The 222021-nt window shown below is 38.0% G+C and overlaps 3 protein-coding genes, 1 long non-coding RNA gene, 1 other non-coding gene and 1 pseudogene across 28 annotated transcripts; 4 read left to right on the forward strand and 2 right to left on the reverse strand.

The window, feature by feature from the left end:
* Positions 1 to 6127: 6127 nt before the first annotated feature.
* On the reverse strand, positions 6128 to 14366 carry LOC123935771. Its single transcript, XR_006817017.1, has 3 exons — positions 14326 to 14366; positions 6937 to 6996; positions 6128 to 6146 (listed from the first exon to the last, which is right to left on the reverse strand). It is a non-coding gene; the product is annotated as an uncharacterized LOC123935771 (long non-coding RNA).
* Positions 14367 to 14675: 309 nt separating this feature from the next.
* LOC123935905 (eukaryotic translation initiation factor 2 subunit 3, X-linked-like) lies at positions 14676 to 57256 on the forward strand. The gene is made up of 12 exons (XM_045996744.1): positions 14676 to 14763; positions 15413 to 15476; positions 17087 to 17214; positions 17300 to 17421; positions 34956 to 35050; positions 37737 to 37895; positions 39545 to 39679; positions 40154 to 40248; positions 40593 to 40737; positions 45394 to 45563; positions 46461 to 46633; positions 56900 to 57256. The coding sequence occupies exons 1-12, from the start codon at positions 14695 to 14697 to the stop codon at positions 56961 to 56963; spliced, it is 1419 nt and encodes a 472-aa protein (XP_045852700.1). The 5' UTR covers positions 14676 to 14694; the 3' UTR covers positions 56964 to 57256.
* LOC123935968 lies at positions 38406 to 38501 on the reverse strand (annotated as a pseudogene).
* Positions 57257 to 67956: 10700 nt separating the features above from the next.
* LOC123935966 lies at positions 67957 to 68058 on the forward strand. The gene has a single exon (XR_006817046.1). It is a non-coding gene; the product is annotated as a U6 spliceosomal RNA (small nuclear RNA).
* A 4797-nt stretch (positions 68059 to 72855) lies between these two features.
* On the forward strand, positions 72856 to 132537 carry LOC123935839 (zinc finger X-chromosomal protein-like). Of its 9 annotated transcripts, XM_045996650.1 has the most exons (10): positions 73045 to 73137; positions 74563 to 74620; positions 75211 to 75351; positions 106612 to 106700; positions 112721 to 113290; positions 125328 to 125477; positions 125869 to 126045; positions 126403 to 126558; positions 127241 to 127381; positions 128795 to 132537. In XM_045996650.1, the coding sequence occupies exons 4-10, from the start codon at positions 106640 to 106642 to the stop codon at positions 129976 to 129978; spliced, it is 2439 nt and encodes an 812-aa protein (XP_045852606.1). In that variant the 5' UTR covers positions 73045 to 73137; positions 74563 to 74620; positions 75211 to 75351; positions 106612 to 106639; the 3' UTR covers positions 129979 to 132537. The 9 variants fall into 9 exon arrangements, with proteins under 9 accessions (XP_045852609.1, XP_045852613.1, XP_045852608.1 ...); XM_045996657.1 differs by lacking the exons at positions 73045 to 73137; positions 74563 to 74620; positions 75211 to 75351 and adding exons at positions 72921 to 72969; positions 111094 to 111148; XM_045996651.1 differs by lacking the exon at positions 74563 to 74620 and having other exon boundaries at positions 75192 to 75351.
* An 18856-nt stretch (positions 132538 to 151393) lies between these two features.
* On the forward strand, positions 151394 to 212912 carry LOC123935843 (lysine-specific demethylase 5D). 16 transcript variants are annotated; one of them, XM_045996670.1, is made up of 27 exons: positions 151725 to 151866; positions 152181 to 152269; positions 152995 to 153072; positions 154077 to 154199; positions 154450 to 154620; positions 155508 to 155642; positions 167046 to 167169; positions 167272 to 167456; positions 177911 to 178069; positions 178446 to 178565; positions 178681 to 178839; positions 199658 to 199839; positions 199935 to 200097; positions 204209 to 204328; positions 204445 to 204639; positions 204911 to 205092; positions 205176 to 205300; positions 205422 to 205569; positions 207430 to 207526; positions 208001 to 208359; positions 208780 to 208918; positions 209346 to 209525; positions 209661 to 209798; positions 209972 to 210571; positions 210834 to 210906; positions 211046 to 211245; positions 211333 to 212912. In XM_045996670.1, the coding sequence occupies exons 5-27, from the start codon at positions 154456 to 154458 to the stop codon at positions 211681 to 211683; spliced, it is 4299 nt and encodes a 1432-aa protein (XP_045852626.1). In that variant the 5' UTR covers positions 151725 to 151866; positions 152181 to 152269; positions 152995 to 153072; positions 154077 to 154199; positions 154450 to 154455; the 3' UTR covers positions 211684 to 212912. The 16 variants fall into 16 exon arrangements, with proteins under 16 accessions (XP_045852616.1, XP_045852617.1, XP_045852627.1 ...); XM_045996660.1 differs by lacking the exon at positions 152181 to 152269 and having other exon boundaries at positions 151394 to 151866; XM_045996661.1 differs by lacking the exon at positions 152181 to 152269 and having other exon boundaries at positions 151394 to 151866; positions 210837 to 210906.
* The last annotated feature ends 9109 nt before the right edge of the window (positions 212913 to 222021 follow it).

The raw sequence follows: 222021 nt of genomic DNA on the forward strand, positions 1-222021 counted from the left end.
CAGGTGGTGGGTAATAGGGAGGGCACGTACTGCATGGAGCACTGGGTGTGGTGCAAAAACAATGAACAGTGTTATGCTGAAAATAAAGAAATAAAAAAAAATGATAATGAAAAAAAAAAGAGTGATGATTTTTTAAACTCCTTCCCCCTAATCTCAATGCCTTTTATTCTTTCTCTGCCACAATTACCCTTGCTAGAACTTCTAGCATGTTAAAGAGCAGGGATGAAAATGGGCAGATCTCTTGTCTCATGATCTTGGGAGAAAGAATTTTTACTATTAACTGTGGGGTAGGTGTGCCATTTCCATTAATACCTTTTATCAGGGAATAAAGAGATTCCCTCTTTATTCCCAGTTTGAGTATGTTACCATGTAAGCTGTTGGATTGTGCTAAATGCCTTTTTTTAATGTACATATATATACAGATGAACTTGTATGGGTCTTTCATTTATTCTATTAACTTTGTGTGTTACATTGATTTTCATAAGTTTGACCAACCTTGAATTTCTACCATATAGCTCACACACTTCCTTGTGATATACAGTCCTTTTTATAAGTTTCTAGGTTGGTTTGCCTATGTTTTGATAGGATCTTCTCATGTATTTTAGGAAGGATATTAGTTGGAAGTCTCTGTGGTTTAAAAAAAACATGTACACATACATTTTACACATGTATATTACATATACATGTAAATATGTATACATATATTTACATATGTAAATATACATATGTATATTTAGAGAGATATAAGAATTGGATTCATGAAGTTGTAGTGGCTTGCTAAGTTCAAATCAGATGGTATAGGCTAGGAGGCTGGAGACTGGAGACTTAGGGTACTACTTGAAGTATGAGTCCAAAGGAAAACTACTGGATAGAAAAAACACAAATACTATACATTTTCACCTATATGTGAAGTAAAAAAACAAAAAAAAAAGTAGACACACAGAGAATTGATGGTTGCCAGAGGGAATAGGTTGGGGGATGGGCAAAGTAAGTGAAGGTGATGAAGAACAAACTTCCAGTTATAAAATAAACAAGTCACAGAGATGAGAAGTCCAGATGTACTCTATAAATAAAAAATTCTGACATTTTTAAAAAATTTATTTTATAAAGACATGAAAAAAGAAAAAAAAAGTGTGCGCACACATGTGCAAGCAGGAGGAAGGGTAGAGGGAGAGGGAGAATCTGAAGCCAACTCCACATTGAGCAGGGAACCCAGTGGGAACTCGATCCCAGGACCCTGAGATCATGACCTGAGCTGAAAGCAAGAATAGGAAGCTTAACCAACTGAGCCACCCTGGCACCCCTGACACATTTTCATTTTCATTCCATTCCAAACAACTTCTAATTTTCTCATATGGTTTTTTGTTGTTGTTGTTGTTGTTACTCATAGATTATTTAGAATGGTATTGTTTCCAAATATTTGTGGTTTCCCAAAGTTACTTCTATTATTCATTTTAAAAATTAAGGCACCAGCATGGCTCAGCCAGTTGAGCATCTGCTTTCTGCTCAGGTCATGGTCCCAGAGGCCCAGCAGGGAGTCTGTTTTTCCCTCTCCATCTTCCTGCTTCCTTTCTCTCTCACTCTTTCTCAAATAAATAAAATCTTTAAAATAAACAAATAAAAAGAAATAATATTTTTTACATCCTTTTCATTTATTGAGGTTTTTTGGTTTGTTTGTTTGTTTTTAAGATTTTATTTACTTATTTAACAGAGAGAGAGAGACCACAAGTAGGCAGAGAGGCAAGCAAAGAGAGGTGGGGAAGCAGGCTCCCTGCTGAGCAGAAAGCCCAATGCGGTGCTCGATCCCAGGACTCTGAGATCATGACCTGAGTCTAAGGCAGAGGCTTTAAGCCACTGAGCCACCCAGGCGCCCAAGGTTTTTTAATGATAAGCCCATGGTTTATCCTGGAATATGTCCTTGAGGATCCAGACAATAAGTTAATAGACAAAAGCTTAAAAGCAGCTTTTACAAATATGTTCAAAGACGTAAAGCAAATCAAGTTATATGAGCAATCACTCACCAAATAAGGAATATGAACAAAGACATAAGTTGTACATTGGAGCACCTGGGTGGCTCAGTCATTAAGCATCTGCCTTCAGCTCAGGTCATGATCCCAGGATCGTGGGATAGAGCCCTGCAACAGCTCCCTGCTCAGCGGTAAGCCTGCTTCTCTCTCTCCCCCTCCCACTGTTTGTGTTTCCTCTCTCGCTGGGTCTCTCTCTCTCTGTGTCAAATAAATAAGTAAATAAATAAGTATTTTTTTAAAAGTTGTACACTGAAGGAGGTATTTTTGAGTTGAGCATATCAATAATAAAATGAAAAATTCACAAGATTCTCTCAATAATAGTTTTGAGGTGACCTAAGTAAATAAAAAAGAAGGAAATGAAGAAATGAGACATAATGGCAGATCTTAATTTACCTTTATCAACAATTAAATATAAACAGTTACCCCAAAAGCAGAGATTATCATACTAGAGATCTTAAGAACACACATAAGAAATGTAAATATTTGTGTAAAAAAAAGAGAGAGAGAGAGGGAAAGGCAAAGACTACATTTCACAAGATAGCTATTTGTTTAAAAACAGTATATCTAAAGTATTTCCAATAGTATTAGGTAACCAATGAATGGAGTTATTCTAAGGGAAATAAACTGGTAATTGAGATAGGTATTTGATCAAAGATACAGAGTGAATCTCCCTAGAAAGCTGATCACAAACTATGTTTTTTATTTACCCTCATAGTCCAACAAACAAATATCTGCTGGCAGATAGAATAACCACCTGTCCTACCTGCAGGGGATTCAGAAACATTCATCTTTAGATGTATTGTCTCCCACTTGTTGTAATAGGCTTAGAGTGTTTGGGAAGCAATAGGACAAGTTCAAAGAAGGGGGCTTAACTCAGCCTTTGAGGTATCGAAGACAGCTGCTTTCAGGTGATGATCTATAAACTGAGTACAAATGGAAGCCAGAGGAAAAAGACTGAGAAAGGGAATAGCTAGACAAGTGCATTCCAGTAGTAGGGGAGACAGAAGAATATAGATAGGACTGCACAGGAGACAAGAGGAAAAGGAAAAGATCAAGAAGGCCACTTGAGTACAGAATATGGCAGTCCTTTCACATTTGTTTGTTGGCTCTCATTGTATTATACTGATTAATATATTATTCTTCTGTAACTTGTTTATTCATTATTTATTCATATTGTAATTTAATTATATAAATTGTTAATTTGTAATCTACTATAATTTACTTATTTATTCCAAGTACATATCAATGCTTCTATCAAGGACAAATGTGGATGTTAAAGCTGAGAAAAATGATTTTATTCAGTAAGCACTGACAGGAGAAAGAGTTGATCTCCATTTTGATTTGTGCAGACATGACTGCACATATTAAATGCAAAATGACATAACTGGGGAGGGAAACAACTGCAAACAAACTAAGCCAGACTAAGGAAAGTAAAAAATTACAAAGGGTTGGTCATTGTAAATGTGGTTAAGATCATGTTGTGCAGGTGTGCCTTGGTGGCTCATTCATTAAACGTCTGCCTTTGGCTCAGGTCATGATCCCAGGGTCCTGGGATTAAGTGCTACATGAGGCTCCCTGCTCAGTGGGAAGCCTGCTTCTCCCTCTCCCATACCCCCTGCTTGTGTTCCCTCTCTCAGTATGTGTCTCTGTCAAATAAATAAATAAAATAATTTTTTAAAAGATCATGTTGTATAGTAGCTGGTAAATATAAAAATTGGGATTCTATGAGAGTATGAGAGTATGGGAGACAGAGATCTTATTCCTGATTACATTTCAATGGCATGGCTTTCTTCTGAAAGATACTCCTGGGTTGGAGGTTCAAGTACATTGCAAAGGGACATTTGTTTTTTAGATTCCACATATAAATGAAATCCTATGGTACGTGATTAAACAAACAAAAAGCAAAATCACACCAATATACACAGAGAACTGATGGTTACCAGACTGGATGGTGGGGGTTGGACAAACAAGGAAGTAGGAACCACAAGATTCTAATGAAGTATACTCTGAAGAAGGGCAGGTGGAGACAAGGTCCCTGCCCTAAAAGGAAACCACTTTTTTTTTTAAACATTTTATTTATTTATTTATTTGACAGAGAGAGAGAGAGCACAGGTAGGCAGAGCAGCAGAGAGAGTGGGGGGAAGCAGGCTCCCTGCTAAGCAGACAGCCCGATGTGGGGCTTCATCTCAGGACTCTGAGACCATGACCCAAGCTGAAAGCAGAGGCTTAACCCACTGAGCCACCCAGGCACTCCAGAGGAAACCGCTCTTAAAAGAATTTTATAGCAGCGTGGAAGGAGCTCTCCACTCTTTCCCGTGTAAACAGCTGCCTGATAGGTAGAGAGCTCATGGTCAAAAACCTGATTGGATGACAGGTTACATGGAGGATTAATAACATTAAAATAGTCCATCAGCAACCCTTTTAAAACCCCTAGACTTAGAAACTCCTATGGCAACACTTTCAGATCCCCTCCCTCTCGGGGATCTTTGAGCTCTTACTCAAAAAACTTTGCCTGCTGCCTAGCACTCTTTTTCGGGTCTACATCTTCCTCCCTCAAAGTGGTGTGACCAAGAACCCAGGCACTGAAGGAAAACAAATCCTGAAATGCTTCCTGTTATGGAATCAATGAATTATAGGAATAAAAGGTACACCACAGGTAATACAGTTGATATTGTTGTAAAAGTGTTGTATGGTGACAGATGGTGGCTAACCTTGTGAGCACAGCCTAGGTACAGATTTTTCAAATCATTTCTGTACACCAAAACTAACGTACTATTATACAGACCGAAAGATAATATAATAAAATTTAAACATTTTTAAAAACCAAAGGGACAAATTCAGAATTGTACATAACCTCTTTTTCAGTGAATCCCCTATGAAAAATTCAGGGATCTATTCTCAGGTACTGGCTAGAATAAATGCTAACTCCTATTGAGAGCCTTGAACTTTCTAGACATGAACTTACAAAGGTCCTGAGTTGTCCCAACAATGGACAATACTGCTAGAACCCATATTAAGTCTCTTGCTATAGGGTTTTCGATGCAGTGCTTCTAAGGACAGTTTTTACAGAGCTTACCTCTAAATAAGTAGCCTATAAATAGAACGCAATGGTCCCTACTTTATGATATTTAAGTCCTTTAATCATTTCCTTCCTCTTGAGTATACTGGAGTTGTGACCATCTAGTTACAAATAGAATGCAGTAATAGTGGTGGGATGTCCTTTCTGATACAAATGATCAGAAGGATACAAAGACTATTATTTCTAACTTCTTGTTTGCTTTCTCAAACTCTCTTTGGAAAGACAACTGCTGTTATGTGTTGAACATAAACAACTTTATTGTTGTTAATGGGAGCTCTTGATCTGAAAGACATTACCACTCAGACAATGATACATTTGATATCATGCATAACAAAATCTTTTTAATTCTAAATGCACAAAGTACTACAAAGCTTAATCATTAAGAAATTAGTTTGTAAACAAACCTCACAAAAGAATTTCATGTCAACCACATTATAAAGAACTAATATCTCTGACCAATAGTCACAAAGAAACTGAGGCTACTAATTCCTTAATAATGGAACTTAGACAAAGATGGAAGCAAGAAGAGGGTAAAGATGCTATGGCAACAATCAAGATGAGGCAACTCATCTTGAGGTCACTCATGAGGTGACTACAGTGGAAAAAGTGAGAAGTGGTTTGACTTCACTAGTATTGTGAAGATAGAGCCATCAGGATTTCTCAGATGAAAGTAGAAGGGAAGGAAGAACTCAAGGATAAGAGCAAAATTTCTGACTGACCAACCAGAAGGATGGAGTTGTCATTTCCTGAGATGAAAGAGACTGCAAGAGGAAAAGAACTGAGGAGGCAAGGGAAATCAGGCACTCTGTTTGCGTTAAGTCAAGATAGTGACATGTATTAAATACCTAAGTGGAGCTGTCTAGTAGGTACTTGGATAAATCAGTCAAAATATCAAGGCTAAAGATATAAACCTTTGGGATTTACTGGGATACAGAAAATGATGCTGTAAGACATAAATAAAAGAAAAACATAAATAGACATAAATAAAAGAAAAAAGTACAAGGAATGAGCCTTGGCTTACCTCAAATTTAGGGAACAATCTGGAAAATAGGGATCAGACAATGAATGTGATATACCAAGAGCTAGAAAGATACTGTAAATTACTTAACAACAACTATTACTTTAAAAAAAAAGAATGTTACCATTTTAACTAAGATTTATTTTGAAACAATAAGTAAATTAAAAAAAGAAAAAATTCAAATGAAATGAATTTGTATTCTCTATAGACAATTAGAGGTAGTATTATACTTAGTTAGTTCTACCTCTGTTGCAATTTGTGAAAATAGATCACTTTAAAATAGTGATTGGGGCGCCTGGGTGGCTCAGTGGGTTAAGCCTCTCCCTTTGGCTCAGGTCATGGTCTCAGGGTCCTGGGATTGAGCCCTGCATTGGGCTCTCTGCCCAGCAGGGAGCCTGCCCCTCTCTACCCCCCGCCTGCCTCTCTGCCTACTTGTGATTTCTCTCTCTCTGTTAAATAAATAAATAAAATTGTTAAAAAGATAGTGATTGATTTTGTCTCTATCATTTCATGAGTAATTGTTAAGAGCAAAGAGAAATTAAAAGTTACTTTTAAATAGCTTCCAAAATTTTGGTAACTTAAAACCCTGAAGTTTTATTAAGTGAAGATCTCCACTGGGTTAAGTTCATTGGACATCTAGATCTTTTCCAAGATAAAATAGTGAAATATTTAATTAACTACTAAACATAGGTTTGTCTGTCTCTCTTATTACAGAGAAACCAAAGATAAAGTTGAATGTGCTAGCAAATGTGTCTTATACCTTACTGAAATTTGTACTATGAAAAGACATGTTTCTAAAAATTATTAAATACCGTCATATATTTGACAATCCGAAGAATTCTGATATAACAGCAGCTCACAATAGGTTACTCCTGAGGGGGGGAAAAAACAAAAACATAAAACCTCTCTATAGGTCTGATAAATAAGGGGAGACATTTTAAATTTCTTTCTAAGTTAACATGACTATACATAAACTTTATTCAAACCAAAAGCCTGATTTATGACTCTTGCCATATGCATTTGTACACCTGCTTTGTGAATAAGTAGCTTAAAGAAAAAACATCTTTTCATTGTATCTGTTAGTACTCCTACTGCCTGTGTTCCTTTACAACAAAACTGATGATCCCTGTCTCTATGCTAATGTATATGTTTTTGAGCCTTCACAAAATGTAAAAGTATATAACCCTCTAAAACCTGTTCACTCTCTGGAGCTTTGTTCCCTCTTAAGTGCATTATTTCCTGGGCAGCTTACCTAATTTGGGCTTGAATAAAATTCTCATTCTTACCTTTAGAGATTTTAAAAGATTTGTTCATTTTGTATACACAACAGATTTTCAATTATCTTTAATGTGTTAAAGATAATTAAAAGAGGGCGCCTGGGTGGCTCAGTGGTTTAAGCCGCTGCCTTCGGCTCAGGTCATGATCTCAGGGTCCTGGGATCGGGTCCCACATCAGGCTCTCTGCTTCACGAGGAGCCTGCTTCCCTCTCATTCTCTCTCTGCCTGACTCTCTGCCTACTTGTGATCTCTCTCTGTCGGGTAAATAAATAAAATCTTTAAAAAAAAAAAAGATAATTAAAAGATAATAAAACAAAATTTGGTAAGAATTTCTGGAACTCGAACTCCTGGGTGGCTCAGTGGGTTGAAGCCTCTGCCTTCAGTCATGATCCCAGAGTCCTGGGATCAAGCCCCACGTCAGGCTCTCTGCTCAGCAGGGAGCCTTCTTCCCTTCCTCTCTCTCTCTCTGCCTGCCTCTCTGCCTACTTGTGATCTCTGTTTGTCAAATAAATAAATCTTTAAAAAAAAAAAAGAATTTTTGGAACTACTGGAAAAACTGTACTCAAACAGAGCAAGAATTAATTACATGGGACTAAACAATGATTATACCTTTTATGACTCTTGTTAGGAACATGGGTGATTCTGTTTGCTCTTTCAGATTTTTTTTTTTAAGATTTATTTATTTATTGGGCTGCCTGGGTGGCTCAGTGGGTTGAGTCTGCCTTCAATTCAGGTCATGATATCAGGCTCCAGGGATCGAGTCCCACGTCAGGCTACCAGGTCAGGAGGGACTCTCCCTCTCCCCATAGAGTATTTTTTAAAAGGCTTATTTATTTACTTGAGAGAGACAGTGTAGGGGAATGAAATGAGGGACAGACAGAGAGAAAGAAAGGGGGGAAAAACAGAATCTCTGCTGAATTCAAGTCCAGAACTTAAGATCCTGGGATCATGACTTGAACAGAAATCAAGAGTACGCCAACTGAACCATCCAGGTGGCCCTGCTCTTCAGATTAAAGAAATCTTTTCTCTTAAGATGCTAACAATTGCAGAAATGTGCTAAAAATATTCCTCTATAAACAATTTGAAATATTTATGTTTTCTCCTTATTTGAATTCTCAGAATTCAGAAACTCTCAATGAGTACTCTTTCAAGGCAATCACAGTCATTTGCATGAGTTCAATAAGAATCTGTTCTCCTTGTAACAGGACACCATTGGAAACAAGGGTTATTTTAACAAGACTTTGCCTGGATGCCGTCTTTGAGAAAGACAGGCATAGACTCAGATATGAACAGATAGCTTCGAGGAACTACAGTTGACTTTATGAAACCTGGAGCCATAAAGCTCCTTGCAACTGTTGGTCTGATACCTTCCTTAAAAAGTTCCCAGCGGCCTTACCAGTAAAGAGTAAAGAATGTTACTTCCTAGCAGATGCAAGAACATCAGGATATATTGGGGACCTTGCAAAGAAAGGAATTCACCCAAATTTACAGGTATTGCTGGCAACTCTGATGACAAGTATGTAGCTTGGTTTCCGGCCTTCTGAAAGTCTATTAAAAATGCAATCAAGGGGCACCTGGTTGGCTCAGTGGGTTAAGCCGCTGCCTTCGGCTCAGGTCATGATCTCAGGGTCCTGGGATCGAGTCCCGCATCGGGCTCTCTGCTCAGCGGAGAGCCTGCTTCCCTTTCTCTCTCTCTGCCTGCCTCTCTTGTGATTTCTCTCTGTCAAATAAATAAATAAAATCTTAAAAAAAAAAAAAATGCAATCAAAGGGATGCCTGGGTGGCTCAGTCGGTTAGGCCGCCACCTCTGTCTCAGGCCATGATCCCAGGATCCTAGGATCCAGTCCTGCATCCTGCTTCTCTCTCTGCCTCTGCCTGCCACTCTGCCTGCTTGTGCACACTCTCTCTAACAAACAAATAAATAAATAAAATCTAAAAATGCAATCTAAGATTACTTATTAAAAGTTCCAGCAAAGCATGTTTTAGAAAGCTTGTATGATCAGTCACTATTCTTGTTGCATGTATATAAATAATTAGGCCAAGTTTGTTAAAACTTGGGTTGTTTTACAAATTAGTGTTAATTTGGGTGTCTTTGACAGAAATGAGGATGATTTTATTTTTTAAAGATTCATTCAGTAATTCATTCATTCATTTGAGGGAGAGTGACAGCACTTACCAGAGGAGGGGCAGAAGCAGAGGGAGAAGGAGTAAACATACTCTCCACTGAGCATGACAGAGGTGCTGAAACTCACACCATGCAATTACAATCTGAGTCCAAAATCAAGAGTCAGATGCTCAGTCTAATGAACCAACCAAATGTACCAGAAATGAGAAAATTTCAGAAAGAAATCCATCTTTACTCTCCCTAATACACACAGAGCATGGGGGTACCCACAAACCAGTTTTGTACTACTATCACCACTCCTGCCACTGCCATATTTGGTGCAGTTGGATTCCCTAACTACAATTATCCAGCCCTCTCCCTGGGGCCTGAGGCCTAGAGATCCCATCAGGGCTCAGGAGCCAGGCTCCAATGCTTAACATGCCTGGCTACAGCCCTGGTGCTCTTCAAAGGCAGAAGAATGCTCTCTTGAAACTCCCAATGCCAGCAATCTCATGCTCAATGGGAACCAGTGCAAGGGCTCTTGCATTGGGGACCCTAAAACATACTCTCACCATCCTTTCCCAGGAAAAGGTCAGCTGTCCAGTACATTGCTGGAACCCTGGCTACGTTGCTATGATAAGACCAGGCACCTAAGATCGTTGGCTCTGTGTTGGCCACACACATATATCCACAAACACCAGGGCATGAACACACAAGCTGCTGCATTCAGCCCCAGCCCCAAAGGCCTAAATCTTAGGGGTAAGGACTGCCTGGGACACCCCCAGATTTTTGAAGAGAGAATAAATTTCTTCTATAAAAGATTTTATAATCTTTAAAAGATTATAAAATCTTTTATAGAGGATTATAGATTATAAGATTATAAACTCTATAAAAGATTCAATAACACACATTTGCGGATGTCAGATTCTAATTCTGATGAATTAACTTTGCTTCTTGTTTGCCTGTAAAATTGGTCTGGACCCTGAATTATTCTGGTTTCCTCAAGTATCTGACTGAGACTCTCCAAACTAAGGTTCCAATCTGGCTCCCATTCTCTTGACATGGGATCATCAAGGACTAAAAGTGCCCTTTTTCCAGAAACCCTGAAGAATGAAGCTGGACAACACAAGGTAAACTTCAGAGAAATTGCCACAACAGCTCATATGTAAAGAATCTTCATGCCTCTAGCTCCATGGGCCACTTAAAGGGATTACTAGAGAAATGTGAACTACAAACAAGAAAAACCCATCAGATTGCTGCTGACTACTCCCACTCTATCTGAGGATGCTTGGAGCCTGACATCTAGAAATCTCACAGCCAGCACTCGGGATTCAGACAATGGGTTTATAATTTGCTCCAACTGTTAACTTATGCTTTTTCTGTTGTTTCTGCTGTGTCCATCCATATTAATTAGTTGATTGCTTACACCACATAAGCCTAGCTTTGAAAGGCTGCCTGCAGGGCCGCTTCCTGAAATGAGAATACTGTTTAACTAAATTACACTAAGCCCCGTTCACAAGATATGGAACAACTTCTTACATGAGGTCAGGAGAGAATAGTCAAACTCCAAAACTTTACCCCATTTCAACAGGAAGTAGCCAAAGTAGTAATCATCCCATTCAAGATTAAGAGATGATCATAACTCAGGGGAGAACTAGAACTGTGTCCATACGGTTAATGAGGTTGGAACTGATGAGAACAAGAGCAAAAGAAATGTAGATAAAATTAAATTTCCAGGGCACCTGGGTGGCTCAGTGAGTTAAGCCTCTGCCTTTGGCTCAAGTCATGATCTCAGGGTCCTGAGACTGAAGCCTGCCGGGCAGAGAGCCTGGAGCCTGCTTACCCCTCTCTCTGCCTAACTGTGATCTCTCTCTCTCTCTCTCTTTCTCTCTCTCTGTGTCAAATAAATAAATAAAATCTTTAAATATTTTTTAAATTAAATTTCCATACAATCCGTAGCCTATTAGCAAATACTTGATACAGAGAAAGTACGATCCTCCTCAAGCAGCTCAAAAGACCTTAAAGTTAATGCTTTGCTAGAGACAAAGGCTTAATAATAGCCAGATCTGCAGGATATTTTAAGTCTTCTTCAACATAAGACAATCCTTATAGAAACTTCCTTTATCTCTACACCCCCTACCCATAATACACATTAACAATCTTTCTTCAAACATACATCCCACTGATTACATCTAAAGGATCTTATGACTAATGTTTTACTGTTTTACCAAACAATAGTGTATAATTTTATCTTAACAGCAGCTAGCTCTTCAAGGTCTTAGAAACCTTGCTTCCAAATTCCTCAGGGACTTACACTATCATTATTAAATCCCCACTAATTAAAGTTACTCCTCATAATCCCAGTGCAGCTCTTTCTGCCCATGCGTCCTATCCCTGTGCTTTAATAAACATACCTTTTTGCTCCAAACACATCTCAAGAATTCTTTAACTGTTTGCTCCATTTGCTCCACATCCCATCAGAAACTAGCAGAAGTTAAGCTTGTTTTTCAAAGAACCATTTTCCCCTATCAGCTATTGTGTCTTTTCAGACCCCACTAACAAACCCACTAGCTGTCTCTACAGAAGCCTGGACTCAAGATCAACGCGCAAGATCAATGTATGCAGTTCTAGATTATGAATTAGCAAAGACCTATACACAACAGATAAGAAGTCCAAGACTTCACCCAACTTAATAGCAGCCCTTAGAGCATATCCGTGGCCTTCTCCTTAATCATAAGATAACCTCCTGATGACAGGGGCTGAATTTAGACTCATTCTATGTTTAGTCTCCACCCAAAGGTAAATATGAAGTACATGTTCTGTATATGTTTACTCAATATTCATGCTTCATTTTCCTCATGAATAATCATGATTGTTCCTACCTTTTATCAAGATGAATATAAAAGATTTTTTTAAGTCTATTCCAACATCACATTAGTTCCTTCAAATTGTAGTTACTGAAATTGTACTGTCCATGTATCTGTTATAAATGTTGTATCAAATGTAAAACTATACAATCTAAACCAAGCACATGTACTACTTTTGCTTATCAGTTAGACTTAATAGAAAACATGTATCATTTTTAAGCTTCCCACCATTTACATTCCAGTAAGATCCCCCAACAATAAGCTTTAAGTAAAAAAATTTTTTAAATACATATATATATATATATGTATTTAAAAAATTTTATATATATATATATATATAGGAAAAAAATACATATAACAAGGACTTGATGGACACAGGGCAGACATGCCAATCACCCTGGCACCAATGGACATATATTGGTTTGTGAGAAAAGTGCTTTGTGAGAAAAGATTATTGATCAAAAGGAGTAAATGATAAATAAAGGAAATTCCCAAATTTTAATTCATGAACTCTGGAATGCAAGGGAAGCTATACTGTAACATTTACCAAAGTTAGAATGGCTCAGCAAAACCTTAAAGCATGGGCTGTATTTTTGCACTGAACACTACTGTACAGCTTTATCATTAAAGGAAATAAGCAAAAAGGACCATTCTGATCACAAATATATGAAAAAGGAAACCAACCTTGTTCCCTTAAGGTTAATGTCATAGTGATGCATATACTACCAACTTGAGATAAGGTCTGAAACTATCTGGAATTTCCTTTGTCTAAAACTTTTAAATTTTTAAGTAAAAGTTACACATAATCCTGCACAAAATGTTCCTTCTCAAGAACACTTTCTTCTTTATGAAGATGGAGTTTTCTGGGCAGTTATCCTAAGTTGGGCTCAAATAAAATTTTCTTTCAGAAATTCTAGTAATATTGTTCAATTTTCAAGAAAAATTATATTAAATCACTCTGAATATTTCTCTAAAGGCCTAATACAAGGCATCTCCTTACCCTCATTTAGGGAGGCAAAGGTGACAGTTAACAAGTTCACTTGATGTGGTCTGCCTATTAGTCAACAAGAACCAGGACCCACTTTGGTTCTGCCACAGTTTTACAATTCTTTTTTTTTTTTTTTAAGATTTTATTTATTTATTTGTCAGAGAGAGCGAGCCAGAGAGAGAAAGATCACAAGTAGGCAGAGACAGAGGGAGAAGCAGGCTCCCTGCCGAGCAAGGAGCCCCATATGGGACTCGATCCCAAGACGCCAGGATCATGACCTGAGCCGAAGGCAGCTGCTTAACCAACTGAGCCACCCAGGCGTCCCTACAATTAAATTCTTAAAAAAGAGTCGACCACCTAATAATCTTGAGAACTCTGTGAAAGGAGCATATGAAGAGTGTTAGGTAACTCAATTCTGGCCTCCTCCATGTATTTTTTTTTCCAGAAGGGTGCAAAAATGCTGTAATACAAATATCAATCACAACTTGGCCACCCAGCGAAAGCTACTTTCCAAATATGTTCAGTTTTAAAAATGCGATAAATTAAGTAAAGCTAAATTTTAAAAAAAATAAATATACGGTTATTAACATTTTAAAATATCATTTAAAAAGTGAATTTCTTGAATGCTTTTTACAAACATTTGGGCTCTGTATGATACTTAAGATAAATATATTGAATGCAGTGATTGGAGGTGATGAAAATTTATCTAAAAATGTGGAAACAAACTAAGGACTTTGGGTTTGCCATCCATGGGCCCGTGAAGACTTCACTGAAACCTCCTTAGACATTGCCCTCCCGCCATACGCCAAAGTATGAATAGTTTTAGGGCGTTAGTAGGTCTGCACGGCACTCTCCCAGCCAACCACCCAGATGTAGGGAGGCAGGGCTGGAACCCATGTTATAAAATTATGGATTTAGGAAAGAAACTTCACTGTTCACGATCATACCCCAAAGAAGAGACCTACGTTCAGAATTCCGGCATAGAAAATGGAAACTGCCAGCGGCCGTGTCGATTGCGTCACTCACCTCGCAGGAGTGACGAGAAACGTACGACTTTGTAGGGTTGCCTTCAGAGTTGCCTGAACAAATATCCTTCACCTCTGCAACGGACAGATTCCCAAAGTTTGCTCTTAATTTTTTAGTAAGTATGCCAGCAAGTACTATGTAAATGTAGGCGGAAAGAAGTCCAAATAGAGAGGCCCCTCCTGCACCCGCCATCCTTCTATGTCAGGCGTGGGCCCTGGTCGGTCTTCCGGTCTCCGGGTTCTACGACACAAGGGGACTTGCGTTCGGCCCGACAACCGTCCGCATAACTTCCTTCCCCTTGGAGCACGATGGCGGGTGGTGAGGCTGGAGTAACTCTGGGGCAGCCGCATCTTTCTCGCCAGGATCTCTCCACATTGGTAAGGTTTCGTTCTGCGAGATGAGGAGAGAGCTCAGGAGTCAGGATAATCCGCCTTCCCAGCAGTCATTCAGACGGGACAGTTTTGAACTGTCAGGACAATGGGTTAGGAGGAAAACTACAGCCGCGGTACGCAGTACGCAGTACGCCGCGCTTACGCTTCCGTCTGCACTTCCCCTTGTCTTCGACACCAGCGAGCTGTTGTGAGATCGCTGCGAATTCAAGACCCGTAAGGATTATGCTTAAAACTATGCTGTTCAAATGTCACTAAGATTTTTATCTCTGAAAGTCCGAGAAAAGCATATATTAAACAGATTAAGTTTTGAACCTTTAAAGGGCTGGGTAGGGACCGTTTCTGAGGACTCCTAAAATTTGGGGCCTGTTGCTTTTCATATATAGAGTGAAGGTTGCAATTTTTCTTTTAAGCACAAACGCTTTTAGCATTTATTAGCGTAGTCATTCTGTTTCCGGAATAAAGACACCTTTTATAGTAAAGGTGTTTTGTTTTGTTTTCTTTTACTTTTCTTTTGGTTTTGTTTTGTAACCAGTAGGGAGTTGAACTGATGGTGGCGAGCTGTACAAATAAAAACCGAAATCAGACTCCTGGTTTATATTACGCTGGGTAGATTTAACAAAATGTTTTATTGCAGGATGTTACCAAATTGACCCCACTCTCACAGGAAGTTATCAGCAGACAAGCCACAATTAACATAGGTAAGCAAACTGATTGCATACAGTATTAAACTTTGAAGTCCTGAGTTGGTTATTATCCAATAATGCTTTTTAATTTCTTGTACAAATAACTGAATTACAGAAGAATTCATATATATAAACATTCATATATATAAATTACATACTGTATGTAAACTCATATATATTCATATATATACATACATACAGACTGATATATTCCCATATATACAAAATGAAATTGAGCCACGAACAAACGTGCTAGAGTTCCTTCAGAACACAGTGACTTCAGCTCAACTTGATGGCTCAATCCTTAAGCCTCTTCCTTAGGCTCAGGTCATGATCCTGGGATCCTGAGATGGAGACCCCACGTAGGGCTCCCTGCTCAGCAGGGAGCAGGATCTCCTCTCCCACTCCCTTTTCCGGTTCCCTCTCTGTCTGTTTCTGTCAAATAAATAAAATCTTAAAAAAAACCAAAAACCCACAATGAATTCTCTTCATGTCTGGCTTAAGAAGCAAGTGTTACAGTGGCGCCTGGGTGGCTCAGTGGGTTAAGCCTCTGCCTTCAGCTCAGGTCAGGATCCCAGGGTCCTGGGATCCAGCCCCGCATCCAGCTCTCTGCTCAGCAGGGAGCCTGCTTCCCTCTCTCTCTGCCTACTTGTGATCTCTCTCTGTCAAATAAATAAATAAAAATCTTTAACAAAAAAAAAGAAGCAAGTCTTACAAAAAGACATAGAGGGGGACGCTTAAGTGGTCCAAGGGATTAAGCCTCTGCCTTCAGCTCAGGTCATGGTCTCAGGATCCTGGAATCCAGTACCATGGAGCTCCCTGCTCAGGGAATCTGCTTCTCCCTCTGTGGTCTCCCCTCCCTTTCTTTCTCTCAGATAAATAAAACAAAGTCTTTTTTTAAAAAGTACTGGAAATATATTTTTTAAAAAGACATAGATTTGTGAAAAAATAGTTTGTTCTATGAATAAGGTTATGCATAAACCAGAGCTTAAGGAAGCCCTAAAATGCTAATGAACACAGGATTATTATTAAAACAGGTCTTCAAAAGTCTTTATATGTTATTAATAACCAAATATTTTTCCTAATTTACAAGTTTCTTGGTTGACTGTAAAATTTGGATATTTTAGGGTTTCTACGAATAGTAAAACCTATTAAGACTCACAGTTATGAAGAACTTGGAAAACATTATACCACTTCTAAAGTTTATTTAATTACCGTAATTAAACAAACAGTGTTTTCTGATTTTTATGGGTTCTTTTTTTTTGTATCTCATTTTTATGCATAAATTACCTCACTCAAAATACTTGTAAGTTTCTAAGTACACAAAACTTTGTATATTGTTCAATGATTTTTATTTCAAGAAGTTACTTTTTTTTCCGGATCAACAGTATACTTAGCTGCTTATGTTACACACTGAGTGTGTTTGTATACAAGCTGGGTATTTAGAAACTTATCTTTGTTCTTGTTTCAGGAAAGCTTTGTGTAGAAAGTGTATGTGGAAGGAAAAATTCATTATTGGTTATAGATTGGCATATTTATAATGAGTTATGCATTTGGTTTCTCTAACACTAAAATATTTGATGTAATTAGATGCATATAGATTAATTTTTTTTGTTCTTTTGTAGGTACAATTGGTCATGTTGCTCACGGAAAATCTACAGTTGTAAAAGCTATTTCTGGAGTTCACACTGTCAGATTCAAAAATGAACTGGAGAGAAATATTACAATTAAGCTTGGATATGCTAATGCCAAGGTACATAAGATGTGCAAGTAGAAACTATTTTTATGTTACTTGTCATATATCCAGATGGCAATTTCAACCTTTTCATTGATTTCAGATTTATAAACTTGATGATACAAGTTGTCCTCGTCCAGAATGTTATAGATCCTGTGGCAGTAGTACACCTGATGAGTTTCCTACAGATATTCCAGGCACCAAAGGGAACTTCAAACTAGTCAGGTGATTGTTTTTTGTAATAAACATGCTTGTTTGTCTTGTGCTTATTTAAATATGTGATACAGATATTAAACAATGATTAAAACCAAAGTTGTTTTTTTTTTACAAATTCATATGTAAAGCTTGATACATATGAATTTGTTTTGATATGTAAGATATTTTGAAGAATGTTTTCTAGGTAAGAGTTTGTAACAATAATTATTTAATAACAGTTTTTAAAATGTATATTACATAATAAGAGATTGAAAGGCTGATATTTAAGATGTATTATATATGTGCTGATTCTCTAAAGAATTACCTGTAAACATGAAACCATTACATTTGGTAGTTTCTTTTTCTGGACTTTTGTTTTCAGCATTGTTGTTTCTGTTTCCTACCAGAACAACAAAGACATTCTTAATTATTTCTTTCTGATTCCTTTGATAGTCTGCTATTTTAGGAATGTTGCATTCCTTGATTCCTCAAAAGACAATATTGACATACACCAAGTAATATATAAGGGTACCCAGTGAAAGTTTAGGTCATGAGGATATAAATATATAATTTTTGAAAATGGTAACAGTTTTGTGTACATGGCATATTTTTTGTTTTTAAGGTCAGCCCTCACCTTTCTGCATTAGACTGGAAATTCCAAATGGTTTTTCAAGATGCTAGAGATTTTTCAACAAATTCTTTTTTTGGATGATAGTTCCTATTCTGTAACAGTTGTGTTGTTTTTCCCAAACCAATCTAATTTGTTTCAGATGATCACAGTTTTACCTGCTGAATGCTATTAAAAATCTCCCACACTTTTTTAATATAAATTTTAAAATTAAAATTTACAGTCAAAATCTATAAATCCTTAAGGTATATTTTAGTAATTTTTTAATGCAAGGATTGTATATACCTAAAATTACCAGTCTTTGCACATGCAGTCTTCTTGCATTTTTCAACAGTTCTCCTGTATTATATTTCTTTCATTTTTAATTTTGATAAATTTAGTCTTACAGGAGGTTGGGAAGGTGGCAGAGAGAATTCCCTGACCCTTTTTCCCCACAGTTGCATTATTATGTCAAATCAAAGCATAACCTCTAAACAAGAAACTCAGTATTGCATAAAGTGGGTTTGTATGTTCACCATATTTTTCATATATCCATTACTATAATTAGCACTACTTTACATATATAGAACTGGGGGTTTTGTTGTCTTTACAACAAAAGGGGTTATTGTTTTCTTTACAAATGTTTTGTATTGACGTAAAATTACGAAGAGAATAACTGTACAGATACAGTTCAACTATTTTTGACTAGTGTGTACACCTAAGTAACCAACATTCCACCTTTTCACCTTTTTTTTTTTTTTTAAGATTTTATTTATTTGTCAGACAGAGGGAGTACACACAAGCAGGCAGAGAGGCAGGCAGAGAGAGAGGAGGAAGCAGGCTCCCTGCCGAGGAAGGAGCCTGATTCGGGACTCGATCCCAGGACCCCAGGATAATGACCTGAGCCGAAGGCAGTGGCTTAACCAACTGAGCCACCCAGGTGTCATAGTAACCAACATTCCAAATAAGACATAGTACATTTCATTCCAGAGAATTCTCTTGTGCTTGGCCCACTATGGTTAATCACTTTCTAAATTTGTATCACCAGAAATTAGTTTTGCTTATTGTGAGTTCATATGAAAGAAATGACACTGTATCTACTATTCTGTGGTTAGATTCTCCAATTAACATAATGTTTTTGAGAATATTTTTTGAAAATTTCTTTTGCTACATGATGAATCAGGAACTTATTTTTATCGCTAATTAGTGTTCCACTGTATGAATATACTAGTTTCTTTATCACTTGTCGGGAAACAAATGAGTTATTTCTGGGTTTTGGCAGTTTTAGTAGAGCTGCTATGAATATACATAAGCAGTCTGTTTTGGACTAAAATTAAAATACCTGTTCAATAAATACCTAGGAGTAGAGTTGTTGGGATGTGGATTAAGTGTATGTTTAACTTCGTAAGGAAATTCCAAGGAGTTTTCCATAGTTTTGTATGAATTCATTCTTTACTGAATTATATGAACATCTCATTTGTCCCACATTTTTCCTAATAAGTGATTATTTCATTCTTCAAAACTGTCTTACATTTTTTTTTTAAAGATTTTATTCATTTATTTGACAGACAGAGATCTCAAGTAGGCAGAGAGGCAGGCAGAGAGAGAGGAGGAAGCAGGCTCCCCGCTGAGGGGAGAGCCCAGTGTAGAGCTTGATCCCAGGAGCCTGGGATCATGATCTGAGCTGAAGGCAGAGGCTTTAACCCACTGAGCCACCCAGGCGCCCCAAAACTGTCTTACATATTTAATCTTTAAAATTCTAGAGGGTAAAAGAAGAGCCAAAAAAATAAAGAATAAAAAAAAATTCTAGAGGGTGTAGGACGATATGTCATTATACTTTTTATTTCTCTGATGAATAAGGATACTGGTTACCATTTATTTTCATACTTGACATTCATGTCTCCCTTTGTATTTTTTTTTAAGATTTTATTTATTTATTTGAGAGAGATATCACAAGTAGACAAGAGAGGCAGGCAGAGAAAGAGGGAAGCAGGCTCCCTGCTGAGCAGAGAGCCTGATGCGGGACTCGATCCCAGAACCCCGAGATCATGACCTGAGCCGAAGGCAGTGGCTTAACCCACTGAGCCACCCAGGCGCCCCTTGTTACTAACCAGGGCTGACCCTGCTTAGCTTCCGAGATCAGAAGAGATCGGTCTCCCATCCAAATACTAACCAGGCCCTCCCTTTGTATTCTTAATTTGTTATTTTTTTATTATGTTCTGTTAGTCACCATACAGTACATCATTAGTTTTTAGTGTAGTGTTCCAAGATTATTGTTCATGCCTCCTTTGAGTAATTTTGGGCTCAAGTTTATCCATTTTGTTCATTTTTTTTAGAATTAAACTTCTTATTTTTCTTTCAACTGTAAGATTTTCTTAATATCTTCTTAATAGAAATCACCACACATGTACTGCAAATACTTTCTTCCATATGTAATTTCCTTTTCCTTTTCACAGTGATTTTTAATGTGCAGAAGTTTCCCATTTTAATGAAGTCTGATTTTTTTAAGAAAAGGTTTTTGCATCCTCTGTAAGTCATCTTTTCCATCATAAGGCAGATTAAATATTCTCCTGTTACTCTTTTATTTCTAGATGTTTTATAGATTATTTTTTGTCTTTAGTTCCATGAAATATTTCAAATTGATTTTCATATGTAAGGGTTGGGATTTTTTTCCCCATATAATTATATACTCTTTCCAATATGAGTTGTTGAAAACTCTTTTTTATTTTTATTTCTGTCATTCCATTTCCTTAATATTTCATTCATATGTGAATCTTTTTCTGGACACTACTCTCTTTTGGTGAATTATTTGTGGTTATAATAATGACATGGTATCTTGAATACTGTAATCTTATTTCTTTTCCATTTTTTATTTAAATACAACTATATAACGTATATAATATTATTAGTATCACACGTAGAATTCAGTGATTCATCAGTCTTACATAACACCCACTGCTCATTATGTCACTTAATACCCTTCGCCCAGTTACCACATCCCTTCACCCACCTCCCCTCCAGCAACCTTCAGTTTGTTTCCTAGAGTTAAGAGTTTTTTAATGGGGGTTGTCTGGGTGGCTCAGTCGGTTGAGTGTCTGCCTTTGGCTCAGCTTATGATCCTGGGGTCCTGGGATCAAGTCCTGCATTGGGCTGCCTGCTCAGTGGGAGTTTGTTTCTCCCTCTTTCCTCTCCCTTTATCCCTCCTCCTGCTCGTGCTTGCTCTCTGTCAAGTAAATAAATTATTTTTTTAAACAGTCTTATCATTTATCTCCCTCTCTGTTTTTGTCATCTTATTTTTCCCTCCCTTCCCCTATGCTCCTATTTTGTTTCTTAAGTTCCACATATGAGATCATATGATCATTGTCTTTCTCTGATTTGACTTATTTCACTTAGTGTAATACTGTCTAGTTCGATCCATGTAATATATATAATATATAATATAATATCATCCTTTCTGATGCCTGAGTGGTAGTCCATTGTATATATGTATACCATGTCTTTATTCATTCATCTTTATTCATTCATCTGCCAATGGACATCTGGGCTCTTAACACAGTTTGCCTTTTGTGGCCATTGCTGCTATAAACATTGGGGTGCAGGTGCCTTTTCAGATCACTACATCTGTATCTTTGGAAAAAATACCCAGTAGGGTAACTGCTGGGTCATAGGATAGCTCTATTTTTCTATAGGGTATCTCTATTTTTCCATTTTTAATGTCTTGAGAAAGACATTAAAGACATCTATTAAAGACAGTAAAGACATCTATTTTTCTATAGGGTATCTCTATTTTTCTATTTTTAATGTCTTGAGAAACCTAAATACTCTTTTCCAGAGTTGGCTGTACCAACTTCATTCCCATCAACAGTGTAGGAGGGTTCCCCTTTCTGTGCAGCACCTCCAACATTTGTTTTTTTCTGTCTTGTTAATTTTCAGCACTCTAGCTGGTGTAAGGTGGTATCTTATTGTGGTTCTGATATGAATTTCCATAATGCTGCCTGATATTGAACATTTTTTGATGTGTCAGCTGACCATTTATATGTCTTTGCGGAAATGTCTTAACCTCTTCTGCCCATTTCTTAGGACTGAGTTATTTGTTCTTTGGATGTTGAGTTTGATAAGTTCTTTATAGATTTTTGGGTACTCACCTTTATTTGCAAATATCTTCTGATTGGTTTTGTTGACTGTTATATTTGTTGTGCAAAAGCTTTTTATCTTGATGAAATCCCAAAAGGTCATTTTGCCTTTGTTTCCTTTGCCTTTGGAGACATGTCTAGCAAGAAGTTGCTGCAGCCAAGGCTACAGAGGTTGCTGCCTGTGTTCTCCTCTAGGATTTTGATGGATTCCTGTCTCGCAATTAGGTCCTTCATCCATTTAGAGCCTGTTTTTCTGTATGATATAAGAAAATGGTCCAGCTTCATTCTTCTGCATGTGGCTGTTCATTTTCCCAACACCATTTGTTAAAGAAACTGTCTTTTTTCCATTGGATATTCTTTCCTGCATTGTACATCCCTTTGGCTATTTGGGGTCATTTATGGTTCCATACAAATTTTAGGATTATTGTCCTAATCCTAATCGCTGTGAAAAATATTGATGGTATTTTGATAGGGATTGTATTACAATATAAATTGCTCTAGGTAACGTAGACATTTTAACAATACTTGTTCTTCCCAATTGATGAGCATGGAACATTTTTCCATTTCTTTGTGTCTTTCTCAATTTCTTTCATGACTGTTGTATAGTTTTCTGAGTATAGATCTTTTGGCTCTTTGGTTAGGTTTATTCCTAGGTATCTTACGGTTTTGGGTGCAGTTGTAAATGGGATCGACTCCTTAATTTCTCTTTCTTCTGTCTTGCTGTTGGTGTATAGAAATGGAACTGATTTCTGTGCATTGATTCTATATCCTGACACTTTACCGAATTCCTGTATGAGTTCCAACACTTTGGGAGCGGAGTCTTTCAGATTTTCCAAATAAAGTATCATATCACCTGTGAAGAATGAGAATTTGACTATCAATTCAGATGCATTTTATTTATTTTTGTTGCATGATTGCTGAGGCTAGGACTTCTAGTACATGTTGAACAACAGTGGTTAGAGTGGGCATCACTTTCCTGTTCCTGAACTTACGGAAGAAGCTCTCAGTTTTTCCCCATTGAAAATGATATTTACTGTGGACTTTACATAAATGGCTTTTATGATACTGGTGTATGTTCATTACACATCACACAGTGTATCCTTACACTGTAGAGTTTTAATGAAGAGAGAATACTTTATCAAATGCTTTTTCTGCATCTATCAAAAGGATCATATGGTACATGTCCTTTCTTTAATTAATGTAGTGTATCACATTGACTGATTTGCGGATGTTGAACCAACCTTGCAGCCCAGGAATAAATCCCGCTTGGTCATGATGATAATCCTTTTAATATACTGTTGGATAATATTGGCTAGGATCTTGTTCAGTGTTTTGGCATCCATGTTGTTCAGAAATATTGGTCTGTAATTCTCCTTTTTGGTGGGATCTTTGGTTTTAGGATCAAGGTAATTCTGGCCTCATAGAAGGAGTTTGGAAGTTTTCCTTCCATTTCTAATTTTTGAAACAGCTTCAGATGAATAGATATGATTTCTTTGAATATTGGTAGAATTTTATGGGAAACCATCTAACTCTGGACTCCTATTTGTGGAAAATTTTTGATTATTTTGTCATTATTTCCTTGCTGGCAATGAGTCTGTTCGTCTTCTATTTCTTCCTGGTTCAGTTTTGGTAGTTTATATGTCTCTAGGAATGCATCTGTTTCTTCCAGATTGTCTAATTTGCTTTCATATAGTTGTTTATAATAAGTTCTTACAATTGTTTGAATTTCTTTGGTGTTGGTTGTGATTTCTCCTCTTTCATTCATGATTTTATTAGTTTAGGTCCTTTCTCTTTTCTTTTTGATAAGTCTGGCCAGGGGATTATCAATCTTATAATTCTTTCAAAGAACCAGCTCCTAGTTTTTTCATTTGTTCTACTATTCTTTTGGTTTCTATTTCAATGATTTCTGCTCTAATCTTTATCATTTCTCTTCTCCTGCTGGGTTTAGGCTTTCTGTGCAGCTCTTTTAAGTGTGGGATTGCTACATACTTTCCTCTTAGGACTGCCTTTGCTGTGTCCAGAAGGGTTTGAATGGTTGTGTTTTCATTTTCGTTTGTTTCCATGAATTTGTTAAATTCTTCTTTTAATTTCCTGGCTGACCCACTCACTCTTTAGTATGATGGTCTTAGCCTACATGTATTTAGTTCTTTCCAAATTTCCTCTTATGATTGAGTTCCAGTTTCAAAGCATTGTGGTCTGAAAATATGCTGGGAATGATCCTAGTCTTTTGGTCCCGACTGAGACCTGATTTGTGACCCACTATGTGACATATTCTGGAGAATGTTCCATGTGCACTCAAGAGGATTGTGTATTCTGGTGGTTTATGAAGAAATACTCTGACTATATCTGCTAAGTCTATCTGATCCAGTGTATCATTCAAAGCCCTTGTTTTCTTATTAATCTTATGCTTAGATGATGTGTCCTTTGCTGTGAGTGGGGTATTAAATTCCCCTACTATTATTGTATTATTATCAATGTGTTTCTTTAATTTTGTTGTTACTTGGTTTATATACTAGTTCCCATGTGTTCACATGTTCCCATGTGAGGGGCAGAAATATTTACCGTTCTTAGATCTTCTTATTGGATAGTCTATTTAATTATGATATAGTGTCCTTCTTCATTTCTTATTACAGCCTTTGGTATAAAATCTAGTTTACTGATGTAAGGATTGCCATCCCAGTTTTCTTTTGATATCCATTCACATTATAAATAGTTGTTCACCCTCTCACTTTGAACCTGGATATGTCTTTAGGTCTAAAGTGAGTCTCTTGCAGACAGCATATCAATGGCTCTTGTCTTTTTATCCAGTCTGATACCATGTGCCTTGTTATTGGAGTATTGAGCTCATTTACATTCCAAGTAACCATTGAAAGATAGACATTTAATCTCATTGTATTACCTGTAAAGTCACTATTTCTTTGTATGGTCTCTGTTCTTTTCAGGTCTGTGGTACTTTTGGTCTCTCATCACTTAAAGAATCTCTTCTAGTATTTCTTGCAGGGCTGCTCCAGTGTTCCCAAATTCCTTACTTGTTGTTCGTGGCAATTCTGGACCTCTCCTTCTCTTTGGAATGATAGCCTTGCTGGATCAAGGATCCTTGGCTGCAGATGTTTCCCATTTAAAACAGTGAGTCTAAAATGCCAGTCCAGGGGCACCTGGGTGCTTTTCGGTTAAGCAGCTGCCTTCAGCTCAGGTCATGATCCCATGGTCATGGGATCGAGCCCCACTTGGGCTCTCTGCTTAGCAGCAAGCCTGCTTCTCCCTCACTCTCTGCCTGCCTCTCTGCCTACTTGTGCTATCTCTCTGTCAAATAAATAAAATCTTTAAAAAAAAAAATAAAATGCCAGTCCTTTCCTGGTCCACCAGGTTCTGTGGACAGGTCTGCTGCCGATCATCTGTGTCTACCCTTCTTAGTTCAGGACCTGGTCTCCTGAGCTGCTTTCAGGGTTTTCTCTGTCTCTGAAATTTGCAAGCTTCAATATTCTATGTTAGGGCATTGACATATTAGCGTTGATTTTCGGGGAGGTTTTCTGTGCCTCCTGGACTTGAGTACCTGCCCAGATCATGGAAGTTCTCAGCTACAATTTCCTCTTCTGGCATCCCAATAATTTTAATAAGGTGTTGCTTTATGGTAACACTTATGTCTCAAATACTCCCCTCATGATCTAGTAGTTGCTTCTCTTTCCTTTTCTCGGTTCTTTATTCTCCATCGTTTTGTCTTCTGTATCACTAATTCTCTCCTATTCCTCATTTATTCTAGTAGTTAGAGACTCCATTTTTTATTGCATCTCAGTATGGCATTTAAAAAAAAAAAAATTCTAATCTTTTCTTTTCTTTAAGATTTTATTTATTTGACAGTGAGAGAGAGCACAAGCAAGGGGAGTAGACAGAGGAAGAAACAGGCTCCCCACCAAGCAGGGAGCCCGAAGTGGTGCTAAATCCTAGGACCCTGGGAATGTGACCCGAGCCAAAGGCAGCCACCCAACAACTGAGCCACCCAGGCACACCAGTAATGGCATTTTTTATTTCAACCTGATGAGACTTTAGTTCTTTTATTTCTCCAGAAAGGGATTCTTTAGTGTCTTCTGTGCTCTTTTCAAGACCAGCTAGTATCTTTATAATCATTATTCTGGACTCTAGTCCCTGCATCATACTTACGTCCATGTTGATTAGATCCCCGGCAGTCAGTACTGTTTCTAGTTTTCTCTTTTGAGGTAAGTTTTTCCACCTTGTCATTCTGTCCAGAGAATTATAGATGAATAAGAGAACAGAGTCCTAAAATGGCAAAAATGACTCCAGAGAAATATACACTAAACAAATCAGGAGAGACCCAAAACCACAAAAAAAAAAATTTTTTTTTTTTAAAGAGAATATAATCAAACAGGTGAACAGAATAGAGCAATAGGGACGCCTGGGTGGCTCAGTTGGTTAAGTGTCTGCCTTTGGCTCAGGACATGATATCAGGTCCCACATGGGCAGGGAATGGGAGTTCCCTGCCCAGCAGAGAGTCTGCTTTTCCCTCACCCTGCTGCTGCTACTGCTTGTGCACTCACTCTGTCAAATAAATAAATAAAATCTAAAAAAAATAAGATTCAAGAAAACATAAGAATATAATCAGACACGTAAACAGAACAGAGCAATATGCTAGATTGTGGATATATTTTGGTCTGTTAGAAGAAACTACATCACAAAATTGTAAAGAAAGAAAAATAAAAAAAATATTGTAAAGAAAGAAAAACAAATAAAATGAAATTCAGTAAAAGGATAGAATGTAACTGTAAGATAGAAAATTTGAAGACTTTAAGAAAAAATGAGAATATAATCAGGCAGGTGAACAGATTAGAGCAATACACTAGAATCTGGATATTAGAAACTACATCCCAGAATTGTAAAGAAAGGAAAGCTTGGATGTGTATAAAAATAATATTACATACAAAAAAATGTACAGTTACAGAATATAACTGTAAAGGTGAAAATAATAAAAGACTTAATTATTTGATAACATAAGAAATTGGTTGAAAAGGAAAAACAGAAAAACTTAAAATAGAAATTATGCAGGGTCATTCCTCACCAGAGCAGACTTCTAAAAATTCCAATTTTGTGCTCATCTGCTGTTCAACTTTCCTGTAGCCAGCTGATGGAGGCTCACTCCCCACTTCGGTCTATATTCCCATATATCCTTTCAGATTCACTAGATAAAACTAATTAAAAACTAATGTCCTGTACTGCTCTACCTCTTCCTCCTTTTATAGAACTATTATATCACCAGAAAGCTCTTTCTCTCTTGCTTTCTGTTTAAAAAGTCTATTGACTTTTTATGTCATGACTGTTCTCCTGCATGATCCCTAATCCTTGGCAACCACTAATCTGTTAGTATTAATATTTTTGTTTTGAAATGTTACATAATTCAAGGTACTCTAAATTGACTTTTGACATTGACTTTTTTTTTTTTTAAGAATTATTTTTTTTTAAAGATTTTATTTATTTATTTGACAGGGAGATCACAAGTAGGCAGAGAGGCAGGCAGAGAGAGAGGAGGAAGCAGGCTCACCTGCGGAGCAGAGAGCCCGATGCGGGGCTCGATCCCAGGACCCTGAGATCATGACCTGAGCCAAAGGCAGCGGCTTAATCCACTGAGCCACCCAGGCGCCCCTGACATTGACTTTTTCACTCAGTCTTTGAGATCCATCCAAGTTATTGAGCATGTCAGTAAGCAGTTCATTTTTCGTTTCTCTTGTTTTAAGTAAACTATTTTCTAGATTGGTTTTAGGTTCACAGAAATATTGAATAGACGGTACAGAGATTTGTCATATGCCTTCATTCCTTGGCATATATAGCCTCCTCCATTTTTAACATGCCCAACCTGAATGGTATGTCTGTTATAAATGGTGAATCTAATATTGACACATCATCATCATCTAAAGTCCCAAATTTTTATTAGGGTTCAGTGTTGGTGTTACACGTTCTGTGGATTTGCACAAATTACAAAACCTGTTTTTTAAGTTACACTGTGGTGCAGAGTAGTTCACTAACCTAAAAGTCCTCACCTATTAACTGACACTCCTCCCTAACCCCTAGCCACTACTAAGCTTTCTGTTGTCTCCAGAGTTTTGCCTTTGAAAATTTCTTCTAGATTTTTATACTTTTACATTTTACATTTAGAACTGTGATCCCTTTTGAGTTCTTTTTTTTTTTTTTTTTTTTTAAACCCATCCCCTCTGGTAACCATCAGTTTGTTGTCTAGAATTGCAAATCTCTTCTCTCTTTTACTTTTTTCTCCTTATGGGTAAAATCACATGGTATTTGTCTTTCTCTGACTCGCTTATTTTGCTTAGTATTATATCTTTTGAGTTAATTTTTGTTCCAAGTATTAGATCCATGTCTAGATTCGTTTTTTTTTTTTAAGATTTATTTATTTATTTATTTGACAGAGAGAGATCACAAGTAGGCAGAGAGGCAGGCAGAGAGAGAGGATGAAGCAGGCTCCCTGCGGAGCAGAGAGCCCAACATGGGGCTAGATCTGAGGACACCCGGATCATGAACTGAGCAGAAGGCAGAGGCCTTAACCCACTGAGCCACCCAGGCGCCCCTACACTTCATTTTTTCATATATGGCTGTCCCACTTTTTTCACATCCACCATTTGTTGGAGAGACTATTTTGCTTCACTGTATTGCTTTGATCCCTTTGTTCAATGTCAGTAAGCTATATATGAATCTTTTTCTGTGGGCCCTGTTGTATTGACATATTTGTCTATTTCCCAATACCGCATTATCTTGATTACTGTAGCTTTTAAGTGTTAAAGGAGTATAGTGTATATGCTGTAATTTTGTTATTCTTCTTTAACAAAAGAATATTTTTATTAGCTATTTTTAGTGTATTGCCTCTCCATAAAGAGTTTAAAATTAATTTGTTGATACACATAAAGTAACTTACTGGTATTTGAGTTGGTATTTTCTTTAATCTTATAGCACGTTTAAAAAGAGCTGATATCTTATCTTTGGGTAGTCCCATCCATGAACTTGGACTCGCTGTCCATGTATGTAGTCCTTTGATTTTGTTCATCAGAATTTTGTGATTTTCTTCCTGTTGATTTTGTTAGATTTTTATCTAAATATTTTATTTTTAGAAATCCCAACATCAGTAGTTTGTTTTTTTAAGTTCAAATTTTAGTTCATTGGTGGCATATAGGAAAACGATTGATTTTTGTATCTTAACCTTAGATCTACAGCATACTATAGTTATTTACTAGTTTCAGGACCTTTGATTACTTCTTTTGGATTTCCTAAATAGATGGTCATATAATGTGCAACTAAAGATGGTTTTATTCTTTCATTCTTAATTGTGATCTTTCATTTCCTTTGTCTTACTGCATTAGCTAGGACTTCCATTATGTTCAAAAGCAAGGGTGAGAGGGGACATCTTTATCTTTTCCTAATCTTAGTTGAAAATATTTTGTTTCTCACCATTAATTATGATGTTAGCTGTGGGGTTTTGTAAGTAATCTTTATTAATTTGAAAAGGGCATCCTTTATTTCTAGTTTGGTAAGAGTTTTTTTTTTAATGAATTGTTGGATTCTGTTAAATGCTTTTTCTGCATCTGCTGATTTGGGTGCCTGGGTGGCTCAGTGGGTTAAGCCGCTGCCTTCGGCTCAGGTCATGATCTCGGGGTCCTGAGATCGAGTCCCGCATCGGGCTCTCTGCTCAGCAGGGAGCCTGCTTCCCCCTCTCTCTCTCTGCCTGCCTCTCTATCTACTTGTGATCTCTCTCTGTCAAATAAATAAATAAAATCTTAAAAAAAAAAAAAAAAAAAAAAAAAAAATCTTATGTTTTTTTTCTTCTTTAACCTGTTGATGGTAAGAATTATATTAGTTGTTTTGTTTTGTTTTGTCTTAAGATTTTATTTATTTGACAGACGGATCACAAGCCGGCAGAGAGTCAGGCAGAGGGGGGCGGGGAGCAGGCTCCCTGCCGAGCAGAGAGCCCTGTGTGGGACTCGATGATCCCAGGACCCTGAGATCATGATCTGAGCCGAAGGCAGAGGCTTTAACCAGGCAGGCTCTCTGCTTAGCAGAGAGCCTACTTCCTCCTTTCTGTCTCTGCCAGCCACTCTGCCTACTTGTGATCTCTGTCTGTCAAATAAATAAATAAAATCTTTAAAAAAAATAAAATAGAATTTTGTTTGCTTCTAGTTTGGGGCTGTGAAATCAAAAAGCTGCTAAGAACAGTTATGTACAGGTTTTACACAGATACACGTTTTCTTTTCTCTGGGACATATGCCTAGGTAAGTGATTACTGAGTTACAGTGGTTTTCGTTTAGTTTTCTTAAAACATACTAACCTATCTTTCTAGAGTATCTACTGTTTTATATTTCTACCAATGGTATGTATTATCCTCATCAATATGTGTGATTGGGGCTTTTTTTTTTTTAAGGTCTTCCAAGTTTTTATTTAAATTCAGGGTGGGTAACATATAATGTAGTATTGGTTTCAGTGGTGGAATTTAGTGATTCATCAGTTGCTTATAACACCCACTGCTTATTATATCCCGTGATCTCCTTGCCACACAATTACCCCATCTCCTCACCTACCTCCCCGACAGCAGCCCTGTTTATTCTCTGTTGTTCTGAGTCTCTTGTGATTTTTTTCCCTCTCTGTTTTTTGGGGTTTTTTCTTAAGATTTTGTTTATTTATTTGAGAGAGTGAGAGAGACAGCAGGAGGGGACAAGGGGGCAGAAAGAGAGGGAGAAGCAGATTCCTTGCTGAGCATCATCTATTTGGGACTCAATCCCAAGACCCTGGGATTATGACCTGTGCCGAAATCAGATGCTTACTGACTGAGCCACCCATGTGCCCTTCCCTCTCTGTTTTTATCTTACTTTACTTTTCCTTGTCTTCTTATACATTCTGTTTTGTTTCTTTTTTTTTTTTTTTTTTTTTAGGATTTTATTTATTTATTTGACAGATAAGAGATCACAAGTAGGCTGAGAGGCAGGCAGAGAGAGAGGAGGAAGCAGGCTCCCTGCTGAGCAGAGAACCTGATGCAGGGCTGGATCTGAGGACCCTGGAATCATGACCTGAGTGGAAGGCAGAGGCTTTAACCCACTGAGCTACCAAGGGGCCCCCATTCCGTTTTGTTTCTTAAGTTCCACATGAGTGAAATCAAACGATATTTGTCTTTCTCTGACTGACTTACCTAGCTTAGCATAATAATCTCTAGCTCCATCCACATCATTGCAAAAGCAAGATTTCATTGTTTTGATGCCTAAGGCTGTTTCTTATTTTAGCTGTGCTAATAGGTCATAGTGAACTTTCATTTCCCTAATGGCTACGGTTGAACTAAATGACAATGAAAGATAACAAAATTTGTGGTATTTTCCTAAGCATTGCTTTGGGAGAGAGATTGATAGCACCAAAAGCTTACATTAGAACAGAGTGGAATCTCAGATTTATAATTAACCTCACAACTTAAGATACGAGAAAAAGGAGAGCAAAATTTATTCAAAGCAGGCAGAGAGGAAACAATGAAATTAAAACCAGAAATATCATGGAGAGAATCAATGAAATTATAAGTGATTTTTTGAACAGATCTAGAAATTAACAAAGCTTTAGCAAGACTGAGAAAAGAAGAAGACAGATCAGGATAAGCAACTGTTTGTAAATGCAGTACCACCCCAATGTGAAATCAAAGAGAGTACAAAAAGAAAAAACTGCAAGTCTAGTATTCTAAATGTGTATAGGCACAAAGGTTACTTACATTTAGCACAAAAAATTGAGAAATATGTAAAAGGCTTAAGTAGCATGATAAAATAGGTATTCATTTTAGGGGATAGCCAGGCCAATTTAGTATTTGCAAAGAATTTGCAAAGTATTTGCAAATATATTCTCCTTATCAGTAAACTAAGAAGAAAAATTCTATGTTTATAGATATTGATGAGGAAAAAATTCAGCTTAATAACTAGGAGTACAAATTTCTTCGTCTTGATAAAGAACTGCTACAACAAACCTCTTGTGAAAAATGGGATAAGACTGAATGTTACACCTTAAGTTCAGTAATAAAAAATGCAAAGATACCGTCTCTCACCATTTTTATTATGCATGGTACTAGACGTTGTGATGTAAGGCAAAATGTAATAAAAGACATAGACGTTGGAAAGAAAAAAACTTTCCTCATTGGCAGTTGACACCATTTATCTATATAGGAGTTCCCAGGGTATCTAAAAAAAAAAACTTAACCAAGGTTGCAGGATATAAGATTAACTTAACAAAAATTTTATTTCTGGGGGCGCCTGGGTGGCTCAGTGGGTTAAGGCCTCTGCCTTCAGCTCAGGTCATGATCTCGGGGTCCTGGACTCAAGCCCCAAGTTAGGCGCTCTGCTCAGTGGAGAGCCTGCTTCCCCCTCTCTCTCTGCCTGCCTCTCTGCCTACTTGTGATCTCTCTCTCTGTCAAATAAATAAAATCTTTAAAAAAATTTTTTTTTATTTCTGTTTACTAGCAATGAATGCATATGTGAAATTTAAAATACTCTGAGTCCCTTAGAAAGATGAAATACCTAGGGGCGCCTGGGTGGCTCAGTGGGTTAAAGCCTCTGCCTTTCGCTCAGGTCATGATCCCAGGGTCCTGGGATCGAGGCCCGCATCGGGCTCTCTCTGCTGGGCAGGGAGCCTGCTTCCTCCTCTCTCTCTCTCTGCCTGCCTCTCTCCCTACTTGTGATCTCTATCTGTCAAATAAATAAATAAAATCTTCAAAAAAAAAAAAAAAAAGATGAAATACCTAAATGTAAAATTAATTGTAAAACACATAGGGCATTAAGTGAAAATTGCATAGCTCTGAAAGAAATAAGATGTAAATGAATATACCATGTCATAGATTATAATACTTAACAGAGTGAAGATGCTAACTGCTCAAATTTATCTATTGCTGGTAAAGGGAGGGCTAAATAACTGGAATACAATTAGAGATCCAAGAAATAGATTCATGCAAATATGTCTAAGTGATTTTTTTTACAAAGATAGAAAGATTCAGTGGATTATAGACTTTTCAATAAATAGTACTAGAGCAGTTCAATGTCTGTAGTCAAAAAAAAAAAAAAAATGAGTCTAGTCTTAAATCAAACACCTGTTGTACAGCTTGAATAACAGTGCCTGGCTGACTCAGTGGAGTATTTAACTCTTGATTTCATGGTCATAAGTTTGATCCCCACATTGGGCATTAAAAAAAATTAAATTAAACCACAAAATGTTACACTTTATATTCAGCATTTGTGTATATTCACATTTGCAGTACATGCTCAAAATGTGCATACGCTTGAGTCTTAAATGGATCAGATAAATTCTTAAAAGGAAACATAGGCAAAATTATTTAAGACGTAGGATTTAGGGGTGTTTTTAGATATTATGCTAATGTGTAATTCATGAAAAAGTTTGGAATATTTCAGTTCATCAAAATTAAAAATAATTGCTCTGCAAAGGATCTGTTAAGAGGATCAAAGAAAAGCTACTGACTCGTAGATAATACATTAGTGCTTGAACAACATGAATTTAAATTGCCAGAGTCTGTTTGCACACTGTTTTTTTCAATAAGCACAATACTGTGTTTTCCTTTTAATTTTCCTAATAACCCAGTAGAAATACAGAATATAATATGTGTACAAACTCTGTGTTGATTGATTGTTCTTGTTATTAAGCTTGTCGTCAATAGTAGGCTATTAGTTAAATTTTGGGAGAGTCTGAATTTGTACACAGATTTTCAGCTATGCGGGAGAATTGGCACACCAATCCTGCATTTCTTAAGGATCAACTCTTTGCAAATCATATGTCTAATAAGAGACTAGAGGACATAAAGAACTTTGAGAAACTCAACAGTTAAAAACAAATGATGCCTGGGCGCCTAGGTGGCTCAGTGGTTTAAGCCGCTGCCTTCGGCTCAGGTCGTGATCTCAGGGTCCTGGGATCAAGTCCCGCATCGGGCTCTCTGCTCTGCAGGGAGCCTGCTTCCTCCTCTCTCTCTGCCTGCCTCTCTGCCTACTTGTGATCTCTCTGTCAAATAAATAAAATCTTTAAAAAAAAAAAAAGATGCCTCTCAAATTCCTCATATCAGAGAGATCATTTGAGAGGCAGGGCGGGGGGTCCTGGCGGGTAGGGAGGGGAAAAAATGAAACAAGTTGTGATCGGGAGGAAGACAAACCATAAGAGACTCTTAATCTCGGGAAACAAACTGAGGGTTGCTGGAGAGCAGGAGAAGAGGCATGGGGTGGCGAGGCATGGGGTGGCTGGGTGATGGACATTGGGGAGGTTTTGTGCTGTGGTGAGTGCTGTGCAATGTGTGAGCCAGATGATTCACAGACCTGTACCACTGGGGCAAATAATACATTATATGTTAATAAAAATAAATAAATAAAAATAAAATAAAACAAAAAACAAATGATGAATCTAGAAAATGAGAAAGACATAAAGAGCATATATGGTAGGCAAATAAACACATCACTTATATGTCATTAAGTTTGGTTTTCATATCATATTTCCAGTATATATATATATAAAGTCTACATTTTCCTCACTTTCATATTTATCTTTGGGAGTTTTCCTAAGGTTATTTGAGCCTTATTTTTGGGTAAGTTCTATCTATAACTAGTTTTACCTGCTTTGTAATGACATTTCATCATTTTAATTTCAGATGGCAATCTCATTTCAAAATTCTGGAAGCATCACGTTTTGAAGCCACTTTGCAGCAAGAATAATTATTTTTGAAGTGATTTACCTGTTGGAAGACAGTGACTTGAATGTTCAAGTATTAATCCTAAGTCTGATTGTTTCTTGATTGTTAGGCATGTTTCCTTTGTTGACTGTCCGGGCCATGATATTTTGATGGCTACTATGCTGAATGGTGCAGCAGTGATGGATGCAGCTCTTCTGCTGATAGGTAAATAGTATTAAAATTGGTTTGACAAATCCCTTTGGAACCAATCCCACTTGGAATATTTAAAGGGGAACTAGTGCCTTTAATGGCCATAAATGGGAACTAGGAGATCACCCAAATTAACATGCATGTGTGCCAGCTATGAAAAAATATCAAGCAAGATGAACCCGGGGCTAATATCCAGTGACAATTCTTATGGTAGTATGCCCCTCATCCCCAAAAACTCATTTCTAAGTGAACAGTGCTTTCTTCTTACTACTGTTTTATTTAGAGTTTTTCATACAAAAGTATGCTAGGTTGAAAGAGGGTATTTTTTAATGTCTCTGGATTGTCTGTGGTGTTATTGAATAGTGGTTTTTAGATATAACTCTTAGTTATATGAAATGCTGACATAGGGCCTGCATAGAGGTTTTCAAAGTAAGGTTTTGCTTTCTTCCTTGGGTGAACTATCAAGAGGTTTTGTGACTAGAGGCCACATGGAGTTTCAGGCCAAATGTAAAGTTAAAGAGTTGTTTCCACCCAAGACTGCCTTTAGTTCTGACACCAAATGAAAGTCTGGGAAATTCCTGAACCATCTTTAGGTTGATAGTTTATTAGACTCCTGTCTCATTGAAAGCTGTTACACTAAACACTTAACAGTTTATTATAGGAGAGGGATGCATATTAAGGTGAGCCAAAGGGAGATACCTGTAGGTCGTAGTCCAAAAGGGTTTCAACCATGAAATTTCTGTTGTGCTTTATCTGGAAGCAGAGGTTATTTTCTCAGCACTATTTATAACATTAATAACAAAATATTACAAACCAAGGGAAATCGCCTGAGTTTTGGTATCAGAAGTTTCTACTGAGGTGCCATTAAGTAAGCTTAAGTAACAGATTGCCCTGGTGGTGGGTTTGAGTTTCTAGATCTACTGAGAGCTCATGTCCCCAGTACCTCCACCTAAATCAGGCTTTTTCTGGCATAGCCAGCCTCTAAGATTATCAAGCTTGGAACCCGACCCTAAAATCTGGTGTAGTCCACCCCAAACCTAAATAAGGACACTCTTAGCAGGAATGATAGGTTTTATCTTCAAAAAGTCCAACACAAAGGCCAATTTGTGCAAGGCCAAATGCTTTCCTACACAGAAGTATACCTTTCAAGGAGTTTGGTACAAAGCATTTAATATCACAACTTGGGGGAGATAATCATTGGGTTACTAAAAATTATGTGGTTTATAATGTGTAATTGATAGTTTTCCTTTTTCTTATTAATAGCAATATCTGCTACTGTTGCTATATAGCAAAGTACCTCAAAACCTAGCAGCTTAGAATAACAGATATTTAATCATTATTTATGTGACCAGAGTTTTGTTGTCTCTAGTTAAAGAACTCAAAATTTATAGTAATTTCTCAGCAGGAGCTGGAGTTATATCAAGACGTCTGAGGCTACAGAATCTGATTTTAAGTTCACTCAGACCTCATTTTCTCCTCAAGTGGGCCTTTCCATAAGTTGTCCAGTTGTCCTCATGACATTTCACTTGTTTTTTTTCCCCAAATGGGAAGCCAGAGTCCTTGTGATCTAACTTGAGAAGTGATATCCCATCACTTCTGAAATTTTCTTTGTTACTGGATGACTTTACAGTATTTAAAGGGAAAAATTTTTACAAGGGTGACTGTGAGATCATGGGGATTACTGGGAGCCATCCTTGTGGTTGTCTTCTATAGGCTTGGATAATTATAATTTGTAGACTGCATTAAGCTACTTTCCTTCTTAACTGTTCTCCAGATTGGGTCAGAATATCCCAACTGGATAGAACCAGAAGGATATATGTTATGTTGAGTAAAAGCCATGAAGACTTTGAAAGAAGCCGAATTTGTTAAATTCCAAGGATAACGGTTTAAAAGGTGGAGAGAATCCATGGAAATCAGTTGTAAAGTTTAAACAGGGTCTCTCAGCATCACCTGAGTGGCTCAGTCATAGGATCTTTGCCTTCGGCTCAGGTCATGGTCCCAGGGTGGTGGGATCGAGCCCCACATCAGGCTCCCTGCCTAGCTGGAAGGCTGCTTCTCCCTCTCCCACTCCCCTGCTTATGTTCCCTCTCTCTCTGTATCTCTCTCTGTCAAATAAATAAAATCTTTTAAAAATAATAAAAAATAAACAAAGTAAACAGAGCCTCACAGAGATACTTGTCAATGATATAAGGAATTTGGTTTGAATGAGACATCCAGAAGTTTCTTTATTGGATGCCAGCTAATTCTTATGACTCATTTTGTTTGTTTTTTATTCTTTTTTTTATTTTTTAAATTTATTTATTTTTTCAGCGTAACAGTATTCATTGTTTTTCATGACACCCAGTGCTCCATGCAATATGTGCCCTCCCTATTACCCACCACCTGTTCCCCCAACCTCCCACCCCCGCCCCTTCAAAACCCTCAGGTTGTTTTTCAGAGTCCATAGTCGCTTATGGTTCGCCTCCCCTTCCAATTTTTTTTTTTATAAACATATAATGTATTTTTATCCCCAGGGGTACAGGTCTGTGAATCACCAGGTTTACACACTTCACAGCATTCACGATAGCACATACCCTCCCCAATGTCCATAACCCCCTCCCCCTCTCCCAACCCCACCTCCCCCCAGCAACTCCCAGTTTGTTTTGTGAGATTAAGAGTCATTTATGGTTTGTCTGTTTTTTATTCTTTATCATCAATTTAGCTGGTAATGAATCTTGTCCTCAACCTCAAACTTCTGAACATCTGGCTGCCATAGAAATAATGAAACTGAAACATATTTTGATTCTGCAAAATAAAATTGATTTGGTAAAAGAGAGTCAAGCTAAAGAACAGTATGAACAGATACTTGCATTTGTGCAAGGTAAGATGCTATGATATTAAACAAACATATGAGTTACTTTGAGAGTCATTTAACCCAGAAATCTTAATATAATTATCAAAAATGAAGTGGATTGATGAGTTTTAAACCTGTTTATCTGCCCACTACTTAATACTTTTATTGCTTTTAGCCATCTGATAGTAGCACTGAAATTTTTTGAATTTGATTAAAGTGCATGTCAGCCAGAAAAGAAGTTCTAGTCTATAAATGTTACCAGTTGGCTTGGGGGTAGGGGGTGTTCTGAGAAGTAAATACTTTAAAAAAAATTGGGGCAGGGGTCACTTGGGTGACCCAGTCAGTTAAGCAAATCTTCCTTACATCATGATCCCAGAGTCCTCGGATCGAGTCCCACATTGTGCTCCCTCCTCAGTGGGGAATCTGTTTCTCCCTCTCTCTGTCTGCTTATGTTCTCTTTCACTCATTCTCTCTCTCAAATAAATAAAATCTTTTTTTAAAAATTTTAGCAATATAATAATGTTTTATTAAAATAATAAAAATATGAAACACTTCATGAATTGGGGTTTCATCTTTGCCATGCTAATCTAATCTGTATCAGTAAAATTTTAGCACATATGCTACTGCCAACACTACCACCAATCATATATTTTAAAAAATCTTTTTCTGGGGCGCCTGAGTGGCTCAGTCAGTTAAGCATCTGCCTTTGGCTCAGATCGTGATCTTGGGGTCCTGGAACCAGGACCTTATCGGACTCCTTGCTCATGGGGGAATCACCTTCTCCCCCTGCTGCTTCCCCTCTTTGTGCTCTCTCTCTCTACCTGTTGAATAAATAAATTTTTAAAAACTAATAATAAAAAATAAAAACTCTTCCTAATGATAGTAAAATGAGTGAAGCTGTCTTTTTTATTTCTTGGTTTATGTTCTAATTATTCTGACTTTGGGGTTTTTTTGTGGGTTTTTTTTGGTTTTTTTGGGTTTTTTTTTTTAAGATTTTTATTTATTTATTTACTTGACACAGAGAGATAGAGGGATTACAAGTAGGCAGAGAGGCAGGCAGAGAGAGAGGGGGAAGCAGGCTCCCCGCCAAGCAGAGAGCCCGATGCGGGGTTCGATCCCACGACTCTGAGATCATGACCTGAGCCGAAGGCAGAGGCTCAACCATTGAGCCACCCAGGCACTCCTGACTTTGTTTCTTCTCATTGAGTATCTGTTTCTAGAATTAGACCCAACAGTGATGTCTTTAATCTTTATAGTGGCCCTTTCACTAAAACTTAGTTTTTATTTGGAGCAAGACATGATGTATATTTTTGATATTTGGTTCCTTGTCTTTTTTACTTGTTAAGAAACTGTCTATAGTACCCAAATTATGCAGGTAATTTTTATCCTTTTCAGATTCTAATTTAATTTCATAATTTTTCACTTACAGGGCATAATACTCAATTTTAGAGGAGGGAAAAAAAAAACAAAATATTGTGGATGTTTCTAAACAGAATGATCACAATCACTTTTCAGCCTTTTGGCTAAGATCAGTTTAAACAGAATGATCAATTCTTGTTACTGTCATTTGTATAGGGGTGTTTGATACCTATTTTAGTGATCATAATTTTTTGTCTAACGTACACAACAATTTCTATAAAGCTGTCAAATTTTGGTATTTTGGGTTTGTCAAATAGGTACAGTAGCAGAAGGAGCTCCTATTATTCCAATTTCTGCTCAGCTGAAATATAATATCGAAGTTGTTTGTGAGTATATTGTAAAGAAAATTCCAGTACCTCTAAGAGACTTTACTTCAGAACCCCGACTTATTGGTAAGAACTTAACCTGCTGGCTTTTATTAACCCTACCTTTTCATATGGTTATTTTGCTCTTCCTTCAAATATGCTAACGTTATGAGGTGTAATGAGTTCCTGGAGTTATGACTTTAGTGTGTGAATTATTAAGGTGAGGGCCGTCCATAAGTTAGCCTATAAAAGTCATCCTTTCACATAATCATATAGATACAGTGTTATGTTCCTTTACAGTAGTTATGTTGTACTTCATAGGGAAAGCATAAATATGTCACTTACTGATCAGGTTAATTTCATTCTCCATTATAAGAAAACTGCAGTGGTGATTGGAATAATAATATTTTCCATAATATTTTCCTACCAAGTCAGCTCTGAGATACAGATTTCAAGTGGCTACTGCTGTACAAAACACTAATTTGAATAAATATTTCTTCTAATTAAAATAACAGGATGAGCTTTATGGTTTCTTTCCTTTATTCCTTATCATCTTCACAGTTATTAGGTCTTTCGATGTCAACAAACCTGGCTGTGAGGTTGATGACCTTAAAGGTGGTGTGGCTGGTGGCAGCATTTTAAAGGGAGTGTTAAAGGTAAACTAAATTGTTAATTTTTGTTTCTTAAATGGAAAAAAATATGGTTAAACAAAATCTAAAAATGTTAGAAATATGTATTTTTTTATTGCTTTGTACTTTAAATATGTCTGATGTAAATCATAGCTTTCTTATATGTAAGTGGTTAATTGAGTGGTTATTAGCTCTCTGACTTCTGCATTTTTGAGTTTTTTATCCTTCTAGAGTAATACTGAAATTATTGTTGGAATACATGCCTTTTCAATTTAGCAGTATATCAGTTAGGACTGTTTACATGTAAATGTAAATTATGTAATTGTGTTGTCTCAAATTTTTAATTACTCTCTTTAATTGCTCTCTTTTAGGTGGGCCAGGAGATAGAAGTCAGACCTGGTATTGTTTCCAAAGATAGTGAAGGAAAACTCATGTGTAAACCAATCTTTTCCAAAATTGTGTCACTTTTTGCAGAACACAATGACCTTCAGTATGCTGCTCCAGGGGGTCTTATTGGTAAGAATTTTCATTTCATATATAAGCTGTTGTTAGTGGTTAGTCATAATACTATGTCAAGTACATTATCTGAAAGTATATATCTCTGATTAGATATTTTAACTCAATATGGAAAAGCAGGTTATGCAAGTATATAGGAAGTTTAGTTAGTGATTTTATTTTTGCTTATTTATTTTAATGATTTTATTTATTTATTTGACAGAGAGAGAGACAGCAAGAGAGAGGACGCAAGCACGGGGAGTGGGAGAGGGAGAAGTAGGCTCTCCACTGAGTAGAGAGCCTGAGGCAGAACTCGATCCCAGGACCCTGGGATCATGACCTGAGCCGAAGGTGGACGCTTAACAACTGAGGTGGCCAGGTGCCCCAAAATCTGGGATTTTTTTTCCTTTTTATTTATTTATTTTTTTTTAATTAATTATTTTTAACTCTGCTATGGTACAGTTAACATACAGTGTTATCTTAGCTTCAGGTATACATTGTAGTCTTACACATTACTCAGTAATTCATCATGATAAGTGTTCTCTTGTTCCCCTTCAGCTTAATTAATACCCACCTACCTCCCCTAATAACTAATAACTACTAGTTTATTCTCTAGAATTAAGAAGAATCTCTTTTTTGGTCTCTTTTTCTTGTTCATTTGTTTTATTTCTTATATTCCACATGAGTGAAGTCAAATGCTATTTGTCTTCTCTGACTTATTTCACTTAGTAGAACCTGTAGATCCATACATGCTGTTGCAAATGACAAGATTTCATTCTTTTTTATAGCTGCTATTCCATTTTGTATATACACATCTTTTTTATTCATTTTATAGATGGACATGGGCTACTTCATATTATGCTTATTTTAAATAATGGTGCAGTAAATGTGTGGGTGCATGTCTGTTTGAATTAGTGTTTTCATATTCTTGAGGTAAATACCCAGTAGTGGAATTGCTGAATCATGTGGTGTTTCTATTTTTAACTTTCTGAGGAACCTCCATACTATTTTCCAGAGTGGCTATACCAGTTTGCATTCCCTCCAACAGTGTAAGAGGGTTTCCTTTTCTCTGAACCTTCCCAATACCTATTTTTTTTTTTATTTTAGCCATCTTTTTTAAAAAGATTTTATTTATTTATTTGAGAGACAGAGAGCATAAACGAGAGGAGGTGGGAGATGGAAAAGCAGACTTCACGCTGAGCAGGCAGCCCGACGTGGGGCTCGATCCCAGGACCCTGAAGTCGTGACCTGAGCTGAAGGCAGACGCTTGATTGACTAAGCCAGGCACTCCTGATTTTAGCCATCCTTTTTTTTTTTTTTTTTTTTTAAGATTTTATTTATTTGACAGAGAAATCACAAGTAGACGGAGAGGCAGGCAGAGAGACAAGGGGAAACAGTCTCCCTTCTGAGCAGAGAGCTCGATGTAGGGCTAGATCCCAAGACTCTGAGACCATGACCTGAGCCCAAGGCAGCGGCCTAACTCTCTGAGCCACCAGGCGCCCCTGATTTTAGCCATCTTGACAGGGTGAGATTGGAATTTTGATTTGCATTTCTCTAATAAGATGAGTCATGTTGAATATCTTTTCATGTGTCTATGGCCATTTACATGTTTTCTTTGGAAGAATGTCTGTTCATGTCTTCTGCCCATTTCTTAATTGAATTATTTGGTTTGGGGAATGTTGAGTTTGTTAAGTTCTTTATATATTTTGGTTACCCACCTCTTATCAGATATATTATTTGCAAATATCTTCTCCCATTCTATAGTTTGCTTTTACTTTTCTTCGTGTTTAAGCCATTATTGTTGTTATTATTATTTATTTTAATATTCTTTGTTACTTTCTTTTCTCTGCTTTCTGGGAGTTCAGTTATGCATTAATTGTATACTTGATTATGTCATGTATGTCTCTGAGATTGTTCATTCTTTCTAGGATTTTATTTAGAGATTGAGAAGGCACATAGGTGAGCATAAGGGATAGTCAGAGGGGGAGAGAATCTTGAGCAGACTCCTCACTGAGGATTGAGCTCAACTCAGGGCTTGATCCCAGGACCCTAAGATCACAAGTCTAAGCCAAAATCAGGAGTTTTTCACTCAACCAACTGAGCCACCCAGGCACCCTATTCATTTTTAGTTTTTATTTTTGATCAGAATGAGTAATCTCAATTGACCTATCTTCAAGTTTGCTGATTCTTGTTCCTGTTTCAGTATGCTGTTGAGCTCTTTGGTGATTATTCCTTTCAGTTATTATCCTTTTCAACTCCAGAATGTTATTTGGTTCTCTTATACTGTGTATGGCATTGTTGATGATGTCTTCTTGGGAGACATCATTTTCATACTTACATTCAGTTCATTAGATATCCTTTTCTTTAGTCTTCACACATATTAAAAAGATGCCAGTTTAGTCTTTGTTTAGTAATTCTAAGGTTTCTAGGACTTCATGATGTTGTTGTTTTTTTTTAAGATTTTATTATTAAAGAAAGCATGCACGAGCATGAGGGAGGAGCAAAGGGAAAGAGACAAGCAGACTCCCCACTGAGCCAGGAGCCCAATGCAGGGCTCCATCTAAGGACCCTGAGATCATGTCTTGAGTTGAAGGCAGATACTAACCAACTGAGCCACCCAGGTGTCCCATGAAGTTGTTTTTAAAATTGCTTTAGTTTTTTATAAAGGCCATACTTCTTGTGTTGCATGTCTCATGACTTCCTCTTGAGAGCAACATTTTAAATGATACGTGTCCACTCTGAAGACTAGATTCTCTCCTCTCCTAAGGGTTTGCTTCTACTTCTTATTTTAGTTGTCACTGTATTTACTGACTTTCCTGAACTAATTCTATAATGTCTGTTTTCTTTTCATGTGTGCTCACTGAAGGGTAGCTTAGTTAGTTTAGTGCTTAGCCAGTGATTGAAAGGAAGAAATTTCCTTAATACTTAGAACCTGTAGTCCTCCCAGTCTTTATTAAAGAATTCTGGTATGTCAATGACATATAACTAACTAAACAAAGGTAAACAAGCTAAGAAGGAGGTGGAGGGTAGGCAGGGAGAAGTGAAACAAGATGGGACCAGGGAGGGAGACAAACCATAAGAGACTCTTAATTGGGGCACCTGGGTGGCTCAGTGGGTTAAAGCCTCTGCCTTTGGCTCAGGGCATGGTCCCAGGGTCCTGGGATCAAGCCCCACATTGAGGTTCTCTCTTCAGCAGGGAGTCTGCTTCCCTTCCTCTCTCTCTGCCTGGCTCTCTGCCTACTTGTGATCTCTGTCAAATAAATAAGTAAAATCTTAAAAGAAAAAAATTTGTCGGTGCAGGCTTTTAGCTCTCAGCCTCATCCTTTACTTGAATTTTAAAACTAGTAGACATAAGAGCTTAAAGAGTTATCAGGTCTTTCCTGAGCATTTTCAATTTTCAGTTCACTGGATTTGTACTTATATGTCCAAATTTTCAAAGTTCCCATGGACATGTGTTTTTTTTTTTGTTTTTTTGTTTTAAAGCTTTTTGTTAATATGTTGTTTTCCCCATCTATTATCCGTCAGTTCCCTGAGGAAAACACTTTTTACATTAGACATCCAGACAGTCTTGGAAGTGGAATCTTCCAGGGAGATATCAAACTAATCAAATGATAGCCATTGGGAATGAGCTCCAACCCTATTCTCTGTATAGCCTTGCTGGTTTTCATGAAAAATGCAGGTTGTTAATAGTGCTGTCACGGAGATATTTTGAATAGTGATTGGAATAGGATAACTTAAAATGTGACAGTTTTCTGCTCTTACTGAGATAGAGTTTTTCTTAGTAAATGCTGGTTAGATTATAGCAAGCCTTTGACTAAATTCCAGAATTTTAAAAATGTTTTGACATTTTGTCAGTTTTTCATTCTGTGTATGGAAAACAAAGCTTGGGCCTTTACTGCAATATTTTACTGACACTTTTTCTTTGCGGAACTTTATTATATATTGATAATAAAAGTTCACAGTGTATCATTGTGGAATTTTTTTATGAATATGTAAATTCTGAACATGCCCATGTAACCTTTTATTATACCAGTATACAAAAATACAAGAATAATGTAATGACAATCCTATATACCTGCCAGGCAGCATTAACAATTACCAATTTTATTTCTGCAAATCAGTCATTATCAGCTTTGTAATTTTTCAGTTTTTAATAAGATAAAATATCTTATTAAATGGTTGTTTTCTGTTAAACAGTTCTCCCTTTATTTATAATTTTTTTTATTCTTAAATTTTAATCAAACCTTGTTTCTACCCCTGTTCTTTTTTAGGTAAAGCTAATAGTTGATTGTAGGAGAATTGTTCAGGTTTTTTGTTTTTGGTTTTTTTTTAAGATTTTATTTATTTATTTGACAGACAGAGATCACAAGTAGGCAGAGAGGCAGGCAGAGAGAGAGGAGGAAGTAGCTCCCCGCTGAGCAGAGAGCCCGACGCAGGACTCGATCCCAGGACCCTGAGATCATGACCTGAGCCGAAGGCAGAGGCTTTATCCCACTGAGCCAGCCAGGCACCCCAATTGTTTAGGATTTTAATTTTGTGACTGTGATATGGAATCAATGTAACATAATTTGGTTAAGTTGTGTAGCTACATGTTGTCCTGGTTTGACTCACTTTACCTTTGTAAACATTTTAAGAAATACAGAGTTGAAATATGTGACATATTTTATTTTATCTCAGGAGTGGGAACAAAAATTGACCCCACTTTGTGCCGGGCTGACAGAATGGTGGGACAAGTACTTGGTGCAGTTGGAGCTTTACCAGAGATCTTCACAGAGCTAGAAATCTCCTATTTCCTACTTAGACGGCTGCTAGGGGTACGCACTGAAGGAGACAAGAAAGCTGCAAAGGTAATCTTTTTTTTTTTTTTTTTTTTTTTTTAATATTTATGTGTTTATTTTAAAGAGAGAGAGAAGCACACTTCCTGCTAGTGACTCTTCGTTTTAGCTGAAGTCCTGATATAAAGGTTGTGAGATAGAGCCCTAGTCAGACTCCACACTCAGTGCGGTCTGCTTGAGAGTCTCTCTCCATCTGCGCATCCCCACTCATGCACATGCTGTCTCTCTCTCTCTCAAATACATAAATAATTAAAAAAAATAACCAATCAATCAATAAAACCTGTATTTGACATTTGGGGGGAAGTTCCTTTAATAAAGGTGTACTGTCTGAATTTTAATGAAGTACAAAGACCTTAAAGACACTGATCTGAATTTGAGCATAAGGTTGTAAGCTCAGACAACAGCAGTAAGTAATACAGAGGCTAGTAATTCCAATAATTACATGTGTAAATGCTAGAAATAAAACAGCTAAGAGTGATGTAATAGGTGTTACCCAATTTTATAGAATCCAAAAGATTTAAGTATCTACTTTACATTAATGGAATTAGACCTCCCAGACCCACTTAACTATCATATTATTCTTATCTTGCTGCCCCTTTCAAGAAATTGTACAAACCCTCTCTGCTACAAGCCTCTTCAGATGTTAAGAGTTTGGTTGATTTTGTTATTTTTTAGTGCTTATTTTAATGTTAGATCCTTTGTTCTTTTAGTGCTAAGTAAACCTTTTGGTTTTGATACCTGTAGTATATATATATATACTTCAGATCTTGTAAGTGTAATTTGTGCAGAATTTGTTTTTTCCTCTATAGTTAATTTTTTGCAGTGGTATTTAATAAATTCTCACTTTGTATTAGAAAACATTTTATTATGTTAATGGGTTTTTTTTTTTTTCTTAATTTATTTTCCTAGGTGCAAAAGCTTTCTAAGAATGAAGTGCTTATGGTAAACATAGGGTCCCTATCAACAGGAGGAAGAGTGAGTGCAGTCAAGGCTGATTTGGGTAAAATAGTTCTCACTAATCCTGTGTGCACAGAAGTGGGAGAAAAGATTGCCCTTAGCCGCAGAGTTGAGAAACACTGGCGGTAAGTTTTTCAGTTTTGCCCCTATCTGTCACTGATGTCAAGAAAACAGCAGGAGTACATGGCTGACTCAGTCAGAAGAGCACGTGACTCTTGGTTGTGTCTTTGAGTCGCACAATGGGTGTAGAGATTACTAAAATAAAGTGAATATATTTAAAAAAAAATAGCACATTATCTTCTCATATATTCTTTTTTCTTTTTTAAGATTTTATTTATTTATTTATTTGTCAGAGACACAACAAGAAATGGAACACAAACAAGGGGAAGGGGCGAGGGAGAGGGAGAAGCAAGCTCCCTGCCAAGCAGGCTTAATACTGGGCCTCTGGGACTGTGACCTGAGCCGAGCCGAAGGCAGTCGCTTAATGACTGAGCCACCCAGGTGCCCCTCTTGTCGTACATTCTTCATGGTATATGTACTCATGGTCATACATACTTTTCCTTTCATCTTAAAGTGTTTTTACATTTTAATTGTGGTGGAGCTAACAGTGTTATATTGTTTCAGATATACAATATGATGATTCAGTAATTCTATACATTACTCATTATCCATCACACTCCTTACTCCTCATCATCTGTTTAACTCATTCCTCCTCTGGAATAACCAGTAGTAGTTCTGGTAACCAGTAGTGTGTTCTCTGTAGTTAAGGATCTGTTTTCTTTGTCTCTCGCTCTCTCTCTTTTTTTTTTTTTTTTTTTTTTTAAGATTTTATTTATTCATTTGACAGAGAGATCACAAGTAGGCAGAGAGGCAGGCAGAGAGAAAGGAGGAAGCAGGCTCCCTGCGGAGCAGAGAGCCCAATGCGGGACTCAATCCCAGGACCCTGAGATCATGACCTGAGCTGAAGGCAGCGGCTTAATCCAGTGAGCCACCCAGGCGCCCCTCTCTCTTTTTTTTTTTTTTAAGATTTTATTTATTTATTTTAGAGAGAGTGTGTGAATAGTGGGAAGGGAGAGGCAGACTCCCTGCTGAGCCAGGAGCCCAACATTTTTTTTTATTTATTTGAGAGAGAGGGAGAGAATGAGCAGGACAGAGGGGCACAGAGGCAGAGGGAAAAGCAGGCTCAGTCCCAGGACACCAAGATCATACCTAAGCTGAAGGCAGACGCTTAACCAACTGAGCAACCCAGATGCCCCTCTTTCTCCTTTTGCTTATTCATTTTATTTCATAAAATTTGTAAACTCCAAATATGAGTGAAATATTTGTCTTTCTCTGACTAGCTTTTTTCTCTTAGTACTCTCTAGCTCCATCCACATTGTTATAAATGGCAAGATTTCATTCTTTTTATGGCTGAATAATATTCCAATATATGTATACCACATCTTTCTCTATTCCTCACTGGATGAAACTTTGGCTGCTTCCATAGTTTGGCTATTGTTGATAAGGCTGCTATAAATATTGGGGTTCTTGTATCCCTCAAATTAGCATTTTTTATATCCTTTTGGTAAATTCCTGGTGGTGCAGTTGCTGGGTCGTAGGGTAGCTCTATTTAACTTTTTGAAGAACTTCCATACTGTCTTCCCGAGTGGCTGTACCAACTTGCATTCCCATCAACAGTGCAGGAGGGTTCCTTTTTCTTCATATCCTCACCAACTGGTTGCTTCGTCTCTTTTTATTGAATTCAGTAGTTCTCATGGCATATTTGTAAAATTGGAAATCTTTATTTCCAACCCTGATTTGTAAGCCTATGTAGTTCAGTTTTTTATTCCAGTTACTGCAACTAGCTTTCCTTTAATCTCAGACACATCTGTATAAAATCCTTCAGAATCAGTTTTGACTATATTCTTACACATGTTTAACTTAGTTGATTTTTTTTAAACCACTGATTAGGGACACCTGGGTGACTTAGTTGGTTAAGCATCTGCCTTTGGCTCAGGTCATGATCCCAGCATCTTAGGATTAAGTACCATGTCCTGCTCCTTGCTCAGCAGGAAGACTGCTTCTCCCTCTCCCTTTGTATCCCTCCACCCTGCTCATTCTCTCTTGTCTCTCAAATAAATAAAAATCTTTAAAATAAATAAAAAGATAAATCACTGTATTAGCTTACATAACCCATACCTCTTATTATTTCAGTATGTATTTCTTAAGAATAGTGTCTGTGTGGGGCGCCTGGGTGGCTCAGTGGGTTAAAGCCTCTGCCTTCGGCTCAGGTCATGATCCCAGGGTTCTGGGATCGAGCCCCGCATCGGCCTCTCTGCTCTGCAGGGAGCCTGCTTCCCCCTCTCTCTCTGCCTGCCTCTCTGCCTACTTGTAATCTCTATCTGTCACATTAATAAATAAAATCTTAAAAAAAAAAAAAGAATAGTGTCTGTGTAACACTTCAGGAATTTTAGTATTGACAGAATAATAAAATCTGCACTCCATGTTCCCGTTTTGACATTTGTGTCAATATTGTTCTTTATTGCATTTTTCTTTCTTAAGTCCAGAACCACACATTTCATTTCCATTTTGTTTCTATAGTCTTTTTTATTTTTATTTTTTTTAAAGATTTTATTTATTTATTTGACAGAGAGAGAGAGTGATAGCAGGAACACAAACAGGGGGAGTGGGAGAAGGAAAGCAGGTTTCCCACTGAGCAGGGAACCGGATGCAGGGCTTAATCCCAGGATCCTGGGATCATGACCTGAGCTGAAGGCAGACGCTTAAGGACTGAGCCACCCATGTACCCCTATTGTCTTTTTTATATGGAACTTTCTTTTTTTTTTTTTTTTTTTTTTAAAGATTTTATTTATTTATTTGACAGATCACAAGCAGGCAGAGAGAGAGGAGGAAGCAGGCTCCCCGCTGAGCAGAGAGCCCGATGCGGGGCTCGATCCCAGGACCCTGAGATCATGACCTGAGCAGAAGGCAGAGGCTTTAACCCACTGAGCCACCCAGGCGCCCCTATATGGAACTTTCTAAGCATTTCTTTATCTTAGCATGAATTGACATTTAAACAATAAAAGCCAGTTTCCCTTATTAAAATTGAGGTTATATGTTCAAGACCAGAATGCTCTAAAGGTACAGTTGTATCCTTAAGAATCACACATCAGGAACCTGGGTGGTTCAGTTGCTTTAAGTGTCTGTCTTCAGCTCAGGTCATGATCCCAGGGTGATTGAGACCCACATTGAGCCCCACATTGGTCTTCCACCTCACCAGGGAATCTGCTTCTCCTTCTCCCTTCTACCTGCATACATACACTCTCTGTGTCTCGATCTGTCTCAAATGAATAAATAAAATCTTAAAAAAAAAAAAGGAATCACATTTCAGAAGCACACAGGACATCTGGCTATATCTACAGTGTGAGGGGTTAATTTTGTTCATGTCATCGATGTGTCTTTTGCAAAGTTTCTCTTTTCATGGTTGCAACTAATAAGCCATATATGTGGAGAACTTTTGAGACTCTTCAAATACCCTATTTCTCATCAGACTTAACCCCTACTCTTTTTTTTTTTTTTTTTTTTTTAAAGTAAGTTGTCTCCATGTCCAGCTGGGGCTTTAGATCACAACCCGAAGATCAAGAGTCTCTTGCTCTGGGCGCCTGGGTGACTCAGTCGGTTAAGTGTCTGCCTTCAGCTCAGGTCATGATCCCATGGTCCTGGGGTTGAGTCCCACAATGGGCTCTCCTCAGCGGGAAATCTGCTTCTCTGTATGCCTGTGTTCCTCCCACCCACACTCATGCTCTCTGTCTCTCTCTTGAATTTATTTTAATAAATAAAATTTTTTTTAAAAAAGGCTCTCATACTTTACCAACTGAGCCAACCAGGTGCCCCCTTTTAATTGTTCTCACCTGGATTAATCTTGTCTCTGCGAATAGCAAAATATGTTTATTTTCTGATTCTGTCCCACTTCTCCACATGTATCATTTGGCATCCCCTCTTTCCTGTTTATTTATTTAGGTATATATTACAGTGGGGGCTCAAAGGTGTTTATTCAGTGAGGTGTGATCCATTACTTCTGTTTGTTTTTATTTGGATGGTCATCACCACATTGGCCAATAGGATTCTCTTCAGGTTTATTCCTAGGTTCTTTTGAAGTGACTCCAGAGCATTTTCTTACTTTCTGGTGTAAATCATCTGGCCTCCACTCTTTCTCTACCTGCACTATTCCTGGACTCAAGCATGTCCTTGTGTTCAGAAACAAATGTCTTGATGTGCCCATTGTTCCCAGGCTTGTAAGTCCATAAACCTGGGACACCTGCTGGTTGTTCCTTTGCTTCTTCCCAAATTAAGTCCTGAGTCTATCCTTTCCATTTTGAATAGCATCATTGTAGTTCATACTGTCATTATTTCACACTTCTATTTTTCCCTTTTCAGTGACTTCACTGCCTGATTAAGTATAATCTTTCCAAAAGAGTCCATCATACTATCCTCAAAAAATTCCAGTAGTTCTTCACATTTTGTTAATATGCAAGGCCTTTATGCAGGCTTCAGCCTGATGTTTTCTCCGCTTCTTCCATGTAAACCCTTGCAATTATATTTGTCCTTATTTTCAATGTCCTCCTCATTATTTGAGACTCCTTTGACTCTCTGTACCTTTCTAACTATCTTCCTTATTGATTCTTCCCTGATGCCCACTGTCCTATGATGATTTCATTGATTATTTATCATCTAGGAAATTTATCTAACTTACTGTTAATCTTTAAAAAGTTAGGTTTTAGGGATGCCTGGGTGGTGCAGTCAGTCAGACATCCAACCTGAAACCCAGGGTCTCAGGGTCATGAGAGTGAGCCCCACATCAGACTCTGTGCTGGGCATGGAGCCTGTGTACTATTCTCTCTCCCTCTTCATCTTTCCCTCCCTGCCAGACCTCACTCTCAAAAAAAAAAAAAAAAAAAGGAAAGAAAAGTCAAGTCTTACTTACTAGCTTTTAAGTAACTGATCCTGTTTTGTAAGTGATTTAAGCTCATTTGATTTTAACATCTCCTCTGTTATAAACATTATTTCCACACTATGTAAATAAGTATAAATAATACAAAATTTTCATAGCTCTTTACCATGGAACACATCACTTAGTAGAATGGAACGTTTCCAGAAATGCAACTCATCCATGAATGAACACTTGTTACTGGTTTCAGTTTTGTTTTGGTTTTTAAAGATTTTTAAGTAGTCTCTACACCTAATGTGGGGCTTGAATCCATAACCCTGTGGGGCTTGAACTCATCAAGAGTGGTATGCTCTGGGGCTCCTGGGTGGCTCAGTCGTTAAGTGTCTGCCTTGGGCTCTGGTCATGATCCCAGGGTCCTGGAATGGAACCCCACATTGGGTTCCCGGCTCAGCAGGAAGTCTGCTTCTCCCTCTCCCTTTGCCCCTGCTTGTGTTCCCTCTCACTCTGCTTGCTCTCAAATAAAATCTTTAAAGGGGGAGAAAAAAAAAAAAAAGTGGTGTGCTCCACTAACTGACCCAGCCAGGCACCCGTGCTTTCAATTTTTGTTTATTCTGCTTTGAATAACTTAGGAACATGATATATAAATATCTGTATGTATTTGTGTCCCTACACTCAATTTTTTTGGGACGTATATTCCCTGAAGTGGATTGCTGGATCATAGGATAATTAACTCATGAGGAACCATAGATATACCATTTATCATAAAGCTTTCCAAAAGTTTTTGTACTTCTGTGTTCATTTTCACTTCTTTTAAGATACATTGTTTTCTTTATTTTTTTTAATGATACTTTTTTATTTCTCTTGGTTTGTCTTCTGTGCCCCATTTGTAGTTAAAATATTTGTTTAATTTCCACATATTTGTAGATTTTCTAATTTTCCTTATACTATTACTAGTTTAATTCCATTGCAGCAAAAAATGGCATTGAAAATTGATTATTTCAGCCTTTGTAAATGTACTAAGACTCATGGCCTAACATATGGTCTACTGCAAAGTGTCCCATAGGAATTGGCAAAAGGGATGCACTGGTGTTGTTGCTTCTATGTTCTGTGTATTTACTTGTGAGGTCCAGTGGGTTATAGTGTTAAGTCCTCTGCTACCTTATTGGTTTTCCTTTCTCCTTGTTTTATCCATATAGAAAGTGGATTATTGAAGTCTCCTCTTATTGTATGTCTATTTTTTCTTTCAATTCTGTCAAAATTTCCTTCATATATGTAAAAGCTCCAGTATTGGGTGCATATATGTTTTGTTACATCTTCCTGGTAAACTGACTGTGTTGTTGTATATATTTCTTTGTCTCTTAAAACAGGTTTTGCATTAAAGTCTATTTTATCTGATAGTAGGATGATCATTGCTCCTTTCTTTTGGTTTGTTTGCATGAAATGCCATTTGGCATCCTATCACTTATACCTTATGCATGTCATTAGATTTAAAGCATATATCCTCTAGATATGTGGTTTGATCCTGTTTTTTAACCATTTGGCTAATCTGTGCCTTTTTTTATTTTTAATTTATTTTAGAGAGAGAGAAAGAAACAGAACAGGGGAAGGAAGGGAAAGAATCTCAACCAGTGTCCACGCTGAGTAAGCTTGACCTGGTCCTCGATCTCACAAACGTGAGATCATGACCTGAGCCAAAACCAAAAACTGGCAGCTTAGCCAACTCAGCCACCCAGACATCCCCTATCAGTGCCTTTTTATTGAGGAATTTAATCTGTATGATTTTAAAGTAGTACTCAGTAGAAAGTCATAATACTGCCATTTTATTACTGTTACCCCCTCATCCGCTGTTTCACTTCCACATTTTTTACATACCCACCATCAACCACAGTTCAGAAGCAGATGTTCCTGCTTCTTAACAATCATCCGAAGGTTAATGTGAATGTAATACTACATCATAATGCCTATGCCATTCAACCTCACTTCATCTCATTTATGTATTTTATCTCATATCTTAAAAAGTGAGATACTTTGAGAGACATGACATCCATATACTTTTATTATAATACATTGTTATAACTATTCTTTTCTAGTAGTACTTAATCTTCTAATGTGCCTGATTTATCAGTTAAAATATCATAGATGTGCATGCATGTATAGTGATGCAATCCAGTTTCAGGCATGCACTAGGGAGTTTGGGATATATCTCCCACTGATCAGGGAATTACTGAATTTGTTTTCCACATTTTTTTTTTTTTTTGCTCCTCATTGCTTCCTTACTACCTTCCTTCGTGTTTACTTGATTTTTTTTTTTTTTTTTTTAAGATTTTACTTATTTAGGGGCGCCTGGGTGGCTCAGTGGATTAAGCCGCTGCCTTCGGCTCAAGTCATGATCTCAGGTCCTGGGATCGAGCCCCACATCGGGCTCTCTGCTCTGCAGGGAGCCTGCTCCCTCCTCTCTCTCTGCCTGCTTCTCTGCCTACTTGTGATCTCTCCCACTGTCAAATAAATAAATAAAATCTTTTAAAAAAAAAAGTTTACTTATTTATTTGACAGAGAGACAGAGATCACAAGTAGACAGAGATGCAGGCAGAGAGAGAGGGAAGCAGGCTCCCGCTGAGCTGAAAGCCTGACACGGGGATCATGACCTCAGCTGAAGGTAGAAGCCCAATCCACTGAGCCACCCAGGCAACCCTAGTTGATTTTTTATAGTGACACATTTTTATTTCCTTCAATTTTCTTTTGTTTATATTCTATAGTGTGTTTTGAGGTTATTAAAAAGTTTTTGTTGCTGTTCCTTTTATTATGGTATTACATGTCATATCTTAAAGTTTTACATTTTTACATGTTGTATACCTATTAATGTACATTTATTACTACCTTTTTCATGTTTTTGTCATTTAAATTCTGTGCACCAAAATTAAATAATAAATAATAATAAATAACCCTAGTGATAATTCACTCAGCTTCTCTTTCTCTTCAAAATGTGTATTTTCATTTTTTAAAACATTTTATTTATTTATTTGATAGAGAAAGAAAACACAGCAGAGGGAGGAGCAGAAAGAGGGGTAGAAACAGACTCCCCACTGAGCAAGGAGCCTGAAGTGGAGCTTGCTCCTGGGACTCTGGGATCATGACCTGAGTCGAAGGCAGGAGCTTAATGACTGAGCCACCCAAATGACCCAAAAGAGTTTATTTTAAAAAGTAAACAGGGACGCATGAGTGGCTCAATCATTAAGTATCTGCCTTCTGCTTGGGTCATTATCCCGGGGTCCTGGGATTGAGCCCCACATCAGGCTCTCCTGCTCATGTGGAGTCTGCTTTCCCCTCTGCCTGTGGCTGGGGTGCTCTCTCTCTCTCAAATAAATAATACTGAAAAATAAAAAATGAAAACTAAACAAATTTTGGAGCTGAAAAATAGAAGAATATTCAAAAAACTTACAAGTAAAAAAAAGTAGATCGCAACAGAGTCCTTTTCCTTATTTCTCTGTGTCTTTGTTTTGTGATCTTCATTAAACTTTTTTAAATTTTATTTTTAAATTAGGGATTTGAAAAAAAAAACCTCAGTCTTTGCAGACTGCGTTGTAGGAAAAGATCTTCAGTAGTCAACCCATTATGAAGGCTTATGGTATTCTGAGGCCATTTCTGAGTAGGCATCTTTCTAGAGCTACATGTGTGCATTTTCCAATATGCACAGCCAGTTGAAATGTCTTAACTTTTCTTAATGTCATCCATTTTCTTTCTGAGGGTGTTTCACTGTATTCCTCTGTTCATAGTTTCTTCCTGCCGGGCATTTTGAAGTCCCATGAAGTCTTCAGTCATTCTCTCCCAAACTTTGGCTTTCCAACCTGATATGCAGCTGTGCCATAGTTCTCTTAGCACTCTGAGATAGGACACAAAGTAGTCCGTTGAGTACCCACAGCAGGTCAGAATTTTGAAAACAAGTTCTGCTCCACCTCTTCAATCCTGGAGAAACTGGTTTTGTTACCTTCTTCTTGGGTGTACTATACTGGGTAAGATAATTGGCACCAAATTTGCTTCATTTTGAGTGTAGCTGTTGGGCATTTGCTTGGTTGCTGCACATCCACAACACTATGTTATTTACTCAGTGTTTCTGTGGATAAACAAGGACCACCTCCACTCCTCCATATTGGTAAGTTTCCTCTTCCCCGTGTAGTATTTACAATTGTAGTTTTTATTTATATTTAGATGGGTTTTGTTCTCGAAGCTAGTTCAATTGGCAGAGCATGGGATCTTGATCTCGGGGACATGAGGTTGATCATAGAGATTATTTTTTTAAAAATACTTTAAAAAACTAGCAGAGTGTTAAGTGTCTGACTCTTGATTTCAGCTCAGGTCATTATATCAGAGCTATAGATTGAGCCCCATATTGGGTTCCACATTCAGCAGAGTCTGCTTAAGATTCACCCTCTCGGGGCGCCTGGGTGGCTCAGTGGATTGAGCCGCTGCCTTCGGCTCAGGTCATGATCTCAGGGTCCTGGGATCGAGCCCCGCATCGGGCTCTCTGCTCTGCAGGGAGACTGCTTCCTCCTCTCTCTCTCTGCCTGCCTCTCTGCCTACTTGTGATCTCTCTCTCTGTCAAATAAATAAATAAAATCTTTAAAAAAAAAAAAAAAAAAAAAAAAAAAAAAAAGATTCACCCTCTCTCTGTACCTCTCCATTTTGCTCTTTCTGACTCTTTCTCTCTAAAATAAATAAATCTTTTTTTAAACTAATCTGGGAGTGCCTGGATGGCTCAGTCACCTGCTCAGCTGGAAGTCTGCTTCTCCCTTTGCTTGCTCCTCCTCCTGCTTGTGCACTGTCTCTCTTTAGGGGCGCCTGGGTAGCTCAGCTGTTAAGCTTCTCCTTCTCCCATTCCCCTACTTGTGTACCCTCTGTTGCTATTCGATGTGTCTGTCAAATAAATAGAATCTTTTAAAAAATTAAAAAGTAGGGGTACTGGGTGAACAGGAAGTCTGCTTCTCCCTTTCCCACTCCCCCACTTGTATTCCCTCTCTTGCTGTCTCTCTGTCAAGTAAATAAATAATCTTTTAAAAATTTTTTAAATTTTTTAATAAAAATAATAAATAAAATAAAATAATAATAAATTAAATTTAAATTTTTTTTTAATTTTTTTTAAAAAGTAGTATGTTTACAGATTATATGTTCTACTTTCTTCTCTTATTTTATTTCCCTTCATTTAATGAGTACATACTTTTTTTTTAGAGAAAGGTATTCATGTTTATGGTAACAACCTCTTCCCTCTTCCCTTTTCTTTGGTCATTCATGTTAGCCAAATCTATTTTATCTCCTTAATTTAAGGAGATAATACAGATTTTTATTTAAAGAGGAACATGTTACGGAAACAGGTTTGAATTTAGAAGATAGTAAAAATCAGTTATGTCAATATTTTATGATGATGCTGATAAAATAGATTAAAAATTCATGATTTCTTTTCTTTTCACAGTTTAATTGGTTGGGGTCAAATAAGAAGAGGAGTAACCATCAAGCCAACAGTTGAAGATGACTGAAGAATATCAATTTAATAGCACATTTGGATGAAGTTACAATTTCTCTTAACCTGGGTTGTAATTTCAAAGCAATACTGGGAATATATTTCATAGTTCTTAGTTTAGTAGAAGCTGTAATGTTATTCTCATCTTCTGTGATGAATATTTAAATTCTAAATAATAGGGTCTACAATAGTTGCCAAAATTGGCATATATTTGGATTTAATCCAACATTTTAGCAGAAGCTGATTATTGCTAAAATTATCAAATTTATACATCACTTCATGTTTGAAATAAAAAAGCTGTTAAAACCAGCCTCTTCTAAGGTATGGGTACCACTCAAACCTGTCTAAAATGAAGTTTTTCTTCTTACCTTTTATGATACGTCTTTGCGTATTCTCTAGGCTTGATAGGGATTTTACACCAGTAAAAACCCAAAGACACAAAAAATCAGCTCACTTTCTACCCCATATTTTATGCAGCCTTGTCTTTAAAATTTAGTATGAAATTGGTAGACTTAAGTTAAATTATCTTTTAGAGTATGAGTGCTCATTTACATAGACAAACCTTTTCTTCCTCTTATTCTGTTCCTAGAATATCCAAATATTATTTTATTCAAAACAGTATTTTCTTACTGGAAAATATGGCTTTACCAAATAATTCTAGAAAAAGAACATAGTTTTCTAAACTGTTCATTTGATAGAATTTAAGCATAATCTAATACTAGTAATTTTTTTCTGCTATCAAATAAGTATTTTTGCCACTTTTCTTAAAATACTTGAAGTTATTAACAGTTGCCAAAATTGCCAAAATATCACTTTGATCCATATTGGAAAAAAAAAAACAGCTATAAATGAAACAAGATGGGATTGGGAGGGAGACAAACCATAAATGACTCTTAATCTCACAAAACAAACTGGGGGTTGCTGGGGGGAGGTGGGATTGGGAGAGGGGGAGCGGGCTATGGACATTGGGGAGGGGAGGCGAACCATAAGAGACTATGGACTCTGAAAAACAACCTGAGGGTTTTGAAGGGTCGGGGGGGGGAGGTTGGGGCAACCTGAGGGTTTTGAAGGGTCAGGGGTGGGAGGTTGGGGGAACAGGTGGTGGGTAATGGGGAGGGCACGTTTTGCATGGAGCACTGGGTGTTGTGCAAAAAGAATGAATACTGTTACACTGAAAAGATAAATAAAATGAAAAAAAAAAAAAAACAGAGCTTACAGAATATGCTGATAGTCTAAGCAATTTGCCAAGGGGAGTAAATTATATTTTACCTGTTTTTTAGGTTCCATATTTTGAATAATTACAAATCTAAATCCACTCATTAACTGGCCAGTATATAACAGTGTTTAAAAACTGGTGCCCTGTGATAGTACAGAAACTCAAATCTTTGGCACTATTTGTTTTACTATAAAAACACAAAAAGCACTAAACATTAACATTTGACTGTTGGGGATTTATTTACAAATTTATTTATGTATTTAATTTAAAGATTCATCTATTTTAGCTAGAGAGAGAGAAGCAGGCTCCCCACTGAATCCAGAGTCTGTCTGGGGGCTCGATCCCACAACCCTGAAATCAACAGCATCCCTATAAAGATTTTTTTTTAATTTAATTTAATGTGTGTGTGTGTTAAAAAATTCATTGTTATGCACTACACCCAGTGCCCCACGCTGTATGTGCCCTCCTTAATACCCACCACCAGGCTTACTCAACCCCCCACTCCCCTCCCCTCCAAAACCCTCAGTTTGTTTCACAGAGTCCACCGTCTCTCATGGTTTGTCTCCCCTCCCTATAAAGATTCTTGATATGAAATTGGAAGTACTCCATTGCCTTTGTAAAGCTACTGGAATCGTAACGCAAAATTGTTTGAATGCATTTTCTGGGTGTGACAAAACAATGTTTTTGTTCTTAAATACATTTGTGGGGTGCCTGGGTGACATAGTCCATTAAACATCCGACTTTTATTTCAGTTCAGGTCATGATCTCAGGGTGGGGACTGAGCACCACGTCAGGCTCTGTGCTGAGCACGGAGTCTGCTAGGGATTCTCTTCCTCTTGGCTTTACCTTTTCCTCTGCTGTGCATTCATACTTTGTCTTTTTTTTTTCTCTCAAAGTAAATTAAATCTTTGGAAAAAAAAGAAAAAGGTATAAGGGTTTCTCAACTTAAGAATAGAAGCAGTGGGAGTAGCCTTATGTTTAACTTATTAAAAGTGCAGAGTAAAATCATTTTACTCTAACTTGTGCTTGATAAAACTGAACAATTTATTAAGTACTAGGGTGACTGACTGTCACAGTCCATAGAACATGCAACTCTCCACCTCTGGATCATCAGTTGAAGTCCCACATTAGGTATGGAGCCTACTTTAAAAAAAAAAATTTATTAAGTCCTTACTGTGTATTTCACACTAAGTTATATATAGCAGTTTGTCACAAAATTGCACCTAGCTACATCCAAGTGTACTTATGTCCATTTTAAACCAAAACAACTGAGGGTCAAAGAAATTTGCTCAAGTCTCTAAATAATAAAATTGGAAATCTAACCTGGATAATTTGGCTGCCAAGTTTATAACCTTAATCTTAAAGTTACACTACCTCTTTGGACAGTTTTATTTTGCATTTCTTAGGTGCAGTGCTTTATACTTTCCAATGAGATAAATCTTCATAAGTGTGCGATTCAAAAGCATTTCATTCTAATGTATTTTCTTTTTTTTTTTTTTTTTTTTTTTTTTATTTACTTATTTGACAGAGAGAGATCACAAGTAGGCAGAGAGGCAGGCAGAGAGAGAGGGAAGCAGGCTTGCTGCTGAGCAGAGAGCCCGATGCGGGACTCGATCCCAGGACCCTGAGATCATGACCTGAGCCAAAGGCAGCGGCTTTAACCACTGAGCCACCCAGGCGCCCCTCTTCTGTATTTTCTTACTTACTTTGTTACTTGTTCTCTTACTATTTTTAGTACTTGTTCTATTAATATTAAGATCTCCCTTTATGATAGAGACCTCATGATTTCCCCTGTGGTTGCATGAGTCTTTGCTTTGCATGTATTTAGATTAGGTACAAGTAAGTTGGACAAATTGTCTTTTACCCTAATGAAATAAATGTCTCACTATTTTTTGGCTAGTAAAACTTACCTGCTGTTGGGCGCCTGGGTGGCTCAGTGGGTTAAGCCGCTGCCTTCGGCTCAGGTCATGATCTCAGGTCTTGGGATCGAGCCCTGCATCGGGCTCTCTGCTTGGCAGGGAGCCTGCCTCCCCCTCTCTCTCTGCCTGCCTCTTTGTCTGCTTGTGATCTCTCTCTCCTTGTCAAATAAATAAAATCTTTTTAAAAAAAAAGTATTTATGTTTGTGTTCCTGTAAGATACTATGAACAAGTAGCACTTTTAACTGGTTTCTTCAGCCAAACTAGGATGCCTAGTCTATATTATGTCATTGGTCCTTTACCAACAAAGAAGTTAGAGACAGGCTATAAATCATAAATTCTGTATTTGACATAAGAATTGTCCTATAATAAGGTCATTGCAAGAACATACTCAGCTTTTCCTATAATCTTTCTGGAAATTTAGTGTGGTTGAACATTGAACATCAAGGTTTGAATTACGTGGGTCCACTTAACATGGATTTTTTACAATAAGTACTATAAACCTTATTTTCCTCACAATATTTTTCTTTAGCTGACTTTATTCTAAAAAATAACACTTTATAACACATGCACAAGGTATGCATTAACTGACTTATCACTAAGGCTTCCTGTCAGCAGTAAACTGTTAGGGAAGTTTTGGAAGAGTCAGAAATTACATGTGGATTTTGGCTGCACAGGTATCAGCACCCCTAAACCCTGCATTGTTCGAAGGTCAACTTTAATTCTTCTGAATTTAATTTTGTATAAAATATTTCTTTTCACATAATTGGCTTTTTTGTGAGTAGGCTCCATGCCCAGTGTGGAGCCCAATGTGTGACTTGAACTTGGAATCCTGAGATATAAGACCTGAACTTGATTAAGACCCAAGCTGAGATCAAGAGTCAACTCTGAGCCAACAGAGCCACCCAGGTGCCCCTGTGTAAAATACGTCTGTGTGAAAAACTCATGCAACTGAAGTATGAGGAGTAAAAGGTCCAATGCTCATCCTATGATCATTTATAGCCATGGAAGGATCTAAATCTTTAAAAAACTGGGATGGTTTAGAGGGAGGTGGTAGTTTCAAAGGATAAACAGATGGTTGTAACTAGCTTTTCTTGTCAGTTCTTCCTTAGTACTTACTCATTGAAAAAAGTGTGAATTTAGAAATAGTTCTTCAGATTTGGCCTGTTTCTAATGTGTACAAACCAACTTTTAGTTCTCATATAGGTGACAGAAGTGACCAGAAAGGCCCAAAAGAAAGGAGAAGTTAATGATGAACTTTAAGAAATTTTAAGAAATAAATGGGAAAAAGTAACGAATGAAAGATATTACTACTGGTAGTGGTAGCAATGGTGATAATTATTTGTATTCTAAGTATGCAAGATAAAGTTTCACTAAGGAAACCTCTCTATTGTGCTATTTAAATGTTACAAACGTAAAATGCTGTTTCTTAAGAGTAGAAATAGCAAAAGTGAAAAGATAGTCTCATTGATGGTTCTCATGCCACACTCAGGAATAGCAGTTTTGTTTTTTTGAAGATTTTATTTGTTGGAGAGAGAGAGAGAGTGATAACAGAGCATGAGCAGTGGGAGAGGCAAAAGGAGAGGGAGAAGCAGACTCCCTGCTGAGCAGGGAGCCCAACATGGGGCTTGATCCGAGGACCCTGAGATCATGATCCAAGCCAAGGCAAATACTTAACTGAGCCACCTAGGTGCCCCTTCTTTTTTTTTTTTTTTTTTTTTAATGGCAAATATCTCATTGTATGGACATACATTACATTTATCCATTTGCCAGTTCATGTACATTTATATTGCTTCCACCTTTGACTGTTAGGAATAAAATTGTAAACATTCATGTACTGATTTTTAAGTAGACTTATGTTTCCATTTATCTTGGGTATATACCTAGGAGCGGAACTGCTCGGTCATAGTACAACTATATTTAATCATTTAAGAAACTGCCATGCTCTTTTTCCAAAGTTGCCACACCATTTGACATTTTTTGCTAGCAGTGTTTAGGAATTTTCTCTTCCCTGTCCTTACCACACTTGTTACTTTTTTATTCTACTGACCCTACAGTGTATGAAGTATATTATGGTTCTGACTTGTATTTTCCTTCATATGACTAATGATTTTGAGCATTTTTTTTTTTAAGATTTTATTTATTTGATAGACAGACACAAGTAGGCAGAGAGGCAGGCAGAGAGAGAGGAGGAAGCAGACTCCCTGCTGAGCAGAGAGCCTGATACAGGGCTTGATCACATGACCCTGGATCATAACCTGAACCGAAGGCAGAGGCTTTAACCCACTGAGCCACCCAGGCGCCCCAATTTTGAGCATTTTTTGATGTGCTTATTGGTGATTTGTATTGTTTGGGAAAATGTCTGCTTAGATCATTTGCTATTTTTAAATTAAGTTGTTGAGTTCTTGGGGTTCTTTATATATTTTGAATACATTATCAGATATGATATACATCCATTCTCTTTTATGGGTTGAGTTTCATTTTCTTGATAGTGTCTTTTGAAGCACAATTTTTTTTTTTCTCCTTGTAATGGTCTCTTTGGCTTTTATAGTTTCATTATATGTGGTAAGAATCTGCATTTATTGATTCGGTCTTCTTTTTTTTTTTTTAAAGATTTAATTTATTTATTTGACAGAGAGAGATCACAAGTAGACAGAGAGGCAGGCAGAGAGAGAGAGGGAAGCAGGCTCGCCGCTGAGCAGAGAGCCCGATGCGGGACTCGATCCCAGGACCCTGAGATCATGACCCGAGCCGAAGGCAGCGGCCCAACCCACTGAGCCACCCAGGCGCATGCCATTAGTCAAATTTGGGGGCTATTTCAGCCATTACTTCAGATATTTTTTCCCTTTCTCCTCCTTTCTTCCCTTTTTTTTTTTTTTTTTTTTTTAATTTAAGAATTTTATTTATTTGTGGCACCTGGGTGGCTCAGTGGGTTTAGCCTCTGCCTTCAGCTCAGGTCATGATCCCAGGGTCCTGGGATAGGGCCCGCATCAGGCTCTCTGCTCAGCAGGGAGCCTGCCTACCCCCCACCCCACCTCTGCCTGGCTCTCTGCCTACTTGTGATCTGTGTCAAATAAATAAATAAAATCTTTTAAAAAAATTTTTACTTATTTGAGAGAGGGAGAGTGAGAACACAAGCAGAGTGAACATCAAGGCAGAGAGACAAGGAGAAGCAGGCTTTCCACTGAGCAGGGAACCCAATGCAGGGCTTAGCCCCAGGACCCCGGGATCATGACCTGAGCTGAAGGCAGTTGCTTAATGACTGAGCCTCTGAGGCACCCCCCTCTTTCTTTCTATTATGTGTAGTTTATGTGGTTGATGTGGGGTATTTTTTTTTTTTTTTTTTTTTTTTTATTTGACAGAGAGAGAGAGAGAGATCACAAGTAGAGCAGCAGGCAGAGAGAGGGGGGGAAGCAGGCTCCCCGCGGAGCAGAGAGCCCGATGCGGGGCTCGATCCCAGGACCCCGAGACCACGACCCGAGCCGAAGGCAGCGGCCCAATCCACTGAGCCACCCAGGCGCCCCTGATGTGGGGTATTTTTGTTTTGGTTTGGTTTAAGATTTTATTTATATATTTGACAGGCCAAAGAGAGAGGGGAATCAGGCTCCCTGCTGAGCAGAGAGCCTGATTTGGGGCTCGATCCCAGAACCCTGAGATCATGACCTGAGCTGAAAGCAGAGGCTTAACTCACTGAGCCACCTAGGTGTCCCTATCTGGTTGATGTTTTTCACAAGTTTCTTAGGTATGGGTTTAATTTTTTTTTTTTTTTTTTTTTCTGATACTGGGTAATTTCAGTTGGTTCATCCTCCAATTTGGTTACTCTTCTGTTGAATTCTCTAACTTTTCATTTCAGTTAATATGCTTTTTTCTTCTCTTAGATTATTTTTTAGAGCAGTTTTTACACTTACAGGAAAATTGAAAAGAATGTATGGGAATTTTCCATATTCCTCTTATGTACACACATGCATACCCTTTTCTATTATCAACATATCTGCACTGGAATGATAGTTTTGTTATAATTGATGAACCCACCTTGACACATCATTATCAACCAAAGTCTATGTTTTAGACCAGAATTCACCCTTGGTTGTGCATTCTGAGTTTTACAAAATATAATGACCTGTGTCCATCATTAGTAGTATCAGAGAGAGTAGTTTCACTGTCTAAAAATCATCTGTGATCCAGCTTTTCTTCCTGAAACCCCTGACAATCCCTGATTTTTTCACCGTCTCCATAGATTTACCTTTCCTAGAATGTCATATAATTAAAATCTTGTAGTATGTTGTCTTTACCAATTGGCTTCATTCATTTAGTAATATGCACTTAAAAATCCCCCATGACTTTCCTTTTCTTTTTTTCCTTTATACCCAGCATGTGGCTTGAACTCAATACCCTAACATCAAGAGTCATATGCTCTATGTGCCTGCTTCCATGGCTTTTTATGACTTGATTGTGTATTTCACTTTAGCACTGAATGATATTCCATTGTCTGGATGGATCCTTTCATTTACTGGAAACATCTTGTTTGCTTTCAAACAAGATATAATATATCTTATAATAAAGTTGCTATGCACATTCACATGCAGGTTTTTTTTTTCTTTTAAAGATTTTATTTATTTGACAGAGAGAGATCACAAGCAGATAGAGAGGCAGGCAGAGAGAGAGAGAGAGGGAAGCAGGCCCCTGCCGAACAGAGAGCCCGATGCGGGACTCGATCCCAGGAGCCCGAGATCATGACCTGAGCCGAAGGCAGCGGCTTAACCCACTGAGCCACCCAGGCGCCCCTCACATGCAGGTTTTAACATAAATAAGTTTCAGGTTATTTGCGGTAGTACTAAGGCACACAGTTGGTAAGAGTTTATGTTAGTTTTATAAGAACTTGCCAAGCTGTCTAGCAAAGTGGATGCACTATTATTTTGCATTCTCATCAGCTGTGAATGAAACCTCTGTTGCTCACCAAAATTTAGTGTTGGCAGTCTTCTGGACCTAGATAGATTAACAGACAGACTGATAGAGCGATTTTTTTTTTTAAATAGGGTCCAGTGTGGGGCTTGAACTCCCAACCGTGAGCTGAGATCAAAAGTCGGATACTTAACCAACTGAGCCACGCAGGCACCCCATCTCCTATTATTTTTGATTTGCATTTCTCCAATGATCTATGATATGGATTATCTTCTCATATGTTTTTACCTATGGTATATCTTTTTGGTAAGAAGTCTACTTAGGTCTTTCACCTGTTTTTTAATCATTCTTAAGGGTTTCTTTTAAGATTGTATTTATTTCTTTTAGAGAGAAAGAAGGAGCACAAGCAGGGAGTGGGGATGGAGGGAGAGAGAGAATCTTAAGTAGGCTTCATGCTAAGCACGGAGCCCTACGTGGGGCTTGATCTCATAACCTGAGCCAAGTAGAAATCAAAAGTCAGATAATCAACCAACTGATACATCCAGGGGCCACTCACTTGTAAATTTTAAATGTTTCTTTGTGTATTTTGGATAATAGTCTTTTTTCATATGTCTTTTGGAAATATTTTCTTTCATCCATGGCTTGTCTTTAGTTCTTTGGTACTGTTTTTAAAGTCTGGCCTATCAGTTCTTTCATAAGTCATGGCATATGTAAAAGACATCACCATACCCAGGATCATCTAGTTTTTCTCCTATCTTAAACAAGTTAATAGATTTTCATTTTATATTTTGGTTTGTGACCCATATTTTAGTTAATTTCTGTGCTAAGTAAAAGGCCTGTGTCTATTTTTTTGTTTTTGTATGTGGATGCACCATTGTTGCAACACCATTTGTTGAATACCATCTTTCCTCCATTGTGTTATTTGCTTCCTTGCCAAAAGATGAATTGACCAAATGCATGAGTCTATTTCTGGATTCTATTCTGTTTCATTGATCTATTTGTCTATTCTTTAACAGATATCACACAGTTATGATTCTTGTAGTATTATAGTAAGTCCTGAAGCTTGATAATGTCAGTTTTTTAATTGTCTTTTATATACTCTTCAACTCTAAATGTTTGTTTATTCCTATTTGTTCTTTTATGTTTTCTACATAGTGAGGGTCCATGCTCCATGCATTTCTTAAGTCATTTGTTCATGGTTTTCTATAATTATTTCAACACTTTTAAAAGTCTTCATCTAGTAATTCCAATGTTCTGTTCTTGTCCACTCATAATTTCTACTAATTTATGCTTTTTGTACTTTATTGTTTCTTAGCATGCCTTGTATTTTCTTTGTTGAAAACTGGATACTTTGAACACTGTCATGTGGTAATCTGAAAATCAGTTTTTTCCCTCTCCCTAGTTTGTTATTTTTTGTTATTATATTTTATACAGTGACTTTTTAATACTATTTTAAAAGACTATATATTTTTTGTTTTGTATAGTTCCTGAATGTTTACTTTTTGCCTTTATAGTAATTTAACTGCAAGTTCCTTAAACACCTGGAATCTAATGAATGAATAAAATGGACAATAAAATGAACAAAAAGAAAATATTGTCCCAAATTTGTAGTTTGGCTCTGTTTTGGAGTACTTTTCAACAGTCAGCAATCTATATAAACTAAATCTTAGCCTTCCTCCTTATTTGTGCTAAATCTGAAGATTAAAACAGAAATGAAAGCCTGCGGACTTCCAGTTCCTTTATGAACATGCTTATGGATTATTTTTTAAGACTTTATTTATTTATTTGACAGAGAGGGAGATGGCTGGCAAGAGAGGGAAAACAAGCAGGGGGAATGGGAGTGGAGGAACAGGCTTCCTTCAAGCAGAGAGCCCAATGAGAGGCTAGATGCCAGGACCCTTGGATCATGACCCAAGCTGAAGGCAGATGCCTAACGACAAAGCCACCCAAGCACCTCTGGATTTCCTTTTGTATTAAGGAGCTTTCCAAAGCCCTATTCCTATAATTAAACTCTTTCCCAGGTTTTCTTTCTAGGGTTTCACTATATCTATTAATTGTCCTAACTATAATCTTTTGTGCTTGGAAGAGAATCAGATCTTCACTTTACTTTCAGGGTTTTGGGGACAAAAAGATATATGCATCCTCGTGTTTATTTCAGCACTTTCTGTGATAGCCAAATTATGGAAAGAGCCCAAATGTCTTATCAACAATGAGTGATAAATAAGTCATATATATACAAAACAGAAAATTACTCAGCGATACAATGAAATCTTGCCATTTGCAATAATGTGCATGGAGCTAGACAGTATTGTGATAAGCAAAATAGGTTAGAAATATAAACGCCATATGATTTCACTCATGTGGAATTTAAGAGACAAAGGAACATAGGGAATAAAAGAAGCAAACCAAGAAACAGACTTTTTTTTTTTAACTTGATGGAGAGACAACACAAGCAAGCAGGGAGAGGAAGAAGACCACCGCTTAGCAGGGAGCCTGATTTGAGACTGGGTCCTAGGACCCTGAGATCATGACTACTTGGGCTAAAGGCAGACGCTTAATATACTGAGCCACGCAGGCACCCCAAAGAAACAGACTCTTAACTCTAGAGAACACACTGATGGTTATCAGAAGGCAGGAGGATGGTGGGAGGATGGATGAAACAGCTGATGGGGATGAAGGAGTGCACTTGTGATAAGTAGTGAATTAAAACTTTAAATTAGCATTCAAGGGACGCCTGGGTGGCTCAGTTGGTTAAAGCCTCTGCCTTCAGCTCAGGTCATGATCCCGGCGTCCTGGGATCGAGTCCCACATCGGGCTCCGTGCTCGACAGGGAGCCTGCTTCTCTCTCTGTCTCTGCCTGCCACTCTGTCTGCCTGTGCTCACTCTTGCTCTCTCTCTCTCTCTGACAAATAAAAAAATAAAAAATAAAAAAAAATTAGCATTCAAAAGACAAAAAAAGGAAAATATAGGCAATGTTTACTTGGTAGCACATACACTGAAATTGTAATGATGCAGAGAAACAGCATAGCCCCTGTACAAGGATGACACACAAAGTGGCAAAGCATTCCATATTTTAAACGAAGGAAGGGAAAGGGGAAAATAGGCAGTGTCTCTTGGACATCAGTGTGACGAATATTTTTCTGAGTCTATCTCCTAAGCCAAGGGAAACTAAACCAAAAATAAATAATTGGATCCACCTCAAAATAAAAAGCCTTTACACAGGAAAGACAACTTACTGAATGGGAGAAGGTATTTGTAAATAATAGCTCCAATAAAAGATTAGTAAGTAAAATGCATAAATAACTCCCACAATTCAACACTAATAAAAACCAATAATCCAATTAAAGAATGGGCAGAATAGATACTATCTCCAAAGAAGAACACATCCATATTGCCAACAGACACATAAAAAGATGCTAAACGTTAGTCATCAGGGAAGTAGAAGTAAAAAACTCAACAATATACCAGTTTACACCTGTCAGAATGACTAAAATTAACAGGACCAAGTGCTGCTGAGGATGTAGAGAAAGGGGAACCCTCCTACGCTGTCGATGGAAAAGCAAACTGGGACAGTCACTTTGGAAAACAGTATAGAACTTCCTCAAAAAGTTAAAAACAGAACTACTATATAACCCAGCAATTGCACTGCTGAGTATTTACCATAATAAAATAGTAATGCTAATTCAAAATATATATGCAACGTATCTTTATTATTTATAATAGCAAAGTTATAAAAGTAACTGAGTGTCTGTTGATGGATAAGGAAGCTGTGATTTATATATATTGAATATATATAAATATATACATGATATTACTCATATAAAAAAGAAAGATCTTGAGACAACTAAGTGGGTTAAAGCCTCTCTGCCTTCAGCTTGGATCAAGATCTTGGGATCCTGGGATCGAGACCCCATTGGCCTCTCTGCTCCGTGGGGAGCCTGCTTCCTCTCTCTCTGCCTGTCTCCCCACCTACCTGTGATCTCTGTCTGTCAAATAAATAAATAAAATCTTTAAAAAAAAAAAAGGAGATCTTGCTATTCTTGACAAAATGGCTTGACCTAAAGGGCATCATCTTGACTGAAATAAGTCAGAAAAAAACAAATACCGCTGGATTTCATTTTTATGTGGAACCTAAAAAAATAAATGAACAAGCAAAAACAATAACAACTCATAAATACAGAAAATAAACTAGTGGTTTCCAGAGAGGAAAAAAGTAGCTGGATGGGCATAAAAGGTCACGATGATTAAGGTGGACAAACTTCAAGTTATAAAATAAATCAATCATGGGAATGAAAAGGACAGCATAGGGGATATATTCCATAATATTGTGATAACTTTGGTAACAGATGGTAACTACACTTAAAGTGATATTTTGTAATGTATATAATTGTTAAATCACTGTGTTATAGTCTTGAATTTAATATTGCATGTCAACTCTAAATTTTTAAAAATTGTGTTAGGGGTGCCTAGGTGGCTCAGTCATTAAGCATCTGCCTTCAGCTCCAGTCATGATCCCAGGGAACTGGGATTGAGCCCCGAGCCCGGAAGCATCTGGCTCCCTGCTCAGCTGGAAGCCTGCTTCTCCCTCTCCCACTCCCTTCGCTGGGTCTCTCTCTGTCAAATGAATAAATAAAAAAAAATTTTTTTTAATAAAAATCTTTTTAAAAAAATTGTTTTAAAGAATGTGCACATAAAAGATTAGCCAAGGAGGCCACCATGGAAAATAAAATGGCTGCTACTATACTTCTGTCCTCACCTCAGGCCCTGCAAGAAGCATGCCATCAAGATCAACCAGGGCATACCTAAAGCTTGGAAAAACCTCAGCTACCCCAAACATTCCCAGGGCCCAAGTTTGGAGTGGCTAAAGAAACAGTGAGCCCCTCCATTGACAGAAAATAGCCCCCTCTCCCCCCCACCATATCCCTGCTACTGTGTGACCCTCAATAAAAATGTGAAAAACCAATACCCACCCAAAAAAGAAAAAAGAAATTGGCCAAAGAGTAATGAATTCGGAACTGTCTTACTTACTTAACTTACTTACTTACTGACTAGAGGAGTGAATGAGCATGAATATGGTCAGAAAATCACCCCGTACCAAATCCAGCAATTTCACCTCTTTGTACTCTAAGTGAAAGTCTTGTAAATGTGGACAAAGATGCATTTGCAAGTATGTGCTAATATTTTCTGGGGTGATTGCTTGTATCACCTGGGCTTGCTAGTGTTAATTATTGGCCCTAGAAGTTGGGTCCAAGAATCTCATTTTTATTAACATGGTTTTTCCTCAGAAGGACAGAGAAAGAGGGAGAAGCAGGCTCCCGGCTGAGCAAGAAGCTCGATGCCAGACTTGATCCCAGGCCCCTGAAATCATGACCTGAGCCGGAAGGCAGATGCTTTAACCTACTGAGCTACCAAGGTACCCCCAATAATCAATTTTAAAACAAGGTAAATATGGCAGATCCTTTAAATGCAATGTGTAAGATACCTAATGACCCAGAGGTTTCAGTGATCTTAGGTGTACTCGCACTCTTAATGTAACTATTTTCATTGATTATATATGTATATATATTTTTTAAAGATTTTATTTATTTGAGAGAGAAAGAGAGAACGTATGCAGGGGGAGGGGCAGAGGCAGAGAAGCTCTCCACTGAGTAGGAAGCCCCATGCCCATTCAATACCAGGAGTGGGGGATCAAGACCTAAGCTGAGGGCGGGCACTTAACCCACTGAGCCACCCAGGTGCCCCAGTTTGTTGTAATTTATATAAACATAAAAACATGTTGTCTTTTAGATTTTGTTAAAAGAAAATTTAAGTGGTCCCTAGGTGGCTCAGAGGGTTAAGCTTACCTTTGCCTCAGATCATCTTCCCAGGGTTCTGGGATCAAGCCCCCCCCCCCCCCCCCCATCGTTTTGTCTGCTCAGCAGGGAGCCTGCTTCCCCCACTCCCCCTCTGCCTATTTGTGATCTTTCTCTCTGTCAAATAAATAAATAAAATCTTTTTTAAAAAATTAAGCTGGAGGGGGAAGTTAAGGTCCTTGAGAGGAAATTTTTTTTTTTAATATTTTTATTTATCTGACAGAGAGAAATCACAAGTAGGCAGAGAGGCAGGCAGAGAAGAGGAAGGAGGCTCCCCGCGGAGCAGAGAGCCCGAAGTGGTGCTCGATCCCAGGACCCTGGGATCATGACCTGAGTGGAAGGCAGAGGCTTTAACCCACAGCCACCCAGGCGCCCCTGTTTTTCCTGTTTTTAAGGCATTTCGTGGTTTTTAGATATATGAACAAATGGCAGTTGGGGAATTTGAGACTATGTATGACAGAAAAGTAGTATATATAGCCTATACATTTATTTTTATTTTTTAAAGATTTTATTTATTTATTTGACAGACAGAGATCGCAAGTAGGCAGGGGCAGGCAGAGAGAGGAGGAAGCGGGCTCTCCGCGGAGCAAAGAACCCAATTCGGGGCTGGATCCCAGGACCCTGGGATCATGACCTGAGCCGAAGGTAGAGGCTATAACCCATTGAGCCACCCAGGCGCCCCTAGCCTATACATTTAAAGATACATACCAACAGTATGGTATTTGCTTTGTAATTTTTACACTGTTGTTTGAAAGATTTTCTGTATTAAGTCCCCGCAGAAAAACTGTGGGATGTCAGATTCCATATTACAGTACAGGAATACAATATTATTTAACTTTTTACTAGTAACTTATTTTTTATTATTTTTAAGTAAGCAATGCGCCCAACTTGGGAGTCAAATTCACAAGATCGGAGTCCCTTGTTCCACCAGTAAGCTAGCTGGGCTCCCCTTATTAGTAACTTTCAAACATAGCTTGGGTCCAAAGTTCTGTATGAAAAGATAGCATCAAAATTTAAAGTAATGAAAATGCAAAATATATGTTTTTGGAGTTAATAAGTGACTGTTTAATCAAATATATTTTTCGTTTTCTTTGTTGATTCTTTTTAAAGGGCTCTTAGGCAATTTGTAGAAAAATGCATATATAATTCAAGTACTCTACGTATTAAATAACATGTAAATATGAAAGTTCATTTTTTTATGACGCTCTTACACAAGACTTACATTTCAGAGGCTCCATATTCTGAAAAAAGGTTCATGGAAAAGACAATATACCTATCAATACATCTTTATTGAAAGGTGCGAATCCATTTCCAGAGTATAATCCTTTTGCACATTACTTTGAAAGCAGGTTCTCTGAATTTTTTTTTTTTTTAAGCGGTTTAGTAGTTGCTCCAGGATATCCCTTCTTCTTTTCTTGTCGATGCACTCACTTACACTGGCAAGCGAATTTTCATTTTACTTAAAAGAATTTTCTTTTTAAATCTTAGATAAAAAACGGCGATGGTTGCTAATGCTTTCTGCAATCACAGGGATGAGGAAAACACATTTTCTGCGCGCGGGAGTTTGAGGACTTGGAAACACCTAGAGAAGGCAGTTCGAGCGAAGAGGCGGATGGTTTCCAAGGAGGGCCCGGGAGTGAATGAGACCCAGAGAGACAGTGGGGGGCGACCAGAGTCGGTCCGGTGCGGGCCGCCTGCTTCGCAGCCGGGTGGACAGACCACGGCTTCGCGCCGGAGCCGCAGCAGCAGCGCGTGTGCGGCGGCGACGGGCGGGTGCGCGAAGGAGGAAAGAACGTTGTAAGAGACTTCGGACGACGGAGACCCCGCCGCTGGGAGGCCACCGGGCTCCCCGGTTGCGGGGCCTGAGCGGCGCCAATACCAGATACCGAGGTATTAGCACTTCGGCGGGGTCCTATCAACTCTTCCGCATTTTCCTGGGTTTCTCTCCCGGGCGGTGACGTGACGTGCTGACGGCGGGCCCGTGCCGGGGAGCTGGGCCGCTTTTTGTCAGCTCCGAGCTCGGCCCCTCCTCCCTCCCTCCGCCCGCCCCACCAGCCGGAACCCGGCCCAGTGCTCCAAAGGAAGGCCGGCCTGCAGCACCCGGCCCCGTTGCCGACTGCCCGCACGCGCATCCGGTGAGTTCCGGGCTCTGCCGCTGCCCTCGGGTCTAACGCTACTGGGGTGGCCTAGTCGGGGGCCCGGGAGACGCCCTTCCGCCCACACCGGGTGGTACGGCGGAGGGCGCAGAGCAGGCCCGGAGGAGGCCGCAGTTAGGAGCCTGAGTGCCCTGAGCTGCGGCGGAGGTGCGCTCCGTTGGCGGCGGGGGGTGGGGGCGGGCGAAGGACGTGGGGGTTAAGGGGTAAGGGAGGCTGGGGGATACCCCGTTCCCGGAGAGACGGCGTCGAGGCGTTGGGTCGCCGTCGCGGCCTGCCTGGGGCTCCTCGCGATGCCGAGGCCCAACTAAGAGGCGAAGGTTGCGGGCGTGAGGTGAATGCCGGAGGCAGGCCGGAAAGATTTTCTGCTATGTAAATATTGGAGGGGGAGTGGGGAGGGAGGGGGAACAAGATGGTGGCGGATTTACGGTGGCTGCTTGGACGGTTGAAGGGGTTGTCGGGAGGGGGAGTCGCCATCTTGAAGGTGGTGTTTGGGGATAAAATTCCGCTACAGTCCGTGAGGGGGTGTTGGAGAGCCGCCGCCGCCGGCGGCGGCGGCAGCTCGGGTGACCGGTCCGGAGGCCCCGCACGGCGGCGGGTACGCGCTGAAGGGGCGTGCTCGGTTCTCATGGGTGCTATTAGCCTTGTCGCCATGATGGGCCCTCGTGGTACCGGCGCTTGGGAGCAGCCCTACCCTTTGTGACAGTCATCCTTGGCTTTCTGTTTTCCATTTGTGCTGCATCGCTTTCGGTCCTCCTGTCGGTTGGTTGTCTCTAAAACATTTTTTACTTAAGCGGATTCATATGTGGCTTCTAGACCGCTCACTATGAGGTTTTCTACTAGTTGTCTCCCCGAGAATCTCGATAATAAAAATTGAATTTGATAGGAAGGAAAAAGTTCTCACCACTCTTTCATACAGTAGGTGTGAAAAGCTGCATTTTGCAAACCTGAAATCGGAGAAATAAGTTAGAAGTCTAGTTTCTTATTTGGCAAAACTTTGAGATGTCTGTTTAAATGGTTATTGATCACTTTATAATAGTTATTGAGTAGGAGATGAGTTTCTGTGGAATCACAACAAAATTTGATGTGCTGTGTACGTTTACATACATACCTGGAGCTATTTAGGTGTTCCGTTGGAGTTTTAAGGTGCAGTTCCATACCTTACTGTACTTTAGATTGCTTATTATTGGACTTTGACGGTGAGCTCAGTGCAACCGATGCACGGTGTAGGAAAGATTATGAAAGTTCTTAAAATGCACGTGATGGTTGCAGTAACTTCGCATCGTAGATTACCTTAGGAAGCCTAAGCCTCCATTTCCAGCATCAGGAAAGTGTTCCTGAAATCGGTGGCATTTTGGAATCGTGACTTACTGAAAGAATGGTGGGACTTTGTTGGGTGGAGGTGTGAGTGAGCGAAGGGCATTCTTAATGCGACAGTAAATTTACAGTTTCCTAGAGCGCGTAGGGTAGGTAAGGAAGTCCTGGAAATTCTGCCTGAAAAGGGTAAATAATGACATCTGGAGACTAATTTCTAGCAGAGTGATCAAACACCTCAGTTGTACTTCATTTATTTAGCAGTTCTGGATCCAATCATTGGAAAAGTTTCAAACTTGAGAAATAATGACAGCAAGTAGTAAGTAAATCACTCCTTTCATTACTAGAAAAATTATAGAGTGTTCCTACTTTTCATGTGATTCTCCTTAACAGCCGTTCTTTTCTGTCCTGAATTCTCATTCCAATAACTTATTGCTCAGAAGTGTTACACTTCCTATACTGAGTATTAATAACAGTATTTTACCAAGGCATTTTGAAGAGTAGGTTAGAAGACTAATTCCTAAAATTTCAAATGGCCTCATGCAAACTCCCGCCCCCCTCCCCAAAGTAATTCTTTCCAGAAAACATACTCTTTTTTACTCTCCACTAAGCCAAAAGTCATATTTTGATTTATATATATAAATGTCCTAGATTAGAAAGTTTCAGGAAATACATGGAGCACTTGTTTCCTCAATTTTGTAATACACAAACAACTTTCCTACTTTCCTAGCAACGGGGCAAGCACTGGTGAAAGGGATTCTCATGTTTTTCATGAAGGTCCACACTTAGGAAAGTTTAAGACACTGGATTACAGAAGACAGACTAGAAGCAAGTTGTTAAAGCAGTCTAGTTGTAGAGGTGTTAAGGAAAAACGTAAACTGTAGAAGTAGTTGCTTTATATCTTGACAGCTGGGAAAGACATAGAAGAGCTCTAAAGAAGATAGAATTATTTGCTGCACAGTACATGCAGCAGCAGCAGATGTTCCAGTGCAGCAACAATGGATGTTCGAGATTAAGATTAATTTAGAGTCGAATGTATAATTAAGACAGGTAAGTGTATAACTCTAAAAATTTTCTATAAAAATGTTTTAACTGTAAATCGTTTTTGCTTGAAGAGGTAGACGTTAATGATCTGGAAAGCTGATTGATAGATTATTAATTAGCCAACTATCGTGAATAAATCAGGTATTAATATTTAATTTATATTTCTCACAACTTTCCTAATTTTTAAAAACATAGAGTGCTTTTTGTAAATGCTTCCTTTCTGACTGTTTACATTTGCATTTTCATTAGTTAACCTTGGTGTGACTTTTTTTCTGCATATTGGTAATAAGAAACTTATTTTCTTTTTAAACTTTATATCCCAGTCTTTAAAATCCATCAACCCCATAAATTACTTTTTTTGTTTTAACTTAGCTAAGAAAGGTAGATCGCCTTCTGTTATAAGTATTTAATTTCTTCAACTTCATGCTACTCTTTTATTTTTATCTAGGCTTTCTTCTTTGTTCGTTCGCTGCAGGAAAAAATCTCTTTCTTCCAGTCCCAGCTTCTGCCTATGCTTTTCCCTGACACTCTTTTTTTTTTTTTTAAGATTTTATTTATTTATTTATTAGGGGGAGAGAGAGAGCATGAGCGTGCAAGCACAGGCAGACAGAGTGGTAGGCAGAGGCAGAGGGAGAACCATGCTTCCCGCCGAGCAAGGAGCCCGATGTGGGACTCGATCCCAGGACGCTGGGATCATGACCTGAGCTGAAGGCAGCTGCTTAACCAACTGAGCCACCCAGGCGTCCCTTCCCTCACACTCTTGATGACTTCTTTTTCTCTCTTATAAATATGACTAGATTTGATAATTCTATAAACATCTAAATTATACTGTGTTTCTTTGCACCAGTCCTTTTATTTCATTTTAATCCACTTATTTATAAATCATTGTTAACTAAATTGTGAAACTCTTCTGCACCATGCTGATTGGGGTGTCACATAAAAGTCTTTCTGTGGGGCCCCTCAGTGACATAGTCATTTAACATTGGTCTGTCTCTTGATCTCAACTTGTCTTGATATCAGGGTCATGACTTCAAGTTCCCTGGTAGACTTCACAAACAAGACAAAACAAAAAAATCCAAAAAACTGTTTTCTACTTTCTCTGCTGTGGTTCTCCTTTTTTCGCTCTTAAAGATTTTATTTTTAAGTAATCCCTGTACCCAGTGGGAGGCTCAGATGTACAACTGGAGATGAAATGTCACAAGCTCTACCAACTGAGCCAGCGAGGCACCCCAGGGATTATTTTTCTTATTTTTTATTTTTTAAAGATTTTATTTATTTATTTGACAGACAGAGATTACAAGTAGGGAGAGAGCCAGGCAGAGAGAGAGGAGGAAGCAGGCTCCCCGCAGAGCAGAGAGTCCGATGTGGGGCCCAATCCCAGGACCCTGGGATCATGACCTGAGCCGAAGACAGAGGCTTTAACACACTGAGCCACCCAGGCCCCCGACCCCTGGGGTTAATTTTTTTTTTTTTTTTAAGATTTTATTTATTTATTCTACAGACAGAGATCACAAGTAGGCAGAGAGGCAGGCAGAGAGAGAGGAGGAGGCAGTCTCCCTGCTGAGCAGAGAGCCTGATGCGGGGCTCCATCCCAGGACCCTGAGATCATGACCTGAGCCGAAGGCAGAGGCTTAACCCACTGAGCCACCCAGGCGCACCCCTGGGGTTATTTTTAAAACGTATATGGGGGCTATCTCATGAGTTTCTTCCTCTATCCTTTTTCTTCTTGTCCTCACTGTCCTTTTTTATGCTCACCTTGTCCAAGTTTCTTATCTAGGATTTCCAGTTGCCTACTGTACCCAGCTACCTTGCTGAAATTCCATAGTTAATATGACTGAAGTAAAATTTGACAGACACATAGTAAGTGCCTGAGAACGTTTATTAAAAATCTGTTAATCCATAGAGTTCCTAAAAGCTCCTGCTTCATTTCTTTCTATTTGTGACTCCATTATTTTCTGAGGCTCGCTCTTCTGTGCCACATGGAGCTATGCAGACATATTTAATTTAGCAATATATCTATTATATCCTAACTAGATGATATTTTGTCTCCACAAATTTTGAAGATCCTAATTGTAGAGATAATTTCTCATCTTGTTTTGTCCTCCATCAGAATGATCTGCGTGGCTCAGTGGGTTAAATCCTCTGCCTTCGGCTCAGGTCATGATCCCAGGGTCCTGGGATTGGGCCCCACATCGGACTCTCTGCTCTGCGGGGAGCCTGCTTCCTCCTCTCTCTCTGCCTGGCTCTGCCTACTTGTAATCTCTGTCTGTCAAATAAATAAATAAAATCTTAAAAAAAAAAAAAAAGAATGATTTGACACATAAACATCATCTCACTAATGTATATTCACATATCCATTATTTTAATGATTTACTACTGAGATTTTTATGGACTTGAGTAGCTTTCCATTTGAAATTAACTAGCTAAATAGATACTGTATTTTGACAAAAGACATACATTAGTACACTATATCCATGTTATGAAAGCACCAGGTCAAAATGGAAACTCAAGAATAACTCCTTTTTAGGGGCGCCTGGGTGGCTCAGTGGACTAAGCCGCTGCCTTCGGCTCAGGTCATGATCTCAGGGTCCTGGGATCGAGCCCCGCATCGGCTCTCTGCTCCGCAGGGAGCCTGCTTCCTCCTCTCTGCCTGCCTCTCTGTCTACTTGTGCTCTCTCTCTCTCTGTCAAATAAAAAATAAAAAAATTAAAAAAAAAAAAGAATAACTCCTTTTTAGAATGTGTGCAGCCCTTTATTCTTACCAAATTATTTTTCAAAAGAATGATTTATAAAGGCCTCTTATTACTTACAGAGTGTAACATAAAGAAGTCACTTTTTTTTTGTTTTTTTTTTAAGCAGTCTCCAAGCCCAGCTTGGGTCTTAAACTCAACCATGAGATTGAAGAGTCCTGTGCTCTACCAACTGAGCCAGTCAGATGCCCCTTACTGCTTTTTTTACAAGAGGATTTTTTGTGAAGGAGAGGTGTACATCAAGGAATCTGTGGTCTTTAGGGGTCTGGGTGGCTCGGTTGAGTGTCCCACTCTTGATAATGACTCAGGTGGTGATCTTGGGTTTGTGGGGCTCCATGCTCACTGGGGAGTCTGGTTGAGATTCTTTTTCCTTCTCCTTTGCCTCTCTCTTGTGCTTCTCTTCCTGTGTCTAAAAATAAATAAATAAATCTTGATGGGGGAGGGGAAGAATCTGAACTGTTGAAGGTCTTTTAAAAATGTAATTAATATTAACATATTAAACATGTAAAAGATAAAATGCTGCAAAAGTGCTGAAAAGGGTCACTTTGATAAAACAAATTAAGTGATAACATTTTCTTATTTGTTTCATTTCTTTTTTTATTTAAAGAAATCTTGCTTGCAAATTCAGTTAAAGGGTTTTCCTCACTTCATCCCAGCTTTCTTTTTTTCCCAGAAGTCATTGGTATTCTCACATATAGGTACTGAAATAATCTTTGAGTGGTTTACCTTTATAGAGAAGGTTAGGTTAAGTATGTCATTTAACATATGTTTAACATCTGGTTCTAGGTTACTAGTTCTTAAAATGACCTGGAACCTGTGGAGATTGCTGATACCTTTGTAGAGTGCCTGTGAGGGAAAGATTATTTTTATAGTAATACTAACAAGTATTGGGGCACCTGAGTGGTTCAGTGAGTTAAGTGTCTGCCTTCGCCTCAGGTCATGATTCCAGAGTCCTGGGATGGAGCCCCTGCATCAGGCTCTGCTCAGCAGGAGGCCTGCTTCTCTCTCTCCCACTCCCCCTGCTTTTATTCCCTCTCTCACTCTCTCTCTCTGTCAAATAGATAAATCGTAAAAAAAAAAACAAAAAAAAAACCACGAAGAAGTATTTATGTTTTTTATTCCCATCTTGCCATAAATGTAGTGTACTGGGTTTTCCAGACGCTAATGTAACCTCATGCCAAATGGAATGAGGGAACAGATGGGAGGGGAGAGAGTCAGCTGGCTTAAACTAAACATTAGAGAGATGTGCAAAAGATTTTACTTTTAATTTTTTTTTAAGGGAATGTAGACTGAATAGTCTCATTTGCCTTTTTTTTTTTTTTTTAGTGTTCGTTTTAATCACCCAGTGTGCAACACCACAAGTGCACTCCTTAATCCTCACCTCCTAGTCCTCAACCCTCCCTTACCTCCCCTCTGCTAACCATTAGTTTGTTCTCAGTGGTTAAGAGTTTGTCTCTTGGTTTGTCTGTCTCTTTTTGCCCATGTGATCATTTGTTTTGTGCTTTGAATTTTATGTCTGAGAGAGAACATAATGGTATTTGTCTTTCTCTTACTGACTTATTTCACATCGTTAATACTCTGTAGCTCCATACATCATTAAAAATAGCAAAATTTCATTTTATGACTGAATAATAGTCTGTTGTGTATATATATATCACATTTTTGTCCATTCATCTGTAGATGGTCACTTGGGCTATTTCCATAGTTTGGCTGTTGTAAATAATTTAGCTGCTATAAATATAGGGGTGCATGTATCCCTTTGAATTAGTGTTCTTGTATTTGGAGGATACACACCCAATAGTGTGATGCTAGATGATAGAGTAGTTCTGTTTTTAACTTTTTGAGGAACCCCCCCCCTTACTGTTTTGCAGACTGGCTACACCAGTTTGCGTTCCCACCAACAGTGTAAAAGGGGTGCCCTTCATTTGTCATTTCTTGCCAACATTTATTTCTCCTGTGGTTGATTGTAGCCATTCTGAAAGTGGTAAGGTGGTATCTCATTGTGGTTTTGATCTGTAGTTTCCCTGATAAGTGATGCTGAGCAACTTTTATATGTGTATTGGCCGTTTGAAAGTCTTTTTTTTTTTTTAATTTTAATTAAGCAAAAAGAAATTTTTTTTCATTAAGCTCTGTGCCCAACATAGGGCTCAACCTTACGACCCCAAGATCTAGAGTTGTCCGCCCCATTGACTGAGCCAGCCAGCCTCCCTTGGATGTCTTCTTTGGAGGAATTTTAGTTTGTATCTCTGCCCATGACTTTTTTCCTCCCCTTCTCCCATTCTACCCTTTTTTTTTTTTTAAAGATTATTCATTTTGGGATGTTGAAGTTTTTGTTTTTGTTTTTTAAGATTTTATTTTTTTATTTGACAGAGAGAGATCACAAGTAGGAGGGGAGGCAGGCTCCCTGCTGAGCAGAGAGCCTGATGTGGGCCTTGATCCCCGGACCCTGGGATCATGACCTGAGGCGAAGGCAGAGGCTTTAACCCACTGAGCCACCCAGGTGCCCCAGGATGTTGAGTTTTAAAAGTTCCTTAAATACTTTGGGTAATAACTCTTCATTGGATATATCATTTACAAATATCTTCTCCCATTTCATAGATTGCCTAGTTATTTCCTTCATTGCCTAGAAGTTTGTTTTGTTTTGTTTTTTAAAGATTTTATTTATTTATTTGACAGACAGATAACAAGTAGGCAGAGAGAGAGAGGGTAGGAAGCAGGCTTCTTGCGAGCAGAGAGCCCGATGTGGGGCTCGATCACAGGACCCTGAGATCATGACCTGAGCCGAAGGCAGAGGCTTTAACCCACTGAGCCACCGAGGCGCCCTTGCACAGAAGTTTTTAATTTTGATGTAGTCCCATTAGTTTATTTTTTGCTTTTGTTTTCCCTTGCCTCAGGAGACATAGAACACTGTTGTTACAGCTGATGTTAAAGAAATTACTGTCTGTGCTCTGTTCTAGAGTTTTGATGGATTCCTGCCTCACATTTATGTCTTTCATCCATTTTGAGTTTATTTTTGTGTTTGGTGTAAGAAAGTGTTGCAGTGGAGTGCCTGGGTGGCTCAGTGGGTTAAAGCCTCTGCCTTTGGCCCAGGTCATGATCCCAGGGTCCTGGGATCGAGCCCTGCATGGGGCTCTCTATTCAGCAGGAAGCCTGCTTCCTCTTCTCTCTCTGCCTGCCTCTCTGCCCACTTGTGATCTCTGTCAAATAAATAAATAAAATCTTTAAAAAAAAAAAAAGTGGTGCAGTGTCATTCTTCTGCATGTTGCAGTCCAGGTTACCCAACACCATTTGTTGAAGAGACTTTTTCCCATTGGATTTTCTTTTCTGCTTTTTGAAGATTAGTTGGTTGAGTTGTGGGTTTATTTCGGGGTTTTCTATTCCTATTCTGTCCATTGGTCTCTGGGTCTATTTTTGTGCCGGTACCATACTATTTTGATCACTTCAGCTTTGTAATATAATTTTAAATCTGGAGTTGTGATGCCTCTAGCTTTGTTTTTTTTTCCCCAAGGTTGCTTTGTTTATATGGGATCTTTTCTGATTTCATATAAATTTTAGAGTTGTTTGTTCTACCTCTGTGAAAAATGCTGGTGTAATTTTGATAGGGATCACATTAAATGTGTAGATTTTTCGGGGTTGCATAGACAATATTAATAATATTTGTTCTTGAACTCCATGAGCATTCCATGTGTTTCCATTTCTTTGTGTCATCTTCAGTTGCATTCATCTTCATCATTGTTCTGCAGTTTTCAGAATGAAGATTGCTTACCTCTTGGGTGAGGTTTATTCTTAGGCATTTATAGGTGCCAAGGAATATAGGTGAGGTTTATCCTAGGTGCAATTGATTACTTGATTTCTCTTTCTGCTACTTTGTTATTAGTATATGCTGCTTTGTTATTAGTGTATACAAATGTAACAGATTTCTGAACATAGATTCTTTTCTTTTTTTTTTTTTTTAAGACTTTATTTATTTATTTGACAGAGATCACAAATAGGCAGAGAGGCAGGCAGAGAGAGAGGAGGAAACAGGCTCCCTGCAGAGCAGAGAGCCCGATGTGGAGCTCTATTCCAGGACTCTGGGATCATGACCTGAGCCGAAGGCAGAGGCTTTAACCCACTGAGCCACTCAGGTGCCCCTGAATGTAGATTCTTATCTTGCTACTTTACTGCATTTTTTATGGGTTCTAGCGATTTTTTTTGCTATCTTTTGTCTCTAAGGTTTTCTGTGTAGGGTATCCTGTCTTTTGCAAATAATGAAAGTTTCAATTCTTCCTTACCGATTTGGATTCCTTTCCTTTCTTTTGTTGTCTGCTGAGGCTAGGACTTAGAGTATTATGTTGCATATGTTGAATAACAGGGGTAAGATGGACATCATATCTTGTTTCTGACTAAGGAAAAGGCTCTCAGTTTTTCCTTATGGAGGATGATATTAGCTGTGGGTCATTCATATGGCCTTTAGGAGGTTGAAGTATGTTCCCTTTGTTTTTGTTTTTGTTTTGTTTTTAAAGATTTTATTTATTTATTTGACAGACAGAGATCACAGGTAGGCAGAGAGGCAGCCAGAGAGAGAGGAAGGGAAGCAGGCTCCCTGCTGAGCAGAGAGCCCAATGTGGGGCTCCATTCCAGGGCCCTGAGATCATGACCTGAGCTGAAGGCAGAGGCTTTAACCCACTGAGCCACCCAGGCGCCCGTCTTTCTGTCTTGGTAAATCCTCCTAGAGGTTCATAAGTTTTATTAGTTTTGTTCAAAGAACCTGCTCCTGGTTTCACTGTTCTTGTGTGTGAGTGGTTTTTTTGTTTGTTTGTTTGTTTAGTTTCTGTATCATTTATTTCTGCTCTAAAATGTATTTCCTTCTTTCTGATGGTTTTACATTTTGTTTGTTGTTCTTTTTCCGTCTCTTTTAGGTGTAAGATTAGGTAGTATATTGGGATTTATCTTGGCTTCTTGAGGTACGTCCATATGCTATTAACTTGTTTCTTAGAACTGCTTTTGCTGAATCCCAGAGGTTTTGAACTGTTGTGTTTTCACTTTCATTGGTTTCCATGTACTTTTTAAAAAAAATTTTTCTTTTCATTGTTCCAAAAGTCATTGTTTATGCACCACACCACCCAGTGCTCCATGCAATACGTGCCCTCCTTAATAGCCTCCACCAGGCTCACCCAACCTCCCACTACCCCCTCCAAAACCCTCAGTTTGTTTCTCGGAGCACGCAGTCTCTCATGGTTTTGTCTAATTTCTTCTTTGATTTCCTTGTTGACCCATTCATTGTTAAGCAGCATTTTATTAAGCTTTCATGTCAGTTTCATATTGTTGTGGTCAGAAAAGATGTATGGTATGTCTTTGATCTTTTTGATTTTGTTGAGGGTTGTATTGTGACCTAATATGTGATCCATTCTGGAGAATGTTCTGTGTGCACTTAGAACAGTGTCTGTTCTGCTGAAATGTTCTGAATATATTCATTAAGTGCATTTGGTCCAGTATATCATTCAAAGGCATTGGTTCTTTGTTGATTTTCTGTTTAGGTGATATGTCCATTGATATAGGGGCATATTAAAGTCCTCTGTTATTATTTTATTATTAATGAACCTCTTTATGTTTGTTATTAACTGTTTATATATTTGGGTACTTCCATGTTGGGTACATAAATATTTACAGTTGTTACATCATCTTGATGGAATGTCTACTTTGATTATATAGTGCCCTTCTTCATCTCTTGTTACAGCTTTTGTTTTAAAGTCTGGCTTCTCAGATATGAGTATTGCTACACCAGCTTTTTTGGGCAAGGGGAGATTTTTTTATTTGTGAGAGAGAGTGTGTGTGTCATTGGGGGAGAATTAATTGGCACTGAGCAAGGAGCCTGAACTGGCGGTCAATCTCAGATCTGAGCCAAAACTAAGAATGGATGCTTAACTGACTGAGCCATCCAGGTGCCTCTACACTGGTCCTTTTTGACATCCATTTGCATGATGGATGTTTCTCTGTCCCCTCACTTTTTTTTTTTTTTTTTTTTTTTTTTTTTGAGCGAGAGAACATGGGATTAGGAGTGGGACAGAAGGAGAGGGAGAGAGAGAATCTTAAGCAGGCTTCATGTTTAGCATGGACCCTGTTACAGGGTTTGATCTCACAGCAGACATAACCTGAGCTGAAATCAAGAGTTGGTCACTTAACCAACTGAGCCACACAGGCACCCCTTCTTACCCTCACTTTCAATCTGCAGGTGTCTTTTGGTCAGAAAGGAGGTTTTTGTAGGCAGTGTGGCAGTCTTTTTTAGGTGAGTCTCGTGAGCAGTATGGAGCTCAACACAGGTATGAAACTCATGATCCTGATACCAAGACCTGAACTGAGATCAGATGTCCAACCCATGGAGCCTCCCAGGCACGCCAGGTCTTGTTTTTTAACCCATTCTTTTAGCTATGTGTTTTTAGTAGATTTACATTCAAAATAATTGTTGATAGATATGTATTGCCATTTTATTACTTGTTTTTTGGTTGTATCTGAAAGTTTTTTCTGATCTTGTCTCTCTTTCATGGTTTGCTGCTTTTCTTTAGTGATTTGGCTTGGTTTTTCCTCTTTATTCTTTCAGTATTAGTGGTTTTGATTTGTGGTTACCATTAGGTTTGTATTTGCCTCTTGTGCATATGGCAGTCTGTATTAAGAAGTTGATGATCATTGATCATTTGATGATCGTTTGAACCCATTTTTTACACCTCTTCTCATGTTTTAGGTATATGCTCTCATATTTTACATTCTTTTATTTTGTGAGTTCCTTAACTGATTTTTTTAATAGAAATCTTCGTTTTTACTCTTTTTAAGTTTTGTACCCTCATGATGTCATTTTTCGTCTTTTTTTCCACTCAAAGAGTCTCATTCAGTATTGTTTTCAGGGCTGGTTTAGTGGTCACAAACTTCCTTTAGTTGTTTTTCTGGGAAATTCTTTCTATTCTGAATGATGTCTTTGCTGCATAGAGTATTTTTGGCTATAAGTTTTCCCAGTCAGCCCTTTGAATCATGCAGCTATCTCCTGGCTTGGAAAATTTCTGCTTAGAAATCTGCTGGTACTCTCACAGGGTTTCCTTTGTATGTAATTGTCTTCTTTTGCTGCTTTTAATATTTTTTACTACTATGTTTTGTCATTTTAATCACATATGTCTTTTTTTTTTTTTAAGATTTTATGTATTTATTTGACAGAGATCACAAGTAGGCAGAGCGGCAGGCAGGGAGAGAGAGGAGGAAGCAGGCTCCCGCTGAGCAGAGAGCCCGATTCGGGGCTGGATCCCAGGAACCTGAGACCATGACCTGAGCTGAAAGCAGAGGCTTAACCCACTTAGGCACCCAGGTGTCCCAGTCACATATGTCTTGGTGTGGATCTGTTTTTCTTGATTTTGTTTTGGGATCTCAGTGCCTCTTGGATCTGTATATGTTTCCTTCCCCAGAGTAAGGAAATTTTTAGCTATTCTTTCTTAACTTAAATTCTCTGACCCTTGGGGTGGCTGGGTGGCTCATTCATTAAGCTTCAGCTCAGGTCATAATCCTAGGGTCCTGGGATAGAGCCCCTCATCTGGCTCCCTGCTCAGTGGTAAGCCTGCTTCTCTCTCTGCCACTCTCCCTGCTTTTGTTCCTTTTCTCACTGTCTCTGTCAAATGAATAAATAAAATCTTAAAAAAAAAATTCTCTGCCCCATTTTTTGTTTCCTCTTTGGGGACTCCTGTAAGACAAGTATCAGTATATTTGATCGTGTCACTGTGTTCCCTAGGTCTCCTCTCATTTTGCATAATTCTTTTTTTTCTGTTTTGTTCAGTTTGACTACTTTCCATTACTGTCTTCTTATTCCATTATTCTCATTTTGTTTTTTTGAGTCTTTTATCTTTGCTGTGTTACTCCTTATTTCTGTGTTAATGGTCTCACTGATGCCCTCCACTCTTCTCAAGTCCAGTGAGTATCCTTTTCATCATTGGGTTTATATTTTCTATCAGGCATGTTACTTATATCTGTTTCACTTAGATCTCTGGTAGCAGCTTTGACCTTATTTTTATTTGGGACAGATTCCTCTGACTTGTTTTGTGTAAGTTTCTGTACCTGTTTCTGTATTATAAAAGTCATCTGTGTCTCTTGTTCTTGAAGGTAAGGGTTTTATGAAGAAAAGGCTCTATAGTGTCTCTATTTCCCAGGGCCTGTCACTTCAGGGAGTGTCTCTGCCTAATGCTGTGTACGCTCTGCTATTTTGTCTTAGCTGCTCTATCCTTCAGACCAGTTGCCTGCAGGGGCTGTCCTTGCCTGCAGTGGGTAGTGTTTGGTCCCTGGCGTGAATGTGGTGAGTTTTAACTAGGTGTGCTCTGGTCTCCCTGTGAAATGAGTCCTGTTACCACTGCTGCCAGAGCCGAAGCCTTACAAAACTCCAGGTGGCGTGATGCTGTGGTTTGGGCTGGTCTGGGGAAGAGCTGCCACATCGGTACTGAGGCAAGAGAGACTGGGAAGGGTGGTTCTTCTGGACTGTGGCATGCTTAGGGCAGGGTTTGGTGTAGGTTTGTTAGGTAGTGAGTGTCTGTGCTGTGCTATTTACCACAGGTGGCCCTGTTCATATTCTGAGGGGCCGGGAAGGGAAATGGTGCCTGCTAAAGCCTTTGTTCTAGGGGAGGGTTTCCCTGTGAAAACTGCCTCTTTGCGACATGTCTGAGATGAGCAACTAACTTCCCTACTGTATGCCCCAGGCTTTAAGTTGTTTGCAAGAACTCACAAAATTCAGTCTCTTTTGTTTTTCAAGTCAATTACTGGTGCCACAACATCCTTCTTTCCTATACCACATGGGAAGAACTACCTTCTTCATTGTGGCCTCTTCTTTGCCTTTAGTTGTAGAATCTTCAAATCAATTTCTGGGTATTTAGGAAGATTTGATGGTTATCTGATTGTGTTTACAGGACTGGATGAGGCTAGAGTCCTTTTGTTCTACCCCCATCTTCCCCTTTAGACAAGAGATTTAATTTTTAATTTGGCCAATGCTTGAAGCAAATACTTTGCGTTATGTTGATAATGACTTACTAGTTGAAGTTAATAAGCAAATGTTCTTGAAATTATTCAGTTGTAATATGTATCAGTCTTTAATTTTAAACATGTATTCAGTGATATTTATACAGACATATATATACAGACATACATGTTATTTGTATCTTTGTATTTATACTTATGTATGTTCTGAGCCACGATGTAAAATATATTTCTTTCTATAGGTCAGGATCAGAAAAAGTTAGACCCTCTCCAGGACAGTGCACAATTCTTGTCTATAGATAGTTTTTTAAATATTGACAGCATAATTTATGCAAATAAATTCTTGAATTTTATTTCATCAAGGAGCCCTGAGGTGAAAGTTTGAGTAATAATTAAACAAATTATTCATATTCCTTGTATTTTAGTAAATAAATATTCTCTGGTTTATTTATTCCTAGGAACACTTAATGTCTTTAGTTGTTTGAAAGTCAGAACACTGGGGCTGTGAACATCTTTGCACATGGTTTTTCTCTCTTGGGTTTATAAAATGGAATTGGTGTATTGAAGTGTATATGCATTGACAATTTTATTAGAATTCCCAGGTTCTTCCTACTGCAGTTATAACTTAGTTTACATTAAGATGTCTGTGAGCCTTTGTTTCTGCAGATCATTGCCAAAGATTTAACAATTTAATTTCTTCTCTTTTTTTTAAGATTTTATTTATTTGAGAGAGAGAGAGTGCGCGTGCGCACTAGCAGGGGAAAGAGGGAGAAGCAGTCTCCCTGCTGAGCAGGGAGACAGACTGAAATGGGGCTTGGGGCTCAATCCCAGGACTCTAGGATCAGGACCCGAGCCAAAGGCACTTAAGTGACTGAGTTCACCCAGGCACCCACTGGTTCAATTTCTTTCTGTCTTTGGGGAATTAAATGTTTTCCCATTACTGTTTTAATTTTGCATAGATTAGATTCTGGTAGAGATTGAACATCTTTCTCCCCCCATAAATTAATTGCTGATTACTCTTTCTCAGTAATTTTCTTGTTCCTATTTTAGGCCTATTTTTTGTTGTTGGGTTGCTGTTTTTATTGATGTACAGGTGTTGTTTTTATGTTCTGCTTAAAAATAGTTTGCTGATCACTTAGCCTATAAATGCATTTTTCCAGTTTTCGACTTGTCTTGGATTTATGTATAGCATATTTTATTGAATGGGACTTTAGTTCTTAATGTGAGCATATTTTATTGAATGGGACTTAAGTTCTTAAAGTGAGGTAATTTTTAAATCTTTTCACACATGGCTTGTGTTTTTTGTATCTTTAAGAAATTCACCCTCTACCACAAAGTCATTCTGTGTTTTTCTTTTTTTTTTTTTTCACTTTTGCTCCCCCCCCCGCCCTTCCCGTACTTTTCCCTCCTTCTTTCCTTCCTTCTTTTTCTCTCTGCTTCTTGGTATTATTTTTTTTTAGTAATCTCTACACCCAGTATGGGGCTAGAACTCAAAACTCCTAAATCAGGAGTCACATGCTAGCTACACACCCCTGTACTTTTTTTTAATTCAGGTTTTAAAATTTGCTTTTTTATATTTAGGTTATTAATCTACCCAGAATTTTTTTTAAGATTTTATGTATTTGACAGAGGTCACAAGTAGGCAGAGAGGCAGTCATAGAAAGAGAGAGAGAGGGGCGCCTGGGTGGCTCAGTGGGTTGAGCTGCTGCCTTCGGCTCGGTCATGATCTCAGGTCCTGGGATCGAGTCCCGCATCGGGCTCTCTGCTCAGCGGGGAGCCTGCTTCCCTTTCTCTCTCTCTGCCTGCCTCTCTATCTACCTGTGATCTCTCTCTGTCAAATAAATAAATAAAATCTTTAAAAAAAAAAAAAAAAGAAAAAGAAAGAGAGAGAGGTACCTGGAATTATTTTTTTTCTGTTTTTGAGGTACAGATCTAATTTTTATCTTTTTCATGTAATTTCATTGACTAATTTATCCTTTTCCTCACTGATTTATAATGCAGTTCATGAAGTATATCTTAATTCTTGTATGTACAAGTATATTTTTTCTATTTTGGTTCAGTTGGTCTATTGCCAATTTGTATTCCCTGTTTTATAAACTGTGATTTTATAATAAAAAACTCATTATTATTATAATATTTATTTGACAGACAGAGCTCACAAGTAGACAAAGAGGCAGGCAGAGAGAGAGGGGGAAGCAAACCTCCCCCCCACCCCGCCCCAAGCAGAGCAGAGATGGGGCTCCATCCCAGGACCCTGAGATCATGACCTGAGCCAAAGGCAGAAGGTTAACCCAATGAGTCACCCAGGGGGTCCCTCTTTTCTCGATTAAAATACTCCATGTATACTCTAGATATTTAGCATTTATATCACCTTCTTATTGTCCTAAAACATTCCTTTCTCAAATAGTTCTTTTTATTCATTTATTTTGATGTTATTTTAATCATAAAATTAATTGGGTTACTTATCCTAAAAAAGTTATTTAGTAACAGATTAGCTCTTTATTGGAACTTAGAATTCACTTGCGAAAATGTCTGTACCTCATGTCCTTTTTGAGTAGATTTTTGACAGTTCATTCCATAGTAGTTTCTTGGTGATAAGTCTGGCTTTTGTTATTGAATCTGTTTTTGTTACTTACTCAGAATTTAAGCTTTTGGGGGGAAATGTGTGTTTACAAAAATAAGAATTTGTAAGTTTATCTTAACGATTTAAAAAATTTTTAATACTGTTAATTAGGGTATCTTTTTTTTTTTAAGATTTTATTTATTTATTTGACAGAGAGATCACAAATAGACAGAGAAGCAGAGCAGAGCGAGAAGGGAAGCAGGCTCCCCGCTGAGCAGAGAGCCTGATGCGGGACTCGATCCCAGGACGCTGGGATCATGACCTGAGCCGAAGGCAGAGGCCCAACCTACTGAGCCACCCAGGCGCCCCAATTAGGGTATCTTTTAATTAAAAAAAGTGTTGCCACTAATCCCTTTATTTGACTGGACTTTTCAAATAATGTGTTTATTGAAACTTGCTGCATGTATTGTCTTTTTTTCTTTTTGGATTATTTGAGTTTATTCTGCGATTCCTTTTAAATGTTGTATATGTGTGTACTTTAGGCTTAGCTCTTTAGTATTTGTTATTTATTTTTACAGGAGCTTCATTTAAAAGTAAAATTTCCTCTAAATTGTAGCTGAATACTCTCATTTTTTATGTGAGATGGGATTTTGTTATTGCTCAATTTTAAATGTATGATTTCCATAATAATTTTTCATATTACCCTTGCATTATCCAGAAGGGGTTTTTTTGCCCTCTGTTTTCAAACATACAGATTTACTTGTTAAGCTATGTTGTTGGGTTTATGGGTTCACACCTTTTTTAACCTCTTTAACCGTAACTTTTTTTTTTTTAAAGGAACTACCCCCAAAGTGGGGCTTTTGCCAACTTTTTCCATCATTTGTGCATTTACATTTTTGCCTTAAAATGTAATTGCCTGATATTTATTTTATATTGTTATTATGCTTAAGGAATTAATCAGTAAGACTGATCTAACAAAGACATTTTTTGAATGGAACAGAGTGTATAGTTTATCAGGGAGAAATGTTAGTAATCATTAGCTTGAGTGAACTTTAGGCACCTTTTCTTGTTCACTTGTGTTGCTAAGCCATTAGTTTTTTAAAATATGTGCAATAAAGACATTTTAACAGATGAGATTTAAAAAATTATATATAAACAGCTTTGGGGTACATGACTGGCTCAGTCAGTGGAACATGAGACTCTTGACATCAGGGTTATGAGTTTGAGCCCTATGTTGGCTGTAGAGATTACTTAAGAATAAATCTTTAAAAAGAACAAAAAATACGTAAACAACAGGTCTGCTTTTTGTCTTTCTACATCCCCATGATATCCACACATACCATTTTAGAAACCACTGACGCACTAACTACATCACTTTAAGACTTCTGCTTTCTTTTGTAGCCATTAAAACTGCTGAAACTCAGATCATGAAAGTTCAAATAACTTAAAATAGGCTTCAGAACATACTAGGAAGGGGGTGCCTAGGTGGCTGAATAGGTTAAGCCTCTGCCTTCAGGTCATGATTTCAGGGTCCTGGGATCGAGCGCTGCACCAGGCTCTCTGCTTAGTAGGGAGCCTGCTTCCCCAGCACCCTCTGCCTGCCTCTTTTCCTGCTTGTAATCTCTGTCAAATAAGTAAATAAAATCTTAAAAAAATAAAATGTGAGCTAAAACTCAATAGATAAATAAAACAACTAAGCAAACTATTAATAGAAACAGAAGAGGGATAGAAATGCTCTTTTGTTTTTTCAGTAGGATTGGAAAATTTTAAAGTAGTAATAATGTCCAGTGCTTATTAGGTGTTAGGGAAATAGGTACTTTTATGGGTAAAAGTGTATAAAGCATATAAATTAACAGCCTTTTGTAGAGAGCAGCTATTAACAATAGCAAGTTTTTACATGTCCAAAATACTCTGATTCACATTACATTACTCATATTTTCTTGTGGAAATATCTGCCAACATGTAAGCAATAATAAGAAAACACTGAATATACTGAGTTTATTATAGCATTGTGTAATACAATATTGAGAAAAATGTAAGTAATATTTCTGTCTTTCATTGAACTTAGCTAAATAATACCTTATCTATAACAAACTACCTCTACCTAAAGAAAGAGCAAATTATAGAAGTTATTTTATTTTTCAAAAATCTAATGGGATATTAATGTCTCTTAATGATTTCTGTTTACTAGAGAGAAGTAACCCTTCCAAGAAACATTAATCTTAATCTGGTAAGATAAAGAGGTAGTTAAATAAAATGCAGACTTACTTAACTTGACAGGACTTCATTTGGTTGGCATGTTAAGGGATTTCTTTGGTATTTACATTCAGTAATACACTCATGTGACTAACCATTATCCTGACTTTTTTTTTTTTTTTTTTTTAAGTTATCTCTGCATCCAGCTTGGGACTTGAATTCATAACCCTGTGATCAAGATTTGCATGCTTTACCAGCTGAGCCAACCAGGAACCCCTATCCTATTAGCCTTATTTCTAAACAGATGTTACAAGTAACACAGAAGCCTCACATGTCCCCTTCCCAGTCAGTTATTTCTCTTTTCCAAGAGGGAACCACTGTTTTGACTTTCATCATCATTACTAGTTTGTGAACTTTAAATGAATTGTCATAATAATACATATTTTGTGCTTGTGGCTGTAATATAATTTTGTATCCGTGTACTCACTTACACACATGCTTTTATGAACCTGTGATAGTTCTTCAGTTGATGCTTCTTGAATTCCTGGCTACATCATACCTAAATTAGAAGTTTGTCTATAATCATGCATTTATCTTACCTATTCCATTGGTTAGCAGTTTCCAGTCTTAAAATGCAGTAGTGTTAAGGGCTTCTGTGTTTTATTCTGACTGCATTGTGAGAACGAAGTATTTTCTCCTTAAGTTTAACACATGATGTTCTGCTTCTGAATACTAACATTCTTCATTGATGTGGACTGATCTGTATTGTAGAAACACCTCTGTAAATTCTGCGTATTTGCACAGATACATACATTTTTACGGCTATCTTTTAGTCCATTGGAATGCATATTTTGGCTTTTTTTAATTTAAAAAATAGTTGAATTTTAACCTTTCAGTATTTATTCAGAATATCAGAGCTTTTCTTTTTCAGTTGTTAATGTAGTCTCTTTGGCTCCATTTCTTGAATAACCTTACTTTGTTAAGGGGGGGATATATATATATATATATATATATGGGTTACTCTTTAATGTGATGAATCACATTTGCAAATACTGGACCTGTGTCATTAGTAATAGAGTTTGAGATTGGTTTGGATTATTTTGTTAGGTTTTGATTTTGGTGATTTACTAGTTTTGCAAAGGGTATTGTGGAAGACTTTTTCTCATGCTGTAGAATACATCCTATAATTTTAGAATTACGTGTTTTTGGAACTTGTGCCAAAAAATTCCCCTGTGGGGCGCCTGGGTGGCTCAGTGGGTTAAAGCCTCTACCTTCGGCTCAGGTCATGATCTCAGGGTCCTGGGATGGAGCCCCGCATCGGGCTCTCTGCTCAGCAGGGAGCCTGCTTTCCCTCTCTCTGCCTGCCTCTCTGCCTACTTGTGATCTCTGTCTGTCAAATAAATAAATAAAATCTTTAAAAAAAAAAAAAAGTGAAATACTAACAATAGCAACTTAAATTTTTTTCCTTTTTTTTTAAATGAGTGCTTAATTTTCTGTCCTTCCTCAGGTTAATACTAGTAACTTGCATTTCCCAATAGATTTTAAATTCATTTTCTCATATTAGCATATAATAATATCTTATAAGCAATTTAAAAATTTTATGATTGTTTTTCTTTTTTACTTTAAAATTCATGTTTGTGCTTTCCAGTTTAATTCCCCCTTTAGTTTACTATCTGTTAGTTTTTTGTGTCTCTTTGTACCCCATGCCAGAAAAAAATGGAAGTTTGGATTTAACAAGAACAATATATTTAGCTGCTTCCGAAGCTTTGCTAAGGAGAATTATTACTGTCACTAAAAAAAAAAAAAAAAAAAAATGCTGGGACACCTGGGTGGCTCAGTTGGTTAAGCAGCTGCCTTCGGCTCAGGTCATGATCCTAGCATCCTGGGATCGAGTCCCATATCGGGCTCCTTGCTCGGCAGGGAGCCTGCTTCTCCCTCTGCCTCTGCCTGCCTCTCTGCCTATTTGTGATCTTTCTCTGTCTCTCTCTCTCTGACAAATAAATAAATAAAATCTTTAAAAAAAAAAAAATGCTTGCTGTTACTTGGCTCAGCTTTTTACCATTTATACTTTCTCCAGTGGAAAATTCTGTTATGGGCAATTTTACTTCTCTGTAAATTCCAGCAAATTAGGTGACTTTGCTAACCTTGTATAGTTTTTTTGTGTTCTGAGCAAGGAGGGAAACCTAGATTAAAGTTATGTTAAAAGGCATTCATTTGGGAGACCATCAGAAAAATGACTTGTCACCAAAGCATATGGTTTGTAAAAAGCAATGTGTTAAAAAATTCACATTGAAACTTTCCCAGAAGAAAGAACATAAAAATGTCTAGGAATCATGAGCTATAAATTATAAATAAGTTTAGTCATTAACATAATTAACATAGAAGAAATCTTTTTATTAACATTTAAATTTAGTTAACATACAGTGTGTCATTAGTTTCAGATTAGTTCTCAGTACTTTACCAGTTGCGTATAATATGCAATACTCATCTCATCACATGCAGTTCTTTTTTTTTTTTTTTTTTTTAAATATTTTATTTATTTTTTGACAGAGAGAGAGAGATCACAAGTAGTCAGAGAGGCAGGCAGAGAGAGAGGAGGAAGCAGGCTCCCGGCTGAGCAGAGAGCCTGATGTGGGGCTCGATCCCAGGACCCAGAGATCATGACCTGAGCCGAAGGCGGAGGCTTTAACACACTGAGCCACCCAGGTGCCCCCACATGCAGTTCTTAATGCCCATCAGTTACCTCAGTCCATCACTCAGCTACCCTTAGTTTGTCTCCTATTCTTAATAGTCTGTTAGGGTTTTTCCCCCTCTCTGATTTCATTATCTTTTATTTTTCTCTCCTTCTGCTATGATTGTCTGTTCTGTTTCTTAAATTCCATGTGAGTGAAATCATGTAATTGTCTTTCTCTGATTGACTTGTTCACTCAGCATAATACCGTCTAGTTCTGTCCACGTCTTTGTAAGTGGTAAGATTTCAACTTTTTGATGACTGGGTGAATATTGCATTGTATGTATAAACATGCCATACCTTTTTATCCATGACATAGAAGAAATCTTGCTAAACTCTTGACTTTGCATGGTGTGTTTTGTTTGTTTTTGTGTATTTCCTGGATTTACTCTCTTAATTTTCCTTCAGTCTGTAATTTTCAACTGTGAATTCTTCTCAGGAAGCTCTTAATCTTAATATTTATAGTCTGTCAGAATTTTCAAGATCATGATCTTTGCAACTAGAGGAAGGCAGTCCTACATTGAATGTGCAGTAAATATTAGGTTTAAGGTAAAATATTTTCAGGTGTTTGATAATCATACTAAATATTTGGGTTTGGTCATCTAAGTTTTAGACTCTTGGTTTTTTATTTGTTCTGCTTGTCATCAGAGTCAGCTACTAACTAGGTTTTATTTCTGTAAAGACGTTGGTAATTTCACTTAAGTCATCAGACCAAATTCTTGCACATTTACTTCTCCAATTGTGGGACCTCTTTGGAGTATACCATTGTAGAACATATGTGTACCACTTGTATGTTCCTTTAAGAAGATGTTTTTATTCTTGATTATTGGAGGGAAGTGGCAGTTCTAACTCAAGAAAGGTTACTAAAGTAAGGTATAATTTTTGAAGTATAAAAATATGAGGCTTTTTCTGTTTTTCTTTATTTTAAAGATTTGAGAGAGAGCATAAGAGAGAGTGAGAGCACAAGCGGAGGGGAGGGTTTGAGGGTTCAGGGGAAAATTACCAGTCAAGTGCATTGTTGAACAATGAAATGGTCAAGTTAGTAAAAATAGTTCAAGTAGGCAGCCCTTCTCAGTGTAAACTATATATTAGTAAAATCATATGATACAAAATTTTTGTTAACTCTTATAGTTGGAAGGGTTTAAATTAGGTTGCCTTTGTAGAATAGAACTCTAGCGTGCAACCCATTAGTTAATGGTAGTTTTCACTGTGTGAACTCTAATTTCTTCCTTTTTATGATTTTAATTCAGCTTTGTGTGGCATATATGGCTGGCTATATGAACCAGTCACTGCTACTGTACCCTTAAGTCACTGGCATTAGTATCATCTTTATGTAAATATTTGTGCATTAATTTACTCTGTTGATCATAGTTGACTAGGCAAAGCGCCTTATCAGACCTCACTTCCCAGAGAATCCAGGATGTCGAACATCAAAGTAGAAGTGGTAAGGAAGCACGAAAAGCTAATTTAAAGAATGAAATCCTGTCAAGTTATGCTGCAAAATTGAATGACAGCATCTATGTCTCTTAGTTTGTGTTAATATTGTAGAACATTCTGAGTTTTGGAGAACTGATGAAGTTTTCTGAGCGGGGTATGTCATGATGGAAATAGTGCTTTTGGAGGGTTAGTCTTCGTCCAGATTACAGGATGTTTCAGTGTTTGGCCTTCACGCTTCACCCTTTCTTGTAATAAGATTTCTAGCTTTTTTTTTTTTTTTTTTTTTTGGTGGGAATGACAGAAACAAGCAAAGCCATTTGAGAGGGTATTTTCAACCCAGGGATCAGGAAATAAGGATCTGTGATTAAATAGCAATCATACAAATACAAGAAAGGGACATAGAATCGAGAAGTTGTGGGAAAAGGAATGGACAAGGTTAGACATCCCAAATGATAGGGAAGAAAGAAGAAGCCATCTTGCTGTGGTCGAGAGGAAGCTGGGTTTTATCCAAATGAGAAGATTCAGCTGACGGTCTGGTATTAGGCCCTGCTTGAGTATGTAAGTTTGAGGAATCATCTCTGCCACTAATAGTTGAAACTGTGGGAATAAAGACCAAGCAGAAGAAAACAGAGCTGGTTGCACAACCTAAGCTGCTGTAAGCGATGGGGGAAGACAGAGTAGCCAACAGGTGAGAAGGTGGAAAGAAAACTAGTGTCACTTAAAAAAAACTGAGGAGGGAGAGAATTCAAAATTGAGGAAATTAGCTCCCAAACTAGTAGAAATGCCAAGGAGGATGAGTGATAAAAATGTTATTCTTCAGGTTTAACCCTCCCTCTGCCTTCTGGGTTTATTGAAAGATGATTGACATAAAATTAAGTCAGTTTAAGGTGTATGGTGAGATAACTTGATGATGTGTTTATGTTGTGAAATTATTACCTTAGTAAGCTTAGTTAACACTTCTGTGTTCATCACTTAAATATGTGATTTTTAAATTTGTGATGAGAAAACATTAATATTTACCTTCCTCAGAGTCCATCTATGTCACAATTGGCAGGATTTCTTTCCTTTTCATAACTGAATGACATACTGTTGAATATATATACCGTACATTTTGCCTGTTCATCCATTGATGGACACTTAGGTATCTGGGCTATTGTATCTAAGGCTTTAATGTAAAAAGGACAGCAGATATCTCTTTGATGTAATGATCTCATTTCTTTGGATATATAAACCCACACTGGGATTGTTGGATCATATGGTAATTTTAATTTTTGAGGGATCCCTATACTGTTTACTGTAGTGGTTATACCAGTTTACAAGTATACAAGAAATTTACAAGTACACAAGAAAGTGTTTCCTTTCCTCCATATCCCTGTCAACACCAGTCATCTCTGTTCTTTTTCATAATAGCCATTCTAACAGATATGGCAGGATTATCTTATTGTGGTTTTTATTTCCATTTCTGTGGTTTTATTTCCATTTATTTCACTAGTGATGTTGTACATATTTTCATGTACCACTTGTATGTCTTTGACAAAATGTCAGTTTCTTTGTTTTTCAGTTAGATTGTTTTATGTGGGTATTTTTTTTACTTTTGAATAGTATGAGTTCTTTATATAAAGGAGTGTGTGTGTGTGTGTGTGTGTGTGTGTGTGTGTGTTTATTTGGATATTAGCTCCTTATCAGATTTTTATTTGCAGGTATTTTCTTCAGTTCCGTAGGTTGCTGTTTATGTTTATATTTCATGTTAAAAGACTGGTGCAGAAGCTTTTTAGTTTCATATATCCCATTTGTTTATTTTTGCTTTTTTTGTTTGTGCCTTTTTTTTTTTTTTAATAATATCATTTCCAAGACCAATGTCAGTGTCCTTTTTTGCTCTAGAAGTTTTAGGATTTCAGGGCTTCTGTTTAAGTCTTTAATCCATTTCAAGTTAAATTTGGGGGAATGGTATAAGATAGGAGTCCTGTTTCACTCCTCACATGTGATCATCTAGTTTTTTCAACAGTATTTGTTGAAGAGGCTGTCCGTACCCTATGGAGTATTGCTGGCTCCCTTCTACATTGTTACTTGACTGTGTGAGTTGCTTTCTGGGATCTTGATTCTTTAGTGATTCCACAGAATTTCAGTATTGTTTTTTCTGTTACTGTGACAATTACCATTGGAATTCTAATATGAATTTCATTGAACCTGAAGGTGGCTTTGGGCCTATAGACATTTTGCAATGTAATTCTTCCTATAAAACACATATTGTTGCTTCTTCTTTTACTTATAAAAATGCTAATTCTTTGCTTTTTTTTAAAATAAAGATTTTATTTAGTCATTTGAGAGAGAACGTGAGCCAGGGGGAGGGCCACTGGGAGAGGGAAAGTCACACTTTGTGCCCAGCATGAAGCCTGACTTGGGCCTGGACTTGGGGCTTAATCCCTGATCCCAGACTCTGAGATCATGACATGAGCTGAGGTCAAATGCTTAACCAGCTGAGCCACCTAGGCATCCCATATCTTTCACTTATTTTGTCTTCAATTTCTTTTATCAAACTTGTACTTTGCAGTCTACTGATTGATCTTCACTTCATTGGCTGAATTTTTTCCTGAGTATTTTTTTATTCTGTTATTTGTTTTCGCTATTCATTTTTCAGATAGTACATTATTAGTGAATAAAAACCTAACTGATTTTTGTACTTTGATTTTGTATCCTGCAGTTTACTGAATGTGCTGATTAGATCTAACAGGGTTTTTTTAGTTTTTATAATATCTTATACATAAAATTGTATCATCTGCAATAGAAATAGTTTTACTTTTTTAAAATTCCAATTCTCTTTCTCTTTTTTTAAATTACTTATTTGAAGGAGTGCATGAGAATGGGGGGGGGGGGCAGAGGGAAAAGAAACACCTTGCTGAGCAGGGAGCCAGATGTCGGGCTTCATTCCAGGACCCTGGGATCATGACTTGAGCCAAAGGCAGATGATTCACTGCTCAGCCATCCAAATGCCCCTTTTATTACAATTCTGATGCTTTTTGTTTTTTTCATCTTACCTAATTGGTTTAGCTAGGAATTCTAGTACTATGTTGAATGGGAGTGTTAATTGTTGGCATTTTGTGCCTGATCATTGAGAAGAGTCTTTTTAGTATTCCACCACTGAAAATACTAGTTGTGGACTTGGTGTGTATGATTTTTATCCTCTAATTTTTAATGTGGTGTGGTGTATCATATTTATTGACCTTTTAATGTTGAGCCATCCTTGGATCCCAAGGATTAGATAACACTTTTATGGTTTATAATCCTTTTAATGTGCTGTTGAATTCAGTTTGCTAGAATTTTATTGAGAAATTTCTCATTTGAATATACATCAGGGATAAAGAAAGGTCTGTAGTTTCCCCTTTCTTGTTTTGTCCTTATTTAGCTTAACATGAGGGTAACAGTGGCCTTACAAAATGAGTTTGGGAATGTCCTCTTAAGCTTTTTGGAAGAGTTTGAGGACTGATGTTAATTTTTCTTTAAATGCTCAGTAGAGGGGCGCCTGGGTGGCTCAGTGGGTTAGGCCTCTGCCTTCGGCTCAGGTCATGATCTCAGGGTCCTGGGATCAAGCCCTGCATCGGGCTCTCTGCTCAGCAGGGAGCCTGCTTCCCCCTATCTCTCTGCCTGCCTCTCTGCCTACTTGTGATCTCTCTCTCTCTCTGTCAAATAAATAAAATCTTAAAAATAAATAAATAAATAAAAAATAAATGCTCAGTAGAATTTGTGTACCCAAACCATCTGGTCCTGGACTTTTCTGTGTCGGGAGGTTTTATTTACTGGATCTGTTTCCTTAATCATTATTGGTCCATGTTTTGCTGGATCAGTCTCTTTATTCATACTTGGTCCTTTTAGACTTCAGGCTTTAGTCTTAGGAAAGTGTATATATATATGTGTGTCTGGGACTGTATACATTCTTGTATACATCATCTATTCTTGTAGGCTTTGTGTTCTGGATATTTTGTAGTTCCTTGTATCTTTTTCCTATCTTGTGGCTTTCCTTTGGCAGCTGATTCTTTTCAATATTGGTAAGTTTTCATTCTGTTAATCTTTTATATCTACTGTAGGTTTTTGCTTTACGTTACCCTGAGACTTGACATCATTTTTAAGATCTGATAATCTATTTTAAACTGCTAAAGGGGCACCTCAAAGCTCAGTTGGTATAGTATCAATAAACTGATAAAAACTTATACTGATGGCTTATGGAAACTATCCTTTTACCCCCTTCTCAAATTTTATGTTCCTGTTGTCACTTTTACCTTTTTCAAATTGTGTTTTGAGTAACAGATTGTAGCTGTAGTTATTTTTACTACTTTGTCCTTTAACTTCTATTAGAGTTAATATTTTAACATTTGATTTTTCAGATTTTGAGCATTTTACCTGGAGTACATTGTATATTCATGCTTTTATACTATTAATTGCCTATTACTAATAACCTATTAATTACTTTCATTTTGGCCTAAAGAATTCCTTTTAGCATTTCTTGTGAGACAAATCTAGAGGGCATTGAACTCCCTAAGTTTTTATTTATTATGGCAAGCCTTTATCTTTCTTTCATTTCTAAAGGACAATTTGGCTAGTTATGTATTCTTGGTTGGTAATTTTTCTTTCAGCACTATGAATGTAGTATTGTGACCTCTCTAACTTGTAGTATTTCTGCTGATTTAAAGAAAAAAAAAGTCCACTTAAGGCGTATTTGAGGTTCCCTCATGTGAGTGAATTTTTTTTTTCTGTTGCTGCTTTTACAATCCTTTCTTTTTAATTTTAGACAGTTGTATTATGTCTTGCAGAAGATTGGGGTTGAAATTAATTTTTTTTTAAAGATTTTATTTATTTATTTGGCAGACAGAGATCACAAGTAGGCAGAGAAGCAGGCAGAGAGGAGGAAGCAGACTGCCCGCTGTGGGTCTCGATCCCAGGACCCTGGGATCATGACCTGAGCTGAAGGCAGAGACTTTAACCCACTGAGCCACCCAGGCGCCCTAATGTGGGTTTTTATGACCTTCTTAAACTTGGGTATCCATAGCTCCACAGTTTAAGATACTAAACCAGTTTAAATCAGCTTCTCCCTCCCTTTTCTTTCTCTGTCTTTTCTGGAGCTCCAGTAATGTATAGGTTATTTCCCTCAAAGGTATCTAGTATTTATGTAGGCTATCTTCACTTTTTTTTTAAATTTTTTTCTGAGTGGATAATAGCAAAGAGTGGTCTTCTGTTCCAGGTACTTCTTATACTTAATCTAGTTTGTTCTTTTTGTTTTTATGTAGGCTCCACATCCAGTGTGGGGCCCAACACAGGGCTTGAACCCACAATCCTGTAATCAAGACCTGAGCTGAGATCAAGAGTCAGGAACTTAACTGACTGAGCCATCCAGGCGCCCTTTGATCCAATTTGTTCTTAATACTTCCTATGTTATTTTTCGTTTCATTCATTGTACAGTTAACCCTGGAACAACAGGGAGGTTGTGGGTACTGTCAGAATCTGTGTATAACTTCTGACTCCTCAAAAAAGTCAGCTGCTAATAGCCTACTGTTGACCAGAAACCTTACCAATAATATAGTCAATTAACATATTTTGTAGGTTATATGTGTTACATACTGGATTTTTATAGTAAAGTAAACTACAGAAGAAAGATGTTGTTAAAAAATTCATAAGAGAAAATACATTTATAGTACTGTGAAAAGATTTGCGTATTAGTGGACCTTTGTAGTTTAAACCCTATTGTTCAAGGGTCAGCTGTATACTTCAGCTTCAGTATATGTAGTTCTTTTTTTTGATCCCTTTCTTTTAAGCTTCTCATTTTGTTCATGTATTATTTTTCTTTTTAATATTTTATTTATTTATTTGAGAGAGAGGGAGAAGGAGAGGGGGAGGTCAGAGAAGAAGCAGACCCCCTGCTGAGCAGGGAGCCCACTGGGGGATTCAATCCCAGGACTTCAGGATCATGACCTGAGCTAAAGGCAGTTGCTCAACCAACTGAGCCACTCAGGTGCTCCCATGTATTATTTTTCTGATTTTGTTGACCTTGTGTTTTCTTTTCTTTTTTTTTTTTTTAAGATTTTATTTATTTATTTGACATACAGATCACAAATAGACAGAGAGGCAGGCAGGGAATGGGGGTAGGGAGAAGCAGGCTCCAGCTGGGCAGAGAACCCTATGCAGGCGGATCCCAGGACCCTGAGATCATGACCTGAGCCAAAGGCAGAGGCTTTAACGCACTGAGCCACCCAGGCGCCCCTACTTTGTGTTTTCTTGTAGCTTACTGAATTTTCTTAAAATAACTGTTTTAATTACTTTATGATAAATTGCAGATATTCATGACTTTGGAGTTGATTAATAGAAAATTATTATGTTCCCTTGATGGGGTTCTGTATCCTTGATTTTTCATATTCCTTGAAGTCTTATATTGTCTTCACATTTGAAGAATGTCGTCTCTAGTCTTTATTTCTTGGAGGCCTTGGTAGAGAAGTACCTACTTTAGCTCTGTTAGGAATTCAGGCTGTTTTCATTTCTTTTCATTGGATATGCCTGCTCCATAATTCTTACTGCCCCCCCTTTTCCCCTGAAATCTTAATTTTGTGCTTCTCTCAGTCCTGCAAAGTGAGGCTGGGTACTGATGGTCTCAGGTTTGCTTTTCCTAGGAAAGGAGGTGCAGAATCCTCAAATTTATTTGGTTTCTCCCAGTGTTACTAGTCAAGCCTGCTCTTAGATCAGTACACACACAGATAGCCATGGGACGGGGGTGTATGCAGGCAAGCCATATAGACTTGGGGGTGTCCTTGGACTAGTTGGGAGAATCCACAGGCAGGGTGTCTCCAGCATCTTGTAAGATCCCTGATTGAATTGTGAAGCAGTTAGCAGATTGCATCCCATTTGTATCCTCCTTCCAAGAGCCCTTAATAGCATGCTTTTTGCTCCCGAGTCATGAAGCACAGCTCAGTAGTCTGGATAGGATAAGAGAAATGGGCCTCTGGTGGTGTCCAGCATAACTAGGGAATCCAGGCACTCACAGGCTTTTATTTTCCCCCTGAGGAGGAGATACAGGCCTTGCAGGGCTTTCTTCTCACTGAGTTGTGCTGCCTTAGAGGAGGGGTGATTTGAGTGAAGTGAAACTATTCCTCTTACTCGTTCCATTTCATCCAGTCTCCATTTTCTTTTTTTTCCCTTACGAGATTACTCTAACTTTTCCACTGGACTCTTAGACTCCACTCTCATCTCTTGGTGTTTTTGAGGGCAAGGACAGTAGAAAAATCACACTCCAGCATGACAATCCAGTTTGAATTTTATTGAGCTAATGAGGTTGATTCTAGGGAAACTTGAAGATACTTAACGTACTAAATCCTTTTTATTCCATCCTTAACTGGTATAATTTCATGTTGTTTTACTTAATTTTGTTTATAGAATTATTAAAGTTTGTCCTTTCATAATGGTATTTTTTAAATATGGGAAAAGAAGTAGAAGGGCAGAGAGTTTGGGGAGAGAAAACAGTGACAACTTATTTAGACCAAGAATATTTTCCATTTTTTTGTAGTTAAAAAATATTTACTAAGGTAATCTTAATAGCCTTCTTATTTGAGGCATTTTGAATAAATACTATAAAACGTACTATTTTTTTTTTTTTTAAAGAGATCACAAGTAGGCAAAGAGGTGGGCAGAGGAAGAGGGAGAGCAGGCTCCCTTTTGAGCAGAGAGCCCGATGTGGGGCTTGATTCCAGGATCCAGAGATCATGACCTGAGCCGAAGGCAGAGGCTTAACCCACTGAGCCACCCAAGCGCCCCAAACAGTAGTATTTCTTGAAATGAATTGGATAGGTCTGAGAGATGACATACTTTGGAAATTATATAAACTTAATCAAGTAGAAGAATACCAAAACCAAGTATAGAGTTTAGGTCTTATGAGACCCAAATCTATTTTAGGTATATGTTTGGGTGAATGAAGAAAGAGACAGAAACAGATTTGGGGAGGTGGTGGAGAGGAGGGGAAGATGACTAAAGGGAAAATGTGAGTATAATGGAAAGAGTACTTAGGACCAGATTTTAGAGAACTGTCAGCTAAGGAGCTTGAATTTTATTTGGAATGAACAGGAGGCTGTTAAAACATTTATCAGTATAGACCTGACACCATTTAAATTATACTTTAGAAAATTCTTTTTTTTTTCTTTTGTATGAGCCAAAATGAAATCACTTTTTTTTTTTTTTAATTTAAAAGGCTTTTTAAAAAATTAACATATAATGTATTGTTTGCTTCAGGTGTTCTGGTCTGTGAATCAATAGTCTTACACCAGTCAGAGCACTCACCATAGCACATACCCTCCCAATGTCCATAACCCAGCCACCCTTTCCCTTACCCCTATCCCCTCAGCAGTCTTCAGGTTGTTTCCTGAGATAAAGAGTATCTTGCAGTTTGTCTCCCTGCCGATCCCATCGTTTCATTTTTTCCCTCACTTCCCCCCCCAACCCCTTGCCCTCTCAAATTTCTCATATCAGAGAGATCATATGATAACTGTCTTTCTGATTGACTTACAGAAAATTCATTTTTACATGTGTTAAAATGTACCCATTTTGTTTTATTTAGATACAGTAGAGTATCAGATATGAAAGTGATTGTCTTGAAGAAAGAGGTTTATGGGGCATTTGCCTGGCTGAGTCGGTTAAGCAGCTGTCTCGAACCCCACATCAGCCTCCCTGCTCAGTGGGGAGCCCTCTACCTATTACCCGACTTGTGCATGTGCTGTCTTTCTCAAATAAATAAATAAAATATTTTTTTAAAAAGAGGCTTATACTCACAAACAGAGGAGAAAGAGTGAGGAATGTCTACAGTGAAGGAGCAAAAGGGAAGGACTAGGATTAGTCAGGAGGAGAGGGGGAGAAGCATGGCCCAGGGACCTTTATTAGGTAAGGTGTGGTGGATATGCTAAATTTAAGATTGGATAGTTTAAATAATTTCCAATCTTATTTTATGGTAGGAGGAATATTGACTTGGTATGTGAAGTTGATGTTTAAGCATGTGGCTCTGATTGGTTGATTAGTATTATGATGGTGCACTTATGGGGAAACGTTTGCTGTCTATAGGATTTAACAAGCCCTAGAAATAGCTGTGTCTGTTCCAGATCAAGGCCCCAAATGACAAAGCAAGAAGAATACAGAAAATGGGAAATTATTGTCAGTACACTGCATTACTTGAAATTTGAACAGGTGTACATTTTGTGTGTCATTAGCAAAAATTATAAAGATTATAAACTTTATAGCCCTTTTGAAGGTGAGTTAGAAAATGAGAAAGTGGAGTTAAGAAAACCTATTAGGAAGCTTAGCTAATACTCCTAACATAAGTAAATCATGGCCCCTGATGTCTTCCTTTTTGTTCCTTTCTGTGTACTTACTTGCTCACTTGGTTTGGCATATATTTGTTTTTTTGGTTTTTTGTGGGGTTTTTTTTTGTTGTTGTTGTTGTTGTTTTGTTTTTTTTTTTTGAGATTCTATTTATTTATTTGACAGGGACACAGCAAGAGAGGGAACCCAAGCAGGGGGCAGTGAGAGAGGGAGAAGCAAGTTTCCCACTGAGGAGGGAGCCCTAATGGGAAGCTCATGACCTGAGCCAAAGGCAGATGCTTAACCCACTGAGCTATCCAGGCGCCCCTGTATTTACTTGTATTTTAACTTTTTTATTTTTGTAAACTGGTTGTTTCTCCTGCCTGCCCTAAGGCAAATTTGGTATATAACCCTCAATTTTTTTTTATTTACTATAGTTTGAGACATAGAGGGAAAGAAAGAAAAAGGGAGAATGGGGAGGAGGGAAAGAGAGAAAAGGAGTAAGAGGGAAACAGCATGTGCACACAAGTCCTGATTATAGTTTCAGGTATCATATAGATGGCACTTTCATTTTACTTTGTTCAAAGATAAATTTATTTTTTACCTTTTGTAGCTGGTACCAATTCACTTGTGGCCTGGAGAATCTAAATATACTGTGAGAATTATTTCTGCAGTCAGAAGGTCAGTTAAGATAGGTCATTGTAAGCTACACAGAAATCTCCAAAGAGTTAAGAATTGTTACAGATTTTGCATTTATACCATTTTGTAATTTACTGGTAGGAAGATTGCAGACTACATTAAATTTAAAAGTACAATAAAATCTTGCTGAAATTCCCCCTAAACAAAATATGCCAAGGTGAACCTCAAAGAGTCGTTGGATTGCTGATAGAGAGGAGGTAAGAGGGAGTCATCTGGGGCATGAGCAGTGTTCTGTATCTCAGTCTGAAAAATGCTAATATAATTTTAAATATACATTTATTTGTATACATATTTATATATGTAAATTATTAAACAGAACAATTAAGATTTGTTCACTTTATATAATGTATACTGTAATTAAACAAACAAAATCCCCAAGCACTGTCAACCTGTTTAACTGCACTTTCATACATTAAATGATAGAGCTGCACATACATCACTGGAAATCAGTATGTTCCCTTTTATTTTACATTGGTAAGTTTTTGATAAATTCAGAAATTCGACCATTTCAGAAATATAAAGATCATATGACATTTTAAGTATGTGACCTACTATAATTAATATTTGGTATACTTTATTTCCTGGCTTAGGAGCTGTGACTAATGAGAATCAAAGGCCATGGATGAAGATGAACTTGAATTGCAGCCACAAGAGCCAAACTCCTTTTTTGATGGAATAGGTATATCTATAGATAATTATTGGTTGTTCCACTTCCCATCTGCCAGATTTGGAGTTTGCTTATCAAGAGGATGAATTGCTAGATTTTACACTGATTCATACTTAGGTATTGTGTTATCCTGTCAGAATCCCATAGGCAGCTCCTAATCTTGTCAGTAACTGCATCAGTATCAAAAAAATTATTGTTGTCTTGTTATCCTCATTTTCCCCAGTTATACTACTAAATCCTCTTAGTTCTTCCTTTGAAGATTTTCTTGTTTACTTCTGCTTATCATTAGTTTTGCATTGTTGCAGCAGTACACTTCCACAAATTTAGTGACCAAAACAGTGCTATTTTGTCAACTTGCAGTCTTGTTAGTTAGAAGTGCTTTTACAGTGTGACTCAGTTGGTATAGAATTCCACAAAGCTAAAATCAAGGTTTTGTCAGGGTACTCCTTTCGAAGCCTCTGAGGAAGAATCTTCTTTTGTGAACATTCAAACTTTGGCCAGACTTAGTTCCCTGTGTTTTTCTTCTTATAGACATTAACCAGAACCACTTTTTGTTTCTTGAGGCTGCCCACATTCTTGAAGCTGCCCACATTCCCTTTCTTGTTTTACATGTCATTTCCTCTAGCAACAGTAAGTTGAGTCTCTGTCATGTTTGAATCTTTCTGGCATTTCCATTCACAACACATCTGACTCTAGCCAGAAGCTTACCTAGGGTAATCTACATTTTACTTGCTCTTACATCCATAACTTTAATTAGATGTCTAAGACTTTTTAACTATGTCACATAACATATTTCAGGGTCCAGAGATTAGAGGGTGCTTTGGTGGCTCAGTGGGTTAAGCCTCTGCCTTCGGCTCAGGTCATGATCTCAGGATCCTGGGATCGAGCCCCACATTGGGCTCTCGCTCAGCAGGGAGCCTGTTACCCACCTCTCTCTGCCTGCCTCTCTGCCTACTTGTGATCTCTCTCTCTCTCTCTGCTAATTAAATAAATAAATAACGTCTTTTTTAAAAAAATCCAGAGATTAGGGTTTGGATATCTTTGGGAGACCATTCTGCCTACCACTGTCTACATTCTGCCCCCCAAACATTTATGTTACTCCCATGATAAAATTCACTCTTTTGAGGTTTTCACTTAATATCCGAAATTCTCATCTAAAATTAAGCAGCCTAGCTGCATCCCATAGGTTATAGAATATTGTGTTTTCTTTTCCTTTGTTTTTTTTAAGATGTTATTTATTTATTGGCAGTGAGAGACACAGTAAGAGAGGGAGCACAGGCAGGGGGAATGGGAGAGGGAGAAACAGACTTCCCATGGAGTAGGGAGCCCAATGTGGGGCACGATCCCAGGACCCTGGGATCATGACCTGAGCTGAAGGCACATGCTTAATGACTGAGCCACCCAAGCGCCCCTCTTTTCCCTTAGTTTTGAGACATACTTTGATTTGTTTTGTTTATTTGGCCCATTGCTTATATAGAAGTATGTTGTTTAACATTCACATACTAAATATTTAATATTTGTCAAAAAGAAGAGAAATGAAGCAACTCAGAAATCTCATAGCATTTAAATCAGGGACCCATAACACTCTGGGTGTAGTCCATTAAGTACAAGTTCTAGAGCATAATTCTTGTGGATTTACAAAGCCAGAGAAACAAGGTATCTGTTCCCATTGTGAGTGGTAGTACAGTTTTGAATATTCTGGTTACAGTAGGTTGAAAAGGAAGATGAATGGGTCTGTAGTTTTATTAACTTGCTCTGCGCCCAGAATTTGGAAGTCCAGCTGTTCTTAATTAGATACTTTGTCTATCCCTTTCATTCCACACTCCCAAATCAAAATAGCATTGTTTCTGATGTTAAAAATTTTTTTAAGGAATTGAGTGTATCTCCTGGGTTGTGAGAATTTACTTCATTAGACAAGACTCTTATCTATATACCTTTCAGAGATAATGCATTTCTTGGAGATGGGTGAGGCATGGTGCTCTTAAGCCTCTTAGGCTAAGTACTATAGTTTGATTGAAGGTTATCTGTGAGGCACACTATTAATGACTTCAAAGAGATATTAAATGAGTGCATTTTCAGACCTACTAATCTTCAGGGAAGAGTCATTGAGCCATACGTAGAATGCTTTTGTTCTAGAATTTTCTTGCCTGAAATTTTAATTTTTTTTCCCTTTTGCCATTTATACAGGCTAAAAATTTGTACAGGTTTCAAGTCCTGCTACTTTTTTGTTTCAATTTAACTTTATTTTTCTTGCTTTTTACTATAAGCATCAAGAAGAAACAAGGCCACAACTTCAACACTGCTGAAATCTCCTTGACTGAGTTCATTGTTAAGTTGTACTTTTCACATAACTGGAGTATATGCAGTTTTGCTAAGCCATCTGTGAAAACCTATAACTAAGATACTCCTTTCTTCCATTAACATGTTTCTTACTTCTTTTTGAGCCCTTATTAGCAGAGTTTTTACCGTCTGGATTTCTTTCTTTTTTTTTTTTTTTTTTAAAGATTTTATTTATTTGACAGAGAGAAATCACAAGAGAGGCAGGCAGAGAGAGAGGAAGGGAAGCAGGCTCTCCGCTGAGCAGAGAGCCCAATGCGGGACTCGATCCCAGGACCCTGAGATCATGACCTGAGCCAAAGGCAGCGGCTTAACCCACTGAGCCACCCAGGTGCCCCAATCGTCTGGATTTCTATTAACAGTCTGTGCATGGTGACTTTTGATGTTCTTAGAGTTTGTGTAGGATTTCTTTACTTTGGTCATTTCTTCTGAGTTCTTACTAGCTTGAGTTGTTAACATGCGTATTTCTACTAGGGCTCTATTCAAGGGAATGTTCCATTCTAAAGTCACTTTGCATTTTTTGGCATTTGTATAGGAGCGTCCATTCTCTGGTACCAAAACCTGATTTATTTCTGTTACAACACCGAAAAGTTCAACAAGTTTAGTATTTTAAATCAATAAAATTAATTGTCTCACAGTTTCTGTGGGTTAAAAGTCTATGACAGCTATCTGTTTTGGATTTCATGTGGCTTTATTAAAGATGTGAACAGGGTATTGTTCCTTTCTGGGACTCTGGCTATGTTTCTGCTTCTAAAATAATTGAGGTGATTAGCTGAATTCACTTCCTTGACCTGTAGGACTGAAGTCCTTGTTTCATTGATAACGGTCAGCTGAAGGGCTGTTTTGGCTCCTTGCCACTGATTTGTTCCTTCTCATGCTTTCCATGTAGCTCCTACAGCAACAATGCTGTAAGTTTAAGTCTCTCAAACTTAAAATTCTGCTTCAACTCTGATACTACCTGGGAAAGTTTTGCTTTAAGTGTTTGTGTGATCTGATTGGACTCACTCAAATTTTCAGTATAAGATTTATGACTTTAATTATATCTGCAAAAACCTTCTGGCATAAACCATAATGTGTCATATTCACAGTTCCAGTGATTGGAGTGCGGACATCTTGCAGGGTGGATAGGGTGGAGGGGGTGGGTAAGGAGATCTACCTATCGCCACTGCTCATAGCAGATCCTACCATTTGGGCCTAAGCACTGTTATCTCATTCTAAACCTGTAATACTAGAACTATTATCCAGGCTCCCAGTTTTCTTCTTTTATCTACTACACCAGTAGCATACTCACCCTAATGTAACACCTGGAGCATGTTACTTCACTTTTTTTTTTTTTTTTAATTGTCCAGGAGATAAGTTGTAAAGCTCCTCTGCATTTTGATAGTTTCCTGCTTTCACAACCCTGTTTCCCAAGAGGCTTCTCAGGAAGCCTTCTGTATCAGCCACATAGAATGTTGTTTGTTTTCCCAACTACACAAGGAAAACTTTATGAAGTTCTAACAATGGAAAAAATGGACAACCAGATTACCCAAGGTTCTAAGTAGATTAATATTGAAAAGGATTTTACTAGATTTTATAATATAAAATTATTTACTGTTACATAGCTACTCTTGGTAATTAAAATTTTACTCACTGACTTTTATGTGATATTTGCCATATAGTAAAGCAGTAGATACTGATTCTACCAAGCAACATGTGAATTTTAGTATGCTTTCTAAATGCCATTGTGTGTGCATGCATTTGTGTTTCTTACACAGTTTGGGGTGGTATTTTGGCTCATATTTGGTGGTGTCATTTTGTTGGTGGTACATGCAAAGTTAATTCTTTCTTCACTTGAATATAGTGAAGTATAAAAATGTGCTTCAAAGAGAGACTTAAGTTCTTTGGAGAAAACCTCAAGTTATTTATTAGCTTAATCTTGCCACAGTAATCTTGGGTCATAAGCTGTTTGCATTTTAGCCCTCATTATTGACACTTAATGGTGTTCATTCATCTTTGAGCAAGTCACTTAATCTGCTAGGACCTCCTTTTTCATATGTCCTAATAATAATGAAACCTCTCATTACAGTTTTTCAGAACACTTCCCATATATTCCCATTTGATCATCACCAACAGTCCGTGAGGTATGCATGGCAGATAATACTGTCCTCATTTTACTGACAGGAAACTGAAACTCAGAGGTTAAATGACTTGCCCAAGGTCACAAAATGAATAAGTTCTAAATGCTTCTCTCTGTCTTACACTTCTTAAGCAGTGCTCTTGCCTTTAAATGGTTTTACATTTATGTCTTGAAGGTGGAGATTAAAGTGATGTATTGCTTGATGTGAATTATTAAATATAAAACATAAAGACAGATGATTGAAAGCATTTAATAATAATTCTGTAGAAAGGAAAGATAACATCTTATTATTTCTTTATGTAATTCAAGTGGGCATTAACTGACTTTAAGGACTTTCTACAACTTTTATCATTCTTTGGCCTTTGTTGATCCTTTTTGTTAGTTGAATTATCTGTGTTTCTCTGATGGCATAGCCAGTGAGACACAGTCACTGAGTTAGGAACCTGCTTTAGGTCAACTTCCTAAATCATAACCAGGATCAATAGCTTAATTGAGTAGCTTTTTTTTAGGTAAGACTTCATATTTGTTAGTTTTATGGACCAGGAGCCAAGATACCAGATTTGTTTTGTTTTGGTTTATGTTATAATTTTTGTAAGAATAATCTTGTTTCTGTTCACATTCATCTCATTCATTGAGATATTTACTGAGTACCACATGCTGTGCAAACAATTGTGTGATCTTGGCGAAGTCATTTAATCTCACTGGGCTGTGATTGTTTCACTCCTATAGATTTATTCTTTAGTTGTGGAGTGGACTAAAAATAGGATTTCTTAAAATTGGTGAAGCTGCCTTGGGATTGGAGTGTGGGTGATGGGAGGAGGATAGATGGGGGCTGAGTATTCTTATGAAGTTGGTATGACCCTCTTCCACTGACCTCATGCTCCAGTGCTCCAGAGCAGGTTCACTTTTATCTATCCACAGAAGTCGTTAATCAGTTATTGTTCCTCCTCTATAGCCTTCCTAGCTCTGTTTTCATTTGTGCCCCAATTCTTTGATTTCCTAAATTCACAATTTAATTTCTAAATATCCAGGCATATATGGTGGATACTTTTGGAACATTACAGCAGAATAGGGTGGGTTGATTTTAAAAAGGGAAAGAAAGAAATGGAAGGAAGGAAAAGAAATATGTAATAGTGTTGAAAAGAAGAAAACCAACATATATAAGAAATGTAGAAAAAAGGAAAAATGGAACAGATATGAAGGAAAATGGTTTGTTTTCTGAATTTATCTTACTTCCTTAACATTTATAATTATCCCGTAGGATTTTATTTTCCTGGAGATTTTAATGTTGATGTTCAAAAAATATTTTTCTTCTGCAACTGCCTCACGTTTTCTGTTTCCTAGTATTTCTTAATCTGTTAATTGAGAGGGTTGAGTAAAAGCAGTTCTTGTGTTAATTTTTATCTGTTATATGAATCAAAAATAGATTCCCTTTTTATTTCCTTAATCTATTTCAGTGTTTGAGAAAACAGGATATATTCTGTTTTCTCGTGGAAATTAAATATCATTTATATCTTTGAAGACAGTCATGCATGCCTACCTGAAATTTGTCATTTTAATTTTTTGTTTTTTGAAGGAACTGATGCTACGCACATGGATGGTGATCAGATTGTTGTGGAAGTTCAAGAAACTGTTTTTGTTTCAGATGTTGTGGATTCAGATATAACTGTACATAACTTTGTTCCTGATGACCCAGATTCAGTTGTAATCCAAGATGTTATAGAGGATGTTGTGATTGAGGATGTTCACTGCTCAGATATCTTAGAAGAAGCAGATGTATCTGAAAATGTCATTATTCCTGAGCAAGTGCTTGACTCAGATGTAACTGAAGAAGTTTCTTTAGCACACTGCACGGTCCCAGATGATGTTTTAGCTTCCGACATTACTTCAGCCTCAATGTCTGTGCCAGAACATGTATTAACAAGTGATTCTATACATGTGTCTGATGTTGGACATGTTGAACACTTGGTTCATGATAGTGTAGTAGAAGCAGAAATCATTACTGACCCACTGACAGCAGACATCGTTTCAGAAGAAGTATTGGTAGCAGATTGTGCCTCTGAAGCAGTCATAGATGCCAATGGGATCCCTGTGGACCAACAAGATGATGACAAAAGCAACTGTGAGGACTACCTTATGATTTCCTGTAAGTCTTTGGGGTATAGTGATTGTCAAAGGTATTTTTGAGGGCTATCTTCTATCATATATCAGGATGACATTTTCTTTACTTAAACTTAACTAAATTAAGATAAATGTCACAGGCCTATGTGCGTTATTGTCCTAGTTTGGATCTTGTTAAGGTAAGCCACAATTAAGAAAACTGAAGTGGTAAAAGTAAAGAGTTATTTTATTTATTTATTTTTTAATCACCATTCCTTTTGTAACTTTTTTTTTAGATTTTTATTTATTTATTTGACAGAAAGAGATCACAAGTAGGCAGAGAGACAGGCAGAGAGTGGGGGGAAGCAGGCTCCCTGCTGAGCAGAGAGCCCAATGTGGGGCTTGATCCCAGAACCCTGGGATCATGACCTGAGCCAAAGGCAGAGAAGCTCAACCCACTGAGCCACTCAGGTGCCCTTAGAGAGTTTTTATATATGAGGGCGACCTGGGTGCCTCAGTTGGTAAAGCATCTGACTCGTGATCTCAGCTCAAGTCTTCGTCTCAGGGTTGTGAGATCAGGCCTTGCATTGGGCTCCATCCCAGCCTAGAGCCTACTTTAAAAAATAAAATAGATGAGGGAGGCTGGGAAGAATAAACTATTAGAAATAAGAAATAATGTGATGATGTGATTAGGCTGTTACCTTAATCAGAATAACCACTGAACCTTGAAAGGATTTCAGCTTGAAAAAAATCTTTTGTCTTTTATTGTGCAGTGACTTCTGTCCTTATTTTCTTCCATACCACTCCTCTTTTGCCTGCAAAATAGTGAAAATATCTTTAAAAACAAATTCAATATTGGCTTTGGAACTGTGTTAGTGTAATGTCTTGAAATAAAGTGGTCATATACATAACCATAAACACTAGTTTATGTAGACTTCTAGACTGATTAGAGATTTAATATCATTGGTTTTATACTCTGTTCACTGCTTCTTACAGGATATTGGCTTTCTAGATGGTATTTACCTTCTTATCATTTAGCACATAATTAGACATAGTTTTAGTTCTATAGTAGATGTCCTGATAATTCTTTTAGTAGATTCTCTGGGTAGGTGTCTCTGATCTTTCTTTTTTAGATACGTTCTCTACAGCAGTGAAGTTTTACTTCATTAGATAGACCCATCATCTCCCTGCTGGTTTAAATAACTTCGTTTTCCCAGTTCACCTACTCATGGGCTCACTATGGTATTTGGATCAAGTTTATCATATATAGACAGAGTTCATTGTGTTCTTATCAACACTACATACAGTCTTTTTCCCTTGTGTCTTTGAGCATAGCACAGAGATGGGTAAGTTTAGGAATAGAGTAGGTATTTATTTACCCTATATGTGAGCTTATGCTATTTATTAATGATAATTTTTTTTACATCCAGCTTAACTTCGTAATGTCAAGAGTCTTGTTTAATAGATGTCCAGTAAATTCATTAAATTCATTCAGTAAATTCATTCTCTGTATAAAACCTTCTTCCAAGTCGTGTTGAAGTAGCTAACAATAATTTACTTTTTGACTTTGAGTTCGCACTGAGTTCGTACTTTGGTTTCATACTTTGAAGGAGGCGGAGATGGGGGTAGAATTTATCATAAATAATTTAGGATTTAATTTTATTACAAATTTAGAATATAAGATTTTTATAAGATAAATTTATCCAGACATTTCAGTTTTCTTGGTAGCTTCATTTCTGCCTTCTAGGAAAGTTACTTCCTCAAATGCTACATTATAATTTTAAAACCCTATTTGGGGGAGTCAGGGTTAGAGGGTAACTATTTAGGATTGACAGCTTTTTGGTTTAGTGTGAAGAGGAATTGTAGACTGATCTGTGTTTTTGCATAATAGAGAATTATATTATTATGATATATTGATGATTTTTATAGCATGAAACAAATATTTTCAGTCCTTTAATATTTTTATTCAACATGTACAGCTTTAGAGTTTTAACAGATGTCTACTTTTCTGTTTAGAAATTTCAGTGAGTTATGGGCTCTACATGCCTGATAAAGTGTTTTCATAAAAGTGTTCAGAGTCCATCTCATCAAGTTTCTTCCTTCTGCAGGTCTCACTTTTATAACAATGAAAGAATTCCATTTTTTGTTGTGTCATAGTGTATGTAGACACAGATGCTCATTATTACAGCATATCTGCTATGTATCATTTTGTAATCCAAATCATACTCTTTCTTTTAGTTCGGTTTTGTCTGGCTTTAGATAAAAACTAATGAATCTTACCCACTTAGATATATCCTGCACCAAACCTTGTACATGTTACATATGAATTATTCATTGAATGAACGTATTTATTAACTTTACAGTTGAAGTCATATGGATATCATGCCATCTAGTTTAGGTGTTTTCCTTATTTTACCTGGTATGAGTTTCTAATTAGGTATCAGTTTTGTATTAAATGAATAAATGAAATTTTAACTTTAATATCTAATGTACAAAATCTGAGGATCAATAGAATTTATGGTTTGTATATTGGTTTAGTACTTACTGGAATAGAAGGGATACTAAAATATTGCACTTGTATTTTTTATATACATGTTTAAGGCATTCTCTTATTCTGTCATTAATTACTAGATATGTATGTAACTTATCACTGGAAGCTCTATATCAGGTGTTCTGTTTATAATTTTTTTAAATCTAATAGAACACAGACTAAAATTTTGGAATTCTAAAAGTAAGTATACACAAGAAAATATTTTTGAAGCATGAATAAGTATTAGGGAAAATGTCTTTATTAGGTTTTAAAATTTGTTTTCATAAAAATTAAGAAAGGGGGCCCCTGGGTGGCTCAGTGGGTTAAGCCTTTGCCTTCAGCTCAGGTCATGATCCCAGGGTCCTGGGATCAAGCCCCACATTGGGCTCTCTGCTCAGCAGGGAGCCTGCTTCCCCTTTCTCTCTGTCTGCCTCTGTGCCTACTTGTGATCTCTTTCTGTCAGATAAAAAAAAAATTAAGAAAGGTTTTGTTTATTAGACTAGAATTGATGCCTTTTTATATTAGGACTCTAAAATGTATTTAGAGAATATTTAAGCAGTTTTATAATATTTTAACATTGTTTTTTTTTTCCATTTTATTTATTTTTTCAGTGTAACAGTATTCATTCTTTTTGCACAACACCCAGTGCTCCATGCAAAACGTGCCCTCCCCATTACCCACCACCTGTTCCCCCAACCTCCCACCCCTGACCCTTCAAAACCCTCAGGTTGTTTTTCAGAGTACATAGTCTCTTATGGTTCGCCTCCCCTCCCCAATGTCCATAGCCCGCTCCCCCTCTCCCAATCCCACCTCCCCCCAGCAACCCCCAGTTTGTTTTGTGAGATTAAGAGTCATTTATGGTTTGTCTCCCTCCCATTATAATATTTTAAAGGAGATATTACCATGCACTAAAAGTAGGTAGCAATTAAATTATTAGGGAGAATTTGATATCAAGAATTGTCAAATTATATTACTTAAAACAATTTTGGACAAAAGTTGTAAGATGTGCAAAGAAACAATAATCCTGACAGTAACACAGGATAAAGTACAGTAAGTAGAAACTCGTGAGGAATCCTAGATAATGAACTAAATAAAGATTTTAAATCAGCTGTTTTAAATTTGTTCAGAGAGCTAAAGAAAACCATTGTAAAGAACTAAAGGAAAGTATGAAAATGGTATCTTACCAAACAGAGGATATCAATAAGGAGAAACTTAAAAAAAAAAAAAATAGAAATTTTGGACCTAAAATAAAAAGACTGAAATGAAAATTTGACCAGACAGTTCAAACTGTAAAGGCAAAGAAAGAATTGGCAGACTTGGATGTGTATCAGGTGATATTAATCCACTCTGAGAAGAAGGGAAAAAAAGAATGAAGAAAAATTAATGTAGACCTGTATGTATGCATACTAGCATAGACAGTCCCCAGAAGGAGAGGAAAGATAGAAATGGATTGAAAGAATATCTCAAGAAGTAGTAGGTGAAAATTTCTGAAATGTGATGAAAAATAATCTGTACATAAGCTAAGAAGTTTGGTGAACTTTAAATTATCAAAAGTTTACAAAGAATTCTTGAGAGCAACGGGGCGCCTGGGTGGCTCAGTGGGTTAAGCCGCTGCCTTTGGCTCAGGTCATGATCTCAGGGTCCTGGGATCAAGTCGCGCATCGGGCTCTCTGCTCAGCAGGGAGCCTGCTTCTCTCTCTGCCTGCCTCTCTGTCTACTTGTGATCTCTCTCTGTCAAATAAATAAATAAATCTAAAAAAAAAAAAAGAATTCTTGAAAGCAAGACAGAATTGACTCATCACATTCTCAAATGCTTCTTCCTCAAAGAGGTAAGAGCTCTTTTCTTCTTAAAAACATGTAGACTTAAAAGGCAGTGAGATGATATATTCAGATGATCTGTTCAGCAGGTTGAAGGAAATAAGTCTAAAACATTTACATCTTACATGTTATATATAATTTATACTCAGCTAAGAAATATCTAGCTAAAGCTTTAAAAATGAAGGTGAAACTAAGATATTCCTAGGTAAACAAAAAAGCTGCAGTAACCCGTATGAAACATGGCATAAGGACAGACATAAAAGCCAGTGAAATAGAATTGAGAGTTGAGAAATAAACCCATACATCTTATAGCCAGTTGAGTTTTCAAAACTTGAACTTTTAACAGTTTAAAGAGGAATAGCCTCATCTTCAACAAATGGTGTTGGGATAACCGCATGTTCACACATGAATGATCAATGTTGGGCTGCTACCTTGAGATATATAAAAAACTTAAAACCAATCAGAGATAGCTGTAGGAGCTAAAATTCAAAACATCTTAGAAAAAAGGGAGGTGTAAGTATTCTCAAAAGTAATGGTTGTTAAGATAGGTCACCAAAAGCACAAGAAAAGAAAAAATACATATATTTATCATGTTTGAAAATACTTCTGTTTCCAAAAAGTACTATGAAGAAGTGAAGTGATAACAGAATGGAAGGAAATATTTGTAAAGCTTATATCTAAGTTCTAGGAACTGGAACATATAAAGAATGTCTGCAACTCAGTAATAAAAAAGCAACCCAATTAAAAATGGAAAAAACCTTCAATACACATTTCTCCAAAGAAGAAAATAAGTACATGAAAGATGCTTAATGTCATTAGTCATTTGGGGGATGCAAATCAAAACCAGAATGAGTTAACCTCTTCACATTCTCTCAGATGGGTATTTTAAAAAATGGGAAATAAGTTTTGCAAGAATGGGGATATTTTAGAAGCCTCCAAGTGGGATTGGTAATATGAAATTTTGTAGTTCTTTGAAAAGTTAAACATTGAATTACAGTATGACTCAGTTATTGCTCCTAACTGTAGACCCAGAGAATTAAAAACATAAAATAGTTGCTATACAAATATTCATAGCAGCATTATTTTTTTTAAGATTTTGTTTTAATAAAGATTTTTATTTAATTTATTTGACAGAGATCACAAGCAGGTAGAGAAAGAAGGGGAAGCAGGCTCCCCACTAAGCAGAGAGCCCAATATGGGGCTCGATCCCAGGACCCCAGGATCCTGACCTGAGCCGAAGGCAGAGGCTTTAACCCACTGAGCCACTGAGGCTCCCTAAGATTTTTTTTTTTTAATTTGTCAGAGAGAGAGAACAAGTAGAGGCAGGTGGAAGTAGAGAGAGAAGTAGACTTCCCCCTGAGCAAGGAGCCCTATGCTGGACTCCATCCCAGGAATCTGGGATCATGACCTGAGCTGAAGGCAGATGGTTAACCGAGGCACCCAGGCTTCCCATTTATGGCAGCATTATTATCCCAATAGCCCCCCCCAAAAAAAAAAAAGGGAAACAGCCATAACGTCTTCAACTGATGAACTGATATTTAAAATTTGATGTCATCATCCAGTGGAATATTATTTGATCATAAAAAAAAAATGAAGCACTGATACATGCTACAAAACAGGTGAACTTTGAAAGTAAGGGGTATGGGACACCTGGGTGGCTCAGGGGGGTAAGCCTCTGCCTTCAGCTCAGGTCATGATCTCGGGGTCTGGGATCAAGCCCCTCATGGGGCTCTCTGCTCAACAGGGAGCCTGCTTCCTCCTCTTTCTGTGCCTGTCTCTCTGCCTACTTGTGATCTCTCTCTCTCTGTCAAATAAATAAATAAAATACTTTAAAAAAAAAAGGAAAGAAAAAAAGTAAGGGGTATTTTGCAAGTCTGAAAGAGGTAGATCTATAAAGACAAAGAGTTGAGGAGTGTTTACCTAGTCTAATTGTGGAGTAAGTTCTGGAAAGAGAGTTAGCCAAAGAATGTTAACGGTATTTTTAGGGGGTGATGGATATAATCTGTAATTAGATGGTGATGATGGTTGCAAAGTATTTGAATTTACTGAAAACCAGTGAAGCTCTAGTTCTTTATTACTATATATTTTTCTAAGATTTTATTTATTCTTTTGCCAGAGAGAGCACAAGCAGGGAGAGCAGTAGGCAGAATGAGGAGGAGAAGTAGGCTTGCCACTGAGCAGGGAGCCTGAAAATACTACATTTTTTAAAAAGGTAGTTGTGTAGAAATCACTTCCTGATGTCTCAGGATAAATTTACTATCCAGAGTTTATTTTTAGACTTTAATTTTAATTTTTTTTATTTATTTTTATTATTTTTTTAAAGATTTTATTTATTTGACAGAAACACAGTGAGAGAGGGAGCACAAGCAGATGGAGTAAGAGAGGGAGAAGCAGGCTTCCTGCTGAGCAAGGAGCCCGGTGGCAGGGCTTGATCCCAGGACACCAGGATCATAGCCCAAGCCAAACTCAGATGCTTAATGACTGAGCCACCCAGGTTATGTAAGTTTAACCTGGACTTTAATTTCTTTTTTAATTTTAGACCTAGACTTTAATTTCTTTTTTCTTTTTTTTTGGTAAGATTTTACTTATCTATTTGACAGAGCGCACAAACAAGCAGCAGGCAGAGGGAGAGAGAGAACTAGGCTCTCTGCTGAGCAGGGAGCACTATGAGGGGCTTAATCCCAGGACCCTGAAATCATGGCCTGAGCCCAAGGCAGCCGCATAACTAAGCCCCCCCAGGTGCCTCAGACCTTAATTTTTAATGGCAGTTTTAAAGCCATAGTGAGATTTACATGGTAAAACGACATTTAAGATTTGTGGGGTTTTTTAAGTTGCTTTTATAATATTTAAGTTGCCTTTATAAAATTTCATTGAAATAATTTTAAGATTGAGATAAGTTGAATTAGTGGGATACCTTTCCAAGGTGGAATTTTCAAGGTGAATTCTAATTTTCTCTAGAAAAGGGTTAGCTTTGCTGTTCTCAGGTAGACCTGACATGTGAATGTGTTTTTCTTACATAACTTTCTAATATTCAGGAGCACACAAATATCTTTTATAAACTATAGGCAAATATGTAACATTTTTCAAGTTCCATCTTCATTAGGTGGTGAGGTCCTCAGGAGTTTTATTTTATGATTACACACAAATTAACATTTGTATGAGCATCTTGTGTGACCTTGTAAACACAAGATATTAAGATTTTTCAGTACCGGGGCGCCTGGGTGGCTCAGTGGATTAAGCCGCTGCCTTCGGCTCGGGTCATGATCTCAGGGTCCTGGGATCGAGCCCCGCATCGGGCTCTCTGCTCTGCAGGGAGCCTGCTTCCTCCTCTCTCTCTGCCTGCCTCTCTGCCTACTTGTGATCTCTCTCTCTGTTAAATAAATAAATAAAATCTTTAAAAAAAAAAAAAAAAAAGATTTTTCAGTACCTTAGAGTCACTTACAAAGTTTCCAAAAGAGGCCGGCTTAACTGTAGTCTCAAACTCCTCAAAGATGAGTCCTTTAAAGAAGTTTTAGATTTATTCAGAACTCTCTTGCCTGAATGCTGAGATCTTTGTCCTATAGTGCTATCTGTTTGACATATTAAAGCTACCTTTAGGGAAATGACTTAGCTCAGTCTGCCAGAAAGGTCAGAAAACATGTATTTAGCTTTCAAAACAAGACTTAAGTATACCTAAGGTCAGAATTAAGGACATGATGGTTGTTTTACCAACAAACTATATAAAACATAGGTAAATGTCCTTGCCTCCTTCACTTTGTATATGGCTAAAGATACCAGTCAGAATGTTTTACTGGTCTAACCTCCAGTTCTGCCCTCTTTTCCCTAACAAGCTATTAGGTCTGTTGATCTGCCCTTGAGTCTCAAAAGGAAGAGTGTTTTTCTTCTTTAGTTTGTTTTTTTTTTTCCAAAAATTTTATTTATTTGAAAGACAGCAATCACAAGTAGGCAGAGAGGCAGGCAGAGAGAGGAGGGAGGCAGACTCCCTGCCGAGCAGAGTGCGGGATATGGGGCTCGATCCCAGTACCCTGGGATCACGACCTGAGCTGGAGGCAGAGGCTTTAACCCACTGAGCCACCCAGGCGCCCCTCTTCTTTAATTTTTAAGGAAACTTTCTTCATCTTTGCTCCTTGTTTTGTCTTCTCCCTTTCCTTCTAAGATCTTGGTTCCATAATTTACCATGTCCCTGACCTCCGACCTCTTACTTTCTTTATTACTCCCAGATTATGAGCATACTTAAGTATTTTTATCATTGATGGAGTTACCTCTTTGATCCTGCAATCCATTCTGACTACTCCTTTGTTCTTTTCTTGCAGTAAACGTCTTAATTTTTTTTTAAAGATATTATTTATTTATTCAATAGAGCACATGCAGGGGGAGCAAAGACAGAGGGAGAGGGTGAAGGAGGCTTCCCAGTGAGCAGGGAGACCATCATGGCACTAGATCTCAGGACCTGAACTGAAGGTAGATTCTTTTTTTTTTTTTTTTTTTTTACTTTTTTTTCCTTTAAAGATTTTATTTATTTATTTGACAGAGATCACAAGTAGGCAGAGAGAGAGAGGGAAGCAGGCTCCCTGCTGAGCAGAGAGCCGGATGCAGGGTTCGATCTTAGGACCCCGAGATCATGACCTGAGCCGAAGGCAGAGGCTCAACCCACTGAGCCACCCAGGTGCCCCTGAAGGTAGATTCCTAACCAAATGAGCCACGCAGGCACCCCTGCGTTAAACTTCCTAAAGAAATTAACATCCATCTTCCATAGAATCCTCAACCTACTTGAGTCTGACTCCATATAGCATGCACTAAAATATTTTAACCAAGCGTGTTAGTGACCTCCAGGTTAGTACAAGCCACTGCAGATGTTCCTCCTTCACTTTGTACTTGTCTTAGGATTTTCTATATTTGTAAGATTTTAGGATGCTGTTTGAAAGCATTTTTGTGCACATGATAAATTGGCATGGGGTGGTCTTAATTTCTAAGTAAGAAACTAAGGTAAAGTGTTAGTGTATTTTTACTTTCCAGTGTTGGTTTTTGAAAGACTAAATTCATCTTAATATTCTGTGTAAGAATATTCTTTGTTATTCTGTAAAAGAATTTTGACTAGACAAATGGAATTTTTGAATCTTTTTAAAAATTTGATGGGAAATTTATAGAACTCTTTCAAAGATGTCAAAATCTAACATCTATCTTTATAAGTCACTGTTAAGCGTCCTGGGATCGAGTCCCACATCGGGTTCCTTGCTCAGCAGGGAGCCTGCTTCTCCCTCTGCCTCTGCCTGCCTCTCTGTCTGCCTGTGCTCGCGCGCTCTCTCTCTCAATCTCTCTGACAAATAAATAAAATCTTTAAAAAAAAAAAAAAGAGAGAGGTCTTCCTAACTGGCTTAGTCTTTACAATAGAGTGAATGATCCTTGGTCTTAGGGTAGTTGGTTTAAACCCCACTGCATAGAATTTACTTGAAAAAAAAATTTTTTTTTCATGTAAAATTTAAGTGATCATAACTATCACCACAGCCTTAGGTGAATTGTTCTTGAGTCATGTTTATATTCATGCTAATAGAAACTATCTAGCTATTATATCATTTATTGACTTATACAAAAATAAACATTGCCTCTAAGAAATGTCATTGAATACATTCTGAAAACTTCAGATATTCACTAAGGTTACTTATGACTCATGGATTTCTTTTGAATTCTGACTAGAATTACTGGATTTACTCATTGTATCTTACCGTAAACGTTCCAACTTTTCTAAACTGCAGAGTTTGCTCTATTTTAAAATGTTAGTGGTATTTTTAACACCACCTTTACAACTTAGTATAAGTATTTTGCAGTGTATATATTAATAAATGCTAGCTAAAAAATAAAAAAATAAAAAAATAAATGCTAGCTATCTTATTAGTACACTTCTTTATTTTTGGTAAAGATTTTATTTATTTATTTGACGGATAAAGATCACAAGTAGGCAGAGAGGCAGGCAGAGAAAAGCTGGGGGGAAGCAATCTCACAGCTGAGCAGAGAACCCAATGTGGGGCTTGATCCCAAGACCCTGGGATCATGACCTGAGCCAAAGGCAGAGGCTTTAATGTACTGAGCCACTTAGGCACCCCTTTTTTTATCACTTTATCTTTTTTTAAAGTTTCTATTTAAATTCCCGTTAGGTAACACAGTGTAATATTAGTTTCAGATGTACAGTGTGGTGATTCAGAACTTACATACAATATCTGATGCTCATCACACATGGAGTCCTTGATACCCATCACCCATTTCTGTTACCCCTACACCACTTCCCTTCTTGTTAGATTCTAAACTTTGAGTCTGTAACTTTTTCATATATGTACTTCCAATACTTACCTAGCCCAGAGTCTAATTACTGTTATGATGTTTTGCTGAATTGAATAAAACATTAATGTCCAACCATAAAGATAAAATATATGTATTTTTATCACATCTAGCAGGGGAACACCAGAAAGGGAACTAAAAGGGAAATGAGAAGACTTGCTAGGTGGATAGAAGAAACGGTCTTTTTTTTTCTGGGCTTTGGTTTCTTCTCGGCTTCGTCTTCAGTTACAGCAGCCAGGCCAGTTTTATCTGGAGCAGAGAGAACATTTCTGTGTTTTTTCTCTAATACATTCAACATCAATAAATCCAGCTTTGTGAGAAGTTAGATTATATTGGCCAAGTTTTCATTCATTAGCTTTTCCTCACTTTCATCTGTGCCAGAGATATCATTGGATGGCCATTGTGGGTAGCAGTGGATAAAAGATTACATTTTATAGGAATTAGTTTATTTATTTTATTTATTTGACAGACATTTTTTGACATATTTGACAGACATATTTATTATTCCAATCCAAGTCTGCTTCTTTGGGACATTATTTTTTGGTTTCCCAATACTAAGCATAATACTGTATTTCATTAGCCTCTTTTATAAAGATTAAGTTATGAGATGTTTGTTCTGTATCCCCTGAATCTCCACTGTCATGAGTCATGTGTGTCTGTATTGGTATCTTTTTTTTTTTTTGTCAAAAAAAATATTTTGTCAAATAATAATGAATGCTATGTTCATTAAGTTATTTGAGAATTCTGTATATTTAAGTATACATTTGCTGCATTTGCCAGCAATGACCCAGACTCAGTTTTATGAACTCAAGGGTGTGCCTCATTCATGTATATACCATGTTTGTGTTTGTGTGCAGCTTTAACTTTAAATATTTTGATAGTAGAATTTATTTTGACAGTGTATGTTTCTGAAAATCTTATTTTGATTAAAAAAAATAAATTCTAATAAGAGACAGATAAGACCACATAATGGTCAAAACACTAATAAGACAGTGCTAAGAAAATGTATTAAGACCAGGATTTGGTTATTTTATTGTAGGACATTCTTCCCATGATCTTTAACAATATAATAATCCTTTCATCTTATGGATAATAGTTATGCAAAGATATAGTATATAATCTCTTTACTTTTGTTAGTTTTTAAGACTACCAGGAATTTGCTTTAAGTAAAATATTTTTTACCTGAATGTCTCATCCCACTTTTAGAATATTTGCAAAATGTTATTTGTTGAATTTCCTACTTTTTAAGATATGAAATTTTATTCAATTTTATTCAATTGAATTTCATTCAATTTTATATGAGTCAAATTAGAGATTGTATTTGTAAAACACTTTTCAAAAAGGTAGTATTTTATTTAAGTGTCTGTTACTGCTATTTATGATGTATTTCTTCTCTTTTCAGTGGATGATGCTGGCAAAATAGAACACGGTGTCTCCTCTGGAATGACCATGAACACAGAGTCAGAAATAGATCCTTGTAAGGTGGAGGGCACTTGCCCTGAAGTAATCAAGGTGTATATTTTTAAAGCTGACCCTGGAGAGGATGACTTAGGTAAGAGGAAAGCTTCAGGATATTATTCATCCTGATCAGCCACTTTAACCTGATTTCTTTTGAGTGGTTTAGATTGAGAACATTTAAAATATTTTCTGAAGATAACTTAAAAAAATTTTTTTGAAGATTTTATTTGAGAGAGAGAGCACAGGTGGGCCGGAGGGTGGGGTGGGGAAGGGCAGAGGGAGAGGCATGCTTCCCGCTGAGCAGGGAGCCCAAGGCAGGAAGTGATCCCAGTATCTTGGTATCATGACCTGAGCTGAAGGCAGATGCTTAACTGACTGAGCCACCCAGGCGTAACTGATGATTAGTTTTAAACAAGGATTTCCATGTAGTAGTATAAAAGTATATTAAATGTAATAAGTGAAACAGGTGGAAATGATGTTTTCAGATAAATTCTTGGAGCTGTCATCTTCCCTGATAGGGGGCACTGTAGACATTGTGGAGAGTGAGCCTGAGAATGACCATGGAGTTGAATTACTTGACCAGAATAGCAGTATTCGAGTACCAAGAGAAAAGATGGTTTATATGACTGTCAACGACTCTCAGCAAGAAGATGAAGATTTAAGTAGGTGCCCTTTTTGTGGGAGAAAATTCTGTTTCTGTATACAGTTAATTTTCTTAAATGCAACTAATTGAAGAAAGTAAACAGTACTATTGTAGATAAGTTGTACTGTCATATACCAAAGAGGAACATTAGTGACTCTTAATGTATGCTTAGGATGTCACTTTAAAAACAAACAGTGGTGAAAGTCAAGAAAGGAATGGTTCACTCAACAAATATTTATGGAGTATTTACTGTGTGAAAATAATTTAATAGATGTGTAACATTTGAAACTTTTGTTTCTTTGAATTCAAACAAGCATTTTTTCTGTCTGGTCTCTATAAACCTGGTCTTAAAGAATTCTACTGATTTTCTAATTAGATGTAGCTGAAATTGCTGATGAAGTTTATATGGAAGTTATAGTAGGAGAGGAGGATGCTGCAGTGGCAGCTGCTGCAGCAGCTGCTGTGCATGAACAACAAATGGACGACAATGAAATCAAAACCTTCATGCCAATAGCATGGGCAGCGGCTTATGGTAAGTCACATACATAGTAGCTCAGAGGATTACACAGTTCTGGGACATGAATTCATTATTGAAAATGATTTCAATAGCTTCAGATTTCAGAAATAGGAAGTACCAGTATAGTGACTTAAAGATGTGAAGGATGATTATTTATAATCTGCCTTTTGCCTTAATTTTTTTTTTAAAGATTTATTTATTTATTTATTTGACAGAGAGAGATCACAAGTAGACAGAGAGGCAGGCAGAGAGAGAGAGAGGGAAGCAGACTCCCCGCTGAGCAGAGAGCCCGATGAGGGACTCGATCCCAGGACCCTGAGATCATGACCTGAGCCGAAGGCAGTGGCCCAACCCACTGAGCCACCCAGGCGCCCCTGCCTTTTGCCTTAATTTTAATAGGAATTTTCTTTGCCTATATTATGTAAGAGATAAATAGAAATTTTTTATCTTGAGTATATCCGGATCATGACTTTACCACTTGAGTGTCATCAAAGGAGTTTGTGGTGCAAAATGCTGTTAAATTTGGAAGCTAGGCTTTTTCTGTTGTCTAGTACATAAATTTCTCCTTAAAGCCCATTACCTGGATGGGGAATTTGTCATTCATGAGTATCGTGGCTTATTGTTGTTCTAGTGAATAAAGAATCCATAATTCTTTATAAAGAACACTGTAATTTTGTTTCTTAATACATGTTGTTAGGTAATAATTCCGATGGCATTGAAAACCGGAATGGTACTGCAAGTGCCCTCTTGCACATAGATGAGTCTGCTGGGCTCAGCAAACTGGCTAGACAAAAACCAAAGAAAAGGAGAAGACCTGATTCCAGGCAGTACCAAACAGGTAAGGGTGCACAAGTTCCACAGTCCAGTGTGCTGTGCAAGCTCTGAGATTAAACCAGTATGTACCCACAGAGGTATTAATGATAGCAATTTAGCTGCTAGATCATACGTTAGCAATTTAGCTGCTAGATCATACGTAGCTTTTGTGTATTGAAGTGAAAAATAATTTTAAGAATTCAGTAATATTCATGAATGATTTCCTGGAATAAAAAGAAATGGGTTTTGAGTCAGACATTTAGGACAGTAAAATCTGAGGATATTTTAGTGGAAATTAAATTGCTAAAATTACATTATTTAACTCTAATGAACAAATAGAAATATTTTGTCAGCATGAAGCAGGCACTTAATAAGGAGCAAGACAAATAATTCAGTTGTCCATTGAATAATTCCTTTCCAGTATAATTTTGTATGCTATTTTTTTTTTTTAAAGATTTTATTTATTTATTTGACAGAGAGAGATCACAGGTAGGCAGAGAGGCAGGCAGAGAGAGTGAGAGGGAAGCAGGCTCCCTGCCAAGCAGAGAGCCCAATGTGGGACTCGATCCCAGGACCCTGAGATCATGACCTGAGCCGAAGGCAGCGGCTTAAACCACTGAGCCACCCAGGCGCCCCTTGTATGCTATTTTGTATTACGGTTTTTTAGTAAGTATGGTTAAAGTTTAAGTTACCATAAATTTGGCTTGTAATAATAAAACTGAAAGGTGAACTTTGTTTTTATGAATCATGTTTTATAGATATCCAAATACATGTGGCTTTAAATGTCTATTTATTTATTTATTTGACAGAGAGAGACACAGTGACAGAGGAATCATAAGCAGGGGGAGTGGGAGAGGGAGAAGCAGGCTTCCTGCTGAGAAGGGAGCTCAATGCGGGACTCTCTCCCAGGACCCTGGGATCATGACAGAAGCCAAAGTCAGAGGCTTAATGACTGAGCCACCCAGGCACCCCTGTCTGTTCATTTTAGATTGGGGATGATATGGGTGGTTACATTGAATGAAGTTTCTGAACAGGATTCTCTTTATTACTGGGTTTTGCTATTATCTATTTTGTTGAAGAACAGTGAAAAGAATGTTAACTTGAAGAGTATTTGTCCGAGGGGCGCCTGGGTGGCTCAGTGGGTTAAAGCCTCTGCCTTCGGCTCGGGTCATGATCTCAGGGTCCTGGGATCGAGCCCCACATCGGGCTCTCTGCTCCGCGGGGAGCCTGCTTCCTCCTCTCTCTCTGCCTGTCTCTCTGCCTAGTTGTGATTTCTCTCTGTCAAATAAATAAAATATTTAAAAAAAAAAAAAGACATTTAAAAAAAAAAAAAAAGAGTATTTGTCCGATAATATTCAGAATATAGACTTTAAGTAGTTGAGGAAAACAGAATGGAACTTGGCTCGATCACTTGTGCTCTTTTCTTTTCCTTTCCTAGCAATAATTATTGGCCCTGATGGACATCCCTTGACTGTCTATCCTTGCATGATTTGTGGAAAAAAATTTAAGTCGAGAGGTTTTTTGAAAAGGCACATGAAAAACCATCCTGAACACCTTACCAAGAAGAAGTACCGCTGTACTGACTGTGAGTACACTACCAATAAGAAGATAAGTTTACACAACCACCTGGAGAGCCACAAGCTGACCAGCAAGGCAGAGAAGGCCATCGAATGCGATGAGTGTGGGAAGCATTTCTCTCATGCTGGGGCTTTGTTTACTCACAAAATGGTGCATAAGGAGAAAGGAGCCAACAAAATGCACAAGTGTAAATTCTGTGAATACGAGACAGCTGAACAAGGGTTGTTGAATCGCCATCTTTTGGCAGTCCACAGCAAGAACTTTCCTCATATTTGTGTGGAGTGCGGGAAAGGTTTCCGTCACCCATCAGAGCTTAAAAAGCACATGCGCATCCATACCGGGGAGAAGCCGTACCAGTGCCGGTACTGCGAGTATAGGTCCGCAGACTCTTCTAACTTGAAAACACATGTTAAAACGAAGCATAGTAAAGAGATGCCATTGAAGTGTGACATCTGTCTTCTGACTTTCTCAGATACCAAAGAGGTGCAGCAACATGCTCTTATCCACCAAGAAAGCAAAACACACCAGTGTTTGCACTGCGACCACAAAAGCTCAAACTCAAGCGATTTGAAACGACACATAATTTCGGTTCACACGAAGGACTACCCCCATAAGTGTGACATGTGTGATAAAGGCTTTCACAGGCCTTCTGAACTCAAGAAACATGTGGCTGCCCACAAGGGTAAAAAAATGCACCAGTGTAGACATTGTGACTTTAAGATTGCAGATCCATTTGTTCTAAGTCGCCATATTCTCTCGGTTCACACAAAAGATCTTCCGTTCAGGTGTAAGAGATGTAGAAAGGGATTCCGGCAACAGAATGAGCTTAAAAAGCATATGAAGACACACAGTGGCAGGAAAGTGTACCAGTGTGAGTACTGTGAGTATAGCACTACAGATGCCTCAGGCTTTAAACGGCACGTCATCTCCATCCACACGAAAGACTATCCTCATCGGTGCGAGTACTGCAAAAAAGGCTTCCGTAGACCTTCCGAAAAGAACCAGCACATAATGCGACATCATAAAGAAGTGGGTCCGCCCTAATGATGCCGCTACGAATATTTGTGGAGATGTTGGCCTTGACGCAGAAATTTCATTTTAAAGCCATCTCATTCACATGCAATACTGTATATCGATTTATGCTGTGTAGAAATAGAATTACTGCTTCTAGTCAACTTTTCTTTACATTTTACTTAATAGAATGTTCTGGATCCTATTCAGTTCAGTGGCAAAAAGTAGCAACAGTCAAATTGCTTTTAAAAAGGAATCCCTGAATCTACTGAATTTTTCAGTCTTAGAAGTTTTACTATTTATTTAAGTATTCACTTTATATACATTGATGGTACTTCTAAGACCACTTAAAGATAAAAAAGAAACAACATAGGATTGGTAACTCTAAAAGTATTTCCTTTGACTCATTTTTCCCTCATAAATCTTTCATATTAAATAGGAACATCTGCTAATGGTAAACAGATTTTACTGTTGGGTCTAATCATTACATGAAAGTAATTTTCTTATCTTGCTTAATATTTTCAGACTGTGCGACAATGAAACTTTTCCATTTGAGTCTCTAGTATTGCTAAATGCAGAACATTACTAGGTTTCTGTTTAATTTTCATTTTATTCAACAGACAAAATACGCTTTATTGTGACTTTCTGTGTAGTACATCTTTTGTCAGCATAGCACACTTTTAGAAAGTTACTGAAAGGTTTTGCTTATTCCTGTTTATTGTTATTCTGTCCATGTAGTTTTGTTTTGGAATACTTGCTTTCTACAGACGAGACTTAACTGTGAATTGAGTTTTGGAATATTAGAGTTAAATGGTGGCTCATAGGCTGTTTTGCAACTGGATCTGTAAGTCTACCCCAGGTTTTATATGTGCCTGTGTGTTACTTGTTTTACATATTTACACACACAATCCCAAATTTAAGTCTATAATGAAAAGTATTAACTGTACAACAAAATGAAAAATCCAGAGATATATGAAAGAACATTTTGCAAACTTTTATTCAAAGAGATTAAGTTAAACTTGAGGGGAAAATTGGAATATAAGCATAGTGTATTTTTAAAGAGTGAAGGTATTTTCCTTAAATATGTTTAGGAGTTGGAAAAGACAAGGTATTTCTAGATAGAATATTTTTATATAATTTTAGCTTCATATATTAAATTTTTTGGAAAAGCTAATGAATATCTAACCATAAATCTCTCAGTAGTCACTGCGAAGCATGAAAAGGAAATGTCTTCTCACAAAGTAAAGATTAGGATTAAAAAGATAAATGGCTACAGAGGATGGGTGCTAATTAAAATTGGCAAGTTCAGCCCATTTTTTAATTTCTTAGCAGATTTGAAGAAGATTAAACATTTAAGTTAGCTTTGATTAGAAGAGACGTTTAAAGTACGTTATGAAAACATGAGACTTCATTTGGAATATTACCAAGTCTTATTTTAAGTTTTTTTTTTCCAGAGTTGGCATATTTTAAGCAGTGAGTGAGTCATAAATAGATATAAAATGAATTTAAACACTTAATTAGAATTTGGTTTGTGTTATATGAATTTTCAGAAATAGAGGAAACACTTTTTGTTTACTTAAATTGGGTATTGGTGCATACATACTGGCACATTATTCAAGAATAGAAATTTCTCTTCCCACTTGATAGCTAGCTCCCTTGCAACCTCATTATGGTGCTGCCTTCTACTCTTACTATAAAATTTTTGTCTTCTGCCTTTTCTCTGTGCCACTAATACTCATATTCAGAAGTTGTATTTATAGGGCTAGGAATCTAAATATTAGGATTTTGAAGTTTGGATTAATTTAATCTTTTTAAATCAAGTGCTTTAGGCACATAAGAATTTAATCTAATGCCAGCCAAGCAACAGGATGGATTTGGAACCTCTCAAGCCTTCTTTACTCCCATATATGTTTTACCCATTTTTAGTATCCATTGTCCTGTTCTTGAAACTCTTTTTTGTTTGTGATAATTTTTTCAGTTTTTCTTCCATTTGGTTTTTCCCTGGAGTAATACAAAAGGAAATGTTTAAATAAAAGTTTACATTTAAGAATTTTAAAACTTTCTGTAAAATTAATACAGATAAATAGCTATTTAATTATATTTAAAAAGAAACTGAAAGATAAAGAACACAACACTTACATACTTTGTATTTCTCTCATAGTCTGGAGTCTTACAGAATTGTTTTGTTTTTTAAGCACAATGTTGAAACCTTTAAAAGGTAATTATTAGGATTTGGTCAAGTGAATATGATAAAACATTTGTTTTTATAAAGAAAATATGAAATTGTACTTACTGCTATGTACTGATATTAGTTGCAGGCTGTTTTGGTTCTTTAAAAAAATTTGATTAGCAAAGCTAATAAGTTAGGATGTTTCAGTTTAATGTTTTAAAGAGGTACAGATTTTTACAAGAATATAAGTTATTGTTTTGTTGAAATAGCCTATTAAATATTATATGTCTCTTCCTCTGTACACATTGTAAAATACTTAAAATACTTGATAAGAAATTCATATAGGAAGGTGTGACAGACACTATTGTAAATGTGTACTTGAGAATAACATGCAAAAATAAAAATCAATATTTTCTTGTTAACTGGTGTTTGGTGTATTTGATATTAGTATTAAGGTAAACACATTTTCATAAAAATGTGCAGTTTTGTTAAATGTAATAAACATAAAGCTGTACTATTTTTAGTTCTCCAATTCTTAAAATGGAAGGCAAAAATGCATAATTGCTTTTGATTTTGTGACTTGGATGCAGATGTTAATCCTGTGAGTTTACAAGTAGTATTTTAGAATTGTAAAGAGCAAGTTGGTGAGGTTTTTGATCAGTATATATTCATGAAACTCATTTTTTTTCTTTTACTTCCATAAAAGATTTTGTTATTTAACCATCTTCATTTCCCAAGATCTTAGAAAATTCATACATGAAGTGATGTTTAGGGCATTTAAAGTTCATTTTAGTATAACTTGATAGCAGTTAGTGAAGATTATTACTATTATATCCACAGAAAAAGACCTGCTGTCTTTTGTGCCTAGTTTGGAGGGACACATTTTTAGCGAACACTGACACATTTTTTTAGTTGGGTTATTGGTCATAGTAAAAATCTGAAGCTGTATAAAAGTTATGAGAAGTTGTCTTACTTTGTTTGCAGTGCTGTAATAAAATATCACAGACTGGGTGGCCTATGAATAATAGATATTTATTTCTTACAGCTCTGGAGGCTAGAACAAAATCAGGACGCAGACAGATTCAGTGTCTGGTGATGGTCCATTTCCTAATAGAGAGATGGCTCTCTTACTGTTTCTTCATGTGGTAGAAGGAGCGAAAGATTTAAGATCCCTTTTGTCTCAGAGGCGTCCCCTCCTAATACCATCACATTGGGATTATATTTCAACATAAGAATTTTAGGGGGGGGACTAAACATTCAGTCTACAGTAGAAATTTTTTTTTGAAAAGATCACTTTTTTGTGACATAAAACATAGTTTTTATTGACATAAAATGCACAGAACATGTTAAAGCTGTGTTAAAGTGTACAGTTGTTTTTAGTACATTGACAATGTTTTGCAACAATAACTTGTTAGTTTCCAAAATATCTTTGATTTTAAAGATTCTTCAGTCCTTTAACAGGGAAATGTGTGTTTGCTTGATAGTTAAAAAAGTAAAAATGGGAGTTAACTATTAAGGGAATATAAATGTCACTGGCCAGAATTATAAGTAAGACAAGACCACAGCAAATAAATAGCTATGCTAGAACACAGCAAAAACAGCCAACCAGGCTTGTGCCCTCAGCTAGTTTAATAATTTACTGCCCTATTCTTTGGAATCACAATTTTATAATTTCCTCTATTTCCCACATATTCTAGGGTTTGTGTAAGGGAAAGCATGACCAGTCAGTATCTTAAGGGTGTAATATTTCAGAGTGTTGGCTTTTGAACTATTAACCAGGGCTACCATTATCAACGTTACTTGGAAATTGGTTGTAAATGCAAAACCTTGGGTGCACTCTATACCTATTGTATCAAAATTGCATTGGACTCAACTGTGTGTTGTATCATAGTAAAAAATAAAACAAAACTCAGGTACCTGGGTGGCTCAGTGGGTTGGGCCTCTCTGCCTTTGGCTCCAGTCATGATCTTGGGATGCTGGGATTGAGTCCCGCATCGGGCTCTGTACTCAGCGGGGAGCCTGCTTCTCCCTCTCTCTTTGCCTGCCTCTCTGCCTACTTGTGATCTTTTGTCTGTCAAATAAATAAAAATCTTAAAGTTTAAAAACAAAAAAACTTTACCATCTTAACCACTTTTAAGTGTAAAATATACTAGGTTAAATATATTCATACTGTTGGGGCTCCTGGGTGGCTCAGTGGGTTAAGCCTCTCCCTTTGGCTCAGGTCACGATCCCAGGGTCCTGGGATCAAGCCCCACATTGGGCTCTCTGCTCAGCAGGGAGCCTGCTTCCTCCTCTCTCTCTCTGCCTGCCTCTCTGCCTACTTGTGATCTTTATCAAATAAAATCTTTCAAATATATATGTATGTGTATATATGTATATTATGTTATACATGTATATATGTATGAATATATATAAATATATAATATATATATATATAGTAAAACAGATCTCCACAATTGTTTCGTCTTGCAAATTCTGAAGATATGTACTCATTAAACATCTCCTTTCCTCACTCCCACCAGTTCCCTGATAACCCCCTCTCTACTTTTTGTAGAATGAGGACTTCACTTTATCTCAGAACTAGATTTGTACAGTATTTGGTTTTGTGTGTGATTGGTTTATTCACCGCCATCTCTGTTTGATCCTGACCTTAGTTTTCAAGTTTCCCCATTAAGTACAAAGTTAGCAATGAACTTTTCATATATATTCTTTATTATGGTGAGGTAATTCATGTATTCCTGGTTTGTTGTTTTGAGCATAAAAGGGTACTAAATTATGTCTGGTGTTTTTCTGAATCAGTTGAGATGATAATGGTACTTTGTCATTTATCCTGTTAATTTGGTGTATTACGAGGATGTAATACATCATCCTTTATAGTCCTTTCAGTATGCTACTTCATTAGGTTTGCTTATATTAAGGATATTGTATCAACATTCATCAGGAATATAGTCTAATTTTTTGTAATTAGTCTGTAATGTCTTTCTCTGGCTTTGATACCAGATAATGCTGCTTCATAAAAGAGTTAGGAAGTACTGTGTTTCCAGAAGACTTCAGTGGTTGATATTAATTCTTCCTTAATGTTAAATTTCACTAATGAAGCCTTTTTTTTTTTTTTTAAGATTTTATTTGAGAGAGAGAACAAAGAAAGGGAGGGGCAGAGGGAGAAACAGATTCCCCACAAAATAGCCTGATGTGGGGCTAATCCCAGGACCCTGAGATCATAACTTGAGCCGAAGGCAGAAGCTTAACCAACTGAGCCACCCAGGTGCCCCAAATTCATCTTGTTCTGAGCTTTTTTGGTGGGGGAATTTGTGTGTTGATGAATTAACTATTTTATACTTGTTATAGGTGTGAAGATACTCTTCATGACAATATTTTGTGCATTTCTAAAAATGCGTTCATTTTGTCTACTTATGTAATTGCTGGGTTTGAATTATTCATGGTGTTAACATTTTTATTCTTATATAGGTTTAGTAGTAATATCTATACCTTCATTGTTGATTTAAGTAATTAGACTTTTTTTTTCCTAGGTAGTTTTCTGACTGATTTTTTTTTTTTTAGTCTAGCTAATACTTTACCAGTTTTGTCAAAGTATGAACTTTTAGTTTGTTAATTCTTTTTCTGTTCTCTATTACATTTGTCTGTGTACTAATTTTTCTTTTTTCTTTTCTCTTGCTCTACTTTTTGTAGTACTTTTTGTAGTACTTTACAGTTTAAACAGTTTAGGAAAGATTGCTCTAGGGGCACCTGGGTGGCTCAGTTGTTTAAGCATCTGCCTTCAGCTCAGGTCATGATCCCAGGGTCTTGGGATCTATTCCTGAGTCTGGCTTCCTGATCAGTTGGAAGCCTGCTTCTCACTCTCCTCTGTCTCTCCTTTCCCCTTTGCTCTCTCTCCAATAAAATCTTTATTTTTTTTTTTGTTAAAGACTTTATTTGGCAGAAAGGGTGCACAAGCAGGGGAAGTGGCAGGCAGAGGGAGAGTGGGATCCTTGGTGAGCAGGGAACATGATGCAAGGCTTGGTCCCAGGACCCTGAGATCCTGATCTGAGCCAAACGCATTGGATTAACTGACTGAACCACCCAAGTGTCCTATAAATAAGGAAAAAAAAAAAAAAAAAGATTCTTATACTTTCTGCATTTCGGCTTTAAATGATTACTTTTTGAAATATTCTTCTTTGATATGTGTTTCTAATTTCCCTCTGAGAACTGTTTTAACTGCTTTTGTAATTTTGCATTCTTATATTCATTTTCATTTTATTCAAGGTTTTTTTCCTAATTTTACTTGTGATTTATTTTTTTCTTCGACCCACTGATTTTTTTGTTTTGTTCGTTCATTTGTTTTTTTAGATTTATTTATTTGAGAGAGAGAAAGAGAGTATGGGTGAGCAGGGGAAGGGGCAGAACAAAAGCAGAGAATCTCAAGCAGACCCCTGCTGAGCTTAGATCCCAATGAGGGGCTCCATCTCATGACCTTGTAATCAAGGCCTGAGCCAAAACTGAGTCAGGCACTTGACCAGCTGAGCCACTGGCTTGTCTGGAACTGCTGAAAGCGTATGCTGCTGCTTTAGTCAGAAATGCCTGAATAGATGTGTGAAGGCCACCTGGTCCAGCATGTTTCCTTGTTTCCTTGTTCACCTTCTTAGATGATCTGTCCTTGGCTGGGAGTGGGCTGTTCACATCCCATGCTAGGATTATTGGCTTGACATCAATGAGTAGCTTTAAGGTGGTATTCAGTTGCTTGTTCTGCATGGCTGCTCCCATCATCACAGGAGCATAAATATGTACACTTGTTAGACTTCTTATTCAGTAGGCCCCATTCATAGAATATAGTGTCCTTTTTCATGTCTTCTCCTGGTCTGAGCCTCAACATCTCTTTGGTCTCTGAGAAGTGTGGCTATTCTACATTCCTTTAGATGTTTATTGGCATGACAAATGCTTCTCCACTCTGTTTCTGTCCATGAAGAGGTTCTTGGGGCCAGACATTTGGCTTTTGCATGACAGCTATCCATGGGTGTTGTTGCGTTGCCTTTTGGTGTGATTTGGTGTGGTGTGGTGTGGTGTGGTGTGCCTTTCTCTTGACTGGAGCATTCTGTCCATTTACATTTAGAGTAATGATGACCAGACATGATTTCAGTGCCATTGTATATATAACCTTGTATACATTGTATATATAACCTGTATATATAACCTGTCTGTAGATTGTCTCTATTGCTTTCTGGGCTTTGGAACTTTTGGTGTCTTCTTGCTCTCCATAGGTTCCCTTTACTATTTCTTGCAGAGCTGCCTTAGTGTTCCCAAATTTCTTTGTATTGGCAATTCTGGACCTCTTCTTTTAAGAATGACAGTCTTGCTGGATCAAGGGTCCTGGGTAGCAGATGTTTCCCATTTAGAACACTGAATATAAAATACTCAGCCTACGAGGTGTCTGTGGACAGGTCTGCTTTAAGCATTCTACGTCTACCTTGTTAGTTCAGGACCTGTTGTCCCCAGCTGCTTTCAGTCTGTTCTCTTTCTCCCTGTCATTGGTAAGTTTCTGTCTGATTGGTTGTGAGACTGCCCTATTTTGTGGATTGGAGGGGCATTGTTTGTGCTTCATGGACTCCAGTGCTCGTGTTTCTTTCCGGGATTAGGGAAATTCTCAGCTATCACTTCTTCCAAAAACTCTTCTGCACTCTTTCCATGCTCATCTTCTTCGTCTTCATCATCTTCTTCATCATCTCCTACAATAGGAATCTTCATTTCCTTAAAGTGATGGCCAAATTCCCTAAGACGACTTTTGTGATCTAGTAGAGTTCTCTTGCTCTTTGAAGGTTCCTATTCTCCCATATTTTCTTTTCTACAATACTGATACAAGCTTCTTTGCCTGTCCTTAGTTTGATCCTCTCCACTTGGTCTTGCCGCTCAGATCAAGCATGTTCCATTCTGGCCAAACTACAGTGGAGTATTTTGGTCTCTAGAATGAGGGATTCTGTAGGGTCTTTTGTTGATTTAGTTAGTTAGTTGTTTTCTTATTTTTTTTGCAAGCCCAGTGATTATGCTTATGGTTTCAAATTCTACTTCAGACATCTGACTTATATCCATATTGACTGAATGCCTTGCTGTGAGGACAATTTACTGTCATTTCTTTTCAGGTGAATTTCTCCATCAAGTCCTGTTGTCCTGAAAACAAGAGAGGAGAACAGAAAAAAAGCAAAACAAACAGGAAAACAACAGAAGCACCAGGCACTCCTACCACTACAACAAAACAACAAGAACCAAAGTAGAACCTGGATGCATTTTGCCCTGCTTTTCTGAAGAATCTAAATAATATGGTTAAGAGCAAAGGAAAATAAATACAGCCTGATGAAACAGTTCTGAAGTCTACTTACCTATATGTATAAAGGAAAGTCCCAATGACTATCAAAATTGAAGAGAATACACAAAAAGAATTGAAGAAAAAAACACAATAAAACAGAACAAAAACTAAGAAAGCGATTATGTATAAAGCAGAGATAAAAATATACCACGAATCAAGAGAAGAAACTGAAAGGGCCACAGAATAACTAAAAAAATAAGCGCAAACCAACAAAGGCCTCAAGTAGAAAGGAAACTGGATACACTTTCTCCCCCACAGCTGAAGCATGGCAGTTCTTTCTGCGCAAGAAACTTGGTGGGAGCAGTGGTGTGTGCTGGTCTCCTGAGAAAGGTGCCTGTGGTGTGGATTGCCAGCTGGACTTGGGGACCTAAGGGAAAGGCTTGTCCAGGGCATGGGGAGGCAGGACTTGCTTGTGAGTCTCCAGACTCTAGTACGTGGCGCTGGTTTCCTTCCTAAAGTTTTTCAGCAATGATGGGTGGGATGAAGCAGGCTCTGCTTCCCCTCTCCTTATCCCAGGGCTGAAAATTCCCAACTCCCCACTGTTGAGTGAGCCCTCTCAGAAGACCAATCAAGCACACTTTGTCCCTGTTTCTGTAAGAACTCTATATTCACGTGTTGCCTGAGTCTGAGCAGTTTTGTGTTTCGGTCCTTATTTATTTTGATTTATTATTTAGTATTCATACATTCATTCATTCATTCAATGCTATTTGCTTTGTTTTTTCTTATGCCCATGACCTAGTTTCCAAAATCCAATTTTTAGGGACTCCTGTGGGCAGACCACCACTTTCCTCTCTCCTCACTTCTTTCGCTGAACTCAACCCATGTAAGTGGTTACAGGACAGGGTGGCACTTTCCACTTTATAGCCACATAGAGAATACAAGACTAGCACCTAGTCTCACTGTCCACAGTGGGTTTCCACACACCTATGCCTGGGAATAGTGCAGGGCTTAAGCCCCACACATTCTTTGGCATCCCTGGGAAGGCTCAGACCATGCCACCACAGCTGGATGTCTGCTCCCATTGGCCATCTAAGCACCTATAAGCCAGGCCTTTGTGTGCCCCATTTGAGCTCTGCTGCTTCTAATCCTGCAAAGGCTCAAGAGGCTCACTCAGGCACCCAAATTCTTACATTTTAAAAAGAAAAATCAGACAGTAAAAGTTTTACTCATTTGTTTTTTTTTTCAAACTGGCCATGTAATTTAGCATCCTGATAAAAACTTATTATGGGGCACCTGACTGGCTCAGTCAGTTAAGCCTCTACTTTCAGTTCAGGTCATGATTCTAGGGTCCTGGGGTTGAGCCCCGCATCGGGCTTCCTCTTTGGCAGGAAGCCTGCTTCTCCCTCTCCCACTGCCCTACTTGTGTTCCCAGTCTCAATGTCTCTCTATGAAATTAAACTGAAATGAAAAAAAAAAAAAAAAAAAAACAACCTGTAGTTATAGACATGAATAAATCCTGTCCAGATTTCATAGTGTTTGTTAAATATTCCAATTTATTCTGTCCTCAAATCCTACTGTAGTGCTATATCTCCAGCAAGCATGTACTAGATGAACATAATATTTTCCTTTGCCATTCTCTCTACCAATTTTCCTTTCTTTCTTTTTCTTTTCTTTTTCTTTGACAGAGAGAGAGAGATCACAAGCAGGCATAGAAGCAGGCAGAGAGAGAGGGAGAAGCAAGCTCCCTGCTGAGCAGAGAGCCTGATATGGGGCTCGAACATAGGACCCTGAGATCATGACCTGAGCTGAAGGCAGAGGCTTAACCCACTGAGCCACCCAGGTGCCTCACAATCTTCCTTTCATTGTCCTTTGCTTTCTATAATTGTAGTTACTTAAATACTTAAATATTTAATTAATAAATAATTTCATTTTTATGTACCCTACAACTTCATAGAGCTTTTTTTTTTAATATTTTATTTATTTGACAGAGAGAAATCACAAGTAGGCAGAGAGGGCAGAGAGAGAGGAGGAAGCAGGCTCCCTGCAGAACAGAGAGCCTGATGTTGGGCTCGATCCCAGGACCCTGGAATCATGACCTGAGCAGAAGGCAGAGGCTTTAACCCACTGAGCCACCCAGGCGCCCCCACAGAGCTTTTATTACAATTAGTCTTGTATATAACTTCTATAAACTTATTTCATGATACTCAAGAAGTTTCTTTCCCTTGAAAAAGTAAATTTTTTTCACTGAATTAATGAAATGTCCGTTTAAAATTGATTACCCCAAAAAGAATCTTTTACGTACTTACAATTTATCATTTTTGTTTTCTCAGAATTAAACAGTTCTTAGCATTCAAAATCTTCTTTTTTTACTATTACCCAAGGAACTACATATAAATAATTAATATTGCCATCTACTTTATCTGGGTCTCTTTTCCATACTACAGTTTATAAATTTAAAAGAAAATTCATAACACAAATGGGCTTCTTTTACTGTCCATAAGAAAGAAGAGGAAAAGATGAAAAGGATAATGAAGAAAAAGAATAAAATAAAATATCTACGTCATTTTATGACTATCATAAAGGAAATGCTAACCTAAGCCTCTCTGTCTCTGAGATATTATTCTGTTGACTTCATAAGCTTAAACCGAATTATTACTATTATGACCTAACCCTGGGTCTCAGAAGCTGATTATATACCTTTCTCTACTGTTATACATTTTTTCAAGCACTTTTAAAAATAAAAGCTATTTATGTGTTTTTTTTAAAATCCATATAATTTGCTATTAATTTAAACAAACATTTAAAATGCTTCATATGTTCTTTCTTTTTTTTAAGTTTTTATTTGTTTCTTTAAGGGGGGGGGGGGCGCCTGGGTGGCTCGGTGGCTCAGTGGTTTAAGCCGCTGCCTTCGGCTCAGGTCATGATCTCAGGGTCCTGGGATCGAGTCCCGCATCGGGCTCTCTGCTCAGTGGGGAGTCTGCTTCCGTCTCACTCTCTCTGCCTGCCTCTCTGCCTACTTGTGATCTCTCTCTGTCATAAATAAATAAAATCTTAAAAAAAAAAAAAAAGAGAGAGAGAGAGGGAAAATGAGAGAGAGAACATGAGAGGGGAGAAGTCAGAGAGAGAAGCAGACTTCCTGCTGAACAGGGAGCCCTGATGTGAGATTCGATCCTGGATTCCAGGATCATGACCTGAGCCGAAAGCAGCCGCTAACCCACTGAGCCCCCAGGTACCCTTCACGAGTGCTTTCTTAATGTGTTAGACAATATTAATATAGTATTTGTACCTACCCTAGGAGACTTTGATACACACAAGCCCTCTTCTCCTTTCTGTAGAACACAAAGGAGAAGAAAAGTTGCCATTGCCTAGACCATTTACAAGTAAGCCTTGAAGCTTCTTTTCATGTAAAATGAAATAGGTCTCCACAGCCATTATTCAACTCATATATCACAAAATTTTATTTTATACTTTAAGATTAAAATTCAATTTCTTTGGAAAATAAAGAGCAAAACAAGTTATATAAAAATGAATTTAAAAGAATGTAATTTTGAAGTGGCTAAAATATTTTTGACAGAGAACAAAACAATATTATTACCCCTTTTGTTAAATGAAATTCATGGAACAAAACATCAACCATTTTATTTTTTTAGTTTTCATTTAAATTCCAGTTAGTTAGCATACAGTATTATATTAGTGTTTCAGTGTATAATATAGCGTTTCAGCACTTCCATACACTACCTGGTGCTCATCACAAAAGCACTCCTCAATCTCCATCACCTGTCTCACCCATTCCCCACCCAGCTCCCCTCTGGTAGTTATCAGTTTGTTCTCTATAGTTCTATAGTTAAGAGTCTGTTTCTTGGTTTGTCTTTCCGTCTCTCTCAGTTTTTCTCCTTTTCTCTTTTTGTTCTCCCCTTGCTCATACATTTTGTTTCTTCAATTCCACTCATGAGTGAAATCAACTATTTTAAAGTGTTCAAAACAGTGGCACTTTGTATGTTTACTATGTTGTGCACATCTATTTCCAAACACTTCTTTATTATCTTCAAAACACACACACAACACATTAAGCAATCTTCCTATTCTCTGCTTCTCATTCCTGAAAACACTCATGTGCTTTCTGTTTCAATAAATTTACATATTCTGGGTGTATACATATTCACATACAAAGAATTATACAGCATGTGACAATTTGTGTCTGACTTCTTTCACTTAATGTTTTTGACATTTATTACTGTTGTAACATGTATCATGAGTTCATTTCTTTTATGGTTAATAATATTCCACTGTGTATACCTACCACACTTTAAAAAATCCATTAATATGTTATGTTAGTGGAAAATTGCATTGTTTCCATCTTATAAGCATTATGGATACTGATGGTTTTTAAACATTTATGTGAAACTTCTTTGAATATTTTTTGAATATTTTGAATTTTTTTGTATATTTACTTGTAACTAGAATTGGTGCATAATATAGGGAAGCTATGTTTTCTTTTAAGGGTTTTATGGTTACAGGTCTCACATTTAAGTCTTCTTCTTCTTCTTCTTCTTTTTGAGAGAGAGAGCAAGCAAGCCCAGGGAGGAGGGGCAAAGGAAGAAGCAGACTCCCCATTGAGCAGGGAGCCTGATGTGAGGGTTAGTGTGAGAATTCCAGGATCATAATCTGAGCCAAAGGCAGACACTTCACCAAGTGAGCCACACAGGTGTCCCTCACATTTAGCTCTTTAACCCATTTTGAGTTTATAATATAGATAGACATATACTAAAGAGTTTGTTTATTTGTTTGTTTATTTATTTGCACAGAGAGAGACAGAACAAGTAGGAGGAGTGGCAGGCAAAGGGAGATGGAGCAGGGAGCAAGACTCAGGGCTGGATTCCAGGACTCTGAGATCATGACCTGAGCCGAATGTAGATGCTTACCTGACTGAGCCACCCAGGTTCCCCTATATTTTATATATTGTAAAAACAAACAAACAAACAAGAAAACAGAAAACAAAAAAAGTGGTCCAGGTTCATTCTTTTGCATGTAGCTGTCCAGTTTTCCTAACACTATTTCTTGGAAAGACTATCTTTTTCCCATTGCATTTTTTTTTTACCTCCTTTGACACAGATTAATTGGCCATATAATTGTAGGTTTATTACTAGGCTATGTATTCTGTTGCATTTATCTATGTCTATTTTTGTGCCAGAACCATAATGCTTTAGTCACTACTTTCTACTATACCTTAATATCTGAGATTATGATACCTCCAGCATGGTTCATCTTGCTTAATATTTCTCTGGCTATTTAGGAACTATTGTATTCAATTCAAATTTTAGAACTTTTTATCTAGTTTGTGAAAATGCTGGTGGTATTTTGATAGCGATTTCATTAAGTGTTTAGGTTGCTCTAAGTAGCATTTTTTAAAAACATACACTGTGTTATTTGCCCCAGGGGTACAGGTCTGTGAATCATCAGTCTTACACACTTCACAGCACTCACCATAGCACATACCTTCCCCAGTGTCGATCACCCAGCCATCCTATCCCTAATCCCCCACCCCTCAGCAACCCTCCATTTGTTTCCAAGATTAAGAGTCTCTTATGGTTTGTCACCCTCCTGATCCCATCTTGTTTCATTTTTTTTCCCTACCTACCTCCCCATAATGCCCCTGCACTGCCTCTCTAATTCCTCATACCAGAGATATCATATGATAATTGTCTTTCTCTGATTGACTTATTTCACTCAACATAATACCTCTCAGCATAATACCATAATACTCACTTCCATCCATGTTGTTGCAAATGGCAAGATGTCATTTCTTTTGATGGCTGCATAGTATTCCATTGTATATATATACCACATCTTCTTTATCCATTCATCTGTTGATGGACATCTAGGTTCTTTCCATAGTTTGGCTATTGTGGCTATAAACATTGGAGTGCACTTGCCCCTTCGGATCACTACATTTGTATCTTTAGGGTAAATACCCAGTAGTGAGATTGCTGGGTCATAGCGTAGCTCTATTTTCAACTTTTTGAGGAACCTCCATGCTGTTTTCCAGAGTGGTTGCACCAGCTTGCATTTCCAACAACAGTGTAGGAGGTTTCCCCTTTCTCCGCATCCTCGCCAATATCTGTCATTTCCTGACGGGTTCATCTTAGCCATTCTGACTGGTGTGAGGTGGTATCTCATTGTGGTTTTGATTTGTATTTCCCCAAGGTAGCTGAGGCATTTTAACATTTATTCCCCCAATCCATGAACATGGAATCTTTTTCTTTGGGTCATCTTCAATTTCTTTTATCAGTGTTTTACAGATTTCAAAGTACAGGTCTTTTACCTCTTTGGTTAAGTTTATTCCTTGCTATTTTATTCCCTTTGATGCAACTGAAAATGGGATTGTTTTCTTAATTTCTCTTTCTTCTATGTCATTATTAGTGTATAGAAATGCAAGAAATTAAATTATTTTCTTAATTTTATATTCAGATTGTTTATGTCAACTGCATAAAAACACAACTGTTATTAGTCATTGATTTTGTATCCTGCAACTTTGCTAAAGCGGTTTATAGCTGCAAAAAGGAAGTGGTAAGAACAGAATCTTCTTGTTTATAGCTCCAGTTAGCAGCATTTTTTTTTTTTTAGTTTTTGCTAAGATTTTTTTTTTTTAGTTTTGCTAAGATTATATGTTACATAATATTTTTAAATAGTATCTTAATTTTGATTTTAATAGAAATCACTTTCTAATAATAACTTCCCTGTGTTTGTAGATAGACCGTAGGTGAGATATATTATACAAAAAATATAATACTCCTTAAGAAATAGGAAGTAAAACTGGACCACTTTCCTACTACACACAAAAACAAATTCAAAGGGTTGAAAGACTGAAATGTGAAACATGAATCCATCAAAATCCTATAGGGGTGTACAGGCAGCAACCTCTTCTACTTTGGTCACAGCAACTTCTTGCTAGACACATCTCTAAAGGCAGTGGAAACAAAAGCAAAAATGAACTGTTGACACTGCATCAAGATAAAAAAGTTTATGCACAACAAAGGCAATAGTCGAGAAAACGAAAAGACAACCTATGTAACCGGAGAAGATATTTGCAAATGACATATTAGATAAAGTGCTGGTATCTAAGATCCATAAAGAACTTATCAAACTCAACCCCAGAAAACAAGTAATCCAATCAAGAAATGGGCAGAAGGCATGAACAGACATTTTTGCAAAGAAGACATCCAGATGGCCAACAGACACATAAGAAGATACTCCACATTACTTGGCATCAGGGAAATACAAATCAAAACCACAGTGAGAAGCCACCTTACACCAGTTAGAATGGCTAAAATTAACAAGAGAGTAAACAACATGTGTTGGAGAGGATGTGGAGGAAGGGGAACCCTCCTACACTGTTGGTGGGAATGCAAGCTGGTACAGCCACTCTGGAAAACAACATGGAGGTACCTCAAAAAGTTGAAAATAGAGCTACCCTATGACCCAGCAATTGAATGACTACTTACCCAAGGGATATAGAAATATGAATTCAAATGGATACCTGTACCTCAATGTTTATAGCAGCATTATTGATGATAGCCTAATTATAGAAGCAGCTCAGTGTCCACCTATTGATGAATGGATAAAGAAGATGTAATGTGTATATATGGAATATTACTTAAGTATAAAAAAGAATGAAATCTTGCCATTTGCAATGATGTGGATAAAGCCAGAGAGTACTTTGCTCAACAAAAATAGTTACTCGGAGAAAGACAAATACCATATGATTTCAGTCATATGTGGAATTTAAGAAACAAAAGAGATGAAGTTGGGGAAAAAAACTAAAAAGAGATGCAAATGATAAAGTGGACTCCTAACACTAGAGAATAACCTGAGGGTTGTTGAGGGGAGTTGGGCTGGGCATTGGATTAAGTGGATGAAGACCATTAACAGTCAATTAGAAGCCTTCACCACTTTAGTTGTCTGCAGTCAATGAGAAGCTGTCACTACATCAAACTCCAGTTTTCTTCCCCAAACCTTTTGTTCTGAACAAGCTCTCTCAGCTTCCTCCTTTTCTCTGCATAATAGGATGTTCTTTTTGTTCATCCTCTGGACTTGGCTATGGTTCACCAGAGTTTGGTCATTCCCAATTTGCAATTTCCTCTGATAATCCTGAATAAATTCAGTGTTTTCAATGTTTTGCTGGCTGTTATCACTTACCTTGTCTGTAAGGTTGTTCTTGTAAACGGGTGACAATATCCACAAAACAAAACAAAACAGGGCACCTGGGTAGCTCAGAGGGTTAAGCCTCTGCTTTCAGCTCGGGTCATGGTCTCAGGGTCCAGGAATTGAGTCTCTCATAGGGCTCTCTGCTCAGTGGGGAGCCACTCCCCCCTCCACCGCCTGCCTCTCTTCCGACTTGTGATCTCTGTCAAATAAATAAATAAAATCTTAAAACAAAACACACTATTATATTTCCTCTTCTTCCTTTTTGTATTTGAAGATTTTATTTGTTCATTTGACAGAGAGATAGAGAGCACAAGTAGGCAGAGCGAGAGGGAGAAGCAGGCTCTTTACTGAGCAAGGAGCCTGAGGCAGGACTTGATCCCAGGACCTGGAATCATGACCTGAGCGGAAGGCAGACGCTTAACAACTGAGCTACCCAGGTCCCCACAGAGAAATCAATTATATTACCATACACTAGCAATAAACAGTCAAAAAATGAAATATTTTAAATTCCACTAACAATAGCATATAAAGTAATATGATGTGGAATAAATTAATAAAAGAATTATAAAATGTGTACATTTAAAATGACAAATCTTTTAAAAATTTTAATGTATTTGACAGGGAGAGAGAGAGAACACAAGCAGGGGGAGTGGAAGAAGGAGAAGCAGGCTCCCCACTGAGCAGGAGCCCAATGCAGGGCTTGATCCCAGGACCTTGGGATCATGACTGAAGCTGAAGGAAGAAGCTTAATGACTAAACCACTCAAGAGTCCCCAAAAATTACAAAACTTTTTGGAAACAAACTAAAGAAGGTCTAAGTAAATAAGAAGACATCCTTTGCTCATGAATTAGAAAACTTTAATATTGTTAAAATGGCAATATGCCCAAAACTTATCTACAGATTCAATACATTTCCTATCTAAACCTTAGCTGACTTCTTTGCAGAAATATACAAGTTGATACAAAAATTCATATGGGAATGCAATAGACATACGATAGCTAAATGAATATTGAAAAACTCACCTTTCCTGGGATGCCTGAGTAGCTCAGTTGGTTAAGTATCTGTCCTCAGCTCAGGTCAGGGTCCTGGGATCAAGCCCTGTATCAGGCCCTTTGCTCGGTGGGGAGCCTACTTCTTCCTCTGTCTTCCTCTTCCCTGCTTGTGCATGCTCTCTCTCTCTGACAAATAAATAAAAATCTTTTTAAAAAAAGCAATGGAAAAAAAAAAGAAAGAAAAACTCACTTTTCCCAATTAAAAACATACAACAAAACTACAGTTATCAAAACAATGTGGTATTGGTATTAGGATATACATATAAATTAATGAAATAGAATTACTAATTTGGGTAAAAAAATGTATGGAAGGTAAATAACTTTCATCAAAGGTACCAAGACCCGTCAAAGACATAATTATGTCTTCATGAAATTGTGTTGGCACAACTGGGTACCCACACACAAAGGTATACAGTTGGACCACTAATATACAGTACACATAAAGGTGACTTCTCATGTAAAATCTGAAATTATAAAACTTTCAGAAGACAGTATAAGGAAATATATGTGACTCTAGGTTAGTAAAGCCTTCCCTTTTTAAATCACTGAGAATCCAAGTGACAAAAGCAAAATACAGTAATCACATTAAACATTTATACTTCAAAGGCCATGATTGGAGAGGCAAAAAGACAACAGAATTGGAAAAAGCTTTTTGGTTTTTTTTTGTCTTTTTTTTAGATCACTCATACTCTTTTCTTTTTAAAATATTTTATTTATTCATTTGACAGATAGAGATCACAAGTAGGCAGAGAGACAGGCAGGGAGAGAGAGAGGAGGAAGCAAGCTCCCCGCTGAGCAGAGAGCCCGATGCAGGGCTCGATTCCTGGACCCTGAGACCATGACCTAAGTGGAAGGCAGAGGCTTAAGACACTGAGCCACCGAGGCACCCCTAGATCATTCATACTCTTACAGCAGAAAATATTTAGATTATTTAAAAAAAAAAACACCACTAAACAACAAAAAGGCAAACAATCCAATTTTAAAATGAGCAAACAACTGGAAAAAACATTCTCTAAAGAAGACTTACAAATGGTCAACAAGCACATGAAATTTTTCATAATTTTTAGTAATTCAGAAAGTACAAATCAAAAGTGCATGAGATACTACATTAACAGTAAGATGAACATATCAATAAGACAACAATAGTGTTGTAAAGAAGTGAAAATCAGAATGTTTTACACATTCGGTGGGAATTAGGTTCATAGAGATAATTTAGAGAATAGACTGGCAGTTTCTGAGAAGTTTAAACACAGAATTATCAAATAACCCAGCAATTATAAAACATACACATGCAAAAAATCTGTACACAAATGTTTATAGTAACAATACTCATAGTTAAAGTAGAAACAACTCAAATGTTCACAAACTGAAGAATAAAAAAAAGTGGTGTATTTATACAGTGGAATATTATTCTGTCCTTAAATATATAATTATGATTTGCACACCTCAAATGAAATGTTTACATTCACTTACAAATGCTTTATATAGCCAGTCTTGTGGAATTTTGAAAAATGTTACGACATGGGTGAATCTTAGTAAGGAAGCCAGAAACAAAGGAAAAAGCCAGGTACATACTTCATGATTCCATTTTTAGGAAATATCCAATAATGAAATCTATAGTAACAGAAAATTGATTAGTGTTTGTGAGGGAGTGGGTTGTGACTGATTATGTATATGGGGCTTCTTGCTGAAGTAATAAAATGTTCTGGAATTTGACAGTGGTCAGAGTTAAACAACTGTGTAAATAAATTGTATACTGATTCTAGGATTATGGGGGAGAAGTAGATCTAAGCCTATGAAAGATTAATAGTATAAGGTAATCCATGGCAAATCTGATTTTATGCAATATAAAAGAAAAATGTACATGAAATGCTAGCAGATGAAAACAAGATGAAAAAGATAAAACAGACATTTAAACATAATATACTTAACCTAATAAATTAATAATGTTGATACCTAGGTCAAGTGGATAAGGTTTTGGAAAAAAGAAATAACCATAGTGTTAAATGAAACAGTATTTCAATCACACCAAGAAACCTAAAAGCAAATATTTCTCTTACACTGTCAAAATGGGGCATAACAGTTAATTTTTTAGAGTAATTATTAATTAATTATTTGATTTAATATTTGATTTAAAATTTGATTAAATTTTAATCTTACCATTTATTAGAGAGAGAGAGAACAGAGGACGAGTGAGAGGGAGAAGCTGAGTATTCACTGAGCAAAAAGCCCAATGAACTGAGCCAAAGGCAGAAGCTTAACTACTAAGCTCCCCAGGTACTCAAGGGTAACTTTTTTTTTTTTTTAAGATTTTATTTATCTATCTATCTGACAGAGAGAGAGAGAGAGATACAAGTAGGCAGAGAGGCAGACAGAGAGAGAGGGAGGAAGCAGGCTCCCACCAGCTGAGCAGAGAGCTAAATGCCTGGCTCTATCCCAGGACGGGGATCCCAGGACCTTGAGACCCTGACCTGAGCCAAAGGCAGAGGCTTGACCCATTGAGCCACCCAGGCGCCCCCAAGAGTAACTCCCCTCCCTTACTCCAAGAGTAATTTTTAAGGAACAAATGGGAACTTCTTTACTTTGCAATCCTTCAAACACATAGATTAAGAAGATATCGCAAAATGGATTTCACAGTGTAAAACTAATTCTTAGTAATCGGAAGACAAGAAATTATAGTAAGTTTCTGGCATAAACATAGAAGTAAGACACTGGAAAAAAAATTTGCACTTAGCTAACTCTAACAGCTTTTGAGGTAACACTTCACGAAGTAATTGTAATTTGAGAAATAACAAGGGCAGTGATGCCATCTTTTTAGAGACCAACGTAGTAATAACAAGGGATAGGTGTAGTTTGCCTAGTCATTCCAAATTAGAGTTTCCTGGGGGTTGTGATCAGAAGTTTATTCTTTTTTACGAATATGGTATTTCTCTGAGAAATAGGACCACGTATTTTATTTCTATTTGATACTTTAGTATTTGGTACATTTTGTTTGGTAGCTGTCGTAGTGTTCGTGTCTGTTCAATAAGGGGACTGCTCTTCCAGAAGGCAACTAGGTTTTTAATTTTTTGTTTATTTCCTAGCCCGATTCTTTTATTTGATTGTATGGATAGTTAGGAATTGCAAACGGCCTACATAATTGTTTGACTAGGTCTTTGTAGTAAGGCACTTAGTTTTTATCAAATTGCTTCTAATTTTTAGGGGATGCATTTATTTGGCATTTTTTATAAACGCTTTTAGTGCCCCTGCCACTGTTTAGGTATAAATGAATTAAATCTTTAGTTCGTACAAATGGAATAAGAAAATGTATGCATGCCAACTGCGTATATAAGTGAAATAGTGTACACGAATAAAAACAATTCGTATTCTACGGATTGTAAAAGAGTTGTAAAATTCTAAGAGTTTTAAGTAGGATAATGCCAGGTGAGTGAAAATCCAGTAAGTTTTTGGAGACTGTTTCAAGGACTTTGGGATGAGTGGTCACATCGTCCTGGATTGTAAGGGTACAGGAACGGAAGGCACTGGGCTTGCAATTTTCCTAAATGTGGAATTTTCTGTGTGAAAAACAAACGAAAGACCACTTACAGGGATTTGTACGATTTTCCGTCCACTGCGCAGGCGTAACATGCGCAGTTGTGTTTAAAAAAAAAAGATCCGGCGGTTTTATTTGTAATTGTGCTCTTCTGTTCCGTTGAAGAACTGTTTTAGGTTACTGGAATGCCTGGTTTATGGCACTTGTTTTGCTTTAGTGAACTCCATTATGTGTCTTTAGCTTTTATTATCCCACACAGAACATCTCCGTTTTCGAAATGTTTTAGCGCCTGAAGAATCCATCCGCGGAGTGACACGAAGTGTAAAGCAACCGGAAAAGCTGCAGGGTCAAGATGGTGGTTGTGAAAGTGAGAGTTGTGAGCAATCGCATAAATTAAAAGAACGGTAGAAGTTAAAGGAAAATAAAGGCCCTCTAGGGCCCAGGATTCGGCGACAAAGGATTCATATGCCACCGAAGAAAGAGAAAATCCAATTTCAAATTAGCATCTGAGCACGGGATGGATCATGGCTCCGACGACTTCCTACCGCCGCCAGAGTGCCCAGTGTTCGAACCTACGTGGGCCGAATTCCAAGACCCGCTGGGCTACATCGCGAAAATCAGGCCCATTGCAGAAAAGTCGGGTATTTGCAAGATCCGCCCACCCACGGTAAGACTGTGAAACAAAATTTGGAAATCGGGTTGGAAACTATAGTATTACAAGGCCTTAACTCGTTAGTTCTTGTTGTTAGTTAAATACTGTATGCATGTATAATTTATTGTTTTGTAAATAACCATGATACGGTGGCATCAGAGAGGTGGTTTCCAATCGTCGGACCTCGTGGAGTTATAAACATTTATCTTAGAAAGAAAAGATAGAATTTGAAGTTGGTTTTATGCTGTGCTACAACACACGCGTTTCTAATACAATAATATTTATGTCTTTTATATTTACATTGAAAAACGTTCCAATGTACTTACAAGTCTTGATATGTAACTGAAAGCAGAAAAAAAAAATTACATGGATTCTCTTATTAACCCCTGGGCCTGGTCTCGTGCTGTAAGAAACTCAGGTAAGAATGAGGGCGGATGTGTAATCTTCCCTCTATTTAATTTGGTTTTCACGAACAGGTCTCTCTTCTGGATTTGTTTTACTCAAAACTGCTAACTGAAACTGTTACCTTTCTCTGAATTAAGAATGCAAACTTAACTGCGTCTAGGCTATGACTTTAAATGACGGAAATGAAAATTCAGCGTCTCCTCTTACTCCACACTTTATTACTCATTTGTTAGATGCTTAACCTGAGTACATTTTCTTCTTCTATTTGTACATACTTTTCTCACTACTACTAATTATGCTTCTGTTCTTAAAACACTATTGGGAGTGCAAATAAATAGTGATCCAGCTTTCAAAATCACTTCTGATCCATATTACATTTTTCTTCACTTTAGTAAAAACCCAAACAAGTGAGTCCACATTGAGGTGTGCTTCATTACTTTCAAATTAATCTTTTAGGCCCTTTCTCAGGATTTTTTTTTTTTTCCCCTTCTTTTGTTGGAGGACACATATCAAAACGTTTCAAAGGTGTTTTTTTGTTGTTGTTGTTGTTGTTTTTCTTTTTCATTTACTTGATATTAAAGAGACAACCATGTCCTAACATGCTTCTAACATTTAGGAGCAAAAAATAACAACCAGAAGTCTTAAAAGGGAAGAATATTATACTGAAAACAAATGGTTCTAGTTCTCACCATCTTTATCCTTTGCTATGCGGTAATAAGATCTTTTATTTTCTTCTAGGACTGGCAACCTCCCTTTGCAGTAGAAGTTGACAACTTCAGATTCACGCCTCGCATTCAGAGGCTTAATGAACTGGAGGTAAAATGGAAAGTCATTGTATTATGCTGGAATTGAGCTCTGATCATGCTTTACTAGTACTTATATAACTGTCGTTAACCATACACGTTTTTAAAGGAGATAATATTTGATTCTGACCCCAGTTCCATTTTTTCCCAGAATATTCATCTCTTATAAAGTCTTCTGCAAAATGACAACACATGAAGAAGTTGTTTTGTTTTTGTTTTTGTTTTTTTTCAGAATTGAATGACATATTTTTTTGCCATAGAATGGGCTAAAATTAGGGATATCAAGAAGACAGATTTTTTTTCCTGCCCATGCCTACATATTTTATCATTGTGGAGTTTCCCTCATTTCTTCACAAGAGCAAAGTTCAGGACAGATACATGGTCAACTAAATTTTCCACTTGACTGGTGGTAGTACATAAGTTCTTGAATAAGAAAGACTATTTGATATGGGTCAGAGTAATTAGGAAAGACAAATTGTATTTTTTAAAGCAGTCAACAGCCTGCATATTCAGCTTAGTAGAATTAAATATGGAAAGCTTATGAATGATGTGGTATTTTCTTTTGCTATTATGAGTTTTGGCCTGGTTAGAAATTCCAAAATGACTTAGCATAAGAGAAGGGTAATTCAGAAATTATGGAAATTTTTCACATAGCATAGAAAAATACTTTATTTTTTTCAGTGTGTATAGACTACAGCATGCTATAAGGAAGATACTAGATTAAGCCTAAATAAATGGTCTTGCTTAGTTTTTACTAAACCTAAGGATGGTGCTTTAGATTTAGGGATGAAAGATTTTGATTTTGAGGCATCACTCTTCGAGCTCTCTTTTCAGATTGAAGAATCAGCTTAGTTGAGCCTTTGTTAGACACTAGTGGTAAGATAGACAGTGAAATGTAGATTCTAGCCTAGTAGGGAACTGTAGATTGTACAGAACAATTACTTGTTCATTCAAGTCACATTGGACCACAGTCAGGTTAAGGAGTAAGCCAGTCTCATAGGACTCTCTCTTCCCCAGGCTCAGACCAGAGTAAAACTGAACTATTTGGACCAGATTGCAAAATTCTGGGAAATCCAAGGTTCTTCATTAAAAATTCCCAATGTGGAACGGCGGATCTTGGATCTCTACAGCCTTAGTAAGGTGAGAGTACTTCTACTTTAAAGAAGAAAAAGAAGTAAAAACCCCTGGGTAGGAGACCCTGTGGTTGAAATTTATGTCTCTAAGCAGGAAAGCACACAACACAGAGCCTGCCAATATTTCTTTATAAAATCTTTTCATCTTGGAACAGTTGACATAGGTGGGAGTGCACAGTCCTCATATTTAACTCTCACCGCTATTGTTGGTCTCTTAGTTTGCACACAGTTAATTTATACCTTTCTTATCCTTGCAGATTGTGATGGAGGAAGGTGGCTATGAAGCCATTTGCAGAGACCGTCGTTGGGCCCGAGTTGCCCAACGACTCAACTATCCGCCAGGCAAAAATATTGGCTCCCTGCTACGATCTCATTATGAGCGTATCATTTACCCCTATGAACTATTTCAGTCTGGAGCCAACCTTGTGGTGAGGGCTTTTAGCTGATTTGCGGCCTAAAATGATTTTGCTTTCTAGTCTTGTCTTCCTTTTTCTGGATTGAGCTTCTTCCTGAGCAGTCAAGGTTTAGAATCTTTGGGTACATTGATAGAAATTTTGGGAATTGGCTCTGGAAAATATTGTTCAGTTTGTGAAGTATGAAGTATATTTTGAAGAAGTTTTAGATCTGCTAGAGCAGCTATGTGAGAATTGGAGGATTTTTTCTGTCTTCCTCCCTAGAAGGTTACTAGGATATTTTTATGGAATGGCTATCAAAGTATAAGACAAAAGCATCCTCCGTGATAAAGATAATTATCTTACAGAATTACTAAGCTTTTTAAGGGTAGTGCAGATAAAGAGAGTTAGTTTAAGGATAACATTTTGATACTGGGTTTAACTCAAGGAGTGGGAACTAATTTGGCTGGGTATCTAAAATAATGTTTTTAAGTTTTATTATTTTCAGGGCATTTTGTAAAATTGTGTATATGTGAATATTTACAAATGGCTATTTTACTTAATTTACTTAATATTTACTTAATCTGTGTAATTCTGTTGGATGTGATATTTATATTGTTCACTTTTCTGACAAAAGAATTGGAACAGCATACAAAGTAAGAATAGAAGCCTAGGTTAAAACCTGGTAGTCCGTTCCAAAGACTGTTCTCCACTATGCTTTCCTGCTTATACATAAGCAAATACGTAGAAGAATTCTCATTGTATGTGTGCTTTTATCACAGAAAATATAAAGGGTAAATTTGTGTAATTAAGAAGGAAGTACAGCTTTCATTGTTAGAGATGTAGGATAAAGGAATCATTTCGTTATTTGCTGATTATGAATGTGACTGAATTCCTGATCTTGGGTTTTCTCATGTTCCCAGCAGTGTAACACTCACCCATTTGACAATGAGGAAAAAGACAAGGAATACAAACCCCACAGCATTCCCTTTAGACAGTCTGTGCAGCCTTCCAAGTTTAGTAGCTATAGTCGGCGGGCAAAAAGACTACAACCTGATGTGAGTGCCTTTTTTTCTCACAAAACTTCCAAGTTTATCTAGGACTTGTTCAGTTCATATCTATAAGACATTCTTTTTTTTTTTATGTATAGTTGGTTCAAGATGGATTTACTTGAAAATGAATGAGTTATTTTATTTTTATGGGTATTGTTTGTAATATTTTTGTTCTGGTAGTTTTGTTTTTACACATTTTAAAAACATATTCTTTTAATATAGTTTTTTAAAAAAAAGATTTTATTTATTTCTTTGAGAGAAACCACATTAGCAGCGGGAGGGACAGAGACAAAGTCTCATGCTGACTCCATGCTGAGAACTGGGCCTGACATGGGTCTCAATCTCACAATCCGTGAGATTATGGACTTGAACTGAAACCAAAAGCCTAACTGACTGAGCCATGTGGACACCCCTCTTTTTAATACAGTTTTAGGGGTTTTTTGAATCTTAGGTTGATTTACACAGACTCTGTATTGTTGTCTATTTTTTTAATTGTTAGTTTTGTTCTACGTTCTTTGGGAGATGGGTAGTCAGCCACAAGGGAAGCTTGGGAAAACAGTTATACTCAGGAGTCTTGCCATGCAGGGCCACAGTACAAAGCAAAAGCATGGGTCAGGTTGTAGGAACAGGCTAAGGGGAAAGCCTAGGTCATGGCCTTACTGGGCTTTCCCAGGGAAGGACGAGGCACAATAGGGATTAGGACTGTTTGGTTTGAATGGTTTCGGTGGACTCTAATCTATTGGAACACTCCTATTTCCTTCCTGCTTGGTACCTGGCCCTGGGATGATTAAGGCAGAGGAATATTATGTCCTCTTGTGCTGAAGCATAACTGAAGGTATGCCCCTTGATTGGTTGGTTTTGAGTATGAAATGCAAACTCTTTGCTGGGTTCTTTGGTATTTCAAAGAATTGGCTAGCCTCAGAGGAGCAGTCTCTCCCCATCTGGGCAGGGTTTTCATGTGTCAAACAATGTAATGTCAGAAAATTAAAAATACAGACAAAAGAGACTTAGTTTCATATCTTGCTAAACCTGTTTTGTGAGAAGCCCTGTGTGTCTCAGTCAGTTATCTGCCTTTGGCTCAGGTGATGATCTTAGGGTCTTGGGATCGAGTTCTGCATCAGGCTTCCTGTGCTCCCTGGGGTGTCTGTTTTTCCCTCTCCTGATCCTGCTGGCGCTCACTCTCTCAAATAAATAAAATCTTTAAATCTTAAAATCTTTAAAAAACAACAGCAGCAGTGACCCAAAAAACCCCGTTTTTTGTGTCCAACATATGTTCTCATTAAATATTGGATATTTGTGGGGTGCCTGGGTGGCTCAGTGGATTAAGCCGCTGCCTTCGGCTCGGGTCACGATCTCAGGGTCCTGGGATCGAGCCCCGCATCGGGCTCTCTGCTCCGCAGGTGAGCCTGCTTCCTCCTCTCTCTCTGCCTGCCTCTCTGCCTACTTGTGATCTCTCTCTCTGTCAAATAAATAAATGAAATCTTAAAAAAAAAAAAAATTGGATATTTGTGCTTCTAAAATATATTCCATTAGGATAATGCAGTTTCGGAGGAGAGAGAATGGGTGGCTGGGTGATGGGCACTGGGGAAGCTATGTGCTATGGTTAGTGCTGTGAATTGTTTAAGCCTGATTCACAGACCTGTACCCCTGAAGCAAATAATACATTATATGTTAACTAAAAAAAAAGGGGGTAATGCTGTTTGTTCTTAGATACTTTCTGAGGAAAACTAATACTAAATTTTAAAATGTATTAATATTTGGATGTAGAAGGAAGAAAGATGGTGATCTAGCTCAGATTACTGCAATTTGGATAGATTCTGCATTAGTGCTTTAGTTCTTCAAGGTAGCATCTGATAATTATCTAAATAAGAAAAATGAGCTTCTAATAATTTGGGAATCAGTAAAATTTGCTCAAAAGTAGTAATTATCAGTTAAGGGTACAAAATTTTTTCAAAATCAAGGAATCTTTAGATACTTTTTCTTGAGAATGAGATTGTCCACTTTGTGGGAAAGGTCTTAAAAATTCTTAAAACTGTATGGTTACCAACACAAATTATACTTCCAGAACATTGAGAGGAAAAAAAATTATAAATAAGTTCTGCATGAAACGCAAAAGAAGTAAATGCAGTGACAAATTGAGAATGATATCTTTTTTTTTTTTTCATTTTGGAGCTAGGTATATGTAATACAAGAATGCATAGTAAGATTTTTGAAAGGATAAGAATAATACCTGTTATTTCATTTTTTAAAAAATTTAAATTTTTATTATGTTGTTAGTCACCATATAGTACATCATTAGTTTTTGATGTAGTGTTCCATGATTCCATTGTTTGTGTATAACACCCAGTGCTCCATGCAATGTGTGCCCTCCTTAAGACCCATCACTGGGCTCATCCTTCCCCCAGCCCCTCCCCTTTGAAACCATCAATTTCTGGGAGTCCATAATGTCTCATGGTTCATCTACTCCTCTGATTTCCCTCCCACTTCATTTTTCCCTTCCTTCAATGTCCTCCATGCTTTCCTTATGTTCCACAAGTAAGTGAAACCATCTGATAATTGACTTATTTCACTTAGCATATTCTCCTCCAGTCCCATCCGTGTTGATGCAGAAGTTGGGTATTCATCCTTTCTGATGGCTGAGTAATATTCCCATTGTATATATGGACCACATCTTCTTTATCCGTTCCTATATTGAAGGGCATCTCGCTCTTTCCACAGTTTGGCTATTGTAGAATTGCTGCTGTAAACATTGGGGTACAGATGGCCCTTCTTTTAATTACATTCGTATCTTTGGGGTAAATACCCAGTCGTGCAATGGCAGGGTGATAGAGTAGCTCTGTTTTTAACTTTTTGAGGAACCTCCACACTGTTTTTCAAAGTGGCTGCACCAACTTGCATTCCCACCAACAGTGTAAGAGAGTTCCCCTTTCTCCACATTCTCTCCAACCCTGTTTCTTGTCTTGTTAATTTTGGTCATTCTGACTGGTGTAAGGTGGTATTGCTGTGGTTTTAATTTGAATCTCCCTGATGGCTAATGATGATGAACATTTTTTCATGTGTCTGTTGGCCATTTTTATGTCTTCCTTGGAGAAGTGTCTTCTGCGCATTTTTTAACATGATTATCTGTTTTTTTGGGTGTTGAGTTTGAGGAGTTCTTTACAGATCTTGGAGATCAGCCTTTTGTCTATATGTCATTTGCAAATATTTTCTCCTATTCCATGGATTGCCCCTGTGTTTTGTTGACCATTTCCTTTGCTGTGCAGAAGCTTTTTGTCTTGATGAAGGCCCAAAAACTCATTTTTGCTTTTGGCTTTTTTTTTATTTTGCTTTTGGCTCATTTTGCTTGCCTTTGGAGACACATCTCGAAAGAAGTTGCTGTGGCCGATGTTGAAGACGTTACTGCCTATGTTCTCCTCTGGGACTTTGATGGATTCCTGCCTCACGTTGAGGTCTTTCATCCATTTTGAGTTTATCTTTGTGTATGTTGTAAGTGGATGGTCAACTTTCATTCTTCTGTACATAGCTGTCCAGCTTTCCCAGCACCATTTGTTGAAGAGACTGTCTTTTTTCAAAGGATATTTTTTCCTGGTTTGTGGGAGATTAGTTGACCATAGACTTGAGGGTCCATATCTGGGCTCTCTGTTGCATTTGATTCACGTGTGTGTCTGTTTTTGTGCCATTACCATGCTGTCTTGCTGATCACAGCTTTGTAATAAAGCTTGAAGTCAGGCAATGTGATGCCCCAGCTTTGTTTATCTTTTTCAACATTTCCTTGGCAGTTTGGGGTCTTTTCTGGTTCCCTACAAGTTTTAGGATTGTTTTTTGAAAAATGCCCTGGTATTTCGATGGGGATGGCGTTGAAAGTACGGATAGCTGTGGGGAGGATAGACATTTTAACAGTGTTTATCCTTCTTATCTGTGAGCATGGAATGTTTTTCCATCTTTTTGTCTTCTTCAGTTTCTTTCATGAGTATTCTGTAGTTCCTGGAGTATATATCCTTCACCTCTTTGGTTAGGTTTATTCCAAGCTATCTTATGGTTCTTGGTGTTGTTGTAAATGGAATTGCTTTTCTGGTTTCTCTTTCTACAGTCACATTGTTAGAGTATAAGAAAGCAGCTGATTTCTGTGTATTGATTTTGTGTTCTGCCATGTTGCTGAATTGCTGTATGAGTTCTAGTCATCTGGGGGTGGAGAATTTTGATTTTCCACCTAAGAGTATCATGTAATCTGAGAAGAGAGAGATTGACTTCTTCTTTGCCAGTTTGAGTACCTTTTATTTCCTTTTGTTGTCCAATTGCTGTTGCTAGGACTTCTAGTACTGTGTTGAACAGTAGTGGTGAGAGTGGGCATCTCTTTCGTGTTCCTGATCTTAAGGGACAGGCTCTCAGCTTTTCCCCATTGAGAATGATACTCACCGTGGGTTTTTCATAGATGGATTTTATGAAGTTGAGGAATGTTCCCTCTATCCCTGTACTCTGAAGAGTTGTTGTTTTTTTTTTTAAGATTTTATTTATGTATTTGACAGGCAGAGATCACAAGTAGGCAGAGAGGCAGGCAGATAGAGAGAGGTGGAAGCAGGCTCCCTGCCTAGCAGAGAGCCGGATGTGGGGCTCGATCCCAGAACCCTGGGATCCCATGGATCATGACCTGAGCTGAAGGCAGAGGCTTAACCCACTGAGCCACCCAGGCGCCCCTGTACTCTGAAGAGTTTTCATCAGGAACGGATGCTGTATTTTGTCAGATGCTTTTTTCTGCATCAGTTGAGAGGACCATGTGGTTCTTCTGTCTTCTCACTGATTTGTTCTGTCACATTGATTGATTTGCGAATGTTGAGCCACGCTTGCATCCCAGGGATAAATCCCATCTGGTCATGGTAAATAATCTTTTTAACGTACTGTTGGATCCTGTTAGCTAGGATCTTGTTGCGAATCTTGGCATCTGTATTCATCAGGGATATTGGTCTGAAGTTCTCCTTTTTGATGGGTCTTTGCCTGGTTTTGGGATCAAGGTAATGGTGGCTTCATAGAAAGAGTCTGGAAGTTTTCCTTCTGTTTCTGTTGTTTGGAACAGCTTCAGTAGAGTAGGTATGATTTCTTCTTTGAATGTTTGGTAGAATTTCCGTGGGAAGCCATCTGGCCCTAAACTCTTGTTTTTTCGGAGGTTTTTAATTAATGTTTCAATTTTGTTATTGGTCATTGGTCTATTCAGGTTGTCAGCTGTCCTGTTTCAATCTTAGAAGTTTATAGGTTTCTAGGAATGCATCCCTTTCTTCTAGGTTGCTTAACTTACTGGCATGTAGCTGTTGATAATAATTTCTGTTAATTGTTTCTATTTTGTTGGTGTTAGTCATGATCTTTGCCCTTTCATTCCTGATTTTATTAATTTGGGCATTTTCTCTTTTGGATATGTCTGGCCAGTGGTTTATCAATATTAATTCTTTCAGAGGACCAACTTCTAGTTTTGTTGATGTATTCTGCTGTATCTCTGGTTTGTAATTAATTGATCTCTGCTCTGATCTTAATTATTACCCTTTTCGTGCATGTTGGGCTTAAATTTTTTTATTCTCTAATTCTTTGAAAGTATAAAGGTAGTTTGTGTATTCGGGATTTTTCTGTATTTTTGAATGAGGCTTGGGTGACTCTCTATTTCCCCTTTAGGACTGCCTTTGCCATAGCCCATAGGTTTTGGACCGATATGCTTTCGTTCTCATTGGTTTTCATGAATTGTTTAAGTTGTTCTTTGATTTCCTGGTTGACCCAAATGTTCTTAAGCAGGATGGTCTTTAGTTTCCAAGCGTTTGAATTTTTCAAAACTTTTTCTTGTGATTGAGTTCCACTTCTAAAGCATTGTGATCTGAGAATATACAGGGAATATATAGGAAATAATCTCAGTCTTTTGGTATGGTTGAGTCCTGATTTGTGACCCAGTATGTGGTCTATTCTGGAGAAAGTACACTTGAGAAGAAGGAGTATTCTGTTGTTTTAGGGGGGAATGTTCTGTATATATTTAATGAGGCCCATCTGGTCTAGTTTGTCATTCAAAGCTCTTGTTTCTTTGTTGAATTTCTGCTTAGATGATCTGTCCGTTGCTGAGAGTCGCATGAAGATCCCCTACAATTAATGTATTCTTATCAGTGTATCTCTTTATTTTGATTAACAGTTGGCTGGTATAGTTGGCTGCTTCCATGTTGGGGGCATAAATATTTACAATTATTAGATATTCTTGTTGGATTGACCCTTTAAAAATGATGTAGTATCCTGTATCTCTAACTACTGTCTTTAGCTTAAAATCTAATTTGTCTGATCTGAGAATTGCTTTTGAGGTCTGTTGGCATGAAAGATGGTTCTCCATCCCTTCACTTTCAGTCTGGATGTGTCTGGGTGCTGAATGAGTCTCTTTTAGGCAGCATATGGATGGGTCCTGTCGTTTTATCCAATCTGCAACCCTGTGCTCTTTTATGGTAGTATCTAGGCCATTCACGGTAGAGTAATTATTGAAAGATATGATTTTATTGTATCATGTTGCCTGTGAAGTCCTTGTTTCTATAGATTGTCTCTATATATCTGAGTTCTCTATCACTCTTGGGGTCTTTCTCCTTTTATAGAACCCCCTTAATATTTCTTGCAGGACTGGCTTGGTCTTCACATATTCTCAGTTTGTGCCAGCCTTGGAAACTCTTTATCTCTCCATTTGTTCTGAATGACAGCTTTGCCAGATAAAGAATTCTTGGATGCATGTTCTTCTCATTTAGTACCCTATGTCTTGCTAGCCCCTCTGGCTTGCCAGGTCTTGTGGACAGGCCTGACATTATTCTGATGTTCTTCCCTTCGTACCTAAGGAGTCTCTTCCCTCTAACTGCCCTTAAGATGGTTTCTTGGTTCTAAGATTGAGGAGTTTCACTATAACATGCCAGGGCATTGGCCTGTTCTTGATCTTGGGAGGGTCCTCTATGCCTCTAGGACAGGAATGCTTGTTTCCTTCCCCAGATTAGGGAAATTCTCATCTGCGATTTGTTCAACTGTATTTTCTAGTTCTCTCTCTTTCTCCATCTCCTCAGGGATCCCAGTAATTCTGGCATTGGAATATTTCATGGCATCATTTATTTCTCTAATTCTGTTTTCATGGATTTTAAGCTCTTTGTTCCAGGCCTTCTCCTGATCCTTCTTTTCTGTCACTAATCGATCTTCTGCTTCATTTAGCCTGGCTGTTAGAGTATCTAGATTAGACTGGATCTCATTGATAGCATTTTTAAGTTCTGCCAGATCAGCTCTCACTTCTGCCCTTAGAGACTCTATTTTGCCATTAGTGGTTTTCTCCATCCTAGCTATTGTCTGCACACCTGTTATCCTGTAGTCTATTTCTGACATCTTGCTTTTATCCATATCCATTAGTTCTGTGACAGAGGTCACAGATTTGTGAGTTTTTCCTATGTTGGTGGTTCCACCTCTTAGTCATTCTGTTGAGGGGTGATTGAGGGAGTGTGTAGAGTTCAAATTATTGACCACAACTGAAGCAAAGTGCACCTGTTTTATAGGGACCTCAGGATTGTCAGCCTCCTGTTCTTCCAGCCTGTCTTCTGAGGAGAGGGATCTGCCATGCTTTTACCCATGCAACCCTGTTTGGGCAGAGTTGCCCTGCCACCTATGGGGAGGTGGGATGGGTTCAGTGAAAACTGGTTTTGAAGGGCTTTGGTGGCTTTCTCTGGTGGCTTTCCACGTCCCCTCAAAGAGTAAGAGCAGAAGTGACCTTATTGAAACCTCTGTGTCAGAACAGAGAGATCGCCATCTGCCCCTTGGTTGGCTCTCTAGGCCACACTGTCCCCATTTCTGTTTGTCTGCTAAAAACCACACAGCCACCTGGGTTGTGTGCCCCACAACCCAGGCAGCACTCCCAGCCCTTGCTTCCAGGTCCAGGCGCATCTCTGCTCTTAGTGCTTCTAAAACTCGGAGCCACCTCTGGTTCACACATGTGCTTCCACAGCTCTAGCTTTCAATCTGGGGCTCTGCTCTACAGTCCTTTTCACATAGCTATTAGTTTGAGTCTGTGCCCAGGCCCTAGCTCAGGACATATTTGTGCTCTTGTGTTATTTCTCCTTCCCAGTGCCAGCGCTTATGGTGGCTCTCTCCCCCTTCCGTTTATCTTCTGATATCTGCCCGCAGAGTCACAGCTCCCTCGTTCATACCTCGAAACTGGCTGCTGGGGATGCTCTGTTGATATAGATCCAGATATACCTTCTTATATCTCAGGCTGATTTCATGGGTATTCAGAGTGGTCTGGCAGATATCCAGCTTAATTCAGGAGACCAGTTGAAATAGGGTCCCCTACTCCTCTGCCATCTTGCTTCCTTCCACTCATACTTGATATTTCATATTTAGAAGCATTAGCTCTTTTAAAAGGTATTTTGAATTATATTTCAAGATATGGTGTTAAGTATAATGTGTGTAATATAATGAATATATAATGTAAAATTGTAAAATAATATATATGGCACTTAAGAGTCCTATGCCTACTATGTGAAAGATGAAAGAATCATCTTTTACAACCTGTTTTCAAGTTGAGTCTTGCATTAAACCCTACAGAATGATAATTCAAAAGGGTTTAATCTCACTTATAAATTGATGTCATAAAATAGTGATGTATTTGGTTTTATGTAACTGATTGGTAAAATCAAAATGTGTCAAGAACGAGGAACCAGGCATCTTTGTGCACTGCTGGTAGTATAAGATTGTACTAAAGTTAAAATTTTAAGTTACTAAAATTTCAAAGGTGCATGTCTTGTATTAATAAATCTTTGACAATAGTGTACAACAAATACATGGGTATTTGTGATTTATGTCCAGGTCTTAATGTAGAAAAATGACTGGATGACAACCTGGAGAGTTCAGTGCCACTAAAAAGTTTTAAATTTACAGTTCCTCTAGAAACAAGAGTCAAAGCACATCATACAGGACCACAGGACAAAGCATTAATCTTAGTATCAGGAAGCAAGAGGAGGGCATAGGCCATAGCCTTTATCTGACTTGCCTTGGGGCAGGTGAGACAGGGTAGGATAAACATTTTAGGATTGAATAGTTTGAATAAATCCGCTAGGCTCTGGAGCATAGGGACTACCTGAAGTTATTTTGGACCTGGCCATAGGTTAATTTTGGGAAGGTGAAATAATGTTTTAGTATGTGAAGGTTAGATAAGGAGGTGGTTGGAAGTCGAGATTTGATACTGCTTGATGTGTATATAAAAGGTGGACTCAACTACAAATTCACTGCCTTTAAGAATTAGCAAACCCTTACAGGTGTAAGTTTCTTAGGCTAGCAAGATCTGCTATAAGATAACAGAAAATTAAAATGTGATTAATACAATTAATTACATCATTGTTTATAATACCAAAAAATAGAAATAGTACTAATGATATATAATAAGAAAAGCGTAAGTTACCTGTGGAATACTATTATAATATAATGATGAACTGTGGGATAGACCTGTGTGTTGATGGTTCCAGAAATTTTATCCTTGAATGAACCTCTGTTTTTTTGTTTTTCTTTTTTACTTTATTGACATACAGTGTATTATTTGTTTCAGTGGTACAGGTCTGTGAATCATGTCTTACACAATTCACAGCACCCACCATAGCACATACCCTCCCCAGTGTCCATCACCCAGCCATCCTATCCCGCCCTCCCCCACTCCCCAGTTTGTTTCCTGAGATTAAGAGTCTTTATGGTTTGTCCTCTTCCCTGGTCCCATCTTGTTTCATTGTTTTCCCCTTCCTTCCCTACCATGACCCTTGCCCTGCCTCTCAAATTCCTCATGTCAGAGAGATCATATGATAATTGTCTTTCTCTGATTGACTTATTTCACTCAGCATAATACCCTCTAGTTCCACCCATGTTGCAAATGGCAAGATTTCATTTCTTTTGACGGCTGCATAGCATTCCATTTGTGTGTGTGTGTGTGTGTGTGTGTGTGTGTGTGTGTGTGTGTACGTGTGTGTACATCTTTATCCATTTATCTGTTGATGGACATCTAGGTTCTTTCCGTAGTTTGGCTATTTTGGACATTGCTGCTGTAAACATTCAGGTGTACATGGCCCTTCAGATCACTACATTTGTATCTTTGGGGTAAATACCCAGTAGTGTGATTGCTGGGTTGCAGGGTATTTTAAACTTTTGAGGAACCTCCATCCTGTTTTCCAGAGTGGCTACACCAGGTTGCATTCCCACCAACAGTGTGAGAAAGTTCATCTTTCTCTGCATTCTTGCCAACATCTATTGTTTCCTGACTTGTTAATTTTAGCTATTCTTACAGGTGTGAGTTGGTATTTTACTGTGGTTTTGATTGAACAAACCTCTGTTTTGAGATCCCGACTCCTATGTTTCTCTTGATTGTGTCTGATCATTGGGAGATTATTTTTACTACTCCCATTCTGTCCCAGTTGATTCTGTGTTTATCATGGTATTGTTGTACAGTATATGTCATTTCCTACATAAGTTACTTTGGGACTAGATCAGAATCAGAAAATATGTTATTATGTGCATTTGTAAATAGGTATAGAATAAAATCTACAAAACCCTCAAATTTTAAATAAAAGGGAAAACTACAGTAGGGCTTTAAAAGTAGAATGAAAGTAGACTCAAACGCAGATAAAAGAGACCTCATGATATGCAGTAAAAAGACATACTGAAAATGGTATTTAGTATTTGTATTTATGACACATAATGGGTTTACAGTTTTCTAGGATCCCTGATTATATTCTGAGAAGAAAGTTATTTCTATTGCTCCAAGTTCAAACTGGAATTCTCCTAACTTCCCATTTGCATCTTACTGAGCTATAGAAAGACTCCTTTGTATTCACTGAATTCTTTAGTGTAAGTTATATGTTTTATGCTACTTAAGCTGAACTAGTCTTGCAAACACAGAACTATTTTATTATTTTGTTCATAGCATGAAAACATTTGAGAAAGGTAGTTATCACTGAAATTTCTCATTAACTCCTGTCTGGCCACATCTTACCTACAGGTAAAAATACATCATGAATAAATAGTTAAAAATAGGGGCACCTGGATGGCTAAGTCAGTTATCTGCCTTTGGCTTGGGTCATGATCTCAGGTCCTGGGATCGAGTTCTGCATCAGGGTCCTTGCACAGCGGGAGCCTGCCTCTCCCTCTCCCACTCACCCTACTTGTGTTGACACTCTTGCTTTCTCCTTGTGTCAAATAAATAAATAGATCTTAACATAGTTAAAGATAAGTGTAAACCATTGATTGACTTCAGTCTCTGTGACCTCTTTTGGAATACTTCCCAAGATAATTTGCAAATAATGGAAGTTTACATGTTGCCTGAAAAACGTATTTGTATGTGTGCATACATACATATATGTAACTTGTTTCCTTCTTTGAACCTTGTTTTTATAGCCAGAACCTACAGAGGAAGATATTGAGAAGAATCCAGAGTTGAAGAAACTGCAGATCTATGGGGCTGGTCCCAAGATGATGGGCTTGGGGCTAATGGCCAGGGATAAGACTTTACGGAAGAAAGGTGAAGCTTAATAGGGCCAAAAGACAACATGTGGGTTAAAGTACAAAAGTGGGAGAGTTGGTTTGTTGACTTTGGTGGGAGAATATATTTGTTTGTTTTCAGATTTGTTTCTAACTGCCCTAGATAAAGAAGGTGTCATATGCCCTCGCACTGTTCTGATGAAGGAGGAACCAAGAGAGGATGGGAAAATGATGTCACCATTGCCAAGAGAGGACCTGAATCACAGTGGAGAGCCCTGTACCAAGATGACCATGCAACTAAGGAGGAGTCACAGTAGTGCCCAGTTTGTAAGGACTTAACCTATGATTTTTTTTTTTAAGATTTTATTTATTTTTTTTGACAGACAAAGATCACAAGTAGGCAGAGAGGCAGGCAGAGAGAGAGGAGGAAACAGGCTCCCCCCCTGAACAGAGAACCCGTTTCGGGGCCCGATCCCAGGACCCTGGGATCATGACCTGAGCCCAGGGCAGAGGCTTTAACCCACTGATGCCCAGTCACCCAGGCGCCCCAACCTATGATTTTCTAACACTTTTTTTCCCCAAGTGAAACTATGTAAGTATGTATGTATGTATGTATTTTTTATTATGCTCAGTTAGCCATTGTATAGGTGTAACACCCAGTGCTCATCAGAACATGTGCCCTTCTTAATACCATCACCCTGTTATCCCCTTCTCCCACTCTCCTCCCTTCTGGTACTGCCAGATTGTTTCTAGGGGTCTGTAGGTTCTCATGATTCATCTTCCTCTCTGATTTCTCCCCCTTTGAGTTTCCCTCCCTTCCCCTATGATCTTCCATGTTATTGCTTATGTCCCACATATGAGTGAAAACATATGATAATTGTCTTTTTCTGCATGACTTCTTTCACTTAGCATAATACCCTCCGGTTACATCTATGTTGATGCAAATGCTATGTATTCCTGCTTTCTGTTGGCTGAGTAATATTCCGTTGTATATATGGACCATATCTCTTCTGAAGAGTATCTTGGCTCTTTCCACAGTTTGGCTACTGTGACCATTGCTGCTATAAACATTGGGGGTAGCCTGTGCCCTTTCTTTTCACTACCTCTGTATCTTTGGGATAAATACTCACTAGTGCAGTTGCCCAGTCAAAGGATAGCTCTATTCTTAACATCTTGAATAATCTCCACACTGTTTCCCAGAGTGGCTACACCAACTTATTACATTCCCACCAACATAAGAGGATTCCCCTTTCTTCACATTCTCTCCAACACTTGTTTTTTCCTTTCTTATTAACTTTTGCCATTCTAACTGGTTGTGGTGGTGTATCGTTGTCGTTTTGATTTGTCTTTCCCTGATGGTTAGTGATGTTGAGCATTTTTTCATGTATCTGTTAGCCATTTGTATGTCTTTTTTGGAGAAGTGTCTATTCATGTCTTATGCCCATTTTTTGACTGGGCTATTAGTTTTTTGGCTATTGAGTTTGAGAAGTTCTTTTTTAAAAGACTTTACTTATTTCCTTGAGAGAGAGTGACCGCATAGAGGAAGAGGGTCAGAGGGAAGAGCAGACTCCCTGATGAGCAGGGAACCAGATGTGGGACTCAGTCCCAGGGCTACAGGATCATGACCTGAGCCGAAGGTAGTTGCTTAACCAACTGAGCTACCCAGGTGCCCTCACCTTTCTTCTTTTAAGATTTTATTTGAGAAGTTCTTTACAGATCTTGGAGATCAGCCTTTTGTCTATATGTCATTTGCAAATATTTTCTCCTATTCCATGGATTGCCCCTGTGTTTTGTTGACCATTTCCTTTGCTGTGCAGAAGCTTTTTGTCTTGATGAAGGCCCAAAAACTCATTTTTGCTTTTGGCTTTTTTTTTATTTTGCTTTTGGCTCATTTTGCTTGCCTTTGGAGACACATCTCGAAAGAAGTTGCTGTGGCCGATGTTGAAGACGTTACTGCCTATGTTCTCCTCTGGGACTTTGATGGATTCCTGCCTCACGTTGAGGTCTTTCATCCATTTTGAGTTTATCTTTGTGTATGTTGTAAGTGGATGGTCAACTTTCATTCTTCTGTACATAGCTGTCCAGCTTTCCCAGCACCATTTGTTGAAGAGACTGTCTTTTTTCAAAGGATATTTTTTCCTGGTTTGTGGGAGATTAGTTGACCATAGACTTGAGGGTCCATATCTGGGCTCTCTGTTGCATTTGATTCACGTGTGTGTCTGTTTTTGTGCCATTACCATGCTGTCTTGCTGATCACAGCTTTGTAATAAAGCTTGAAGTCAGGCAATGTGATGCCCCAGCTTTGTTTATCTTTTTCAACATTTCCTTGGCAGTTTGGGGTCTTTTCTGGTTCCCTACAAGTTTTAGGATTGTTTTTTGAAAAATGCCCTGGTATTTCGATGGGGATGGCGTTGAAAGTACGGATAGCTGTGGGGAGGATAGACATTTTAACAGTGTTTATCCTTCTTATCTGTGAGCATGGAATGTTTTTCCATCTTTTTGTCTTCTTCAGTTTCTTTCATGAGTATTCTGTAGTTCCTGGAGTATATATCCTTCACCTCTTTGGTTAGGTTTATTCCAAGCTATCTTATGGTTCTTGGTGTTGTTGTAAATGGAATTGCTTTTCTGGTTTCTCTTTCTACAGTCACATTGTTAGAGTATAAGAAAGCAGCTGATTTCTGTGTATTGATTTTGTGTTCTGCCATGTTGCTGAATTGCTGTATGAGTTCTAGTCATCTGGGGGTGGAGAATTTTGATTTTCCACCTAAGAGTATCATGTAATCTGAGAAGAGAGAGATTGACTTCTTCTTTGCCAGTTTGAGTACCTTTTATTTCCTTTTGTTGTCCAATTGCTGTTGCTAGGACTTCTAGTACTGTGTTGAACAGTAGTGGTGAGAGTGGGCATCTCTTTCGTGTTCCTGATCTTAAGGGACAGGCTCTCAGCTTTTCCCCATTGAGAATGATACTCACCGTGGGTTTTTCATAGATGGATTTTATGAAGTTGAGGAATGTTCCCTCTATCCCTGTACTCTGAAGAGTTGTTGTTTTTTTTTTTAAGATTTTATTTATGTATTTGACAGGCAGAGATCACAAGTAGGCAGAGAGGCAGGCAGATAGAGAGAGGTGGAAGCAGGCTCCCTGCCTAGCAGAGAGCCGGATGTGGGGCTCGATCCCAGAACCCTGGGATCCCATGGATCATGACCTGAGCTGAAGGCAGAGGCTTAACCCACTGAGCCACCCAGGCGCCCCTGTACTCTGAAGAGTTTTCATCAGGAACGGATGCTGTATTTTGTCAGATGCTTTTTTCTGCATCAGTTGAGAGGACCATGTGGTTCTTCTGTCTTCTCACTGATTTGTTCTGTCACATTGATTGATTTGCGAATGTTGAGCCACGCTTGCATCCCAGGGATAAATCCCATCTGGTCATGGTAAATAATCTTTTTAACGTACTGTTGGATCCTGTTAGCTAGGATCTTGTTGCGAATCTTGGCATCTGTATTCATCAGGGATATTGGTCTGAAGTTCTCCTTTTTGATGGGTCTTTGCCTGGTTTTGGGATCAAGGTAATGGTGGCTTCATAGAAAGAGTCTGGAAGTTTTCCTTCTGTTTCTGTTGTTTGGAACAGCTTCAGTAGAGTAGGTATGATTTCTTCTTTGAATGTTTGGTAGAATTTCCGTGGGAAGCCATCTGGCCCTAAACTCTTGTTTTTTCGGAGGTTTTTAATTAATGTTTCAATTTTGTTATTGGTCATTGGTCTATTCAGGTTGTCAGCTGTCCTGTTTCAATCTTAGAAGTTTATAGGTTTCTAGGAATGCATCCCTTTCTTCTAGGTTGCTTAACTTACTGGCATGTAGCTGTTGATAATAATTTCTGTTAATTGTTTCTATTTTGTTGGTGTTAGTCATGATCTTTGCCCTTTCATTCCTGATTTTATTAATTTGGGCATTTTCTCTTTTGGATATGTCTGGCCAGTGGTTTATCGATTTATTACTTCTTTCAGAGAACCAGCTTCTAGTGTCGTTGATCTGCTCTACGTTTTCTGGTTTCTGTTTCGTTTATCTTTGCTCTAATCTTAATTATTCTTCTGCTTGATTTAGGTTTTATTTGCTCTTCTTTCTCGAGTTCCTTTAGGTGTAAGGTTAGTTTGTGCATTTGGGATTTTTCGAGAAAGGCTTGGATGACTACGTATTCTCCCCTTAGGACTGCCTTTACAGTATCCTATAGGTTTTGGACCAGTGTGGTTTTATTATCATTGGTTTCCATGCATTATTTAAGTTCTTTTTTTATTTCCTGGTTGACCCAAACACTCTTTTGCAGAATGCTCTTTAACTTCCTATTTTTTGAGTTTCTTCCAAATTTTTTCTTGTGATTGAGTTCCATTTTCAAGCCACTGTCGTCTAATATGCAGGGAATAATCTCAGTCTTTTGGTATGGTTGAGTCCTGATTTGTGACCCAGTAGGTGGCCTGTTTCGGAGGAAGTTCCATGTAGATTCAAGAAGAATGATTATTCTTTTGTTTTAGAGTGGATTATTTTGTACGTATTTCAAGTTCATCTGTCCAGTGTCTCATTCAAAGTTATGTTTTTGTTGATCTTCTGTTTAGGTGATCTGTCCAGTGCTGAGAATGCAGTGTTAAAATCTCCTATCTGATTCTTTGTTTTGGTTAACAGTTGGTTTATGTAGTTGGCTTTTCCCATGTTGGGGTCATAGATATTTACAATTGTTAGATCTTCTTGTTGGTTAGACCCTTTACGAATAATATAGTATCCCCTGGATCTGTTATTACATGTTTGGTTTAAATTCTAGTTTGTCTGATATAAGAATTGCTACCCGCTTTCTTTTGGCATGAAAAATGGTTCTCCATCCCCTTTCAGTCTGGATGTATCTTTAGGTTCCGAATGAGTTTCTTAGAAAACATATGGTTGGGTCCTGTCTTTGTATGCAGTCTCCAACCCTGTCCTGTTTTATGGCAACATCTAGGTCATTCACATTGAGGGTTACTAATGAAAGGTACAGATTTATGTCATCCTCTTGTCTGTACGGTTCCTATTTCTATGGATTGTCTCTGTAAACTTCTGGTCCATATTCCTCTCAGGGTCTTTGTCCTTTTATAGAACGCCCCCCCCCCCCCTTAATATTTCTTTCAGGTCTGGCTTAGTGGTCACATATTCTTTCATCTTTTGCCAGTCTTGTAAGCTCATCTCCATCCGTTCTGAATGACAGCCTTGCCAGATGGAGAATTCTTGGCTGCATGGTCTTCTCACTTAATAACCTGAATATGTCTTGCCAGCCCTTTTTGTCTTGCTAGGTCCTGTGGACAGGTCTGACATTATTCTGATGTCCCTCCTCTATATGTAAGGAATCTCTTCCCCATCCCAAGGATGGCGTCCTTGGTTCTAAGATATATGAGTTTTCTGTTCTCCTTGGTCTTGGGAGGGGTCTTCTCTGCCTCTAAGACGCAAATGCTGGTTTCCTTCCCCAGGTTAGGGATGTTCTCAGCTACAATTTGCTCAAATACATCTTTTAGTCTCTGTCTGCCCCTGCAGGGATCCCACTAAATCTGACATTGTAACATTTCATGGTATTGTTGAAAATATATCTTCTGTCTACTTACCCCTCAGTGATCACAAGAATTCTGACATTGGAATGTTTCATAATGTCGTTGATTTCTCTAAGTCTGTTCTCATGGATTTTAAACTGTTTACTCCAGTCCTCCTCCTGTTCCTTCCTATCAGTTTATCTTCTAGATCACTAATTTGTTCTTCTGCCTCATTTACCCTAGTTGTTAGGAGTATCTGGTTTAGACTGCATCTCATTTTTAAGTTTGGCCTGATTAACTCTCATTTCAGCCCTTTGAGATTTATTTGACAGAGATCACAAGTAGGCAGAGAGAAGCAGGCAGAGAGAGGAGAAAGCAGGCTTCCTGCTGAGCAGAGATCCTGATGCGGGGTTTGATCCCAGGACCCTGGGATCATGACCTGAGCTGAAGGCAGAGGCTTTAACCCACAGAGCCACTCAGGTGCCCCTGTTTCTGACATCTTGCTTATATCCATATCCATTAAGTCTGTGGGAGAGGCTGTTGTCTCTGAGTTTTCTTTGTTGGGAGTTCCTCCTCCTAGTGATTCTTGAGTTGTGGTTGAGAGGATGTACAGTCGAAAATATCAACCACAGTCCAGGCAAGGTGCACTCTCAGAAAGTTCAGAAGAATCGGAAGCCACCACCAAAAAAACCCCCAGTCATTATGAAATCCAAGAATAAGATTTATAAAATATAAAACCAAAACAAACAAAGAGACTCACAAAAATAAATAAAAATAAAGGGGGGTGAAGGAAAAGTGGCTATAATCCCTTGATGTCAGTATCGTAGGATGATTTCAGTTCTTCCTGGGTGTATTTTATTGTGTTTATTTGAAATAATATTTTGTTCTTTTGTTTGTTTGAAAACCCTACTTTGTTCTTTTTTTTGTTTGAAAATTTACTTCCCAGAGATACAGGAATTTAAAACTGGTGGATATATGTAAAGGCAGTATTGAATAGGGAAAAAAGTACTACATTAAACTTATACGTACATACATGTGTGTATATATATGTATAAGCTTCAATGTATATATATATTCAGTGTATACATATATTCAACATATATATAAATTTAATGTGTGTATGTACACATAAAAAGAAAGTATATGTGTGAAAAAGTTTTAGTTAAAAAGTTATGGACAATGAATCTTGGAACACTGAAAAAATAAAATTAAGAATAAAGTCACTATGGAATATGTTGTGTTAACCACCTAATTGAAATTATAAGTAGGTTAAAAAAAAGAAAACAGAAGAAACATGAGCAAGAATTTTAAAAAAAGTGAAGAGTTGCATCTAAGAAATACACAAGCGGTGAGGCAACAACAGTAGTTCAGTATACCATTTTCCCCTAACACTAGGGGAAAATGGTATACTGAACTACTGTTGTAGTGTTAGGGGAAAATGGTATATTTTAGGGACTCTTGGGTTGTCATTTTAGGGACCCTTGGGTTGTCGTCCTCTTGTTCTTCCAGCTTGTCTTCTGGGAGAGGGTCATGCCATATTGTTTTTCAGTCAGTCCTGCTTGGGTAGAGTTGCTCTGCCCCATATCAAGGGGTGGGCTCTGTGGAAGCCAGGTTTTGGGCTTTTGTTCTCCAGCACCTTTTCACATCTTTTTGGAGCAAAGGAAAATGTCCACACCTAGACCTGCACCTCAGAGGAGTGAAGCCACAGTTTGCTCCTCTCTGAGCCCAGTGGAACACACAATCTGCCCCTCTGTAAGTAAGTAACTTACAGTAAGTTACTCTGTTAAGTAAGTTACTTACTCTGTAAGTAAGTAACTCTGTAAGTAAGCACCACTGAAAATTGCAGCCTCTGACAGGTGGTACAGACCCACAGTGATCCTTTTAGCAGTCAACCCAGGACCCCACTTGTTTCTACTCTCTGTGTCTCCAAAACTGCGAACAATCTGGATCTGGGTGGGCTCGGGTGGCATCTGTGGTGCCAGTGGACAGCCCCCAAGGCCTGCAGGCTCAGGTTGAGGCCTGCAGCTGCCTTGTTCCAGAATTTGCCCCTTAAGCCCCCGTGTTCTGTGCTGTTATCGGTCTTTTTCTGACCTGCCACCCCTGGTCTCCAAGCTATCGCTGGTCTTCAGGTGCAGGACACTTTTGCCTTGCGGTGTTATGTTACTTTCCAATGGCTAGCTTCTGGTGGCGCCCTCCCCCCTTCTGTTTATCCTCCCAGATCTGTCCAAGCAATCACAACTCTATCCTTTGTACCTCTTGACTGATGATCCTCTGCCCCCATATCGATCCAGATGTATAATTTTATTTTATTTTATTTTTATTTTTTTAAAGATTTTACTTATTTATTTGACAGACAGAGATCACAAGTAGGCAGAGAGGCAGGCAGAGAGAGAGGAGGAAGCAGGCTCCCCACTGAGCAGAGAGCCCGATGTGGGGCTCGATCCCAGGACCCTGAGACCATGACCTGAGCTGAAGGCAGAGGCTTTAACCCACTGAGCCACCCAGGTGCCCCCAGTTGTATAATTTTAAATCTCAGGCTGATTTCATGGGTGTTCAGAACAGCTTGGTAGATAGCCAGCTAAATTCAGGGAACCCGTTGAAATGGGGTCCCCCACTCTTCCGCCATCTTTCCCCTCCCCTCTGTTTGAACTTTCAGAACACAGTAGACCTGGAGTTAACCCACCTTACATTCTCCTCCCTCCCATTTACTTCTGGGCTTTTGTATACAAAGAAACAGATGGTTAGGAAGGAATAGAAACATATTCAAGGTATTATACTTAGGAGGGAAATTTGCATCTCCTATTTTTAAAATCTAAAATTTCTCCCATACTGCTGAATCTTTTCCAATACCTCTAACAAGTATTTTCTTAACTTGATTTATACCTGTATATTGTAGGACATAATGTGAAAGCTGGTTGTTTTTGGCAATGCTTCAAAAATAGCACATCTCATATAGCAGATCTTGCCTTATGTCTTTAATGTATGTGACTTCTCTTTTCTTATTTTGTATTGCTTACTTAGAAGGATTTTTAGAATCCCTTGAATATTTTGGAGTCTATTGGTTTATGGAATGGTCAATTTCATGTTTATCTTTTTTCTTTTCTAGCAAATTGTACTTTATTTTTTCCTAATTTTTATTTGACCACACCTACTCTGTAATTACTGATGTTCCTAAAAATTTTACCTCTTTTTAAAAACATTTTATTTATTTGTCAGAGAGAGACAGTGAGATAGCAGAAGCAGGGGGAGCGGCAGGGAGAGGGAGAAGCAAACTCCCTGGTGAGTAGGGAGCTCAATGTGGGACTAGATCCCCAGGACCCTGGGATCATGACCTGAGCTGAAGGCAGACGTAACTGACTGAGCCACCCAGCCATCCCTAAAAATTTTGTCTTTGGGAAGACTTGTATTTTAAACTCCAGCTCGTATTTCTCTTAATTATCTCTTCCTCATCACTTAGGGATTATATATATTATGATTACTTCCCCCATTTGACCTTGTGTTTGTTATGTTAAGAACTGTAACAAGATTTTGTCATTCAAATGTGAAGTCTGGAGTCTTTTAGGACTTTTCTGTTACCTTTACCTCTAGTTGGGTCACCTAGTTCTATTGCCCTTTTTTTTTTTTTTTTTTAAGATTTTATTTCTTTGACAGGCAGAGATCATAAGTAGGCAGAGAGGCCGGCAGAGAGAGAGGACAAAGCAGGCTTTCTCCTGAGCAGAGAGCCCGATGTGGACTTGATCCCAGGACCCTGGGATCATGACCCCAGCCAAAGGCAAACGCCTTAACCCACTGAGCCACCCAGGTGCCCCTGTTGCCTTCTTTGGTTACAGTAAAGCATGCATACACAAAATGTTTTTTTCAAAAAAATTTTTAATACATAAAAACAGCTTTCCTTATTTTTGTACTTTTAAGTAGTATCAGTGCATAATTTTGTGTTGCTTTCCTTGTTCATTGATATACTTTATTTAATTGTGTAAGTTGTCACTGTATTGTGTTTTATTAAGTACATTTCTTAAAAATACCTCTATGATTTCTTAGTTTCTTTTATTATTCATGGAATTTTTGGTAGTTTGTAGTTTGGTGATAAATTGAATAATACTACTGTTAAAATACATACCATTAGGAAAGATACATAGGCATTTTTATTCTGTATGTGAAACCATTGAAATTGCTGGGACTGAAGGTCACTGCTTCACATGTATATGTAAAAAGCTAATGTACGGGTGTGTGTAAATACACACATAAACGTGTATATACTTGTACGTTTACATATGTGCGTCTCCTATATTAATATGAAAACTTACATATATATATCTCTCCAGCTTCATACAGACATCATATATTTTGTCCTACTCTGTGAGTCACGTCTTTCCTCTCTTCAGTGATCATTTTAGTTCTTGATTCTTCCAATGTAGCCTATTCTCATTTCAAGTGTTTTTTCTTTCTTTTTTCTAAGATTTATTTATTTATTTGACAGAGAGAGAGAGATCACAAGTAGGCAGAGAGGCAGGCAGAGAAAGATAGGGAAGCAGGCTGCTTCCTCCTGAGCAGAGAGCCCGATGTGGGCCTCTATTCCAGGACCCTGAGATCACGACCTGAGCTGAAGGCAGAGGCTTAACCCACTGAGCCACCCAGGTGCCCAAGTGGTCTTTCTAATATTCATTCTGCTAAAAATGTTTTGATGTGTTTGTTTTTTATCTGTAATACTAGATTATCTCAGTGGTATCTAAGTATCTAAATTGTTTGACCTTGCCCCATAGTGTTTAGTGTTTTGTTCTAATGGCATGCTGCTTTGGTCACCCAATTCATTATGAAAATTGAAGACACATTTTAGGGTAAAAGTGGATACCTATTAAACTTTATACAATAACAGGTGTTACTGGATATTTATTCAGTAGGGGTTATTATGTTCAGTTTGCATTGAGCATATTTTATTATTAACCATATGTATCTTTTTGAGTGATCCCTGGCAGCTTATACCTTTATTTAGGTTTGTGCCATTAAATCTTACATTAAAAAAAGTCTACTTTGTTCTTTAAGCACCTTAAGCATGATTTATTTCTTGATGTATTAAATTTTTCATTATTGTTTATGTCCTGTCATATTTTTCCCCCATGTAGTGAACTCATGAGTATAACATCATATAGTCGTTGCTTGGTGTTAGTTTTTCAAATAAGTGGTTTGGAAATCTAGGATAAGGTATCACGGAGCAGGCAGCTTATATTTTTATTTTTCCTGGTAGATTGACTCATATCTCTGTCGAATATGCTCCCGAGGAGATGAAGATGATAAGTTACTTTTGTGCGAGGGCTGCGATGACAATTACCACATCTTCTGCCTAATGCCACCCCTTCCTGAAATCCCTAGAGGAGTCTGGAGATGCCCGAAGTGTATCATGGCGGTATGACTGTTGAATATAAATATTTTAAATTTAGTTCTGGGTAGTTTTTTAAAATCTAGCCTCCTGGTTTTAAGGGAAACTAGAGTGGATATTACTAGCTGCCCTTTTCTTCGTGTTTATGTCAGGTTTTGATCACCTATGGGATATTAAGCAAGAATGGTTGAACAGATTGTACACATTTAAAACATTGACAGGAAGGACCATAATATGGTGTGAACCATATGACCAAAGGAAAAGAAATAGGTTTAGTAGATGGTGAAGAAACCATCCTACCTTGAAACATAAGGGGGAGGGTAGAACATAAGATATATCTCCTGTTGTTCTTTTTGGGTTCTTTGCCTTTTTCTTTTTCTTGCTGAAATACTTTCTATTTTAGGAATGTAAGAGGCCCCCTGAAGCCTTTGGCTTTGAGCAGGCTACTCAGGAGTACACTTTGCAGAGCTTTGGTGAAATGGCTGATTCCTTCAAGGCTGACTACTTCAGCATGCCTGCGCATGTATGTGATTGTGGAGTGGGGATATAGAGATTACTGTCTGATAAGTCTTACGGTCCTACAGGTATGGGGCCAGAATGTAGTGTACTGTGATCATCTTTTACATCTTTTGTTGCAGATGGTACCTACAGAACTTGTGGAGAAGGAATTCTGGAGACTGGTGAGCAGCATTGAGGAGGATGTGACGGTTGAATATGGAGCAGACATTCATTCCAAAGAATTTGGTAGTGGGTTTCCTGTCAGCAGTAGCAAAGGCAGTCTGTCCCCTGAGGAAGAGGTAATGTGATTTGCAACTCATATTAACAGCACAGATAGGGAAAGTCATTAGCTAATGAAACCATCTGTTCTCATAAGTCCCTCTATATAGTGCTTTTTTCACATAATAGGAATACAGATCATGGTTACTGGTATTGGTTGATCTTTCAGTAACCCAGAGTGTGCATAACCGCCATAAGCATCACTGTTTCCATTCTGCATTTGTGATGGCCAAAAAAAACCAGGAATAGAATGAAACCTTGGCTTTTTCAATTAGGAGCTACAGGGGTCCTTCTGATTTCCCTGAAAGTAAATATTTAAAGGTACCATCTTTGGTTATCTGCATGATAGACAAACAATTGCTATCACCAGTTTATTCATATTTATATATAAATTTGAAAGAAAGCATTGGGAAATGCCCTCATTGATTTTTTAATTTGTTTTCATCATGTAAAACAAATAGGGTAGTACTGAAACTACTAGTTTTATCCAAGGTTATCTCATGTCACGAGTCAGACCCATTTAGATGTCTGAAAATTTAACTAATTACATGACAAATTTCTTAGGGACAGCCAAACAATATGGGTGGAGCAAAACTTACTTGGGAAGAAGCTAAAAGATAATGCATCTCCTGTAGTATTGAACAGTTACTCATTTTCTGATTTCTGTTTTTCCATGATGGCCAGAACCTAGACAAATAGTGTTTAGCTTTGTATACACTGACTTCATGTAAAGCCTTATGAGACAGTTGTTCTAGATAGAATAATAGCAGTTTAAGAGGGGAAATTTTAGGGCTGTCCGGCATAGTCGTTAAGTGTTGCCTTTGGCTTAGGTCATGATCCCTCCTGGGGTCCCTTATTAAAGGAACGAGACTGAGACAAAGTGAGAGTTATGCAAAGCTTTATTCTATGCCAAGCATTAGAAGTTAGACTGACCGGCCAGGGCCGCCTCTGAAGAAAGTGACCCCCTCCCGATCTCACAGGCTGGTTTTATAGGGCATAACTGCAGACCCAAGGTATGTGGCTTCTGTTGTTAAGGCGTTTACTCCCAGAATCGATGTCCATAACCGATACCAGGAACTACTGGGGCATTTATTCCCGGAATGAAGTCCATGGATGTAAACAACAATATGGCTACCCAGGCAATATGGAGTTGCTCTGGCTAAGCAGGCCCTAACAGTTAAACAGGTTTTAACATTAAATTGGCCCTAACATTCCCCTCTTTTCTTTGGAGATTAGTCCATTCTTTGACTTTTCAGCCAGTTTTATGTCTTCCTGTTGTAATGGGTTATATTGAGTTTGTAGGACTAATATTTTTATCGCCCCAAGTTTTTGTACAAATGATATTAGGGCGTTAATAATGCAGGGGCCAAAAAGTAGCATTAGTAATAGTAAAACCAGGGGGCCTGTAATTGCTGATATTAGGGAAGTTATCCATGGAGACCAGTTGAACATTATATCATCATATATATCTATATATCTATATATCTATATCTAGATATATATATATATATCATGATATATATATACCATATATATATCTATATATATATGTGTGTGTATATATATCTATAGATATATATAAAAGTTGAACTTTTATATCATCCCTGGGAGTTCTTGCATTGTTGCTTGCGTTCATCTACTCTCTTTTTAATGGCTGCCAGACTGTTTTTGATGACTCCAGTATAATTTACCAAGAAGCAGCATTTTTCTCCCAGGGCTAGGCAGAGCCCCCCTTTTCTAGGAATAGTATGTCAAGCCCTCTTCTATTTTGCAGTTAACCTTGAGTGTTGTTTTATCTGCTGTCTTTTTGATTTTTCATTGGGCTGCTTTAGGCCGATGAGGTGTCCCCTGGCTGCTGCTGAGTAGGAAGGGTTAAAGTGACTAAGTTATGAAACCCTTTTGAGTCTTTTGTTTTAGTCCACAGTTAGTGGGGTCCACCGGCAGTGGCTTCCATTTTTTGGGAGGCGTTCTTGTTTTCAGCTCGTTTGACAGGATATGCGTACTGCTATGGGGGTGGTCAGGATGACAGTGAATGCTCCTTTCTAACGAGGCTCCGAGTTTCCCACTTGGTGGCAGCATATCCAAACCAGGTCTCTGGGTTGGTAAGGATGTGGTTCCACTTCCTTCTCTGTCTCAGTGTAGACAGCTCGGATCCCGGCTTGGGCTCTTTTTAAGACAGACTATAGCGCCTGCAGTGACTGGACTATAGACTGATCAGTCATTTCTGCTAGGGCGACCTCTTGTAGGCAGAGTAGAGAGGGTCTTCCGAACATTATTTCAAATGGGGTCCGCTTGTTTAAGTAGGGTGTACATCGTGCCCTAAGGAGGGTGAAGGGAAGGAGATCCACCCATCCACCGCCAGTTTCCAGAATTAACTTTGTGAAGGCCTCTTTAAGAGTCCAGTTCATGCTCTCTACTTGTCCAGAGCTCTGGAGCCGGTAGGCACAGTGTAGTTTTTAATTAGTGCCCATGGCCTTGGCCAATGCCTGTGAGACTGAATTCACAAATGCATGGCTGTTGTCTGCCCCGATTGCGAGAGGCAACCCAGACCTAGGAATTATTTTTTCTAGTAGCTTTTTGGCTACTATTCCTGCCATCTCATGTTTGGCAGAAAAAGCCTTTACCCAACCTGAAAAGGTATCCATAAAAACTAACATATATTTGTGTCCAATGTTCTGTTATTATCCCTACAGAATATTAGGCAAGATTGTCTAAACGAGCTATTGTGCAACTGCTCTGACGTTTACCTTAAGTTATCTAGCTTAGATAAACATTTAAAGACAACCAAATCTAGAATTTAACATCCATAAAGGTGTGTTATTAAAATATACTTTTCTAAAATAACCCTCATTTCCAGAGATAGCTAAATCAGGACTAATTTATTTGAAGAACAAGTCCAGTTTTAACAAACTTGGCCTAATTATTTACATAAGCTCAGCAGGAACAGTGAGTGATTATATAGATCTTTTAGAATCTGCTTTGCTGGAACTTCTTATAAGGACATACCTGCAATACCTGTCGATTTGGGTGAATTCCTCTTCCTGAGGTCCCGAAAGTATCCTGAGGTTCCTGCACCTGCCAGGAAGTGACATTCTTTACTCACTTGGTGAGGCTGCTGGGAACTCTGTAAGCAAGGTATCAGGCCAACAATTTCAGGGGGCTTTATGGCTCCAGGTTTTATAAGGTCAACCTTAGTTCCTTTAAGCTGTCTGGTCATATCTGAGTCTTTTTAAAATATGACATTCTAGTCAATGCCTTTGTAAAATAACCAGTGTTTCCGATGGTGTCCTGTTAAAAGGAGAACAGATTCTTATTGAACTTATGCAAATGACTGATTGCCATGGAAGAAAGAATACTTACTGAGACCTTTTGAATTACAGAGGGTTCAGATAGAAAAGTTGAATGCCTTGATTTGTTTACAAGTGAATACTTTTACATTTCTGTAAGTTACAGATAAGAAAAAGTTTCCCTAATCTGGAAGAGTAAACATTACAGAACCAGTAGTTGTTTAAAATAAGACAAAACATTAAGAGATGTAACATTACAATCTTTCAGTTCATCTAATTCCATGATCCTAATTCTAGTTTAGTTTGAATGTAGCTCTTACTTCTGGAAATTTTTACCCATTTCAGTTCCAGGATTTCAACATATCAAAGACCTCTAGAGTAGGTCTAGAGTAGTTACAGCATTTACCCAAATATAACCCAAGGTTTATCATTGGTTTAGTAACATTTCCTGAGTAACTTAGCATACCAAGGAAAAGCCTTATGAGTCAAAGAGATCTCATTTACAATTTAAATCTTGTTGACTATTGCTGAAATCTAAGTTTTAAAGCACATGCCTAAATAGGATTACGGATGTTTAAGATCTGATAAAACAAAACATAGAAACTGGTTTCTTTGGGCAGGCAGAGATAAAACCAGTTAGATTCTCTTCTTAACAGTAGATCTATTTAAGAAAACTGTCTTTTTGGACAGAGAGAAATCAGATTTTTTATACCAATGTCCTTTTAGTTTACATAGTAGTCAACATTTACTTGAGTGGATCACCAATATAGATTTGCCATGACACAGGGCTTTAGTCTTCCTTTTTTTGAATATTGTGCCTCATTTGAACAGAAACATTTTACAGACTGGCCAGGGGAATGAGAAAGGGACAAAGTGAAAGTTATGCAAAGCTTTAGTCTGTGCCAAGCATTAGAAGTCAGACTGACCGGCCAGGGCTGCCTGCAAAGAGAGCGACCCCCTCCCAATCTCACAGGCTGGTTTTATAGGGCATAACCGCAGACCCAAGGTATGTGGCTTCTGTTGTTAAGGTGTTTACTCCCAGAATCGATACCTGGAACCATACCAGGAACTACTGGGGCGTTTATTCCGGGAATGAAGTCCATGGATGTAAACAACAATATGGCTACCCAGGCAATATGGAGTTGCTCTGGCTAAGCAGGCCCTAACAGTTAAACAGGTGTTAACATTAAATTGGCCGTAACAATCCCAGGGTCCTGGAATCGAGCCCCGCATTGGGCTCACCTGCTTCTCCTTCTCTCACTCCCACTCCCCCTGCTCTCGCTGTTCTCTCTCTGTCAAATAATAAAATCTTAAAAAAAAAAAAAAAAAAAAAAGAGGGACATTTTCAGGAAGCCTTAGTCAGCTCTTATTTCTGTTAATTTACTGTATATGTATGTATAGAATATATAGAATACAGCTATGAATATATAGAAACAGGTATGTATACATATATAGGAACATTTAAACAGTGTTTCTTGTTTTTTTAAAGATTTTATTTATTTGACAGAGATCACAAATAGGCAGAGAGGCAGGCAGAGAGAGAGGAGGAAGCAGCTCCTTGCTGAGCAGAGAGCCCGATGTGGGGCTCCCTCCCAGGACCCTGAGACCATGAATTGAGCTGAAGACAGAGGCTTTAACCCACTGAGCCACCCAGGCACCCCATTGAATGTATTTCTAAAAAGTATGTTACTCAGTTAGTGTTACGCTTTGAAACGTCATTTATATTGTTGCTTAAAGCTTGAATTTACCTGGTTTTTCACTATTACATAATTTCCATTGAGATTATACTGTCATTTATCTATTTTCTGCTGGAATGCTACCAGTATTTCGCTGTTTCAAACATCATTTTACATGTCTCCTAAAGTAAGTTTCTAGGCTTTGTATTTGGAGTTGGTTGGTTATTCCCAGTATAGACTTTTAGAAGTGTACAATTTGTATTGTCTACAAACTGTTGTGACTATGTACGTATGTGTAGATATGTAGGTACGTGTAATATTATCATAATATAGTATTCTCTCCAGGATGGGCTTTTAACTATTACTAATTTTGTAACTTTTATAAAGGAGATAAATGGAATGGTCTCTTTTCTGTCACTGAATCCCTTACATGTTAGTTTTTCTTGGGTCCTAGATTGAGTTTTTACTTGGTGTATATCTTTTTTTTTTTTTTTGGTGTTTATCTTCTATATGGCCTGTTTTACTTAGGCTCTAGGTATGCTTCTTATAACAGATATAGAACTGATTTTTTAAAAAATTTTTTATTTATTTCTTATTTTTTATAAACATATAATGTATTTTTATCCCCAGGGGTACAGGTCTGTGAATCTCCAGGTTTACACAATTCACAGCACTCACCATAGCACATACCCTCCCCAATGTCCATAACCCTCTCCCCCTCTTCCAACCCCCCCTCCCCCCAGCAGCCCTCAATTTGTTTTGTGAGATTAAGAGTCACTTATGTTTTGTCTCCCTCCCAATCCCATCTTGTTTCATTTATTCTTCTCCTATCCCCCTAACCCCCCATGTTGCATCTCCACGTCCTCATATCAGGGAGATCATATGATAGTTGTCTTTCTCCGAATGACTTATTTCACTAAGCATGATACCCTCTTGTTCCATCCACGTTGTTGCAAATGGCAAGATTTCATTTCTTTTGATGGCTGCATAGTATTCCATTGTGTATTTATACCACGTCTTCTTTATCCATTCATCTGTTGATGGACATCTAGGTTCTTTCCGTAGTTTGGCTATTGTAGACATTGCTGCTATAAACATTCGGGTGCACGTGTCCCTTCGGATCACTACGTTTGTATCTTTAGGGTAAATACCCAGTAGTGCAATTGCTGGGTCATAGGGTAGTTCTATTTTCAACATTTTGAGGAACCTCCGTGCTGTTTTCCAGAGTGGTTGCACCAGCTTGCATTCCCACCAACAGTGGAGGAGGGTTCCCCTTTCTCCTCATCCTCGCCAGCATCTGTCATTTCCTGACTTGTTAATTTTAGCCATTCTGACTGGTGTGAGGTGATATCTCATTGTGGTTTTGATTTGTATTTCCCTGATGCCAAGTGACGTGGAGCACTTTTTCATGTGTCTGTTGGCCATCTGGATGTCTTCTTTGCAGAAATGGCTGTTCATGTCCTCTGCCCATTTCTTGATTGGATTGTTTGTTCTTTGGGTGTTGAGTTTGCTAAGTTCCTTATAGATTTTGGATGCTAGCCCTTTATCTGATATGTCGTTTGCAAATATCTTCTCCCATTCTGTCAGTTGTCTTTTGGTTTTGTTAACTGTTTCCTTTGCTGTGCAAAAGCTTTTGATTTTGATGAAATCCCAATAGTTCATTTTTGCCCTTACTTCCCTTGTCTTTGCCGATGTTCCTAGGAAGATGTTGCTGCGGCTGAGGTCGAAGAGGTTGCTGCCTGTGTTCTCCTCAAGGATTTTGATGGATTCCTTTCTCACATTGAGGTCCTTCATCCATTTGGAGTCTATTTTCGTGTGTGGTGTAAGGAAGTAGTCCAATTTCATTTTTCTGCATGTGGCCGTTCAATTTTCCCAGCACCATTTATTGAAGAGGCTGTCTTTTTTCCATTGGACATTCTTTCCTGCTTTGTCGAAGATTAGTTGACCATGGAGTTGAGGGTCTATTTCTGGGCTCTATTCTGTCCCATTGGTCTATGTGTCTGTTTTTGTGCCAGTACCATGCTGTCTCGATGATGACAGCTTTGTAATAGAGCTTGAAGTCCGGAATTGTGATGCCACCAAGGTTGGCTTTCTTTTTCAATATTCCTTTGGGTATTCGAGGTCTTTTCTGGTTCCATATAAATTTGAGGATTATTTGTTCCATTTCTTTGAAAAAAATGGATGGCATTTTGATAGGGATTGCATTAAATGTGTAGATTGCTTAGGTAGTATAGACATTTTCACAATATTTATTCTTCCAATCCAGGAGCATGGAACATTTTTCCATTTCTTTGTGTCTTCCTCAATTTCTTTCATGAGTACTTTATAATTTTCTGTGTATAGATTCTTAGTCTCTTTAGTTAGGTTTATTCCTAGGTATCGTATAGTTTTGGGTACAATTGTAAATGGGATTGACTCCTTAATTTCTCTTTCTTCTGTCTTGTTGGTGTACAGAAATGCAACTGATTTCTGTGCATTGATTTTATATCCTGACACTTTACTGAATTCCTGTACAAGTTCTAGCAGTTTTGGAGTGGAGTCTTTTGGGTTTTCCACATATAGTATCATATCATCTGCAAAGAGTGATAGTTTTACTTCTTCTTTACCAATTTGGATGCCTTTAATTTCTTTTTGTTGTCTGATTGCTGAGGCTAGGACTTCTAGTACTATGTTGAATAGCAGTGGTGATAATAGACATCCCTGCCGTGTTCCTGACCTTAGCGGAAAAGCTTTCAGTTTTTCTCCATTGAGAATGATATTTGCGGTGGGTTTTTCATAGATGGCTTGGATAATATTGAGGTATGTGCCCTCTGTCCCTACACTTGAAGACTTTTGATCAGGAAAGGATGCTGTACTTTGTCAGATGCTTTTTCAGCATCTATGGAGAGTATCATATGGTTCTTGTTCTTTCTTTTATTAATGTGTTTTATCACATTGATTGATTTGCGGATGTTGAACCAACCTTGCAGCCCTGGAATAAATCCAACTTGGTCATGGTGAATAATCCTTTTAATGTACTGTTGAATCCTATTGGCTAGTATTTTGGTGAGAATTTTTGCATCTGTGTTCATCAAGGATATTGGTCTGTAGTTCTCTTTTTTGGTGGGATCCTTGTCTGGTTTTGGGATCAAGGTGATGCTGGGCTCATAAAATGAGTTTGGAAGTTTTCCTTCCATTTCTATTTTTTGGAACAGTTTCAGGAGAACAGGAATTAGTTCTTCTTTAAATGTTTGGTAGAATTCCCTGGGAAGCCGTCTGGCCCTGGGCTTTTGTTTGTTTGGAGATTTTTGATGACTGTTTCAATCTCCTTACTGGTTATGGGTCTGTGCAAGTTTTCTATTTCTTCCTGGTTCAGTTGTGGTAGTTTATATGTCTCTAGGAATGCATCCGTTTCTTCCAGATTGTCAAATTTGTTGGCGTAGAGTTGCACATAGTATGTTCTTATAATTGTCTGTATTTCTTTGGTGTTAGTTGTGATCTCTCCTCTTTCATTCATGATTTCATTTATTTGGGTCCTTTCTCTTTTCTTTTTGATAAGTCTGGCCAGGGGTTTATCAATCTTATTAATTCTTTCAAAGAACCAGCTAGTTTCGTTGATTTGTTCTTTTGTTTTTTTTTTGGTTTCTATTTCATTGATTTCTACTCTGATCTTTCTGTTCTTTCTCCAGCTCCTTTAGGTGTAGGGGTTAGGTTGTGTACTTGAGACCTTTCTTGTCTTTTGAGAGAGGTTTGTACCGCTATATATTTTCCTCTAGGACTGCCTTTGTCTGTCCCACAGATTTTGAACCGTTGTGTTTTCATTATCATTTGTTTCCATGAATTTTTTCAATTCTTCTTGAATGGTTAACCCATTCATTTTTTAGAAGGATGCTGTTTAGTCTCCATGTATTTGGGTTCTTTCCAATTTCCTCTTGTGATTGAGTTCTAGCTTCAGAGCACTGTGGTCTGAAAATATGCAGGGAATGATCCTAATCTTTTGATACCAGTTGAGACCTTATTTGTGACCCAGGATATGATATATACTGGAGAATGTTCCATGTGCACTTGAGAAGAATGTGTATTCTGTTGATTTGGGATGAAATGTTCTGAAGATATCTGTGATGAAATGTTCTGAAGATATCTGTGATGTTCTGAAGACACCAGTGTGTCATTTAAGGCCTCTATTTCCTTGTTGATCTTTTGCTTGGATGATCTGTCCATTTGAGTGAGGGGAGTGTTCAAGTCCCCTACTATTATTGTATTATTATTGATGTGTTTCTTTGATTTTGTTATTAATTGGTTGATATAGTTGGCTGCTCCCACGTTAGGGGCATAGATATTTAAAATTGTTAGATCTTCTTGTTGGACAGACCCTTTGAGTAGGATATAGTGTCCTTCCTTATCTCTTATTATAGTCTTTGGCTTAAAATCTACTTGATCTGATATAAGGATTGCCACCCCAGCTTTCTTCTGATGCCCATTAGCATGGTAAATTGTTTTCCACCCCCTCACTTTAAATCTGGAGGTGTCTTCGCGTCTAAAATGAGTTTCTTGCGGCAACGTATAGATGGGTTTTGTTTTTTTATCCATTCTGATACCCTGTGTCTTTTGATTGGGGCATTTAGCCCATTAACATTCAGGGTAACTATTGAGAGATATGAATTTAGTGCCATTATATTGCCTGTAAGATGACTGTTATTGTATATTGTCTCTGTACCTTTCTGATCTACTACTTTTAGGCTCTCTCTTTCCTTAGAGGACGCCTTTCAATATTTCCTGTAGGGCTGGTTTGGTGTTTGCAAATTCTTTCAGTTTTTGTTTGTCCTGGAAGCTTTTTATCTCTCCTTCTATTTTCAGTGATAGCCTAGCTGGATATAGTATGCTTGGCTGCATGTTTTTCTCGTTTAGTGCTCTGAATATATCATGCCGGCTCTTTCTGGCCTGCCAGGTCTCTGTGGATAAGTCTGCTACCAGTCTAATATTTTTACCATTGTATGTTACAGACTTGTTTTCCTGGGCTGCTTTCAGGATTTTCTTTTTGTCACTAAGATTTATAAATTTTACTATTAGGTGATGGGGTTTGGACCTATTTTTGTTGATTTTGAGGGAGGGTTCTCTGCACCTCCTGGATTTTGATACTTGTTCCCTTTGCCATATTAGGAATATTCTCTCCAATAGACCTTCTGTTCCCCTCTCTGTTTCTTCTTCTTCTGGAATCCCAATTATTCTAATGTTGTTTCGTCTTATGATGTCACTTATCTCTCGAATTCTCCCTTCGTGGTCCAGTCCCTCTTTGTCCCTCTTTTGCTCAGCTTCTTTATTCTCTGTCATTTGGTCTTCTATATCACTAATTCTTTCTTCTGCCTCATTTATCCTAGCAGTGAGAGCCTCCATTTTTGATTGCACCTCATTAATAGCTTTTTTGATTTCAACTTGGTTAGATTTTAGTTCTTTAATTTCTCCAGAAAGGGCTTTTATCTCTCCAGAGAGGGTTTCTCTAATATCTTCCATGCCTTTTTCGAGCCCAGCTAGAACCTTCAGAATCGTCATTCTGAGCTCTAGATCTGACATATTACCAATGTCTGTGTTGATTAGGTCCCTAGCCTTCGGTACTGCTTCTTGTTCTTTTTTTTTTTTTGTGGTGAATTTTTCTGCCTTGTCATTTTTTCCAGATAAGAGTATATGAAGGAGCAAGTAAAATACTAAAAGGGTGGCAAAGACTCCAGAAAAATGTACTTTAACCAAATCAGAAGAGACCCCAAATTGTGTAGGGGAGAAAGAGGATTAAAAAGACATTCAGAAAAAAAAAAATCAAAAAAGAAACCAAATAAAAAATGTAAAAAAGAAAGAAAAAATATATATATTAAATGATAAACTAGTTAAAACCGTTAAAAAAGAAACGGGTAAAAGTTTAAAAAAAATTAGAAGAAGAAAAAGAAAAAATTGAAAAAAAAAATTGAATTAACCGCAAGACTAAAGGATCATGGGGAGAAAGCCATGAGTTCCGTGCTTCGCTTTCTTCTCCTCTGGAATTCCGCTGCTGTCCTAGGTATTGAACCTGCTTTCCTTGGTAGATGAACTTCTTCCTGGCTGGATTTTTTGGTTGATCTTCTGGGGGAGGGGCCTGTTGTAGTGACTCTCAAGTGTCTTTGCTCGAGGCGGAATTGCACTGCCTTACCAGGGGGCCCGGACTAAGTAATCTGCTCGGGTTCGCTTTCCGGGAGCTTTTGTTCCCTGAACACTTACCGTAGAGTTCCGGAGAACGGGAATGAAAATGGCGGCCTCCCAGTCTCTGGCCCAGAAGAGCCGAGAGCCCGGGGCCCCACTCCTCAGTGTCCCTCCAGAGAATAGCACCCAATCACTCCCGTATCCCCAGCCTCCAGTCCCGCTCCGAGCTCACCCAGCCCACGACCAGTTCAAGGTAACCCCAAGTTGAGAGTTCAGTCCTCGGCTCTGTCTCTGTAGCCGGCTTCCCCGTTCTAATACCTGAGAGCTCTGTGACACTCCAACACCCCCGATCCTTCTGTGACCCTGCGGGACCTGGGGCCATGCTGACCCCGCATGGGGCACCCCGATTTAACCTCTGGAGCAATGTCCCTCAGTGGAACAGACTTTTTTTTTTTTTTTTAAGATTTTATTTATTTATTTGACAGAGAGAGATCACAAGTAGGCAGAGAGGCAGGCAGAGAGAGAGGAGGAAGCAGGCTCCCTGCAGAGCAGAGAGCCCGATGCGGGGCTCGATCCCAGAACCCCGAGATCATGACCTGAGCCGAAGGCAGCGGCTTAATCCACTGAGCCACCCAGGCGCCCTAGTGGAACAGACTTTTAAAAGCCCTGATTTTGTGCTCCGTTGCTCCGCTGCTTGCCGGGAGCTGGCCCCTCCCCCTGCGGTCTATCTTCCCGCGTTTTGGATTCACTTCTCCACCGCGTTTTGGATTCACTTCTCCACCAGTCCTTTCAGAAAGTGGTTGATTTTCTGTTTCTAGAATTGCTGTTCTTCTCTTTGATCTCCCGTTGGATTTGTTGGTGTTTGTAGATCTAGCTGATCTCCTCCTACCTGATGTAGTCTCAGCCTCCTACTTCTCCGCCATCTTGACTCCTCCTCCTAGAATTGATTTTTTTTTAAAGTCCATGTAGAGTTTTATATGTTTACTGGAGTCGGTTTTCTATTATTTATTATATCTATGATTTACAACTCAGTATTTCTACCCCTTAGTTTTCTTTTTCTCTTTTTTGCCTAATTTTGTATTCCATTTTAATTGGTTTTTTAATCAGTTATATGTATCGGAATATATATGGGTATGTATATGTATATATGTTCTTTTTTTTTTTTTAAAGATTTTATTTATTTATTTGACAGATATAATAAGAGAGGAGGATCACAAGAGAGGAGGAAGCAGGCTCCCCGCTGAGGGGAGAGCCCAGTGTAGAGCTTGATCCCAGGAGCCTGGGATCATGATCTGAGCTGAAGGCAGAGGCTTTAACCCACTGAGCCACCCAGATGTCCCTATATATGTTATTCTTTTTTTTTTTTTTTAAAGATTTTACCTATCCATTTGACAGACAGAGATCACAAGTAGGCAGAGAGGCAGGCAGAGAGAGAGGGGGAAGCAGGCTCCCCGCTGAGCAGAGAGCCCGATGTGGGGCTCGATCCCAGGACCCTGGGATCATGACCTGAGCTGAAGGCAGAGGCTTTAACCCACTGAGCCACCCAGGCGCCCCTATATATGTTATTCTTAATACTTTAATTACAACTTAGGGAGACCTGAGTGGCTCATGTTCCCTCTCTGTCCCTCTCAAATAAATAAAATTTTAAAAAGGATAATAAATGCAACTTAATGTTTAAATTTATTGGAATTTTGCCCCATCCAAAGTGAGGTAAGATTTCTACTCTTCTGTTCACCTCCCTCTTAGCATTTGTAAAATTTTTATTTGGGCTTAAACATTTTTTTTTTTGCTCTATAAAATAGATATCTTTATTCTTTTATATTTTCAAACTTAATATACATCTATTCTTGTGTATACATTCTCTTTTTCATTTACCATTTCTCTTGAAACTCTGATCTTCAAAGACTATTCCTTTTTGTTTGAAATAAAAATCTTGAGAAATTTTTAAACCACTGAGCCCTCCAGGTGCCCCTTAAAATCTTCAGAAATTTTTAAGTAGAAGTGTTTAATCATTAATTTGTTTTATTTGTCAAAAAGAAATGTTTCTTTTTTTTTTTTTTTTTTAATTTTTTTTTTTTTTAAAGATTTTGTTTATTTATTTGACACAGAGATCACAAGTAGGCAGAGAGGCAGACAGAGAGAGAGGAAAGGAAGCAGGCTCTCTGCCGGGCAGACAGCCCAATGCGGGGCTCAATCCCAGGACCCCGGGATCGCGACCTGAGCCGAAGGCAGAGGCTTTAACCCACTGAGCCACTCAGGTGCCCCGCTTTACTCTTATTCTTAAAAAGTTATTTCTCTGAATATGTGTAAATCTGGGGTATGAGTTATTTTCTTCACCTTACATTAAAAATATTCTTGGATTATTGATTTATGAGACACCAACTCTGAATCTTAACATTTATAAGTAATCTAATTTATTTTTCTTCTCTGCCATAAGATCTCTTTGTTTTGGATTATGGCTGTTTTTCTTGGTTGGAGATGTGACTTTTTAATTTAAAATACCAGAAGTTGGGACTCCTAGGTGACTCATTGGGTTAAGCCACTGCCTTCGGCTCAGGTCATGATCCTGGGGTTCTGGGATCGAGTCCCACATTGGGCTCCTTGCGCAGTTGGGAGCCTGCTTCTCTCTCTGCCTCTGCCTGCCACTCTGCCTGCTTGTGCGTTCTCTCTCTCTCTTTGTCTGACAAATAAATAAATAAATAAAATCTTAAAAAAGTAAAAATAAAATATGAGGGGTTCATTGTGTTTCTCAGATCTGAGAATTTACCTTTCATCTATTCTAGCTATGAACCCTTCTACCATAACTACTGTTTCACTGTTTCTATCGTAAAATTCCATATCCTGAAAAATACATTATATGTTTATAAAAAAATAAAAAATTAATTAAAAGTTTTTTAAAATTCCATATCCTAAATTTTCTTATTTTTTTTTTACCATTCTTTACCTCCCTTTCATCCTTCTTTATTTATCTTCTTGTTACTTTCTTGTAATTTGTTTTAAATAATTTAAAAATGAATCAGGTTTCACAATAACTAATTTTTTTAAAGGTTATTTATTTGAGAGAGTGAGTGATAGAGAAACACAAGTGGGTGAGGGGGAAGGGGAGGTAGAAGCAGACTCCTCCCTAAGCAGGGAGCCTGAGGTGGAACTCAAACCCAGGACCCTGGGATCATGACCTGAGCAGAAGGCAGGTGCTTTTTTTGTGTTATGTTAATACATCATTAGTTTTTGATGCAGTGTTCCATGATATGGTGTTTATGTATAAAACCCAGTGTTCCATGCAATACATGCCCTCCTTAATAACCACCAGGCTTACCCATCCCGCCATCCTCCTCCGCTCTGAAACCCTCAGTTTATTTCTCGGAGTCCATAGTCTCATGGTTTGTCTCTTCCTCTGATTTCCCCCAATATACTTTTTCTTTCCTTCTCCTAATGGCCTCCATGTTATTCCTTATGTTACACAAGTAAGCAAAACCATATTATAATTGACTTTCTCTGCTTGACTTATTTTACTCAGCATAATCTCCTTCAGTCCCATCCATGTTGGTGCAAAAGTTGGGTATTCATCCTTTCTGATGGCTGGGTAATATTCCATTGTATATGGAGTATACATATACCACATCTTCGTTATCCACGAAGAACATCTTAGCTCTTTCCACAGTTTGGCTGTTGTGGACATTGCTGCCATGAACATTGGGGTACATATCGCCCTTCTTTTCACTACATCTGTATCTTTGGGGTAAATACAATTGCCAAGTCATAGGGTAGCTCTATTACTAATTTCTTGAGGAATCTCCACACCATTTCCCAAAGTGGCTGCACCAATTTGCATTCCCACCAACAGCATAAGAGGGTTCCCCTTTCTCCACAATCTCTCCAACATTTGTTGTTTGCCCTGTTAATTTTTGCCTTTCCAACTGATGCAAGGTGGTATCTCAATATGGTTTTGATTTGAATTTCCCTGATGGCTAATGATGAAAAGTTTTCATCAATTTGTATGTCTTCATTGGAGAAGTGTCTGTTCATGTCCTCTGCCCATTTTTTGAATGATTATCTTGTTTTTTCAGTGTTGAGTTTGAGAAGTTCTTTATAGATCTTGGATAACAGCCCTTTATCTGCATTGTCATTTGCAAATATCTTCTCCCATTCTGTCTGTTGCCTCTTTGTTATGTTCACTGTTTCTTTTGGTGTGCAGAAGATTTTGATCTTGATGAAGTCCCAAAAGTTCATTTTCATTTCTTTTTCCTTTGCATTTGGAGACGTGTCTTGAAAGAAGTTGTTGTGGCGGATGTCAAAGAGATTATTGCCTATGTCCTCCTCTAGAATTTTGATGATTCCTGTCTCACATTGAGGTCTTTCATCTTATTTGAGTTTATTTTTGTGTATGGTATAAGAGAATGGTCAAGTTTTATTCTTCTATACATAGCTGTAGAATTTTCCCAGCACCATTTATTGAAGAGACTGTCTTTTTTCCAAAGGATATCTTTCCTGGTTTGTGGGAGAATAGTTGACCATAGAGTAGAGGATCCATATCTGGACTCTCCACTCTGTTCCACTGGTCTAGGTGTCTCTTTTTATGTCAGTACCATGCTGTCTTGGTGGTCACAGCTTTGTAGTAAAGGTGGACATCAGGCAATGTGATGCCTCTGGCTTTGTTTTTCTTTTTCAACATTTCCTTGGCGATTTGAGGTCTTCTGGTTCCCTACAAATTTTAGGATTGTTTGTTCCAGCACTTTGAAAAATTCTGCTGGTATTTTCATAGGGATGATGTTGAAAGTATAGATTGCTCTGGGCAGCATAGACATTTTAACGTTGTTGTTGTTGTTTTTCTGATCCATGAGCATGGAATGTTTTTCCATCTCTTTATGTCTTCTTCCATTTCTTTTTTGAGTGTTCTGTAGTTCTCAAGTATGATCCTTTACCTCTTTGGTAAGGTTTATTCCCAGGTATCTTAAGGTTCTTGGTGCTATAGTAAATGGAATCGATTCTCTCATTTCCCTTTCTGTATTTTCATTGTTAGTGTGTAAGAAAGCAACTGATTTCTGTACATTGATTTGTATCCTGCCACATTACTGAATTGCTGTTTGAGTTCTGGTAGTTTGGGGATGGAGTCTTTTGGGTTTTCTATTTAAAGTATCATGTCATCTGCAAAGAGAGAGAGTTTGACTTCTTCATTGACAATTTGGATATCTTTTATTTCTCTTTGTTGTCTGATTGCCGTTGCTAGGACTTCTAATACTATGTTGAACAAGATTGGCGAGAGTGGGCATCCTTTTCATGTTCCTGATCTCAAAGGGAAGGCTGTCAGTTTTCCCCATTGAGAATGATATTCACTGTGGGTTCTTCATAGATGGATTTTATGAAGTTGAGGAATGTTCCCTCTGTCCCTATACTCTGAAGAGTATAGGAACTCAGGAAAGGATGCTGTAATTTGTTAAATGCTTTTTCTGCATCAGTTGAGAGGACCATGTGGTTCTTCTCTCTTCTCTTATTGATTAGTTCTATCCCATTGATTGATTTGTGAATGTTGAACCCCCCTTGCAACCCAAGAATGAATCCCACCTGGTCATGTTGGATAATCTTCTTAACATACTGTTGGATCCTATTAGCTAGGATCTTGTTGAGAATCTTGGCTTCTATATTAATCAGGGATATTGGTCTGAAGTTCTCCTTTTTGATGGGTCTCTGCTTGGATCAGGGTAATGCTGGCTTCATAAAAAGAGTCTGGCAGTTTTCGTTCTGTTTGTATTTTTTGAAACAGCTTCAGTAGAATAGCTGTTATTTCTTTGAATATTTGGTAGAATTCTCCAGTGAATCCATCAGGTCCTGAGCTCTTGTTTTGTTTTGTTTTTAATTTTATTTATTTATTTTGACAGAGAGAGATCACAAGTAGGCAGAGAGGCAGTCAGAGAGGGGGAAGCAGGCTCCCTGCTGAGCAGAGAGCCCAATGTGGGGCTCGATCGCAGGACCCTGGGATCATGACCTGAGCCGAAGGCAGAGGCTTAACCCACTGAACCACCCAGGTGCCCCTGAGCTCTTGTTTTTTTGGGGGTGTTTTTGATCACTGTTTCAGTCTCATTACTGGATATTGGTCTATTCAGGTTGTCAGTTTCTTCCTGTTGCATCCATTTCTTCTGTGGTGTTAAACTTACTGGCATATAGCTGTTGATAATAATTTCTGATAATTGTTTCTATTTTGTTTGTGTTAGACATGATCTCTTCCCTTTCATTCATAATTTTATTAATTTGGGTCCTTTCTCTCTTTTTTTTTTTTTTCTTTTTGTTTTTGGATAATTCTGGCAAGTGGTTTATCAGTATCATAAATTCTTTCTGAGAACCAGCTTCTAGTTTTGTTGATGTGTTCTACAGTTCTCTAATTTCTATCTGAATGATCTCTGCTCCAGTCTTTATTAGTTCCCTTCTTGTGCTTGGGGTTTGCTTAATTTGTTGATTCTCCACTTCTTTAAAGTGTAAAGAGAGTTTGTGTATTTGGGATTTTTCACTTTTTTTTTGATTGAGGCTTGGTTGGCTGTGTGTTTCCCTCTAAGGAAAGCCTTTGCCGTATCCCATAGGTTTTGGATTGATGGGTCTTCATTTTCATTGGTTTCCATGAATTGTTTAAGTTCTTCTTTAATTTCCTGGTTGACCCAAACATTCTTTTTTTTTTTTTTTTTTTAAAGATTTTATTTATTTATTTGACAGAGAGAGATCACAAGTAGCAGAGAGGCAGGCAGAGAGAGAGAGAGGGAAGCAGGCTCCCTGCTGAGCAGAGAGCCCGATGCGGGACTCGATCCCAGAACCCTGAGATCATGACCTGAGCTGAAGGCAGCGGCTTAACCCACTGAGCCACCCAGGCGCCCTGACCCAAACATTCTTGAGCAAGATGGTCTTTAGCTTCCAAGGGTTTGAATTTCTTCCAAACTCTTTTTGTGATTGAGTTCCAGTTTCAAAGCATTGTGATCTGAGAATATGCAGGGAATAATGTCTGTCTTTTGGTATCAGTTGAGTCCTGATTTGTGACCCCAGTATGTGGTCTGTTCTGGAGAAGGTTCCAAGTGCACTTGAGAAGAATGAGTATTCTGTTGTTTTAGGGTTGAATGTTCTGTATATATATCTATGAGGTCCGTCTGCTCCAATGTGTCATTCAGTGCTCTTGTTTCTTTGATTTTCTGCTTGGATGATCTGTTACTGAGAATAGTGTGTTAAGATCCCCTACTATTAATGTATAGACATCAATATGAATCTTGATTAATAGTTGTCTTATGTAGTTAGTTGGTCCCATATTGGGGGCATAAATATTTATAATTGTTAGATCTTTTTCTTGTTCTGTGATCACTTCTTTTTCTATCATAAAATTCCATATTTTGAATCTTCTTATTTTAATTTGACCATTATTTACCTCCCTTTCATACTTTTTTCTTTATCTTCTTGTTGGCCTTCTCATAATTTGTTTTAAATAATTTAAAACTGAATCAGTTTTCACAGTAGCTAATTTTTTTAAAAAGATTTTATCTATTTATTTATTTGACAGAGATCACAAGTAGGCAGAGCAGAGAGGGGGAAGCAGTCTCCCTGATGAGCAGAGCTGGATGCGGGGCGTGATCCCAGGACCCAGAGATTATGACCTGAGCCTAAGGCAGAGGCTTTAACCCACTGAGCCAACCAGGCACCCCCACAGTAGCTAATTTTTATTAAAGATTATTTATTTATTTGAGAGAGAGTGAGCGAGAGAGGAACACGAGTGGAATGGGGGGCTGGGGAGAGAAACAGAGGGAGAGGGAGAAGCAGGCTTCTCCCTGAGCAGAGAGCCTCGGGTGGGACTTGTTCCCAGGACCCTGGGATCATGACCTGAGCCAAAGGTAGATGCTTAAGTATTGAGCCACCCTGGGGCCCCAAAAGTGAGTATTTTTAACTGAGATTATATCTATAATTATGTCTATATATTGCATATCTCATAGTTTTTGTTAGCATTTTGAATGTTTTAATATAGTGAATCCGGAAATTAAGTTTTCTTGCCCCTCATTTTCTTACTGCTGGGCTCCGTAAAGTTGTATTTGTTTGTTTAAGTGAGTTTTCATAACTATTTTTGCGCAGACAGTATTTTTTGTAACAGTGTCCGTAAATACTCTTCCATTCTTTCCAGATTGTCTCTATTTGTGACTCTTCAGTGCTTATGTAGGCCATATATAACTCTTTCTATAACCCTTTATTTCCTGTTTGTATAGAGCTTGAAGGTCAGGCAGAGATGAAAATCTAGATAGCTTTTCTAAGCTTATTTCCTAACCTGGGTACCTTAGGCCTTCTGGGTTCTTGGAGTACATAGAAACTTTACAAAACCCTTAATCCCTGAAGCATCTCACTCTTAGCTTTTCCACACAGGGTTTTTGTCATGTCTGTTGTTTGATGCAGCTGCTCTCCTTTGCTCTGAAGGATTGATTGATTTATTTGTCTATCAGTATTTTTAAGAAATTTTCTTCATAGCTACTTCTGAACTCTTAGGTTAGGTAATTCTGAGTTAGGCTGAGTAAATTCTGAGTAAATTTTGCATTAGCTCTTTGCTGTGCTTATGACAGGGCAGACAAAATCTTTTGAGAACATACATTTTGTTTCTTCTGGAATAAGGAACCCACATGACCAACGTAGGTTGCTGTCTTCAGGGTTATCACAGCCATGGAATGGGGGGTGGACATGGAGCTTTACTATATTTAATTATTTTTTCATTATTGTCTTTTAGTTAGCAGTAACCTTTGACTATTATTCAGAGTTCTCATAAAGGTGAATTTAGGGGGCGCCTGGATGGCTCAGTGGGTTAAGCCTCTGCCGTTGTCTCAGGTTGTGATCTCAGGGTCCTGTGATCAAGCCCCACATTGGGCTCTCTGCTCAGCAGGGAGCCTGCTTCCCACTTACTCTGCCTGCCTCTCTGCTTACTTGTGGCCTCTCTGCTTACTTGCGATCTCTCTGTCAAATAAATAAATAAATAATCTTAAAAAAAAAAAAAAAGTGAATTTAGTAATTTTTGCTAGTTTCATGATGGTTGTATAGAGATCAGCCTTTAGAGTTTCCTACTTTGACATTTCATGGATGTTGTGACATTTTTGATACTCCCCAAAAAATGAATCAATAACTTATGTTTCAGTACAGAACAAAGAAAGAAATGAATGAGATTGTATAAGTAGTGTAGTAAGTTTAGAGTTTGGGAGAGAGAGAGTCTGAAATATCCTATAGAAAGTATTCAGTATATAAGGTTTGGGCAAGATTTAGAGCATAACATATTTTTTTGTTTTGTTTTGTTTGGATCAGTAATACAAAGGCACATAAGAGAAAAATAGGATTATAATGTTTAGAAAATGTAAATTACTTAAGTATTAATTACAGATTTAATTGCTATACCTAGTGCATAGCATTTAGCTGATAATGGGAAAATTGACTTTAGAGAAAACCTATGAACAGTGCTTTTAGGACAGATGAATCTTAATCTGGATTGTGGATAAATATTTGAGCTATAGTGCTTTCTCTTTCTCTCCAAAAGAAAGATGTGCTTTCAGAAATAATGGAAATTATCATGACTGGGGTATCATGAGGTATCACGAATATGAAAATACCATGAGTACTGAGTCTGTATTCTTAAAGCAAAGGGCATGACCTGAGAACTACTGTCTTCTACAGATTTAGTTTGTCTTTACCCCATCCTGCTTCCTACTTATGCTGGCAAATCTTGGACTTCACAGGAATATGCAACCAGTGGATGGAATCTGAATGTAATGCCGGTGCTGGATCAGTCTGTTCTCTGCCACATCAATGCAGACATCTCAGGCATGAAGGTTCCCTGGCTGTATGTAGGCATGGTATTCTCAGCATTTTGTTGGCATATTGAGGATCACTGGAGTTACTCTATTAACTATCTGCACTGGTGAGTGGGATCCAAATGGCTGGGATGGACGTTAAGACTTCTTTCCCGTACAATGATATGCCCAGGCTATATATATCTCCTCTTCACCTGAGCAGGGGTGAGCCGAAAACCTGGTATGGGGTACCTTCATTGGCAGCAGAGCAGTTGGAGGAGGTGATGAAGAAGCTGACACCTGAGCTATTTGATAGCCAGCCTGACCTGCTCCACCAACTTGTCACCCTCATGAATCCCAACACCCTCATGTCCCATGGTGTACCAGTAAGTACCTGGAAATAAGGGCCAAAGCAGATTTAATGTTTGTGCTAGGGTGGAAAGGAAATGAGGAAGAACTTAGTTACACAGAAATAAAGTTACATGCATTTTGTTGAGGATACAAGCTTTAGTCTCATGTCTTTCTATCTTTCTGTACTGTTGTCAAGCTGCAATCCTTGGTTTAGAACCTTGTTAGAACCTAACCTTGTTAGAACACTAGGTATCCTTAAGAGGAAGGGAGAGGAGAGATAAGATAGTTATTTAAATAACATAAAAGCTGGATTTTGACCTTTTTAATGTGTTTCCTAGTCTAGGATTGGTTGTCTTTTAACATCAGTGGGTATAAATTTTAATTTTATGAAATTTAAATTGGGGTTCAGGATTGGTTTCAGATTTGGGAATTTCTAGGATTAATTTATATTAGCCAGTTTTGCAGAAAATGGTAAGTACCCAACAATTTATAGAAGGTAAAGTGGTACACTATTTTTGCAATAAACTGTAATTTTGTCATACGTACTTTTGAAAGGTATACGTCAGCCTGTACACAATTTTTTTTATAACTTATGTCCATATCAGTTTTTCTTTCTTCATATAATCATTTTGGCATTTCAAGTCTTCCTTCAAGTACTACTTTTTACATTTTATAAATTCTTTATAAAAATTTACATTTTATAAATTCTTGTTTGAACTTTTTCTTTTCAACATTACTGTTATCTCATTAAAAAGCAGGTAAATTTGAATATTGATGAAATTATGAGGTTGCCTAGTTATACCATTTGTTCTGCCTCACAATTCTTGGCTTGCTTACTGTTTCTTTGCCTCTCACATAATATTCAGCATACACTACCACACATATTTAGGACTGAGATTTGTACATATTACTTACATTACTTGATTGCCAGTGGACAGTTATTAATAGTATTGTCTTAACTTCTGTTTCTGTAAACTTGGTAGTTAATATCCCCATTTTCATTTCTGATAAAATTTGAGTCTTTGTTTCTGGACAAAGACTCTGTTTATCATTTCAAGGAAGTAACTTCTCATTTTATCCATTTTTTGCTCTTTTTCTCTTACATATTCACTTAGCTTCTTGGTGAATTGACCCTTTTTCTTTTCAACATTACTGTTATCTCATTAAAAAGCAGGTAAATTTGAATATTGATGAAATTATCAGTATATAATCTTTTTTATCTCAATTTTTAGTCAGCCCCATTTTGTTTTATTATAGAATCACTTGCTCTCTGTTGCTCACTGTTGTGCTTCGAATAAATTTTCCATCGTTTCATTTTCAGACTCTTTGTGTCATTACCTCGGTGAGTTTCTTATAGATAGTATAGAGTTGAACCATGTCTGTTCATCCCACTGTCTTTATTTCTGAGAGTTTGACTTTGAAATTTTTTGTCATTACCAATAAGGGAGGACTTATTTCTGCCAATTTTACTTTGTTTTTTGTAGTCATATCTTTTTTGATCCTCAGTTCTTCCATTACTTTTGTATTCATGGTGTTAATTGGCTAATGGTAGTGTACTGGTTTAATGCTCTTTATTGTTTAGTTTTTAGTTACTTTCATAATGGTTTGTTTGGTGATTATAATTATTATTTTAGTTTCTATCTCTGTAATTTGAATTAATACCAACTTAGTTTCAATGGTAAGTTTAAAAAAAAACTTCCGTTCCTACGTAGTTCTGTCCCTCTTCCTTTGTCGTACTCTTACAAAATACATCTTTATGCACTATTTACCCATTAAATACTTTTATATTTCTTCTTCTATGCATTCTTCAGTTATGAAGATAGGTGTCTTAAACAAAAAAATACAATATTGGTTTTTACATTTGATAGTAGAAGTGCCTGGTATAGTACTGGAATGCCCTTTCATCTCTGATTTCTATCTCATAGAGATAGACTTACTCAGTTAATTCTCCAGAAGTGTCTTAACTTCTTCTTTCTTTTTTTCTCTCATCCCTTTAAATATGTTATCCCATGCCCTCTGACATCCCTGATTTCTCTGAAAAATCTGATAGTCTTATTGAGTATCTGTTTTAAATGATGAATTGTTTGTCTCTTGAGGCTCTCAAGATTCCTTTGTCTTTAGCTTTAGACAGTTTGATTATATTTGATTTTGTCTCACTTGAATGCATAGATTCATTCTTTTCTAAAATTTGGGACTTGGGGCGCCTGGGTGGCTCAGTGGGTTAAAGCCTCTGCCTTCAGCTCAGATCATGATCCCAGGGTCCTGGGATCGAGTCCCGCATTGGGCTCTCTGCTCAGCAGGGAGCCTGTTTCCCCTCTTTCACAGTCTGCCTCTCTGCCTACTTGTGATCTCTCTTGTCAAATAATAACTAAGATTTGGGACTTGTTCAGATATTATTTCTGAAATAGTCTTTACGCTCCTTTATGTGTCTTTTTCTTTAACTAACATGAACACTGCTGTGAACATTGATGTACAAATATGATTTATCTGTTCAGGCCTTGCTTGCCAGTCTTTAGGTCATATAACCAGAACTGGAATTAGTGGATCATACAGTATTTCTGTGTTTAATTTTTTGAGAAACCTCCCTACTGTTTTCCACAGTGGCTGCATTAATTTACATTATACCAGGTTTTGCTTTCTTTTCATTGTTTTGCCAACCTTATTATTTTTCTATTTTTTTTTAAATTATGGATGTTACAGTGGTGAGAAGTGGTATTTTATGGCTATAATGTGCATTTCCATAGTGACTTATGATACTTTGCAGCTTTTCATAATTTGAACTATCTTGTCAACTTTATAGTTGTTCTCTGTTCTGTCACTGTGGAGTTTCCTTAAACCAAAAATATGGAAAAGAAAGTAGCCTTTTACTCTTAACAGATTGGCTCTGTTTTGATCTGTTTTTTTACTGCTTTGTGAAGCTGTTTAAAACTGCATTAGCCTTCACCTCCTTGTGTGGAGCCTTAAAATCAACCAGAGATGGAGCTAAGGGTCTTTTTAATTTTTTCATAGCATGTATATGGCTTTCTCAATTCCCAAAAATACATGGGAGTTTTTCTGAACCTTTATTCCTCCAAATACCTCCTTCTCCTGCCTTTTCCTTCCTAGGCATTCTAGAATATCTCTTTTTTGTCCAGTCTCTTCTTTTACCACAGGTGGTTGTGGGTAATCCAGTTCTGTTTATATATTTCAGCTAGCAGAGCCTGGGAATCCATTTCTGTTTAGTTAAACTCTGAGGCAGTATAAATAAAGGCAGGTTCTTGAGCCAGGTTTTTCCCGGGAGGTAAGTCAGGTCAAACCATATCACCTCAGTTCTTTGAAAACAAGATCTATGTTGTTTTCTTTGGTATCAGCATATTGCGCCAGGATCTTAATATTATTATTTCCAAGGTAGTTGGTGATTCTAGATGAAGGGATTGTAGGCAGGAAAAATATATCGCCACAGAATCTTTTGCCAAAATTTAGAAGCTTTTTTGTTTTTCATTAAATCTCCTAGTATTTGTAGTTTGTGATTTTTTTCTACAGAGTTTTTAAAATACTCTGCTACATTTTGGTAGTTTAATCATTGTTTTAGTAGAGGGATGAGATTTTGGAGTTCCTCTTCCATCATTTGTGTTGACATCATGTCCTGATTTTTTTAACTTACCTTTCTTTATTTGTTGAATAAGTTAAGAATATTTATCATATATTTATGGGCCATTTGTATTTCTTTCTTGAATTGCACATTGTTTTTCTTTTTCCCTTTCTTTGCATATCCTGTTTTTTTTTAAAAGAGGTCTCCATATTGGTATAGAGTCAGATGCAGAGCTAGAACCTCCTACTCAACACTAAGATCTAGACCTCATCTGAGATCAAGAGTTAGATGCTCAACCAACTAAGCCACTTATGTATCCTGCATATCACTTTTAAACTTCCATTCTCATTTTCTCTTGTAAGGCATACATTTATAAAGATAGAGCCTATGTGTTTCTCCTCTCACTTCTCAGATCTATAACAAAATTTAAAGACATAAAGTATACTTTCTATCATTCGTCCTGATCTTTAATGTGTTCTCCAGTCACGTCCCAGATCTGTAACTAAATTTAAAGACTTTAAGTGCACATTCTATATCATTCATCCCGACGTACAGTCCTGTCTCTGTTTTTTTAGGTGGTTCGCACAAACCAGTGTGCAGGAGAATTTGTCATCACATTTCCTCGTGCTTACCACAGTGGCTTTAACCAAGGCTATAATTTTGCTGAGGCTGTCAACTTTTGCACTGCTGACTGGGTGAGTCTGGAATGTGGTAGGCATGTAGATAGAAAGGGATAAAGAATATGGACAGAGATCATTGTGAAGAACATTAATACTGCATATGGCCACACACAGTCTTGAACTACTTACAGCTACCTGCTGGACGCCAGTGCATTGAACACTACCGCCGGCTTCGGCGCTACTGTGTTTTCTCCCATGAGGAGCTTATCTGCAAGATGGCTGCTTTTCCAGAGAAGTTGGATCTGAATTTGGCTGTGGCTGTGCACAAGGAGATGTTCATTATGGTACAAGAGGAGCGACGTTTACGAAAAGCTCTTTTGGAGAAGGTGGGTGGTGGGAAACATGGCTTAGGGATTCAGTAAAGTACACTTCTGAAAGGGAGACATAAAAATTGAGTAGTCATTCTGTGCCTCATCTCTGACTCATACATTTGAAGTGGAAAGACAGAACCTGTATGTGTTTATATTTTTTTCTTCCGATTTCTCTACAGCTATCCTTACAAAGTTGAGCCCACAGCAGGGCTCAGTGTTGGCTGAGGTGGGGTGTCCACAACCCTGCTCCTAGTCTTTACAGTATATGTGGGTTGAACACCCCCAGGGCGTCACGGAGGCTGAACGAGAGGCTTTTGAGCTGCTCCCAGATGATGAGCGCCAGTGCATGAAATGCAAGACAACGTGCTTCCTGTCAGCTCTGGCCTGCTATGACTGCCCAGATGGCCTTGTATGCCTTTCCCACATCTATGATCTCTGCAAGTGCTCGAGTAGTCGGCAGTATCTGCGGTGAGCCATGGGGTCTACTTGAAAGACACAGAGGAGGTTACACAGTGGAGCCACATGCACATTTCCTTGCTCCCTTTCGCCAGGTACCGATACACCTTGGATGAGCTTCCTGCCATGCTGCATAAGCTAAAGATTCGGGCTGAATCCTTTGACACCTGGGCCAACAAAGTACGAGTGGCCTTGGAAGTGGAGGATGGCCGGAAGCGCAGTAAGTGATCATGAATGGAAGAACCCCCAGCAACCTCTGTTTCTTTTATTCAGCTCTCCCAAGTCTTGTCCTCTTTTCCCTAATACTGCTTACTTTTCTGCAACTTCTACTCTGTGTTCAGGCTTTGAAGAGCTAAGGGCACTGGAGTCTGAGGCTCGTGAGAGGAGGTTTCCTAACAGTGACCTACTTCAGCAATTGAGGAACTGCCTAAATGAAGCAGAGGCTTGTGTCTCCCAAGTCCTGGGGCTGGTTAGTGGTCAAGAGGCCAGGTAAGTTAGAGAAGAGGGCAAAAAATGGGGTTAGTATATGAAAATGAATAACAAAACTGGATAGGTCAGGGATGCCTAGGTGGCTCGGGGGTTAGGCATCTGGATTTGGCTCAGGTCATAATCTCAGGGTCTTGGGATCGAGCCCCACATTGGGGCATGAAGGTAGTCTGCTTCTCCCTCTGCCTGCTGCTGCTTCTGCTTGTGCGCTCACTCTGTCAAATAAATAAAATCTTAAAAAAAAAGGATAGGTCATAAATAAAAAATCCATGTAGTATCAAAGTTAATTTATGTGTATGAACACATTAATATCTAAAACTTATGTACATAATCTGGTCGAAGAAGCGTACTTATACCATCAATGGCAATGAGAATGAAGATTCAGGTGAACTATTAACAGTCTAACTTGTTAGCAGATTTCATAAAAATATTCGGGCATCAGATTTCCAGAAAATTAATGATTGACTCTATAGGTATATACAGGTTTAGACATTAAATTTTATTTATTATTTGCTAAATGTGTAGAATCATAGATAAGTTTTTCTTTCTAAAAATTGGGTGATTATATACATACGCTTTGTAAATTCATGTAAAAAACAGCTGGAGGTATTAATCACAGTATCTCAAAGTCAGATATTTTCAAATTCAGAGTTTTTCTTTAAAAGTTAAAGGTTAAGGTGTAACGAATTCACTTTTCATAGGCAATGTGTTTTCCTTTTCTCCTTCAAAAGAAAGACAGTTTTTTCTATTTTGACCTGGTGAGACACTCATTAGGTGGCTGTGGTTTTTAGTATTTGCAGTCTTAATCCACCTTAAGTTCTAATCATCTTAACTTCTGGCCTCTTTTAATTTTTCCTTCAGTAGGTGTATTAACACATGTCTTTCCACTTCAAATATATGAGTCAGAGATGAGGCACAGAATAACTTAATTTTTATTTTTTATTTTTATTTTTTTAAAGATTTTATTTATTTATTTGACATAGATCACAAGTATGTAGAAAGGCAGGCAGAGAGAGAGAGAGGGAAGCAGGCTCCCTGCTGAGCCCCGATGTGGGGCTTGATCCTAGGACCCTGGGATCATGACCTGAGTGGAAGGCAGAGGCTTTAACCCACTGAGCCACCCAGGCGCCCCTCAATTTTTATTTTTGTAGGTATATATATATATGGATTTACATGTAGATATGTATCTATGTCTTAGATATACCAAAGACTGTATCTAAGAACTTAATACTTAGAGGTATTGCATTTCTCACATGATGAATTCTTATTTATTGTTCTTTTGTGTACAGTAGTGTATCCATTACTACTTTCACTTTTCTGCATCATCTCATAATAGTCCTTCCTTGTTTCTTAATTCTTTTGTCTGGTTTTCTTAAAAATTCTGGTATTTATTTTAAATATAATTAATGTTTTTTTTTTCCCTTAGTGTCACCCTGAAGGCTACTACTCTTAGATTCTGTTGAATCTTTATTTTTATGTTGCCTTCTTACATTTCATTTTGATTTCCTTATAATACTTAATCAGTATAGTAAACTGAAGCCTTGTAGAAGTCATCTCACATTGTTATTCTCCAAAAAGAAATGTTTGTTTTAATTTTAATTTTTCTAATGGTATCCCAGAAAGCATACATTCTTCTAAAACTTGTATTGTTTCATTTGATATCTTCGGTCTTCTCTAACAGTTTCAAATACAAAATGTTCCCAACTTTTTTTCAACTTAGTGGTTCATAGTTCCCGAACGTTGAAGCTGACTCAGAGGTACTATAACATAGAAATAAAGTAAAGATGTTGGTTTACTGAAAATGCATGCACTATGGCCTTAGCAGGTTCAGAGAATGCATCTTTTTTTCCCTTACTCCTGTAGGATTGAAACCCCACAACTGACCCTGCCTGAGTTGCGAGTACTTCTTGAGCAAATGGGCAACCTTCCATGTGCCATGCATCAAATTGGGGATGTCAAGGTAAAGAGGGAATTCTTGGCTTAGAATAGATACTACAGAGTTGGGTGGTTCAATATCTGTATTTTAATAGCTTCATAACTATATAGTTCAAGTAGATATCCTTCCAAGCAAATATAATAAAAATACTGAGCACAGGGCTACATATTTATCTGGCTTTTGGCATTGGAGAATGTGAGGGAGATAGGCAGATTTTTTTTTTTTTTTAATAATTTAGACTTTTGAAGCTTTTGAAAGGGTAACAACATCATATTAAAGTGAGCTTGAAAGAATTAAATTTGAGATGACTAAAGGAAAAGCAGGGTTATCATGGCAAATAAAGGATTTTTGTTGATAGTAAGTATATCTTGTCCTACTGGATTATGGCTGAAAGTAAGTATAAATGCCTAAGAGAGAATGTAAAGGGAACAGATTGAGGGTAGGTTGTTGCATATCTAGATGAGTAAAGAGTCTCTTCTTTATCCTATATCTTTGCAGGATGTTTTGGAACAAGTGGAAGCCTACCAAATTGAGGCTCGGGAGGCCCTGGCCTCACTGCCTCTCAGTGTAGGACTTTTGCGGTCCTTGTTGGAGAAGGGTCAGCAGTTGGGTGTAGAGGTGCCTGAAGCCCATCAACTCCAGCAACAGGTGGAGCAGGCACGATGGCTAGATGAGGTGAAGCAAGCACTGGCTCCTTCAGCTCAAAGGGGCTCTCTGGTCATCATGCAGGGGCTCTTGGTTACAGGTGCCAAAATAGCCTCCAGCCCTTCTGTGGACAAGGCCCGGGCTGAGCTTCAGGAACTGCTGACCATTGCAGAGCGCTGGGAAGAAAAGGCGCATTTCTGTCTGGAGGCCAGGTGGGGCGGGCGCATCCTTTCCCCATATATACTGTGTAACTCTGGTCCTCAGAGTCTGGGGTTGATCCTGGGGATGGCTTTAGTGGGTAACCCTGACACCAGACCTGTAGTTAGGTGTCGGCTAAACTGTAAGGATTGATATGATATGGTATCCAGTCCTCTGTTAACTACTGTAGTAGAATACAATAATCGAGGAAATATTTGTGGACCTAGTTCTCAAATCATACATTGCAGACCTGACTTAAGAAGAGACTGAAATGGCTGCTTCAGTGTTTACAGTTTTTGAGACTTGAGAGATTATTGCTCATTACAATTTTTAAGTTTTTGTTGCGGAGCTTTTGATGGTAAAACTTAGGACAAAAAAAATGCGTATGCATATAATATTGAAGGATGGATTCCTATTTTTCCAAACATTTTTAGGCAGAAGCATCCACCAGCTACATTGGAAGCCATAATCCGTGAGGCAGAAAATATCCCAGTTTACCTGCCTAACATCCAAGCACTCAAAGACGCTCTGGCTAAAGCACATGCTTGGATTGCTGATGTGGATGAGATCCAAGTAAGGACTTGCCTCCTCTTTTATAGTGCAGATGTAAAGGCAGAAGAAACATAATTCTGCCTTTGACTTTTTAATAACAGAGTTCTCTTGTGCTAGTATGTAGAGATGGCAGGCTAGAGCTGTGAGGATATCAGGATAAAAATAGCTGAAGGAGAAAAACAAGTATGGGCCTACACCTGATCATAGACTATCCCAAAGGAAGGGGGCCAGACAAGAGAAACCAGAACAAAATAGTTGACATGGAAGGGGTGTTTTTTTAGCCAGTGAAGTAGGAGTTCTTGGTAAAAGTATTTGCTGTTCCACTGTTTTCTTTATAATAGACTCTCTATTTTCTGTATAGCTGTACAACATGATGCTCAGCATTGGCTAGCACAAATCTGAATACAGTAATGATTGATATATTTAATTTTTCTTGTTCCTATTGCAGAATGGTGACCACTATCCCTGCTTGGATGACTTGGAAGGCCTGGTGGCTGTAGGCCGAGACCTACCTGTGGGTTTGGAAGAGCTGAGACAGTTAGAGCTTCAAGTACTAACAGCACATTCATGGAGGGAGAAGGCCTCTAAGACCTTCCTCAAGAAGAATTCATGCTATACGCTGCTGGAGGTAAGACCTGAGACTGCAACTCACATCTTCCCTTGTGTTAAGCCTGGATATTGTGAGAACATCAGAAATTGGCAGATCTGGTGAGGGGAAGGAAAGGGAAACCCTAGCCATGCTCCCACTGTCTGCCTGCTTCAGGTACTTTGCCCATGTGCAGATGCTGGTTCAGACACCAGCAAGCGTAGCCGATGGATAGAGAAGGAGTTGGGCTTGTACAGATCTGACACAGAGTTGCTGGGACTGTCTGCACAGGACCTCAGGGATCCAGGCTCTGTGGTGAGTTGGGGCACATATGGGGACAAAAGCCTAGTGACAATAAGAGTATCTGAGCTAGATAATGATAGGCAGACCATTTGTTCTCCGTGGTTTGTGAGTGAGATGTTAAAAGCACTAGAGAAGGGAGTGAAATGCACTGCTGACTTCCACTCCCTCTGTCTTGGGCATGTCAGATCGTGGCCTTCAAGGAGGGGGAGCAGAAGGAGAAGGAGGGTATCCTGCAGCTGCGTCGCGTGAACTCCACCAAGCCTAGTCCACTAGCATCATCGACCACAGCTTCTTCTGCATCCTCCATCTGTGTTTGTGGTCAGGTGCCAGCCGGGGTGGGAGCTCTGCAGTGTGACCTATGTCAGGATTGGTTCCACGGGCAGTGTGTCTCAGTACCCCGCCTTCTCAGCTCTTCAAGGCCCACTTCCACCTCATCACCACTGCTGGCCTGGTGGGAGTGGGACACCAAATTTTTGTGTCCACTGTGCATGCGCTCAAGGCGCCCACGTCTGGAGACCATCCTGGCACTGCTGGTAGCCCTGCAGAGACTGCCAGTACGACTCCCTGAGGGTGAAGCCCTACAGTGCCTCACCGAGAGAGCTATTGTTTGGCAAGGCCGTGCCAGGCAGGTTCTAGCATCTGAGGACGTGAGTGCTCTGTTGGGACAGCTGGCTGAGCTTCGCCACCAACTGCAGGATAAACCCAGGCTGGAGAAGTCCCCTACCTACCCTTCAGCCCCTGCTTTTGAGCCACACACAGAAGGCTGTGGCAGGGATATGCCTAAGGTTAGCTGCCCAGTCCAGCTCTTGCCCTTAAATGTCTTACCTCCTTGCCATACCCTATTTAGGCTATACTTTCTGCCCTGTAATTTTTAGTCTCCCTTGGTGTCGCCTGCATGTCCCATTTTGCATTCTCTGACTGCTCCTTGTTATTAGCCTGTATGTACCTTCCTCTTCCAGGAGGTAAATGTCCTAAGTTTGGGGTTGATGCAAAAAATATTAGGACGGTTTTTCTATAACCTGTTACCCTACCCATTCTTACTCTTAGCAGGTTCCAGAGTTGCTGCTGAATGTGGACAGTATGACAAGCCATGAGAAGGTTGCTTCTTTTCAGGGCTCAGGTAAGACATGTAGGTTTAGGTTTCGGTAGACTGTTGAGTAGATACCACAAAGGTGATGTGTTTCACTGTTGTTTCTGTCAGGGTGTTGGGGATAAATCTAAGCATAGCCTCTAACTCAGTCTGTCCCTAAAATTTGCAGACCTGGAGGTATTGTCCTCACTATTGCCGCAGTTGACTGGTCCTGTATTGAATCTGCCTGAGGCAACCCGTGCCCCGCTGGAGGAACTCATGTTGGAGGGAGATCTGCTTGAGGTTACTCTGGATGAGAACCATAGCATCTGGCAGCTGTTGCAGGCTGGACAGCCTCCAGACATAGAGCGGATCCGTACACTTCTAGAGGTGAGGAAAAGGTTCATGGGCAGGGCCAGGAGATTAAACCTGACCACTGGTCCACAAGTGCTTTTGCTTGCCTGTGTATCATTGTAGCTGGAGAAGCCTGAGCATAAAGGAAATCGGACAAGAGGCCGGGACCTGGAGAAGCGAAAGCGGCGACGACAGCAGAAAATAGATCTGAGTAGGAAAAGCAAAGATTTTGTTCGAGAAGAGCTGCAGTCAAAAAAGGCCCGAAACTCAGAGATTAAGCCTCAGGAGGGCCAAGAAGAAGAGTTTGAGGAGGAAACAGATAGTGAAAATATTTTCCTGACTTCTATAGAACATAGCCCTATCTTGAAAGGGAACAAAAACAACTTCCAACAAAATGGTTCAGGTTCTACAGCCTCTCTTCCTTCCTTAACCCCCTTGCTACACCAGCCCTACCCTCAACACGAAGGGTTATGACAGCAAGCAGAAAAGGGTTTTTTTTAAATCCCACTGCCTCTTGGACCTTCCTAGGTCCTGAACTTTGTTTTTTATCTAGAATTTGTCACTTTAGAGTTTTGATATCTTAAGTGTTAACAGTAATATTTTGAGCTCATTTCCTAAGGTCAGTGCTCTGTGTGCCTCTTCCCAGAATTTCTCGCCAGCATTACTGGGACTAGTATGCAGTGAATGATTTCCCACACCAGTTTCATTTTGGACTTTGGCAAATAAAACTTGACAAAGGCAAATGTATCTCTTTATTTCTTTTTTTTCCCCTCTCTTTTTTCTTATATCTTAAAAATATTTTGGTGTTTCCAGCCTTCTATATTCTACCTCCTTTTCTTTTCTCATCTTGGTTCACATAAGAAAAGACATTGTATTGTGTAATTTCACATTAAAGCTAAAAAGAATAGAACAAATGAGTTCTCGGTTTAGACTGTTGGAAATTTTAATTTGATTTGCTTTGTTAAAAATAAAACAGCAATTCGTGTGTTTTAAAACTGGATTTGATTTGAACTTTTTTCACTATAACAGTAACAAGTTGGGAAACTTAAAAACCTGGTTTGAACCATTATACTTTTTTGATCAATGTGTGAAGAGTCAGTTAATTAACACCTAAAACTTAGATCAAGGTCATTTACTCCTTTTTGGAGTCCAGTTCACCACCATTTGGGAGTTATTCATTCTTCACGGAATCACTTTGTTGAATATCTTTTGGCTGTACTTGTATGTCTATAATGTTCTCTTCATCATTGATCTGTATATTTATCTATTTAGCAGGACCCCATTGTCTTGATAACTTTCAGTAAATAACTAAAATAGAGTAAGTCTTTCAGTAGGGTGGAATGATCCCTCCCTTTTATTCTGTTTCATACGATTTTAACTAGCCTGGTACCAAACTTTTTTTCCTACATGCAGTTCACTTTGCCTCCTGCATTTGATAGAGCTGAACTTGAACAATTTATTATACCTCTTTCCATGTACTGGTCTTTTAGGTGATAAAATATGATATCTGATACGTTTGTTCTAAAAGTTCATGGAGATGAATAGGTAAATATCTCAAGGAAGACTGGTACACTTTAGTTTACATGTATTTTTTTGTGTGTCTTAGTGATTCAGTCCAACGGACTACTTTTCTTAATCCTTTTCTGTAATAAGATTCTGTGGACCTGGTTTGAATCCCTTAAATGAATGCTTTGCTTTTTATTCCTGCTTATTCAGGTGGTGTAGACCTATTTCTGTGTAAAAAAAAATTTTTTTTTAAGATTTTATTCATTTGTTTGATAGAGTGGGCATTAGCTAAGGGGAGCAGCAGAGGTAGATGAAAAACCAGACTCCCTTCTGAGCAGAGAGCTGGACATGGGGTTCGATCACAGGATCTGACCTTAGCCAAAGGCAGATGCTTAATGACTGAGCCACGCAGGCATCTAGTCTGTATAAAACTTGATACCTAAAGTTGTTCCCATAATCCTAGTTGTGTTCTCTGTGTTATTTCCAATCTTCCCCGCTCTATCAGGTTATCCTCAGGCATTACTTTGTTGCTTACAAACATAATCATAGCCCCTACCCCAGTTTTAGTTTGTTACCTGTCAGAAAAACAGTGATAGCTTATTGTAACATAGCAATTAGATTAAATAAATGTGAGGTCTTGTGCTGTTTCATCTACATACAAAAATTACTTTCGAGGTTTTATGGGTATTGTTCTACACAGATGTGGTGGGTTTGTGATTTTTCACTGTGCACTCTGAAAATTTTTATTATCCAAGGGAGTGTCTTTTATTTTTATTTATTTTTTAAAAAGATACTATTATTTGGCAGACACACAGTGAGAGAGGGAACACAAGCAGGGGGAGTGGGAAGGGGAGAGCAGACTTCTTGCTGAGCAGGGAGACCAATGTGGGACTCTATCCCAAGACCTTGGGATCATGACCGGAGCGGAAGGCAGACGCCTAAGGGCTGAGTCATCCAGGGGCCCCAGGGAGTCTCTTTTAAATACACCATTTGCTTTCTGTATTTACAGTTTCCAGAGTTTATATTTGCACATCACCATTTGACAATCACTGTAATTGGAAACTACTCTTCATTTAAGGAAAGAATTGAGACCTTGTGGGGTTCCTGGGTGGCTTAGTCATTAAGTGTCTGCCTTTGGCTTAGGTCATGCTGTATTGGGATACAAGCTTCTCCCACTTCTTTACTTCCCCCATTCCCCCGTCAGCATTACCTGTCTTGCTGTCTCTTTCTCTGTCAAATAAATAAAATCTTCAAAAAGTAAAAAACTACGTATAAGAATCTGGGTCAGGTGAAACACAGGGACAATTGTACATCTTTTTATGGGCCACCTTTGTTTTATTCAGGAGCAAGTTCTAATATGAAACCAAACACAAAGATGTATCATTAAGTTTTGCATATAGGTGCTGATTACCTTGTGATTATAGGTTGAATTAAGAAACATCAAATCTCGGGGTGCCTGGGTGGCTCAGCCAGTTAAGTGTCTGCCTTCGGCTCAGGTCATGATCCCAGGGTCCTGGATCGAGCCCCGCATCAGGCTTTCTGCTCAGCAGAGAGAGCCTGCCTCTCTGCCTACTTGTGATCTCTGTCTGTCAAATAAATAAAATCTTAAAAAAAAAAAAAGAAACATCAAATCTTTAGCAGGAAGTTAATTTCCAAAGCCACTTAGTGTTTTGTAATAGTGATTCAGGGTAATTCTCTTGCAGGAAAATTTTCATCTTGATTTCTATGAAAAAAAATTATAGTACAACTTATCATTACTAAGTTTTCAAAGTTCAGTATGATATGGCTTATAGGCTCTTCAGCTTCTGTTTCTGAGGAAAATTCACAAAATTAATGTTTCTGTTCATGAGAACAAAGTTCATTGACACTATTGGTATAGCAGTACATGATAGATACAAATATAACACCCTATATTTTCAAAAGGTTGTACATTTTTCTTAGCTGTTTTATACATTTTTTACTACCACCACTGTAATAATATGTTTACACATTCCACTTTAGGATTCAATGAATTTGTATTTACTCAACTATTCTTAAGCATTGGGTGTGGTGCGTAAACAACGAATCTTGGAACACTGAAAAAAAAACTGTAGAAAAATACTATCACTGATAGTATTAGCTATCTGATAGCTATTACTAAAGGCTCATTCTTTACTTACTTCCTACTTCACACTGACTTTTCAAAAGTAACAAAAGCAGTAGCCCTAATGTCACCTTAGTGAAAAGGAAAGCCTCAAAGAAAGCCACTTATTTTTTTGAGAGAGCACATGTGATTGGAGGGAGAAGGAGGCATGGGGCTCAATCTCACAATCCTGAGATCATGACCTGAGCCAAAACAAAGAGAATGTTTAGCTACCTGAGTGCCCCCAATGAAATCCACTTTAATTATGTGTGTTCACAAGGCTATTCTCTCCAACAGGTTTAGTTTGTTTTCTCTTCATACAGTTCTTCAAATGCTGTTATGAAAAATGATTTAATATGTATAAGTGGTTTTGCTTAATTGGTGTCATTGAGTCATTGGAAACATACTTTGATTCCACTCTCTTATTTATTTTTAAGAAAAAAACACGCTAAAATGAGATTATCTTAAATTTTCTACTTTTTCTGACTCTTGTTTTCAGATGGGGTGCTTAATCTAAAAATAAGTTCTTGATCTAGTAATACCACTATAAGTTGTGTTCTTTAACAGCTGTCATGTCATTGAATAATAACCATAATTGTTTACTGTATAATTCAGTAACATGCAGATGTCTAAACCATGCCTGACATTCATTACTCACTCTTTTTCTGATGGGTTTGCATGAGTAATAAGCAGAAAATAAAATGAAGTCCTGTAGCACTATGCCTTTGAAACATTATTTTAGCTAATAACTGACTTAGCTGTGATTTATAGTGTGCCAAGCAAGTATACCAAGGAATAACTCCAAATCTTCTATTTTCAGCTCTCCACATGTAAAGGAATAGATATGGCTGTATTTAGTATAATTTTATTTATGATCACAAATTTGAATTTTATAAAATTTTCACATAACAAATGATTTTTTTTTTCTTATTTTTGGCAACTATTTAAAATACACAAACAGGTAGGCACCCTGATTATAGGCAAAAGACTTTTGAATTGTGGTCAAAGAGACCAGTTAAAACAGGGATTTAATTAAACCTGACCAAACTTTTGTCAAGAATACAGATTTCTTAAATTTTCCCACTTTATGTTCTGGTTGATACAGTCCTTCCTTAGTAGGAATAGAGGCTTAGAAGCCTATTTCTGTTTCTGTTAGTAGCCCTTAGAAGTAATAGGAGCTTTGTTCTTTTTTAAATTTGAATTTTATTTAACATTCAGCAAAATATTGGTTTCACAAGTGGAATTCAGTGATTCATTAATTACAAGAGTCAGTGCTCATCATAAGTACCCCCCCCCCCTTTTTTAAATACAGGTTTCTTCTTAAGAGTTTTTTTTTTTTTTAATTTCTTTTGAGCATAACAGTATTCATTGTTTTTGCACCACACCCAGTGCTCCATGCAATACGTGCCCTCACTATTAACCCCCACCTGGTTCCCCCAACCTCCCACCCCCTGCCTCTTCAAAACCCTCAGGTTGTTTTTCAGAGTCCATAGTCTCTCATGGTTCATCTCCCCTTCCAATTTCCCTCAACTCCCTTCTCTCCATTTCCCCATGTCCTCCATGTTCTTTGTTATGCTCCACAAATAAGTGAAACCATATGATAATTGACTCTCTCTGTTTGACTTATTTCTCTCAGCATGATCTCTTCCAGTCCCATCCATGTTACTACAAAAGTTGGGTATTCATCCTTTCTGATGGAGGCATAATACTTCATCGTGTATATGGACCACATCTTCCTTATCCATTCATCCGTTGAAGGGCATCTTGGTTCTTTCCACAGTTTGGCGACCGTGGCCATTGCTGCTATAAAAATTAGGGTATAGATGGCCCTTCTTTTCAATACTGTATCTTTGGGGTAAATACCCAGCAGTGCAATTGCAGGGTCATAGAGAAGCTCTATTTTTAATTTCTTGAGGAATCTCCACACTGTTCTCCAAAGTGGCTGCATTCCCACCAACTTGCATTCCCACCAACAGTGGAAGAGGGTTCCCCTTTCTCCACATCCTCTCCAACACACGTTTCCTGTCTTGCTAATTTTGGCCATTCTAACTGGTGTTAGGTGGTATCTCAATGTTGGTTCAATTTGAATCTCCCTGATGGCTACTGATGATGAACATTTTTTCATGTGTTTGTGAGCCATTTGTATGTCTTCATTGGAGAAGTGTCTGTTCATATCTTCTGCCCATTTGTTGATATGATTATCTGTTTTATGTGTGTTGAGTTTGAGGGGTTCTTTCTAGATCCTGGATATCAACCTTTTGTCTGTACTGTCATTTGCAAATATCTTCTCCCATTCCGTGGGTTGCCTCTTTGTTTTGTTGACTGTTTCGTTTGCTGTGCAGAAGCTATTAATCTTGATGAAGTCTCAAAAGTTCATTTTCGCCTTTGTATCCTTTGCCTTTGGAGACATATCTTGAAAGAAGTTGCTGTGGCTGATATCAAAGAGGTTACTGCCTATGTTCTCCTCTAGGATTCTGATGGATTCCTGTCTCACGTTGAGGTCTTTTATCCATTTCGAGTTTATCTTTGTGTACGGTGTAAGAATGGTCGAGTTTCATTCTTCTACATATCGCTGTCCAGTTTTCCCAGCACCATTTATTGAAGAGACTGACTTTTTTCCATTGTATATTTTTTACTGTTTTGTTGAAGATTATTCGACTATGGAGTTGAGGGTCCATATCTGGGCTCTCTACTCTGTTCCACTGGTCTATGTGTCTGTTTTTATGCCAGTACCATGGTGTCTTGGTGATCACAGCTTTGTAGTAAAGCTGGAAATCAGGTAGTGTGATGCCGCCGTTTTTGTTTTTGTTTTTCAACATTTCCTTAGCAATTCTGGGTCTCTTCTGATTCCATAAATTTTAGTATTATTTGTTCCAGCTCCTTGAAAAATACCGGTGGAATTTGGATCGGAATTGCATTAAAAGTATAGATTGCTCTAGGCAGTATAGACATTTTAACAATGTTTATTCTTCTGATCCAAGAGCATGGAATGGTCTTCCATCTTTTCCTGTCTTCTTCAATCTCTTTCATGAGTGTTCTGTAGGTCTTCGAGTACAGATCCTTTACCTCTTTGGTTAGGTTTATTCCCAGGTATCTTATGTCTTGGTGCTTTAGTAAATGGAATCGATTCTCTAATTTCTCTTTCTATATTTTTATTGTTGGTGTATAAGAAAGCCACTGATTTCTGTACATTGACTTTGTATCCTGCCACGTTACTGAATTGCTGTATGAGTTCAAGAAGTTTGGGGGTGGAGTCTTTGGGGTTTTCCATATAAAGAATCATGTCATCAGCTAAGAGAGAGTTTGACTTCTTCATTGCCAATTTGAATACCTCTTATTTCTCTTTGATGTCTAATTGCCGTTGCTAGGTCTTCTAATACTATCTTGAACAAGAGTGGTGAGAGTGGGCATCCTTGTCGTGTTCCTGATCTCAACGGGACGGCTGCAAGCTTTTCCCCATTGAGGATGATATTTGCTGTGGGTCTTTCATAGATAGATTTTATGAAGTTCAGGAATGTTCCCTCTATCCCTTTATTTTGAAGCGTTTTAATCAGGAACAGATACTGGATTTTGTCCAATGCTTTTTCTGCATCAATTGAGAGGACCATGTGGTTCTTCTCTCTTCTCTTATTGATTTGTTCTATCACATGGATTGATTTACCATCCTTGTAACCCAGGGATGAATCCCACCTGGTCATGGTGGATAATATTTTTAATGTGCTGCTGGATCCTGTTTGCTAGGATATTGTTGAGAATCTTAGCATCCGTATTCATCAGTGATATTGGTCTGAAATTCTCCTTTTTGGTGTGGTCTTTGCCTGGTTTGGGGATCAGGGTAATGCTGGCTTCATAAAAAGAGTCTGGACGTTTTCCTTCTGCTTCAATTTTTTGAAACAGCTTCAGGAGAATAGGCTATTTCTTCTTTGAAAGTTTGGTAGAATTCCCCAGGGAATCCGTCAGGTCCTGGGCTCTTGTCTTTTGGGAGGTTTTTGATCACTGCTTCAATCTCATTGCTGGATATCTGTCTATTCAGGTCGTCAGTTTCTTCCTGGTTCAATTTTGGTAGTTGATAGTTTTCCAGGAATGCATCCATTTCATCTAGGTTGCTTAGCTTATTGGCATATAACTGTTGGTAATAACTTCTGATGATTGTTTCTATTTCCTTGGTGTTCGTTGTGATCTCTCCCTTTTCACTCATAATTTTATTAATTTGGGCTTTCTCTCTTTTGGATTAGTGTGGCCAATGGTTTATTGATCTTATTGATTTTTTTCAAAAAACCAGCGTCTAGTTTCATTGATATGTTCTACTGTGTCTCTGGTTTCTACCTCATTGATCTCTGCTCTTGATTATTTCCCTTCTTGTGTGTGGAGTTGGTTTGATTTGTTGTTGATTCTCCAGTTCTTTAAGGTGTAGAGACAGCTGGTGTATTCTGAATTTTTCAATTTTTTTGAGGGAGTCTTGGATGGCTATGCATTTCCCCCTTAGAACTGCCTTTGCTATATCCCATTAGTTTTGGACCGAAGTGTCTTCATTCTCACTGGTTTCCTTGAATTGTATAACTTCTTCTTTGATCTCCTGGTTGATCCAAGCATTCTTAAGCAAGGTGGTCTTTAGCTTCCAGGTGTTTGATTTCCATCTGAACTTTTCCTCGTGATTGAGCTCCAGTTTCAAAGCATTGTGATCTGAGAATATGCAGGGAATAATCTCAGTCTTTTGGTATCGGTTGAGTCCTGCTTTGTGACCAAGTATGTGGTCTATTCTGGAGAAGGTTCCATGTGCAGTTGAGAAGAATGAGTATTCTGTTGTTTTAGGGTGGAATGTTCTCTATTTGTCTATAAGGTCCAAAGTTTCATTCAATGCTCTTATTTCTTTATGATTTTCTTCTTTGATGATCTGTCAATTACTGAGAGGGGTGTTATGATCTCCTACTAATAATGTATTCATATCAATATGACTCTTTATCTTGATTAATAGTTTTCTCATGTAATTGGCTGCTCCCATATTGGGGGCATAGATATTTACAATTGTTAGATCATCTTGGTGGATAGTCCCTTTAAGAATTATGTAGTATCCTTCTGTATCTCTGACTATGGTCTTTAATTTAACATCTAATTTATCTGATATGAGAATTGCTACCCTGGCCTTCTTTTGAGGCCCATTGGCATGAAAGATGCTGCTCCATCCCTTCACTTTCAATCTCGGTGTATCTTTAGGTTCAAAATGGGTCTCTCGTAGACAACATATGGATAGGTTCTGTCGTTTTATCCAGTCTGCAGTCCTATGTCATCTTATGGGCACATTTAGGCTGTTCACGTTGAGAGTGATTATTGATAATTTTTTTTTAAAAGATTTTATTTATTTATTTGACAGATCACAAGTAGATAGGTAGGCAGAGAGAGAGAGAGAGAGAGGGAAGCAGGCTCCCTGCCGAGCAGAGAGCCCGATGCGGGACTTGATCCCGGACCCCGAGATAATGACCTGAGCCAAAGGCAGCGGCTTAACCCACTGAGCCACCCAGGCGCCCCGATAGATAAGTTTTTTGTGACATTGTGTTACCTTTGAAGTCTTTCTGTCTGTAGATTGTCTCTATATTTCTGTTCAATGATATTCTTAGGATTTTTTCTTTTTTATAGGACCCCCTTAATGTTTCCTGCAGTGTCGGTTTGGTGGTTGCATAGTCTTTTAAGCCTTGCTGGTCTTGGAAACTCTTTATCTCTCCATCCATTTTGAATGTCAGTCTTGCTGGATAAAATATTCTTGGCTGCATGTTCTTCTTACCTAGCGCCCAGAATATATTTTGCCAGTCCTTCCTGGCTTGCCAGGTCTCTGTGGACAGGTCTGACATTATTCTAATGGGCTTTCCTCTGTATGTAAAGAACTTTGTCCTAGCTGCTTTCAAGAGGGTCTGCCTACAATTATAATTCTTCATTCTAACTATCAGGTGTCACAAGGACTTTTGAGAATCTAAAATCTTGGGGGGAAACCGTTCTGCCTCTAGTACATGAACACTGTTTCCATTCATGAGATTGGGAAAATTTTCATGGAGATCTTGTTCCACTATATATTCTAGACTTCTTTCTTTCTCCTTCCCTTCAGGGACTCCAATAATTCTGATGTTGGAACGTTTCGTGGCATCATTTATTTCCCTGATTCTGTTCTTGTGGCTTCTGAGCTGTTTGTTCCAGGCTTCCTCCTGATCCTTTCTCTCTGTTTGTTCTCCAGATCACTAATTCTATCTTCTGTCTCAGTTACCCTAGCTTTTAGAGAATTTAGATTAGATTGGAATTCATTGAGAGCATTTTGAACATCATCTCTGGTGGCTTTCAGTTCTGCCCTAATATTGTGAACATCATCCCTGGTGGCTTTCAGTTCTGCCCTAATATTGTGAACATCATCCCTGGTGGCTTTCAGTTCTGCCCTAATCAATTCCGTTTGGTCATCCATGGCTTTCTCCAACCTAGCTATTGCCTGGATAATTGTTAGCCTGAATTCCCTTTCTAACATATTGTCTATGTCAATAGTCATTAGCTCTGTTGTAGAATGCCCATCCTCTGTATTTTTCTTGTGTTGGGCATTTCTCCTCCTAGGCATTTTGGTGAGAGATGGCTGAATAGAAGTAGCTGAATGTGTCGACTATGGTGCATTCAAGGTGCACCCTGGAATGCTTCTGAGCAATCAAGAGTCCCCACCCAAACGGAAGAAAAAAGAAAAAGAGAGAGAGAGAGAGAGAGAGAGAGCGAAAAAAGGAAAGATAAAAGAGAAGGTCCGGCCCAAATGATCTGGTAAGATTTATGGAGTATAGAAACAAAAACAGACAAACAAGAAGACTGTTAAAAGTAGATGGCTAGGAAAAAAAAAAAAAAAAAAAATATATATATATATATATATATATATACACACACTCACACACATACACAAAAGAAAAAAAAAAAAAAAACCCTTGTCAAAAAGAACCCCATGTATAAGATTTATATACTACCAGGACAGACACAAATACACAGAAACACTAAGATAGAGGGGATTAAAAATTCGTTTACCTATAGTGGTAGCATTGACTGGGGAAGGGGGTTACCTTGAAATTTATATGAATATTAAAAAATAAAAATAAGAATAAACTAAACTAAAATAAAATTAAATTAAAAATTAAAAAATAGAAAAGCTAAAGAAAAACACAGGTATATGT

The sequence above is a fragment of the Meles meles genome, chromosome Y (assembly GCF_922984935.1).
Source record: "Meles meles chromosome Y, mMelMel3.1 paternal haplotype, whole genome shotgun sequence".
In the NCBI taxonomy this organism is placed as follows: Eukaryota; Metazoa; Chordata; class Mammalia; order Carnivora; family Mustelidae; genus Meles; species Meles meles.

Excerpts from the sequence above, each read along its gene's own strand:
- LOC123935905 (XM_045996744.1), top strand. The coding sequence starts at position 14,695 with ATGGCGGGTGGTGAGGCTGGAGTAACTCTGGGGCAGCCGCATCTTTCT. Across the intron at positions 17,215-17,299 it reads TTGGATATGCTAATGCCAAG|ATTTATAAACTTGATGATAC; the intron begins GTACATAAGATG and ends CATTGATTTCAG. Across the intron at positions 17,422-34,955 it reads GGGAACTTCAAACTAGTCAG|GCATGTTTCCTTTGTTGACT; the intron begins GTGATTGTTTTT and ends CTTGATTGTTAG.
- LOC123935839 (XM_045996653.1), top strand. The coding sequence starts at position 106,640 with ATGGATGAAGATGAACTTGAATTGCAGCCACAAGAGCCAAACTCCTTT. Across the intron at positions 113,291-125,327 it reads GGACTACCTTATGATTTCCT|TGGATGATGCTGGCAAAATA; the intron begins GTAAGTCTTTGG and ends TTCTCTTTTCAG. Across the intron at positions 125,478-125,868 it reads CCCTGGAGAGGATGACTTAG|ATAAATTCTTGGAGCTGTCA; the intron begins GTAAGAGGAAAG and ends TGATGTTTTCAG.
- LOC123935843 (XM_045996660.1), top strand. The coding sequence starts at position 151,717 with ATGGATCATGGCTCCGACGACTTCCTACCGCCGCCAGAGTGCCCAGTG. Across the intron at positions 154,621-155,507 it reads AGTCTGGAGCCAACCTTGTG|CAGTGTAACACTCACCCATT; the intron begins GTGAGGGCTTTT and ends TCATGTTCCCAG. Across the intron at positions 155,643-167,045 it reads CAAAAAGACTACAACCTGAT|CCAGAACCTACAGAGGAAGA; the intron begins GTGAGTGCCTTT and ends TTGTTTTTATAG.